The 288,358-nt window shown below is 44.5% G+C and overlaps 1 long non-coding RNA gene across 1 annotated transcript; it reads right to left on the bottom strand.

Moving 5' to 3' along the window:
- Positions 1-130,275: 130,275 nt before the first annotated feature.
- On the bottom strand, positions 130,276-251,141 carry LOC141101137 (uncharacterized). Its single transcript, XR_012234897.1, has 3 exons — positions 251,075-251,141; positions 168,652-168,816; positions 130,276-132,497 (listed from the first exon to the last, which is right to left on the bottom strand). It is a non-coding gene; the product is annotated as an uncharacterized lncRNA (long non-coding RNA).
- Positions 251,142-288,358: the final 37,217 nt, after the last annotated feature.

Here is a 288,358-nt window from a genome sequence, read left to right as displayed (position 1 = left end):
GAAAAAACACCAAAAGAGAATGAAGCAAAAAGCAAAACATTGATCATTTCACACAAAACTCCAAAAATGGGCCAGACAAAAGTATTGGCACCCTCAGCCTAATACTTGGTTGCACAACCTTTAGCCAAAATAACTGCGACCAATCGCTTCCGGTAACCATCAATGAGTTTCTTACAATACTCTGCTGGAATTTTAGACCATTATTCTTTGGCAAATTGCTCCAGGTCCCTGATATTAGAAGGGTGCCTTCTCCAAACTGCCATTTTTAGATCTCTCCACAGGTGTTCTATGGGATTCAGGTCTGGACTCATTGCTGGCCACCTTAGAAGTCTCCAGTGCTTTCTCTCAAACCATTTTCTAGTGCTTTTTGAAGTGTGTTTTGGGTCATTGTCCTGCTGGAAGACCCATGACCTCTGAGGGAGACCCAGCTTTCTCACACTGGGCCCTACATTATGCTGCAAAATTTGTTGGTAGTCTTCAGACTTCATAATGCCATGCACACAGACAAGCAGTACAGTGCCAGAGGCAGCAAAGCAACTCCAAAACATCAGGGAACCTCCGCCATGTTTGACTGTAGGGACCGTGTTCTTTTCTTTGAATGCCTCTTTTTTTCTCTTGTAAACTCTATGTTGATGCCTTTGCCCAAAAAGCTCTACTTTTGTCTCATCTGACCAGAGAACATTCTTCCAAAACGTTTTAGGCTTTTTCAGGTAAGTTTTGGCAAACTCCAGCCTGGCTTTTTTATGTCTCGGGGTAAGAAGTGGGGTCTTCCTGGGTCTCCTACCATACAGTCCCTTTTCATTCGGACGCTGATATAGAAGAGTTAATGGTTTGCCTTTATATCCCTTTAATTGCCTTTAAGACTTCAATTGCCTTTTGCCTTATTATTGCTATGTGTTATTCTTATGTAGACTATTAGTCTCTGTCTTCAAGGAAACTATACTTGTTATATGTGTTCTCAACAATGTGTTCTGGGTACATTGTAAATAAGGTACGACCCTGAGGTGATGGTGGGGGCCAAATGAGCTCCATAGAGTCACATATTGCTGTAAATGGTATAAAAACATTCCTTGTATTTGATTACGTCAGATAAAGTGATTTGACCACGGCTTGTGTGTTGAAGTCTCTTTGTCTCCAAGCGCTTGCAACAGAAAGGGTGAAAAACCTGGTAATTCGGACTCACTGGTGATCTGGCACAGCTGACGCTTGGTCAGAACAAAAGCAGCTACGACAGTTTTTGTCACCCAACGTGGGGCCGTGGAAACCAGCCTATTCGGAATCCGTATGTGGGAGCTTCCTGGGAGGTTGAAAATGCAGAATCCAGGCTGCAGCAGGTGAGAACATTTATTCTTACATTGATTCTGCATCTGCAACCTTTCTAAGGATGTCTACGTATCTCTGGGTAAGACTGTACAAACGGTTCAAAAGAACCCACATCACCAGTGAGTGGTGAGTTTGTCTGTATGAGAGTTGAATAATAGAGTAATAAGATAATAATTGTCATCTGTATTATCTGTTAAACTGTTCTGGCAATATACTAATATACTAACTGGTTGTGTACTGGTGTACTGTGTAGCACAAAGACTGGGATAGACTCTGTGCAGTTGTTATTTTGGATTGGCAGTAAATTTGTATAAGGCTGTGGTTTTTGGTTGCTCTGGTTTTCAATGTTTCTTTCTTGTTGTTTAAGAAGTTGGCTTTTTACTGTTCTCGGAGTGTCAGTGGACACTGCTGTAGGTTAAAGTGTCAATCAAATCCAAAGTGCAAGATAGGCTGTGTGAATCCTTGTATATATGTCTATGAGAACCTCTGAATAAGATGAGAGATGAGTAATTGAGTATAAAAAAAATCCCTGAATGAGCACGTATGAATGAATCATCACACATCATTTTTGTGTCAAGAGATTTGTTACCTTTCTAGTTGTGGGGGATCCCGGACAGATGCGTTATAGATATTTCAAATCTACATTTGAGACTGAATGAATTGAGTAATGATATAGCTCGTGTGGCATTACATTGTAAAGTTTCCTGAATGCATTTGGCCAGAAAAAGGGCAAGACTCAGTTAATTTCATTATACAGTTATCTGCTCTTACAGTGAAATCCCGTGATTTTGAGTTTTCTTTGTAGAAATTGATTTTGATAAGTCTAAAGAGCTACGGAATTCTGTGAAGGACGCTGCATTCTGATGGTAGAGGGGAATGATGCCGCTGTGCAGTTTTTCTTCTCCCTTCGCTCTTATCTCTGCTGAGTGTGAGCTGTGCTCAAAATTCTCTGTAATTCTATCCTTAAGGTACGCGCTGAAAGATTTGTGGTTTGTTTAAAGCAACAGTGCTGTACAAAGAGGGGAGGAAAGAAACTGCCTATTTTAAGAAAAATTGTGGAAGATTGTTTGATCTTCAGTGTGATTGAAAGATTGGTAAAAGATTCACCTGCTTCAAGTCGAGTGATTGATGCATAACTGACTATGGATCCACAGAGGTAGCCGACTGTATGGCTGATAAAGTAGGTTAGAGGCCTATCACACCAGGTACTCAAAATGTCCCTCCGGAGTATTAAATGCCATCTTCCATTCATCCCCGTGCTTAATGCGAATAAGATTGTATGCCCCCCTGAGGTCAAGCTTAGTAAACCAGCAGGCACTCTTAACTCTGGAGAATAAATCAGACATCAGAGGTAATGGGTGCTGATATTTAATTGTCATCTTGTTAAGGGAACGATAGTCAATACACAGTTTTAATGAACCATCTTTCTTGGCCACAAAAAAAATATCAGCGCCTAATGGTGACGAGAATGGTCTAATATGACCCTTCTTCAACGACTCCTTAATATATGATCGCATAGCATCATGTTCGGGTACAGATAAGTTGAAAAGCAGACCCTTGGGAAATTTACACCCAGGCATCAACTCAATTGCACAGTCATAACTCCTATGAGGAGGCAAAGACGCAGACTTACTCTCACTAAAAACATCAGAGAAATCAGCCAGATAATCAGGAATATCATGAGAATGAGGAGAGGTGGAGAAAACAGGAGCATCCCTAAGAACATACTGACAACCCCAACTCACCACAGACACAGATTTCCAATCCAAAACTGGGTTATGAGTTTGCAACCAGGGGAACCCCAGGACAATAGTATCATGCAAATTATGCAGCACCAAAAATTTACAATTTTCTTGGTGGTCTGGGGCAACTCGCATTATCACCTGGGTCCAAAACTGAGGTTTATTCTCCGCCAAAGGAGTGGCATCAATACCCCTCAAAGGAATGGGCATCTGCAGAGGCGTCATGGACAAACCACAACGTTTAGCAAAGTCCAAATCCATCAGATTCAGAGCTGCTCCTGAATCCACAAAAGCCTTAGTGGAAAATGTGGACAAGGAGCAGATCAGAGTAATTGCCAAAAGGAACTTAGGTTGTATACTGCCCACAGCAAATGTGTGTGCAAAACTTTTCTCTTGTTTAGGGCAGACAGAAATAGTATGAGAGGCGTCTCCACAGAAAAAACACAGCTTATTACGCCTTCTAAACTCCCGACGTTGCGCCCTAGACAAAACCCCATCACATTGCATAGGTTCAGACATTTGTTCAAAAGGTGGCAGCGCCTCCCGTGTAGTTTTACATTCACGTAAACGCCGATCAACTTGAATGGCTAATGACATAGAGCCATCCAGACCAGAAGGAACAGGATATCCCACCATAACATCTTTTACGGTCTCTGACAAACCTTTCATGTAGTAAGGACCGCCCACATTCGGAATTTTTGACAGTACAACTCTGCAGGATCCTGATCCTTAGGTTCATCATACAACAACCCCAAGGCCTGAAAAAATGCATCCACATTAGTCAGAATAGGATTTTCAGGTGTCAGAGAAAAAGCCTAATCTTGGGGATTGCCGCGCAGCAAGGAGATGACAATTTTAACCTGCTGCACAGAGCTCCTCGATGAGTTAGGCTTCAAAGCAAGAAATAATTTACAATTATTCTTAAAATTCAGACATTTAGACCGATCCCCAGAAAACACATCAGGAGTAGGAATCTTGGGTTCAGCAGTATGTGACTGAATATAAGGTAGGTGGAAATTTCCTGTACTTCAGCAGCAAGCTGCTCCACACGATCAGACAGTTGCTTAATCTCCATTAGGAAAAAAATCCTACGGCCCCAGAGAAAAACAGGAAAAAATACATAAAAAAAAAAAAATTCTGACACTTTTTTTTTCTCCAACAATTCTTTCCTGCTTTTGAGTACCCTAGAATCTGCGTTATGGCTGGTGTTTCTGTTATGAATGGGAAACTGAGGAGGAAAAAAAAGACAACAGGCTAAGTCTCAGAAAACCAGAGAAGTTGGTAAGTATGCAGATTGCAGATCCCTGATCTTAACCGCACAACTAGCAGCAGTCGTGGAGCGTTCCAACGTTGGTCCTAGACGCCTCGTCACAACCGGAGAACTACATAACCCTAAAGCAGGAAAAGAGGAAAACTAACTGCACCAGAGCAGGCCCCAAAGGAAAGACAACCCCCCACATGTATTGACGGTGAAAAAAGATGAAAATACAAACAAAGGCAGGAAAATGGGCTGAGCAAACGATGGGGCCTGGCTAACTAAAAAGGACAGAAAAGGAAAGACACTCTGCAATCTGCCAAAAAAACCTACAAAAATATTGTCCAATACTTCTGATAGCAAAATTAACCCTGAAGTCACTAGACATCTAAACCTATATCAGCACTCTGAAATATTCTGACACAGAGCAAAAAAGAGGCCAATCTAATAAGGGACAAAAAGATTGGCAAATACTGATTAATAGGAGTGGAATTTCAGCAGGGCCAGGCTGATTACACAAAAAACTGAATTGACCAACAAAAGTGAACAATAGCAAAAAACAAACTTAACTTGAGAAGACTGGAAGAGAGCTGAAGTCCAGGACCTGAGAAGCAGACTGAATCACCAGCACCCGGATAGGGCATCGGCTGTCTTATATCATCAGGTGGCAGATCACTGCCACTTAAACCAACCGCACTACCTCCTGTCACCACCAGAGGGAGAACGGAAGGGGAACTCTCAACTGGTGGAGCAGAAAATGAGTTCATGACAGGAGGGCATACTTGCTGGAATCTGTTTTGGCAATGTAAGCCAAAACCAGTTCCTGATGCTCCGGCTTTAAAAGCGGTTAACCAACTCCCAGAAAAGGTAGCCTTGCAGGCATTCCGGAGCCAGACCATGACGCAGGCTCAACACCTCCTGCCTTAGCTGCTATTGTGCTTTTGCCACTACCAGCAGTTGCACCACCACCATCAGTACCAGCTGGCCCCCCCACATCCACGGCCTTTTCCTCCATACTTCCAAATTTTGGAGAAAATGTACCCAAAATAACATTAGATATATGGTACTGTATCAGAAGCATACAGCTCTATACAGTCAAAGGATAATTGTCAATCTCCCTATATATTTCATGAGTCACACAGACGCTCACAGGCTCAGTATGGATTAGACAAGAATATAAAAAGTAGAAAAAGGGTACAGTATCATCAGATACCAGGTATATATAGTATAGTTTAAACATTCTACAGTATGGATTAGACAAGAATATAAAAAGTAGAAAAAGGGTACAGTATCATCAGATACCAGGTATATATAGTATAGTTTAAACATTCTAAATCTCCGTATATATTTCAGGAGGCAGACAGACGCTCTCAGGCTCAGTATGGATTACAACACAATATACTGTAAAAAGCCGTAAAACGGTAATGGATCTGAAGAGTTCAGCTGTACCCAATGTAGGGGTCATTGTCAATCTCAGTATTTATTTCTACAGTCAGAAACAGACTCTCACTTGGTCAGTTTGGATTAGACCAGAATATAAAAAGCAGTAAATGGGTAATGTATCACAAGCGTAGAGCTGTATACAGTGTTGGGGTAATTTTTAAATCTACATATAAATTGCAGGAGTAACCTACAGACTCACACGCTCAGGATGGATCACACCACAATATAAAAAGAAGATCCGCAAGAAATAATCACACATGTGGGCCAATGTTCCAGATGTCAATGATACACTTAAGGCCCTTTTACATTTAGCGATGCACCAGCGATCCAACCAGCGATCCGACCCGGTCAGGATCGCTGGTGCATCGCTAAATGATCGCTAGTGAGCTTTCATACAGAAAGATCTCACAGCGATGCAGCAGCGACGCAGCGCACGATACTTACCATTCACACACAGCGATCCTGCGTCCTCCCGCCCGCCTCCACGCGTCGCTGGACGTCACAGCAGGAAGCCCAGCAGGAAGCAGACGACGAGAAATGGAGCCGGACATTCTCGCGCGATCAGCGATGGACAGCGGGGGAGCCGGTCGGAGGTAAGTATCACACATAGCGATATCGCTAGCAATATCGCTATAACGTCACAAAACCAGTGACGTTTTAGCGATATTGCTAGCGATATCGCTTAGTGTAAAACCCCCTTTAGAGTTGTTGATGGAGGAGGACTTCCTGGCAGAAAGGGTACAGTATCACCAGATATCAGGTATATATAGCTTAGTTTAAACATTAAAAATGTACGTCTATATATCAGGAGTAGTGTTTAGCCACCCCGCCAGTGTTCGAGTTTGGTTCGGTTCGTCGAACAGGAGGCAAGTTTGTCGAATGTTCATCGAACACCGTCGAGCCCCATTGAAAACAATGGCAGGCAAGCACAAATACATAGAAAACAATTACAAAACACCTTAAAAGGTATCCCAAAGCAGACATAATGCTCAGAAGACAAAAATAACATATGGAAAAGGGCAACTACATATAGAAAAGAGGTGGAGGAGTAAAAGGAGGAGGAGGAGACACAGATATATGTATGTCATGCCCTTATAAAGTCAAGAAAGGCTGGACTAAAAATCTAAAATAAAAAAATCTGAAATTCTAAAATCGAAGGAGATCATATACCGTTGGACTTCCCACCATAAATTATGCTAACTGCCAATCGGGCAGCGTTACTCCCACGGCCCTCCGAACAGCGTCCATGAAAGCAGAAGTGTTTGGTTTCCGGGGGCAGTATGGTGGCAAAGCTGAACCTTAAAGGAATGTCCAGAAGGGCACCACCAGGAGTGGACTTAATTGGACTCCACACGGGCAACCTCAACCATGCCAGCTACGGAAAAGATGGACAGATTGCAAGCTTTGTCGATTCTGTGGGTGGTGGTGCATGGCTGTTTTTAGTTGTGCTAGCGATTTGTTAGCTTAATTCCGTTAACGAATGAGACTCCGGCATGACCCTGCGGTCCACATCCAGCTTATTAGAGGGATACGTGAGGCTCTGGCACACGAGATCGATCAACAACAGGTCTGTCATGCCCTTACATGTCCGGGGCTGCATGCGCGCTACAATGAAAGGACCAGCGTGTGTTGCTTACAGGTGCGAATAACCCGCTGAACCCCGTTAGTGATGGTGATCTGGGATTCCAATTCTTCCCCGCGAAAGAGGATTTCCCAGTAAGTGCAGGTCAACCGGAATTCCGGAATTAGGCCTAACCGGCATTCCAGAAAGAATGTGAAAAAATTAATTGTCCAAACCACAGGTGCTGTAGCTTGCTTTACAGCTGGGCTCCTCTGCTGAGTAGCACGCAGTTCTTACATAAACAGGCGGCAAAGCTTGGTTCATGGGTGGGCTCCTCTGCTGAGTAGCAGACAGTGCTACAAGGCCCAAAAGGATTTTCTGGACGAGATGCGGCAAAAAATTATTAGAAACACGCACAGTGTAGCTCCTTGATAGGTGCACTACACCGCTGGCTACCAGACACCGCTACTATGCCATGAAATTGTCTATTAACATTTAAAACCATTATTAATGTGAAAATAAAGTTACGCTTTTGGTGAATGAATCGTTCTCGAACGGAACCTCGAACAGGCGAATTTTAAGCAAAGTGTTCGAGTTCGACGAACGGCTCGAACACCGCCCAAAACAGCTCGAATTTGAACTTGGCGAACAGGTCGACTCGAACACCGCCCATCTCTAATCAGGAGGCAGACTCAGACAGTCTCAGGCCCAGTATAGATTCAACAAGATTGTAGAAAGTTGAGAAAGGGTACAGTATCACCGGATAACAGGTATATATGTAGCATAAGCATAGTTTACACATTATAAATCTATGTCTATATATCAGAAGGCAGACTCAGATGGTCTCAGGCCCAGTATGGATTCGACAAGATTGTAGAAAGTTGAGAAAGGGTACAGTATCACCAGATAACAGGTATATATGTAGCATAGTTTACACATTATAAATCGATGTCTATATATCAGGAGGCAGACTCAAATGGTCTCAGGCCCAGTATGGATTTGACAAGATTGTAGAAAGTTGAGAAAGGGTACAGTATCACTGGATACCAGGTATATATTGCATAGTTTAAACATTAAAAATCTCTGTGTATATTTCCATAGTCCGACAAAGACACTCACAGCCTCAGTATGGATTAGACAAGAATCTAAAAAGTAGAAAAAGGGTAATGTATTTGAAGCGTACACCAGTATACACTGTATTTTTCAATCATCATATATATTACAGTCTCAGTAAGACAGTCCAGACTCTCCGCAAGAGCAAACGAGATGGATACAAGTACAGACGGAAAGTCGAGTGATTGCAAAAATTTTGGAATTACTAATCACCGGAAAAACTCCCAGGAGAATTCTCAGAGGCGATGCTGACCCTCAATTACTTTGTCTGTGGAGACAGCTAAAACAGTTCTCGTGAAGAAAGGTTTGCTGTATCGCAGTACCGTGGATCCCATCACAGTTACTCATCTCCATCAAATTGTGATCACAGGGAGAGATGTAGACATTGTCCTCACTGCCTATCATGATCTGTCAGGTAACTTTGGAGTGCAAAAGACAGAAGCCTCAGGCCGTATGCGATTCTATTGGATTGGCATGAGAGGACACATTTAAAAATGTGGGCAGGAATGTCACACGTCGGTGAGTCGGAAAACCGTGAAAGCTGATGATAAACCACCACTGCATCTCATTTTGAGTCGACGTCCATAACAAATGGAAGCCATTGATCATCTGAAGATAGAGCCCAGCAGGACAGGGCATAGCTACGTATTAACCATCATCTATCAATTAACCAAATTTGTATTGGCAGTCCCAGTGAAGGATTTAGCAGCCCAGACTACACAGCAGTGGAGCAGAGAGAGGTAAGTATTGCAAGTGCTGGGGCCTTGAGCAAGCGGGGTGTCCCACTCATGGGCGGCGGTACTGGCACAGGGCCCCTCATAGTACGCCGGTGTGTCTAACGGCAGGTGTGCACCCCCACCGTCAGAGACACTTGATTGTACTATGAGGGACCATGTGCCAGTGCCGTCGCCCAAGAGTGTGCCCACCCACCTGTCCAGGGCAATGGCACTCGCACGGGTGCATGCGGCAGGTGGTGACCCCGGCCCTGGGGGGGAGGCAGCCCAGTTAGGGCGGTTGAAAAAATGGCATATGTTGATGTTGGACATTCAGCAGCTGAAAATGGAGGAATTGGAAAAGTCCGAGGAAGAGGAGGACAAAAGCGATCTATTTTAGGGCAACCTACGTGTCAGCAGGGGAAGGTGGGACAAAATCCTTTGAAACCCATGCATGGTTCATTTTAATGAAGGTTAGATCATCAACATTTTGGGTCGACAGACGGGTCCTTTTTTCTGTCAGGATTGATCCAGCAGCACTGAAGACTAGTGTTGAGCATTCCGATACTGCAAATATCGGGTATCGGCCGATATTCGCTGTATCGTAATTCCGATACTGAGTACCAATATTTTTACAATATCGGATACCGGAATCAGAAGTTCCCATAATGCAATGAGCCAGTGTTGTGGCTGTGATTGGCTGCTGAAATGTTGTCATCATGATGCGCGGTCTGTGCGCATCATGATGCGCGGTCTGTGCGGGCCTGCTGGGGGTCTGTGCGGGCCTGCCAGGGGTCTGTGCGGGCTGCCGGGGATCTATGCGGGCCTGCCAGGGGTCTGTGCGGGCTGCCGGGGGTCTGTGCGGGCCTGCCGGAGGTTGTGTTTGTGTGCAGGCATCGTCCGATGGGACTATAAGTCCCATCGGGCGATGCCTGCTACAATGACAGTGATTGACCCATTAGCCAATGATGGGACAGTAGTAGTCCCATCATCCGGCTAATGTGTTGAATGTAAAAAAACCCAAAACATACATACTACATCTATACAACATTCAAACACCATACATACTACATACATGCAACATATATACTACATTCATACTACATACATGCTACATATATACTACATTCATACAACATACATGCATACTACATATATAATACATTCATACTACATATATACTACATTCATACAACATACATACTACATTCATACAACATACATACATACTACATATATACTACATTCATACAACATACATACTACATATATACTACATTCATACAACATACATACTACATACCTGCATTCATACAACATACATACATACTACATATATACTACATTCATACAACATACATACATACTACATATATACTACATTCATACAACATACATACATACTACATATATACTACATTCATACTACATACATACATACATACTACATATATACTACATTCATACAACATACATATATACTACATACCCACATTCATACTACATTCATACAACATACATACTAGATGCATACTACATATATACTACATTCATACAACATATATATATACATACTACATACAATACATTCATACAATACATACATAAAGACATACAGTACATATAGCATAGAGTGCATACTCACCATCACTTGTCACTTTGATCCCCGAAGCCAGTGTCATCTCACTGTAAAAAATATTAAAATAACAAACAAGCAATATACTCCCTGGTCCGCAGAAATCCACGAGTGTCCCACGACTATCTCCTGCAGTGCATCACTTAGAGATTACTATAGTTCACTGGTCTCACTTTATGGCAAAAGCTGCGTGGGAACTTTCTCACACAGCAATGCCAAAAGTGAGACTAGGGACTATTTTTTTTACAGTGGCGGAGGAATACAGTGCGGAAGGATACCTACCTCCCGTCATTGTATTCCTGGGGCCCCTAGAGAGCGGTGGCATCAGCTGATGCTGCTGTTCTCCACAGGAGATCGTTGTGGGACATTCGTGGATTTCTGCGGATCAGGGAGTATATCGGTTGTTTGTTATTTTAATATTTTTTTAAAGATGACACTGGCTTCGGGGATCAAAGTGACAAGTGATGGTGAGTATGTACTCTGTGTTATATGTACTGTATGTCTATATGTATGTATTGTATGAATGTATTGTATGTAGTATGTATGTTGTATGTCTGTAGCATGTTTTATGTATGTTGTATGTAGTATGTATGTAGTATGTACTATGTATGCATGTTGTATGAATGTAGTATATACACCATGTGCAGAATTATTAGGCAAGTTGTATTTTAGAGGATTCTTTTTATTATTGAATAACAACTATGTTCTCAATCAATCCAAAAGACTCATAGATATCAAAGCTTAATATTTTTGGAAGTTGGAGTGTTTTTTTTTTTAGATTTGGCTATCTTAGGAGGATATCTGTTTGTGCAGGTAACTATTACTGTGCATAATTATTAGGCAACTTAATAAAAACCAAATATATACCCATCTCATTTATTTTCACCAGATAAACCAATATAACAACACAAAATGTAGAAATAAACATTTCTGACATTAAAAAACAAAACAAAAGAAATCAGTGACCAATATAGCCACCTTTCTTTACAATGACACTCAAAACCCTTCTATCCATAGATTCTGTCAGTTGCTTGATCTGTTTACGATCAACATTGCATGCAGCAGCCACCACAACCTCCCAGACACTGTTCCGAGAGGTGTACTGTATTCCCTCACTGTAGATCTCACATTTTTTGAGGGACCACAGGTTCTCTATGGGGTTCAGATCAGGTGAACAAGGGGGGCCATGTCATTTTTTCTTTTAGACCTTTACTGGCCAGCCACGCTGTGGAGTATTTGGATGCATGTGATGGAGCATTGTCCTGCATGAAAATCATGTTTTTCTTGAACGATACTGACTTCTTCCTGTACCACTGGTTGAAGACGGTGTCTTCCAGAAACTGGCAGTAGGTCTGGGAGTTGAGCTTCACTCCATCCTCAACCTGAAAAGGTCCCACAAGTTCATCTTTGATGATACCAGCCCATACCAGTACCCCACCTCCACCTTGCTGGTGTCTGAGTCGGAGTGAAGCTCTCTGCCCTTTACTGATCCAGCCTCGGGCCCATCCATCTGGCCAATCAAGAGTCGCTCTCATTTCATCAGTCCATAAAACCCTAGAAAAATCAGTCTTAACATATTTCTTGGCCCAGTCTTGACGTTTTATCTTATGTTTTTTGTTCAAAAGTGGTCGTTTTTCAGCCTTCCTTACTTTGGCCATGTCCCTGAGTATGGCACACCTTCAGCTTTTTGATTCTCCAGTAATGTTGCAGCTCTGAAATATGGCAAAACTGGTGGCAAATGGCATCTTGGCAGCTTCACGCTTGATTTTCCTCAATTCATGGGCAGTTATTTTGCGCCTTTTTTTTATCAACACGCTTCTTGCGACCCTGTTGGATATTTGCCATGAAACGCTTGATTGTTCAGTGATCACGCTTCAAAAGTTTGGCAATTTCAAGACTGCTGCATCCCTCTGAAAGACATCTCACAATTTTTGACTTTTCAGAGTCATCAAATCTCTCTTCTGACCCATTTTGCCAAAGGAAAGGAAGTTGCCTAATAATTACGCACACCTTGTATACAGTTCTGGCCAAAAGTATTGACACCCCTGCAATTCTGTCAGATAATACTCAGTTTCTTCCTGAAAATGATTGCAAACACAAATTCTTTGGTATTATTATCTTCATTTAATTTGTTTTAAATGAAAAAACACAAAAAGAATTGTCCTAAAGCCAAATTGGATATAATTCCACACCAAACATAAAAAAGAGGGTGGACAAAAGTATTGGCACTGTTCGAAAAATCATGTGATGCTTCTCTAATTTGTGTAATTAACAGCACCTGTAACTTACCTGTGGCACCTAACAGGTGTTGGCAATAACTAAATCACACTTGCAGTCAGTTGACATGGATTAAAGTTGACTCAACCTCTGTCCTGTGTCCTTGTGTGTACCACATTGAGCATGGAGAAAAGAAAGAAGACCAAAGAACTGTCTGAGGACTTGAGAAACCAAATTGTGAGGAAGCATGAGCAATCTCAAGGCTACAAGTCCATCTCCAAAGACCTGAATGTTCCTGTGTCTATCGTGCGCAGTGTCATCAAGAAGTTTAAAGCCCATGGCACTGTGGCTAACCTCCCTAGATGTGGACGGAAAAGAAAAATTGACAAGAGATTTCAATGCAAGATTGTGCGGATGTTGGATAAAGAACCTCGACTAACTTCCAAACAAGATCAAGCTGCCCTGCAGTCCGAGGGTACAACAGTGTCAACCCGTACTATCCGTCGGCGTCTGAATGAAAAGGGACTGTATGGTAGGAGACCCAGGAAGACCCCACTTCTTACCCCGAGACATAAAAAAGCCACGCTGGAGTTTGCCAAAACTTACCTGAAAAAGCCTAAAACGTTTTGGAAGAATGTTCTCTGGTCAGATGAGACAAAAGTAGAGCTTTTTGGGCAAAGGCATCAACATAGAGTTTACAGGAGAAAAAAAGAGGCATTCAAAGAAAAGAACACAGTCCCTACAGTCAAACATGGCGGAGGTTCCCTGATGTTTAGGGGTTGCTTTGCTGCCTCTGGCACTGGACTGCTTGACCGTGTGCATGGCATTATGAAGTCTGAAGACTACCAACAAATTTTGCAGCATAATGTAGGGCCCAGTGTGAGAAAGCTGGGTCTCCTTCAGAGGTCATGGGTCTTCCAGCAGGACAATGACCCAAAACACACTTCAAAAAGCACTAGAAAATGGTTTGAGAGAAAGCACTGGAGACTTCTAAGGTGGCCAGCAATGAGTCCAGACCTGAATCCCATAGAACACCTGTGGAGAGATCTAAAAATGGCAGTTTGGAGAAGGCACCCTTCAAATATCAGGGACCTGGAGCAGTTTGCCAAAGAAGAATGGTCTAAAATTCCAGCAGAGCATTGTAAGAAACTCATTGATGGTTACCGGAAGCGGTTGGTCGCAGTTATTTTGGCTAAAGGTTGTGCAACCAAGTATTAGGCTGAGGGTGCCAATACTTTTGTCTGGCCCATTTTTGGAGTTTTGTGTGAAATGATCAATGTTTTGCTTTTTGCTTCATTCTCTTTTGTGTTTTTTTCATTTAAGACAAATTAAATGAAGATAATAATACCAAAGAATTTGTGTTTGCAATCATTTTCAGGAAGAAACTGAGTATTATCTGACAGAATTGCAGGGGTGTCAATACTTTTGGCCACAACTGTAGGCTTTTGATGTCATTAGACCACACCCCTCCTCATTACAGAGATGCAAATCACCTGATTTTCATAACTGGCAGTTGGCTTTCAAACCTACACAGCTTGCAGTATGACAACATGTGTAAAAAGGATGATGTGATCAAAATACTCATTTGCCTAATAATTCTGCACACAGTGTATGTAGTATGTATGTTGTATGAATGTAGTATGAATGTAGTATGTATGTTGTATGTATGTTGTATGAATGTAATATGTAGTATGTATGTAGTATGTATGTTGTATGAATGTAGTATATATGTAGTATGTATGTATGTTGTATGAATGTAGTATATGAAGTATGTATGTAGTATGTATGTATGTATGTTGTATAAATGTAGTATATATGAAGTATGTATGTAGTATGTATGTATGTTGTATGAATGTAGTATATATGAAGTATATATGTAGTATACAGTTGTGGCCAAAAGTATTGACACCCCTGCAATTCTGTCAGATAAAACTCAGTTTCTTCCTGAAAATGATTGCAATCACAAATTCTTTGGTATTATTATCTTTATTTAATTTGTCTTATATGAAAAAACACAAAAGAGAATGAAGCAAAAAGCAAAACATTGATCATTTCACACAAAACTCCAAAAATGGGCCAGACAAAAGTATTGGCACCCTGAGCCTAATACTTGGTTGCACAACCTTTAGCCAAAATAACTGCGACCAACCGCTTCCGGTAACCTTCAATGAGTTTCTTACAATGCTCTGCTGGAATTTTAGACCATTCTTCTTTGGCAAACTGTTCCAGATCCCTGATATTTGAAGGGTGCCTTCTCCAAACTGCCATTTTTAGATCTCTCCACAGGTGTTCTATGGGATTCAGGTCTGGACTCATTGCTGGCCACCTTAGAAGTCTCCAGTGCTTTCTCTCAAACCATTTTCTAGTGCTTTTTGAAGTGTGTTTTGGGTCATTGTCCTGCTGGAAGACCCATGACCTCTGAAGGAGACCCAGCTTTCTCACACTGGGCCCTACATTATGCTGCAAAACTTTCTGGTAGTCTTCAGACTTCATAATGCCATGCACACAGTCAAGCAGTCCAGTGCCAGAGGCAGCAAAACAACCCCAAAACATCAGGGAACCTCCGCCATGTTTGACTGTAGGGACCGTGTTTTTTTCTTTGAATGCCTCTTTTTTTCTCCTGTAAACTCTATGTTGATGCCTTTGCCCAAAAAGCTCTATTTTTGTCTCATCTGACCAAAGAACATTCTTCCAAAACGTTTTAGGCTTTTTCAGGTAAGTTTTGGCAAACTCCAGCCTGGCTTTTTTATGTCTCTGGGTAAGAAGTGTGGTATTCCTGGGTCTCCTAACATACAGTCCCTTTTCATTCAGACGCCGACGAATAGTACGGGTTGACACTGTTGTACCCTCGGACTGCAGGGCAGCTTGAACTTGTTTGGATGTTGTCCAACATCCGCACAATCTTGCATTGAAGTCTCTTGTCAATTTTTCTTTTCCGTCCACATCTAGCGAGGTTAGCCACAGTGCCATGGGCTTTAAACTTCTTGATGACACTGCGCACGGTAGACACAGGAACATTCAGGGCTTTGGAGATGGACTTGTAGCCTTGAAATTGCTCATGCTTCCACACAATTTGGTTTCTCAAGTCCTCAGACAGTTCTTTGGTCTTTTCTTTTCTCCATGCTCAATGTGGTACACACAAGTACACAGGACAGAGGTTGAGTCAACTTTAATCCATGTCAACTGGCTGCAAATGTGATTTAGTTATTGCCAACACCTGTTAGGTGCCACAGGTAAGTTACAGGTGCTGTTAATTACACAAATTAGAAAAGCATCACATGATTTTTTAAACAGTGCCAATACTTTTGTCCACCCTCTTTTTTTAATGTTTGGTGTGGAATTCTATCCAATTTAGCTTTAGGACAATTCTTTTTGTGTTTTTTCATTTAAGACAAATTAAATGAAGATAATAATAACAAATAATTTGTGTTTGCAATCATTTTCAGGAAGAAACTGAGTATTATCTGACAGAATTGCAGGGGTGTCAATACTTTTGGCCACAACTGTATATGTAGTATGTATGTATGTTGTATGAATGTAGTATATATGAAGTATGTATGTAGTATGTATGTATGTTGTATGAATGTAGTATATATGTAGTATATATGTTGTATGTATGTTGTATGAATGCAGTATGTATGTAGTATGTATGTGTGTTGTATGAATGTAGTATATATGAAGTATGTATGTGGTATGTATGTTGTATGAATGTAGTATATATGAAGTATGTATGTTGTATGAATGTAGTATATATGCAGTATGTATGTTTTTTTGTTTTTTTTTTACATTCAACACATTAGCCGGATGATGGGACTACTACTGTCCCATCATTGGCTAATGTGTCAATCACTGTCATTGTAGCAGGCATAGCCCGATGGGACTTGTAGTCCCATCGGACGATGCCTGCACACATACACAACCCCCGGCATGCCCGCACAGACCCCCGGCAGGCCCGTACAGACCCCCGGCAGGCCAGCACAGACCCCCGACAGCCCGCACAGACCCCTAGCAGGCCCGCACAGACCCCCGGCAGGCCCGCACAGACCCCCGACAGCCCGCACAGACCCCCGACAGCCCGCACAGACCCCCGGCAGGCCTGCACAGACCCCTGAGAGGTCCGTACAGACCCCGCCTGCACACACAGACACGCACAATGTTCGCCCACGCACCGCCCACACTCTTCCCCCCTCCCAAACTGGATGTACAAGTAAAGAAAGGGTTTTTTTAATTCCGATATTTCTGTCCCTTCGACTTGAATGGGGTTTCCGGTATCGGAATCGGCGATACCCGATACTTTTTGGGTATCGGTCCGATCCAATCCGATATGATACTTCACGATATCGGATTGTATCACTCAACACTACTGAAGACTCTTTCGGATAGCACACTAGCAGCAGGGCAAGTGAGCTCCTGTAAGGCATATTGTGCCAATTCAGGCCAGCTGTCCAGTTTACAGGCCCAGTAGTCAAAGGGGAATGACCTGTGAGGGAGATCATCGATATGGAAGGAGAAGTAGTCTGTAACCATAGTTGACAACTGCTGTCTCCTGTAATTTTCAATCGATGCAGTATTACCAGTCATGTGAGCGGTACTTGAAAAATCAGTCCACAGCATGGTCATGAAACCCCTGTGTCCAACACCACTTTGGCTGTGTGCACCACGAACATCTCTTCCATGTTGCCCCCTACGGCTCATGGGAGAACCATCACCGCCGCTGTGTGCTGGGAATGCCTCAAACAAACGGTTTACCAGCGTTGCTTGTTTGTTAGCCAATATTAGCTCTAGGTTCTCCTGTGGCATGATGTTTTGGAATTTGCCTTTATAGCGTGGATCCAGGATGCTGGCCAACCAGTAGTCATCATCGTTCATCATTTTGGCAATGCGGGGGTCCCTTTTTAGGATCTGCAAGGCATAATCACACATGTGGGCCAATGTTCCATGTGTCAATGATGCACTGCGAGTGCTGGGTGGAGGAGTACTTTCTGTCAAATCAACATCCCTCCAGTCACGCACAAACCCTGTACCTGACCTTGCCACGCCAACATTTTCTCTTGCCCCTGAGAAGTATCCTCCTCCCCTAAATAATCATCCCCATCATCCTCTTCCTCTTCTTTCTCCACCTCATCCAGGAGAGTTCCCTGAGCAGACAATGGCTGACTGTCATCACGGCTTCCCTCCTCGGCTGCAGACGCCTGCTCCTTAATGTGCGTCAAAATTTGCATGAGCAGATGCATAAGTGGGATGCTCATGCTTATGATGGCGTCATCTGCGCTTACCAGCCGTGTGCATTCCTCAAAACACTGAAGGACTTTACAGAGGTCTTTCAGCTTTGACCACTGCACACCAGACAACTCCATGTCTGCCTTCAAACTGCCTGCCCATGTATCCTCCCACAAATGCATTACAGCCTGCATCTGTTCACACAGCCTCTGAACCATGTGCAGGGTGGAGTTCCACCTTGTTGCAACGTCGATAATTAGGCGGTGCTTGGGAAGGTGGAGCAATCGCTGCAGCTTCTGCATACGACGAGTGTACGGGCAACCGGCGGATGAGCGAGCACAGTCTTTGCACCTTATGGAGCAGGGCTGTTAACTCAGGATAATTATTGAGGAAGCACTGCACCACCAGGTTCAAGGTGTGAGCCAGGCAAGGTATGTGTCTGAGTTTTGAAAGGGCTATGGCTGCCACAAAATTCCAGCCGTTATCACTAACTACCTTGCCTGCCTCAAGATGTAGACTGCCCAGCCATAACTCAGTTTGTCGCTGCAATTAGTCGGCCAGTACCTTCGCGGTGTGTCTATTGTCGCCCAAACACATCATCTTCAACACAGCCTGCTGACTCTTACCACTAGCTGTTCGATAGTGGGACACCTCGTGTGCAACACTGGCAGCTGCGGATGGAGTGCTCATGCGACTGCTCTGTGGACGAGCCTTCGCTTCTGGAGGAGGAGGAGGGTCGAAGGCCTACAGCCAACTGTTTCCTAAAACCGTGGGCTAGGCAGCACTGTCTCACCGCCGCTATCCCCTGTGGACCCTGCATCCACCACATTAACCCAGTGCGCAGTGATCGACATGTAATGGCCCTGGCCATGCCTACTGGACCATGCATCTGTTGTGAGGTGCATCTTTCCACTCACTGATTGCTTGAGTGCATGGACAAAGCGGTCTTTCACATGCAGGTGGAGGGCTGGGATGGCTTTTCGAGAAAAGAAGTGCCGACTGGGTAGGTCATAGCGTGGTACTACGTAGGCCATGAGCTCGCGGAAAGCTTCGCTTTCAACCAACGGGTAGGGCATCATCTCTGACGAGATTAGTTTGACAATGTGGGCGTTCAAACACTGTGTACGCGGATGAGAGGATGAGTACTTTCTTGTCCTACTGAGAGTCTCTGGTAGGGTGAGCTGGACTTGAGAGCTGCATATGGTGGAACTAGCGGTGGACATGGCAGACAGAGAGGGTTGGTGATGGTGTTCGTGGTCTTGCTGATGGCCTAGATTCAGTCTTTCGTAGCAATAACATTGCGATTCCCTGACTGCTTTGGCCTTGCGACGACACCTCAACATTTGCTGCTGGTGGTGTGCTAACCGGTGGGCTTACAGTGGGGGAAGCGATGTAGCATTGCTGACTACCTTCATTCGGAGCAGGTGCACATGTGGTACGTGAGGTTTGGTAGTCCATCCACGCTTGCACGTGCATGGTGGTTAAATGTCGAAGGCCTGTTTCACACTTCCGTTTTTGTGTCCGCCAAACGGATCCGTTTCCGTTTTTTTGACGGAAACTGATGCAAACGGATCCGTTTTTTAAAAACGGATCCGTTTTTTTGACGGATCCGCGGTAACCGTAATGGAAGTCTATGGGACAAAAAAAAACGGATCCTGCAAAAAATGGCGGATCCGTTTTTTTACGGAAAACAACGGATTTTGACGGATTTGAAAAAACGGAAGTGTGAAACAGGCCTAAGCATGCAACTGGTATTCAAATTTCTCAGATTTTTCCCTCGGCTAAAGGTCTTTGCGCACTTCTTACAGATAACCTTTTCCTGATCATTAGGATTTTGTTCAACAAAGTGCCACACTGCACTCTTCCTACTATGGAAGACATTTTGAGGCCTTGCACGCTGTGCTAATTTGACCGTCTGGCCAAGCTGTCCTGCAACTCTTTGGGTTTTTGTAAACCGTTTTTGGACTGCAACGGGCCTGCCAGATAACAGCTGTTGCGATGTCGATGCCTGCTGTGGATCCTCCTCCTCTTCTGAGCTATTGGCAGCGGCACCCTCTTCCCCCAATGGATGCCAATCTGGGTCAACAACTGGGTCATCCATCACCTCCTCTTCAATTTCATGTGCACCTTCCTCTGTGTCACCGTGTAAGGTGGTATAGTATGCGGGAAGGGGCACTTGAGTTTCATCATGGTCAGATTCTGGCTCAGTACACTGCGAGGACAATGTAGTGCTCTGAGTGAATGTACCAGCAGAAAAATCTAGCAGTGGCTGGGCATCAGTGCACTCCATGTCCGATTCATCTTGGACTGGGGAATTCACTATTTGACTTGATAATCCAGGCATGGTATGTGAAAAGAGCTCCATGGAGTAATCTGTAGTGTGGCCTGCCGCATCCTTCACTTTTGGTAGGGGTGAAAGACACAAGGAAAGGTGTTGTTCCTGACCAGGAGCCTCCACTGACGACTCAGTGCTTTTATTTTTTGAAACTTCAGAAGAGGAGACGATAGAGCTGGAGGCTGTGTCAGCAATGTAAGCCAAAACTTGTTCCTGAAGCTCTGGCTTTAAAAGCGGTTTACCTACTCCCAGAAAAGGGAGCCTTCGAGGCCTTGTGGAGCCAGACAATGACGCAGGCTCAACACCTCCTGCCTTAGGTGCTATTGTGCTTTTGCCACTACCAGCAGATGCACCACCACCATCAGTACCAGCTGGCAATCCCTGACCACTTCCACTGCGTCTTCCACCATACTTCCTCATTTTTGGAAAAATGTACCCAAAATACCATCAGCTGTATTGTACTGTAAAACAAGGTACAAGGTGTATATAGTACTGTGGAGAATTTGAATCTCCCTAGAGAATTTAGGAGGCTGAACTATTATCTCAGGCCCACTATAGATTACACCTCAATTTAACAGGCTAAAATTGGCTGGTGTATGACAAAGTACAAGGTGTGTATATAGTATTGGGGAGAATTTGAATCTCCCTAGAGATTTTAGGAGGCTGAACTATTATCTCAGGCCCACTATAGATTACACCTCAATTTAACAGGCTGGAATTGGCTGGTATATGACAAAGTACAATGTGTGTATATAGTATTGGGGAGAATTGGAAGCTCCCTAGAGATTTTAGGAGGCTGAACTATTATCTCAGGCCCACTATAGATTACACCGAAATTTAACTGGCTGAAATAGGCATGTGTATGACCATGCAAAAGGTGTGTATATAGGCTGAACTATTTTCTCAGGCCCACTATAGATTACACCTCAAATGAACAGGCTGAAATAGGCAGGTGTATGACCATGCACAAGGTGTGTATATAGTATTGGGGAGAATTGGAAGCTCCCTAGAGATTTTAGGAGGCTGACAATGATGCTCTCAGTCCAAGTATGGCAGCAGGTAGTCTAATAAGCAGGACTGCTGCACACAAAAGTGTGGAAAAATGAACGTTTGGTAACTGCAGAAAAGAGGAAGAAAAGTATTTTTGCTTTTAAAAAAGCAGTTTGCACAGCAGTGTGCAAACAGCAATGCAGCTATCAGGGAGCCTAATAACCAACAGAGCTGATGCACAAAAAGTTTAGCCTCCCCTGTCACTGCACACAAACTGTTGTGTTGAGCAGTGGAAATCTCTAACAGCAGAAGCAGTGTTTTTGGTCTTCTTCCCTGCCTAACGTTCACCTTTATTCAGAATCAGCAGCAGCAACCTCTCCCTATGCTAATATCGGCAGAAGTAAGATGGCGGTCGGCATGCACGCCCTTTTATAGCCCCTGTGACGCCACACAAAGCAAGCTAATCACTTGCATGCCTTTCTCAAAGATGGTGGTGACCGATGCCCATGTCATCGCGTTGCCCACAGTGTGCATCCTCCATTGGCTGAAAAAGGGCGCTGGAAGCATCATTTGAAACACGACTTTGGCTCTCTGGTCGCCAACCTCGTGGCCAACCTCACGCTATGGTCGGGTTTCGTTTCATGAAACCCGACTTTAGCAAAAGTCAGCGACTTATGAATTTGACCGACCCGTTTCGCTCAACTCTAGTCAGACATACTGTGTACAAATGGAGGAAATTCAAGGGCATAATTATCATCTTCTGGAGTGGTCGACTCGACAACAAAGATCAAGAGCAAGGCATATTATAGTCTGCAAAGTCACAAAAAAAACCAAGATAACTTCTAAACAACTAAAGGCCACTTTATTATTAGGTAATGTTAATGTTCATGACTCCACCATCAGGAGGACACTGAACAAGAATGATGTGCACGGCATGATTGTTACGATAAATTCAATGCTCCAAAAAGAATATTGCTGCCTGTCAGCATTTTCCGAAGAGCCAACTGGACATGCCAAAAGGCAATTTGAATAATGTTTTGTGGATTGTTTTTAATTCAAATAAAAAGCGTTAGGCTGTGTGCACACGCTGCTGATTAGGTGCGGATTCATCCGCGCGGATTTTGTAAAATCCGCAGGTGAAACCGCAGGTCAAAATACCTGCGGTTTTACCTGCGGATTGCTCTGCGGTTTTGCCCTGCGGTTTTTCATCTCCTCAATGGAGGAGATGGCAAACCGCAGGGGAATCCGCAGAAAGAATTGACATGTCAATTCTTTCTGCGGATTGAAAACCGCAGATAATCCGGGCGGAAAATTCCGCACCGTCTGCACTGCGGTTTTTGATTCCCATAGGGAATCATGGTACTGTACACCGCAGCAAAAGCTGCTGCGGGTCCGCAGCGGCCAAAACCGCTGCGGAACCGCAGCAAAATCCGCAGCGTGTGCACACAGCCTTAATGTTTGGAAAAAGAAAAAACTGCTTTACAACATAAAAATCTCATTCCATCTGTGAAACAAAGTGTTGGTAGTATCATGGTTTTGAACTGTTTTACTCATGTCGGTTAGGATGGCTTGAAATTATTAAGGGAGCAATTATTTCTTAATTTTCTCATTAAATACAAGAGGAAAGTGTCAGGGCATCTGTCCATAAGATGAATCTCAAGAGAATGTGCACCATACAGCAAGACAACAAACCAACGGACACAAGTCATTCTACAAAAAGAATGGTGAAAGAATTAAGTTAAAGTTGTGAAGTGTCCAAATCAAAGTCCTGATTGTAATCCTATAGAAAAGTTGTAGAGGGATCTGAAGCGAGCAGTTCATGGGAGAAAGTCCACCTACATAACAGATTTAAAGCTTTATTGTATAGTAATTGGCTAAAATTCCCCCAAGGACTAATCAACATTTAACATTAATGTTTATATGAAGTTATTACTGCACAATGGGGTTACATATGCAAATACACTGTGTTCCAAATTATTATGCAAAAATATTTCCTCATATTTTCTCTAAATTACCTACCGTATATACTCGAATATAAGCCGAGATTTTCAGCCCAATTTTTTGGGCTGAAAGTCCCCCTCTCGGCTTATATTCGAGTCATATACATCGAGGGGGAGGGGGGGGCAGGGGTGTCAGGTCATACTTACCCGTCCTGACGCTGTCTCTTGAGCCCCCAGCTTCTCCCCGTGCTCTCTCTTCCTGCCTTCAGCGGTCACGTGGTGCCGCTCATTAAAACTCATGAATATGCGCATATTCATGAGTTTTAATGAGCGGTATCACGTGACCGCTGAACGCAGGAAGAGAGAGCGCGGAGAAGCTGGGGGCTCAAGAGACAGCGTCAGGACGGGTAAGTATAGCGATACTCACCTGTCCTGCGTCCATGGCTGCTTGCTGCTGTCTGCCATCGGTCAGTGACTTCAGACAGCAGAGGGCGCGGTGACGTGGTTAGTGTGCGCCGCGCCCCCTACAGTCTGAACGTCACTGACTGATGACGTGGCAGATAGCGGTGAGCAGCCATGGACGCAGGACAGGTGAGAATCTGACACCCAGCGACGGAGAGGTGAGTATGTCTTTTTTTTATTTTTACATGCAGCAGCGGCAGCACATGGGGGAATCATCTATGGAGCTTCTTATGGGGGCAGAATATGGGGGCATAATCTAACGAGCTTCTTCTGGGGGCAGCATAAGGGGGAATAATCTAAGGAGCTTCTTATGGGGGCAGCATATGGGGGAACAATCTATGGAGCTTCTTATGGTGTCAGCATATGGGGGAATAATCTATGGAGCTTCTTATGGGGGGCAGCATATGGGGGAATAATCTATGGAGAATTTCCCACCCTAGGCTTATACTCGAGTCAATAAGTTTTCCCAGTTTTTTGTGGCAAAATTAGGGGGGTCGGCTTATACTCGGGTCGGCTTATACTCGAGTATATACGGTATATGAATTGCAGTCATTGTTATTTTCCAGTCATCTAATATTCTAGTATAATTGCAATGTTTTTGAACAAACTGCCTATGAAAACAGTATATTTTTAAAAATAATAAGCACTCAAAATGCATGTTCCAAATTATTATGCACAGCAGAGTTTTCAACCTTTTTATTTTTATTTTGAACAAAAAAATGGTCAATTGTGAAATTATAAACATTATCAGCTTATTACAAAATGAAATCAAACAGTTTTCAAGTCAAAACTTTATTCTAGGTGATGCTACACATAGGACCCCTTGTTCGAAAGAAGCTTCTGAACTCTCTCATCCATTGAATTTGTCAGTTTTTGGATGGTTTGTGCTTCAATTGTTTTGCATGTGGACAGAATATCCTCCCAGAGCTGTTGCTTAGATGTGAATTGCCTCCCGCCATCATAGACACTCCTTTTGATGATGCTCCAGAGGTTCTCAATGGGGTTGAGGTCAGGGGAAGATGGTGGCCACAACATAAGTTTGTCCTCTTTTATGCCCATAGCAGCCAGAGATGCAGATGTGTTATTTGCAGCATGAGACGGTGCATTATCATGCATGAAAATGATCTTGCTGCGGAAAGCACAGTTCTTCCTCTTGAACCATGGCAGGAAGTGCTGTTTTAGAAACTCCACATAGATTATGGAGTTCATCTTTACCCCTTCAGGGATCCTAAAGGGGCCAACAATCTCTCTCCCCATAATTCCAGCCCAAAACATTACTCCACCTCCTCCTTGTTGGCGCCTTAGCCGTGTTTTCATGGGGTGTCCATCAACCAGCCATCCTCCACTCCATCCATCTGGACCATCGAGCGTTGCACGGCACTCATCGGTGAACAAAACAGTTTGGAAGTCAGTCTTCATGCATCGTTTGGCCCACTGGAGCCGTTTCTGCTTGTGTGCAGTGGATAGAGGTGGTCGACAGGATGGCTTACGCACAGCTGCAAACCTCTGAAGGACCCTGCATCTTGTTCGGGATACGTTGGAGGCACCAGCAGCTTCAAAAACTTGTCTGCTGCTATGACAAGGCATTTTTGCAGCTGCTCTTTTAACCTGACTCAATTGCCTCAATTGCTAAGAGTCCTCAATTTTTCCTTATCAGCACGCACACGTGTGTGCTGGGAATCAGCTACATACTTCTTGATTGTGCGATGATCACGATGAAGTGTCTTGGCAATGTTGATTGTAGTCATGCCTTGACCTAAATGCTCCACAATTTGTTGCTTCTCAGCAGCCGACACATCCTTTTTCTTTCCCATTTTGGCAAAAAATGTAGGCTGCTTAATAATGTGGAGCAGCCTTCTTAAGTAGTCTTGCCTTTATTTGGACACACCTGCCAAACTAATTTGCACAGGTATCTGCAATTGCTTTCAGTGATATAAAGAGCCCTGACACACATCACCATCAATGAGTTTAAATGACAAACAAAAAAATTCTAACCTTATCACTCCTAAACTCTTTTTGCATAATAATTTGGGACACAGTTTATTCTTTGAACTGAGCATTTACTATCACTCGGATGCTTGTTTTGAGTAACAAGTATAATAGGAGTCAATGGGAAATCAGCATTTTTACGGCAGACCCTACAAGAAGGCCTGGAGGGCAGTTCAAATGTTGAAATGGATGGAAAAAGTGCTGAATGGAAGGAGAACAGTATGGAGAAGACACCTGGACTCTTAAGGGTACCTCACAGTAAGCGAGATCGCTAATGAGATCGCTGATGCGTCACCAATTTAGTGACGCATCAGCGATTTTGCCAGCGATCTCGCTGTGTGTGGCACGCATCAGCGACCGCCCCCCCGCTGGGTGTCGCTGATCGTGCAGGAATGTCCTGGGCCATTTTTTGATCTTTGGTCTCTTGCTGGCCAGCATGCATCGCTGAGTGTGGCAGCGAGAGACCAACGATCAGCAAGCTCCCAGCGCAGTAAGCAGACGCTGGGAGCTGGTATCCAAGGTAAATAGCGGGTAGCTAAGCGCACGCATCCCTTAGTTACTCCCTGTGTACCCTGGATACCAGCGTGCTCGCGCTGGGAGCTGGTATCCAAGGTAAACAGCGGGTAACTAAGCACCGCGCGCTTAGTTACCCGCTGTTTACCTTGGATACCAGCTCTCAGCATGAGCACGCTGGTATCCAGGGTACACAGCAGGTAACTAAGGGACGCGCGCTCTTTGTTACCCGCTATTTAACCAGGTTACCAACGTCCTCGCTGGTCCTGATTGCTGGTGAGTCTGCCTGTTTGAGACCTCACCAGTGATCATGTAGCAACGCACCAGTGATCCTGACCAGGTCGTATCGTTGGGATCGATGGTGCGTCGTTTAATGTAACGGGACCCTTAGACTCCTCAGACTCCCAGATTGCTGCTAAGAACAATGGTGGTCGCACTTTTACTCCAGTTTAAGGACTGACAATAAAATTATCAAAATTGAAAAGAAATTGGAGTTTACAGGAAAAAAAATGTTAAGAAACATTCTTTCCTGTATAATGACTTCTATATAATGCACAATTTAAAACAATAATAATTTAAGTAAACCAAAATTGACATTGTTATTAAAAAAAAATTGGATATTTCAGTGTAATTTATGAAGGAAGCAAGAACTGCCAAAAATTAAATGGCAGAGGGACTGAGATACACCCTGCATTAGACGTAAATGAGGGCCTCATACACATTCATCTCAAATTCTCATGTAGTGGTACTCCTAGATTCATAAAGGCTATGCAAAGCCTGCTAAAAATTACAAGCAGAGTCATCCATTTACCCATGAAGGTAACAACTAGAGGGCTTCATTCAAATATTATGAGCATAGTGTAATTGTGGTACTCCTACACTCATAAAGGCTCTGCACATAGTGCAAAGCCAGAATTTTTTTAAGGAGGATCATCCATAGGCCCATGAAAAAACAAACTGTAGTGCGTCATTCAATTATTAAGAAAGTATAGTTGTGCTATTTCTACACTCATAAAGGTTCTGCACACAGTGCAAACCCATGCAAAAATTACAAGCAGGGTCATCCATACAGCCTTGAAGGCAACAACTGGAGGGCCTCATTGAAATATTAAGAAAGTGTACTTGTGGTATTAATACACTTAATAAGGCTCTGCACACAGTGCAAAGCCAGAAAAAAATTATAAGGTGAGTCATCTATACACCCTTAAAGGCAACAAATGGAGGGCCTCATTCAAATATTAAGAAAGTGTAGTTCTAGTGCTTCTACACTCAAAGGCTCTGCACACATTGACAACTCTCCATAGCCTCCTCCCTCTCAGAATATGACTCCATATTCTCCCTCTCTTCCTCCTCATCCAAGTAGGAGACGTGAAGAAGCTTGTGTTGGTTCTAGCCACTGTTGCACGAACAACCAGCTCCCATTCTTCCTCCTCAGCCTCCACCTCCTCATTATTACCCAAACTGCACTGAGTAGATGAGATGAGGCTGGGTAGTATCTCCCTGTTTCATGTCTTACTCTATCTCAGCTTGGTTCGCATGCAAAGCTTCAGGTTTAATTACGAGCAGCAACTGTGAAGTAGGCACAGAAGTGGGATCATTGTGCTGAATATGGCTTCATTGCCGCTCACCATCTTTGTGGAGTCCTCAGAGTCTTGGAAAACTGCATAAATGTCAGACATGCCATGCTCACTCTTCAGTTGTTATGTGTGGAAACTGAGCAGAAAACCTATGGGCTTTTTGGAGCAGGTATTCAACAACTGGCCTCTACTGCTCACAAAGCATTTCCAGCATGTGCAGTGTGGAGTTCCTGTGCATGGTCATGTTGCACACCAGTCAGTGAGCTGGCACTTGCATGCGCTGCTTCAACACTGCCAGATCTGCAGCAGCTGTAGCTGACTTGTGGAAATGGGTGCTGACGTGGCGTACCTTGACCAGAAGCTCTGGCAAATCTAGGTAGGTTTTCAGAAACCGTTGAACTACCAAGTTGACCAAGTGGGCCAAGCATGGTACATGTGTTATGGATGAGTCACCGAAGGAGGAAAAAACAAAAATAATAGCTAAGTCCAGAAAACCAGAGAAGTTGGAAGCTATCGAATTGCAGACCCCTGAACCTATCCACCACAACTAGCAGTAGCCGTGGGGGGTTCCTACGGTGCCCTAGACCCCTCGATCACAGCTGGAGAACTAAATAAGCCTAAAGACAGAAAGGGGAAATCTAAACTGCCCCAGAGCAGACCCCAAAGCAATAGGCAGCCCCCAACATATAATGACGGTGAAGCAAGATGAAAAACACTAACACAGATAGAAAGATAGGTTAAGCAAATGATGGGGACCAAGCTAACTAAATAGGACAGGACAGAAAAGCTGCTGTCTGCAATCCGCAAAAACCCTATCCAAAAATGAACCAACAGACTGATAGGAAAAACAGGCCCTGAAGTCGCTAGGCTTCAAAAAGACTATATCAGCACTCAGGTATATTCTGAAGACAGAGCCAGAGATCAACAGATCAGAGACAAAAATGGAATTCAGCTCACCCCCGGCCGGGGATGGCTGAACTCCAAAAAACAAGGCAAACAAAACCAGAACTAAAGTGTACAAAAGGCAGAGCAAAACTTAGCTTTGAGAAGCAGAAATCAGACTGGTCTCCAAGAATCCAGCAGGAAATCACCAGCGAGGCAGCAGGGCGTCGGCTGCCTTATATCCAGTCATCAGTTCCTGTGACCCAGTCATCATCTACCTGCTCAGCTGTTTGGTGATCAGCCTCACTACCTTCCTTCGCCAGAAGAGGGAGTTCATCAGACCTCACTGGTGAAGGGAAAAATGAACTCACAACATACATGTGTGAGCTTGCCAAGCTTCATAGCTGCCACCAGGTTATGGCCATTATCATACACAATCATGCTTTGTTATAGGTTCAGTGGAGAGAGACAGATCTGTCTGGTCTGTTATTCCTTTCAATAACTGCCGCGGTGTGTGGTTTGTCTCCTAGACAAATTAACTTCAGCAGAGCCTGTTGCCACTTTGCTAAGTCAGTGCTGCAGAGCTTCCAACTGATGTGGACAATGTGCTCTGGGATAACAAATAATAGCTGAAGAATGAAGGGGTGAAGGAGCTGGTGTAGGAGGTTTAGGATACCTTGATAGAAGTAGGGCCAGCAATCCTCAGCGTCGGTATCTATTTGCTGTGCCAGGGTGGGACTCGGCCCTGGCCTCCACAATGTTCACCCAGTGTGTTATCAGGGAAATGTATCATCCCTGGCTATAAGCACTTGTCCATGTGTTGGTAGTTAAGTGGAGAATTCAAGTAAGTGCATTGGTAAGGGCATGAGTGATGTTCCTAGACACCTGTTGGTACAAAGGTGGGATGTCACATCGTGAGAAATAGTGGTGGCTGCCACCAGGAGTTGGTGTGAATCCTCTGTGTCCACTAGCCTAAATGGCAACATTTCCATGGTGGTGGTGATAATGGTGCCACAGAATGTGCGACAGGTGCAGGGCAAGTGGCATCTATACCAGCATCATGAACGGGATTTGCAAACACCTAGTACATGGGAAGAGGCAGTGCTGTCACCCACTGACACCAATTGTGGATCCAAGCGCTTGGTCCACCGGATAAGGTGCTTAGATGACATGTGCCTGATCATGCTGGTGGTTAGGCTCTTAGTGATCAGGTTCCTGCTGATCTTGGCATTGCACGGTTTGCAGATTACAAATTTTTTTTGTCTCACGAACTCTCCTTAAAAAAGTCCCAGACTGGGGAACACGTAAACTCTTTGACGAAGAAATTCACGAGTGTCGGTGCTCTGCAGAACAATTGCCCACCTTCTCCCTCTGGCCACCCTACTTTCTCTTACTGCCTGTTTCGGTGCAGCTGATCCCTCACCTTCAGCGCTGATGGCCTCGCTTTGCATTCCAGCTTCTAAGGTTGAGTTAGTGACTTTGTCATCCAGCACTTCATCTTAGGGTCCCGTTTCAGTTAGCGAAGCACCAGCGATCCCGACAACGATACGACCTGGTAGGGATCACTGGTTCATCGCTAAATGATCGCTAGTAAGCTGCCAGACAGGCAGATCTCTTCAGCGACGCAGCAACGATCCAGCGATCAAACACAGTGATGCGCGCTGGCCAGCGGACGCCGACAGCGAAAAAATGGCTCAGGACATTCCTGCACGATCAGCGATATCCATCAGGGGGGCCGGTCGCTGCTGCATGTCACATGTAGCAAGATCGCAGGTGAGATCGCTGTTGCATCACAAAATCGGTGACACATTAGCGATCTCGCTATGTGAGACGGGGCCTTTACACCACCGCACCTTGGTCCTCCTGACTTGGTGACTTAACAGCAACATGACTTTGTCTCATCATCATTTACCTCCTTAGACAAAATTTGCCGCTCCCCACCATCATCTTGTGACTGTGGCTGCTCTATGTTTTGTGCATCACTAGACAGCATGTCCTCCTGTCCCTCTTGGAACATGCAGGGTGAGAGACCACAAGCAAGAAATTATGTAAAGAGCTCCTCGGAGTGTCTTAGTGTGGGATCACTGGTCTTCTGGGACTTGACATGGTGGGAGGAAGGCAGATCAGGGTGAGGATTAAGTGATCCAGACTCTTGGATGGTGAGACTGGACAGTTTGGTAAACTGAGTGGTGCTGGCAAGCATGCTGGAAGCATTATCTGCTGTCCAACTGAATACCTGTTTGCACTGGTGTGGCTTCATAAGTGGTGTCACTTGCCTCTCTGCTTGTGCTCCAGCAACAGGTTCAGTCGCACCTTCCTCACCTCTTTGCCGTCTGCATGCACCATCATCAGCACTTCCACTTCCCCATCCCTTACTGCACTCCTTATGCATTTTGTAATTACTAGGTCTCTGGAAGTCAAGTTTCCTTGACTAATTGAAACTAAATTTTTTATGAAAAAATTATGTGGTCACTGGTAGCAGGCCAAGCATTTTTTAAAAATGTCAAACCACCATAATTTCATACACAGCACGTTAAACTGTATGGATGAAAATAGTAATTTTTTGGAACAGGCCAAGCATTTTTTTAAATTTAAAACTACTGTAATTTCACACAAAGCAGATTAAACGGCATAGATGAAAATAGTGAATTTTTGGAACAAACAAATGTGGTCACATGTAGCAGGCAAAGCTGCTTTTTTAAATTTTAAACCAATATAATTTCACACAAAGCAGGTTAAACTGTATGGATGACAATAGTGAGGTTTCCACCCCCCCCCCGCAGCTATATATTTGGCAATGGACTACAAAGCTCTAAGCCCTGCCTAGAAGCTGTATTTAGCCTTTCTCCCTGACAGTCCAGCAACTGTCTTTAGGCTAAATGCTGAATGTATTGCATACAAACTGCAAAGCACAAGATTAGCCCTTAGAAGGACTTTTAGTATGATAGTTCACTAAAGTATCACCACTAGGGGACTTTGATTCTTAAAACTGTGCACACAGGCCTGGACAACCACTTTTTCCATCCAATAAGGCCTGTCCCAGGGTTGTGCAATGGCATCAGTATGCCTTGCGTGGTGGCACGGGTCCTTTTATAATCTCTGATGAAGTAATGCATCCAGTCAGTCACAGTAAAGCCACTACCAAGAGTGCTATAGTGCATGCGTAACAGATATCTGTACTGCTGCAGCTCCTGTGGCCAACACACCTGATCGTGTCAGTTCAACGCTGATTTGATCCAGCCCCCGGGCTCTCGGGTGCAGACCCAGATATAGGAAACAAAACATGCGCAGTCCATAAAAAGGTATTGATGAAAATAGTCAGGACCCGCAGAAGCGCATAGTGCGTGAAACGGCCGTCGTCCTTTGAGCTTCACATAGGACACTCCTGCCTCTGATGTTTTAAGCAACTTAAATAAAGTGTACTTTTAATTGGGACAGTGAGTGCCACCCACACTTCTTTTTACAGATTCCGTATGTCATTACCGTGATTGGCAGGTAATTTCTGCATGCTTATTCAAGCATTAAATCTGAGCACCAGCCAATGTTCAGCGATTGCCGAGCACATCCAAGCACCCTGGTACTTGAGTGATATCCGAGTATCACAGAGCACTAATTCACACTTTTTCCACTCACAGGCATGTGTAATTGAATCTTTTTACTAATTAAAAAAATGTCAAAAGTCCATTATTTTTGATTCATTTGTTTTTTTTCTCTTTACTTATAGAACTTGTGAACATCTGATAAAGTTATAGCTCAAATCTATGCAAATATATAGAAAATGTTCATCTATGTTCTTGTTAATTATATCCCATTTTTCTGTTTTGGTTTAGGAGGAAATATGAATTCAGTTATTGTCTTATGAAAATGTTTCAAAATTAGTAGTTTTGCTATCATTTTATCATTTGGCAATTTCGATTTACAGCATAATATGCTTAAAATTAACAACACCAAAGCTATAAATTCTAAATGTAAAAAATACTTCAAATTGTCAAGGAGCACTAATACAACTCATAGCTTTATCACGGGAGGTCTAAAATACCTCTTGTTTGTAAAAAGCAGAATAGCACTGCATTCCTGGGACTCAGTCATGTAAGGAAAAGCCAGCCCAGGATCAGTTAATTAGCTAGGCTTGCTTAGTTTTCCTTGGTAATAGCAGGTTTGTTTTGCCCAGTGAGGTCAAATGTTAAGACCTGTTTAATTCAGTGGCAGAGCTGGTGATAAAACAAACTTTTCTCTCCTTTTTAAAGCCCTTTAGATATATAATAGTGGAATTTAGCTTAGTTTAATTGAATCTTCAAAGGGAATTGTGTTTAGTGGTGTTTGAACAACAAAAAAAGCTAAACAAATTCTTGCAAATTTTGCTATCTTTGTTGTAGTTCAAGTACATAGTTGTAATTATTCAAGAAATATATGATGAAGAGTACAAGTGATTAACTAGAACATGTTTTATTTTCTTTTGCAGAATATTACCCTTGGTATATATGGTAAATCATTTTCTTAGTATATGTTTGGGAGTATAGGCATGTCTTAGATGCATTATGACTAGAGATGGGCGGATACTTGGATGTTCGAGTCCGGCAGATTCTGCCAAACAGTTACAAAAAGTTTGGGTTCAGGTACCAGAACAGTACAGGGACCCGAACCCAGACCCCTTTCACTTGAATTGGGGGCATGAACATCCAGTGTTTGCCACGCTGACATGTGCATGACAGCACGTCAAACACTGCTTCAGATTGGGGGTAAAATTATCACTGCCGGTCAGACAGCAACGGTTCCCATGCTGTCAAAAGACAGCATGAGTGCACACCTGTGATTGGAGGTATAAAGCTTACCTCCGGTCACTGGTGTCAGCTGATGGGACTACTGCTCCCATCAGCTGCTGCCGCTTATAACAGTGAGAGCAGGAGCAGTACTCATCTGCTGGCTCCTGCGCTGTAAATACTGTAAATCATTTAAAAAAAACAGTGTGGGTTCCCCTGTATTTTTGATAACCAGCCAGGCAAAACTCACACCTGTGGGATGCAACCCTCAGCTGTCAACTTCAGCAAGGCGGGTTACCAAGAATAGTGGGGTACCCATGCCATATTTTTAATTATTTAAATAAATAATTAAAAAAAACTTGGTGTCCTCTCCATTTTTGACAACCAGCCTTGCTAAAGCAGACAGCTGGGGGCTGATATCCTCAGGCTGGTAAGGGGCCATGGATATTGCTCCCGCAGCTTAAAAATAGCAGCCCACAGTCACACAGAAAAGGTGCATCTATTAGATGCGCCAATTCTAGCACTTTCCATGGCTCTTCCCTCTTGCCCTGTAGCAGTGGCAATTGTGCTTCAGATTTGTTAGGTTGATATCACCTTTGTATTGTCAGGTGACATCAAGCCCATGGATTACTAATGGAGAGGCGTCTATTATAGATAACATATATACTTTGTAACTTATACTAGGGGGTTACTCCTCAGGTCTAGAACCTGTTTTGATGAGTACTGAGTAGAGATGGCACGCACTGATTCATCTGACCCAGTTCAGTGCCACGTCATTAATCTAATTTTGTGGCGTGACATATATGTGATGTTGTGCCAGGCCAGCTAATAAAGTGAGGAACCGACAATTCAATCAAGAAAAAGGTGTCAAGAAAGAGGCTATTGACAAAGTTTCTGTCCGATATCCATAGATTACTAATGTGGTCTCTGGGTTGGGTCTTTCAAATCAATTCGCATAATCTCTAGTCTTTGTCATTTCTAGTACTGGGAGATTCTTCTCCACATTTATTAATTCATATGGAACACATTCTACTCTTCAGCTGCTGCATTGTTATGTTCTGTATGGGTAAGGGCACATACAAGTGTAATCTATACTACAGCTGTTGAAGAACCTCTTTTTTAAAGAATCGGAGCTTTACATGTTAGTTAATAGTAGTTTGAAGAGGAAAGGACCTTTCTGCAACAGCAATATTTGTCAGACTGTATACACCAGAAGAAATGTGAAATTTGTATGACGCATCCACTCATACAAGTATTCACATTATGATGTTTATACCAATATTATTTTTATCAATGTTAATAAAGGAAAAATTCCTAGTACTCTAAAGTTAGTTTTGTAATGTGCTCATCTGCATTGGAGTCTCATTGTGTTGTGAATTTAGTGGCATAAAACGTTTTTCTTAGAAGGTGTGTGCTCCATTAATGATGGCTTACCCCTGAATAGCAAGTAGAGAACTACTCAGATCTTATTTTAAAAATACAGGTGTAAATTGAAGTGTTGAAAAGCACATTTATATCTCAACAGCGGTAAGTTGACATCTGAAACCAGAAGTGGTGACTGTATCACAGAGAGAGAGAGAGTGTAGACAGATAAGAAAAGTGCTTCAGGATTTGTCCACGTAAAATAGAGGAAGAAGCTGTATTGTTTGCAGACACAGAAAGTGTTATAAGACAAGCTAAAGGAAATCCAGATTAGTTCGTTCAATAGTGAATGTCAGGAAGTAACCAAGCACTTTTTTGAATCTCAAACTTTTATTGAATATTTTGCATACCAGTTTTAATAAAATGTATAAATAGCAGCAGTTCAGGAGTAAAATGCTTTGCGATGTGCATTACATTAATTACACTTATTACATTAAACTAAGAACCTCATGTTCAATTTTGTACATTTTTGGCATTAGATCAACCTATGATTTTTGCATATACGGTACATGTATTATTTCCTACAGCTATGTCATTGCATTCTGACCCTCCTTTTTCTGTTTTTGCTTGGCCCAGCACTTTTCCCATTTGTCCCAGGTGTTTTTAAGTAACATGAGACTGCAAGAGGGATTTCTCCTATTTTTGTTCTCAGCTAACAGAACATGTGAAAGGTAAGTTTTTCAGCTTCTTTCACTTGTATTGTTACTGTGTGGTGGCCATTGGTGCTGTGAGGCACCAGGTTGCTCCCTTGCTGGTGTGTTGTCACTTCGGCATGGCACCACACCTTTTAGTTTAGGAATTGAGGACCCACTGAGAGGTTCACCATGGCGTAGCAGTGGCCTTCTTACAGTCTGGTCAGAATGTTAAAGTAAGAGCCCCATGTTCAGTTTTGTAAGTTTTCACCTTGTGGCATTAGATTAATATATGATTTTTGGATGTGAGGTCCATGTATTTTTTTCTACAGCTATGGCTATGTAATGAACATTATTTACTATTAGTGATGAGTGAGTATACTCGTTGCTCGGGTTTTCCCGAGCATGCTCGAGTGTCCTCCAAGTATTTTGGTGTGCTCGGAGATTTAGTTTTCCTCATCTCAGCTGCATGATTTGCGACTGCTAGACAGCTTGAATACATGTGTGGAATGCCTGTTTGTTAGGGAATTCCCACATGTATTCAGCCTGTCTACAAGTCGCAAATCATGTAGTTGAGACGATGAAAACTAAATCTCTGAGCACGCCAAAATACTCGGAGGACACCCGCACATGCTCGGGAAAACCCGAGCAACGAGTATACTCACTCATCACTATTTACTATATAAAATAGTTAAGCTATAAGTTAGCATTTTCTTTCTACTCTGTTGATTTGCAGAAACAAAGAAAACTATTACACTATAAATTGTATGTACCTCCACAATGGTTCGTGCTTAATCCAGTGATTAAGTGTCCTAGATGCAAGCAGCCTTTAGCTCTTTCAGTGGCCACATACACAATTCACAGGTGTCGGATGAACGATGGTTTGAGTGATTTTATGCCAAGCAATTTCCTCTTTCAACTCTTCTATGCACTGGAGCCCTTGCTCTTGTGAGCGCTTCTGTGTTCTTTACGAGAGAACTGTGGACAGAATCCTTTTGGCTGTTTATTTTGTAGAGAACAATAAGATTGGAATTTGAACATGCTGGATCTTTATTTTTGACTGGTGAGGGAGAATTGGAAGGAACCCATACACATTATACTGATGACTGAGCCCATCGATATCTGCGGGTTTGGCTGAGGTTAGTCTAAGGGTTGTGGTGGCCCTAAAACTTTTGTTTCCAGTATAAAACCATCATATCCAGAGATGTCATGTGTCTGCAAGAATCAAATAGAAAATGAAGGCTTAAGGAAGATGCATCCTATTTGTTTTGTCCCTAGCTTATAAGGACTTGACAAATAGTCATCTCTCGTTGTACCAAAATCAAAACTGGATATGATGCCTGTGTGTTTGAATTGGATGTGATTGGAGTTTTAGACCTTAACCCCTTCATGACCGAAGGTATTTTCGTTTTTGCGTTTTCATTTTTTGCTCCCCTTCCTCCCAGAGCCATAACTTTTTTATTTTTCGGTTGTAACAAATGGAAGCGGAGGCACAGATGTTGAAGTGCACATTCATTTATTGCTCTTTTTGTGTAACCACGAGACCATGGGCCGGGGGCTCCAAAGGGGGCATAACTATGCAAACCCCAGACACCCATTGTAAGACCCCTCAAACAGGATCAGAGTAGAATGTCTGAGGGACACAGGTGCTGCCTCCAGTTAGACCCAGGACATGAGGAAGCTGGTCCAGCTGAACAGGTGCACAAACAAGGATAACAGGTAGCGTAGAACTTGACAGGCAGGAAGCGGCTGGGCGGGATGGCGTTGGCTCAGGCAGTACTGACGTCGTGGGTAAACAGGATTATCTCTGGGTACTGGCAAGACACTGGATAAGCACAACAGATCACAGGCATGTCAGAACACTAAACCAGAAACTAACAACAGGAAACACTTGTTGCTCCTGTGCCATCTCTATGGCAGAGGGGCCAGAAATAACACACACAAGGACACCATTGGTTAACAGCATATTTTGAAAAATGCTTGCTGTCTCTTTAAGAGACTGGGAGTGCGCACGCGACCTCATACCCGGGGATCTGCTGGCCACGTGCCATGAAACAAGAGCAGGGGAGACACCAGAGGCAGAGTGGCGCTCATAGCAATCCGGCAGTGACAACCGTAGAGGTCTGCTGGAGACCTCTGGTTGTCATACCAACAAATCGGTGATCCGCAATCATGTGACGGGTTCACCGATGAGTGGAATTTCTGGCGCACCTGCCGGAAGCGCGTGTTAAATGCCGCTGTCAGAGTTTGACCGGCATTTAGCTAATTAACAGCCATGGGTGGATCATGATTCCACCAGCGGTTGTTAGAAGCACGTCAGCTGTTCAAAACAGTTGACATGTGCCAGAAAACATGTTGTCTCAGCACTGGGGCCCACATCAAAGGGAGGGTGTCCGACATCGGCCTACTATTACGCCCGATGTTGGAAAAGGGTTAAGGTTAACAAAAACTGTACCAAAGTGAACAACTGCCTATGGCCTGTAGTGTTTTGAATCACTTTTTTTTTCATTTTAATTTTTAAACATATAAAATGCAGACCTAACATTACCCTGAGCAGCATTATCGGTGTGCTATTCTTACACTTGGCATCAGAGTTGTAGAATTATTACAGATACTTAATACCAGGAAAATAATCACATCATATAGGCTTGGCTCTTGGGTAAGGATTAATGAAGGGCGAACCCCCCGATGATCGGGATCGGCGGGTTCGCCTGAGTTTTTTTCTAAAGTTCAACCTCGGGGGAGATGATGCGAACTTGCGTCCGAACCCCGAACTTGGACTTTACTGATATGGGATGGGGCGGGAGGGGGGCTGTAAAACAAAGCATAAAATTAATAATAAACATTATATTTATACTTACCGGTCCAGCGATGCTTCCCGTCTCGCTGTCTCCCGGCCGCATCTACTTTCGGGGCCGCTCATTAACTTCCGGGTTATTCACTCCACTGCACGGCACTCGGCGATTTTCGGCCGGCGTCGGCAGTGTTCGTGCAGTGACGTCAGGGTTCACCCCAGTTCATGGCCCAGGCCATGAATTCGGGTGAACTCTGACTGTCACTGTCAGTATCAGCCTGCTTCTCGCTCTGCATAGACGCTTGTCTATATAGAGCGATGTAGCAGAACTGACATTGCTATCCATGTGGACTACGTCAGACGGAGGATTGAACCCTGACGTCACCACACGAACACTGCCAGAAAAAGCCAAAGACTACCGAGTGCAGTGAATACCGCTGGAAGATAATGAGCGGCCCCGGAAGCAGATACGGCCGGGAGACAGCGGGATGGGAGGACGCTGTTTATTATTAATTTTATGCTTTTACAGGCCCTGGACCCGAACTGTAACACGAGTTTCCCATGGAAACCTGTATTCGGAACCTTTACAGTTCAGGTTCGCCCATCCCTAGTAACGATCATATAACAAGTACTTGCAACTATTTCTAGCATTATCTTACTACTTTGTGCATTTCAATGTAGCAAGTTCTTGTTTTCAACTATTAAAACATTTAAGATTTAAGTAAAGGTTAATTGATGTTTATAAGATTTTTTCCTAAATATGCTAAATTCTTTAATAGCTTTTAACATGTGACACATCAGTACATTATATCCAGTGATATTTTATCATCAGTTTAGTCCTGAGTTTACATGTCTGACTGATGCGCTCCTGATTGCTATCACAAAAAATATATCAATCACCTTAGAACATAAGTATCTGAATGGAGTCTTGTATTCAGATTCAATATGGTTAAATGACATACGGTATATTTCACTAGAAACAAAATTTACACTTTACTCCAAAAGCTATCCAGCTAACAACACAAGCTACATTTCTCTTTTTTTCACTTCAAAACAATAGTAATAGCACACCATCTGCCATAAAGCAATAAAGTTGAGTAAAAAGAAAAGTATTTCTGAAATTTGCATTTCGCAGTGTAAAAATAAATATCTAAAGAATTATTTGTTGAGTCAACATTACATGATGAAGGCCACCTTCTCACATACGTCAGCAATTTGTAAAGCACAATAGATAAAATGGCATGAATTCTATTTCTGACGTTACGCAAATATTTACTTATTAATGTTAGTTGTAGACTCACGACAAGCATATTTCACAGAAATTTCCCAACTACCATTTTAGTAAGGTGAGAATTCAATATGGCTTCTCAGAGTTTAACTTTGATCATTCTCTTTTTTAAGCTAGTTAAACCAACGTCTACCAGAAGCAACTGCAACATTCTGTGTCCTACCTGCAAACGTTACCTAAAGAGGGAAATCCCAGCTCATTGCAGGGATATTCTGCACTGACAGTTAAACGCCTATCAACGTGAATTTGTCATTGATGCACAACTTTTTGCTTAAAAAGGAAGAAAAAAAAATAAAATATTACTAATTCATGTTCCTGAGCTTCTTTATAGAGAATGGATCCCTATTCAATAAACTTGAATATATTTTGGAAGTAGTCATCAAAGGACATTGTTTTCCACTTTTCCAAAATTGTTTGGCAGTAGCTTATTCCTCTCCCCCATTGGTATAATGTGCACTCGGCTGTGCCATGCATGTCCATGGTGGAGTCAGCAGAATTAGCCATCAGCCATATGAACTTTCAGTCTTCATCTGTCCCTGTGTGTGTGTCTTAAGTGACTACAGATTGCTTACACTAAGGTGCTCAAAAAGTCACTAATTACTAGGCCACAATTGTATTTTCTCTATAGTAAGGTAATGTGACCTTACATGAATGAATAAAACATTATTTTGCTATATGGAAAGTGGAAAAAATCCCTAAATGCACATTTATCATTTCAGTTACGTATGGGAAATAATGTTCATACAATTTGGAAACATTTTCTTCAAAGGACCTTTAACCCCTTCCTGACATCCGACGTACTATCCCGTCCACGGTACCCGGGCCCGTATGACCGTGGACGGGATAGTACGTCTACCGCGATCAGCGGCGCCCACGTGGTGAGCGCCGCTGATCGCGGCCGGGTGTCAGCTGATTATCACAGCTGACACCCGGCACTATGTGTCAGGGGCGGTCACGGACCGCCCCCGACACGTTAACCCCTTGCACACCGCGATCAAACATGATCGCGGTGTACCGGGAGTTAAAGGGAAGCATCGGGAGGGAGGGGGCTCCCTCCGTGCTTCCCTGAGCCCTCCACGGCAGCGCAATGTGCAGCGCTGCTGCCGGGGGCTCCTATCCTCCAGGCCCCCGAATCCAAGATGGCGACGGGGGCCTTCGGGGACCTGAGGAAGCTGGCTTCCTCAGTGCCTGCAAAGCGCAGGCAAGAGGAAGTCTTCTTCAATGCCTGTGACAGATTGCTGATCTGTCACAGTGATCTGTGATGTGACAGATCAGTGATCTGTCACAGGACAGTGATGTCCCACCTGGGACTATGTAATAAAGTAAAAAAAAAATAAAAAAAAAATGTAAAAATAAATTTAAAAAAATCGCCAAATAAATTAGGAAAAAAAAAAAAAATATTCCCTCAATAAATCCATTTTTTGGAAATAATAAAAAAAAAAACAATAAAAGTACACATATTAGGTATCGCCGCGTCCGTAATGACCCGCCCTATAAAACTGTCCCATTAGTTAACCCTTTTAGCGAACCTCTTAAAAAATAAAAATAAAAAACGAAGCAAAAAATAATGATTTATTATCATACCGCCAAACAAAAAGTGTAATAACGCGCGATCAAAAAGACGCATATAAATATCCATGGTACCGCTGAAAACGTCATCTTGTCCCGCAAAAAACGAGCCACCACACAGCATCATCAGCGAAAAAATAAAAAAGTTATAGCTCGCAGAATAAAGCGATGCAAAAATAATTATTTTTTTATATAAAATAGTTTTCATTGCATAAAACCGACAAAAACATAAAAAAACGACCTAAATGAGGTATCGCTGTAACCGTACTGACCCGAAGAATAAAACCGCTTTATCAATTTTACCGCACGCGGAACGGTGTAAACGCACCCCCCCAAAAGAAATTCATGAAACGCTGGTTTTTGTTCATTCTGCGTCCCAAAAATAGGAATAAAAAGCGATCAAAAAATGTCACGTGCCCGAAAATGGTACCAATAAAAACGTCAACTCGTTCCGCAAAAAATAAGACCTCACATGACTCAGTGGGTCAAAATACGGAAAAATTATAGCTCTCAATATGTGGTGATGCAAAAACTATTTTACAATAAAAAGCGTCTTTTAGCGTGTGACAGCCGCCAAACATAAAATCCGCCATAAATAGTAAGTCAAACCCCCCGTTATCACCCCCTTAGTTAGGGAAAAATAATAAAACTAAAAAAAAAGTATTTATCTCCATTTTCCCGTTAGGGTAAGGCTGTGTGCACACCTGCGGATTGCTCTGCGGTTTTGTCCTGTGGTTTTTCATCTCCTCAATAGAGGAGATGGCAAACCGCAGGAGAATCCGCAGAAAGAATTGACATGTCAATTCTTTCTGCGGATTGAAAACCGCAGATAATCGGCGCGGAAAATTCCGCACCGTCTGCACTGCGGTTTTTGATTCCCATAGGGAATCATGGTACTGTACACCGCAGCAGCCAAAACCGCTGCGGGTCCGCAGCAGCCAAAACCGCTGCGGATCCGCAGCGTGTGCACACAGCCTTAGGGTTAGGGCTAGGGTTAGGGTTAGGGCTAGGGTTAGGGCTAGGGTTAGGGCTCAGATTAGGGTTAGGGGTGTGTTGGGGTTAGGGTTGGAGTTATAATTGGGGGTTTCCACTGTTTGGGCACATCAGGGGCTCTCCAAATGCAACATGGCGTCTGATCTCAATTCCAGCCAATTCTGAGTTGAAAAAGTCAAATGGTGCTCCAAGCTCTGCCATGCGCCCAAACAGTGTTTTACCCCCACATGTAGGGTATCAGCCTACTCAGGACAAATTGCAAAACAATTTTTGGGGTCCAATTTCTCCTGTTACCCATAGGAAAATAAAAAAATGGTGACTAAAAGATCATGTTTGTGGAAAAAATGCGAATTTTTTATTTTCACGCCCGGGCGTTATAAACTTCTGTGAAGCACTGGGGGGTTCAAAGTGCTCATCACACATCTAGATAAGTTCCTTGGGGGGTCTAGTTTACAAAATGGTGTCATTTGTGGGGGGTTTCCACTGTTTAGGTACATTAGGGGCTCTCCAAAGGCAACATGACACCCGCAGACCATTCCATCAAAGTCTGCATTCCAAAACGTCACTACTTCCCTTCCGAGCCCCGACGTGTGCCCATACAGTAGTTTTCTCCCACATATGGGGTATCAGCATACTCGGGACAAATTGGACAACAACTTTTGGGGTCCAATTTCTCCTGGTACCCTTGGGAAAATAAAAAAATGGTGACTAAAAGATCATGTTTGTGGAAAAAATACGAATTATTTATTTTCACGCCCGGGCATTATAAACTTCTGTGAAGCACTGGGGGGGTCAAAGTGCTCACCACACATCTAGATAAGTTCCTTAGGGGGTCTAGTTTCCAAAATGGTGTCATTTGTGGGGGATTTCCACTGTTTTGGTACATCAGGGGTTTTCCAAACGCGACATGGTGTCCGATCTCAATTCCAGCCAAAAACGTCAAATGGCGCTGCTTCCCTTCCGAGCTCTGCCATGCGCCCAAATAGTGGTTTACCCCCACATGTGGGGTATCAGCGTACTCAGGACAAATTGCACAATAACTTTTAGGGTGCTGTTACACTTGGAAAAATAAGAATTGAGGGTGAAAAGATCATTTTTGTGGAAAAAATATGATTTTTTAATTGTATGGCTTTATGTTATAAACTTCTGTGAAGCCCATGGGGGTTCAAAGTTCTCACCACACATCTAGATAAGTTCCTTAGGGGGTCTAGTTTCCAAAATGGTGTCATTTGTGGGGGGTTTCCACTGTTTTGGTACATCAGGGGTTTTCCAAACGCGACATGGTGTCCGATCTCAATTCCAGCCAAAAACGTCAAATGGCACTGCTTCCCTTCCGAGCTCTGCCATGCGCCCAAATAGTGGTTTACCCCCACATGTGGGGTATCAGCGTACTCAGGACAAATTGCACAATAACTTTTAGGGTCCTGTTACCCTTGGGAAAATAAAAATTGGGGTGAAAAGATCATTTTTGTGGAAAAAATATGATTTTTTAATTGTACCGCTGTACGTTATAACTTCTGTAAAGCCCTTGTGGGTTCAAAGTTCTCACCACATATCTAGATAAGTTCCTTGGGGGGTCTAGTTTCCAAAATGGGGTCACTTGTAGGGGGTTTCCACTGTTTAGGTACATCAGGGACTCTCCAAACGTGACATGGCGTCCAATCTGAATTCCAGCCAATTTTGCATTGAAAAAGTCAAACGGCGCTCCTTCCATTCTGAGCTCTGCCATGCGCCGAAACAGTCGTTCTCCCCCACAAATCAGGTATCAGCGTACTCAGGACAAATTGCACAATAACTTTTGCAGTCCAATTTCTCCTGTTACCCTTGGTAAAATAAAAAAAATTGAACCTGAAGTATTTTTTTTGTGAAAAAAAGTTAGATGTTCATTTCTTTTTAAATATTCAAAAAAATTCCTGTGACGCACCTAATGGGTTAATAAACTTCTTGAATGTGGTTTTGAGCACCTTAAGGGGTTCAGTTTTTAGAATGGTGTCACTTTTGGGTATTTTCTATCATATAGACCCCACAAAGTGGCTTCAAATGTGATGTGGTCCTAAAAATAAAATGGTGTTGTAAAAATGAGAAATCGCTGGTCAACTTTTAACCCTTATAACTTCCTAACAAAAAAAAATTTTGGTTCCAAAATTGTGCTGATGTAAAGTAAACATGTGGGAAATGTTACTTATCAAGTTTTTTGTGTGCCGTATCTCTGTGATTTAAGGGCATAAAAATTCAAAGTTGGAAAATTGCGAAATTTTCAAAATTTTTGCCAAATTTCCATTTTTTTCACAAATAAACGCAAGTTATTTGAATTAAATTTTACCACTAACATGAAGTACAATATGTCACGAGAAGACAATGTCAGAATCACCGGGATCAATGGAAGCGTTCCAGAGTTATGACCTCATAAAGGTACAGTGGTCAGAATTGTAAAAATTGGCCCGGTCATGAACGTGCAAACCACCCTTGGGGGTGAAGGGGTTAAACAAGACAATAACATAATTTCTGGACATACTGTTTAGAAAAGAGGGAATCTCTTGAAGTTTAAATTCAACACCTTTTCTGAATTAGTTTTGTAAATTTGATTCAGCTGAATCAATGTAATGCAAATTAAAGCATCAAAAAGTGGCATTTGCCCTGATAATACCTGTATGACACTCTGACGCCTTGTAAAACTGTATCCAAACCCTTTAAAACTGTTTAATACAAACATAGCCTCAGTGATGTCCAAGTGATTTCAATATGTATGACTATGAGTATACCAATGCTAACTGGTAGTAAACCATTAAAAAACTTTCTAAAAATGATCTTTTTTTTAGGGTAGATGTCTAATGTTATATTGTTAATTTATACACGTAAGGTATGTGGAATTATCTCTTTTTTGAGAAATTGCAATAGATTTGGTGTTTGCAAAAAGAAAAAATAATGGTATGACTTATTCTAGCCATCAAAAATGTAATACTTATCCCTTTTTGTGGAGAAGCACCAGGTTTGGTGTTTCTGCGTAAAGCGAGTAAGCAATGGGAAAATATCTGGACCAAGAGAGAATGCCCAATGAAGAAACAATAGGAAGCACCAGTACAGGGCCTACAGAGCATACAGCTCATTTAAGCCTGCTCAGGCCAATTTAAAAGTTTTTTTTTTGAAGCAGTGAGGATCATGAAAAGTAGTGAAAGAAAACTAGTGCTTCCGTTTTGGTTTCCGTCAATGAAACAAGAGGAAGAAGATTCCATGGCTTATTTCAGTCATAACAATATACTTGAAATATTTTTGGGCAGCATTAATAATTTTGTTGTAAAAAATTTAAAATGTCTTCCCATTGTGCAAAGAGAATGTATAGCCCATGAGTAAGCAATGGCATTTAACAAACTGTTTGACATTTTTCTATTTAGGGTATGAGCTAAAGGGTTGTTGTTTGCAAAGTGAAGAAGCAATAGATTTTTAACAAGCTGCCAAATATTGTTTATTTTCTGGGAGCAGTTTCTGGCTTCTTATATTTGCCCTGTGCAGTGTATGAATCCCAGAAGCAGTACAATATAGATCTAATTCACAATGGACAGGCTTGAGATGCAGTGGTGGTGGCAGCAACAATGAAGTATGGAATTTCATAGACAGCCAGGAAATGTCTGGCTGTATAGAGCCATTTTTTTCTGAGGGTTCACAACAACATCAAAGTGGCAATGAACATGTAGAAGATGCTGTTATTCTTCCATCCCGTTTTGCATCTTTGTTTTCTTACCAATATAGATATGAAGGGGATGATATTGTTGATACCACAATTGTCCCTACAGAAAAACATGGTAGTCTTTTCGAATTACCTCAGTAGGTGACACACGTCCCTTATCAGCTACCCAATAACAGATTTCAAAGTAACACGAGCTAAAGTTTCTGCTTTTCAAGATCTAATAGTCTCCACTGCTCATACAGCTGCTCTACCTTATGCAGCATTGAGTTCCATCGTGTTGCTGTGTCGCAACTCAGCTGGTGATTAGGCCGACAGTTCTGTTTCTGCAAACCTTGTGTGGTGTGAAAGAATGGTTGAAATGCCCAGACACTCTCCTGGCCACCTGTGACGCTAGTCACTTCTCACGGTTAAGCTGTGAGTCAGAGTGGTCAAGGAGTCCCAGGTCAGAAGCCAGGAAAGTACGTCATAAAAAGAAGGAAGAGACAAAAGTTTAGTCAGGTAACATTTCGAGGTCAGAGTACCAGGAGGATAAAAGTTCGGAGCAGAAGGGGTTAAATAGGCAGATGGTCAGAACGAAGTCCAGGTCAGGCAACAGATGAAGCATATAGAACTCAAGGCACAGGGAAGCACAAACCTCACTTGTTTAATGTGCGTCTGGCAGTGGTCTGGGAGAAGCTGCTCATTTAAGTAAGCATGGCAATTACCCGACATAGTGAACGTTTGCGGACAGCCGACGCCTCCCAGTCACAGATTGGCCAGTCAAGCTGTCAAACTCACTGACATGTTATGAGTTCATTTTCCCCTTCACCATTGAGGTCTGATGAACTCCCTCTTCTGGTGAAGGAAGGTAGTGAGGCTGATTACCAAGCACCTGAGCTGGGAGAGGATGACTGGGCGACGGATGACTGATCTCTGACTGGATATAAGGCAGCCGACGCCCTTCTGCCTCGCTGGTGATTTCTCTGTGGAATTCTAGGAGACCAGTCTGATTCTTGCTCCTCAAAAGCTAAGTTTTCTGCTTTGCCTTTTTGCATTTGTGTCTTGGTTTTAGTTTGCCTTGCTTTTCTGGATTCTGCCATTCCCTGCTAGGTTGAGCTGAATTCCTTTTTGTCGCTTTGCTCTGTCTTCAGAAAATACCTGAGTACTGACATAGTCTTTTTGAAGCCTAGCGTCTTCAGGGCCTTTTTCCCTGTCAGTCTGTTGGCTCTTATTTTGATAGGGTTTTTTGCGGATTGCAGACAGCAGCTTTCCTATCCTGTCCTATCTAGTTAGCTTGGGCCCCATCATTTGCTCAGTCTATCTTTCTATCTGTGTTAGTGTTTTTTCTTCTTGCTTCACTGTCATTATATGTTGGGGGCTGCCTATTGCTTTGGGGTCTGCTCTGGGGAAGTTTAGATTTCCCTTTCTATCTTTAGGCTAGGCAGTTCTCCGGCTGTGATCGAGGGGTCTAGGGCATCGTAGGAACCCCCCACGGCTACTGCTAGTTGTTGTTGATAGGTTCAGGGGTCTGCAATCCGATAGCTGCCAACTTCTCTGGTTTTCTGGACTTAGCTAGCATTTCTGTTTTTGCCTCCTACGGTGACTCATTCATATCAGAATCACCAGCCATACCGCAGATCCTAGGGTACTCAATAGCAGGAAAGAATTGAAAAAAGAAAAAAAAAAAAGTGTATATTTTTTTTCCTCTATATCTCTGAAGCCGTAGGGGGAATTTTTTTTTCTCTCAATGGAGATAAAGCAATTGTCTGATCGTGTGGAGCAGCTCGCTGCGGAAGTGCGGGGAATTTCTGCCTACCTTGCTCATTCACATGCTGCTGAACCAAAGATCCCTACTCCTGATGTGTTTTTTGGGGATCGGTCTAAATTTTTGAATTTCAAAAATAATTGTAAATTATTTTTTGCCTTGAAGCCTAACTCGTCAGGGAGCTCCGCGCAGCAGGTTAAAATTGTCATCTCTTTGCTGCGTGGCGATCCCCAGGATTGGGCGTTTTCTTTGAAACCTGATGATCCTAGTCTGACTAATGTGAACGCATTTTTTCAAGCCTTGGGGTTGTTGTATGACGAACCTAATGCTATTGATCAGGCTGAAAAGACCCTGTTGGCATTGAGCCAGGGTCGAGATTCTGCAGAATTGTACTGTCAAAAATTCCGAAAGTGCAAAAGTGGGCGGTCCTTACTGCCTGGAATGATAATGCCTTGGCAGCTCTCTATCGGAAGGGTTTGTCAGAAGCCGTAAAAGATACTATGTGGGATTTCCTGTTCCCTCTGGTCTGGACGATTCTATGTCATTAGCCATTCAGGTTGATCGGCGTTTACGTGAACGCAGGACTGCACGAGAGGTGTTGCCACCTGTTGAACAAGTGTCTGAACCTATGCAATGTGATAGAGTTTTGTCCAGGGAGCAACGTCAGGAGTTCAGAAAGTGTAATAAGCTGTGTTTTTTTTGTGGAGATGCCTCGCATATTATTTCTGTCTGTCCTAAACGAAAGAAACGTTTTGCACACACGTTTTCTGTGGGTGGTGTTCAACCTAAGTTTCTTCTGGCAATTACTCTTTGTTCTGGGGTTTCCCTGGTTGCAAATTCATAATCCAGTTTTGGACTGGAAATCTGTGTCTGTGGTGAGTTGGGGTTGTCGGTGTGCCCTTAGTGAGGCTCCGGTTTTTTCCACCTCTCAGTCGCATGATGTTCCTGACTATTTGGTGGACTTTTATGATGTATTTAGTGAGAATGAGTCTGCGTCTTTGCCTCCTCATAGAAGTTATGACTGTGCAATTGAACTGAGCCCGGGGTGTAAATTTCCCAAGGGTCGGCTCATCAATTTATCTGTACCCAAGCACGAGGCTATGCGATCCTATATTAAGGAGGCGTTGGAGAAGGGTCATATTAGACCAACCTCTTCACCATTAGGTGCTGGGTTTTTTTTCGTGGCCAAAAAGGATGGTTCATTAAGGCCTTGAATTGATTATCGTGCCCTCAACAAAATTACTACAGTATTATCATTATCCGTTACCCCTGATTTCGGATCTATTCTCCAGAGTTAAAGGTGCTTGCTGGTTTACCAAGCTTGACCTCAGGGGGGCGTATAATCTTATCCGCATTAAGCATGGGGATGAATGGAAGACGGTGTTTAATACTCCAGAGGGACATTTTGAGTACCTGGTGATGCCTTTTGGGCTCACTAATGCCCCTTCCGTCTTCCAGTGCTTCATGAACGACATTTTCCGAGACTTTGTGGATAAATTTTTGATTATCTATCTGAATGATATTTTGATCTTCTCCAAGGATTGGGATTCTCATGTGGAACATATTCGGACGGTGTTCCGGATCTTGAGGGAGAATTCCCTGTATGTCAAAGGATCGAAATGCCTTTTTGGGGTACAGAGGATTTCATTTTTGGGATTTATTTTGTCTCAGTCAACTATTGAAATGGATCCGGCCAAGGTACAGGCCATTTATGATTGGGTTCAGCCCACTTCTTCGAAGGCCCTTCAGAAGATTTTGGGTTTTGCTAATTTTTATCGGAAATTTATAGCAAAATTTTCTAGTATTGCCAAGCCATTGACTGATCTGACTAAGAAGGGTGCTGATGTGTTGATTTGGTCTCCGGAGGCTGTTTCTTCCTTTCAGGAGCTGAAGCGAAGATTCACTTCTGCCCCGGTTTTGCGGCAACCTGATTTCTCACTCCCGTTCCAGGTAGAGATGGACGCTTCTGAGATTGGTGCAGGAGCTGTTTTGTCCCAAAAGGATCCTGTAACATCTAAAATGAATCCCTGTGCTTTCTTTTCCCGAAAGTTCTCCCCATCTGAACGTAACTATGATGTGGGGAATCGGGAACTGTTGGCCATGAAATGGGCATTTGAGGAGTGGAGACATTGGTTGGAGGGAGCTAAACATCAAGTCGTGGTCCTCACTGACCACAAGAATTTGATTTACCTGGAGTCGGCCAAACGCTTGAACCCTAGACAGGCTAGATGGGCCTTGTTTTTTACACGTTTTGATTTTGTGGTCTCTTTTCTTCCTGGCACTAAAAATGTCAAGGCTGACGCTCTTTCTAGGAGCTTCTTTGCTGATTCTCCTGTGGTGACCAAGCCTGCTACCATCTTAGGCGAAGGGGTAGTTCTTTCTGCCATCTCGCCCGATTTGAGACGTGCTCCGGAAGAGTTCCAGGAGGACAAACCTGAGCGTTGTCCCAGTGGAAAGTTGTATGTTCCTGACCAGTGGAAGAAGAGAGTGATGTCTGAAGTTCATTGCTCTGCATTGGCTGGTCATCCAGGTATTTTTGGTACTAGAGATCTGGTGAGTCGGTCTTTTTGGTGGCCTGCCTTGTCTCGTGATGTCAGGAATTTTGTGCAGTCCTGTGGGACTTGCTCCCTGTCTAAACCTTGTTCTCGCTCTAGTGGGTTGTTGATGCCTTTGCCGGTTCCCAGGAGGCCATGCACCCATATTTCAATGGATTTCATCTCTGATATGCCTGTCTCTCAGAGAATGACTGTTATTTGGGTGATTTGTGATAGGTTCTCTAAGATGGTTCATCTTGTACCACTCCCTAAGTTGCCATCTTCTTCTGAGTTGGTGCCCCTGTTTTTGCAACAGGTGGTTCGCTTGCACGGGATTCCTGAGAACATTGTATCTGACAGAGGAGTTCAGTTTGTGTCTAGATTTTGGAGGACGTTCTGTTCCAAGCTGGGAATTCAGATGTCCTTCTCCTCTGCGTTTCATCCTCAGACCAATGGGCAGACGGAGAGAACAAACCAGACCTTGGAGTCGTATTTGAGATGTTTTATTTCCGCTGATCAGGATGATTGGGTTTCATTTTTGCCCTTGGCCGAATTTGCTTTAAATAATAGAGCTAGTTCTGCCACTTTGATGTCACCTTTTTTTGTAACTTTGGGTTTCATCCTCGATTTTCTTCTGGGCAGGTGGAGCCTTCTGCCTGCCCAAGTGTTGACACTGTGGTGGAGAGAATGCACCAGATCTGGGACCAAGTGGTGGATAAGTTATCTCTCTCCCAGGAAAAGGCCAAGCGGTTTTCCAACCGACATAGGACCGTTGGTCCCCAGTTTAAGGTGGGTGATATGGTTTGGTTATCATCAAAAAATATCGCTATGAAGGTAGCTTCTCCTAAATTTAAGCCTAGATTTATTGGGCCTTACAAGATTTTGGAGATCATTAATCCGGTCTCTTTTCAGTTGGCTCTTCCTGTCACATTTAAAATCCATAATGTGTTTCATAAGTCCTTGTTGAAGAGGTTTGTTGAACCAGTAGTTCCTGGGGTGGCACCTCTGGACCCTGTATTGGTTGAAGGTAACATGGAATATGAGGTAGAGAAGATACTGGATTCCCGTCTGGCTAGACGGAGACTCCAGTATTTGGTTAAGTGGAAGGGTTATGGTCAGGAGGATAATTCCTGGGTCTCTGCCTCTGATATTCATGCCAAAAGATTGGTGCGTGCCTTTCATTGGGCTCACCCTGGTCGCCCTGGTGGCGTGGATGAGGGTTCGGTGACCCCTCCTCAAGGGGGAGGTACTGTTATGAGTTCATTTTCCCCTTCACCATTGAGGTCTGATGAACTCACTCTTCTGGTGAAGGAAGGTAGTGAGGCTGATTACCAAGCACCTGAGCTGGGAGAGGATGACTGGGTGACGGGGATCTCTGACTGGATATAAGGCAGCCGACGCCCTTCTGCCTCGCTGGTGATTTCTCTGTGGAATTCTAGGAGACCAGTCTGATTCTTGCTCCTCAAAAGCTAAGTTTTCTGCTTTGCCTTTTGCATTTGTGTCTTGGTTTTAGTTTGCCTTGCTTTTCTGGATTCTGCCATTCCCTGCTGGGGTGAGCTGAATTCCTTTTTGTCGCTTTGCTCTGTCTTCAGAAAATACCTGAGTACTGACATAGTCTTTTTGAAGCCTAGCATCTTCAGGGCCTTTTTCCCTGTCAGTCTGTTGGCTCTTATTTTGATAGGGTTTTTCGCGGATTGCAGACAGCAGCTTTCCTATCCTGTCCTATCTAGTTAGCTTGGGCCCCATCATTTGCTCAGTCTATCTTTCTACCTGTGTTAGTGTTTTTTCTTCTTGCTTCACCGTCATTATATGGTGGGGGCTGCTTTGCTTTGGGGTCTGCTCTGGGGCAGTTTAGATTTCCCTTTCTGTCTTTAGGCTAGGCAGTTCTCCGGCTGTGATCGAGGGGTCTAGGGCATCGTAGGAACCCCCCACGGCTACTGCTAGTTGTTGTTGATAGGTTCAGGGGTCTGCAATCCGATAGCTGCCAACTTCTCTGGTTTTCTGGACTTAGCTAGCATTTCTGTTTTTGCCTCCTACGGTGACTCATTCATAACAATGTAACACTGACAGCTCAGCACGCCCCTGAACCAGTTTAAATGGCCATGCTGTCAAAGTACTAATAGCTTCAGCAATCCCCTGTACCGGATTGTATGGCTGAGCTGCCAGTAACTGCATCCCAGACACCCTGAGGGGTGGAACCGTGACAGTACCCCCTCTTCTAGGGGGCCATTGGACCCCCAGGCTTCCCAGGAAATTTTAGATGGAAGGGCCTGACTAACCGATTGGCCTTCACATCTGGAGCAGGAACCCAGGAATAATGGAGGTTCTGGAGGAGAAATGGATGTGTGGTGAGCACTTTGAATCCCCGTGTTCTTCACAGAAGTTTATAATGTGTGGTCATAAAAATGAAAAATCATACTTTTCCCATAAAAATGATCTTTTTGCCCCCAATTTTTTTTTACCAGGGGTAATAGGAGAAATTGGACCCCCAAAGTTGTGTAATTTCTCTTGAGTATGCCGATACTCAATATGTAGGGGAATACTACTTTTGAGGCACAGTGCAAAGCTCAGAAGGAAAGATGTGCCATATTGGAGTTCAGATTGTGCTGGAATGGTTTGAGGGTGCCATGTCACATTGGCAGAGCCCCTGAGGTGCCAGAACAACATAAACCCCCTGTTTGTGAGCTCATTTTACAAACTACACTCTCCAAAGAATTCATCTAGGGGTGCAGTGATCATATTGACACCACATGTGCCTCACAGAATTTTATACCTCTGAGCGGTGAAGAAAGAATAAATTACACTTTTACCACTAAAATGTTGTTCTTGCCCCAAGTTTTTAATTTTTCTAAGGGCTAATAGGAATTTTTTTTTACAACAAATTGAGGTCCATTTTTTTCCTAAGCCTGCAATACCGTACAGAATTTTACACCATTGGGCAATGAAGACAAAATAACCATTTTTACCACCAAAATTTTTTTTTACCCCCTGATTTTACATTTTCACACAAGAAGTGGGTAAAAATTATACAAAATTTGTCCCACAATTTCTACTGAACATGGCAATTCCCCATATGTGGCTGCACAGCATTACTTAGCCACATGGAGAGATTCAGGAGGTACAGAGCACTATTTACCTAGTCAAGTGAATGGGTCTGTGCACATGTCAGTGTGTTTCCACGGACCGTGTGTCTGTGGGCAAAACATACTGACATGTCCATTTTTAATGTCAGCATTGGCCACAAAATGTCCTGCATACATGCACAAAAATAACACACATGGATGTCATCCATGTGACACCCCCCGGGGAAGAAGCGTTACAGTAAGCGTTGTACCCCGGTGCCGGGTGCTGAAAATGGCTCTCATCATTCTCCCCTGCTCTGCCGGCGATTGGCGCGAGCAGGGGAGAATGATGAGAGTTACATTTAAGTGATAAAAAAGACAGCAGTCGGTGGCTGATTTGACTTTTACTCCCATCAGCCTACCCCTGCTGCCGCTAATAACAGTGACAGTAGGAGCGGCTGATGGGGGTATTCATTAGCTGCCGCCTGCGCTATAAATAAATTAAAAAAACTGTCGGTTCCCCTGTATTTTCTATAACCAGCCAGGCAAAACTCACAGCTCACGGTGCTAGCAGTGATGTCACAGACGTCACCGCAGTTCAGCCCGGCTGGGAAAGGAGCCTCACTGAATGGTAGTAACTTCTATGAAGTCACCGCTGGTCTCTGACTCTCCATTCCCAACAGCTCATTCACCAGTGGTTCACAGCCTGGACGGTCGCATCTTTCCACCGTCAAGGTTGAAAACTACTTATCCCCCAGACATGAATTACGGCATGGGATAGTCAGACAGGTATGGTGTATTGTTGTTTTTTTATTTTAGTTTTTTATTACAGGAGAACAAAGGTTTCGGTGGAATAGGCATTAGGTGAGTATAACTGTGTTTGGTATTTTAAATAAAAAAGTAAAACTGTTTTGTTTTATTTCTGATAAAATACTTTATTCTGGCTGTGTCTATACAATATATCTATAGGATTAGTAATGGATAGGTGTCTTATAGACGTTTCTCCATTACTAAGCCATGGGCTTAATGTCACCTGACAATACAAAGGTAACATTAACCCCTCAAATGTGAACCCCACTTGCTATCACTACAGGGTAAGTGGGAAGAGCCAGGCAAAGCGCCAGTATTGGCGCATCTAATATATGTGTCTTTTCTGGGCAGTTGCAGGATGCTATTTTTAGGCTGGGGGGGGTCAATATCCATGACCCCTTACCAGCCTGAGAATACCAGCCCCCAGCTGTGAGCTTTAGCTAAGCTGGTTGTCCAAAATGGGGGAGACCCACAACATTTTTAAATTATTTATTTTTGATAACCAACCTTGCTGAAGCTGACAGCTGAGGGTTGCAGCCCCCAGCTGTGAGTTTTGTGTGGCTGGTTATATAAAATACATATGTTATATATGTTATTTTGTTCACACAATGCAATCTTATATATGTGGGGTGTACTATACGTCGTTTGAAAGTAAGGATCGCTGAACATATTGCAGATACAAAAAAGGGAAAAGTTTCTAATACATCAGGAGCTGCCAAATATTTTTGTGAAAAACATGCTGAGAGTCTGGAAAATTTTGCATTTTTTGGTATAGTAAGAATAGACATACCAAAAAGGGGAGGTAATTGGAGAAAAAATATTATTAAAACATGAAGCATTATGGAATATGAAACTTAATACCAGAATTCCTTTTGGATTGAATTTTCGCAATGACCTTATGTATTTATATTGAGAAAATAGGGAAAGGAAAGAAGTGGTTTACAATCTTGATTAAAAGGCCGGAGTCACACTGGCGAGGAATACGGGTGCGTGAGAGGCGCAAAAAGCACGCATTAGACACGGACCAATGATTCTCTATGGGGTCACTCGCACCAGGCGTATATTTCTCCTCCGTATCCTCCGCTCCGTGCCACTCGCAGCATGCTGCGATTGTCAGCGTACTACGCCCGTAGCACGCCAATGCAAGTCTATGGGTGCCCAAAAAATACGGATTACACACTGAACACACGTGTGACCTGCGAGCAATACGCAGGTCTTTTGGCTGGTGAACAGGAAATGGGCCAATCCATCATCAGGAAGCGTAGACATGCAAATGAGCTCAAAAAGCGCTCCAGACATCCAGGAAGTACGCCTCCACGGAGTACAGCAGCAGCATGGCGTCCACTTACATAAATGTGGAGATGCTAATTGTGCTGGTGCAGGAGCGTCCAGAAATATGGGACCCACGCGACGCAAACTATGCGAACCGCACAAGAAAGGAGGCGTCATGGAGGCGCATCTGTCGCCAGATGTACCATGACTTCGGTGACAGACCACGTGATGAGCAGCAGAAAATTCGTAAGTGCAACCATAAAAATATAATTAACGTTAGCCCGCGCTATAAAATGACTCTACAATCAGCCCCCCCCCCCCCTTCCTGGGCATGTAATTTTAGCCTCATGAGGCCGTTACATTAGGATGTGACACGTGGCTTCACACAGCCATAATTAGGGGTTAGGCCACAAGCTCCTCATCCTCCTAGCCACTAAAATTAGTTTCAGGGGAGCTAATGAGACCCTGGGTATCGGCCCAAATACATATGCCACCATGGGTAGAACGCACACCCCATAAGGCCCCATGCCTAGACTACTGTTTGAAAATGTGACCTCTCAAATATGTGATTTTGACAATCTTTCCTGTCACATTGCAGTGGAAGATATGATGAAACGGTGGAGAAGCATCCGGGACCAGTACCGCCGGGAACGCCAGCAGCGGTCCAGGAGTGGGGATGCTGGCCATGTCAAGCGGAAATATATATATTATGACCGGCTGAACTTCCTAGCCCCAATTCTGGCTCTGAGACCGTAAGTACATACCTCACACCACATGACACAAAAACATTACACAAATACTTTACAGGGACAAAAATATTGATGTATTTTTGCCTCTGTTCTATTTCATAACAGAACTCAATCCAACCTTACGGATCGAGGAACGGCCTCAGAGTCAGAGCCCATTATTGATCCTGTAGGGGATGAGGTGGCTGGCCCATCTTCTCCCCCTACAAGAAGGATGTCTGAAGAGGAGGCATCACAAGACCACCCAATGGGTGCCCGACACAACACACCACCAGGACGGTCTGCAGCTGCAACCTCACCCATCCTGGAAGAGATGGGCAACTTGAGCAGCAGCCCAACTGCCCAGATCAGGCCCTCCCCACAGGCTGCTCTTGCATCACGGCGAATAAGAAGAAGGCGCCAGGTCGCCATTCAAGAGAGCCGGACCCATGTGGACACTGGGGTGCTGAATTACTTGTCCAGAGTCACTACAGATGATGGTGAGGAGGCCTATGCACGTAGCCTCACCCTTTATCTCCGTGCCCTTACCCGTGAGGTCAGGCTCCGTATTAGGGGGTGTATTCAGATCCTGCTTGATGCAAGCACCCCCCCAATACCCCATATGAGGTGTTTGAATTTCTGGAGAGGTGGCAGCTCTCACCAAGAAATTTAATGCGCATGAGACCATCCACACAGATGCTTGCTCAAGCAGGGACTGAACAGCCCCTAATACGTGGGCCAACACCTCAACCCCTTCCTCCCCCTACCCATCCTTCTATTCCGCAGCCCCAAATGTCTTCATCAAGCCAACCCCACCAATATGGCCACTTGTACCCACCCAGTGTTGGAGGCTGGTCCCAACCTGGTTGGGGACGATCTGGCTATCTTGGTGGGTATGAGCCACGGGCCTACCAGAGCCAACAAGAAGCCCCTCACCATCATCATTATTACTCTGGGCAGTATCACCAACAGGCCCAGGAGGCTGGACAACAACAGCATCATGGGCAACAGTATGGCCCCACACAATGTCCAGCAGCACCCACAGGCTGTTCCTCCCCGTTCCCCTTCCCCTACATATGAGGATTTATGAATCAAAAATTTGGAGATGTCCAGTGACATGTAACTGGTGCTTCTAATCTAGACAAAAAAACAGGTGTTCTCCTTCACCAACATTTAGAACATAATTTAACACTCACATTTTTAAACAATGTTTTTCAAACATATGAAACAATCCATCATAACAGGCAACGCTACCTCACGCCTTTCACACAGATATTACATGTGTGTATAAAAGAGAATATTTAAATGCGCTATGCTGTTTTACCTGAAAAGATGAAAATACACTAATCACTTGTTAATGCATAGGAAAGGCGTGCTTGCCTTTAGTTAAGTAGTCAACTTTGTGATTAGCATTCTCTAGTAAACCAATTTGAGGCGACCAGCATTCACAATATCACGCTCTATCAATGTCTTAACAAGTGATTTTTGTATTTTCATCCTTTCCAGTATAGCATGCTTAAATATTGTCTGTTCTACAGACAGGTAATATCTGTGTGAAAGATGTGAGGTAGCCTTGCCTGTCATGGTGGAATCTTTCTATGATTGGAAAACATTATGAGGAAATGTGAGTGTTATCTTATTCACTTTGTTTTGGTGATGGAGCTCACCCTTTGTTGCCTAATCAAGGTTAATGTAGGCATGCAGCAATGTTGTAATTGCATAATGTTTGGTGCATTTTTTTTCCGTAATGTTAATGTTACACCAAGTTAAAGAAGGCCCAAAAGGTCTTTTTGGCCATTGCCAAATTTGTGTTCTGGCAAAATTATGTTTGCCTTTAAGCAAAACAAACAAAAAAAAGGCAAAACTAAAGATTTGTCTACTCTACTTAACGTCTGTGTGATTTCTCACTATCCATCACAACATACTTACAGACACCAACCAATGCAAAGAAACACTCATAGAATCATAAAAAGGCTTGAGTAATATATATTTAGACACACTTTGAAAAAAAGAAATTATAACATAGACACAGCATTCTCTTGCCAAGACGTTGCCCCCTCAGGTGAGATAAAGTAATTCGTGAATATATCACGCACTTTGAGGCCAGAGAGCGGTCTACGTTGAGGGATGATAGGTGGTCTCACCCTGCGCACATTGTCCGGCCTACGCACAACACCATCAGAGGAGGAACAATCATGGATCCTGGTGAAGTTATGCAGAACAACACAGGCTTTGACAACTTCATTCACATTTTGCTCACTCAACTGAATGGCAGACTGGAGTACCCGCCATTTGGCACAAAGAATCCCAAAGGAACACTCCACCAGTCGCCTAGCACGTGATAGGCGCAAGTTAAAAATTCTGCGCCTGTGGTCAAGGTTGCGCCAGGGATATGGCCTCATGACATTACGTGATAACTGAAAGGCCTCATCTGCCACAAGGACATAAGGGACTGATTGTTCGGGGGAGCCTGGTAGCTGGCGTGGTGGTGGGAGATCCAACTGGTTGGTGCGTAGCCGCCGACCCATTATGGAAGTATTGAAGACTCTAGAGTCTCCCGTCCTTCCATAGGCCCCAATGTCAAAAATTATAAACTTGTATTGAGGGTCTACCAGAGCCAACAATACAACAGAAAAGTATTGCTTATAATTGAAGAATTGGGACCCTGAGTTCGGCGGCTTACGCACCCTGATATGTTTGCCATCCAGGGCCCCAATACAATTTGGAAACTGGCAGTCCTCCTCAAAGTCCCTTGAAATCCTTAACCAGTCTTCCATCCTGGGCTCGGGTAGGACCACCTGATGGAGTCTTGTCCAGATTTCTGCACATGTAGACCTCACTATGCCTGAAATGGTGGACTTTCCAATGAGAAACTCATGGTGGAGGGCGGCATAAGACAGGCCAGTGGACAGGAAGCTGTAGAACAACAGAAATAGTACAGGTTAGAATGGCTAAAGTAAAAAAAAATCAGTTACATGTCGACCAAACTTGGTAGGAAATGAGAGATAACACACACATATGTGGTGGCACAATGACTAAGTGATATGCAGGACATATTAGATGTAACATTCTGCTGTGTCAGGTGAAACATATTTTGAGTAAGATGAGGGTATTAAACATTGTCCAAGAAGGCCAAAAAACATAAATTAACACACACATTATGAACATAGAGAATGTGGTTGTGGAGTACACACCGTATTGTGAGTAGAAGTCGCTCCTCTGCAGATATGGCTTTGTGCATCCTAGTGTCCTGAAAGGTGATCCCAGGGCGCACTGTCTCCAAGAGGCGATCAAATGTGGAAATGCTCATTCGACAGTACTGGTAAAATTTGTCCGGATGCTCCCGCAGAGACGAATAGAGGTGGTGAAAATGCCCTCTTGTGAGTCGTTGCCTCAAAAGTGGATGTACCCACATGCGTCTCCTCCTCCGCGGATCCACTATCACAGGATATGGTTGGCCAAAGCGCCGTGACAAAAGCCAGGTAAAGAGAACCTGCTCAGTTGTATTGAATGTCAGACCCTCTGCCATGCTGCACAAAGAACACCAACACACCTCGTGAAAGCAAGGTGAGAAATGTACAGAATGTAGGCAGCCACCTATTTCTGAGTGTCTAAATAGGGTGCAGGCTAATGATTTAAATTGTTTGCAGGCCTCAAAACCGTTAAATGTCCATTTTGCAAGGCTGCGAGAAAATCTCGCCATACGGATTGCATACGGATTACATACGGAGACACACATGCGCAAAATACGCGACCTCACCTTGCTTACGGATGACCTACGGACCACTATTTAGTGGTCATTGATCCGTATTACGCATGTAAAATACTGACCGTATTTTGCGCAGGTTAGTGTGACTCCAGCCATAGGCTAATATTCAATAATCCTTTTTTGATTAACTTAAATCACCAATATTTAACCCCTTCCTGCCATCCGACGTACTATCCCGTCCACGGTACCCGGGCCCGTATGACCGGGGACGGGATAGTACGTCGGGCCCTTTAATGCGATACCGCGACTAAAGTCGCGGTGATCGCATTAAAATTCCGACGCCATCTCACCTTAGAAAAGATGGCGTCGGCATCCCGGGCTGCGATCCCGCCCCCCCGGCATCCAGAGCGCTGTGATTGGCTGTTCAATTCTGAACAGCCAATCGCAGCGTTTCTCATTGTTTCAGCCAATCAGCTTGGCTGAAACAATGATGTCCTAGGCGGGGATCGAGTACCGATGTACTCGATCCTAGAGCCGGTGCCTGGCAACGCCAGGCACCGGCAAAAAGCACCCGGATTGGCGCGATCGCCGATCTGATCGATCGCGCCAATCGCAGTGCACAGCGGCGCTATATCGCCGCTGTGCCCTGCCAGTACCGGCCAGGATCGGTGCTATATTAGCACCGATCGTGCTGGAGCCTGATGCAGGCCCAGTAGGGCCTGCAGGAGTTGGCTGGCGCGATCGATTAGATCGGCGATCGCGCCAACCACAGGGCACAGCTGCGGTCACCATGTGACCGCTCTGTGCCCTGCTGGTGACCTGGGCATGACCTGCCTAGTAATCGGAGCTGTGAGCTCCGATTCTAGGCAGTTGCCATGGTCACCAGGCAGATCAGGGATTGGTGGGATCGATGTAATCATTCGATCCCACCAATGACAGGTCACAGCAGCGATGTGACCGCTCTGTGACCTGCCCCCTGACCTGCCTCTGACCTGTCTGACCTGTCTGCAGGGGTCCTCACTCTAGCTGAGGATTCCTGCAGAGAGGTCGGACGCAGCAAGAGCTCCTGTGCTGGGTATTGTGGTGCCACAGCTTGTAGCATCACAATCCCTGCAGAAGAAAGAAGAAGAAGAAGAAAGAAAACTACAATTGTAAGTGTTAATTGATCCCTGATCCCCTGCCCAATCTATCTTCACCCCCCCAATCTATCTTCATCCCCCCATCCCCCCTCCACCCCCCCTCTTACCCCCCTTTTACCCCCCTCCACCCCACTTTTGCGTCACCTCCGTGCGCAGCCGGCGAGCGTTGATCGGTGACGCAGTTCACCGATCAACACTCGCGCTCACTTTTTTTTCCTTAGCCCCCTTTGCGCCACTTCCGTTCACCCATTCCGCAGCCGCAAAAGTTGGATAAGTGACACACGTCACTTATCCAAGCTTGTGCCTGCCGTTTTTCATTTTTTTCACCCCCCTTTGTGCCACCTAACTACAACCCTAACTGTTGATCCCTGCCCAATCTATCTTCATCCACCCCAATCCCCCCATCCCCCTTCCCCCTATTTTTACCCCCCTCCACCCCACTTTTGCGCCACCTCCGTGCGCAGCTGCCGAGCGTTGATTGGTGACGAGGTTCACCGATCAACACTTGAGCTCGTTTTTTTTTCCTTAGCCCCCTTTGCGCCACTTCCGTACACACATCCCGCAGCCGCAAAAGTTGGATAAGTGACACTCGTCACTTATCCAAGCTTGTGCCTGCCGCTTTTCATTTTTTTCACCCCTCTTTGTGCCACCTAACTACAACCCTAACTGTTGATCCCTGCCCAATCTCTCTTCATCCACCCCAATCCCCCCATCCCCCTTCCCCCTATTTTTACCCCCCTCCATCCCACTTTTGCGCCACCTCCGTGCGCAGCCGCCGAGCGTTGATTGGTGACGCAGTTCACCGATCAACACTTGAGCTCGCTTTTTTTTCCTTAGCCCCTCCGTACACACATCCCGCAGCTGCGAAACTTGGATAAGTGACACAGTTCACTTATCAGAGTTTGCCGTTTTCCTTTTTTTTTTTTTTCCACCCCCCCTTGCGCCACCCCGTGCGCACATCAAGCAGCCTAGTTTTGATAAGTGACACTTATCAGCTAGGGCCTGCTGTTTTATACTTTTTTCCACAGCTTTTTCTTTACAGAAAGTTTACACCAATCACTCCCCCCCCCTCACGTACACATACAGTTTTCAATAAAGTGTACACCCAAGCACCATATTTACACAAAAATGTCATCAAATTCATCCCAACAGCGCTATTCAGTGGAGGAGGCATATGCTTTACTTGCCTCCGAAACTGATAGCGATTTGGATGACGATCCGACTTTTCTTTATTTTTCGGATTCTTCATCCTCTTCTTCCTCTTCTCCCTCCTCATCTTCCTCCTCGGGTCCTGCGGAACCGCCACGCAGACGCTCCAGGACAGAAGATGAGGCAGCGCCCACCATGCCCGCAGCTGACCCAGTGCTCCCCGTATGGACCTCGCCCCCCGAAAATTACGAGCCACTGATTCCTGATTTTGTGGCAGAATCAGGAATCAAGTTTGACACCACCGGCCTCACAGAAATTGACTTTTTCAAAGTCTTTTTCTCTGAGGATTTTGTTAACCTCATGGTGGAGCAAACTAATTTGTACGCTCGTCAATTTTTGGAGCAAAACCCGCGTTCAACATTTTCAAACTGGTCTCCTGTAGACGCAGTTGAAATGACGCAGTTTTGGGGCCTGGTCCTCCATATGGGGATACTGAAGAAGCCGGAAATTCGGCAATATTGGAGTGTTGATATTTTATACAACACTCCAGTGTTCCGAATGGTCATGGCCCGGACGCGTTTTGAGGCCATCCACAAGTTTCTGCATTATACTGATAATGCAGCGTGTCCCGCACAAGATGACCCCAACTTTGACCGTCTGTTCAAAGTTCGGCCGGTCATCGAACACTTCAACAAAAAGTTTGCTGAAGTGTACGTGCCCCAAAGGGACATCTGCGTGGATGAGTCCTTGGTTCACTTCAAGGGAAGGCTGCGATTCCGTCAATACCTGCCCAGTAAGAGGGCCAGGTACGGAATCAAACTCTATAAGTTGTGTGAGAGTACCTCAGGGTACACCCACAAGTTTAGAGTTTACGAAGGGAAGGACACCCGGATTGAACCCCCTGAGTGTCCTCCTTTCCTGGGAGTGAGTGGGAAAATTGTGTGGGATTTGGTGCACCCACTGCTGGATAAAGGTTATCACCTCTACACTGATAACTTTTATACCAGCATCCCACTCTACAAATCCCTCTCTGAGCGATGTACCGCAGCCTGCGGTACTGTCCGCAAAAATCAGAGAGGCCTCCCGAAGACGCTACTTGGGCAGATGCTCCGAAAAGGTGAGAGCAGAGCCCAATGTAGCGACCACCTGCTGGTGGTCAAGTACAAGGACAAGAGAGATGTCCATCTCTTGACCACCATACACGGTGATGGCAGTACCCTCTGCACTGTACGGGGTACCTCTACACAGGTCCTCAAACCGACATGTGTAGTGGGGTACAACAAAAAAATGGGGGGAGTTGATCTCTCCGATCAACTCCTCCAACCGTACAATGCATTGAGGAAGGCCAAGGTGTGGTACAAAAAGCTGGCCGTGCACATCGTCCAAATGGCAATGCTCAACGCATTCCTGCTGTCACAATGTGCATGCCCCAGCGATACGGCGTACCTTCATTTCCAGGAGGTAGTGGTTAAGGCCATGATGTTTGGCGCTCAGGAAGGAGCGGGCCCCAGTACTTCAGGAACTGAAGGTGCTCGTATTGTCCCAGGTCAGCATTTTCCGGGGGTGGTCCCGCCAACCCCAAGAAAAGGTAAGCCGCAAAAAAGGTGTCGAGTGTGTTACAAAAAAGGAATACGCAGGGACACCACTTACCAGTGCGACACCTGCCCCGAAAAACCTGGCCTGTGCATGAAGGATTGCTTCAAATTGTACCACACCTCCATGCACTACTAATTTACATTAGATTAGTTGGGGGCACATCTAGATTTGTTCATTGGGGGTCTAGTATCCAAAATGATGTCATATGTGGGTTTTTTTCCTGTTTAGGCACATCAGGGACTCTGCAAATGGAACATGACGCCAGCAGACCATCAAAGTCTGCATTCCAAAACAACACTACTTCCCTTTCGAGCCCCAACGTGTGCCTAAACAGTTTTTTCCCACATGTGGGGTACCAGAGTACCCAGGACAAATTGGACAACGACTTTTGGGGTCCAATTTCTCCTGTTACTCTTGGGAAAATTAAAAATTGGGGACTAAATGATCATTTATGTGGGAACAAAACAGGATTTTATATTTTCACGCCTGGGCATTATAATCTTTAGTGAAACACTTGGGGGTTCAAAGTGCTCACCACACATCTAGATAAGTTCCTTAGGGGGTCTAGTTTCCAAAATGGGGTCACTTATGGGGGGTTTCTACTGTTTAGGAACATCAAGGGCTCTGCAAATGGAACATGACGCCCGCAGACCATTCCATCAAAGTCTGCTTTCCAAAACGTCATTACTTCCCTTTCGAGCCCTGACGTGTGCCCAAACAGTAGTTTTCTCCCACATGTGGGGTATCAGGGTACTCAGGACAAATTGGACAACAACTTTTGGGGTCCAATTTCTCCTGTTACTCTTGGGAAAATTAAAAATTGGGGACTAAATGATCATTTATGTGGGAACAAAACAGGATTTTATATTTTCACGCCTGGGCATTATAATCTTTAGTGAAACACTTGGGGGTTCAAAGTGCTCACCACACATCTAGATAAGTTCCTTAGGGGGTCTAGTTTCCAAAATGGGGTCACTTATTGGGGGTTTCTACTGTTTAGGAACATCAAGGGCTCTGCAAATGGAACATGACGCCCGCAGATCATTCCATCAAAGTCTGCTTTCCAAAACGTCATTACTTCCCTTTCGAGCCCTGACGTGTGCCCAAACAGTAGTTTTCTCCCACATGTGGGGTATCAGGGTACTCAGGACAAATTGGACAACAACTTTTGGGGTCCAATTTCTCCTGTTACTCTTGGGAAAATTAAAAATTGGGGACTAAATGATCATTTATGTGGGAACAAAACAGGATTTTATATTTTCACGCCTGGGCATTATAATCTTTAGTGAAACACTTGGGGGTTCAAAGTGCTCACCACACATCTAGATAAGTTCCTTAGGGGGTCTAGTTTCCAAAATGGGGTCACTTATTGGGGGTTTCTACTGTTTAGGAACATCAAGGGCTCTGCAAATGGAACATGACGCCCGCAGATCATTCCATCAAAGTCTGCTTTCCAAAACGTCATTACTTCCCTTTCGAGCCCTGACGTGTGCCCAAACAGTAGTTTTCTCCCACATGTGGGGTATCAGGGTACTCAGGACAAATTGGACAACAACTTTTGGGGTCCAATTTCTCCTGTTACTCTTGGGAAAATTAAAAATTGGGGACTAAATGATCATTTATGTGGGAACAAAACAGGATTTTATATTTTCACGCCCGGGTGTTATAAACTTCTGTGAAGCACTTGGGGGTTCAAAGTGGTCACCACACATCTAGATAAGTTCCTTAGGGGGTCTAGTTTCCAAAATGGGGTCACTTGTGGGGGGTTTCCACTGTTTAGGCACATCAGACGCTCGTCAAACGTGACATGGCGTCCAATCTCAATTCCAGCCAATTTTAGGTTGAAAAAGTCAAACGGGGCTCCTTCCCTTCTGAGCCCTGCCATGTGCCTAAACAGTGGTTCCCCCCCACATATTGGGTATCAGCGTACTCAGGACAAATTTGACAACAACCTTTGGGGTCCAATTTCTCCTGTTACCCTTGGGAAAACAAAATATTGGGGACTAAATGATCATGTTTGTGGAAAAAATATGATTTTTTATTTTCACGCCCGGGTGTTATAAACTTCTGTGAAGCCCTTGGGGGTTCAAAGTGGTCACCACACATCTAGATAAGTTCCTTAGGGGGTCTAGTTTCCAAAATGGGGTCACTTGTGGGGGGTTTCCACTGTTTAGGCACATCAGACGCTCGTCAAACGTGACATGGCGTCCAATCTCAATTCCAGCCAATTTTAGGTTGAAAAAGTCAAACGGGGCTCCTTCCCTTCTGAGCCCTGCCATGTGCCTAAACAGTGGTTCCCCCCCACATATTGGGTATCAGCGTACTCAGGACAAATTTGACAACAACCTTTGGGGTCCAATTTCTCCTGTTACCCTTGGGAAAACAAAATATTGGGGACTAAATGATCATGTTTGTGGAAAAAATATGATTTTTTATTTTCACGCCCGGGTGTTATAAACTTCTGTGAAGCCCTTGGGGGTTCAAAGTGCTCACCACACATCTAGATAAGTTCCTTAGGTGGTCTAGTTTCCAAAATGGGGTCACTTGTGGGGGGTTTCCACTGTTTAGGCACATCAGACGCTCGTCAAACGTGACATGGCGTCCGATCTCAATTCCAGCCAATTTTAGGTTGAAAAAGTCAAACGGGGCTCCTTCCCTTGTGAGCCCTGCCATGTGCCTAAACAGTGGTTCCCCCCCACATATTGGGTATCAGCATACTCAGGACAAATTTGACAAGAACCTTTGGGGTCCAATTTCTCCTGTTACCCTTGGGAAAACAAAATATTGGGGACTAAATGATCATGTTTGTGGAAAAAATATGATTTTTTATTTTCACGCCCGGGTGTTATAAACTTCTGTGAAGCCCTTGGGGGTTCAAAGTGGTCACCACACATCTAGATAAGTTCCTTAGGGGGTCTAGTTTCCAAAATGGGGTCACTTGTGGGGGGTTTCCACTGTTTAGGCACATCAGACGCTCGTCAAACGTGACATGGCGTCCGATCTCAATTCCAGCCAATTTTAGGTTGAAAAAGTCAAACGGGGCTCCTTCCCTTCTGAGCCCTGCCATGTGCCTAAACAGTGGTTCCCCCCCACATATTGGGTATCAGCGTACTCAGGATAAATTTGACAACAACCTTTGGGGTCCAATTTCTCCTGTTACCCTTGGGAAAACAAAATATTGGGGACTAAATGATCATGTTTGTGGAAAAAATAAGATTTTTTATTTTCACGCCCGGGTGTTATAAACTTCTGTGAAGCCCTTGGGGGTTCAAAGTGGTCACCACACATCTAGATAAGTTCCTTAGGGGGTCTAGTTTCCAAAATGGGGTCACTTGTGGGGGGTTTCCACTGTTTAGGCACATCAGACGCTCGTCAAACGTGACATGGCGTCCGATCTCAATTCCAGCCAATTTTAGGTTGAAAAAGTCAAACGGGGCTCCTTCCCTTCTGAGCCCTGCCATGTGCCTAAACAGTGGTTCCCTCCCACATATTGGGTATCAGCGTACTCAGGACAAATTTGACAACAACCTTTGGGGTCCAATTTCTCCTGTTACCCTTGGGAAAATAAAAAAATTGTTGCTAAAATCTTATTTTTGTGACTAAAAAGTTAAATGTTCATTTTTTCCTTCCACGTTGCTTCTGCTCCTGTGAAGCACCTGAAGGGTTAATAATCTTCTTGAATGTAGTTTTGAGTAGCTTCAGGGGTGCAGTTTTTAGAATGGTGTCACTTTTGGGTATTTTCTGCCATATAGACCCCTCAAAGTGACTTCAAATGTGAGGTGGTCCCTAAAAAAAATGGTTTTGTAAGTTTTGTTGTAAAAATTAGAAATCGCTTGTCAAATTTTAACCCTTATAACTTCCTAACAAAAAAAAATGTTGTTTCCCAAATTGTGCTGATGTAAAGTAGACATGTGGGAAATGTTATTTAGTAACTATTTTGTGTCACATATTTCTCTGTTTTAAGGGCATACAAATTCAAAGTTTGAAAATTGCAAAATTTTCAAAATTCTTGCCATATTTCTGTTTTTTTCATAAATAAATGCAAGTTATAGCGAAAATTTTTTACCACTAAAGTGAAGTACAATATGTCACGAGAAAACAATCTCAGAATCGCCTAGATCCGTTGAAGCGTTCCAGAGTTATAACCTCATAAAGGGACAGTGGTCAGAATTGTAAAAATTGGCCCGGTCATGAACGTGCAAACCACCCTTGGGGGTGAAGGGGTTAAATAATGCCTTGATGAACTCCATCAATGTATTGTGTTTTTTTTTTTTCTTGCAAAACAATTGTTTCATGAAACTCCGATGTGTATATTTTTATATTTATTCTGTTTCATTTGTGATGCCGTTGTGGCTTAAGACTGTTTCCTCTCAATTGCATGGCTTCTCATATATGTGCCTTGTAAGCAATCATATGTATGATCTCACTAAATGGGAGTGGTATTGTGTTTTTAAGTGATTGCACCAGATTCTGTAATTTGTTACGACTAAGGCTTCCGCTGAAACGCGTCAACCAGTTACTGTCTATAGCAAAAACTTGATTCCAGCTCACACAGTTGCTCATCCACCTGGGGCTCAGACACTGGCCTCGCCCTGGCCTCACATCAAGGATAATAGAAAAAATTGGAGTCCAGCTCAACAGGACTGGATTTTTCTTTTTTTTATTTGTCAAAAGAAAATATAGTGCATACAAAAGAAAATTTTCATGGTCGACATGACACAGTCAACGCGTTTCCACTGCACTAACCAGTCTTACTCAGTTACTGTCTACCCTGATGTGATTTTTTAAATGATTTTCTAATAAAAAGTATATTTTTAATTCAAGGATCCACCACACCTCTTTTTTTTCTTTGGATTTATATATGCACCCAGCCGACGGGTGGCTGTGTTTTCTTGCTTACATGGATCGGTCAGTTCAGAGGACTTACGAGTAAGGAACATATTCCCTACTGACTTAAAATACAGGGGTAACCACTCCTTTTTTTCATTTATTTATTTATAGCACAAGCGGCAGCTGATGAATACCCCTATCAGCTGCTCCTGCTGTGTCTGTTATTAGCGGCAGCAGGGGAAGCCTGATGGGAGTAACCGTTCCATCAGCCACCTCCTACTGTCTCTTTTATCACTTAAATATAACTCTCATCATTCTCCCCTACTCGTGCCGATCACCGGCAGAGCAGGGGAGAATGATGAGTGCCATGGTCAGCATCGGGCGCCGGGGAACAGCGCTTACTGTAACGCTTCTTCCTTGGTGACCGTCCATGTGGTACTAATGCGGCACATGCATGCCACATGTGTGCCACAAATATTACACACACTGACATTGACATCTCTGGTACCGGAAATAGGACGTGTGAAAAAGGCCTTATAGTGGGTTTTTATGTTTGGCTGCTGTCACACACTAAAAAACGCTTTTTCTTTTAAACACCATTTTATTGGGTTATATAATACAAATAAACAATAATGTAAAATTACATAATGGTATGTGTGTTTTTTCAATAAAATGTTGTCAAATGTTCCTTCATTAGATTGTCACACAGTACATGTTAGTATTAACATGTTAAGATTGCATCACCACATTTTGAGAGCTATAATTTTTCCATATTTTGGGCCACAGAGTCATGTGAGGTCTTGTTTTTTGTGGGACGAGTTGACATTTTTATTGGTACCATTTTCGGGCACATGACATTTTTTGATCACTTTCTATTCTGATTTTTGGGAGGCAGAATGAACAAAAACCAGCAATTCATGAATTTATTTTGGGAGGGGGAGGGTTTATGCTTTTGGTAAAATTGATAAAGCAGTTTTATTCTTCGGGTCAGTACGATTACAACGATATCTCATTTATATTTTTTTATGTTTTAGCGCTTTTATACAATAAAAAATATTTTATAGAAAAAATAATTATTTTTGCATCACTTTATTCTGAGAGCTCTAACTTTTTTATTTTTCTGCTGATGGAGCTGTATGGCAGCTTGGTTTTGTGAGACAAGATGGCATTTTCAGTGGTACCATGTTTATTTTTATCCGTCTTTATGATGGCCTGTTATTCCACTTTTTGGTAGGCGGTATGATCCTAAATCATTTTTTTTGCCTTGTTTTTTATTTTTTTTTAAGGTGATCACTAAAGGGCTTAACTAGTGGAACAGTTTTATAGGTCGGGTAGTTGCGAACGCGGCAATACCAAATATGTGTACTTTTATTGTTTACATTTTTTTCATTCAAATGTTTATTTAGAGATAGAATATACAATATATTGATTTTTTTATTATAATTTTTTATTTTTAAAAAAAATATTTTTACAATTGTTTATTTTTTTACTTTTTTCTAACTATTTTACTTATGGCTCATACCCATATGTGAGAAAAAAAACGGTCCGTAATCTGGACCGAAAAAATGGACGAGTGGCATGCGAGTGTCATGCGAGTACAATGTGATTTTTTTTACATCTAGCATCCAATTTACATCCGAGTGCATTGCGATTCCTATCCAATTTATCTTGTGCTTTAACATACAGCAGTTCTCTGTGTCAAATTTCACATCGTTCTCAATGGAAATATTCGTCAAAACACACACATATATATGTGTATATATATATATATACACATACAGTTGTGGCCAAAAGTATTGACACCCCTGCAATTCTGTCAGATAATACTCAGTTTCTTCCTGAAAATGATTGCAAACACATTCTTTGGTATTATTATCTTCATTTAATTTGTCTTAAATGGAAAAACACAAAAGAGAATGAAGCAAAAAGCAAAACATTGATCATTTCACACAAAACTCCAAAAATGGGCCAGACAAAAGTATTGGCACCCTCAGCCTAATACTTGGTTGCACAACCTTTAGCCAAAATAACTGCGACCAACCGCTTCCGGTTAACAACAATGAGTTTCTTACAATGCTCTGCTGGAATTTTAGACCATTATTCTTTGGCAAACTGCTCCAGGTCCCTGATATTTGAAGGGTGCCTTCTCCAAACTGCCATTTTTAGATCTCTCCACAGGTGTTCTATGGGATTCAGGTCTGGACTCATTGCTGGCCACCTTAGAAGTCTCCAGTGCTTTCTCTCAAACCATTTTCTAGTGCTTTTTGAAGTGTGTTTTGGGTCATTGTCCTGCTGGAAGACCCATGCATGACCTCTGAGGGAGACCCAGCTTTCTCACACTGGGCCCTACATTATGCTGCAAAATTTGTTGGTAGTCTTTTGACTTCATAATGCCATGCACACAGTCAAGCAGTCCAGTGCCAGAGGCAGCAAAGCAACCCCAAAACATCAGGGAACCTCCGCCATGTTTGACTGTAGGGACCGTGTTCTTTTTTTTGAATGCCTCTTTTTTTCTCCTGTAAACTCTATGTTGATGCCTTTGCCCAAAACGCTCTACTTTTGTCTCATCTGACCAGAAAACATTCTTCCAAAACGTTTTAGTCTTTTTCAGGTAAGTTTTGGCAAACTCCAGCCTGGCTTTTTTATGTCTCGGGGAAAGAAGTGGGGTCTTCCTGGGTCTCCTACCACACAGTCCCTTTTCATTCAGATGCCGACGGATAGTAAGGGTTGACACTGTTGTACCCTCGGACTGCAGGGCAGCTTGAACTTTTTTGGATGTTAGTCGAGGTTCTTTATCCAACATCCGCACAATCTTGCATTGAAATCTCTTGTCAATTTTTCTTTTCCATCCACAACTAGGGAGGTTAGCCACAGTGCCATGGGCTTTAAACTTCTTGATGACACTGCACACGGTAGACACAGGAACATTCAGGTCTTTGGAGATGGACTTGTAGCCTTGAGGATTGCTCATGCTTCCTCACAATTTGGTTTCTCAAGTCCTCAGACAGTTCTTTGGTCTTCTTTCTTTTCTCCATGCTCAATGTGGTACACACAAGGACACAGGACAGAGGTTGAGTCAACTTTAATCCATGTCAACTGGCTGCAAGTGTGATTTAGTTATTGCCAACACCTGTTAGGTGCCACAGGTAAGTTACAGGTGCTGTTAATTACACAAATTAGAGAAGCATCACATGATTTTTTGAACAGTGCCAATACTTTTGTCCACCCTCTTTTTTATGTTTGGTGTGGAATTATATCCAATTTGGCTTTAGGACAATTCTTTTTGTGTTTTTTCATTTAAGACAAATTAAATGAAGATAATAATACCAAAGAATTTGTGTTTGCAATCATTTTCAGGAAGAAACTGAGTATTATCTGACAGAATTGCAGGGGTGTCAATACTTTTGGCCACAACTGTATATATATATATATATATATAATTGATAGAAGAAAAGACGTATTCACAGCTGATCACCATGCGGTCACCTTCTCGCTGGCATTTTCCCACGGTACAGAGGTCACGGCAGTTCAGGCTGTGAAGGAGCGCAGACTCAGTGATGTCACCGCTAGTCACTGAGTCTGCGCTCCCAGCATCTCCTCACTCACCAGTGGTTTTTAGCTAGGACGGTCGCATCTTGGCACCGTCCTGGTTGAAAACTATATACCCCAGATATGGATTACTGCGTGGGACACAACGACGGACAGGTATGGTATATTGTTGGCTTATTATTTTACTTTTATTACAGGAGATCGAGGGCTTTGCAGGAATTAGGCATGGTCATAAGTATGGTTTAATTAAGAATATTAAAGGAGTATTCTGTGTCTTTATTTCAATTAAAGGATTTGTTACTGGGTGTCTGTGTTTTATTTACAATTTGACTCATGGGTTAGTAATACGGGCGTCTTATTGACGCCTCTCCACTACTAACCTCGGGGCTTGATGTCACAAAGGTGACATTAACCCCCACAACTATTACCCCACTTGCCACCGCTACAAGGCAAGTGGGAAGAGCGGAGGCTAAGTGCCAGAATTGGCGCATCTTAGAGAGGCGCCTTTGCTGGGGTGGCTGAGAGCTGATGCTTTTAGCTGGAGGGGGCAGTATCCATGGCCTCTTCCTAGGCTACTAATATCACCCCGCAGCTGTCTGCATAGCCTTTGCTGGCTATTAATTATAGGGGGACCCCACATCATTTTTTTGGGATCCCCATTTTAATAGCCAGGAAAGGCTAAGTATACAACTGTGAGCTGATATTAATAGCCTGGGAAGCTCCATGGGTATTAACCCCTTCCAAGGCTAGAAACGTTGGCCCCCAGTCATCGGCTTACCCTCTGCTCATTACGAAAATTGCGTGGGAGCCCACGCCATTTTTTTCATAAAAATAATCTTTTATTAATTAACTACATGTACAGAAATTTCCACACACACTGTACTAATTGTATTTGTCACTGACATGTATATATCTACTTATTCTGTATGTATTTACTGTATGTAAACCATCTCTTCTATCCTGTGGGCTCCTACAGTGATTTTACAGAACCCAGCAGATGTATTAACGGCTTTTCTTCTATCTCTCTATGCAATATAAATATATGTATGTGTCACTAATATATGCAATAGTGCAAGTTCCACCACTTAAAAAGATGAGAGGCGTCTGTAATTTACATCATAGGTAGACCTCAACTATGGGAGACAAACTGAGAAAAAAAAAATCCAGAAAATCACATTGTCTGTTTTTTTTTCATTTTATTTGCATATTATGGTGGAAAATAAGTATTTGGTCAGAAACAAGCAATCAAGATTTCTGGCTCTCACAGACCTGTAACTTCTTCTTTAAGAGTCTCCTCTTTCCTCCACTCATTACCTGTAGTAATGGCACCTGTTTAAACTTGTTATCAGTATAAAAAGACACCTGTGCACACCCTCAAACAGTCTGACTCCAAACTCCACTATGGTGAAGACCAAAGAGCTGTCAAAGGACACCAGAAACAAAATTGTAGCCCTGCACCAGGCTGGGAAGACTGAATCTGCAATAGCCAACCAGCTTGGAGTGAAGAAATCAACTGTGGGAGCAATAATTAGAAAATGGAAGACATACAAGACCACTGATAATCTCCCTCGATCTGGTGCTCCACGCAAAATCCCACCCCGTGGGGTCAGAATGATCACAAGAACGGTGAGCAAAAATCCCAGAACCACGCGGGGGGACCTAGTGAATGAACTGCAGAGAGCTGGGACCAATGTAACAAGGCCTACCATAAGTAACACACTACGCCACCATGGACTCAGATCCTGCAGTGCCAGACGTGTCCCACTGCTTAAGCCTGTACATGTCCGGGCCCGTCTGAAGTTTGCTAGAGAGCATTTGGATGATCCAGAGGAGTTTTGGGAGAATGTCCTATGGTCTGATGAAACCAAACTGGAACTGTTTGGTAGAAACACAACTTGTCGTGTTTGGAGGAAAAAGAATACTGAGTTGCATCCATCAAACACCATACCTACTGTAAAGCATGGTGGTGGAAACATCATGCTTTGAGGCTGTTTCTCTGCAAAGGGGCCAGGACGACTGATCCGGGTACATGAAAGAATGAATGGGGCCATGTATCGTGAGATTTTGAGTGCAAACCTCCTTCCATCAGCAAGGGCATTGAAGATGAAACGTGGCTGGGTCTTTCAACATGACAATGATCCAAAGCACACCGCCAGGGCAACGAAGGAGTGGCTTCGTAAGAAGCATTTCAAGGTCCTGGAGTGGCCTAGCCAGTCTCCAGATCTCAACCCTATAGAAAACCTTTGGAGGGAGTTGAAAGTCCGTGTTGCCAAGCGAAAAGCCAAAAACATCACTGCTCTAGAGGAGATCTGCATGGAGGAATGGGCCAACATACCAACCACAGTGTGTGGCAACCTTGTGAAGACTTACAGAAAACGTTTGACCTCTGTCATTGCCAACAAAGGATATATCACAAAGTATTGAGATGAAATTTTGTTTCTGACCAAATACTTATTTTCCACCATAATATGCAAATAAAATGAAAAAAAAAACAGACAATGTGATTTTCTGGATTTTTTTTTCTCAGTTTGTCTCCCATAGTTGAGGTCTACCTATGATGTAAATTACAGACGCCTCTCATCTTTTTAAGTGGTGGAACTTGCACTATTGCTGACTGACTAAATACTTTTTTGCCCCACTGTATATATTTATTCTATGTGTACATATCTATTCTATTCTGACCTGTCCTGATTTTACTATACACCGCACATGGATTGCCGGCATTTCTAAGGACACCGGTGCGTAAAAATCAGACAGCACTCGCATGGTATGAGTGCTGTGAAATTTTTTTCTTGCACCCATTGACTTGCATTGGCGAGTCTCATCCGAAATATACAGCAAATCGCAGCATGCTGAAATTTTTTTCTCAGTCCGATTTCAGCTGGTTAAAAAATTGCAGATGAGATGTAACCCATTGAATAACATTGGTCAGAGTGCAATACAATTTTTTATCGGATTTCTCTCGTCCGTATTACCCTTATTCCCACTATGGGACTATCATTTGTTGCAGGATGATTGCTTCTATACTATGCAGATTAAGCAGCACCTGCATGCTATAGAAACTGTCATCTCTGCACTGACAGAGACTTGCTGATAATGCACTGTGCATGATCACCAAGTTTCCTAGCTCTGGTGACCCGGATGTTGTCATGACATTGGGTTGCCATGGCAGCGATCGGGACCACGCATCACTCCGAGAGTTCTCTGATCCAAAGGCAGAGGGGCTGTCAGCCCTCTGACTTCTTCCAGAATGGTGCGATAGAGTTCAATCGCAGCATTTTTGGGGTTATAGAGCACGGAGCGGACTGTGACCGCTCCTGGCACCTAGTGCCAGGTATCAGCTGTCAGAATCAGTTGTCACCCGGATTCAATCGTGGATTCAATTACTTAATTATATATCTATACATTATTATATGCTTTATGTTAAATTTCGATGGTATATAACACACCAAAAAAGTTCCAAATTCTTTTCTGGATTCAACTGGTTATCCATACAGTTTAAACCGGTTCTTGTTACATTATGGTTGTATAGAAAACTCAAAAAAACCCTTTAAAAATGTTTATGGATTCGTTTATTCATCCACACAGTTTAACATGGTTCTTGTCACATTACAGTGGTATATAAAACAAAAAACTTCCCAAATTTTTTATTGATTCAACTAGTCATCCATACAGTTTAACGTGCTATATGTAAAATTATGGTGGGTTCAAAGTTTTTAAAACCATTTGGTCTGGTACAGTTCACAAAATAATTTTGTTCAAAGAAATGACTATTGTCATGTATAGTTTAGAATCTGCTTTGTGTGAAATTTTGTTGGTTTGAGATAAAAGAGAAAATTGCTTGCTACAGGTGTACAAATTTGGTTGTTCAAAAATTGACTATTGTCATATATACTGTAGAACTTGACTTGTTTGCAATTTTGTTGTTTTGAAATAAAAACCAAATTTGACCTGCTGCAGGTGTACAAATTTGGTTCCTTGGTAATTGGTCCCCAGTCGCCACTATTTCTCCTGGTGTGGCATCCCGGCCTTGCACCAGCACGTGTCCAGGAACATCACCTGTGCCCTTACAAATGCATTTATTGGTATTGTTCACTGTAGTGCAGTGCAACAGACAGGCAGTGACCACCGGAAAGTTCAAAACAAAGTGTCTTTAATGTCCAATGTACTCATAAATGGAAAACAAATGGTATTCTCCAGATCGGAGCAGGGAATCAAGACAGTCCGTATCTGAGACCGGTTACAGTGGAAGACTGCACCATCGTGTCACACTGAGGGATGCCAGGCCTTTTGGCTTCGTTTGTCCCCGTGTTACTTCACACAGACTGAACCTTGCAGAGCCACCTACTCTGCAGTTTGCAAACCAAGACTGACACACCCAACCATTTGCAGGGTTTTTAAATGGAATCTGTGGCCATGGACCACTTGTAAGACCCAGCCTGGAGGGAGCGAACCGCCCTGGGAGATACATAGAGACTAGTGATGAGTGAGTATACTCGTTGCTCGGGTTTTCCCAAGCAACGAGTATACTCGCTCATCACTAATAGCAACCCTTACCTGTCACTGCCTTACACGAATTATTGACCAACATATGGACAAGTGCTTGTGGTCAGGAGCATTGCATTTCACTGATGACACACTGGGTGAATATTGTGGAGGCCGGGGCCGACTCCCACCCTGGCATGGCACATGTGCTACCAACGCCGAGGATTTGTGGCCCTACTTCTTTGAGGGTTTCCTCCACCTCCTATAACACTTCCTGCACCCCCTCCTGCTTCTTCTCATCCTCCATCTCTGACATCCATTCTCAGAGCACAAATCAGCTAGAAACTCTGCAGCAAAGCCTCAGCGAAGCAGCAGCAGGCTCTGCTGTAGCTACCCAGTTATTGAAAGGATTAACAGACCTGACATATCTGTGGCTCTTGTCACTGAACCTACAACCTGGCATGGTCGTGTGATAATGTACTGGCTTAAGCAGGGGGACACGTCTGGCACTGCAGGATCTGAGTCCCTGGCGGCGTAGTGTGTTACTGATGGTAGCCTTTGTTATGGTGTTCCCAGCTCTATGCAGATCATTCACTAGGTCCCCCATGTGGTTCTGGGATTTTTGCTCACCGTTCTTGTGATCATTTTGACCCCATGGGGTGAGATTTTGTGTGGAGTCCCAGATCGAGGGAGATTATCAGCGGTCTTGTATGTCTTCCATTTTCTTATTATTGCTCCCACAGTTGATTTCATCACACCAAGCTGTTTGCCTATTGCAGATTCAGTCTTCCCAGTCTGGTGCAGGGCTTCAGTTTTATTTCTGGTGTCCTCCGACAGCTCTTTGGTCTTCATCATAGTGGAGTTTGGAGTGTGACTGTTTGAGGTTGTGGACAGGTGTTTTTTATACTGATAACAAGTTCAAACAGGAGCCATTACTACAGGTAATGAGTGGAGGACAGATGACCCTCTTAAAGAAGAAGTTACAGGTGTTAGGGTGTCGCCGCCTGTGGTCCACCGTGCAGAAGGTGTTAACACTGCTGCTAGCTAATTGCGGACGTACAATATGGCGGTATAACGCATGCGGGTTGAACGTCACCCAGGTGCGCTGAGCAATCTCTGTTTACTCACAGAGATGCCTTAAGTGCAAAACACAAAAATGCTGAGCCTGTTAGTGTCACAGGTCTCAGAGAAGTGCACGCACGGTATATGGTCACAGGAGCTGGGCCCTAGGCAGAGGGTCAGCATCCGTCTAGACCTACCGTGTGTGCGGCGTCGCAACTGTGGACGCCAAGGGAAGATGCAGACTGCAGCGTGGCGACAGACTGCCGCTGGTCGACAATGCCCGGAAGCAGGCGCACTGTCGGACGCTAGCACTGTGGAGGATGATGTAGTGGCTTGTAGCTTGCCACTGGCTGGTGCAGACTCTATAGCTAAGTCCCTGTACACACTCGTAAGGGAGGGGATCTTAATGAGTCATTCGCAGGTTCATGCATCCATCACCATTCACACAGTAGCAACTAGAGACTATACTAGCGCATGGCCGAGCGGCCATGCGAACCTTTTATAGCCGGGACCTTCTGGATGCTTCCAGATCCCTGAGATGGACCAATCAGATCACGAAAAGGACCTGGACATGTTACTCCCGATCTCCAATGGGAGATCGTCTCATGAGCATGCTCAGTAGAGCTATGGAGGAACTTAGCCTCTGGAGCGATTTGCTGCTGAGCAGCCTGCATTGCCATTGCTGACCCAAAGGTGGCAGCAATAGCCAACCCCACAGAGCAGGTCTGGGCAGAGCGTCTGGGAAGCTGGGATTGCTGAGCAATGTCCTCTGCAGTTGAAAGATAATGGGAGACCGCAGAATGTGAGGCTCTGGATTCCTGTTGAATTGCTGTAGGAACCTGATGCCTAACAACAGGTCTGTGAGAGCTAGAAATGTTGCATGTTTTTAGGTGACCAAATACTTATTTTCCACCATAATTTGCAAAATAAATCTTGGCAAATCAGGCAAGGTGATTTTCAGGATTTGTTTTGTCTTTTTGACTCTCATAGTTGTGGTCTACCTATGATGTCATTTACAGGCCTCTCTCATCTTTTTCTCCACTGTATTTGTAAAAGATGAAAATGTAGTTCAAACTGATAACAGTAGTTAATTCCAGTATTATAAAATGTGTATGGTAAATAAAAAGTGGCAATGGCAATAAATGTGTCAATGTAAAAGAAGATAAGAAGATCATTTTAAGTGGGAGAACTTGCACAATTGATGGCTGATTAAATACTTTTTCCCCCCACTGTAAGACCAACTGTAAAATACTAGCTGCATGCCAAAAAACAGGCTCAGCACTGGGGTAGCATGTATGCACGTCAAATTTGACTATTAAAACCGGTGTGAAAAAAATCAGTAGTTTGTGACATGCAAGGTATGAGGTATGAAGTCACACAGTTAAATGTTTGTATTTTTTTACTGCTCTTTTTCATGTTTCAATTTATCTCACACATACTAAATGGATTGACCAAGAAATTTTGTGCACTTGTCCAAAAAACAGCAGTGTCAACACGCCACTGTATAGGTGTGCTGTGTATGTACTTCACATGCACTTCATGTCTGTATTTATTTTTTTTACTGTCCTTTTTTAGCACAATTCCCCACTTCTCAAAAAGGACCAACTAAGAAATACTAGGTAGACACCAAAAAAATCAGCAGCGGAAGCAGGATGGGTGCACAAAATGAGTGCGCGAAAAATGAAAAATTTGTGCCACACACTTTATGAAGCAAAGATATGATTGAAATGGAACAAGCCAGCAACATCAATAAATCACTGGCTGCACTCCAACTCAGTAAGTAAGGAAGAAAGCTAGTATTCAGACATCAAGGAAATTTTAGATTTTTATGAAATTATTCATACTTCAGTTGACTAAGAGCCATAACCAGAAGTGTATCACTCAGTCTCTATGTGTCGGATTTTGTCTGTTTTAATGCAACTAATGAATAAAGAGGGAATCAATTATGGACTTCCATCTTCACTTTCTAAGACATTTACATATTATTTATTATAGCGCTATTTTTTCCATGGCGCTTTGCATGTGATGGGGATATACAGTACATAATAAATACAAGTACAGTAATCTAAAACAATACACATCACAATATGATAAACAATGTTGCTCAGATACTAGTATGGTGAACTGACTTTTCTTCTGATATACTAATAGTGGACATACAGTATGTTCTATTACTGACAGACTTATTTGCAGAAAACCATTAATTCTAACAGAATTTATTTTAGAAAGTCTGTTTTCCATGAACCTGGAAAGGTTCTTAATTGAACAGTAAAACGCCTTTGCCCTGGGATCACCATAAATTACTCACATTGCTTGTGATATGATGTGATCATTTGCTTTACTGAACATTTCTACATTGTGGAAATTGCATATCGTTTCAGCAGACTTCTTATCTCATAATACTGCACGGGCTTTATTCCACATGTTTTAACTGAGCTGCAGACACAAAAATAATTGGCTGCAAAACCATCTTTTCCTTGAGCTCGGGTTAGACTAGAGTTCCTGACACTGGGATAGAGCCAGCATGTTTTGATACTTTTAAAAGGACTTTTTCATCTACAATGCAAAAAGTAATCTATTAAATCCATTTTTTTAAACCATAATTTTTATTGAATTTGAACAATAAAAATAGAAAATAAACATACAGATTATGGGCAGTTACAATCGTTTATACAGTCTTCCAATCTGTTATCTTTAATAATAATAGTAAGCAATTATCTCTTTTCTGGTTTCAGGTTTCAAAAATTTAACAATCATTATACAACATTGAAACCCCAATGATTGAGCCTCCCTCTCTACACCAGACAGCTTGAACTCCTATATGCCCCTTATCCTAGTCTCGCTTAGAATCCGAGTACTCCAGCCATTTCCCCCAAGTAACTTCAAACTTATACCCTTTATTATTACTGATTGCTATCATCTTTTCCATACTACAATTATATCGCATCTTAGCCCTTATTTCTTGAACAATAGGAACCTGCGAAGTTTTCCATTTACTCGCAATACATCCTCTAACCACAGTCAAAAATTGTACAGTTATTATTGCATCGTTATGATCCATATCTTCCAGGCCTATGGACAGCAATGCAGTTTCGGGCCCCATCTCCACATCATAGCCCAGTATCGAGCTTAAACATTGTTGTGTCTCCGCCCATACAGGCTGAATCAGCTCACACTCCCACCAAATGTGCAGCAATGAGCCTGACTGTTTATTACACCTCCAGCACCCGTCTGATAATTGAGGATAAATTTTCTGTAAACACTTTGGCGTATAATACCATCTATATAACATTTTTCTTGATATCTCCAAATGATTAATACAATGGGACTTTTTTTGTGTATTTGGAAAGAGTAATCCCATTGTTCTTCCCGAAAATGTGTTTTTAAATCAATTTCCCATTTCTCCACAAATGGTAGGGAGTGCGATCCGCCCACGTCATTCAAGACCTCATATGCCCTAGATATTCCCCCTTTTGTATCTTTGTTGACTTCAAAGAAGTTTTCATATGGTGAGACCAAATCCTGATGATCTGTTTTAATACTTGTTAACAGGTGTCTAATTTGGAGGTATTTATAAAAATCCCTCTGATGTACCCCAAACATTCTAACTAGATCACTAAACGGTCTAAGGACCGAGTTACTCATAATATCTCCAACTTTTAATAGTCCCTTCTCGATCCAGTCTCCCAAATCCAAATTTTGGATCAAGTTACCCACTACATTCATAGGAAGCTTATGTATTCTTGTAGGGATTAATTTTTGTCCAATCGTCTGCATTAACCAGGTGTTTGCTCCTGCTCGTATCTATCGTAGGGTGTCTTGGCAATTGCACCTTTTTGGCCAGTCTGAGATGCCACATATACGAGGCCATAGAGGGATGCCCCACTATTTGCGCTTCCAGTTTTACCCAAGCCTTTGTAGAGTTTCCATCCCACCAACATCTTAGCTGATCTATTAACGTAGCCCGATAATATGCTCGTACACATGGGCAACCCAGCCCCCCCCTTCTTATTGGCAAATACAAGAATTTCGCTGATACTCTCGCTTTCCGTTGGTTCCATATGTAATTCATTAAAGCAGACTGGATTTTTTGTAGTGTGTGCAGTGGGACTTGGACAGGCAAGTTGCGAAAATAATATAAAATTTGAGGTAATACCATCATTTTTACCACTGAAATCCTGCCTAACCAGGAAATCATTGCTTTGGAGAATGATTGCAACTCCTTATGGATATTCTGCAGTAAACGTGTGTAATTTGTTTTCCCCAGATTTTTTATTGGATAGGTTAATTGAATCCCTAAGTATGGAATTGAGTCAGCTCTCCATGTCAAAGGATATTGTTCCATTAGTTTCTGCTTTGTAATCTGTGGGATACCCATGTCAAGGATTAAACATTTACTTAAATTAATTTTGTAATAGCTAGCTTTTCCGAATTGGGTAATAAGTCTAAATATGTGGGGCAGGGATACTTCAGGATTCGTGACACATAATATAACGTCGTCAGCAAATAGACCTATCTTATTTTCCATAGTACCCACTTTGATCCCGGAGATTTCTTTCTCCAATCTTATAGCCTGGGCGAATGGTTCCATCAATAAGACGAATATCAATGGGGAGAGCGGACACCCCTGCCTCGTTCCGTTTGTGATAGTAAACCCAGGAGACAGATACCCATTAGCATATACCTGGGCCGAAGGCCCAGAGTATAAAGCCATGATGGAAGACAGAATGGGTCCCCCGAGTCCAAAACATCTAAGCGTCCTTTCCATAAATCCCCAGTGGATTCTGTCAAACGCCTTCTCCGCATCCAATGACAGGAGCAGAGAAGGCACGCGACTCCCCTCCACCTCAGCAATCAGATCTATAAGGCGTCTGGTTCCGTCACTGGTTTGTCTATTTTTGACAAATCCAACCTGATCCCAGTGGATCAACTCGGGAAGGATGTCCAGAAGTCTCAAGGATAATACTTTAGCAAATAGTTTAATGTCCGTGTTCAAAAGCGAAATTAGTCGAAAGTTTGCCGGAGTATTTGGATCCTTTCCTGGTTTGGGTAGGGTAATAATATGAGCCTTCAGCATTTCTGCTGGAAAGACACCATTTTGGTGGCTTCTTTGAATACTCTCGCCAAGTAAGGAGAGATCAGATTTTTATATTTTACATAATAGTTGTTTGGGATGCCATCTGGTCCAGGGGCCTTATTTAGCTTCAAAGTATCAATAGCTCTATGAATTTCCAATATTGTGAATTCCTGGGATAATTTTTCTATCTGTATGGGTGATAGCATGGGTAAGATTATTGAATCTAAGAATCTCCCTATTTCTGCATCACTTGGTTGGTGGGTTTGATTATCTCCTTTTAAATTGTATAAAGATTCATAATAGTTGGCAAATTCGTTTGCAATTCTCTGAGGATCTATTATTTTTCCCTTATTGGGGCCGTTTAAATATGGGATACGGGATTTTGCTGCACGTATTTTCATACAGTTCTTGCATGTGACACAGTTTGGCAAGTGGGCTGGGATTGAGTTTATTTGATCTGGTTGTAGTATCCATATTGGGCCACAACGCTACATTAAAATCCCCTACTATTATAAGAGAACCTTGCTTGACTTTAATAGCTTTTGCTATTATTTTCTTAATGTGAGTATATTGTCCTGTGTTGGGGGCATATATGGTTACCAGTGTGTATGGGATGTTGTTGATTAAACACTAGTATAATGTATCTTCCATGAGAATCTATAATTTGGTTAGTTAGGGAAAAGGCCACCGTGTCCCTTATTGCAATCGACACCCCACCTTTTTTCCTATTTGCCGGTGCTAAAATCACATGCGGGAATCTTTTATGTTTTAATCTACTCGTATCTTCACTGTTTAAGTGAGTCTCCTGAATACACAATATATCCACATGGGACCTCAATGCCTCCTTCCATAGTATTGACCTCTTGTAAGGGGAATTTAAGCCCTTGGCATTTACAGATAAAAACATAATCACCATCTATGAGTGTGACCAAGAATGCTAAGTGCCGCTGCTGTGTATAAGGTATACTGGTAGGATATACTCCCCTGTGGAGGCTAACCAAACATACCATGAAACATACAAACTCATACTTATCCTGGGCATTGGCGCCCGCTTGAACAAATTGCTTCTCACCCCTTTTCCCCACCCCTGTAGATCCAACTGTGAAGTACTGCCACTGTGAATGCAAAAAACAGTAAACACAAATAACATTCAAACTAACAACAATGCCCTCTAACGCACACATACAGAGAGCCTTTGCAGGCTGCCTGTCAACGGTATCGGGAGCCCAGCAAAAGCTTAATAGGCCACAAATAGCCTGGGCCCTGACATAAGTCCCAAACTTGGACCAGTACCAGAAGAAGTACCAAATTTGGAGAAAAACCACAAAAAACCATAAAATTTGGGAAGCAGTAAAAAATCAAAAAGGCTGCATAAAAAATCTCCATATAAGGGAAAAAAATAAAACAAACACAAAACCAAAAGCCAGAGTTCCAAAGATCCTGGTGAGTGATCCATGTGCAAGTCCCGATAGCCGTAAGTAATGGGGTCCTGCCATAAATGACCCCCGGCTTCTCAGACCCGGACAGTCCTACCCCAACAGGTTTTACTGCTCTCAATTTGTATAACCAAAAAGAACGAAGCCATCAAAGTTTCCCTGACAAATATCAACCACCAGAGGACCTCCTCCAGATTTCCGCTTTTTGTTCCAGAAGACTAAACCAGTTCCTTGTTGCATGCTGCTCACGCTTGAGACCATTCCTCCAGGATTGGTCGTAGAAGTGTGTTTTTCCCCCTCAGCTCCCCATCTTTGAGAGGGAGATTCCATTCTTTACAAAGGCGTAAAGCTTGCTCCAAGTTGTTCGCCACATGCTTGCGTCCATCTTTCGTTATTACCAACTTCACTGGGAACCCCCACTTGTACGGGATATTATGCTCTCTTAGGATCCCCGTGCATGCTGAAAATGTTCTCCTGCGTGCTAGAGTGAAAGCTGACAAGTCCGCAAATATAATTATGTCTTTAAAGCGGTCAGGCAGAGATGGTGGACTTCGAGCAGCTTCCATCACCTTTTCTTTTATATGAAAGAAATGGATTCTTACTATAACATCTCTCGGTAATGCGGTTGGGAGCCGGTTTGGCTTGGGCAGTCTGTGCGCCCTGTCCATAATCAGATCGAGCTGTGAGGTCTCCGGCAACAGACATGAGAAATAGTCAGTAAGAAATTCTTTAAGGTCTTCAGTCTTCACCGTTTCCGCAATGCCCCTCAAACGGATGTTGTTGCGGCGAGATCTGTCTTCCATATCTGCTATTTTCAGTTTTAATGCATCCACCTCTTCATCCGTGGACACCACTGTGTCTACCACCTCATTGTGCGCAGCGGTTAACTCCGCCATCTTATCTTCTATGTGGGACGTGCGTTCTTCCAGAACATTAATGTCCTTTTGCATAGATCTAAGCATATTTTGCATATCTTTTTTAAAGGTAGACATTATTTCAGACATAAGTTGTCTCATAGTGTGCTCGTTTAGTGGTTCTCCAGCAGAGGTAAATGCATTGCTTTGTCTGAATTCTTTAGAGCCGCTTGAGGCCCTTGAGTAGGGTGACCGGATCTCATATGGGGGGGAAAAAATGTCAGAATCTTGTTCGTCTGGACCCCACAAAACGATTCCCCTTTCCAGATATTGAGAGAGCCAAAATTTGAGCGCGATCAAACGACGTTAACCCGTGCCGCTCATCGCTCAAAGTTTGAAAAAATCCAAATTGAGGTATTTTAAGATTTAGGTATTTTGCATAGTCTGTTAGACTATAAAGAATGTGACAACAACATTGCAGAAATAGCCCTGACCAAATTTTCGAACCATTTGTGGTATTTGAATGCAGAGTTGGTGGGATTATCGTTTTTTGATCCCACCATTACAGACAATGAAAAGTTGTTAATGGCTAATAAATTGCTCAGTAGCACAGATGAACCATCAGAGCACGCTAACCTACATGAGTTGATAATTTTACATAGTTATCTAATCTATTCTAGAGCTTTTGTTAAAGTAGTTTTTGAAACGTCAGAATATAATGCTCGGCATTTGCTTACAGCTTGCAGGACATATTGCTTTTGTTCTTCATCTTTTGTCAGAAGGTCGTTAAAGTCGGTTACTTCCTACCTCTTTTAATTTTTCTTTCCTAACTTTTTGATTTACAACCCTAGCGTGCTCTGATGGTTCATCTGTGCTACTGAGCAATTTATTAGCCATTAACAACTTTTCATTGTCTGTACCAGCTTCCAGCGCGAGCACGCTGGTATCCAAGGTACACAGTGGGTTTCTAAGCACAGTGCGGCGCTTAGAATACCGCTGTTTACCTTGGATACTAGCTCCCAGCTTCTGCTTACAGCGCTGGGAGCTCGCTGATTGATGGTCTCCCACTGCCACATGCAGCGATACGTGCTGGCCAGCCTGGACATTACTAAACGATCAGCGATACCCGGGGGGGGGGCGGTCACTGATGCATATCATACACAGCGATATCGCTGGTGAGATCGCTGTTGCGTCACAAAACTTGTGACTAAGCAGCGATCTCGCTAGCGATCTCACTGTGTGTGACGGGGGCTTAATTCTTCCATACACAGGAGCATTCGGCTGAGAGCTCCTTTGTTCTCTTATCTCAGTGAGAACAATGCAATTGGGAACTTGAAAATTGGACATGTGATATTGCCATAACTAGAAATGAGCGAACCTTTCAAGGTTGGGTTCTCTGAACAGACCCGAACCCTATTGAATTCAAAGGGAGGCAAAAGCAAACATATAGACAACACCTTCAGGGAGGCCAAAAAGCTGCCAAAGCAGCACAAATAAGGGGCAGACACCAGGAAAAGTGGCATCAATTGACCCAGAGTACAAATAGTATAATTGTGCAGCATGGATGCATGGGACAGGGCCTGAGATTTCTATCTGAAACATTGACCAGTAACAGGTGGATGAGTGACAGGTGTAGGCCTGGTGCTCTGAGAGGTCTGCCAAATTCAGGCAACACACATGAAGGAGACCCAACTTGCAATTCAAACATTTCAAAAAATTAGGGGCAGACATCAGGAAAAGTGGCATCAATTGACCCACAGTAGAAATTTGATAATGGCACAGCAGCGGTCAGCTATGGGTCATGCATGAGGTATCAGGGTCTGGGCTGCTATTTTTAGGCTGGGGGTACATTATCCATGGCCTATTAGCAGCCTGAGAATACCAGCCCCCAGCTGTCTGGTTTAGCAAGGCTGGTTGTCAAAAATAGGGGGGGCCTCACACTGTTTCTTTTTATTTAAATAATTAAAAAATACAGCATGTTGACCCCTCTATTCTTGATAACCAACCTTGCTGACAGCTGAGGGTTGCAGCCCCCAGCTGTGAGATTTGCCTGGCTGGTTATTAAAAATACGGGGAACTCACCCCGGGTTTTTTTTTTTAAATAATTTATTTACGGTGCAGCAGTCGACTGATGAATACTCCCATCAGCCGCTCCTGCTCTCACTGTTATTAGCGGCAGCAGGGGTCAGCTGATGAGAGCAGTGGTCCTATCAGCTGATACGAGTGACCAGAGGTGAACTTTATACTTCCAATTACAGCTGCACGCTCACGTTGTCTTTTGACAGCGTGGTGAACCGCAGCTGCCTGACCAACGGGGATGATCTCACCACCGATCAGAAGCGGTGTTTGCCGAGCTGGCATGCACATGACAGCCTGATAAACACTGGATGTTCAGGCCCTCCATTCAAGTGAATGGGGTCTGCATTCAGGTTTGGGTCCGGGTACTGTTCTGGTACCCGACCCCAAACTTTTCATAACTGTTCGGTCGATTCTGCCGGACCTGAACATCCAGTTGTCCACCCATCTCCAGTTTTCAGTTGTCTTTGGATAGGATGAGACGGTGTTTGTTCAGTACAGCTTTCAGTATCATTACCATCTAACCCATGTACACATCGAACACCAAGCCTATTCCTCCTTCCAGCGTGACCTCTCTTTTTCCCACTCATTTTGGATGTACCATTCCCCTTTTTTAACCAGCTGTGTCACAACCATAGGCCCGGACCTGTCAGTCACCTGCCACTAAATTAACAATTAGTATTTATGTTCTGAGATAGTGTGCCTGCACAACAATATTAGCCCATATAACTTTGATTTGGAAATGTTGCCTGGTGCCTGCACAACAATATTAGCCCAAACAATTTTGATAAGGAAATGTGGCCTGGTGTCTGCACAACAAAGTGTCGGCACAATAAATAGTTCAAGAAAATGAAGTATTTCTACCAGAAAATTATTGCAATTACACATTGTTATATTTCTTTTCGCTTCCTATAACCATCAACAGGCTTCTAACACCTCTGAATTGGAATTTTGGACCACTCTTTTGCAAAGTGCTCCAGGTCTCTCATATTTGAAGTGTGCCTTCTTCCAACAGCAATATTAAGGTCTCTCCACAGATATTCAATGGGATTTAAATCCAGACTCATTGCTGGCCACTTCAGAACTCTCCAATGCTTTGTTTCCATCCATTTCTGGGTGCTTCTTGAAATATGTTTGGGGTCATTGTCCTGCTGGAAGACCAATGACCTAGGATGCCAATCTAGCTTTCTGACACTGGTCACTACATTTCGACCCAAAATCCGTTGGTAATAATCAGATTTCTCAGATTTCTTTTTGCCTTGCACATAGTCAAGGCAGCCAGTGCCAGAGGCAACAAAGCCACCCAAAACATCTTTGATCATCCACTATATTTAACTGTATGTACTGTGATTTCTTTGTAGGCCTCATTTCTTTTCGGTAAACAATAGAATGATGTACTTATCAAAAAACTCTATCTTTAACTCATCTGTCCATAAGACACTTTCCTAGAAGGATTTTTGCTTACTGATGTACATTTTGGCAAACTAAAGTCTAGCTTTTTATGTTTCTATGTCAGCAGTGGGGTACTCCTGGGTCTCCTGCCATAGTGTTTAATTTAATTCAAATGTCAATGGATAGTTTGCACTGACAATGATGCACTCTGAGTCTGCAGGTCAGCTTGAACTTCTTTGGAACTTAATTGGGGCTGCTTATCCACCATCCGGACTATCCTGCATTGCAACCTTTCTTCAATTTTTCTCTGCCATCCACATCCAAGGAGATTAGCTACAGTGCCATGGATTGTAAACTTCTTGATTATGTTGCGCACCATGGACAAAGGAACATCAAGAAAATCTCTGGAGATGGACTTGTAACCTTCAAATTGTTGATATTTTTCAACAATTCTCAAGTCCTCTCTTCTTTTTATGTGTGCGGTTGCACGCATCCCATAAGCAAAGCATCACAGAAACTAGGCATCAAGAAAAAGCAGTTTGTTGTGAGCTTATCTGTTCATTCACCTTTTGTGTCCGAGGATCTCCCTCTTCTGATGAAGGAAGGTAGTGAGGCTGATTTGGATGAAAGAAACCAAACACCTGATCAGGTAGATTGTGACTGGGTAACAGGAACTTCAGATTGGATATAAGGCAGCCGACGCCCTTCTGAGTGGCTGGTGATTTCTCTGCTGGATTCTTGGAGACCAGTCTGATTCCTGCTTCCCAAAGAGAAGTTTTTGCTCTGCTATTGAACTTATTAGTTTTGGTTTTGTTTACCTTGTTTTTTTAGTTCAGCCATCCCCGGCTGGGGATGTGCTGGATTCTTATTCTTTGATCAGTGTTCTCTTTTGCTCTGCTTTCAGAATATTCTGAGTGCTGATATAGGGTTTGAAGTCTAGTGACTTCAGGGTCCTTTTTGCTTATCAGTTGTGTTGGTAATATTTTTAGCAGGGTTTTCTCGGATTGCAGACAGCAGCTTTTCTGTCCTGTCCTTTTTAGTTAGCTTGGGCCCCATCGTTTGCTCAACCTATCTTTCTATCTGTGTTAGTGTTTTCATCTAGTTTCACCGTCATTATATGTTGGGGGCTGCCTATTGCTTTGGGGTCTGCTCTGGGGCAGTCAGTTTTTCCCTTTTCTCTCTTTAGGCTTATTTAGATCTCCGGCTGTGACGAGGTGTCTAGGATCACCGTAGGAACACTCCACGGCTACAGCTAGTTGTGTGATAGGATTAGGGGTCTGCAATCCGCTAGTTTCCAACCTCTCTGATTTTCTGGGCTGAGCTTGTGTTTTGTTTTTTCCTCCTCGGTGACTCAATCATAACAGAATCACCAGCCATACCGCAGATTCTAGGGTACTCAAAAGCAGGAGGGAATTGTTAAAGAAGAAGAAAAAAAAAAAAAAGGAAAGAGTGTCAGAATTTTTTTTTGTGTATATTTTTTCCTCTTTTTCTCTGAGGCCGTAGGAGGAATATTTTTTTTTTCTGATGGAGTTTAAGCAATTGTCTGATCGTGTGGAGCAGCTTGCTGCTGAACTGTGAGGAATTTCCGCCTATCTTGCTCATTCACACGCTGCTGAACCAAAAATCCCCACTCCTGATGTGTTTTTTGGGGATCGGTCTAAATTTTTGAATTATAAGAATAATTGTAAATTATTTCTTGCCTTGAAGCCTAACTCATCGGGGAGCTCTGTGCAGCAGGTTAAAATTGTCATCTCCTTGCTGCACGGCGATCCCCAGGATTGGGCGTTTTCTTTAGTACCAGATGATCCTATTCTAACTAATGTGGACGCATTTTTTCAGGCCTTGGGGTTGTAGTATGATGAACCTAATGCGATTGATCAAGCTGAAAAGACCCTGTTGGAATTGAGCCAGGGTCAAGATTCTGCAGAACTGTACTGTCAAAAATTCCGAAAGTGGTAGGTCCTCACCACTTGGAATGATGGTGCCTTGGCAGCTCTCTTTTGGAAGGGTTTGTCAGAAACCGTAAAAGATACTATGGTGGGATTCCCTGTTCCCTCTGGTCTTGACGATTCTATGTCATTAGCCATTCAGGTTGATCGGCGTTTATGTGAACGTAAAATTACACGGGAAATGTTGCCACCTGTTGAACAAATGTCTGAACCTATGCAATGTGATAGAGTTTTGTCTAGGGCGCAATGTCAGGAGTTTAGAAGGCGTAATAAGCTGTGTTTTTTCTGTGGAGATGCCTCTCATTATTTCTGTCTGCCCTAAACGAGAGAAACATTTTGCACACACATTTGCTGTAGGTGGTGTACAACCTAAGTTTCTTCTGGCAATTACTCTGATCTGCTCACAGTCCACATTTTCTGCTAAAGCCTTTGTGGATTCAGGTGCGGCCTTGAACCTAATGGATTTGGATTTTGCCAAACGTTGTGGTTTCCCTATGACACCCCTGCAGACGCCTATTCCTTTGAGGGGTATTGATGCTACTCCTTTGGCGAAGAATAAACCTCTGTTTTGGACCCAGGTGGTAATGCGGGTCGCCCCAGACCATCAAGAAAATTGCAGATTTTTGGTGTTGCATAATTTGCATGATACCATCGTGCTGGGGTTCCCCTGGTTGCAAATCCATAATCCAGTTTTGGATTGGAAATCTGTGTCTGTGGTGAGTTGGGGTTGTCGGTGTGCTCTTAGTGACACTCCTGTTTTCTCCACCTCTCCCCAGTCGCATGAGGTTCCTGACTATTTGGCTGATTTTTATGATGTGTTTAGTGAGAGTAAGTCTGCGTCTTTGCTTCCTCATAGGAGTTATGACTGTGCAATTGAGCTGAGTCCGGGGTGTAAATTTCCCAAGGGTCGACTTTTTAATTTATCTGTACCTGAACATGAGGCCATGCGTTCTTATATTAAGGAGTCATTGGAGAAGGGTCATATTAGACCATCCTCTTCACCCTTGGGTGCTGGGTTTTTTTGTGGCCAAGAAGGATGGTTCATTAAGGCCCTGTATTGACTATCGCTACCTTAACAAGATTACTGTTAAATATCAGTATCCGTTACCCCTGATTTCTGATCTATTTTCTAGAGTTGAAGGTGCTTGCTGGTTTACCAAGCTTGACCTCAGGGGGGCATATAATCTTATTCGCATTAAGCATGGGGATGAATGGAAGACAGCGTTTAATACTCCGGAGGGACATTTGGAGTACTTGGTGATGCCTTTTGGGCTCACTAACGCCCCTTCTGTCTTCCAGTGCTTCATGAATGATATTTTCCGGGACTCTGTGGATAAGTTTCTGATCATCTATTTGGATGATATTTTGATCTTTTCCAGGGATTGGGACTCTCATGTGGAACATGTTCGGACTGTGTTCCGGATTTTGAGGGAAAACTCCCTGTATGTTAAGGGATCGAAATGTCTTTTTGGTGTACAGAGGATTTCATTTTTGGGATTTATTTTGTCTCCGTCAGCTATTGAAATGGACCCGGCCAAGGTACAGGCCATTTATGATTGGGTTCAGCCCACTTCTTTGAAGGCTCTCTTGAAGTTTTTGGGTTTTGCTAATTTTTATCGTAAGTTTATAGCCAATTTTTCTGTTATTGCCAAACCATTGACTGATTTGACTAAGAAGGGCGCTGATTTGCTGAATTGGTCTCCAGAGGCTGTTTCTTCTTTTCAGCAGCTGAAGCGGAGGTTCACTTCTCCGGTTTTGCGACAACCCGATGTCTCACTTCCATTTCAGGTAGAGGTGGATGCTTCAGAGACTGGTGCAGGAGCTGTTTTGTCCCAAAAAGATCCTGTAACATCTAAAATGAACCCCTGTGCCTTCTTTTTCCGAAAGTTCTCTCCTTCGGAACGCAACTATGATGTGGGGAATCGAGAACCGTTGGCCATGAAGTGGGCATTTGAGGAGTGGAGACATTGGTTGGAGGGAGCTAGACATCAAGTTGTGGTCCTCACTGACCACAAGAATTTGATCTACCTTGAGTCAGCTAAACGCTTGAATCCGAGACAGGCCAGGTGGGCTTTGTTTTTCACACGTTCTGATTTTGTGGTCTCCTTTCTTCCGGGCGCTAAGAACGTTAAGGCTGATGCCCTCTCTAGGAGTTTTTTGGCTGATTCTCCTATTGTGACCAAGCCTGCTACCATCTTAGGTGAGGGGGTGGTTCTTTCTGCCATCTCGCCTGATTTAAGACGTGCTCTAGAGAAGTTTCAGGAGGATAAGCCTGAGCATTGTCCCAGTGGTAGGTTGTATGTTCCTGACCAGTGGAGGAGGAAAGTGATGTCTGAGGTTGATTGCTCCGCGTTGGCTGGTCATCCAGGTATTTTTGGTACTAGAGATTTGGTGAGTCGGTCTTTTTGGTGGCCTGCCTTGTCTCGTGATGTCAGAAATTTTGTGCAGTCCTGTGGGACTTGCTCCCGATCTAAGCCTTGTTCTCGTTCTAGTGGGTTGTTGATGCCTTTGCCGGTGCCCAGGAGGCCATGGACCCATATTTCAATGGATTTTATTTCTGATCTGCCTGTCTCTCAGAGGATGACTGTTATCTGGGTGATTTGTGATAGATTCTGTAAGATGGTCCATCTTTTACCACTCCCTAAGTTGCCATCTTCCTCAGAGTTGGTGCCCTTGTTTTTGCAACAGGTGGTTCGCTTGCACGGGATTCCTGAGAACATTGTATCGGACAGAGGAGTTCAGTTTGTCTCTAGATTCTGGAGGACCTTTTGTTCCAAGTTGGGAATTCAGTTGTCCTTCTCCTCTGCATTTCACCCTCAGAGCAATGGGCAGACAGAGAGAACAAACCAGACTTTGGAGGCTTATTTGAGATGTTTTATATCTGCTGATCAGAATGATTGGGTCTCATTTTTCCCCTTGGCCGAATTTGCTTTAAATAATAGAGCTAGTTCTGCCACTTTGATGTCACCCTTTTTCTGTAACTTTGGGTTTCAGCCTCGATTTTCTTCAGGGCAGGTGGAGTCTTCTGCCTGTCCAGGGGTTGACACTGTGGTGGAAAGAATGCAGCAGATTTGGGACCAAGTGGTGGATAAGTTATCTCTTTCCGTGGAAAATGCCCAGCGGTTTTCTAACAGGCATAGGACCATTGGTCCCCGGTTTAAGGTGGGTGATATGGTCTGGTTGTCATCAAAGAATATCTCTATGAAAGTGGCTTCTCCAAAGTTTAAACCTAGATTTATTGGACCTTACAAGATTTTGGAGATTATTAATCCGGTCTCTTTTCGGTTGGCTCTTCCTGTCACATTTAAGATTCATAATGTGTTTCATAAGTCCTTGTTGAAGTGGTTTGTTGAACCAGTGGTTCCTATGGTGGCACCTCCTGACCCTGTGTTGGTTGAAGGTAACATGGAATATGAGGTAGAGAAGATATTGGATTCCCGTCTGGCTAGACGGAGACTCCAGTATTTGGTTAAGTGGAAGGGTTATGGTCAGGAGGATAATTCCTGGGTCTCTGCCTCTGATATTCATGCCGAAAGATTGGTGCGTGCTTTTCATCGGGCTCATCCTGATCGGCCTGGTGGCTTGGATGAGGGTTCGGTGACCCCTTCTCAAGGGGGAGGTACTGTTGTGAGCTCATCTGTTCATTCACCTTTTGTGTCCGAGGATCTCCCTCTTCTGGTGAAGGAAGGTAGTGAGGCTGATTTGGATGAAAGAAACCAAACACCTGATCAGGTGGATTGTGACTGGGTAACAGGAACTTCAGATTGGATATAAGGCAGCCGACGCCCTTCTGAGTGGCTGGTGATTTCTCTGCTGGATTCTTGGAGACCAGTCTGATTCCTGCTTCCCAAAGAGAAGTTTTTGCTCTGCTATTGAACTTATTAGTTTTGGTTTTGTTTACCTTGTTTTTTTAGTTCAGCCATCCCCGGCCGGGGATGTGCTGGATTCTTATTCTTTGATCATTGTTCTCTTTTGCTCTGCTTTCAGAATATTCTGAGTGCTGATATAGGGTTTGAAGTCTAGTGACTTCAGGGTCCTTTTTGCTTATCAGTTGTGTTGGTAATATTTTTAGCAGGGTTTTCTCGGATTGCAGACAGCAGCTTTCCTGTCCTGTCCTTTTTAGTTAGCTAGGGCCCCATTGTTTGCTCAACCTATCTTTCTATCTGTGTTAGTGTTTTCATCTCATTTCACCATCATTATATGTTGGGGGCTGCCTATTGCTTTGGGGTCTGCTCTGGGGCAGTCAGTTTTTCCCTTTTCTCTCTTTAGGCTTATTTAGATCTCCGGCTGTGACGAGGTGTCTAGGATCACCGTAGGAACACTCCACGGCTACAGCTAGTTGTGTGATAGGATTAGGGGTCTGCAATCCGCTAGTTTCCAACCTCTCTGATTTTCTGGGCTGAGCTTCTGTTTTGCTTTTTCCTCCTCGGTGACTCAATCATAACAGCAGTTATTCCATGGCAAGTAATTAACATCCATCTTCTCTCTTCACACAGTATCCATCTCATTCAACTCCTGCATTGATCCTGCATGTATTCACTCTATTTTATGTCAGCAAGCAGCCTCTAATAGTATCCATCTCATTCAACTCCTGCATTGATCCTGCATATATTCACTCTATTCTATGTCAGCAAGCAGCCTCTAATGGTATCCTTCTCACTCAACTCCAGCTTTGATCCTGCATATATTCACTCTATTCTATGTCAGCAAATAGCCTCTAATGGTATCCATCTCATTCAACTCCTACATTGATCCTGCATCTATTCACTCTATGTTATGTCAGCAAGCAGCCTCTAATGGTATCCATCTCTGCTTGCCGTCGGCTGTCTGTCATCTGCCGCTTTACCATCTTGCAACATATCTTAATGTGCTTGCTAAATCGTTGGTATAATTCATTTGTTGCGTTGTACTTAATACTCACTGTGACTGGAGTCACGCAAGATGTTATCTGGAAGAAGGTGCCATAGCATATAGATGTAGCCAGGCCCAATGTCTTTGATTATCTAACCATCACCTGGTGTGCTGACCCCAGCTGCCAACTTAAGGGCCTGTCACGCTAAGCGATATCGCTAGCAATATCTCTATAACGTCACTGATTTTTGTGACGTTATAGCGATATTGCTTGCGATATCACTATGTCTGATACTTACCTCCGACCGCTCCCCTGCTGGTTATCGCTGATCGTGTGAGAACGTCCTGGACTGTTTCTCGTCGTCAGCTTCCTGCTGGGCTTCCTGTGGCACCGACGAGCAACGCGTGGACGCGGGTGGAAGGACGTCAGGATCGCCTCATCTGACAGGTAAGTAGCGACCCCCGACCGCTGCTATGTCGCTGGTGAGATCTGCCTGTGTGGCAGCTCACTAGCGACCACTTAGCGATGCACCAGTGATCCTGACCGCGTCATATCGCTGGTCGGGATCGCTGGTGTATCGCTAAGTGTGACAGTACCTTTATCCCAAACCAGCTCCCACAATCCATCTCTCCTAACCCTGTAGTGTGGGCTTTATATTTAGAAACATTCCAATGGGTGCACGCATGTGTAGGTTGCATACATCCCATAAGCAAAGCATCACAGAAGCTAAGCATCAAGAAAAAGCAGTTATTCCATGGCATTTAATCAGGGCAGGAGTCAGGTAACCCACACTTTGCACCCCCTTTTATCCATGTGCTTTATTTCTATCCTGTGTTCCCTTGCCATCCACATTTACCGCCCCATCCCCCTCCATCATGACTCATACACATCAACCCCTCTATACTTCCTTCTCCCATGTACAGCTACCATACATTTCTCACCTTCCTGACATCCTCAACCCATCTTGCCCAAACACATCGCACAAAAAAATTCTTACAATTCCAATAACTTCTTGCTCTTTAACTTCCTACACCTACTGATCTAAGGGGACATCTCTCCCAACCCTAGTCCACCATCCCCCAACCTCATCCCCTACCCCACCTCACATCGAAACCTTACTAACCTTATTAATATTAGTTGCATTCCTTCATCTCCTTCTTTTAATTGTGCCCCCTGCAATCCCACGGTTTGTATGTAACAAACTTCCTTTCCTACACAATTACTTTATGACCAACTCTCTTAATCTGTTGGCCCTCACGGAAACCCGGATTCAGGATTCTGACAATGTCTCCCCTGCTTCCATTTCCCATGGTGGCTTACAATTCTCCCATTCCCCGAGACCCACAAACAGACATGATGGTGGAGTCGGCATACTTCTGTCTCCACAATTCACTTTCCAGTTCATTCCTCCAGTTCCATCACTATCATTTCTATCTTTTGAGGTCCACACCATCAGGCTCTTCTGTCCCCTCTCCCTCAGAGTAGCGGTCTTATACCATCCCCCAGGCTCATCCACCCACTTCCTTGAACATTTCTCTTCCTGGCTGCCGCACTTCATGTCCTCAGAACTCCCAACCCTTATCCTGGGAGACTTCAACATCCCCATTAAGAGCCCCACTTTCACATCTGCATCCCAGCTTCTATCACTAACCACTTCTCTCTGCCTCTCACAGCTCTCAACCTCTGAAACACACAAAGACGGTAACTCCCTTGACCTGGTCTTTGTCCGGCTCTGTTCAATCTCCTACCAAGATAGCTCACCGCTTCCCCTCTCTGACCACAACATTCTCTCCTTCACGCTCACAAATCCTCACCCACCCCAGCACACTCCTGCCTATCACACATTGAGATATCTATATACCATGAACCCTCATACACTTGCAGACTCCCTACACTCATCATTGTCCCCAATCTTCTCATTTTCCTGTCCTGATCTGGCTGTATATCACTACAACGACACTCTTAGAAGCACCCTTGACGAAGTAGCTCCCCCCACCCTCAGAACCGCCAAGCACAGAGTAAAAGCCCTGGCTCACAACGCAAACCTGATTTCTCCAGCAATGCTCTAGGTGTGCTGAACGCTTATGGAGGAAAACTTGCACTCCAGAAGACTTCATCCACTTCAAATTTGAGTTAAGAACCTATAATTCTGCCCTTCACCTTGCCAAACAGACCTACTTCACCACCCTGATCTCAACAACCCCAAGAAACTTTATGACACCTTTCACCCCCTTCCCAGGCCGAAAGCACAAGCCTCTATCACAGACATTTGTGCCGATGACCTGACCTCCGACTTCATAAAGAAAATAGATAACATCTGTCAGGAAATCCACTCCCAGCCTCCAGGGGCAGTGACTCCCATTCCTCCCTGCATTTCCCCTGGCTCACTCTCCACAGTCGATCCCATCACAGAAGAAGAAGTCTCCAGGTTCCTCTCTTCTTCTCGTCTGACTAATGCACTTCTGACCCCTTTCCCTCACATCTCCTCGAGTCTCTCCAGTCATCACAACTCACCTAACCACAATCTTTAATCTCCCTCTCCTTGGGCATTTTCCCATCCTCCTTCAAACACTCTATCATTACTCCATTATTAAAGAAACCCGCTCTCGGCCCATCCTGCAGATACAACTACAGTCCAGTCTCCAATCTCCCCTTCATCTCTAAACTCTTGGAGCCACTGGTCTACTCCTGCCTTACCCATTACCTCTCCACTCACTCCCTCCTAGACCATTCACAGTCCAGCTTCCGCCCCCTACATTCGACAGAAACTGCACTCATCAAAGTGACCAACGACCTTCTGACAGCAAAATGTAACGGTGACCATTCTCTACTCATTCTTCTCGACCTTTCTGCAGCTTTCGACACTGTTGACCACCACCTCCTACTCTCTACGCTCCAGTCACTAGGCATTAAGGACACTGCTCTCTCCTGGTTCTCTTCCTATCTTTCGGACCGCTCATTCAGTGTTCTGTTCACTGACTCCACTTCATCTCCTCTTCCTCTCACTGTTGGGGTACCTCAGGGCTCAGTCCTTGGCCCCCTTCTCCTCTCTCTCTGCCACCATTCAAGTAGGGGTTCCCTCTAGCATCTAGTACGAACACTGCATGTTACTATTCTCTGTTTAGCACGTGCATATTGGTATGTACAAACTAAAATCCATGATCTGAATTATAATTGTGTTTTCATGGTACTGATATGGATTAACTCATTTCACATTTATGTGCATGTGCCCTGTGTAGGTATAATATACAAAGTATACTTTCTATTTTAATGTATCAGCCAGTGCTGTATATTTTGAATGTAGCAATTCATTTGTTATCCGCTATTTGTCCTACCCTGTGCTCTAGTTCAGCTGACCTTTTTTCGAGTTTTGGCTTGAGGCACTAATTTTCACAGTTATTTTTTGCATTTATGTGTATTTTAAGCTGTCTTAATAAAATTTATTGGTTTTACTAATATTTTGAAAACACTTCTTGATCTAAATGTGGTTTAGTGACTATAAGATCAGCATGTTTATATGGAGTGGAGTGTTGCCTATCCTTCATGTAAGGAAAATAGGCATGGGTAGTATGTTTAGCAATCCATAACTGGCAGAAACCACTCTTAAAGAAGCAAGTTAGGGTTTTCCTAATCTTCTTCTAAGATTTAAATAAACTGGAGAAGTGGGCAGCAACTAACAGAATGGTTTTTAACAGGGAGAAATGCAAAGTACTACATCTGGGCAATAAAAATGAAAAAAGCATATATAGAATGGGAGGAATAGGGCTAAGTGACAGCACATGTGAAAAAGACTTGGGTATACTAATAGACCACAGACTGAATATGAGTCAACAGTGTGATGCAGCAGCAAAAAAGGCAAATGCAATTCTAGGATGTATTAACAGAAGCATACAGTCTAGATCACGTGAAGTCATTATTTCCCTCTACTCCTCTTTGGTCAGACCTCATCTGGAATATTGTGTCCAGTTTTGGGCACCACATTTTAAAAAAGACATCAACAAACTGGAGCAAGTTCAGAAAAGAGCGACCAGAATGGTGACCGGTCTGCAAACCCTGTCTTATGAGGAAAGGTTGCAGGATTTGGGAATGTTTAGTTTGCAAAAGAGAAGACTGAGAGGAGACTTAATAGCTGTCTACAAATATCTAAAGGGCTGTCACATTGTAGAAGGATCAACTTTATTCTCATTTGCACAAGGAAAGACTAGAAGCAATGGGATGAAACTGAATGGGAGGAGACACAGATTAGATATTAGAAAAAACTTTTTGACAGTTAGAGTGATCAATGAGTGGAACAGGCTGCCACGAGAAGTGGTGAGTTCTCCTTCAATGGAAGTCTTCAAACAGAGGCTGGACAGACATCTGACTGGGATGATTTAGCGAATCCTGCTTTGAGCAGGGGGTTGGACCAGATGGCCCAGGAGGTCCATTCCAACTCTACGATTCTATGATTCTATGATTCCTGGGAATTGTGGGTTACCACAGGAGGTTCATTCAAAACTTTGCCATTGTTGCCGCGCCCCAGACCGATCTCCTTAAATGGACAAAATAAGTCATGGCCAAATGAACATCTGAGGCAGAGACGGCCTTTCAAGAACTGAAAATAGCTCTGTGTAAGCAGCCAGTCCTGATTGCCCTCCAACTTTAAGAAGGAATTTGTACTTCAAATGAACACCTCAAAAGTTGGGTTAGGAGCAGTCTTTTCTCAGATGATACACAGAGAGGAGCATCCTGTTCTCTACCTGTGTAGGAAAGTGTCAGCATCTGAGAAAAAGTATTCCATGGTAGAAAAGGAATGTTTGGCCATAAAATGGGTGGAGGACACATTGCAATACTATCTCTTAGGGTGAAAATATAAATTAATGTCAGACCATACCCCACTCAAGTGGATCAGAAAGAAAAGGGAGGAAAAATGCTCATCTATCCGATGGTTTCTTGCTCTGCAGGATTTCTGCTTCCATGTAGAATATAGAGGCAGGAGTTACATGGTAATGCCAATGACCTCCCAAGAATCCCATGTCTAGTGGTAGAAGGTGCCAATATTTATTCAGAGGGGGAGGTATGTAAGGTGGCTATCGGACACCTAGTGGTTGTGAGATAAACGTGAAGTGAAGGCCCCGTCACACTAAGCGATATCGCTGTAACGTCACTGGTTTTGTGACGCAGCAGCGATATTGCTAGCGATATCGCTATGTGTGATACTTACCTCCGACTGGCTACCCCGCTGATTATCGCTGATCGCGCGAGAACGGCCGTTTCTCGTCGTCAGCTTCCTGCTGGGCTTCCTGTGGCGCCGACGAGCGACGCATGGACGCGGGCGGGAGTACGTCAGGATCGCCTCGTCTGACAGGTAATGTCAGCTGCTATGTCGCTGGTGAGATCTGCCTGTGTGGCAGCTCACTAGTGACCACTTAGCGATGCACCAGCGATCCATATCGTTGTCGGGATCGCTGGTGGATCGCTAAGTGTCAGTACCTTAATACTTAAGCACATATAGAACTAAAAGGGGTTAATCGGCCATGACAGATTGATTATGAGCAGCTGATGAGTTGGGCGAGGCTGCTGCTCACCATATCAACACCCTTGGGTGTGGGTCACTGTGTAAATTGAGAGCTGTTTATTTCACACATGCCTGTGCTTATGGAGGTGTGCACATCTCATGGATTGAATACCTATGCTAAAGGACAAAGGGCCCCGTTACACGTATCAATGTCCCAGCGATTCCACCAATGATCCGACGTGGATGGGATTGCTGGGACATAGTTAGCTGATCGCTGGTGAGCTGTCACAGACAGATCCACCAGTGATCAGGACCAGTGAGCAAGCTGTTTTCCAATGTAAGCAGCGGGTATCTAAGAGCGCGCTGGCCAGCGGGAGACCAACGATCAAAAAATGGCCCAGGACGTTCGAGCGCGATCAGCGATACCCGGCAGGGGGGGGCCAGTCGCTGATACATGTCACACACAGCGATCTCGCTGACGAGATCGCTCTGGCGTCACAAAATCAGCGATCTCACTGGCGATCTCACTGTGTGTGACGGGGCCTTAAGAAGCTGGACTCTAAGCCAGGTGGGCTAACCAGCATTATTGTATGGACTTAATGCTTTATGTTGTACTTTGAGAAGGACTTGAGAAGCTTGTGATTACTTACAATAGCCAGAGCTAGTAAGAAGACCAGATAGCTTAGTGCTCTTCAAGACACAATTTGAAAATACCTCTTTATTGGCCCACATTGTAGACAGTACCCAGATTCAGGAGTCAGGATTCAAGAGACTTGCTTGCTATTCCAGAAGTCTGAGAGGTCTTCCCTTTTTCTTGAGTGTCTTTATGACATTCTGGGTATGTAGTCATGTATGACTAAAAGGGGTTATCTCAGCAGTAGATAATATATTCATTGGTCATAATAATGCATATGCAGGTTATAATAAGTCATAATTTATCACCACTAAAGCTTGGCTGAAAGTTATCTCTTCTCACCTAGCCATGCTGAAGAATGCTTGGCCAAGCATTTTTTGCTTTCTAAGAGGGAGCCACTGCCAATATCTTATCTCTCCACTGAACAAAATGATAGGATGATTAAATTCTAATAGGCCAGATCTGGGCAAACTGCAACCTGTAGGCCACATCTGGTCCTCCCACATTTCCAGTCTGACCCATGGACCAAGACAACCGAAGGGATTAAACATTAAACCATGGGCTGCACCATGCCCTCATCCACTGTTGCCCACTGTGACTACTATCCGCATGCTCAGGATGCAGAGGGCGGTAAATACATTTGGGGAGAACAGAGCCGTTGGCTCCATTATCCACCAATCAGTGAGTGTGACTGAGACATCAGACACGATGATGGAGCAGAGCTCCAGGGGAATGGGAGCGAGGTAAGTATGCGTTGTTTATTTTTTTCATGTGTGTATGGGATGTTTTAATTTATATTTAGAGCCTATGTGGGGACTGATATTATATATAGAGGTCTGTGGGGAGCAGCTCATACTATATATAGAAGGCTATGTGAGGGCTCATAATGTATATAGAAAGACTATGTGGGTGTGCACAGTTTATACTGCGGGCTAAGTGGGCATTCACATTTAATATAGCGTGTTATGTGGGGTCTCATACTGTATATAGAGGGGCTATGTGGGGGCTCATACTGTGTGTGGGCTTTTACAGCATACCGGGGTCTGTGTGTGGACTCATACAGCATATAAGGGGCTGTGTGGGGGCTCATAATGTATGTAAGAGGCTGTGTGTGGGCTCATATGGTATATAGGGGGATGTCAGCATTAATTCTCCTCAATATTAAGTGACATAATTAATATTAGCATAACATAATTATAATTGATATGTTAACATTATTATTGAGCGGATTTAATTTCAGCCTAATGGTTCAACTCTGCACAACAATCACGGTCTCTCATGTGGTCCCTCGGGAAAATTAAATGCCCACTGTGATAGCCCAACTCTATGTTGTTAATCATAATCTGCTTGGGGATGGTCAAAAGTTCACCATACACATTATACAGTCGGCTAATGCAGCCAAAATTGACAGGTTTAGTTAACTTTTATCTGATGTATATGGGGTCTTAGGGTCCCGTTTCACATAGCGACGCACCAGCGATCCCCACAGCGATACAACCTGGTAAGGATCGCTGGTGCGTCACTACATGGCTGACAAACAGGCAGATCTCTTCAACTACGCAGCAATGATATGGTGATCCGCATAATGACCTCGGCGGTTGTTGGGACCTTGTCATACAGCAGCTTATCTGATGACTCCCGCCTGCGTCCCCGAGTTCTGCGTCGCCAACGAGGTCGCTCATCGGCGTCAAACACAGCGATGCATGCTGGCCAGCGGGATGCCAATGATCAAAAAATGGCCCAGGACATTCGAGCACGATCAGCGATATCAAGCGGGGGGGGCGGTCGCCACTATGTGTCACACGTAGCGAGATCGCTGGCGAGGTCGCTGTTGCGTCACAAAATCGGTGACTTTTCAGCGATCTCGCTAACGATCTCGTTATGTGAGACGGGGCCTTTAGGAATACCTATTGTTGGCCACACAGTAAAACTTTAGAGAAGGTTCACAAACTGTATAAATTGTTTTTACAAATTGTTTATTATGATTTAAAACAACAAAAGGGGTAATGCACACAATACCAACTCTTATTTGAAGCTCCAATGCCGATGTTTCTCTTGTACACTGATGGTCCCTGTAAGGTCGATGTCCCACTTGCAACTGCAATGGGAGAAACTTGCGCGAGTCTCTCGCCTCAATACCCAGCAGTGCCGCCGGCACTTGGGACCGGAGTGTGCAGCTGCATGTATTTCTATGCAACTGAACGCTCCGGTCCGAACCGCTGACGGCAGTGCTGGGTATTGAGGCGAGAGACTTGCATGTGTTTCTCACATTGCAGTTGCAAGTGGGACACTGGCCTTAGTCCAACTCTGGCAATGTTGTGTTAATACAAGATGTGGCTATTGCAAGCAATCACTAGCCAAAGCAGTGACTTCAGCAGAGTCAACATGTCACCTCATTGCGGGAACCAGGTAAGCAGGGGCCGGCAGAGGTCTATGGAAGCATCGGCAGGGAAGAGGCAAGGGATTGCTAAGGTACTAGTTCTCATCTTATTTTAGATAACTGTAAACTGTAAAATAAAAATGTATGTGGTTGCACAATTCTTATTGTAAATGATTCCTTGTTGACTCTTTTCAAGTATTGTAGTACGCTACTACACTACTCGTACTGATACCGGACACACAAAAGCTACACTTACTACAAAAAAAAGTAAAAAATAATATATGTAAAGCATTGAAATTAGGGCACAATCTAATATGTTTTCAACAATTCTATGAAGGACCCTAAGGAAAATAGTTGAGCTGAATAAAATACAGTTTACTATAGAAAGGAGCTGTGGATCCCACTGCTAGAAGAAAATAAGACTTATTGGGGTCAACAATGTGTTTCTGTTTCCAGGAATCATAAATGATCAAAGCTGGTAGCATCATTTACAATATGAAGCACTTTAACATTATGAGCAGGGTTCACTCAGCACAGTTGCCAGTAGCAGTAGCGGATCATATGTATGTATATATATATACACTCACTGGCCACTTTATTAGGTACACCTGTCCAACTGTGTGTTAAGACTTAATTTCTAATCAGCCAATCACATGGCGGCAACTCAGTGCATTTAGGCATGTAGACATGGTCAAGACAATCTCCTGCAGTTCAAACCGAGCATCAGTATGGGGAAGAAAGGTGATTTGAGTGCCTTTGAACGTGGCATGATTGTTGGTGCCAGAAGGGCTGGTCTGAGTATTTCAGAAACTGCTGATCTACTGGGATTTTCACGCACAACCATCTCTAGGGTTTACAGAGAATGGTCCGAAAAAGAAAAAAAATCCAGTGAGCGGCAGTTCTGTGGCCGGAAATGCCTTGTTGATGCCAGAGGTCAGAGGAGAATGGGCATACTGGTTCGAGCTGATAGAAAGGCAACAGTGACTCAAATTGCCACCCGTTACAACCAAGGTAGGCAGAAGAGCATCTCTGAACGCACAGTGCGTCGAACTTTGAGGCAGATGGGCTACAGCAGCAGAAGACCACACTGGGTACCACTCCTCTCAGCTAAGAACAGGCATCTGATGGCTACTTTCAGCAGGATAATGCGCCATGTCATAAAGCTCGAATCATCTCAGATTGGTTTCTTGAACATGACAATGAGTTCACTGTACTCAAATGGCCTCCTCAGTCACCAGATCTCAATCCAATAGAGCATCTTTGGGATGTGGTGGAACGGGAGATTCGCATCAGGGATGTGCAGCCGACAAATCTGCGCCAACTGTGTGATGCCATCATGTCAATATGGTCCAAAATCTCTGAGGAATGCTTCCAGCACCTTGTTGAATCTCTGCCACGAAGAATTGAGGCAGTTCTGAAGGCAAAAGGGGGTCCAACCCGTTACTAGCATGGTGTACCTAATAAAGTGGCCAGTGAGTGTATATATATATATATATATATATATATATATATATATATACACATACATATGGAAAATGTTACACTTAAACTTTTCTGTATTGTAGAAAATACAGAATTGTTTGGGCAGTAGAGGATAAAACTGTTTTTTTTTACATTTTAAAATTTGTATAGTTCACAATGCTGTTCAAGCAATTTTCCTTTTAATCAGTAGATCAAGATGAATAAAACTATGCCATTTTTTATATTTTATTATTGATATTGTCAATGGTATCAATTTAGGGTACATATAATTTTTTGTTGAATGTAGGGGCAGGGACCCTGTTTCCAGTGATGAATCACTTAGTGGGCTGCTTGCTGTAGTATTTATAAAATCACACTTTTATCTTCTCCAGATCTAGCAGTTCTCTGAATACTGAGCTCCCTATAACCCCGCCCACACCATAGATTGGCCCGCTGTCTGCCCATGTACAGTGCACACAGAAAGCTGCCAGTTAGTCATGGGGACAGGGTTGAACAGAGCTCATAAATATGCTTGACTATCAGGCAGCAGGTTTACTAGTCCTTTAGTGAAAATCTTCTGCTGATAAAACAGTGAATTTATCAAACCTGCACTAAGAACCCAGTAATTGACATATTGTTGGAATCAGGGCCTCTGTGTTTACATTATGTTGCTCATAGATTAGGTGGTGAAAACCCAGTGACAGATTTTAATAAAAAGACAGCAGTAGCACACCAACAGTGTCGGGAAGAAGAAGAAAACAATGTGGACAAGAAGGAAAAGACAGCTGATAGCAGAGAGAAATTGACAAGCAGCCAAGCAAGTCAGTGACATCTTATCTGTAGCTAGTTGGCAGTTTGGAAAGGCCATAGCAGATTCAATATTCAGTACATCAAGAAAAGTTGGTATCAATTTGTATTCAGTGAGGGTCAGAGCCAGTAAAGTCAGGGAGCATAGTTACCAGATAATACTAATATGTAAGTCATTTATCTACGATATATGTATCAATATTGACAGGGGGAGGCATACCACTAGTCAGGGCCGGCGTCAGCACCCGGGCAAGTGCCGGGGCCCAGGCGAGACGGGGGGCCCACTCACGCTGTCTGGGATACCATACATAGCTCCCAACCGTTGCTGCCACGCCCCCCATGCACCGACCCCATCCTCGCCCTCCTTAAGGGATCCACGCAGCCCCTCACAGCCAGCAATGAGTCATCGCTACGGCTGTTCTTTTGTGTGCGGCACCAGACCTGTGATGAGGTCACAGGAGGGGAGGAGTCAGGGGTCACATGATCAGGAGCCTCAGTGTGTGCAGGACTCTGCTGAGCTGGTTGTCATCATGGTGTTGGATGAGGTGAAGTTTATGTGTGGGGTCAGGAGGGGTTTACAGGGTGGATGTAGCAGAGCTGTGTGTGTACAAATTGTACAGAGCAGAGCTATGTGTGTACAAAGTGTATGGAGCGCAGCCGTGTGTGTACGAGGTGTACAGAGCGGATCTGTGTGTGTACGAGGTGTGCAGAGCAGTGTGTATGAGGTATACGGAGCAGAGCAGTGTGTGTATGAGGTGTGTAGAGTGGAGCCGTGTGTGCGAGGTGTGCAGAGCGAAGCTGTGTGTACGAGGTGTACGGAGTGGAGCCATGTGTGTACGAGGTGTCCTTAGCAGTGTCGTATGTGGACGAGGTGTACATAGCGGAGCTGTGTGTGTACGAGGTGTGGGGAGCGGAACCATGTGTGTACGAGGTGTACAGAGTGGAGCCGTGTGTGTGCGAGGTGTACAGAGAGGAGCCGTATGTGTACGAGATGTGCAGAGCGGAGCCGTGTGTGTATGAGGTGTACAGAGTGGAGCCGTGTGTGTAGGAGGTGTACGGAGCGGAGCTGTGTGTGTGAGAGATGTACAGAGCGGAGCCGTGTGTACGAAGTGTATGGAGCGCAGCCGTGTGTGTATGAGGTGTACGGAGTGGAGCTGTGTGTGTACGAGGTGTGCAGAGTGAAGCCGTGTGTGTACGAGGTGTGCAGAGCGGAGCAGTGTGTACGAAGTGTACGGAGCAGAGCCATGTGTGTACGAGGTGTACAGAACGGAGCCATGTGTGTACAAGGTGTACGGTGTGGAGCCATGTGTGTACGAGGTGTACGGAGTGGAGCCATGTGTGTACAAGGTGTACAGAGCGGAGCTGTCTGTGTATGAGGTGTACGGTGCGGAGCCATGTGTGTACGAAGTGTACAGAGCGGGGCCGTGTGTGTACGAGGTGTACAGAGCGGGGCCGTGTGTGTACGAGGTGTACAGAGCGGAGCTGTTGTGAACTCATTTTCTGGTCTGCCTCTGGTTTCTGGTGAGGGAGCTGGTTGTGCTGACAGAGGAGTTGTGAGTTCTCTTTCCGGGCTCCCTCTGGTGGTGGCAGGAGGTAGTGAAACTGATCTAATTAACAGAGACCTGCCACCTGATAATGAGGAAGAGGAGTGGACATCTGGAGTCTCAGACTGGATTTAAGACAGCCGACTCCCTAGTCCTATGCTGGTGATTTTTTCCTGCCTCCTGAGGTCTTAGTTTCCAGCTTAGTTCCTGCCATCTCAAGCTAAGTTGTCTTTGCTAATGTTCACATTTGATTTGGTTTGGTCTATTCAGTTTTTTGTGTGGTCAGCCAGCCCCAGCTGGGGCTGTGCTAAATTTCCACTCTTAGGTCACTGTATGTGCCAGTTTGCTTTGTGTCCCTTATTCGATTGGCCTCTTTTTGCTCTGTTCTCAGAATATGCCAGAGTGCTGATATAGTGGGAGAAGTCTAGTGACTTCAGGGTATTTTTTGCTATCAGAAGTGTTGGACTTTTTTGCAGGGTTTTTCGCGTGATTGCAGACAGTATCTTTCCTTTCCTGTCCTTTCTAGCTAGTGTGGGCCCCATTGTTTGCTCAGCCTATTTTCCTACCTGTGTTCGTGTTTTCATCTTGTCTCACCATCAATACATGTGTGAGGGCTGTCTATTCCTTTGGGGTCTGCTCTGGGGCAGTTTTAGATATCCACTTTTCTTGCTTTAGGCTCATTTAGTCCTCCGGCTGTGACGAGGCATCTAGAATCATCGTAGGTACGCTCCACGGCTGCTGTTAGTTGTGTGGTTAGGATCAGGGGTCTGCAATCCGCGTAGTTACCAACCTCTCTGGTTTTCTGTGACTTGGCTTGGTCTTGTTTTCCTCCTCGGTGACCCATTCATAACAGAATCACCAGCCATACCGCAGATTCTAGGGTACTCAAAAGCAGGAAAAAATTGTTAAAAAAAGGGTCAGAATTTTTTTTTATATTTATTTTTTCCTCTTTTTCTCTTGGACCGTAGGAGGATTTTTTCTCTAATGGAGATTAATCAATTGTCTGATCGTGTGGAGCAGCTCGCTGCTGAAGTGCGGGGAATTTCTGCCTATCTCACTCAGTCACGTGCTGTTGAATCAAAGATCCCTACTCCTGATGTGTTTTCTGGGGATCGGTCTAAATTTTTGAATTTTAAGAATAATTGTAAATTATTTCTTGCTTTGAAGCCTAACTCATCGGGGAGCTCTGTGCAGCAGGTTAAAATTGTCATCTTCTTGCTGCGTGGCAATCCTCAGGATTGGGATTTTTCTCTGACACCTGAAAATCCTATTCTGACTAATGTGGATGCATTTTTTCAAGCCTTGGGGTTGTTGTATGATGAACCTAATGCTATTGATCAAGCTGAGAAAACCCTATTGGCATTGAACCAGGGTCAGGATTCTGCAGAGTTATACTGTCAAAAATTCCAAAAGTGGGCGGTCTTTACTACATGGAATGATGGTGCATTGGCAGCTCTCTTTCGGAAGGGTTTATCAGAGACCGTAAAAGATATGATGGTGGGATTTCCTGTTCCCTCTGGTCTTGATGATTCTATGTCATTAGCCATTCAAGTTGATCGGCGTTTACGAGAATGTAAAACTACACGAGAGGCGTTGCCATCTTTTGAACAAACGTCTGAACCTATGCAATGTGATAGGGTTTTGTCTAGGGCGCAATGTCAGGAGTTTATAAGGCGTAATAAGCTGTGTTTCTTCTGTGGAGATGCCTCTCATACTATTTGTCTGCCAGTGTACAACCTAAGTTTCTTTTGGCAATTACTCTCATCTGCTCCTTATCCACATTTTCCGCTAAGGCTTTTGTAGATTCAGGAGCAGCTTTGCATCTGATGGATTTTGACTTTGCTAAACGTTGTGGTTTTCCTATGATACCTCTGCAGATGCCTTCCTTTGAGGGGTATTGATGCTACTCCTTTGGCGGAGAATAAACCTCAGTTTTGGACCCAGGTGATAATGCGAGTTGCCCCAGACCACCAAGAAAATTGTAAATTTTTGGTGCTGCACAATTTGCATGATACTATTGTTCTGGGTTTTCCCTGGTTGCCAACTCATAATCCAGTTTTGGATTGGAAATCTGTGTCTGTGGTGAGTTGGGGTTTTCAGTGTGTTCTTAGGGACACTTCTGTTTTCTCCACCTCTCCTCAGTCTCATGATATTCCTGATTATTTGGCTGATTTTTCTGATGTATTTAGTGAGAGTAAGTCTGCGTCTTTGCCTCCTCATAGGAGTTATGACTGTGCAATTGAGTTGATGCCTGGGTGTAAATTTCCCAAGGGTCGGCTTTTCAACTTATCGGTACCCAAACATGATGCTATGCGATCCTATATTAACCGGTTCCCAACCTGTGACACAGCGTATGCGTCATGAAAGTCGGTGCCAATCCGACCTATGACGCATACCCTGTGTCATGAATTCAAAGCCCCCCTGCGGGTCGGGTGACTAGGGTCAATGAAAGGTCACCTGACCCGCAGATACAGGGGGCTTTGTAATTCACCACAGGGGGCGTGGCTTCGCCCCCACGTGGCTACGATCGCTCTGATTGGCTGTTAAAAGTGAAACAACCAATCAGAGCGATAGTAATATTTCATCAATGAAAATTGATGAAATACTACAATCCAGCCATGGCCGATGTTGCAGTAGCATCGGACATGGCTGGAGACACCGATTCGACTCCCCCCCACCGGCGATTGCCCCCCCCGCAACTGAATGACAGTGGCGATCTGCCGCCGCTGTCATCATCTGCCCCCCCTCCCATTCCCTCCGCTCCCCGCCAGCTTCCGATAACCCCCCTCACCCACTCTCACCGCCCCCCGGCACCTTCTAAGTCCCCCCGTCACTCCCGGTGTCCGGCGGGTCCGGTTCATGGGCGCCGCCATCTTAGAAAATGGCGGGCGCATGCGCAGTGCGCCCGCCCGAATCTGCCGGCTGCAGATTCCATTATTTCATTTTGATCACTCTCACAGTGATCAAAATGAAATAAAAAGTAAATGAACCCCCCGATTATCACCCCAATAGGTAGGCAGAACTAATAAAATAAAGAAAATATAGATTTTTTTTTTTTCCATTAGGGTTAGGGTTGGAAAGAGGGTTAGGGTTGGAAAGAGGGTTAGGGTTAGGGCTGGAAAGAGGGTTAGGGTTGGAAAGAGGGTTAGGGTTGGAAAGAGGGTTAGGGTTGGAAAGAGGGTTAGGGTTGGAAAGAGGGTTAGGGTTGGAATTAGGGTTAGGGTTAGAATTAGGGTTAGGCTTGTGGTTAGTGTTATGGTTAGTGTTGGGGTTAGGGGTTTGTTGGGGTTAGGGTTATGGATAGGGTTGGGATTGGGGTCAGGGATGTATTGGGGCAAGGACTGTGGTTAGGGATGTGTTGGGGTTAGGGTTGAAGTTAGAATTGTGGGGTTTCCACTGTTTAGGCACATCAGGGGGTCTCCAAACGCAACATGGTGCAACCATTGATTCCAGCCAATTTTGCATTCAAAAAGTCAAACGGTGATCCCTCCCTTCCAAGCCCCGACGTGTGCCCAAACAGTGGTTTACCCCCCACATATGGGGTATCAGCGTACTCAGGAAAAATTGCACAACAACTTTTGGGGACTAATTTCTCCTATTACCCTTGGGAAAATAAAGAAATTGGGGGCTAAAAAATTATTTTTGTGGAAAAAAAATGTTTTTTTCATTTTCACGTCTCTGCACTATAAACTTCTGTGAAGCACTTGGGGGTTGAAAGTGCTCACCATACATCTACATAAGTTCCTTGGAAGGTCTAGTTTCCAAAATGGGGTCACTTGTGGGGGGTTTCCACTGTTTAGGCACATCAGGGGCTCTGCAAACGTAATGACGACCGCAGACTATTCCATCAAAGTCTGCATTTCAAAACGTCACTACTTCCATTCCAAGCCCTGATGTGTGCCCAAACAATGGTCCCTCCCCACATATTGGGTACCAGCGTACTCAGGACAAACTGGACAACAACTTTTGTGGTCCAATTTCTCCTGTTACCATTGTGAAAATAAAAAATTACGGGCTAAAAAATCATTTTTTGAGGAAAAAAAAGATTTTTTATTTTCACGGTTCTGCGTTATAAACTTCTGTGAAGCACTTGTGGGTTCAAAGTGCTGCTCACCACACATCTAGATAAATTCCTTGGGTGGTCTAGTTTCCAAAATGGGGTCACTTGTGGGGGGTTTCCACTGTTTAGGCACATCAGAGGCTCTGCAAACATAACATGATGCCCGCAGACCATTCGATCAAGTCGGTATTTCAAAACGTCACTACTTCCCTTCCGAGCCCCGACGTGTGCCCAAACAGTGGTCCCTCCCCACATATGGGGTATCAGCGTACTCAGGACAAACTGGACAACAACTTTTGGGGTCCAATTTCTCCTGTTACCCTTGTGAAAATAAAAAATTGCGAGCTAAAAATTCATTTTTTGAGGAAAAAAAGATTTTTTATTTTCATGGCTCTGTGTTACAATCTTCTGTGAAGCACTTCGGGGTTCAAGGTGCTCACCACACATCTAGGCAAGTTCCTTATGGGGTCTAGTTTCCAAAATGGGGTCACTTGTGGGGGGTTTCCACAGTTTAGGTACATCAAGGGCTCTGCAAATGTAACATGATGCCCGCAGACCATTCCATCAAAGTCTGCATACCAAAACGTCACTACTTCCCTTTCGAGCCCTGACGTGTGCCCATACAGTGGTCATCCCCCACATATGGGGTATCAGCGTACTCAGGACAAACTGGACAACAACTTTTGGGGTCCAATTTATCCTGTTACCCTTGTGAAAAAAAAAATTGCGTGCTAAAAATCATTTTTTTTGAGGGAAAAAAATGACTTTTTATTTTCACGGCTCTGCGTTATAAACTTCTGTGAAGCACTTGAGGGTTCAAGGTGCTCACCACACATCTAGATAAGTTCCTTGGGGGGTCTAGTTTCCAAAATGGGGTCACTTGTGGGGGGTTTCTACTGTTTAGGCACACAGGGGCTCAGCAAATGTAACATGACACCCGCAGACCATTCCATCAAAGTCAGCATTTCAAAATGTCACTACTTCCCTGCTGAGCCCCAACGTGTGCACAAACAGTGGTTCCCCCCCACATATGGGGTACCAGCGTACTCAGGACAAACTGGACAACAACTTTTGGGGTCCAATTTATCCTAGTACCCTTGTGAAAATAAAAAATTGCCAACTAAAAAATTTTTTTTTAGGAAAAAAAAGATTTTTTATTTTCACTGCTCTGCATTATAAACTTCTGTGAATCACCTGGGGGTTCAAAGTGCTCACTATGCATCTAGATAAGTTCCTTAGGGGGTCTAGTTTCCAAAATGGGGTCATTTGTGGGGGAGCTCCAAAGTTTAGGCACACAGGGGCTCTCCAAACACGACATGGTGTCCGCTAACGATTGGAGCTAATTTTCATTTCAAAAAGTCAAATGGCGCTCATTCCCTTCTGCGCCCTGCCGTGCACTCAAACAGTGCCCCCCCCCCACATATGGGGTACCAGCGTACTCAGGACAATCTGGACAACAACTTTTGTGGTCCAATTTCTCCTGTTACCCTTGTGAAAATAAAAAATAGCGTGCTAAAAAAATCATTTTTGAGGAAAAAAAATGATTTTTTATTTTCACTGCTCTATGTTATAAACTTTTGTGAAGCACTTGGGGGTTCAAAGTGCTCACTACACATCTAGATAAGTTCCTTAAGGGGTCTAGTTTCGAAAATGGTATCACTTGTGGGGGAGCTCCAATGTTTAGGCACACAGGGGCTCTCCAAACTCGACATGGTGTCTGATAACGATTGGAGCTAATTTTCCATTCAAAAAGTCAAATGGCGCTCCTTCCCTTCCGGGCCCTGCCGTGCACCCAAACAGTGGTTTATGACCACATATGAGGTATCGGTGTACTCAGGAGAAATTGCCCAACAAATTTTAGGATCCATTTTATCCTGTTGCCCATGTGAAAATGAAAAAACTGAGGCTAAAAGATAATTTTTGTGAAAAAAAAGTATTTTTTTTTACGGATCAATTTGAGAAGCACCTGGGGGTTCAAAGTGATCACTATGCATCTAGATAAGTTCCTTGGGGGGTCTAGTTTCCAAAATGGGGTCACTTGTGGGGGAGCTCCAGTGTTTAGGCGCACAGGGGCTCTCCAAACATGACATGGCAAGCGCTAAATATTCCAGCATATTTTCCATTCAAAAAGTCAAATGGCGCTCCTTCCCTTCTGAGCCCTGCCATGCGCCCAAACAGTGGTTTATGACCACATATGAGGTATCAGTGTACTCAGGGGAAATTGCCCAACAAATTTTAGGATCCATTTTATCCTGTTGCCCATATGAAAATGAAAAAATTGATGCTGAAAGAAAATTTGTGTTGGAAAAATTAAAATGTCCATTTTTTCCTTCCACATTGCTTTAGCTACTGTGAAACACCTGAAGGGTTAATAATCTTCTTGAATGTGGTTTTGAGTAGCTTGAGGGGTTCAGTTTTTCGAATGGTGTCACTTTTGCGTATTTTCTGCCATATAGACCCCTCAAAGTGACTTCAAATGTGAGGTGGTCCCTAAAAAAAAATGGTTTTGCAAATTTTGTTGTAAAAATGAGAAATCACTGGTCAACTTTTAACCCTTATAACTTCCTAACAAAAAAATATTTTGCTTCCAAAATTGTGCTGATGTAAAGTAGACATGTGGGAAATGTTTTTCAGTAACTATTTTGTGTCACATAGCTCTCTAGTTTAGCAGAATAAAAATTCAAAATTTGAAAATTGCGAAATTTTCAAAATTTTCACCAAATTTCTGATTTTTTCACAAATAAACGCAAAAATTATTGACCTAAATTTACCACTAACATGAAGCCCAATATGTCACGAAAAAACAATCTCAGAATCACTAGGATGCGTTGAAGCGTTCCAGAGTTATTACCTCATAAAGGGACACTGGTCAGAATTGCAAAAAATGGCCAGGTCATTATGGTCAAAATAGGCTGGGTCATGAAGGGGTTAAGGAGTCGTTGGAGAAGGGTCATATTAGACCATCCTCTTCACCCTTAGGTGCTGTTTTTTTTGTGGCCAAGAAAGATGGTTCATTAAGACCTTGTATTGACTATCGTTCCCTTAACAAGATGACGGTTAAATATGTGTGCCCGTTACCCCTGATGTCTGATTTATTCTCCAGAGTTAAAAGTGCCTGCTGGTTTACTAAGCTTGACCTCAGGGGGGCATATAATCTTATTCGCATCAAGCACGGGGATGAATGGAAGACAGCGTTTAATACTCCGGAGGGACATTTCGAGTACCTGGTGATGCCTTTTGGGCTCACTAATGCCCCTTCTGTCTTCCAATCCTTTATGAATGATATTTTCTGGGACTTTGTGGATAAGTTTTTGATCATCTATCTGGATGATATTTTGCTCTTTTCCAGTGACTGGGATTCTCATGTGGAACATGTCCGGCCTGTGTTCCGTATTTTGAGGGAGAATTCCTTGTTTGTTAAGGGATCGAAATGCCTCTTTGGTGTACAGAGGATTTCATTTTTGGGATTTATTTTGTCTCCGTCGACCACTGAAATGGACCCGGCCAAGGTACAGGCAATTTATGATTGGGTTCAGCCCACTTCTTTGAAGGCTCTCCAGAAGTTTTTGGGTTTTGCTAATTTCAATCGTAAATTTATAGGTAATTTTTCTGGTATTGTCAAACCACTGACTGATCTGACCATGAAGGGCGCTGATGTGCTGAATTGGTCTCCAGAGGCTGTCTCAGCATTTCAGGAGCTTAAGCGGAGATTCACTTCTGCTCAGGTTTTACGGCAACCTGATGTCTCACTTCCATTTCAGGTGGAGGTAGATGCTTCTGAGATTGTTGCAGGAGCTGTTTTGTCCCAAAAACATCCTGTGACATCTAAAATGAATCCCTGTGCCTTCTTTTCTCGAAAGTTCTCCCCATCTGAACGCAACTATGACGTGGGGAATCGGGAATTGTTTGCCATGAAACGGGCATTTTAAGAGTGGAGACATTGGTTGGAGGGAGCTCGACATCAAGTTGTGGTCCTCACCGACCACAAGAATTTGATTTATCTGGAGTCGGCCAAACGCTTGAATCCTAGATAGGCTAGGTGGGCCTTGTTTTTCACGCGTTTTAATATTGTGGTCTCTTTTCTTCCTGGCACTAAGAATGTTAAGGCAGACGCCCTTTCTAGGAGTTTCTTTGCTGATTCTCTTATTGTGACCGAGCCTACTACCATCCTAGGTGAAGGGGTAGTTCTTTCTGCCATTTCGTCCGATTTGAGAAGCGCCCTGGAGGAATTTCAGGAGGATAAACCTGAGCGTTGTCCTATGGGAAAATTGTATGTTCCTGGCCAGTGGAGGAAGAGAGTGATGTCTGAAGTTCATTGCTCCGCATTGGCTGGTCATCCAGGTATTTTTGGTACCAGAGATTTGGTGAGTCGGTCTTTTTGGTGGCCTGCCTTATCTCGTGATGTCAGGAATTTTGTGCAGTCCTGTGGGACTTGTTCTCGGTTTAAACCCTGTTCTCGTTCTAGTGGGTTGTTGATGCCCCTGCCGGTGCCCAAGAGGCCATGGACCCATATCTCAATGGATTTTATTTTTGATCTTCCTGTCACTCAGAGAATGACTGTTATCTGGGTGATTTGTGATACATTTTCTAAGACTGTCCATCTTGTACCACTCCCAAAGTTGCAATCTTCCTCAGAGTTGGTGCCCTTGTTTTTACAACAAGTGGTTCGGTTGCATGGGATTCCTGAGAACATTGTGTTGGACAGAGGAGTCCAGTTTGTTTCCAGATTCTGGAAAGCCTTTTGTTCTAATCTGGGAATTCAGTTATCTTTCTCCTCTGCGTTTCATCCTCAGACCAATGGGCAGACTGAGAGAACAAATCAGACTTTGGAGTCTTATTTAAGATGTTTTATATCTGCTGATCAGGATGACTGGGTCTCATTTTTGCCCTTGGCCGAGTTCGCGCTAAACAATAGAACTAGTTCTGTCACTTTGATGTCGCCCTTTTTCTGTAACTTTGGGTTTCATCCTCGATTTTCTTCAGAGCAAGTGGAGTCTTCGGCCTGCCCAGGTGTGGACACTGTGGTAGAGAGAATGCAGCAGATTTGGGACCAAGTGGTGGATAAGTTGTCACTCTCTCAGGAAAAGGCCCAGCGGTTTTCCAACTGATATTGGTCCCCGGTTTAAAGTGGGTGATATGGTTTGGCTGTCATCAAAGAATATCTCTATGAAGGTTGCGTCTCCAAAGGTCAAGCCAAGATTTATTGGACTTTATAAGATATTGGAGATTCTTAATCCTGTTTCTTTTCGATTGGCTTTTCCAGTTACGTTTAAGATCCATAACGTATTTCACAAATCTCTGTTGAAGAGGTTTTTTGAGCCAGTAGTTCCTGTGGCGGCGCCTCCTGACCCTGTATTGGTTGAAGGCAATGTGGAATATGAGGTAGAGAAAATATTGGATTCTCGTTTGGTTAGACGAAGACTCCAGTATTTGGTCAATTATGGCCAGGAGGATAATTCTTGGGTCTCTGCCTCTGACATTCATGCCAATAGATTGGTTCGTGCTTTTCACCGGGCCCATCCTGATCGGCCTGGTGGCGTGGCTGAGGGTTCGGTGACCCCTCCTCAAGGGGGGGTACTGTTGTGAACTCATTTTCTGGTCTGCCTCTGGTTTCTGGTGAGGGAGCTGGTTGTATTGACAGAGGAGTTGTGAGTTCTCTTTCCGGGCTCCCTCTGGTGGTGGCAGGAGGTAGTGAAACTGATCTAATTAACAGAGACCTGCCACCTGATAATGAGGAAGAGGAGTGGACATCTGGAGTCTCAGACTGGATTTAAAACAGCCGACTCCCTATTCCCATGCTGGTGATTTTTTCCTGCCTCCTGAGGTCTTAGTTTCCAGCTCAGTTCCTGCCATCTCAAGCTACGTTGTCTTTGCTAATGTTCACATTTGATTTGGTTTGGTCTATTCAGTTTTTTAGTTTTTTGTGTGGTCAGCCAGCCCCGGCTGGGACTGTGCTAAATTTCTACTCTTAGGTCACTGTATGTGCCAGTTTGCTTTTTGTCCCTTATTCGATTGGCCTCTTTTTGCTCTGTTCTCAGAATATGCCAGAGTGCTGATATAGTGGGAGAAGTCTAGTGACTTCAGGGTATTTTTTGCTATCAGAAGTGTTGGACTTTTTTGCAGGGTTTTTTGGCGTGATTGCAGACAGTATCTTTCCTTTCCTGTCCTTTCTAGCTAGTGTGGGCCCCATTGTTTGCTCAGCCTATTTTCCTACCTGTGTTCGTGTTTTCATCTTGTCTCACCATCAATACATGTGTGGGGGCTGTCTATTCCTTTGGGGTCTGCTCTGGGCAGTTTTAGATTTCCTCTTTTCTTGCTTTAGGCTCATATAGTCCTCCGGCTGTGACGAGGCATCTAGAATCATCGTAGGTACGCTCCACGGCTGCTGTTAGTTGTGTGGTTAGGATCAGGGGTCTGCAATCCGCGTAGTTACCAACCTCTCTGGTTTTCTGTGACTTGGCTTGGTCTTGTTTTCATCCTCGGTGACCCATTCAAAACAGGAGCCGTGTGTGTATAAGGTGTGCAGAGCGGAGCCCGGAGCTGTGTGTGTACAAGATGTACGGAGCAGAGCCGTGTGTGTACGAGGCATCCAAAGCGGAGCCATGTGTGAAGGAGGTGTATGGTGGGGAGCATTCATACCTCCCAACCGTCCCAGATCCAGCGGGACAGTCCCGATTTTGAGAGAGAGACTGCCCCAGCGGGGAGCTTACTTTTCCCGTGGACACAGGAGTACATGGCGCAGCCCAAAGGAGCACTTTAAAACTCGCACGTGACGTTCTACCGGAAGTTACGTGCTGGAAGCTGACCAGAAATGAGGTAATTTCGGGAGGAGATTGTGATAGAACCATGGAGGCACTTCAGGGAATGCTTCAGATCCATCTCCGTGTCCTCCTCTGACAGCGCGAACAGCGGGATCGCCTTGGAATCGGGGATGCCGGCCATGTGATCGGATCATGATATGTCCTGCACCAGGAGGCTCAGGTGGGCACTACAGTGGGAGCCGGGCTGCTATGGTATCTTTATACAATATTTCTTTCTCTCTCTCTGTTCTTTCTTTCCCCTATTTCTTTCTTTCTCTGTTCTTTCTCTCTTGTTCTCTGTTCTTTCTTTCCTCTCTTTCTTTCTCTCTCTGTTTTTTCTTTCTTTTTCTTTCTCTCTCTGTTCTGTCTTTCTTTCACATCTTTCTTTCTTTCTCTCTGTTCTTTCTTTCCCCTCTTTCTTTCTCTCTCTCTGTTCTTCCCCTCTTTCTTTTTCTCTCTACCTCTCTGTTCTTTCTTTCTTTCCCCTCCTTCTTTTTCTCTCTCTCCCTGTTCTTTTTGTCTGTCCACTCTTTCTTTCTCTCTCTGTTCTTTCTCTGTTCTTTCTTTCGCCTCTTTCTTTCTCTCTCCTTCTGTTCTTTTTTCCCCTCTTTCTTTCTTTCTTTCTCTCTCTGTTCTTTTTTACTGTCCACTCTTTCTTTTTCTCTGTTCTATTTCTTTCTCTCTTTTTTTCTCTCTGTTCTTTCTTTCTTTCCCTCTCTGTGTGTCCGTGTGATCCACACGGAGACAAGTCCGTTTTTGGCCGACACCACGGATGTCACACGGCATGAATCGTGGTATGTGTAAAAGGGGGGGCCCACTGAGACTCTTTCGCCTGGGGCCCTCAAAAACCTGGAGCCGGCCCTGCCACTAGTGCTGCCAGTTCAGCTTCATACGAGTCAAAAGTTGGAGGTGGGCTCATACCAGTTGTGGAAAGATGGATTATAATGACGGAAAGAACCTAATACAGGGACTTAGAATGAATTTGAGAGGAGGAGAGGACACAATACAAGGACTTATAATGAATTGGAGAGGAGGAAAGGACACAATACAGGGACTTATAATGAATTGGAGAGGAGGAAAGGACACAATACAGGGACTTATAATTAACTTGGGGAGAGAAAGAGAACACAATACATGGACTTATAATGAATTGCAGGGTGGGAGACAAGACACAGGACAGGAATTTATAATGGAATGGAGGAAGAGCCACAATGGCTAATATTGAATCTAGGGGTGCAGTGTTTAGGATATATTTTTTTTTATTTAGAAGGTCTGAGTAGATGAATAAGAAGCAACACAAAATGACTAATCAGATAATTCTTAGAAAAGAGATGCTGGAAGTTGTTGTTACCGTCCATCATCAGACTAGGACTATAAAGGAATGCCAGTACAGATTAGATGCAGTCAGTACGTCAATAGCACTATTAAACATTTAAAGCGCAATTTACATTTTAGGAGATAGTTTTTGTCTTTTAGGACCTCCAATTTTCAGTAGATTGGTGGGGTCTTAGTGCTGAGACCTCTTAGAAAGTGCACAACTCAGGACAATGAAATACAAAGAAAGCTTATAGCTTTCTACTGCATCCATACTCCACAGTGTGTGTGCTTTTCACCATAGCTGGTCACTTGTAGGAGGACTTTTGAGTGAATAGTAACAGGGTCTCTGTACCTAGACATCCACCAATCTGCTCAGATTAGTTTGTATGTTCTTGTTGTGATTGCATGCATTTCCTCTGTGCAGTCCCATTTCCTTTCACGCTTTAAAGTCAGATTGTGTGCTCCAGTGAGGACAGTGATGATGACGTTTGTAAAGTGCTATAGAAAATTAATGGTGTTATATAAGTAAGTAAAACAAATAAATTAATAAGCATAAAAAAGCAAACTCCCAAAAGTTTAGTTATTCTTTAACCCCTTGAAGCCATGGCCATTTTCTGTTTTGTTTTCTTTTTTCCTTCCCTTCTTCCAAGAGCCATAGTTTTTTTTTTATTTTCCCACTAATATAGCCATATGTACACTTTTCACTGACACCATTCATTTTACCACATAGTGTACTTGAAAACTGGAAAAAAATTTCAAGTGTGTTGAAATTGCAAAAAAAAAGTGCAATTTTGACAATTGTGTTTTGGGTTTGATAGACTGAGTTTTTACGAATGCAGAAATACCAAATATGTGTATTTTTTATTTTTCTTAAATTGTTTTATTTTTATTGGGGCAAAATGGGGGTAATTTGAGCCTTTCTGTATTTTTTAAAAATGCTTTTCATATTTTTTACCCCTTTTTTCTGTGATTAACCCCTTTCCAATGTTGGGTGTAAATTTACGCCGATGTCGGACTCCCTCCCTTTGATGTGGGCTTTGGCGGTGAGCTCACATTTTTCCCATCACATGTCAGCTGTTTTGAACAGTTGACATGTGACCAGAATAGCCGCAGGTGGAATCGCGATCCACCCACGGCTATTAACATCTATGGATGTCACTGCCGGCTTGCTTTGAGTGCCACCCGGTGGTCGACGCTCATAGCAAGTGAGTAATTGTACTACATACATCTGATCATCGAATTTATGTAGCAGAGCCGAATGGGTTATGGCAGCTTCTGGTCTCCCATGGAGACTATTGAAGCTTGCCAAAAGTAAAAAAAAGTTTTTAAAAATATAAAAAAAATATAAAAGTTCAACTCACCTCCCCTTTTGCCCCACTCATAATAAAACAATAGAAAAAAAATCAAAGATGCACATATTTGGTGTCTTTGCCTCTTTCTGCAGCTCTCAATGTTACAGAGAATTAAAAGTTTGCTGCTCTCCTGGTATTATCTTCTTGTATTTGACTGTTATTGACAGGATGAGCAGCTGACACAGTTACCATGTGACGGTATATTATACAGGGAGTGTGTGGTACGTGTACATCCTCATCTGTCCTATGATAAGCAGAGTTAAGAATGACAAATACCTCTAAATACCCTTATTTTTAGAGATGCATATCTTCATGTAAGGGCTGAAAAAAAACACATTTGTGCTGTCAGCAATCGGCATCTTTATAATCTGTGCCACAGGAGAAAAAGAAAGCCAATAGTGTCTTAAGATAAAAATCAAATTTTATTTTTAAATATTTAATAGTCATAGTATATATTTAAATATCAGTACACAAAATACCAGTGACAATGCAGAAAAGGAGACCATCCCCAGGTGCCGCGTTGCCTCTTAAACAGATAAGAAACATAACGCATAGTAATAGTAAGCAGAGTAAGCCAGAACAATAAGTGTTAAATCAGAAAAAGTAACAGCAAAGGTAGCGCTGAACACACCGAGCGTTTAGTGGTATCAAGTAAATCAGCGGCTCAGTATAAAATAGAACAAGTTGTCGGGCTTACCAAGGAGAGGCAGTGGGCACTAGGTGGAGGGTGTGAGGCTATATCTGAAACTGAACCTGTCAAAGACTGAACTCCTTGTGTTTCCTCCCGCTACTAATGTACCTATACCCGACATTGCCATTTCTGTGTGTGGTTCCACTATTACTCCCCAGCAACATGCCCGCTGTCTTGGGGTCATACTTGACTCCGAGCTTTCCTTTGCCCCCCACATCCGATCACTGGCTCGCTCTTGTCATCTGCACCTCAAAAACATTTCTAGAATTCGACCTTTTCTTACTTTTGACTCTGCAAAAACTCTTACTGTTTCTCTTATTCATTCTCGTCTCGACTATTGTAACTCTCTTCTAATCGGTCTCCCTCTTACCAAACTCTCCCCTCTCCAATCTGTCTTGAATGCTGCAGCCAGGATCATATTCCTCACCAATTGTTACACCGATGCCTCTACCTTGTGCCAGTCATTACACTGGCTACCCATCCACTCCAGAATTCAGTATAAACTTATTACCCTCACCCACAAAGCCCTCCATGGCTCAGCACCACCCTACATCTCCCTTGTTTCAGTATACCACCCTACCCGTGCCCTCCGTTCTGCTGATGACCTGAGGTTAGCATCCTCAATTATCAGAACCTCCCACTCCCGTCTCCAAGACTTTACACATGCTGCGCCAATTCTTTGGAATGCACTTCCCAGGTCAATACGATTAGTCCCCAATCCCCACAATTTTAAGCGTGCCCTGAAATGCATTTTTTCTGACTTGCCTATCACCTCAACACATTAACCTAATCTATCCCTGTGTGGCACAGCCAAAAGTTTTCCATAACCAGGTTCCCCGCATCATGTTCCCGCATGCTTTATGCATCCATTAGCCCTCTGTGTCTGTACTGTTACACACTTAACATTATGGCTGGTCCATACAATCAGGGCAACTGTTACCACCCACCTTTCGTGTCTACCTCTTTCCTCATAGACTGTAAGCTTGCGAGCAGGGCCCTCATTCCTCTTGGTATCCGTTATGATCTATGTGATTATTGTTATGCTGTAATGTCTATTTTCTGTACAAATCCCCTCTGAAATGTAAAGTGCTGTGGAATATGTCGGCGCTATAGAAATAAAATTTATTATTATTATTATTATTGTTTGGAAAAGACTTATAGGGGTTGTACCAAGTTTAGAAGCCTTCCCCTATCCATTGAATAGGGTATAACTTCCCGATTGTTGGGGATCTGACTGCTGACACATTTAACTATCCCAAGAATTGGGGCTCCCATGTGAATGGAGTGGTGGTCACTGGTCAAAAATATGGACCTCTGCTTCAGTAATTCTTAATGGGAGTGCCAAAGACTCTGGTGGTCTCATAAAGGCGAATGTAGAGGCTGAATAGCAGGTTAATACACCTTCTAGTCACTTCTACGCGACTCACATAGCAGCTATGCAAGAATAACATGAGTAGACACCTTGTCATTTGTTCTCCACCCGGATGTGGCTGTTCTGTGAAGTTTCCCAGGGATTGATGTAGATGTGGGTCCCAGAGGTGGAACTTGCTCCTATAAAGACATTTATGGCGTTTATTGTTGGCATGCTATAACTGTCTATGGTGGGAAAATCCTTTTAATGTCTCAGGAATTATGACAAGTATGTGCAAACACTTCTCTCACGTGTAAAATAAATAACTAACTGCATTTACTATACTTAGTTGGTGCATAATAAAAATGTTACCCTGTGCAATGCGCACCTGGTTTGACCTGTCAAGGTATCAGGAGCAGAATATGTTGCACCTGCTGTATGAGCTAAACATGTGGCACAAGCTTGAAAGGTAACTGTACAACTTCTGACATGTCATAGGAAAAGAATCAGAAGTATAGACCAGTGCTAAAACCCCAACAATCACTGATACAAAGGGGCAAAAATTTCTATGTGAAAAAAAAAAAAAATCATCAGTACATCACTTCCACAATCTATAGTATTTTGTTGTCAGCTTTATATATTTAATGGTGCAATTATTAAAATATATTAAAAAATGGAAAAGTGTGTCCTAGAACACCTGCTAGTAAGGGAAATTCCTCTCCTAACTGAAAAGATGTATATCTTTGTACCGTGTTAGCCAGTAGATAGAAAAATATTCAGGATTGAGAGTCCTCAGTAGTTGATACCTTTTAATGGCTAACTGAAAAGATGGTAATACATTGCAAGCTTTCGAGACTACTCAGGTCTCTTCATCAGGCTAGACTAATACAATTCTAGGCTGTATTGTGCATAAATATGTGACTTCAGATTTTGTATTAGTCTAGCCTGATGAAGAGACCTGAGTAGTCTCGAAAGCTTGCAATGTATTACCATCTTTTCAGTTAGCCATTAAAAGGTATCAACTACTGAGGACTCTCAATCCTGAATATTTTTCTCCTAACTGAAAACATTTTGGAGCAGTTGCATTACAGCAAAGCACCCTCTAGTGGCTGGAATAGGTAATGCATCTGTAGTAAGAAAAACTGAATCTACACATTTTATTCAATGAACTCAGACAAAGGCTGTAAAGAAGTGAAGGGCATGCTGTATCTGCAAAGCATGACCATTATATTGTGAATTATTCTCATACAATAATGAGAGATGGCTTGTGTTATGTAATTATATACTGTATTGCTGCATAATAACTACTACTAAGAATTACATAACTATTAAATTCTATATTATCAGGTGCTCTGGATTATAAGTAAGTATATCAATCTTTAGAAAAAAAGAAAAGTGCAAATTAGAACATCTAAAAAAAATATATACTGGTTTAGTTTCAACAAATTATGTGTTACGTGACAATTCTGCAGCAGTAGTAAAGTGCTGCGGAATATGTTGGCGCTATAGAAATAAAATTATTATTTATTATTAGTAGTAGTAAGTGGAGGAGAATAAGATTTTCTGGATTGCTGGATGTCAGATTAGAGAACTGTAAATCCCTAATAATAATAATAATAATAATAGTAACAATTTAGGATGATGTTGCAAGCATTGTTGATGACCTTGTAAGGTCAGATGTAATGCCTTATAGAGCATATGTTCTGATGATTTACTCCATTTTATACCTGTGACCAAGTAAATACAGTGTGTAATAAACAATCTAGGTTTTATTATGAACATATACAATAATGCTATAGCATATTTTATATGGTGTGTGTGTTATTATTGTTATGCTACGTTAATATTTCATGTATAAGTGAGGCATTTCATGCATGCAGAAATGCAACACAATGAAGTCATGTCTTTGTGTCTTTACAGTAGTGATTAGTTGAAGCACGTAGCTTCATACCTTCTGGAGGAGTGGTCTAGAAGCTATGCTAGCTGTGGCCAGGTGTGTGAAATGGAAGATGACAAAGCTAGTTCAAGGCAGGATGCCCAATAATTCTTCAGGTTTCATATCAGATTGCACAAGTCTCGGGAAAGAGATCTTAATGGCTGTGAACGTTTCTAAATATGGAATAAATAAATCGACAAGCATATTTCTAAATATGGAATGAATAGTCTAGCCTGTTATAACACAAAACATTCCACTATTATAATATTTAGTAATATGGAATAGGAATGATGCATTAATGAACAAGTGAAAGGTTTATTTTGTTTAAAGAGGAATTCAATAATAACAAAGGCATGTTAAGGCCGCGTGCACACATATCGACATCACTGCACTGAGTGTATTAAAACCATAGCAGCCTAATCCACTTCAGTCTTTTTACTGCTTTTTACACAGTCAATGAGGCTAATTACACACTTTGGCTATGAGTGTATCCCACAACATATATCGAAGCTGTTCCTGATGCATAATGTTCTCCTAGACTCCATTTCATTAGATTGAGGACAAAAGTGTTTTCTTTTGTCCTCCACCTGAGAAGTATTACTCATAAAGAGGTTGTTCTGGACTTTAACACTGATGGCCTATCCTTAGGATAGGTCAGCGGTGCACAATATTTTTGGTTCCAAGGCCCTCATTGTCATATTGAACCAATCGTAAGAGCTGCAAATTTTTTAAAGGGGTAGTTACATGAATAAATCACCAGAACCTCCATCAGTACATTAAAACATCACCAGAACCATATTTTCAGTATTGGAGTATGTTTTTGAAGCAGAAACTCACTTGACTCAAAGTCATTCTCAGAATCTTGAAGTTCTAAGTTATGAGGATTTTTAAGTTTTAACGTAGCCATGAATCAAGTTATGGATTGCTACATATGTACATGATCTGTACCACCATAAGCATATGAATGTAGCACAAGAACAATCATCAGTAGAAGAAAGCAGTATCAGAACCACCATCAGTATATAAATTAAGAACCAACATTAATACATAAATGCTGCACCAGATCCACAACGAGTACATAAATGCAGCACCAGAACCACTGTCAGTCAATGAAAGCAGAATCAGCACCACCGTCAGTACATGAATGCAGTGCCAGAAACACTGTCAGTACATGAATGCAGCACCAGAGGCACTATCAGTGTATAGACAGCACCAAGCTTAGTACAGAGATCAATTTTAATGTCAGGTCAGCCCCATATATAACTGAATTGCATGAATGTACAAATTTCATTATGTCCTTACCAATGGTAAGGAGATAGTGGAAGTTGTTGTGTCCAGCTATCGTCAGACTCTGAACCATATAGGGACCATAGCACTGATGAAATGCGATTAGTATCTTAAACATTTATACCCAGGTAACTTATAGCTGACATCTTTCCTGATTTGCAGTCGTTTCCATTTCTTTTATCTCCAACCCTTTTGGCATAGTACAGATTCCACGCCCAGAGCTCGTTTCACCAATTTTCCTTATTCTCCATCTTCAGCAGCACATCCCAACATGGTCCCATTATAAATAAAGATATCATTATACTGCCCCATAAATAAAAATATCTCTCATGCTGTGCCTCTGATTAATAATTGCCTTGTCGATAATTACAATAGAGAGGAGGGAGGAGGGCTGAGCCTGCATTAGAAAAGGTACAAGGACATAGGGTGAACACACACAAATATATGTACAAAGTGCTCAAAAACACCAGTGCAAGATAAAAAGCGGTTCAGTCTCACCCTTTTGATGACCAGAGTTTGTTGTGCATAGATCAGGAGGGAACGATGACCTGTGAGGCACTAATGATCTCCCTGTCCCAAGTAGGGTCCTATACCACTAAATTGTCCCTAGTTTTTTAACACTTTATATCTGTAGCCATGCAGCACTTTGCTGACCTACAGGGTTCCTGTCATCTCAGGCCCCTCTATATTTGTCCCCATGCTTCAATTTATTTAGGGTTCGAAAACTCACCTAAACCCTTGTTTAATTCCCTTCATATATCCTCGCTCCCCTGATGAGTCCTCTGCTACTGGTGGACAAAATCTGTCAGGAGGGAATATTAGAGATATTTAGTGGGATAGGACCTTACTTGGCTACTGTCCTTGTCACGACTTTATTTTATTCATTGACTATTAAAAGTTTTAAATTAACCTTACATAAATCTAATCCTTGATGGCAATATATTTGATGATTGGATCCCCTCCTGGGAAATTGCTATTGTGCTCTCTATAATATTCCCAACATTGCCCCTCTCCATAATACCACCACAATGGCCCTCATAATATTCCCCACATTGCCCCTCTCCATAATACCCCCACAATGGCCCTCTCTATAATATACAATATCCCTGGAAATGCTACTCCCTAATATCCCTCCACACTGCCCCTCTCTATAATATCACCCCCACAGTGCCCCTCTCCATAATATCTCCCCACCACTCCCCCTCTTCATAATATCCCCACACACAGTCCCACTCCACAATGTCCCCAACACATCCCATCTCCATAATGGTCCCCCATACTGCCTCTCCATAATATCCCACTACAGTCCCTCTCCATAAAGTCACTCCACATACTATCCCTCTCCAAAATATTCCTACCAACTACCTCTCTACATAGAGTCTCCCCATTGCCACTTACTACCTATGCCCCTTTTATAATCTGTCCAATTGCCCCATAATGTCCCAAGTTGCCCAGTAATGTCCCCCATTGCTACTTTATATGCCCCAGTAGTAACACAACCCTCCTATCTCCCCAGATCCTTCATCTAAAATAAAACGATAATATTAACTTTTCAGCTTCTCCATGGAGCACTTACTGGTCCCGACTTGACTGCTGCTTCAGACATTGGACATTGGAGCAGGGGCTGACGTGTGTTCCTCTGTCCCAGTCCCAGCACTAAAGTTTTCAAATAAAACTCTGGGAAAAATTAAGAGACCACCTCATCAAAACCCTGTAATGTGCAGCCCATTCTCCAGACCTGAACCCCATTGAAAACCTCTGGAATGTAATCAAGAGGATGATGGATAGTCACAAGCCATCAAACAAAGAAGAACTGCTTAAATTTTTGAGCCAGAAGCAGCGTGAAAGACTGGTGGCAAGCATACCCAGACGCATGAAAGCTGTTTTTAAAAATCATGGTTATTCCACAAAATATTGATTTCAGAACTCTTCCTGAGTTAAAACATTAGTATCGTTGTTTCTACATGATTATGAACTTGTTTTCTTCACATTATTTGAGGTCTGAAAGCACTGGTTTTTTTTTTTTAATTTTGACCATTTTTCTTTGTCAGACAAAAAACAAACAAAATTTATTGCTTGGAAATTCGGAGATATGTTGTCAGAAGTTTGTAGACTAAAATAACAATTTACATTTTACTCAAAAATATACATAAAAAGAGAAAAAATCAGACAAACTGAACATTTGAAAGTGGTCTCTTAATTTTTGCCAGAGCTGTATATATACATCTGTGCAGGTCTGAGATAGGTCATCGATATCTGATTGTAAGAGTTGTGACACCTGGAACACCAGCAAATCAGCTGTTCTCTGTGTCATCGGTGGTTAGAACTGCTCACTTGTGGAGCTACACAGCAGCTTAGTTGTTGCAATACTGGCTGTGGATGGATACTGCACATCAGCTACCTAATAATTAATAATAGTTTGAATAGGTGACGGATGTGCAGTACCAGGCTACGGCCTCTGAAATCAGTCTCAGCCCCACCTCATACTGCGCTCAGATTACATAGCAAAAACCTGCTGACATATTGCCTTTACATTCTGACTTCATCGTTATGACAACAGACTACAATTATGCCTTGAGTAGACTGGTCTTGCTGCCATACTCTGCTTTTTATTAACCAGTGGAATGTCTGTTGGTAAGAAGTATGGGACAGGTATAAATGAGTATGAGTGTAAGATCAAACTATACAAGATCTGTTGGTATAATCTAATTAGGGGCTGAAGATCCAACAGATTTGAATGGACTTCAGAAATAAATTAGATTTTTGGAGCCATGCGCTATGAATTAAAAAAAAAATGGAGACTGATATAGTGGAATCAGGTCAAATGGAAAGTGTAGATTTGCCTTTTGGCCAGATTCACACAGGCAAATTTTGTGGCATGCATTTTATCTTTTAGCTAAGGCCAGGATCTGTACTTTTCTATTTTTTCTTCCTTTTCGATCCACTCATACATAGCTTTAGAATTTGATAAATTCTAATTATGTCCATAATCTCCAGTGGGATATTTTCCAATGTAAAATACAATAAGCAAAGAGAAGGTTAATAGAGAGCAAGATCTGGAACTTAGCATATTCTACGCCAAACCTTCAGCTATGGAAAAAATGTACACACAACATGTTTGACTTCAGGACGGATTAGTTTATTTTGCACATGGCTTATTAAAAGCAAAGCATTCCAAAAGTTTACATTAATTTTTGCTGAATTGAGATAGAATTCCTTACAAATTGTCCATGACACATATGCATGCCATCAGTTCATTATGATTTATGTTATTACAGCAAATACCTGAGGAATTAAAACAGATTATCCTATTGTAAAATGTTTACAAAGTGGGAACATCTGTCGTGTATGGACTTCAATGCAGACAAACAAGTCCTCGCGGGAAAAATGTATTTGCTGATTTTTTTTTTCCTTGCAACATCTCTGCAAACAAACAAAAACAGCGGGCCTACCTCATAATCACTCCCAATCTTACCCATCTGTTTGTATTAGCAGATGTTAGACAAAGGAACCTAAATCATTGAATTCAAGCCCTTTATGAACCAGGAATTAGGAAGGATTAGGCATCTGAACAATTTACCCTGCTGCAATAATCTGTTCATTTACAAATAATGTTTATTAGATACATGCAAAATTATTAAGATGTTATTTGGGATAGTCAGCATGCTAACTAGGCCAACTTCTCTGTTGTCTACAGGCTCTACGGTAGGGACGACTGCACCGTAATGGGGAGGGTACGGCTATGCTAGAGGAAAAATAGGATATAACATGAGAAGAAACAGGTCTAAACACCCACAAAGTATAAAGCTTAAAAACATTTTATTTATTGATAATTATGTAAAGTTAGAAACAATATTAAAATACAGAAGCTGCTAAGCTGAATGCAGGGGAAACAAACCAATAACATAAAGTGTATTCATATTCGACTTGGTAAAATTAGACTAAAAAGGTCTGTCTCAATATGGTAACTGGGTTAGAATCCAGACAATTGGATGAACAAATGACCGATGTGAAAAAAAGGACTTTAAGCTAAAGAGATATATTTTTGCGTCAGAGTGTCTCCACAACTCCAGGCTGATACCATGAAGGCAGGAAGAGAGCTACTGGAAGGGTTTAACGTGCAACAAGCTACACAAGAAATCTCTATAAAGTGAACCTGCAAACACGACTAACCTAGCAATACACAATGGATACCAAATCTCAATTGTTTTGACATTTGTGAAGCACGAAAAGTACTTACAAGCGAATGTGAAAGTTTGGAATCTCCCCGTCACCCCAACGGACATTTCATTGCAAAATTCTTCAGGAGGCATGTGTTGGGGGAGGGAATGGATCAGAATATATTCAGGTGATTAGCCTATCATAGAATCGCCTTTCGGGGAGGTGTTGATCAGATGATGTCGATCATGTGATCGCTAAGAGAGCATGTATAATCAAACGGCAGTTGCACCAGCATCCTGTGTCTAAATCTCAGTTAGCGGTGCATGTGCAGTTGGCCACCATTGCAAACAAGGATCATCTGATCCACCGCCTCAGAACGCAAGCACACCGCCGCCATCAAGGAGACTGCCCATGTGCAATGTGCTCCTGATGTCCGTGTCTCAGAAGATCAGCAACACGCAAGCCGCACATGTGGAGGAATAGAAGGACATATCTCATGAGGCGTAAGTTTGAATTTATCGAATATAATGGTATACTGTAACTACCTCAGGAATGGAGTTAGTACCAAATGTATATGAAGGAATGACAGATGCATCGTGGTGAAAAATTGCTGTGAACTTACAGACAAGTCAGAATATATCACAATGCAAAACTATGATAAAAATAATAATAAATAAATATGCTAATATGTGAGTACTAGGTGAAATTCGGAAACAAGGTATGAATAAAATAAGGTGATGAAATGGCATAGGATGAATGTCTGCAATGTGAGAGTGGTGCAGAGAGGCGAAATTGTGAACTATAAATGTTTAGGTTGGGGCAGAAAAAGTTCCCGGAGCATGCTAACACATACTAAAGTGCCATTCTACTGGATTTACAATGTATATAATATAGAGCGTTGAAAGGATCAAAGCCTAATGTGACAAGTGAAAATTACACAGTTTATGGGATTTTGTAAACATATATCAGTCAAAAACCGTGTATTAGAAAAAAGAAGGGGCAAACAGTCCATGTACGTGACCACAAGTGACCTAGTGACTGAGGAAATTAAAACTACAAAAGAATAAGAAGTCCATATATGTATATAAATTAAGTAGACGTTGTGTAGGACTAAACTTAAAATATATTTGAAGGTGGCGACGATACAGAAGGAAGGGGAGGGAGAAAACTCCCCAACATCTCAGGCTGTGTGCACACGCTGCGGAAAAGGTGCGGATTCATCCGCGCGGATTTTGTACAATCCGCAGGTGAAACCGCAGGTCAAAAGACCTGCGGTTTTACCTGCGGATTGCTCTGCGGTTTTGCCCTGCGGTTTTTCATCTCCTCAATGGAGGAGATGGCAAACCGCAGGAGAATCCGCAGAAAGAATTGACATGTCAATTCTTTCTGCGGATTGAAAACCGCAGATAATCCGCGCGGAAAATTCCGCACCGTCTGCACTGCGGTTTTTGATTCCCATAGGGAATCATTGTACTGTACACCGCAGCTCTGCTGCGGGTCCGCAGCGGCCAAAACCGCTGCGGAACCGCAGCAAAATCCGCAGCGTGTGCACACAGCCTCAAACTTGCAAAAAAATTACATTACAGTGAAAAAAAAAGTGGGACTTGCACAAAAAAGTGGGCTAGGGCCCGAGTTCTTTTAAAGTCCTTTAGTCCATTCTTGTTGAGAAAAAGGTCGGAAGAGTCCCCACCAAAGTAGAGGGAAGTCCATTATGCAAAGGTGCAATACAGTCCATTCCAACAGAAAAGATAAAAGCGCTTCAGAGGATTACCTCTGTATTTGGAAGAAGTCCCTTAATTGGAGATGCAAGACAATCCTAGGATCTTACATGATCGTCATGTGTCACAAGATCTTATTTTGAACCTACAGGGCAATAATGACACATGTTTAGCATCATTAAGAGGCAAGGACACACAATACACTGAGATAAGCAAAATACCAAGACTCTGTAAAGAAAACATAGTTAAAGACAAAATAAGACTATAAAACATCCCAAACCCTAAAAATGTGATAAAAGGATACCCATATTATAAGAAGGAACCAAAGCTGAAGCTTTCATTGAGACCCGCTAGAGCCACTGTATTTAAACGGTATATCCAGTGGCTCCACCAGGTGGAGTGGACCCAAAGAAATTTGATCTATTGCCCTGATGTGAATCTTACTCGAGTCACAGTTGTGAAAGGGTCTAAAGTGCTTCAGCAGGGTTTTCAGTGGCTCATCCCCTTGTGCGGTTTTGGCCTTTTCAATTTCTCTGATGTGCTCTCTAGTTCTAATCTTTAGCTCACAGGTGGTCATGCCAATGTAGATCTTTCGACATGGACATTGAGCATAGTAGACTACACCCTTTGATTCACAAGTCTGTTGATGTCGAATCCTATAAACATGATTTCAATCTGAATTGCTGAATTCTTTACTCTTTACATAAATTTTTACAAGCCTTGCAGAAAGTGCATGGATAAAACCCAGGATAGGTTTCTTCATGGATTTAGCTCGCTTGTGGTCTGGTGAGTAGATGCTCCATACCAATAGATCACAGAGGCTACTAGATCACTTGGCGGTTATTGAGGGTCTAGATGGCAATATAGGTACATTTCAAAACAGCATCAGTTTTAAGGACTTTCCAGTGTTTAGTGATGATATTGGTCAGTTCATGCCACTGGCTATTAAAGGGTATGATCAATCTGATTTGTTGGTCAGAGCTGGTCCCCAGAGTATCTGTCATACGATATAGGAGATCATTTTGGTGGGGTCTTACAAGCCCTCTTATAGCCTCAACTAATCTAGCCACGTTCTCTTTGGCTATGTACCTGAGGAAGTAGACAGGATGTTCACGAAACGCGTAGTTTTATAGCCCTGAATAAAGTATGTAACTCTTCTGTACTCTGTGATTCCCTTGCCTGATTTTGGAGGAGCGCGGAATTGTCGGCATCTTGAATATCCTATCCAGAATCACAGGTGTTCAATTAGCATTTAGGTCCGGATTCATTGCTGGTCACTTCAGAACTCTCCAGAACTTTGTTACCATCCATTTCTGGGTGCTTCTTAAAAAAAGTTTATTGTCATTGTCTTGCAGGAAGACACATAACCTAGGACGCAAACCCACCTTTAAGATGTTTATTAGCTCTTCACATGAATTAAAGCAATGTGGAAGAAAAAGATGAAAATGTCATTTGTGCCCACAAAAATGTTGGAAAGCCCCCATATGTGACCCCATTTTGGAAATTATACCCCTCAATGAACTAGATGTTTCATGAGTACTTTGATCTTCCCAGAATTTTAGAATGTTGAACCATGAAAATTAAAAACTAAATATTTCCTGCAAAAATATTGCTTCACCCCCAAATTTTGAGTTTTCAGAAGGGTAACAAAAATAAATTGACCATACAATTTGCTGTGCAAATTCTCCTCAGTACACTGATGCCCTATATGTATTGGAAAATTACCGTTTGGGTGCACTGCAAGGTTCAGAAGGAAAGGAGCGCCAGTTGAATTCTTCGGCACAATTATGGCTGGAACAGATTGCGGATGCCATGTCACATTTGAAAAGTCCCCAACATGCCAAAATAGCAGAAACTTTCACAAGTAACCAAATTTTGGAAACTACACCTCTTGAGGAACTCACTTAGGGCTGTATTGAGCTTTCTTAACCCTCTGGTGATTCACAGACTTTTTTTTTCTAGTAAAATGTTTCTTTTCAGCCCAAGTGTCTAATTTTCAAAAGGTATAATTGGAAAAAATGAATTGTACAATTTGTATTGCAATTTCTCCTGAGTACATCAGCACCCCTTATGTGATTGAAAACAACTTTTTAGGCACAGTGCAAAGCTCAGAAGGGGAAGAGAGCCATACTGAAGTTCAGCTTTTGCTCGAATGATTTGAGTTTGTCGTATAACATTGACAGAGCACCTGATGTGCCAGACCAGGAGAACCCTCCATAAGTGATCCCATTTTACAAACTACACTTAACTATGAATTTATCTATGGGTTGAGGTGAGCATGTTGACACCACATGTGCCTCACAGAATTTTATAGCATTGGGCTGTGAAGAAAAAATGATTATATTTTTACACAGAAATTTTGTTTTCGCCTCAGATTTTACATTTTCAAATGGGGAATTGGGGAAAAATGGCAACAAAATTTGTCACACACTTTCTACTGAACGTTGAAATATATGTGGCTGTACAGTATGCTTTAGCCACATGGTGAGACTTGGGAGTGAAGGAGTGCTGTTTGACTCTTGGTGCACAGATTTTCCTAGTTTCCAAACACCATATACAGAGCCCCTAAGAGCCAGAAGAGCAGAATTCCCCCTCAAGTGACCCCATTAAAAAAATTACACACCTCTGAGAATTTATCTGCAGGTGTAGTAGTGTTTTATTGGGAACATTTTACAGAACATTTTGGATCACATTTACCTTGTGCTGCGCTGAGCACTTACATTGGTGTTTCCATCTAAATCTCCAAATGAAGTGAATCTGATGAAATCCCCTATAGATCCTGACAGATCCATTCACTGTAATGAAGCTGCAGAGATACTCTGGACTCTGTCTGGCCTCTGTTCACTCATGTACTTCTTTTCAGAAGTACACAAAACTGGTGCCAACTGCGCTTTTATGCACGCTTAAAAAGATGGAAATCTTCCACCAGAGGTTCTGTCCAAATCACGTATTTCAGAGATTTACGCGGAAACCCCAATGTAAGCGCTCAGCGTACAGCGCAGAGCAAATGTGAGCTGAGTCTTACTGCAATCTTTGTGATATAGCATGAACAAATCAACAGCAGATGAAGAATTGCTTTTATTTCTTTTTTATGCCATTCCTCGAGCAGTATAATTGATTAGACTACTCTATTATCCAGGGCAGTGTGATTACCTCGATACCAGATTTATATTGTTTTTTTAATATGTTTGGCTATTAGCACACACTAAAAGACAAATTTTTGCATCACTATATTTTGAGATACATAATTTTTATTTATTTCTGCTGGCAGAGTTGGGTCAGGGCTTGTTTTTTGAGTGACTTGTTGACGTTTTTATTGGTACCATTTTTGGCCTCATATTTTTATTGCTTTCTATTCCGATTTTTCGAAGGAACAAAATCAAGCAATTAAGGAATTGTTTTTTGTTTTATTAATAATAATAATAATAATCTTTATTTATTTAGCGCCAACATATTCCGCAGCACTTTACAGTTTAACAGTTTCAAACACAACAGTCATAAGTAACAATGTTAACAATACAATAATTAAAGCAGAATAAAACGACCCTGCAGTTGAGCGCTTACAATCTACAATTTGGTGGGGGAAATACAAAGTACAGATGTGTATTTACAATGATGGCCCAGCCATCTTGAGAGAGTGGGGGATAGATAGAGATAGTGAATGGGCTACACACACACACATATAAAATGACTTTGATTAGGGAAAGTGATAGGCCGCTCTGAACAAATGTGTTTTGAGGTAGCGCCTAAAACTATGCAAGCTGTGGATGGTCCTAATTTCTTGGGGTAGAGCATTCCAGAGGATTGGCACAGCACAGGAGAAGTTTTGGAGTCGGGAGTGGGAGGTACCGATTAGTGCAGTGGTTAGTCAAAAGTCATTTGCAGAGCACAGCGATTGGCTAGGCCAATAGACAGAAATGAGGGAGGAGATGTAAGTGGGTGCCGCACTGTGGAGAGCTTTGTGGGTGAGAACAAGTATTTTGAATTGGATCCTGTAATGAATGGGCAGCCAGTGTAACGAATGGCAAAGAGCGGACACGTCTGAGTACCAATTAGCCAGATGGATGACCCTGGCTGCTGCATTAAGGATGGACTGGAGAGGGCAAAGTCGAGTGAGGAGGAGGCTAATTAATAGAGCATTGCAGTAGTCCAGGCGGGAGTGGTCACGGTAACAGTGAGGGTTTCTGTTGTCTCCATGGTGAGAAAAGGGCGAATTCTAGAAATGTTCTTTCGGTGTAAGCAGCACGAGCCGGCAAAAGATTGTATATGGGAGGTGAAAGAGATTGGTGTCAAACATAACACCCAGACAGTGTGCCGGGGTGTTGTTATGGTGCCACGCATGGAGAGGGAAATGTCAGATTTAGAGAGGTTAGTAGACTGCGGGAGCAAAAGTTCTGTTTTTGGAGAGGTTGAGTTTCAGATAGAGGGCGGACATGATGTTGGAGACTGCGGACAGTCACTGGCGTTCTATAGTACAGTACAGCTGGGGTAAGGTCAGGGGATGATGTGTATAGTTGTATGTCATCAGAAAAAAGATGGTACTTAAAACCAAATCTGCTGATGGTCTGTCCTATTGAGGCCGTGTAGAGAGAGAAGAGAAGGGGGCCAAGGGCTGAGCCCTGAGGAACCCCAACAGTGAGAGGAAGAGAAGATGAAGTGGAGCCAGCAAACAAAACACTGAAGGGGCATTCAGAGAGTTAGGAAGAGAACCAGGAGAGGGCAGTGTCCTTAATGCCTAGTGACTGGAGCCTAGAGAATAGGAGATGGTGGTCAACAGTGTTTAAAGCTGCAGAAAGGTCGAGACGAATGAGCAGAGAGTGGTCACCGTTACATTTTGCTGTCAGAAGGTCATTGGTCACTTTGAGTGCAGTTTCTGTCGAATGTAGGGGGCGGAAGCCGGACTGTGAAGAGTCTAGGAGTGAACGAGTGGAGAGGTATCAGGTAAGGCGGGATTAGACAAGGTGCTCAAAGAGTTTAGAGATGAAGGGGAGATTGGAGACTGGTCTGTAGTTATTTGTACAGGATAGGTCGAGAGCGGGATCCTTTAATAATGAAGTATTGATAGAGTGTTTGAAGGAGGATGGGAAAATGCCCCAGGAGAGGGAGAGATTAAAGATTGTAGCAAGGTTAGTAGTGACGACTGGAGAGAGAGACTGGAAGAGATGTGAAAGAATGGGGTCAGTAATGCATGTTCAACAATAGTCAGTCAAAGAAAAAAGAAACATCCGGCACTGTCCCTGAGAAAGAAATACCCGCGAAGTCACTTATAACGGCTATCAGTGTGACACCTGTAACCCTTGCTGAACGGTGCTCTATCCATGTGAAGAAAAAACATGAAATATCATAGTAGAAAAAGACAGCAGGATGGCACTCACCGTTCTCTTGAAATGATTCACTTTATTTCATATTAATAAAGCATAGGCAATGGCACGGGAGAAATGCAAAAAGACGGACGACAGCCGTTTCGTGCACAATGCCTGTTGAAGTGAACGGTGAGTGCCATCCTGCTGTCTTTTTCTACTATGATATTTCAGTAATGCATGTAGTCAGACGAGAAGAACAGAGGAGACTTCTTCTTCTGTGATGGGATCAAATAAGGAGAGTGAGCCAGGGAAAATGCAGGGAGGTATGGGAGGCACAGCACCTGGTGGCTGGGAGAGGATTTCCTGATGGATATTATCTACTTTATAAAGTGGAAGGCCAGGTCATCAGCACAAATGTCTGTGATAGGGGCTTGTGCTTTCGGCCTGAGGAGAGAGTGTAAGGTGTCAAAAAGTTTCTTGGGGTTGTTGGATAGTGAGGAGATCGGGGTTGTTGGATAGTGAGGAGATCAGGGTTGTGTAGTAGGTCTGTTTGGCGAGGTGAATGGCAGAGTTATAGGTTCTTAACATAATTTTGAACTGGATGAAGTCTTCTGGTGTGCGAGTTTTCCTCCATAAGAGTTCAGCACTCCTAGAGCATCGCTGAGGAAATAGAGTTTGTGATGTGAGCCAGGGCTGTTTTACTCTGTGCTTGGAGGTTTTGAAGGTGAGGGGCGCTACTTGGTCAAGGTTGCTTCTGAGTGTCATTGTAGTGATGTACAGCCAGATCAGGACAGGAAAAAGAGGAGATTAGGGACAGTGATGAGTGTAGGAAGTCTGAAAGTGTATGAAGGTTAATGGTTTGTAGATTTCTGAATGAGTGGTAGATAGGAGTGTGCTGGGGTGGGCGAGGATTTGTGAGCGTGAATTTGAAAATGTTGTGGTCAGAGAGAGGGAGAGGTAAGTTATCTAGGTAGGAGATTGAACAGAGCCGGACAAAGACCAGGTCAAGGGTGTTACCATCTTTGTGTGTCTCGGAGGTTCAGAGCTGTGAGAGGCCGAGAGAAGTGGTTAGTGATAGAAGTTGGGATGCAGATGTGGAAGTGGGGCTGTTAATGGGAATGTTGAAGTCTCCCAGGATAAGGGTTGGTAGTTCTGAGGACATGAAGTGCTGCAGCCAGTCCGAGAAATGGTCAAGGAAGTGAGTGGGTGAGCCTGGGGGCCGATATATGACCGCTACTCTGAGGGAGAGGGGACGGAAGAGCCTGATGGTGTGGACCTTAAAAGAAGGGAATGAGAGTGATGGAACTGGGGGCATGACCTGTAAAGTGCATTGTGGGGACAGGAGTATGCTGTCTCCACCACCAAGTCTGTTTATGGGTCTCTGGGAATGGGAGAATTGTAAGCCACCATGGGAAAAGGAAGCAGGGAAGACAGTGTCAGAATCCTGAATCCAGGTTTCACTGAGAGCCAACAGATCAAGAGAGTTGTTCAGAAAGTAATTGTACAGGAAAGGAAGTTTGTTTCATACAGACTGTGGATTCCAGAGTGCACAATTAAAAGGAGATGAGGGAGTGCAGCTAATATTAATAAGGTTAGTAAGGTTTAGATGTGAGGTAGGGTAGAGGTTGAGGTTAGGGGATGGTGGACCGGGGTAGGGTGGGGGAAGTTGTCCCCTGAGATCAGCAGAAGTAGGAAGATAAAGAGCAAGTAGTTATTGGAATTGTAAGAAGTTTTTTTGTGCGATGTGTTTGGGCAAGATGGGCTGAGGTTTTTCAGGAAGGTCAGAAGTGCATTGATTTTTTAAGACCGTTCACAGTGTGGTAAAAGGGATATCTTTATTCTTCGGGTCAGTACTGTACTATTACAGCAATACCATATTTATATAATTTTTTTAAGTTTTGCCAATTTTACACAATAAAATCTATTTTACAGAAAAAATAATTGTTTTTGCATCGCTGTATTCTGAGAGGTATAGCTTTTCTATTTTTCAGCTGACTGAGCTGTATGGTGGCTTGTGTTTTTGAGGGACAAGATGACACTTTCAGGGATACCATTTTTATTCACATTTGTCTTTTGGAATACATTTTATTCCTTTTTTTGGCAGTATGATGAAGAAGCATATTTTTCTTCCAAGTTTTAATTATTTTTTTTACAATGTTCACTGAAGGGGTTAACTAATGTGACAGTTTCATAGATCAGGTCCTTCCAGATGTATTTAGGTAGTTCAACAGTCAGGGCAGTGCGGGCACCACTGTTGGCTGTGACAGCCAGAGTATAGCTATCATGTAAGCCAAGCTCCCAACGGCGATCGCACAGGAACAGCTCCTGTGTCAGGCATGATCGCTATGATGTACCCATATGTCATTGGTAGGGAACTCCGGCACGTCCATGACATATAGGTACAGGGTAGTGGGTGGCCGATCACGGCCGGGTGTCAGCTGATTCTCACAGCTGACACGCATCACTAGGTGTCAGGAGCGATCACAGGCCGCTACCGGCACTTTAACCCCAGAATACTGTGATCAAACACGATCGCAGCATTCCGGGAGCAGGCAGAGGGCTGATAGCCCCCCTGTCTTTGGATCGGAGACCCTGCTTGTGACGCGGGGGCCCGATCGCTGTCATGGTAACCCAATGCCGTCGTGACGACATCCGGGTTACCAGAGCAGAGAAACTTCCCGGTCATGCGAAATGCATGATCAGGAAGTCTCTCAGGTCAGTATGCAGAAAGTGCAGTGCTGACAGCTTCTATAGCATGCAGATGCTGCTTCATCTGCATGCTATAGAAGTGATCAGACTGCAAAACACGATTGTCCCATAGTGGGACTAAGTGTAAAAGTTAGAATAAAGTAAAAAAATGTTTTAAAATAATTGTAAAAATGTTTTAAAAAAATAATAATAAAAAATCAATATTTATTATATCACTAAATAAATATTTGAATGAAAAAAGAATCTAAACAATACAAGTACACATATTTGGTATCACCACATCTGTAATGACCCGACCTATAAAACTGTTACACTAGCTAACCCCTTTAGTGAACACCATAAAAAAACAAGGCAAAAAACAATGCTTTATCATCATACCACTGAAGCAAAAAGTGGAATAACACGCGATCAAAAAGACGTCATCTTGTCACACAAAAAACGAGCCGCCATACAGTGTCATCAGCCAAAAAATAAAAGTTATAACTGTCAGAATAAAGTGATGCAAAAACAAATATTTTTTCTGTAAAATTGTTTTTATTATATAAAAGCGCCAAAACATAAAAAAGATATAAACGACCGCCAATACGCTTTTTAACGACGGGGGTTAAGGGCACTTAAACCACAGCGCTGCATTTTAACCGAGCTGAGGTTTAAGGTTATAGCACTCCTCAGCATCAGAATTTCTCTGGGGTTTCAGCTGCCGAGGGTAGCTGAGATGCCAGAGAACATGATTCGGGTCGGGTTTTACCGACCCCGAAGTTGCAATCACCGTTATTAACGGTATAATGGCGACAGCAAAAAAAGTCTTATTTTCTATTTAATTTCTCCTCTGATGTGATCGCAAAAAAGTAAAACAGCACTCCTTCCCTTCCAATCTCTGCCATGCGCTCAAACAGTGGTTTACCCCCACATATTGGGTATCAGCGCACTCAGGACAAATTGCACAACAACTTTTAGGGTCTAATTTCTCCTGTTATGCTTGGGAAAAAACATTGGGGAGAAAAGATAATTTTAGTGAAAAAAATATAATTTTTCATTTTTACAGCTCTACGTTATAAATTTCTGTGAAGCACTTGGGGGTTCAAAGTGCTCACCACACATCTTGATAAGTTCCTTAGGGGGTCCAGTTTCCAAAATGGTGTTACTTGTGGGGGGTTTCCACTGTTTAGGCACATCAGGGGCTCTGCAAACGCAACATGGTGTCCGATATCAATTCCAGCCAATTTTGCATTGAAAAGTCAAACGGCACACCTTCCCTTCTGAGCTCTACTATGCGCCCAATACCTGCATATATTGGGTATCAGTGTACTCAGGACAAATTGTACAACAACTTTTAGGGTCCAATTTCTCCTGTTACCCTTGGTAAAATAAAAAATTGGATCTGAAGTAATTTTTTTGTGAAAAAAAATAAATGTTCATTTTTTAAAACATTCCAAAAATTCCTGTGAAGCACCTGAAGGGTTAATAAACTTCTTGAATGTGGTTTTGAGCACCTTCAGGGGTGCAGTTTTTAGAATGGTGTCACTCTTGGGTATTTTCTATCATATTGACACTTCAAAGTGACTTCAAATGTGATGTGGTCCCTAAAAAAATGGTGTTGTAAAAATGAGAAATCACTGGTCAACTTTTAACCCTTATAACTTCAAAACAAAAAAAATGGATCCAAAATTGTGCTGATGTAAAGTAAACATGTGGGAAATGTTACTTAGTAAGTATTTTATGTAACATATCTCTGTGATTTAAGGTCATGAAATTTCAAAGTTGGAAAATTGCAACATTTTCAAATTTTTCACCAAATTTCCGTTGTTTTCACAAATAAACGCAAGTCATATTAAATAAATTTTACCACTATCCTGAAGTACAATATGTCATGAGAAACCAATGTCAGAATCACCGGGATCCATGGAAGCATTCCAGAGTTATTACCTCATAAAGGGACAGTGGTCAGAATTGTAAAAATTGGCCTGGCCTGCTCTCTGATTTGTGCTTACATGTTATACTCAGTGACTACAATTTATCATTTACATGCAAACCACCCTTGGGGGTAAAGGGGTTAAAGGAGTTTCCCCCCAAACAAGCTCAATTTTAATCATCAGATCTTGGAATAATCATAATTTCTACAATTGCATTTGTTAATAAAAAATTTCTTGTGCTCTGATAATCTTATAAATGTGCAGGGCAGGGGGGAAGCCAAAGAGTATACAGACAGGACAGCATGGGATCACAGCTGATTCTTACCGTCACGTAAAACACCTTTAAAAACAAGAAGCAAAAGTTTTCCATCACAGAAAGAATCAGCTGTGATCCCATGCTGTAATGTCTGTATACTCTCTTTTATTTCCTGTAAAATAAATAAACAAGAAATAATTAAATTATTTAAATTATTAATCAAAAACGTAATAGTGCTTATCATGCTCACTTTACAAAGCTTTTGTGACTGGGTTCATGTCTCTGCCTATGCTAATAACTTTATATCTCTAAAATAAAAAACTTAAGAAAGAAATAAGTAAGAAAGTCATGGTTATTATCGCTGAGCCTTCACTTGGGGTGCCACAGCGATGATGACATTTGGCTTTCATTGTTGTTACTAATGATACATGCACTTATACTGTGCTTTCTTGTCAAATAATGTCATTGTATGGATACAATTTTCACTACAGAGTGAAAACATGCGATTAGAGAGTGCAAGCAATTAATTATAATGTGGATTTTAAATGGAGAATTATTCAAGCAGTGAAAAGCTAAAGAGAATAATTGCTAACAGGAATGTATGCGAAATAATGGGATTTCTAAAGGAGTGTGCATATCTTACTGCAAGGTGCCAAATGATACCAGGTATATATAGCAGGAATTTCCCTTGTTGCATAAATCTCTGGAAAACTTCTCTAGGTCAAGAATAGGTGAGGAGGACAAGAGTCAAGAATTCTGTATCTGCTGCAGTAAATTCAAACCATGTTGCTAGTATAGTAATAGAGGCAATCAATATAGGAAGCACATGGGATTTTAAGAGTGTAAAAGTTGCCAAATTTTGCAATATGGTATAAATGCAGTCTACAAACTCCATATGTTTGTTTTTTCTAAATGTTAAAGCTTTTGGGACTGATTACTGTAAGGCATTTTAGGATTTGTGCTTACATGTTATACTCAGTGACTACAATTTATCATTTACATACACTATCTGAGCCCATGTTCACACTTTCAGTATTTGGTGAGTTTTTTACATCAGTATTTGTAATACAATACCAGGAGTGGGTGATAAATACAGAAGTGGTGACGTGTTTCTGTCATACTTTTCCTATGATTGTTCGACTTCTGGTTTTGTCTTACAAATACTGTTGTAAAATACTGACCAAATACTGAACATGTGATCGTGGCCTAAAGCTCCCTTTAGAGACAAAATAAAAATATTTATCATTTAAAGATGTGCAAAATCTGCAAACATTTATACTCAACTTTCTTCCCTGTGCTCCAGCGCCGTCCTGTTCTGCCAGAGGCCAGGGAAGGAGTACGGCACCGGAGTACGCGCATGCCCATACCGCGCTGTCCGGCGCCATATTGCTGAAGACACACTGCAAATGTGTCCTCAGTAAAATGGCGCCGGATAGCACTATGCGCATGCAAGATTCTCATGCCGCCCTCCTGCCCCGGTCTCCGGCAAGAAGAAAAGCACTGCGACAATGCTCCTCCCAGTCAGATAAGTATGAAAGTATGGCGCCGGAGATCGCAGTATGCATTCAGTGTCTACGCGTACCGCCATCTCCGGCGCCATACGCTGGGTGCCTTATCTGTCTGGAGCCAGACTGCGCCAAAGTCTATAAAGGCTTTGGACAGATTGACGCTCCCAGCGTTATATTATAGATATAATGTATAAAACTATAAAACCAGGTGGAGTAAGTGAAATTCCTCATAACGTAACAGCACATGTAAGGAGAAAGGATATTTTACACAGAAAGTGAATAAAAAAATAGGCAAGTGTGAGGATCTCGCAAATTCTACAATAAAGCTACTACACCACAATTTGGTGGATAAGGCCTGGCTTTGAAAAGCTACATAGTTACATAGCTACAGTATATAGGTTGAAAAAAGACCTAGGTCCATCATAAGTTCAACCTTTCTCCACCAATTGTACATTTTGTCACTAATATGACTATAATGCACAGTGTTATGTGTATTAAAGTATACTCCCATTTAATGGATTTTCAGCTATAGGATTTCTCTGTCCTAGGTGCATTACCCTACATTTATTTACATTAAACCTCATTTGCCAAGTGTTTTTTTCCCCATTCAGACATCTTATCTAGATCGTTTTGCAATATTGTAAAGTCAAGGTCAGATTTCAGTATCCTACATAGTTTGGTGTCATCAGCAAAGATAAACACTTTACTCTCAATCCCATTCACTATGTCATTAAAAAAGAGGTTAAAAAGAATCGGTCCAAGCACAGATCCCTGCGCTCCCCACTGCAGATTATATCCTATTTATAGAACGTGCCATGTATGACAATTCTTAGTTTCATTTCATTTAGCCAATTCTTTACCCATCTGCATATAGTTTCCCCCAGTCCTTGCTTTTGTACCTTCAGTACAAGGCTGTTATGTGGTATAGTATCAAATTCCTTTGCAAATTCCAGATCCAGTGGGTATGGAAAGTATTCAGACCCCTTTAATTTTTTCACTTTTTGTTTAATTGCAGCCATCTGGTAAATTCAAAAAAGTTCATTTTTTTCTCATTAATATATACTCTGCACCCCATCCTGACTGAAAAAACAGAAATGTTTGCAAATTTATTAAAAAAGAAACTGAAATAACACATGGTCATAAGTATTCAGACCCTTTGCTCAGACACTCATATTTAAGTCACATGCTGTCAATTTCCTTGTGATCCTCCTTGAGATGTTCTTCTCCTTCATTGGAGTTCAGCTGTGTTTAATTAAACTCATAGGACTTGATTTGTAAAGGCACACACCTGTCTATGTAAGACCTCACAGCTCACAGGGCATGTCAGACCAAATGAGAATCATGAGGTCAAAGGAACTGGCCAAAGAGCTCAGAGACAGAATTGTGGCAAGGCACAGATCTGGCTAAGGTTACAAAAGAATTTCTGCATTATTTAAGGTTTCTAAGAATAATCAAGGTCCCTAAGAACACAGTGGCCTCCATAATCCTTAAATGGAAGAAGTTTGGGACCACCAGAAATCTTCCTAGACCTGGCCGTCCAGCCAAACTGAACAATTGTGGGAGATGAGCCTTGGTAAGAGAGGTAAAGAAGAACCCCAAGATCACTGTGGCTGAGCTATACAATGCAGTAGGGAGATGGTAGAAAGTCCCTCAAAATCAACTATAACTGCAGCCATCCACCAGTCGGGCTTTTATGGCAGAGTGGTCCTACAGAAGCCTTTCCTGAGTGCAAGACATATGAAAGCCTGCATAGGGTTTGCTAAAAAAAAAAAAAAAAAAAACACACATGAAGGACTCCCATTGTCAGAGACACCACACTACACTTGCTCACAGAGCCAGTGCGCGTGTCCTGAGTACAGAAACAGTGCTAAAAGATACCTGTGGAGTAGGTCAACAGAGGTGACAATGCGTGCTTCAAACTATTAGTGTCAGGGTCCAGTCAGCGCCGGAAAGTAAAGAGGCACAGGACCTGCGGACACTGAAGTTAGCAAGCTGGCACAGGACCTATGGTCAGGTGACTGCAAGGCGGCAGGGCTTAGAGTCCTGCTTTCAGATATGACAGGACACCATACACCAACTCAGAGTCAGGCAAAATGGAGGCCACAACAGTACGGGCAAACGAGGCACAGGAGGGACAAACAGATGGGTAGTCAGACAAAGCCAAAGGTCATACACAAGAGGGCGACGTGGTACCAAGGGGACGAGCAGAAAAGTCGGGTCACAAGAAGAGAGTCACACGAGATTTAGTGCAGTACAAGAGGGGCAGGCAGAACTCGTAACAGGGACAGAACCGGATCAAAACCAAGCAAGCAAGATATCAGGCACAAGGCACACGTACACACAAGGTCAACTAACTCAGCCGAGGGCAGGAGTATAACTGACACCGGACCTAGGTCCAGTGAGCATTAAATAGCTGCCCTCTGCCAGAGAGAGGCGGAACAATTAACCCTCAGTCTGATCAGGACGGTCCAAAGCGAAACCCCGTCCTGGATCATGACAGTACCCTCCTCTCAATGGGGGGCCACCGGACCCCCAGGTCTCTCAGGGTACTTGGCATGAAAGGCCCGGACCAACCGATCCGTATGGACCGATCGAGCAGGAACCCACGACCGTTCTTCAGGACCGTAGCCTTTCCAATGTACCAGATATTGAAGGGCACGACGGACCAACCTAGAGTCGACGATTCGTTCCACCTCGTACTCCGACTGCCCGTCTACCAAAACCGGTGGTGGGGAAGCTGATGATCCCTCCCCACCGGACCTCACAGGTTTCAAAAGGGCCTTATGGAAAACATTTGGGATCCGCAGAGATGGCGGGAGCTGCAACCGAAAAACCACCGGGTTAACTGCTTCGGTAATTACATAGGGACCTATAAACTTGGGCCCCAGGACACCCAGAATTCAAATGGGAAAATTCTCCACAATGAGGATGAAACCCATATTTACAGAAAAAGTGAGATGTACCCGTAGACTGGTTAATGCGGTTGTTAAATGCAAACTCGGCCAACGGTAACACAGAACAGCAATCATCTTGGCGGGCTGAGGTCAAGCAACGCAAAATTTGCTCCAGAGATTGATTGGTCCGCTTGGTCTGCCCATTAGCCTCAGGATGATAAGTGGAAGAAAAGGACAGACCAATACCCAACCTCTTGCAAAAAGCCCTCCAAAATCTGGAAACAAATTGCACTCCTCTATCAGACACCACATTCAAGGGTACCCCATGCAACCGCACCACATGCTCAACGATCAATCTGGACAACGTTTCCACATTAGGTAGAGCTGCCAAAGGTACAAAATGTGCCTGCTTACTAAACCTGTCCACCACAACCCAAACGATGGTATTACCCTTGGAGGGGGGAAGGTTGGTGATGAAATCCATGGACAAATGAGTCCATGGTCTCTCAGGAATTGGCAGTGGTACCAATTCCCCGGCCGGCCGGTTATGGGGGGTTTTTGCACAGGCACAAACATCACAAGCAGACACATTCCCCAACATCAGAGGCTAAAGCAGACCACCAGAATACTCTAGCAATGGCCTTCCGGGTAGCTGAGATCCCTGGATGTCCACCCAGAACTGAGTCATGGAACTCCCGGAGGACCTTGAGGCGAAACTGAGCTGGCGCGAAAAGCTTATCCACCGGCTTAGTCGGAGGTGCCAGAGACTGAGCCTCCCAAATCTCCCGTTCCAACATATTAGAAATATCTGCCACCACCACCCCAGGCTGAAGAATGGAGGACGGAGGTTCCGGGGGGACACTGGATCTAGACTGCGTGACAAGGCATCCGCTCTGACATTTTTAGATCCTGGCCGAAAAGTGATAGAGAAATTAAACCGGGAAAAAAAAGTGACCATCTAGCCTGTCTGGGGGTCAACCTTTTAGCTGACTCAATGTAAGCTAGGTTTTTGTGGTCCGTAATTACTGTTATAGGATGGACAGCCACCTCCAAAAAATGCCTCCATTCTTCAAAGGCCAACTTTACAGCCAGAAGTTCTCGATTCCCCACATCATAGTTTCTCTCCGCAGGGGAGAACTTCTTTGAGAAAAAGGCGCAAGGTCTCAAATTGGTCAAAGTGGCGGGTCCCTGGGACAATACCGCCCCCACCCCCACCTCTGAGGCGTCTACCTCAACAATAAATGGTTCTGACGGGTCCGGTTGAATAAGAACCGGGGCAGGCATGAAACATTTTTTTAAAAACTGAAACGCCGCTACCGCTGCGGTTGACCAATTCTTGATATCGGCCCCCTTTTGAGTCATGTCTGTGAGGGGTTTAACCACCTGTGAGAACCCCCTTATAATTTTACGGTAGTTGGCGAATCCTAGGAAACGCTGCAGAGCCTTGAAATCACAAGGCTGAACCCACTTGAAAATGGCCTGCACCTTATTAGGATCCATGCGATACCCTTCAGCAGACACAATGAACCCCAGAAAAGACAGTTCCTGGACAAAGAATAAGCATTTTTCTAATTTAGCAAAGAGACAGTTCTCCCGGAGCCTTTGGAGAACTGCCTGAACATGACCAATGTGAGCCTGGTTATCAGGAGAGTAGATCAATATGTCATCCAAATATACCACGATAAAACGTCCAATGAAAACAGAGAACACATGATTAATGACATTTTGGAAAACCGCTGGAGCATTGGTCAGACCGAAAGGCATGACCAAATTTTCAAACAACCCTTCAGTAGTGAGAAAAGCGGTTTTCGACTCATCTCCGTCCCGGACTCGGATAAGTTTATACGCTTCCGGTAGATCTAACTTTGAAAACCACTTAGCTCCGGACAACTGATTGTATAAATCAGGAATAAGTGGAAGGGGATACGTATTCCTCATAGTTATCTTATTTAACTCACAAAAATCGAGGCATGGGCGTAAACCACCGTCTTTTTTCTTTACAAAAATGAACCCCGCCGCTACGGGAGAAACAGAAGGACGAATGTGTCCCTTACGGAGACTCTCGGAAATATATTCTTTCATTGTGGCCCGTTCTGGACCCAAAAGGTTATACAAGCGGGCTTGGGCAATTTAGCACCTGGAACCAGGTCAACGGCACAATCAAATGGGCGGTGTGGTGGTAAAACCTCAGCCTCCTCTTTGGAGAAAACATCCGTATAGTCTTTCAGGCACTCCGGAATACCTTCCAGACCCACAGACGACACAGACACCGTAACAAGACAATTTTCAGAACAATAGGGACCCCATTTAACAATGTCCAGATATTCCCATTTAATTACAGGATTATGCAATTGTAACCAGGGGAACCCAAACACCAGTCCCGCAGGCAGGTTGTCCATAACAAAACATGAAATATGTTCCTGGTGTAAGGAACTCACTTTAAGGAGAAACTCTTCAGTGCGAAACATAATGTTATTCTTAACCAGTGGTGTTTTGTCAATGGCAACAATGTGAATAGTAGTCTCCAACCTAACTGTCCCTAACTTACACCTGGCCACCAAGTCCGAGTCAATAAAGTTCAATGATGAACCGCAATCCACGAAGGCAGAAGTGGATGTAGAGACACTCCCACAACAAAGTTCCACTTGTAACAACATTTTAGAGAAGGCAGAAAAGGGTACCCGAGAGCCTGGGTGACCTCCATGACAATCACCCGGGCTCAGTCGCTTGTTGGTCAGAGGACTGGAGGGGCAATCCTTTTTCCAATGTCCAGAATTGCCACAGTTAAAACAGCATTTTCCCATGCGCCGTCGTCTCTTTTCATTTTCTTTGAGGTCAATGGTTCCCATCTCTGTGACTTCCAATGTATGACTGGCTCCACTTGGGAGAATAACGGTCTCTCAATTTGCATCACTCCCCTCGCCCGTAGCCTGCGATCCATTCGGACGGCCTGTGTCATAGCCTCTTCCAGGGAATCAGGCAGGGGGTGGAGAGCCAAGACATCTTTCAGATGTTCAGACAGGCCTCTACGGAACAAACCCCGGAGAGCGGTGTCGTTCCAGCAGACCTCAGCAGCCCAGCGTCTGAACTCTGAGCAAAACCACTCGGCTGAGTGCTTCCCCTGGCACACACTCATCACCATGTCCTCAGCCATATGCATTCGGTCAGGCTCATCATAAATATGCCCCAGGGCTTCAAAAAATGCATCCACATTCATACGCTCAGGGGCCGTGGTCGGAAGGGAGAAAGCCCAAGCTTGGGGGGCTCCCCTTAACAGAGACATAATGACCCCCACTCTCTGACCTTCATTCCCAGAAGAGTGTGGTCTCAATGAAAAAAAATAAGCTTACAGCCCTCCTTGAAAACTCTGAATTTCCTTTTATCTCCAGAAAAGGTATCTGGTAACTTAACCGGAGACTCAGGGGAAACTAAAGTAACATCCTGAGCCCCTGATGAGAATACCCCCTGCAGTGTCAGCGATCAGCTGCTGAGACTGAGCCAGGACTCATTGTTCTCCAAGGAGTTTCTGAGACATCTGAGTCAGGTGCCTCACCTGCTCAGAAAGAGCGTGCATAGGATCCATCACATTCACAGGAGAATGGGAGCAGAGAAATAAAATGGTATGGGTCAGTTATAATGTCAGAGACACCGCACTACACTCGCTCACAGAGCCAGTGCGTGTGTCCTGAGTACAGAAACAGTGCTAAAAGATACCTGTGGAGCAGGTCAGCAGAGGTGACAATGCGTGCTTCAAACAATTAGTGTCAGGGTCCAGTCAGCGCCGGAAAGTAAAGAGGCACAGGACCTGCAGACACTGAAGTTAGCAAGCTGGCACAGGACCTATGGTCAGGTGACTGCAAGGGGGCGGGGCTTAGCGTCCTGCTTTCAGATATGACAGGACACCATACAACAACTCAGTCAGGCAAAATGGAGGTCACAACAGTACGGGCAAATGAGGCACAGGAGGGACAAACAGACGGGTAGCCAGACAAAGCCAAAGGTCATACACAAGAGGGCAACGTGGTACCAAGGGGATGAGCAGACAGAAGTCGAGTCACAAGCAGAGAGTCATACACGAGAGGTAGCGCAGTACAAGAGAGGCAGGCAGAACTCGTAACAGGGACAGAACCGGATCAAAACCAAACAAGCAAGCAAGATATCAGGCACAAGGTCAACTAACTCAGCCGAGGGCAGGAGTATAACTGACACTGGACCTAGGTCCAGTGAGCATTAAATAGCCGCCCTCTGCCAGAGAGAGGCGGAACAATTAACCCCCAGTCTGATCAGGACCGGTCAAAGCGAAACCCCGTCCTGGATCATGACACCCATACTATGAGAAATAAGATTCTCTGGTCTGATGAGATGAAGATAGAACTTTTTGGTAATAATTCTAAGTGGTATGTGTGGAGAAAACCAGGCACTGCTCATCACCTTCACAGTATAATCCTAACAGTGAAACATGGTGGTGGCAGCATCATGCTATGGGATGTTTTACAGCTGCAGGGACAGGATCACTGTCATTGAAAGAAACATGAATGCGGCCAAGTACAGAGATATCCTATATGAAAACCTCTTCCAGAGTGCTCTGGACCTCAGACTTGGCTGAAGGTTCACCTTCCAACAAGACAATGACCCTAAGCACACAGCTAAAATAACAAAGGAGTGGCTTCAGAACAACTCTGTGACCTTTCTTGACTTGACCTAAACCCAACTGAGCGTCTCTGGAGAGAAATGAAAATGGCTGTCCAACAATGTTTACCATCCAACCTGATGGAAATGGAGAGGATCTGCAAGGAAGAATGGCAGAGGATCCCCAAATCCAAGTGTGAAAACTTGTTGCATCATTCCCAAGAAGACTCATGGTTGTACTAGCTCAAAAGGGTGCTTCTACTCAATACTGAGCAAAGGGTCTGAATACTTATGGCCATGTGATATTTCAGTTTTTTTTATTTTTTAATAAATTTGCAAAAATTTCTACATTTCTGTTTTTTTTCAGTCAAGACAGGGTGCAGATTATACATTAATGAGAAAAAAATGTTTAGAATTGAGTCTTCAGTGGTTGATACATTTTAATGGCTAGCTGAAATGATGGTAACAAATTGCAAGCTTTCGAGACTACTCAGGTCTGAGTAGTCTCGAAAGCTTGCAATTAGTTACCATCTTTTCAGTTAGCCATTAAAAGATATCAGCCACTGAAGACTCTCAATTCTAAATATTTTTCTATCTACTGGCTAACACGGTACAAAGATATATATCTTTCCTGAGAAAAAAATGAACTTTTTTTAAATTTACCAAATGGCTGCAATGAAACAAAGAGGTTGCTCAGTTTGCTCAGTTTGACTGGATGGCCAGGTCTAGGAAGACTTCTGGTGGTCCCAAACTTCTTCCATTTAAGGATTATGGAAGCCACTGTGCTCTTAGGAAACTTGAGTACTGCAGAAATTCTTTTGCATCCTTGGCCAGATCTGTACCTTTACCACAATTCTGTCTCTGAGCTCCTTGGCCAGTTCCTTTGACCTCATGATTCTCATTTGGTCTGACATGCACTGTGAGCTGTGAGGTCTTATATAGGCAGATGTGTGCCTTTACAAATCAAGTCCTATGAGTTTAATTAAACACAGCTGGACTCCAATGGAGGAGTAAAACATCTCAAGGAGGATCACAAGGAAATTGACAGCATTTGACTTAAATATGAGTGTCTGAGCAAAGGGTCTGAATACTTATGACCATGTGATATTTCAGTTTTTCTTGTTTAATAAAATTGCAAAAATGTCTACATTGTTTTTTCAGTTAGGATGGGGTGCAGAGTGTACATTAATGAGAAAAAAATGAACTTTTTTGAATTTACCAAATGGTTTCAATGAAACAAAGAGTGAAAAATTGAAAGGGTTCTGAATACTTTCCGTACACACAGTACAGCGGTCTGTCAATTAGTAAGCTCAATTCCCTCAGTATCCATGGATAAATGCCATCTGGGCAGGGGAATGGTCAATGTTTAACCCTTTTGCCACCTTGGACATATAGGTACATACAAAGTGGGCTCCCCCTGTTTTCTGAGGGCTCATTTGAGCAGCTGACATGTGCCTCTAACAGCCATGGATGGAATCGTGATCTAGCTGAGGCTCTTAACATGTTAAATGCCACTGTCAATCTCAGACAACAGCATTTAACATGCTCGTGACGAAAGCATGTCACTAATCCCACCCATCAGCTCCTGTGTCACATGACTGCGGGTCACTAATTAACCCCTGTGGTTGTCATTGCCAGATAGATATGAGTGCCACCCAGTGGTCTGCGATCATAAGAAGTGAGCATTTTAGATACATAGAGCAGGGCTGCGACCCTGCTCTGTCTAGCAGATTAGATTGGATGATTGCAGCTTCTAGTCTCCAATGGAGCCTAATCAAGCAAGTGTAAAGTAAGAAAAAATGTTTATAAAAATGCTAAAAAATTAAAAAACGATGAAAGTTCAAATCACCCCCAATCGCCCCATTCAAAATAAAACAACAATTTAAAAAAATACATATATTTGGTATCACCGGATTCAGAATCGCCCGATCTATTAATATATAAAATGAATTAATCTAATTGGTAAACGGCATAATGCGAAAAAAAATCAAAATGCCAGAATTACATTTTATTTGGTCGCCGCAACATTGCATTAAAATTCAATAACTGGCGATTGAAAGATAATATCTACACCAAAGTGGAATCAATAAAAATGTCAGCTCAGCTCACAAAAAAATAAGCCCTCACCCAGTCCCAGATCATGAAAAATGAAGACGCTATGGGTCTCGGAAAGTGGCGCCTTTTTTTTTTAAACTTTGGATTTTTTTTACCACTTAAATAAAAAATAACCTATACATGTTTGGTATCTACAAACTTATAATTGCCTGTAGAATCACAGTAGCAGGTCATTTTTAGCATTTAGTGAACATGGTAAAAATACAAAACAAAACAATTGTGGAATTGCACTTTTTTTTGCAATTTCACTGCACTTTGAATTTTTTCCCCCATTTTCCTGTACAATATATGTCAACACCAATGTTGAGTATAAACTTGTCCCACAAAAAACAAGCCCTCACATGACCATATTGAAGGAAAAATAAAAAAAGTTATGGCTCTGGGAAGATGGGGAGCATAAAACGGAAACTCAAAAACAGAAAAATCCAAGGTGTTGAAGGGGTTAATTTGCTCAGATGCAGGTGTACTTTTTTTTAGTGTTCAATAAGTTGTATTAGGTGGTGAACTTTGATTTTTGCCTTGATTAAAGATTACTGAAACAGACAGTTCATTAGTGAACACGGATGAAAAGTGCCACTGCCTATTTAATATCTTAGCCTTTTCTTTGTCCTCTATAATTATCTTGCTATTATCTTTTAAGGGGCCGATAGCATCTGTTTTTCTCTTTTTGGCATGTATGATGTATTTAAAAATTTTTTCGGGATTTATTTTATTCTCACTAGCGATTTGTTCCTTTATAGGTAACTTTGCTAACTTGATTTGTTTTTTACATTTCTTATTTAGATAGTTATATTCCTGAAATGCTATTTTTGTATTTTCTACCTTCATTCTGAATGCCCTTTGTGTTTGTCTTATTAAACTTTGTGCGGTTATAATGGTTTCTTTTTATTCCATCACATTTTATTACCAGAGGGTATAAGTTTTCTATAGGATTTTGTAAGGGGTATGTTGGGTAGGGGGCTAAGTTATGCCCTGCATCCCTTCACATTCCTTCTTAATAAAGCTTTATGTGCATCGTTTTATGTGCAACATGGTATGTTATGTGGTACTGTTTTATTGTGTAGTAATATGCTAAAGAATGTTATGAGGTTTGTGTACTGTGTAAGTTATGTACCTTAACTAGGTATAGGAAAAGGGAGATACAGTGTTAGAGTAAGGGCCCCTTCACACATAGCGATCTCTCTAGTGAGATCGCTGCTGAGTCACAAGTTTTGTGACACAACAGCGATCTCACCAGCGAGATCGCTGTGTGTGACAGCGATCAGTGACCGCCCCCCCTGCCGGTATCGCTGATCGCTGTAGGAAAGCCCTGGACTTTTTTTGGTCGCTGGTCTCCCGCTGGCCAGCACGCATCGCTGCGTGTGACAGGCGGGAGACCAGCGATCAGCTGGTAACTAACTTACATATCGGGTATCGAAGGGACGTGCATCCCTTAGATACCCGATGTGTACGTTAGTTGCCAGTGCGCTGATGCAGGGAGCTGGTAACTAACTTACACATCGGGTATCTAAGGGATGCACATCCCTTATATACCCGATGTGTACATTAGTTACCAGCTCCCTGCATCAGCGCGCTGGTAACTAATGTACACAGCGACGCCGCATGCTCGGCGTCGCTGTGCTGATCGCTGGAGAAGCTGTCTGTTTGACAGCTCACCAGCGATCCTGACACGTTGATATCGTTGTCGGGATCACTGGTAAATCACTATGTGTGACTCCAGCTTAAGGTTTAGCAATAGTAATGGGTAATATATGGTTTAGTACAGTGGGGGTCACTGTAGATTAGAAAATAAGATAAGGTTAGGATAAGAAATAGGGAATTTCCAAGTTGGGAGGGGCCAGAGTAGTGACAGTTGAGACACTTTCTGGTTTTAGTCAGTTAGAGTGTGGGATGAGGAAAAGTGAGGTTGCTGTAGTAACAAGTTCAAGAGGAGCCCATCAGTCCAGGGCCTTGGGGCCAGGAAGTTACATGAACACGAGAGGACAAGTGCAGCAAGAGAGGAATAGCAGCTAGGTGCAGCGGAAAAATCCCAAAATGTCCGAGACCTATGGTCTGAAAAAGGTTGGAAAGCACCTTCCATGATTTTGCCCTCGGAGGGGAAAATGGGCGGGGAACCCCAGGCGCACACTAGCTTGGCTAGTCAGAATGCTGCGATACCTTAGGGTATTAGGGTATGGTACCAGAATACAGAATTGCAGTAGAGCATGGGACAGCACAGAGGAAAAGATCTATGATCAATGAGGGTTACTGTGCGATGCGTGTGACTGAACTGGACGTGCTGAGTAAAGTTGTTTTGTTAAAAATGAACTTGGACTCTCAATCTGTGTGAGAAGATGACTGCAACAGGAACCCTGCAACATGAGGAGAACGCTAACTTAAAAGTGAGTGTCTTGCACTACACCTATAACACACATCAGTTGGGACTGTGCTGGAAAAGCAGCCCCTCGCCATGACTATCACCCTGGCCACCTCCCAATTCTAGTAGTATTTCCTTAAACATGCCCCATTTATGTTCGGTATCCCCAGTTACTATAACACGATTCCAGTCTTCTGGATTAAGCTCTTCCCTTAATTTGTTAAAATCAGCTTTCCTAAAGTTCCAGGTTTTTGCATTTCCCATTTTGAATGTTTTATTGAAAATTACATTGAAACTTACCATATTATTGTCACTGCTTCCCAAATGTTCCCTGACTTATAGATCAGAAATTGTATCTGGTCTATTCGACAGAACAAGATCCAGCAGATTACTTCCCCTTGGTTCAGCTACCATCTGAGAGAGGTAATTGTCCTAAATTGCAGAATAGAACTTACAGCTCTTAGCGCAGCTAGAAGATTCTATGTCGCACTGAATGTCTGGATAATTAAAATCCCCCATAATAAGGACCCTATTATTATTTGCTGCCTTTTTAATTTGTTTGAGCATTTCATGCTCTATCTGTTCAGTTATATTAGGAGAATTGTGGCAAACTCCAATTAGCAGCTTTTCATTATTGCCATCCCTATGCACATTTACCCATACTGACTCTTCATTGTCACAGCTGTACCCCAATGTCATTAATGAGCACAGGTTTTCAGATAGATTTTACAAAAATACACACTCCTCCCCCTTTTTTTGTTTTTCCTGTCTGTTCTAAATGTAGTATAATCCTCTGTTTTTTACCTAGTCATGGTTTTCATCCAGCCAGGTTTCCGTAATGCCCACCACATCTTATTCTGTGACCGACATAAGAGTCTCTAGTTCTTTCATTTTGTTTGCGAGACTTCTTGCATATGCCAGCAGAAATTTAAGACTATTTACAAAGACTTTCCTCATCTTCTAACTTTGTTATTGATACCGATGAGTACCATGACCGCTGGGTTTTTACCAGCCCCAACCAGCAATCTGTCTGTTCGATCCACAATAGGCTGAACCTGACCTGAGCATCCGCAGACAACATACTGTTTGGCATTCATGTTATCGGTGGCAGATGACTCTGTCTGTCCGCCTAATAATTGAGTCCCTTACCAACATCTGTCTTGCTTTTGCTGCACGCCTATTTCCCTTCTTCTAAGAGCAGTCATTTTTCTGGTTGTTAGGAGCAGCGTCCTGCTGTAGTAATCCCAGTACTGGGCCTGCATTTCTAATATCAGCCAAACAGGCATATTTAATAGGTTGTGCAAAATCAGAACTGAGCTCCCTGGCACTTTTCCCCCTATCCTTTCTTGTAACTGTCACCCAGCTACGTACTTCTGGGTCCTGACCTTTCCTCACCTCCACCCTCCTCCATATCACTGACCCCAGCCAGTGCATGCTTAGTGAGCTCTAAATTCTTCTCCATGTTTGCAATGCTCCTGAATGTTGCAAGCTGCACATTTAGATCCATTATCTGGACTTACAAACATGTAACATGCTGACATTGAGAACAGATATATTCACCATCAAACGAATGTGCAAGGCATGCATACATCTCACAAAATGCACGCCCGGTAGCATTGTGCATGTTGCACATAATAAATGGGGATAAACTATATGGATAAAAGCAGAAAAACCTATGGAAAGCTAGTAAGGAAAACACCAAACTATGCTTTTGTGTTAAACTATGATATTGCATTTAACTATGCACTTATCTGCCTCCCCTGCACTTCAATAACGCCTCTTCTCTGCTCAACAACCTCATTTAGACTAACTGGAATTTGTAGTCCTCCAAACAGCACAGCACAGGTGAATCTGTTAGAAGCTTCTGGAACAAATACTTAGCACACAGACACCTGGTCACATGGATGGACCAGTGACAGGCTACCTCTTATTTTTTCTTTAGACCAACCTGAACCTGCCCACAGACAAAACACAGATAATTCCCAAACAATTACAACAGTTGTAAGAGAAGGGTAGGACAGTAGTCATAGCCGATGACACTGGGGCTCTGGTGTCCTGACCTCGTCCCATAGACAAATCATCAGCTTCTATCGGCGTACCTGTTTGAGATGCTGGTCCACCATCAGGGATTCCACAGCGGTGTGACCCAGCTCCGTCACTCTTGGTTCCAGAGCACAGATTTGCAATAACGGACACAGACACTGGTTCTGATGCCAAACCAATGATTTCACTTTCTTCTTCAACGGTCCAAGACACATCAGTTACGTTACAGTTCACACAACCTTCCGCCTGCATTTTCCCTTGCTTAGTTTCTATGTCCTCACGCACAGTCCGGGGTAGTAGCGCCCTAGGCAGTACTGCAGCATCACTCCAGTGAGACCTCAATGCATAGGGGATCCCATTCATCCACTTCGCCTCAGACTTGCAGGCTTCAGCGCTATTTAAGATCTGCCACATGGTGAATCCTCTGCACCCTGCATGACTCTTGGATCACTCCTTCCTTTCCGATCCTGCTGCTGTCACAAACTGTAATTTCCACGGGTGCTCCGCTCTTATACAGCATCCGTCTGACTGTGCCCATGCTTCTCTGCTTCTCCAAAATGTTACACAGCTGCTATGGCATCCTGGGCTTAGAGCCCTTGTGGACTTGTCAGGCGTGCTTGCCCTTCTGAACTATTCCTATTACCTACGCTAACTTAACCCACAGAGCTCCTCCTACAGTTAACTCATATGAACTATCAACTGTACCTAACAAGGCCCACTAGTGTACCCCCATCTAGTGGCCCTTTGCAAAACTACACTTACCCAGTCTATGAATACTATATACTACAAGTGCCCTCCTCTAATGTTCCCAAAGGATGCACTAACTTACCCTAATCTACTGTATACAGAAATACAGAAGACAGATACGGCATACAACACAATGTAATACATCATGGTAACACATAATGTGGCAGTACCAATGAACAGATGGTAATACACCGTAGTGTAGCAGTACCAAAACATCATAAAATCTGTACATTATTTACAACACGTATTAACATTAGAACTCCTTAAAGGGGAGGTAGCATTAAAGGGATATTCTACTCAATCCTTTACATTTTCCCCCTTTCCTAAAATTTGGTCGTCCCGACCAAACAGATTTACACTATACATATAAAACATTTTAAAGTCTGAAGATGCAAACCCGGCTCACAGTCCTCCGGGTTTAGTCCAATGCTATATACAGTACATTACATATAACATTTTCACAAAATACGGCCCGTTTTTCCAAGCTGCCAGTCTTTCTGAGGTAGAGCTCCCCCTTGACTTAAGGAAAGCAAGTTTCTTGAAGGCAGAGCTCCCCCTTTCTTTAAGGGGAGCAGGCTTTCCCATCAACAAGGAAAACACTCAATTTAGATAAGGCCCGTTGTCCAGGCTGTCCAGTCAGTCTGCTTTTCCAGCAAAAGGGGCACAACAGGTGCAACAAAAAAAAAACAAATATATTCAACGTTCATTTTGGCCGTGTCCTTCCCACAGAGTGGGGCACAAGCATTATGGGGTCACGGAACAGTCCCTCCTTAATATTTGCCAGGCGCAAAGAGTGCAACTTTTTTCTTAAAGCGACAGTATTCAGCGGCGGACATCCCTGTCCGTCGCATCTAGAGCCGTTTTCCATTGCCGGTGGCTACCGTTGTACGACTGCAGCCGCAGAATCAAACGACATCCAAGGGCGAGGTACAGTGCAGGGTGTAGGTGGTGATGGTGGGGCAGCCTGCTCCGGCTTTGGAAATAGTCCCATATCACCCTCAGGAGGGTCACCGCGACCGCATAATACCCCCGCAGGCAATCTTCCTTAAAAAAGGACACTTCATCGCCCTACTTAAGGGCTATGCCAAATCTGATGGAGGCCGCGTTTACGTAGACCTTTGTATTGATCCCATCTTCCCTGATGTAGCTGTACCTCAGCTCAATGTCCACGTACGCTAACTGATCTCGAGTGCGCCGGTCTGCCAGGACGCTTCCACCCTGCCGCAGCTCAGCCCACACCTCCTTTTCTTGCTGCTTCTTCTTTTGAATTACATCTTTCACCCAGGCCGCCTGCCTGGGAGTGGGGAAGGGCCCCTCCGGTGTTAGGGAGAAGTGGGGAGTGCCCAGGACTGCAGCGGTGGAGGGTACTGCAGAGGCCGCCGGGTATGCATATGCAGCTGCAACCCCTTCAGGGATGGGCTTTCCAGCGACAGCAGCTGAATAAGGGGGTGGTGAGTGGGACCATCTCTCATGGGTAAGGGGTCAAGGCTCACTCACCCTCTCAGGAGACCGGACAGTGGTCACGCCTGTGCAGGGCCCGCTGGCTCTTTTGGTCACCGCTCATCCCTCTGGTGTCAGCTCCGCTGGCCTCCACTTTTCCGGCTGCAGCTCCTCTTAGGTGGGCGCCATGTCCGGTCCCTGACGAATCAACGACGAGGGTTCTGGCACACAGGGTTCCTCTTGTCAGCAGCGGCCCTGAAGCTTTGCCTGATGCTCTGCCATCCAGCCGCGTCCAGACGGGGATTCCACACTCCCGGAGCCCGTGGTCTTCACAGGACGCTGACTTCGCGGCCGGGACAGCTCCGTGGGATGGTCCGCCAGGGCCTCTGCCAGCTCTTCCCAAGGCCTGCTGGACTGCCTCCTTTCTTGTTCCTGCCTTAAGCGCCATTCCATTTGGCCCACGCCGTAACAGCTCCGGGTGCAGGTGTGCGCCATCGCGCCCTAGTTGCCGTTGTCTACTGGTACCGCACTACTGCTTCCAGAAACTTGTGGTAGGCCACACCAATTTCCAGGTGGCTACTCCTCAGTCAGTTACACCCAGGTGCAGGAATTCTGTAGGGGAGGGCGAGGCTTTCTTTTCCTCAGCCACTCCCACCATGGGAAGGCCAGGGTGCAATGACAGGTGACTTTTGGCACAAAGGGGGCACGGAAACACCCACGAAGGGTGAGGGCTAAGTAATCTTCACCTGTGACGCCATTTCTCGCCAACTCCATGGCCTCCATCTTGGTTAGCACAAATTCAGGTTGAAGTACAGCGTCAGTCCAATCCAGTATGTCAGTCACATCCAGTGGTACACGATTTTGCACAACTTCTTTGCTAGATTTCAGGGGCACATTTCCATCCTCATATCACTTTTCATCTTCCTCTTTGCAGGTTCTCTGCTCTGCGAGGTAGTCGCATCCTGCTGACCACCAAATGTAAGAGGAGGGCAGGATGGTAGTTGTAGCAGAGGACACCGGGGCTCTGGTGTACTGACCTCCCACAGACAAATCATCAGTTCTACCGGCATACCTGTTTGAGGTGCTGGTCCACCATCAGTGATTCAACAGCAGTGCGACCCAGCTCCTGCACGCTTGGTTCCAGAGCACAGGTTTGAAATAACGGACACAGATACCGGTTCTGATGCCAAACCAATGATTTTACTTTCTTCTTCAACGGTCCCGTACACATCAGTTACATTACAGTTCACACAGCCTTCCTCCTGCACTTTCCCTTGCTTAGTTTCTACGTCCTCACGCACAGTCCGAGGTAGTAACGCCCTAGACGGTACCGCAGCATCACTCCAGTGAGACCTCAATACATAGGGGATCCCATTCATCCACTTCGCCTCAGACTTGCAGGCTTCAGCCCTATTTAAGATCTGCCACATGTGAATCCTCTGCACCCTGCATGACTCTTGGATCACTCTTTCCTTTCCTGCTGCTGTCACAAACTGTAATTTCCACGGGTGCTCCACTCTTACACGGTACCTGTCTGTCTGTGCCCGTGCTTCTCTGCTTCTCCAAAACATTACACAGCTGCCATGGCATTCTGGGATTAGAGCCCTTGTGAATTTGTCTGGCGTGCTTGCCCTTCTGAACTATTCCTATAACCTACACTAACTTAACCCACAGCAGCTCCTCTTACAGTTAACCCTTATATGAACTATCAACTGTACCTAACAAGGCTCACTAGTGTACTCCCATCTAGTGGCCCTTTGCAAAACTACACTTACCCAGTCTATGAATACTATATACTACAAGTGCCCTCCTCTAATGTTCCCATAGGATGCACTAACTTACCCTAATCTATACAGCAATACAGAAGACATAATACGGCATACAACACAATATAATACATCATGGTAACACATAATGTGGCAATACCAATGATCAGAAGGTAATATACCGTAGTGTAGCAGTACCGAAACATCATAAAATCTGTACATTACTTACAACACCTATTAACAGAACTCCTTAAAGGGGAGGTAGCATTAAAGGGATATTCTACTCAATCCCTTACACAGTTATCAGTAGTCCTCCAGACCGCACAGCACAGTTGAATCTGTGTCTGAGCATACAGTTGATTACAGCTTGCTGCATATGTGGCTGTACCATTGCAAACCCTCGTCTACTGCCATTAGAGGCTACAGTGGGACTGGATTATGAAAGAAGGTGACTTGAATTGATGATTCAAAAGTCTTCTACTGCCACTTTTTTTTATGTTTCTCTAAGAAGTGACAGGTACTCATTTATATATTACATTATATATGAACAATTCTAACATACGCATCTCAAAAATTCAGCCATCTCTCTTCTCATAAACCTCATTGTGGATCTATCTTTGTGGCGTAACTGGCATCAGAAGGAACATCCTCCGTCTGCTCACAAACACTGTTTTGCTTTTTTATTTTTATCTAAAGACAAGGAATAAGTCTATTCATTAGCATAAAAATAACTTATAATACAAATTTATCTTTAGACAAATTGATATGAATGCATATTGTATTTTTTCACTCCTGGGGAAGGGCATATCCATATTGGCTGCAGGGATTACAGTCATATCTAGCTCTGGAACCTAGAAGTGCCCAAAAATGCTTTTTCGCGTATATGAGATGAGAAGATCAATACTATTAAAGGCCTGTGATATATGGGGACCTTTTTGGAGATTTTGCATTTAGGTTTCCAATCTTCAAGTTATGTCTCTGCTCCTGGGTGCATTTGCTTTTTGGTATACAGAATTCCATGGTTTACAAGTGCATTTTGACCATTCATCTCCTCTGAAGCCATGTTCTATCAATACCAAATACTCATAGGTATCAGATAACACACATTGTTCTAACGAGTGATTGATGCTGTAGTTTCATTCTTTCTCCGATATCAAATAGCAAACAAAAGTGACTAAAATGAACCATCTTAGCAGCAGCGAGAAAGAATAAGTACACTTATATAGATGGATAGTGTGTAGCCACAAACCAGTTTGATGAATTTCTTGTGTTTGCAGATGTTCTGTCCAGCCATATAATTGCTGTCTAGAAAGTTTAGTCATTTTTTTTAGGTCTCTGCTATTACAGACATTGCATTTTTGTGTGTATTAATCCTCACTGTATTTTATATTGTAAGGTAACAGCACCATCTGCTGGTGGTTTAATGTATAGATTCTAGTTTAATTTGCAATGTATTATGGGAAGTTCCTAGGGCATTGTGGGATTGTTCCTGTTGCATTGTGGTCTTATTATGACACTGTGAAGAGAACAGCATTCATTGTTCCTCCATGCGTCTGAGGAGAAACCTCACCATTCGTTTTCTTCATGCTCCTTAAACAGCCTTCTCTAACCATAGTTGGTAAGCACTATCTATATGTTACAGTCCTGTGTTTATCAATACGTTTGCTGTACTGAGTAGGTAATCATCACCTATGTATTACCTCATGTTACCTGTGTATTGCAGACTATCTGTATTTTATGCACTGTGCAGTTATATATTTCACCCTTTCCTGTCACATCAGCAATAAATAAAAGAAGGTTACAACTTACAGCCTCTTTTTCTTAAAGAAGACAGGGGGTTTAGCTACATGTCTCACTACACACCGTGTTAACTTGTATGAGGACAGTATAGTGAAACAACTGCTGAGAACAAACTCAAAAGATCTGACGATATGAAGTCCACCATTATCCATGCATACGGTTATTTCATATGGATATTGCAGCAATCTAACGGTCGCACCGAATAATCGACCATACGTTGCCCGCCATTATCCACACAAAGCCTGACAAGGGATATCGCAGCAGTCTCCTAACCATTGAAACATGTCTCAAGGACGAGCATCCTCTGTCAAAACAAGATCACATAGCAGGAATCCCGAGCTTTGACGTCAGCGGTCTCCCATTCCTCTCCAGTCACAGTGGAGCCTGCTCAGGAAAGACGTCGTTCTCGGTGTCTTGCTCAGTCTGCTACTGTTGCAAATCAGGGTTCAGCTATGGTAACCTACAATAGCCAGCAGTGAGTAGCTCCTGGGACTAAGTCCTTTCGGTCCACTGAGCATGCCCATGGGAAGTCCTCTCATTGGAGGTCTCAGGTCACATGCTCAGGTCCTATTGCTGCTCCCATTGAACCACTAGGAAGGTCCCGGAAGGACGCTGCTATAAAAGAGTCACATGGCCGCATGGCCATGCGCTAATATAGACAGTACTGGATAGTGATGTGTGTGATGATGGATGCTTGTGAACCGCTGAATGACTCATTAAGAAACCCCTTCCCTTTGATACGTATTTTGGTAGGGTTTAGAGTCCTGAGTCAGTGCCAAGCAATGGCACTGCATAGCGCCGCAGTGCTTCCAGCACCTCTCACACATTAAGTCAGAGAGTGTCATCTGCACCTGACACCTCTGTACCGCATACGCTGTCCGTCTCAACGGTGTTGTGAGCAGTTACTGCGCTTTCCAGCTCTAAGCTTAGGCTAGTTGGTGGCATCTGCCAGGGCGACACTGTGCACATGCAGTGCGGTAACACAACTGTCGACTGCACCCTGTGATTGCTAACAGGGCACAGCATTTCTCTAGGGTTAATCCCTGGCGCCGCAGCAGTGGTTCCCTAAGCTGTAGTTTGTGAGGTAACAGATTTCGGTGTCTCTTTCTGCGGCTCTGTGCTGTAACAGAGTTTGCTCCTGTGTACACTGGGTCAGTGGTTACTCCACCGGTGTTCATTTAGCGTCCGCCATTACCGAGAAGCAGTTTGCCATCTCTGCACGGTGGACTCCGGGTTGTGATCGTACTTTATTATATTTTATATTTAGTATGATCCGCAACCCTAACAGTATATTAGCGCCAGAGTCTGGTGCTAATGGCGGACGAGCAGCGACTTCTTGCGTGCATTCGGCAGCTGGAGGGCAGGTTGGCGGCTCTTGAGTGTCCAGCCTCAGCTGTGGATGTTACCGCAGTCACGCTCCAGGCAGCCATTGAGACTGTCTCCCATGTGTCCACTGGCATCCCTGTCTCGACTTTGTCCCACCTTCCGCTGCCCGAGAAGTTCTTGGGCGATAGTGTGTCATGTAGGGGTTTTGTGAGCCAGTGCTCTATACAGCTAAAGTTGCTGGCTGCACGATTCCCCTCTGAGCGGGCTAAGGTGGGATTTATCATTTCTCTGTTGTCAGGCAGGGCTTTGGAGTGGGCCACACCTCTGTGGGAGCGTGGTGATCGTATGGTGCAGAGTGCCACTCAGTTCTTGGTCACTCTGAAGCAGGTGTTCCTGGGACCGCAAATCACCCATGACACTGCGCTCTGGCTGCTGGCATTATCGCAGGGCTCGTCCTTGGTCAGCCACTTCACCATCCAGTTCAGGACACTGGTCTCTGAGTTAGAGTGGCCAGATAAGGTCATCATAACTGTGTTCTGGAGAGGTTTGGCTGACCATGTGAAGGACGCCCTGGCCACCATGGAGGTTCCCGCCACACTGGAGGAGCTCACCACCGTCTCCACCTGTATTGACCTTCGCTTTACCAAGCGAATGTTGGAACGGTCTCAGTGTAGGCAGAGGTTTAGTTTGGCACCTAGTTTTGCTAAACCTCTGGGATCTTCCGATCGGGCGTCCGAGCCTCAGGGGGCCATGGGGTCTTTTCGCGTGGGATCCAGGCCCCGGTCCGCTCGAGTACCTGTGGTCTGTCCTGTTTGCCGACAGTCTGGTCACCTTGCCAACCGGTGCCCACAGCTGAATGCACGAGACACCTCTGTACCGCATACGCCGCAGTGTCCGTCTCAGCCGGTTAGTGGCATCCGCCAGGGCAGCGCTGTACACACGCAGTGCGGTAACACAACTGTCGGCTGCACCCTGTGATTGCTATCAGGGCGCAGGATTTATTTAGGGTTAATCTCTGGCGACGCAGTAGAGGTTCCCTAAGCCTGTGAGGTAACAGGCTTCGGCGTCTCTTTCTGCAGCTCTGTACTGTAACAGAGTTTGCTCCTGTGCACACCATGTCAGTGGTTACTACACCGGTGTTCAGTTAGCGTCCGCCATTACCTAACAGCAGTTTGCCATCTCTGCACGGTGGACTCTGGTTTGCGATCGCACTTTATTATATTTTATATTTAGTGCGATCCGCAACCCTAACAATGAGTTGGTTCCTCCAAGATGTCATATGTCAGCAATGCTGCCACCATTGCCTGCGCAAAAGCTGAAGCGGCAAAAGCACGAAGCACCTTTGCTGAGCAAGAGAAGAGAGAGAATTGAAATTACAGCAAGCATCCCTAGAGGCAGAAAAAGCACGCCAACAAGCATGCCTGGAAGAAGAGAAGGCGCGCTTTGAAGCGACATTACAGAAGCTTGCTATTGAAAAAGAAACAGCAGCTGCCATAGCGGAAGCAGAAGCCTTAGAAGCTGCCGTATATTCTGACGAACACAGCAGATGCATCAGTGTGCTAGGCCTACAGCAAATTACTCACAATCCATTGCAACATACTGCAGACTATGTCCATCAACATTCCAAACCAATCCCGGCCGCAAGCAAGGAAATACACATTGGGATGAGACTGAATACAATAATCTTTCTGCAGAACAGAAGATCCGGAATCTCTCCCAGCTTAAAGAGACTCCCTTCGCTTCTGAAAGGTACTACAGCAGTTGGATCAAACCAGAGACATCTAACAGGTATAACCGCACAGCACACATGTACTCTGACAACACACCATCAGCTGGTATTAGCGCCAATCAAGCCACAATGGACTTTGCCAAGTTCCTTGCATAACGTGAGTTGGTCACTAAGGGACTTGTAAAGTTCAGCGATCGCACTGAAAATTATAGAGCTTGGCGAGCCTCCTTCAAAAATGCCATAAGAGACATAGGGCTGTCATGTAGTGAGGAAGTGGATCTCCTGGTAAAATGGCTAGGAAGTGAGTCTGCTGAACACACAAGGAGAATCAGAGACATTAATATAAATTATCCAGATGTCGGCCTCAAAAGAATTTGGAATAAACTTGATGAATGCTATGGCTCTGAGGAGGTTATAGAAAGTGCCTTGTTTAAAAGAATAGAAGACTTTCCTAGAATAGCGAACAATGACTATTCGAAGCTCAGAGAATTAACTGACTTGTTAATGGAGTTGTGTGTAGCAAAAGCAGAAGGAGATCTTGTGGGGTTGACATACCTTGACACCGCTAGAGGTGTAAACCCCATAGTTCAAAAACTCATGTACAACCTGCAAGACAAGTGGGTTACATATGGTTCTAGGTATAAACAGAGTTACAATGTACCATTTACTCCATTTAATGTGTTTGTAGATTTTGTTTCAGAACAAGCAAAAATTAGAAATGATCCTAGCTTTGATTTCACGCTGTCCTGTGCTAATACCTCTGTTAGTAAACCTCGTAGAACAACTGTAGAGGTCCACAAAACTAACGTTTCCTACACAAGTTCAGTTCACAAAGAGTTCAGTTCCCATCAAGGGGAAGACAAATCCAAGGATCCAAGCAGATAATGTCCCTTACACAAGAAGCCACATTCCTTACTTAAGTGCAGAGCTTTCAGAGAAAAGTCTTTGGAAGAACGGAAGGTCTTCCTTAAGGATAACCACATCTGCTACAAATGCTGCTCTTCAACATCCAACTTCGCCAGGGACTGTGAGGTTAGTGCAAAGTGTGCCGAATGTGAGAGCACTGAACATAATTCAGTTCTACACCCTGGACCACCAGGAGAGACTCTGCCTCAAGTCCAAGAGCATAGCAGGGAGCTCAAGGACTCAAATACCGACACTCCAAAAATCACTTCTAAGTGTACAGAAGTTTGTGGAAACCTCATAGGAGGCAAGTCCTGCTCTAAAATTTCCCCAATGAGAGTTTACCCAGCAGACGAAATGGACAAAGCCATCAAAGTATACGCGATTTTAGATGATCAGAGTAACAGGTCATTAGCCAAGTCTGCCTTCTTTGATAGCTTTAACATCAGAGGACCCAGTGCCCCCTACTCTTTAAAACTTGTGCCGGTATAGTAGAGACAGCTGGTAGGAGAGCAACAGGCTACGTAGTCGAGTCTATAGATGGCCAAATGTGTCTGCCCTTACCAACCATATTGAAAAGTAGTCAGATTCCTGACAATAGGTCAGAGATACCTACGCCTAAATTGGCATCACATCATCCTCATCTGAAGTGTATAGAGCGCCTGATTCACAGTCTTGACCCAGAGGCTCAAATCATCTTGCTTCTTCGGAGAGATATTCTACAAGTCCACAAGGTTAGGCAGCATATTAATGGCTCTCACAATGCTCCATATGCCCAGACACTTGACCTTGGGTGGGTCAGTGTAGGAGAGGACTGTTTAGGAGAAGCACATAAACCGACAATGGTTAACAACATGCTTACCAGTACGCTCCAGAATGGACATCCATCTCTCCTTCAACCATGTGAAAATCACTACTTCATAAAGGAATTGCTACACAGCATTTCAGCACCAAGTATCTTGGCAAGTCTTGCAAATGATGGTTGAGTCCAGAATGGCGACCAAGATCACCTTGGGTGTACGGTCTTCTGCAAGACAAAAGAAGATAATCGTACAGCAATGTCATTTGAAGATAGACAGTACCTAGAGATGATGGAGCAAGGAACGGTGCAGGACAAAACTAAGAGCTGGATTGCTCCTCTACCCTTCAAATCTCAAAGACAATGCTTACCTAACATCAGAGAACAAGTTTACAAACAGTTTGTCTCCCTTAGGCACAGCTTCTGTAGTAGACCGAAGATGAAAGACCGTTTCTTAACCTTCATGGAGAAGATATGTAAGAACAGTCATGCAGAGTTAGCATCTACACTTCAAGACTCTGAAGACCACTGGCACCATGGTAAACATGTCCACACACCTCTCGAGCTAGAGCAGTCGAAGAATGTAATTATCTGAGCTGTACAGCGGGAAAACTACACCAAAGAAATCGACTGCGTAACCAACCAAAGACCAATTCCAAAAGATAGTGTTCTGAGGAAACTCGGAGCAGAAAGAGAACTGCAACTTCCTTCGATCTTGGATATTAATGGCGTAGAACAATACCCAAGTGTACAAGGGTGTACTTGGACATTCAACCCACCACATTCTTCACACATGGGAGGTGTATGGTAGAGAATGATAGGTGTCGCAAGGAGGATCCTCGATTCAATCTTCTTACAAGAAGGATCTGCAAGACTGACGCACAAAAGCTTGACAGCTTTCATGCTGAAGTGTCAGCCATCATAAACGCCAGATCATTACCTCCAATTTCCAGTGATCCTGATGACCCAACTGTTCTTACCCCAGCCCTGCTGCTTACACAGAAGACCGACGCTAATTGCTCTCCACCTGGAGAATTTAATGTTAAAGACCATACAGGAGTCAATGGAAACAAGTACAGAGTCTCTCCAATGCCTTTTGAGACAAGTGGAAAAAACAGTACCTGCCTATTCTGCACCAGAGGAGAACGTGGCAAACCAGCAAGCCTAACCTCCAGCCTGGCGATATAGCGCTAATGAAAGACTGTCAGTCTCAGAGAAATGAATGGCCATTAGGTCTCATTACCCAGACATTCCTAAGTAAAGACAGAATCGTACGTAAGGTAGAAGTAAAAATAGGGAAACAAGCTGGATTCACTTACTGGCCGCCTTCTTGCTGCAGTTTTGATAAATTATTGCATTATGCATTGCAATGCTTCTAGTTCTCTAAGGCCTGCTTCACACTTTAGTTATTTGACGTCAGTCAAAGTCCACCAGAGTGTGAAAAAATGGATCCGTTTTTCTACAAACGGATGCCACCGGATCCGTTGCTTGGACGGATCCGCCTTAGCTGCTAAGTGTATGAAATTAAAAGTAACACGACCCTGGAAAAGGAGAGAGAGATAGAGAGAGAGAGAGAGAGAGAGAGAGAGAGATTCCAGAACACAATTGAGGGTTAAAATGCTTGGCAGATAAAATCTTCCGGGCATGCGCAGTTAAAAAAAGCGGTCCGCAGCTACAAAAAAAGTTACATTGTTTGTCCACTCCAGCCGGCGGCCACTAAAATTTTAATGGATCCGTCTAAAAATGGATGCAACGAACAGCCATCAGTCAAAATCCGATGCTAATGTAAGTCTATGGGGAAAAAAACAGATCCGCCAAAAAGGGGGCGGATCCGTTTTTTTGCAAAAGCGGCGGATTTTGACTGACGTCAAAAAACCGAAGTGTGAAACAGGCCTAAGTAATAAACTTCTGCTATCTTGGCCTCTATAATCGTGAGCTCCCAATATTCCCGCTCCCCATCACTGATTGACAGCTTTCTGCCTTTGCCATTCTGTTGACAAGAAGCTGTCAGTCAATGGTGTGGGTAGAATTAGACAGCAATAAACAAAGAACATTGAGAAGACTAGCAGATAAAACATTAATCTTATCAAAACTACCATAAAGAGCCCATTTAGTTACAGCTGGAATCAAAATTTCTGACCTTATTAAATTATTGCCCTGAAATTAGGAAAAAATAGGAAAATTAGGAAATAGTCAGAGATTCCCTTCAATAATCTTTCCAAAATTGAATGATGAGTGGGAAACTGAATATTCAGATTGTTCTTAATGGTAACCTGTCACCAAGTTTTTGCCACCTAATCTGAGAGCAGCATAGGGGCAGAGACTCTGATTCCAGCAGTTTGCAAGTTCTGATAAAAACACTGTTTATAAGCAGACGATTATCACAAAAGGACTAGTAAACCTGCTGCCATTTAGTCCTCCATATTCATAAGCTCTGTATAACTCCTCCCCCACCACTGATTGGCCACTTTCTGTGTACACTGTTTATAGGCAGAAAGCTGCCAATCAGTGGTGTAGGCGGGGTTATATAGAGCTCAGCATTCAGAGAACTGGTGGATCTGCAGCAGATAAAACAACAATGTTATCAAAATTACAGCAAGTAGCCCAGTAAGTGATACATCGCTGGAATCAAGGTCTTTGCCCCTCCGTTATGCTGCTCTCAGATAGGGTAGCAAAAACCTGCTGACAGATTCTCTTTAACAGCAATGTGATACTTGAACAGAACAGTAGAAATTAAATTACAGAATAAAAGAAAACAATTAGAAAGGTTGAAAAGATAATAAATGTTAATTTTTTTTTTACAGAGGAAATAATAACATTTAGTCCCCAATTTATTCATGTGTTTCCAGGATGAAGAACACAGCAGAAGTAGAGTGAAGCTCTCTAAGCAAACAGCATTTAAGATAAACTAACGTTTTCCATAATACATATACGTCTGGAGCAGCGTCTTTCAATGAAACTGAACCAAGACAGTTTACTTTATGTAAGAAAACAAAATTATTTGTTGATCCGCATCACATTTCCTGGAGCACTGGTGCCCTGACGGCTAAACATAGAAAATTACCGAAATAGACACATAGTCAAATCATTTACATATTTTTTTTTAGGTTGAGGGGAGAAGGAAGTGAGAAAAATTGCTAAATGGCAACATTTTGAATATTAAATAAAAAAAACTCTGTAAATAAATGCTAAATGTTTTCTACCTGCATGATTTCTGGTGTATTAACCCCATTTGTAATTTGAATGCCATATTATACTTCACCCTTTTAACTAAAGCACTAATCAATAGATATATTTACAATGTGTAATTAACCCTGTTTCTAAGCAAATTTTACATTATGTTAGTACTTTGGTAATATTTTTCAAAATAATTGGACTTACATTAGTGAAAAAAAGTATTTAGTCAGCCACCAATTGTGCAAGTTCTCCCACTTAAAAAGATGAGAGAGGCCTGTAATTGACATCATTGGTAGACCACAGCTATGAGTGTTAAAAAGAGAAAACAAATCCAGAAAATCACCTTGTCTGATTTGGTAAGATTTATTTTGCAAATCATGGTGGAAAATAAGTATTTGGTCGCCTAAAAACATGCAAGATTTCTGGCTCTCACTGACCTGTAACTTCTTCTTTAAGAGGCTCCTCTGTCCTTCACTCATTACCTGTAGTAATGGCAACTGTTTATAAAAGACACCTGTCCACAACCTCAAACAGTCACACTACAAACTCCACTATGGTGAAGACCAAAGAGCTGTCGAACGACACCAGAAACAAAATTGTAGCCCTGCCCTTGCTGATGGAAGGAGGTTTGCACTCAAAATCTCACGATACATGGCCCCATTCCCTCTTTCGAGTACACAGATCAGTCCACCATAATTTGCAAAATAAATCTTGCCAAATCAGACAAGGTGATTTTCTGGATTTGTTTTCTTATTTTGACTCTCATAGTTGTGGTCTACCAATGATGTCAATTACCAGCTTCTCTCATCTTTTTAAGTGGGAGAACTTGCACAATTGGTGGCTGACTAAATACTTTTTTTCCCAAGTGTAAATGGAATCTCATAGCAGAAAAAAGTACAGGAAGAATCACACTCACCGTCCTTCAAAATGTTTCTTTTTTATTGGAAAATTTAAACATAGGTTTTCAGGGGTGAATGGACGACACCCGCTTCTCACCAACTGATGCTTCAACAGGTCCTTGTGTACTGTCCAGAATGACACAAGGATCTGTTGAAAGAAGAAACGTTTTAGAGGATGGTGAGTGTGATTTTTCCTCTACTTTTTCATGCTATGCTGTTCATGCCATTTTACATGCACCTGTATTCTGTGGTCTGGTTCCCAGCTTATCCCATGCATTAAAGAGAGTATCTGTGGATGGTGCCAGCACACATCTTTGCTACACTTAAATGACATCTATCACCAACTTTTTGCTACTCTGAGAGCAGGATGATGATGTGGCAGATACCTTGATTCCAATGATGTATTACTTACTGGGCTACTGAAATCACAAAAAAGTGCCCCAAATAATACAAATATCTTTCATTCTTCTAGAGAAAATAGTACGCCACAAACACAATTGATCACTTTTGTGGTAACCGTAATATGAAAAAACAGAATACCACAGAATGGCATATGATATAAAAATATTCTTTATTGACAAAAATTAAAACAACATGGCAAGAAAAGGTGCTGGAATAGTAAATGAGGGACTAAACAGCCATAAGAAACCAATAAATGAATTATTGCCGACCAAATGTAAACCTGTTTTCACATACCCAACTAAATCCAATTATATAAATAGAAGTAAGCATATACATAACATCCTAATACTAACTACAATTAGTTCCAATATGGCATACCAATGACAAAGATATACCGCTACCTCAAACATTAATAAACCATTTAATGTTTAATTACACAGTGTTATCAGTAGACAAAGTACATTCTGATGGTATAAAAAGGCATGAAAACATACCAAAGGCAGGTAAGGGGAATTCCCCGGACGTCCCTCTGCCCCGACGCGCGTTTCGCACTGCTTCTTCGGGAGGCATAGCGCACCTTTTCTTGCCATTTTGTTTTAATTGTTGTCAATAAAGAATATTTTTATATCATATGCCATTCTGTGGTATTCTGTTTTTTCATACTACAGTTACCACAAAAGTGATCAATTTACTGGGCTACTTGCTGTACTTTTGATAAAAATACTGTATTATCTGCTGCAGATCTACCAGTTTTCTGAGTGCTGAGCTGTGTACAGTTGTGGCTAAAAGTATTGACACCCCTGCAATTCTGTCAGCTAATACTCAGTTTCTTCCTGAAAATGATTGCAAACACAAATTCTTTGGTATTATTTTCATTTAATTTGTCTTAAATGAAAAAACACAAAAAGAATTGTCCTAAAGCCAAATTGGATATAATTCCACACCAAACATAAAAAAGAGGGTGGACAAAAGTAATGGCACTGTTTGAAAAATCATGTGATGCTTCTCTAATTTGTGTAATTAACAGCACCTGTAACTTACCTGTGGCACCTAACAGGTGTTGGCAATAACTAAATCACACTTGCAGCCAGTTGACATGGATTAAAGTTGACTCAACCTCTGTCCTGTGTCCTTGTGTGTACCACATTGAGCATGGAGAAAAGAAAGAAGACCAAAGAACTGTCTGAGGACTTGAGAAACCAAATTGTGAGGAAGCATGAGCAATCTCAAGGCTACAAGTCCATCTCCAAAGACCAGTATGTTCCTGTGTCTACTGTGCGCAGTGTCATCAAGAAGTTTAAAGCCCATGGCACTGTGGCTAACCTCCCTAGATGTGGACAGAAAAGAAAAATTGACAAGAGATTTCAATGCAAGATTGTGCAGATGTTGGATAAAGGACCTCGACTAACATCCAAACAAGTTCAAGCTGCCCTGCAGTCTGAGGGTACAACAGTGTGAACCCATACTATCCGTCGGCGTCTGAATGAAAAGGGACTGTATGGTAGGAGACCCAGAAAGACCACACTTCTTACCCCGAGACCTAAAAAAGCCAGGCTGGAGTTTGCCAAAACTTACCTGAAAAAGCCTAAAACGTTTTGGAAGAATGTTCTCTGGTCAGATGAGACAAAAGTAGAGCTTTTTGGGCAAAGGCATCAACATAGAGTTTACAGGAGAAAAAAAAGGCATTCAAAGAAAAGAACAAGGTCCCTAAAGTCAAACATGGAGGAGGTTCCCTGATGTTTTTGGGTTGCTTTGCTGCCTCTGGCACTGGACTGCTTGACCATATGCATGACATTATGAAGTCTGAAGACTAACAACAAATTTTGCAGCATAATGTAGGGCCCAGTGTGAGAAAGCAGGGTCTCCCTCAGAGGTCATGGGTCTTCTAGCAGGACAATGATCCAAAACACACTTCAAAAAGCACTAGAAAATGGTTTGAGAGAAAGCACTGGAGACTTCTAAGGTGGCCAGCAATGAGTCCAGAACTGAATCCCATAGAACACCTGTGGAGAGATCTAAAAATGGCAGTTTGGAGAAGGCACCCTTCAAATATCAGGGACCTGGAGCAGTTTGCCAAAGAAGAATGGTCTGAAATTCCAGCAGAGCATTGTAAGAAACTCATTGATGGTTACCGGAAGCGGTTGGTCGCAGTTATTTTGGCTAAAGGTTGTGCAACCAAGTATTAGGCTGAGGGTGCCAATACTTTTGTCTGGCCCATTTTTGGAGTTTTGTGTGAAATGATCAATATTTTGCTTTTTGCTTCATTCTCTTTTGTGTTTTTTCATTTAAGACAAATTAAATGAAGATAATAATACCAAAGAATTTGTGATTGCAATCATTTTCAGGAAGAAACTGAGTATTATCTGACAGAATTGCAGGGGTGTCAATACTTTTGGCCACAACTGTATATCCTCATCCACATCACTGATCAGCACCTTTCTGTGTACACTGTGCATAGGCAAAAAGCTGCTAACCGGTGGTGGTGGCAGGGTTATGCAGAACTTATTTTGGCAAAAACCTGGTGACAGATTCCTATATGAAATGTTCTAATATTTTGTACCCCTGCAATAATCTGTTTTAGAAACTTAAGTCCAAAAAGCTGCTCTGGTTCCATCTTATTGTAAGTTCCTACCAGGCAGTGTGTGCCATGAGTACCAGAGCGTCTAAGGTTGGTTGTGGAAAGCATCAAGTTAGCGTAGAGAGACTTATCGGCCACGCAATTCTCCCTTGGGATTTTAAACATGCAAGTAGCCTCTTCAGTCAGGAAAGGACAAGAACTCTAGTGCCTTGCTTTGGAAGTAGAAATCCAAGGAAGAGACACATTTATAAAAAAATGGTTTGGATGGTGAAAGTGAATTGATGAGATGTTTTAAAAAGATACTTTTTCCACTTCTTATGGAAATTCTTTCTAACTCATAACCGTTACATTTCAGTACATCTAGAACTAACCACTATGAACAAAGACAATTTATGACATCCTTACAAGTCTTATTTGGAAGCTGACATCAAACAGTTCATCATGTCCAATATTGTTCATGCTTAAAGCACCTTAAACCAGCTAAATCTTGCCATTTCCTCCTCTGCAGCATAGCTAAAATTCTTCAGTGTCTTCATGTTGAAATTCTTCTCATATGGCCTCTTTGGTATATTATTTTGACTACCGCATCCTACTCCTAAATGAATTTATCTACAAGAAGCTTCATCCAGTCTCTTTAAATGTTGCCAAAATAAACTTTCAATAAAAAGTTAGTATTACCATGAAGGACTGGGTTCTTTTCTACTCACGTTGCATGTTTGAGTCTGTCTCATGGTTTGAATCTAAATGAATATATTTGGTATTTGTATTGTTAATTTGGGATAGAGAGGTCCAGCTAGTGGATTGCAATCAGCAAATGTCTATTGAGACCCTAACAATCTGCGGAAGCTAAAGTTCAAGGCCTCAGTCTCACGTCTGATTTTAACACGTACGAGAAAAACAGTCAGATTATTCTGTTCAGAGTTTGCTTATGTGATGTACCATAGGGGGTATCATTGGAGTAGAAGTTGAAAAGTATAGGCGCCAGTGATTTCCTCGTGGAGTCAGATGCGCACCTCTTCATGAATCAGGAGCATCTGCCGAGTGGCGTGTGCATATATGTGCCACGCCAGATGGGCAACACTTTTTTGTGTAGGGAATGCCACATAAACTAGTTGAGCTTTAGCATCATGCCCCTACTTCTCCCATTTCTCCTTCCCCTCCCCCCACAGCTTCACTAAATTGTGCAGATCTGGGAGAAACTGGTGTGAAAATGCCAAAAGTTGAAAAATGTTAACAAAAACTTGGTATTGCACAAAAATTTTGCAGCTTTTCAAAGGAATTTACAATAGAATTCTGGCAAAATTGCTTTGATGAAATGGAGCCTAAGTCCTGACAATCTGTTCAAAAGTGTTACTGATTTCTGACCTCTATGAAACTGACATTGGCCTGACTGGACTTAAATGATTTGCAAATAGAAGTTATTATATGAAGTTTTAAAATGTACAAGTGTTCTTACCATCATAAGATCAGAAAGTGCTATGCTACCATAAAGCTTTTATGTCTTATGTAATTATTGAACCAACTTTTAGAATGTTTTATTTTTTTGCAGTGAGCCTCAGGGGAGGTGCCAAATGTCCACAACAATTATCAATAGTGGGAGGTGGCACTTATTGAGATAGTATAAGACCCCCCAGGGGCACTCCTGTAGAGATGGGGTCTGGGTGCATCTTCTTCTTATGAGACAAGCAAGTTTCGGGCCTCTGAGGGAGGCTGGAGCACAGTTCTATTCACTTGCTATTGGAGGAAATATTACAAACAGTCCAAGTAATGGTACACTGATGGAGGAACCCTCATGGGTTGGCTCTTTGTGGTGACATAGAAGTAGTGTGGAAGTACTCACGGTTTTGGCCCTACTGTTCCCTATTGCAGGGGGTAAGTCGGACAAAGTTCGTGGCATGGATCTGGATCTGGTTTTCAGCAGGAAGCACATAGGAAAACCAGTGTGCAGGAAAGCACTTGTCCAGCCTTATCTTTTCTACCTGATTGAAGCTTTACTCCTTTGCATGGGCGACTGTGGAAAATGATATTCCCTCAGCGTGGATTGGAATGGACTCCAGATGTAATGGAAGCTTCCTTCCTCTGAATTGACTAGACAGGCCTTGACTGGTTTGTACCAGCTCACAGGAAATGTGTGCACTGAGCTACGAGGCTCCTCCCAGCCATTTTTATGGTAGCTTGTTGTGAGGAAATTAATCACCCAACTTTCATATGCCTAAATTGACCAGTAGATGGCAGAAAAGTACAAATTACAATGAATCTGCATATGCAATGTGTTACATCTGCTAACTCACAGGGCCCAAAGTAGTTCTGACACACTGGAACAAATCTACTGCCACACAACAACTGTTTCACTCAGCAGCAGTAGACTTGGTACTGGGATACCACTTTTTTTTTAACAAATATATCCCACAAGTGTTCATAAAAGATCCCTGGGCAAGATTATCATTGTCTGCAATGCTGAGTAGACAATTGGTAATCATAAGGTCACCATAACCAATAAAACCATTGGCATTTGCCTATGTGTTTACTCACTACATAGTGCTCAATGAGAACCATGAGTCTGGCAATTGAGAAGACAGTGGAGCTATATCACTTCTATCTTCTGCACAGGGTCTCTGTCTTTCATCTAGATTTCAGTAGTGCCCAAAAGTCAGGAATAGGTTTAAATCCAGTTTATCGCTGTTATTTAGCTTTTCTCTGTTTATATGTCAGCCCTTTTCTAATTTTCATTATTTACAGTCATTCCAAAATAAGATTTAAATTTGGCAAAGTTGCAACTGCCATAAGCCACAGTCAACCTGGATAAAAAGAGATACCAATATTCTAGTAAGTTATCTTTTTTTTTTTTTAGGTGGGAACTGTCTATCACCAGATTAGTGTGCTGCCACTTTAGTGATCACTAAGGTGATTAGGAGGTGAGGGATAAATACTAGGTTGAGATTTAGACTGCAAGGAATTAGCAAATGGGGAATTTTTACCATATGTGTCTGCACCACTATTGACAAGTGTCAATAATAACTACAATCTGCCTTTCAAAGTCTAATTATCTCAGTGTTAAACAAACACGAATATGTGTCTCTGGTGCTGAGATTATAGAAGAAAGCAGTTGTTATTTATCTAAGGGTAAGTCTCAGTTTTGACAAGAAATACTCTCAGTTAGAAATGAATCATGTGTGCCATGAACAGTGTGGGATGGTGGTAGTGTGTGTATTTTTAAAGGTCAAATAATACAGACTGCTAAATGTATTGAGTTCACTTTATAAACTCAGATAAGATGGTTATAGCCTCTCTATTTTGCATTATAGTCTTATTATACTCATTTTATTTATTTTGTTTCTGTCACACTCCTAACATGGCATAAAGGAACTACTGTGATGACAATAGTCATTATTTGTCAACAGGAACAGAGATGACAAATAAAATAATGGTGCCCATACAAGGAGTCCGAAGGAGGCTACATAAATAGATGGTGGCCACATATGCAGCAGAAAAGGAGTGGTAACACGGCTGTCATGGTAGCAGTACTCACCCAGTTCCAATGAGGCACTCCAAAGACAAGAAAGAGAAACGTCAGTGGCACAGATGAGTTACAGAGTTGTAGAAAGACTGTTAGACTTTCATAGTCAGACAGGACTAAATTCTGTCCTTAGGAACTTTACCTGCTGAGACCCTCCACGGTATATGGAATTATGTGAGGAGGAATTCCGGACTCAGAACCTCCATACTGGTGGAATCTAACCTAAGTTTACAATTTATATGTATGGTAAATTTTGAGATTAAAATTTTGAAAAATGTTGATATTCATGCAACTTCAATGGTTTAATATTTATGTAAGGAGCAGAAACCGGGCCGGGGTTACCTGTCTTGTTCCGGGTCTGGAACTATCAGGGCTGTCTCCTCCACTGTCAGGTGGCCTTTACTATTCTTAAAGAACCATCAATCGGCCCTACTATTCTTAGAGAGTCATCAGCCGGTTATGCTTTGTTGTTTCCATTATTAAACAGTGAAGAACCAAAGATTCCTACACCTGATGTATTTTTTGGGGATCGGTCTAAATTTTTGAATTTCAAAAATAATTGTAAATTATTTTTTGCCTTGAAGCCTAACTCGTCAGGGAGCTCCGCGCAGCAGGTTAAAATTGTCATCTCTTTGCTGCGTGGCGATCCCCAGGATTGGGCGTTTTCTTTGAAACCAGATGATCCTATTCTGACTAATGTGAACGCATTTTTTCAGGCCTTGGGGTTGTTGTATGACAAACCTAATGCCATTGATCAGGCTGAAAAGACCCTGCTGGCATTGAACCAAGGTCGTGATTCTGCAGAATTGTACTGTCAAAAATTCCGAAAGTGGGCGGTCCTTACTACCTGGAATGATAATGCCTTGGCTGCGCTCTTTCGGAAGGGGTTGTCAGAAACCGTAAAAGATACTATGGTGGGATTTCCTGTTCCCTCTGGTCTTGACGATTCTATGTCATTAGCCATTCAGGTTGATCGGCTTTTGTGCGAACGCAAAGCTGCACGAGAGGTGTTGCCACCTGTTGAACAAATGTCTGAACCTATGCAATGTGATAGAGTTTTTTCCAGAGAGCAGCGTCAGGAGTTCAGAAGGCGTAATAAGTTGTGTTTTTTCTGTGGAGATGCCTCGCATATTATTTCTGTCTGTCTTAAACGAGAGAAACGCTTTGCACACACGTTTTCTGTTGGGGGTGTTCAACCTAAGTTTCTTCTGGCTATTACTCTGATCTGCTCCCTGTCCACATTTTCCGCCCAAGGCTTTTGTGGATTCAGGAGCAGCTTTGAATCTGATGGATTTAGATTTTGCTAAACGTTGTGGATTTCGGATGACACCTCTGCAGACGCCTATCCCTTTGAGGGGGATTGATGCTACTCCTATGGCTAAAAATAAACCTCAGTTTTGGACCCAGGTGGTAATGCGGGTCGCCCCAGACCATCAAGAAAATTGCAGATTTTTGGTGTTGCATAATCTGCATGATACTATTGTTCTGGGGTTTCCCTGGTTACAAATTCATAATCCAGTTTTGGATTGGAAATCTGTGTCTGTGGTGAGTTGGGGTTGTCGGTGTGCCTTTAGTGAGGCTCCGGTGTTTTCCACCTCTCCTCAGTCGTATGATGTTCCTGATTATTTGGCGGACTTTTATGATGTATTTAGTGAGAATGAGTCTGCGTCTCTGCCTCCTCATAGGAGTTATGACTGTGCAATTGAACTGAGCCCGGGGTGTAAATTTCCCAAGGGTCGGCTCTTCAATTTATCTGTACCCGAGCACGAGGCTATGCGGTCCTATATTAAGGAGGCATTGGAGAAGGGTCATATTAGACCATCCTCGTCACCCTTAGGTGCCGGTTTTTTTTTTGTAGCCAAAAAGGATGGATCATTAAGACCTTGTATTGATTATCGTGCCCTCAACAAAATTACTGTTAAATATCAGTATCCGTTACCCCTGATTTCTGATCTATTCTCCAGAGTTAAAGGTGCTTGCTGGTTTACCAAGCTTGACCTCAGGGGGGCGTATAATCTTATTCGCATTAAGCATGGGGATGAATGGAAGACGGCGTTTAATACTCCGGAGGGACATTTTGAGTACCTGGTGATGCCTTTTGGGCTCACTAATGCCCCTTCTGTCTTCCAGTGCTTCATGAACGATATTTTCTGAGAATTTGTCGATAAATTTTTGATTATCTATCTGGATGATATTTTGATCTTCTCCAAGGATTGGGATTCTCATGTGGAACATATTCGGACTGTGTTCCGGATCTTGAGGGAGAATTCCCTGTATTTCAAAGGATCTAAATGCCTTTTTGGAGTACAGAGGATTTCTTTTTTGGGATTTATTTTGTCCCCGTCAACTATTGAAATGGACCCGGCCAAGGTACAGGCCATTTACGATTGGGTTCAGCCCACTTCTTTGAAGGCCCTCCAGAAGTTTTTGGGTTTTGCTAATTTTTATCGGAAATTTATAGCAAAATTTTCTAGTATTGCCAAGCCATTGACTGATTTGACTAAGAAGGGTGCTGATGTGTTAAATTGGTCTCCGGAGGCTGTTTCTTCCTTTCAGGAGCTGAAGCGAAGATTCACCTCTGCCCCGGTTTTGCGGCAACCTGATGTCTCACTTCCATTCCAGGTAGAGGTGGATGCTTCTGAGATTGGTGCGTGCAGGAGCTGTTTTGTCCCAAAAGGATCCTGTAACATCTAAAATGAATCCCTGTGCTTTCTTTTCCCGAAAGTTCTCTCCATCTGAACGTAACTATGATGTGGGGAATAGGGAACTGTTGGCCATGAAATGGTCATTTGAGGAGTGGAGACATTGGTTGGAGGGAGCTAAGCATCAAGTCGTGGTCCTCACTGACCACAAGAATTTGATTTACCTAGAGTCGGCTAAGCGCTTGAACCCTAGACAGGCTAGGTGGGCCTTGTTTTTTACACGTTTTGATTTTTTGGTTTCTTTTCTTCCTGGAACGAAGAATGTTAAGGCAGATGCCCTCTCTAGGAGCTTCTTTGCTGATTCTCCTGTGGTGACCAAGCCTGTTACCATCTTAGGTGAAGGGGTAGTTCTTTCTGCCATCTCGCCCGATTTGAGACGTGCTCTGGAAGAGTTCCAGGAGGACAAACCTGAGCGTTGTCCCAGTGGAAAGTTGTATGTTCCTGACCAGTGGAAGAAGAGAGTGATGTCTGAAGTTCATTGCTCTGCTTTGGCTGGTCATCCAGGTAATTTTGGTACTAGAGATCTGGTGAGTCGGTTTTTTTGGTGGCCCTCCTTGTCTCGTGATGTCAGGAATTTTGTGCAGTCCTGTGGGACGTGCTCCCGGTCTAAATCGTGTTTTCGCTCTAGTGGGTTGTTGATGCCTTTGCCTGTCCCCAAGAGGCCATGGACCCATATTTCAATGGATTTCATCTCTGATATGCCTGTCTCTCAAAGGATGACTGTTATTTGGGTTATTTGTGATAGGTTCTCTAAGATGGTTCATCTTGTACCACTCCCTAAGTTGCCGTCTTCCTCTGAGTTGGTGCCCCTGTTTTTACAACAGGTGGTTCGTTTGCACGGGATTCCTGAGAACATTGTATCTGACAGAGGAGTCCAGTTTGTGTCTAGATTTTGGAGAACTTTCTGTTCCAGGCTGGGAATTCAGTTGTCCTTCTCCTCTGCATTTCACCCTCAAACCAATGGGCAGACAGAGAGAACAAACCAGACCTTGGAGTCATATTTGAGATGTTTTATTTCTGCTGATCAGGATGATTGGGTTTCATTTTTGCCCTTTGCCGAATTTGCTTTAAATAATAGAGCTAGTTCTGCCACTTTGATGTCACCTTTTTTTTGTAACTTTGGGTTTCATCCTCGATTTTCTTCAGGGCAGGTGGAGCACTCTGCCTGCCCAGGTGTTGACACTGTGGTGGAGAGAATGCACCAGATCTGGGACCAAGTGGTGGATAAGTTATCTCTCTCCCAGGAAAAGGCCCAGCGGTTTTCCAACCGACATAGGACCATTGGTCCCCAGTTTAAGGTTGGTGATATGGTGTGGTTATCATCAAAAAATATTGCTATGAAGGTGGCTTCTCCTAAGTTTAAGCCTAGATTTATTGGACCTTACAAGATGGTGGAGATTATTAATCCCGTCTCTTTTCGTTTGGCTCTTCCTGTCACATTTAAAATCCATAATGTGTTCCATAAATCTTTGTTGAAGAGGTTTGTTGAACCTGTTGTTCCGGGGGTGGCACCTCCAGACCCTGTATTGGTTGAAGGTAACATGGAATATGAGGTAGAGAAAGTACTGGATTCCCGTCTGGCTAGACGGAGACTCCAGTATTTGGTTAAGTGGAAGGGTTATGGTCAGGAGGATAATTCCTGGGTCTCTGCCTCTGATATTCATGCCAAAAGATTGGTGCGTGCCTTTCATCGGGCTCACCCTGATCGCCCTGGTGGCGTGGTTGAGGGTTCGGTGACCCCTCCTCAAGGGGGAGGTACTGTTGTGAGTTCATTTTCCCCTTCACTACTGAGGCCCGAGGAACTCCCTCTTCTGGTAAAGAAAGGTAGTGAGCCTGATTATCAAACACCTGAGGCTGATGATGATGACTGGCTGAGTGGAGTTACTGACTGGATATAAGGCTGCCGACGCCCTTCTGCCCTGCGGGTGATTTCTCTGTGGGATCCTTGGAGTCCAGTCTGAATTCCTGCTCCTCTAAAGCTAAGTTTGCTGCTTGGCTTTTTGCATTTGTGCTTTGACTTTGTTTTGCTTTGTTTTTCTGGATTTCTGCCATTCCCTGCTGGGGTGTGCTGAATTCCTTTAGCTCTGTCTTCTGAAAATACCTGAGTGCTGATTTAGCTTTTGAAGCCTAGCTGCTTCAGGGTCTTTTTCATATCAGCTTGTTGGCTTATGTCTTTGATAGGGTTTTGGCAGATTGCAGACAGCAGCCTTCCTGTCCTTTCCCATCTAGGTAGTTTTGGGCCCCAGCTTTGCTCAGTCTATCTTTCTGTCTGTGTTGGTGTTTTCATCTTGCTTCACCGTCATTATATGTTGGGGGCTGCCTATTGCTTTGGGGTCTGCTCTGGGGCAGTTTAGATTTCCCCTTTCTTTCTTTAGGCCTATTTAATTCTCCGGCTGTGATCGAGGGGTCTAGGGCATCGTAGGAACCCCCCACGGCTACTGCTAGTTGTGTTGATAGGTTCAGGGGTCTGCAATCTGATAGTTGCCAACTTCTCTGGTTTTCTGGACTTAGCTTGTATTTCTGTTTTTGCCTCCTACGATGACTCTATCATAACAGAGTTGTGTCTATCTTGCCTGTACTCTTTGGTTGTCGAATGAACTGTGACCTCTGCCGCCAGCTTTTTCAAATGGGAATTTTTTTAATAATTCCGCAACAAGGGCCTTCTGGTACTGCCCCATTTTAGTAGACCTGTCCACCACGAGAATAAGAGATAGAAAGTTCTCCTTGTAGCGTGGGTCTAGAAATGTCACCAACCAGTAATGACTGTCACCCAAAATTTTGAGAACGTGAGGATCATGTGGTAAGGCAGCGTAACAAACTCAGCCATGCATGCCAGACTGCTAACAGGCAAGACTTCCATGCCATCATCAAGAGGACGAATGACATGCTCTCTTCTTCCTTCTCCTCCTCCTCCTCCTCCTCCTCCTCCCAGTCCTCAGGCCATCCATGCTGAACAGACGGTATGACAGTTGTGCAGGGAGTACCGTCTGTAGCGCATGAAACTAGCTCCTGTTCTTCCTCTTCCTCCTCCTCATTATCACTCAATCCATGTTGGGATGAGATCACCCTGGGCTGTGTGTAATCACCCTGTATGGTTCCTTGCTCCATGTCATTGTACTCCGCCTGCAATGCATCCTCTTTCATTGTGAGCAGAGAGCATTTCAGAACACAGAGAAGTGGGATGGTGACACCAATTATTGCATCATCGCCGCTCACCATCTTGGTGGACTCCTTAAAGTTTCGGAGGATGTTACATATGTCTGACATCCATGTCCACTCCTGAGGTCTTATGTTTGGAGTCTGAACTGAATACCGACAGCCTGGTTTATGCTGGTAGTCAACAACTGCCCTCTTCTGCTCACAAATCCTTTCCAACATATGTAGTGTAGAGTTCCAACGCATGGGAACATCACACACCAGTCGATGAGTCGTAAGCTGCAAACGCTGCTGAAGCACGGCAAGGGCAGCGGATCCTGTAGCTGACTTTCTAAAATGGGCACACAGGCGGCGTACTTTGACAAGCAGATCCGGCAGCTCCGGTTAGGTTTTGAGAAACCGCTGAACCACGAGGTTAAACACATGGACCAGGCATGGTACATGTGTGAGCTCGCCTCACCCTAGAGCTGCCACCAGGTTCTGGCAATTGTCACACACGACCATGCCTGGCTGTAGGTTCAGCGGTGTCAGACACATATCTGCCTACTTTTTCAGAGCTGTCCACAACTCTTCAGCATTGTGCTGTTTGTCACCAAAGCATATTAGCTTCAGCACAGCCTGTTGCTGCTTAGCTGAGGCACTGCTGCAATGCTTCCAGCTTGAGACTGATGTGATAATTTTGGAGCTGGAGGCTGAAGAGGAGGAGGATGAAGTGCAGGAGCTGGAGACTGTTGGGGCAACCCTGATTGACCTAGGGCCAACAATCCTCGGCATTGGGAGGATGTGTTCCATCCCAGGAGCTGACTGGGTCCCAGCTTTCACTATGTTAACCCAGTGTGCTGTCAACGAGATGTACTGTCCCTGCCCACAAGCTCTTGTCCACATGTCTGTGGTTAGGTGGACTTTCCCAGTAACTGCATTGTTGAGGTCACGGCTAATGGTGTGGGACACGTGCTTGTGTAATGCGAGGATGGCACACCGGGAGAAATATTGGCGGCTGGGGACCAAGTACCTAGTGACGGCAACTGCCATCAGGTTGTGGAAAGTTTCCATCTCCACGAGCCTAAAAGGCAATATTTGGAGCAAAAGCAGTTGTGAAATATGTGAATTTAGTAGTGTGTCCTGTGGGGCATTGGCTGTGTATTTGCACTTGCATGCCAAGGACTGGGGTATGGACAATTGAACGCTGCGCTGGGACAAGGACGTGGATGTGCTTGCTGATGGCGCTAGTTGAGTGTGTGCACCGACAGGTGCAGGGGAGGAGGCATCTTTGCATGCACCATGAGCAGGAGATTGGCCTGCACGTACAACAGCGGAAGAAGCAGTGGTGTGACCCACAGACACTGTTCTTGGAGCTTGAGGTTGGGCACATAAAGTCAGGTGCTTTGTTGCCATGTGCCTGATCTTGCTGATGGTAGTCAAGCTGGTAGTTTTGCTACCCCTGCTAATGCTGGCCTGGCAGATGGTGCAAATAGCCTTTTTGGGGTTATTGGCAAAGTCTTTAAAAAACAACCAGACTCGGGAATACCTAACAGTTGTACAGGCAACTTCTTTTGTGTTGGTGTTACAGGGAACACTGCTTCCTGCCTTTTCGGGTGCTACGCCTCCCTCCCCCTGTGTGCTGCTGTCCTCGCTCTGCATGTCCTCCTGCCAGGTTGGGTCAGTTACTATATCATCCACTATTTCGTCTTCCACTTCCGCACCCTGGTCCTCCTTCTGACTTTCTGGCATTTGTGTCTCATCATCGTCCACCTCTTGTGACACTTTCCCACCATCGCCTTTGTGTGACCGTGGCTGTTCAAATATTTAAGCATCGCTAAATGCGATCTCCTCTTCCCCGCTTCAAGTGGACCGGGAGAGATGCCCAAATCTATAAATGGAAAAGTTAACAGCTCTCTGGAATGTCCAAGTGTTGGATCATTTGTCTCTGGGCACGCGGCATGGTGGGAGGAAAGAGGATCAATGTGAGGAATATGCGGTCCAGACTCACAGATTCTGAGACTTGACCATGTTGAAGACAGGATGGTGGTGGTGACAAAGTGACTGGAAGCATTGTCCGCTATACAACCAACAAAATTTTGTCACTGCTCTGGGTTCAATAGTGGCGTGCTGCGGTCTCCTAGTAACTGGGACAGGAAGGTCGGGCGAGAAGATGTGGGTGTTTTATGTGGCACCATTTCAGCTTTCCCACGGCCTCGGCCTGCACCATCACGTCCAGTTCCCCGTCCCTTTCCACGCACCTTGCCCATTTTAAATGGAGGACAATATTTTCCACATTCACTACAAATGACTGAATTTGGAGCAAACTATTTGTGATCCGTGTGATGGACAAACCACAGTTTTAAATAGCTGGCCTATAGGTAACTACTTTTAAAAGCAAACTGGTTTCAATAACTTCGCTAACACACTGCAACAAAATTTAAATGGAGGCTATAAATGGCTGAATTTTGAGCACACTTATATGTGATTAGTGTGATAAGCAAACCACATGTTAGTCACCGGGATTCTTCTGCTGCATGGGTTAGATCTCAAACCTTCTCTGCCTCTGCGGGCTCTCACATTCAAGCCCAGCCGCTTGGATTGTGGCTTAGCACAGATGTCTGTCTCAACATCTTACAATGCTATGTAGTGTCCATGTGGTTACTGCTGGCTCTCCAGCTAAGTCTAGGGTAACCAGTGGAATACAGAGGCAGCCCTACCCTCTGGAGTTTAAGTACAGAAATGATCTTACTGAGCATGTCTGTAATGTGGCGTCTTCTCATTGGTTCTTGGACACTGACTGCTCTGGTAATGTAGCAACTCCGGATTGGCCAGCGGGCAATGCCCCGTCCGTCTGGTTGTGAGTGTTTGGGGTCGAGCCTAGCGCATAAAAGGCTTCCAACGGTGCATGCAGGCATGCTAGCGTCATTTGTGTTTTGGTGTGTGTGGGTGGATACTCTACAGCTCTGTCTGTATCCTTTTGTTTGGCTAGCACTGGTCAACTTCAGATAGGTGGAGTAGATTTTGCCTTTTCACTTCACTTAGCACCTGTCTCAGCCACGTGTGCAGTTAGCACGGGTCAGTTGCGGGGCAAGCTCAACCAACGTGCTTATTCCCTGCGGGTTTGACAGGGTATTGCACACTTCTTATTTTTCAGTGCCACTCGGTGAGTAGCTGAGCTTGGTACTTATATTTTCTGTGCCGCTCGGTGGTTAGCTGAGCTTGGTATTTATATTTTCTTAGCATCCCGTTCACTCTGTGTGGTTTTAATGCAGTGTGTTCGCTAGTTTTTTATCCATCATTTGTTCTTACTATCAGCAGGTTATCATCTCTGCATGGTGGACCCCAGGCTGTGATTGCACTTTGTTATTAATTTTATTTAGTGCAATATGCCAACCCTAACTGTACGCTAGCACCAGAGTCTGGCTAGTAATGGCGGATGTACGGTTGGAGCAAAGGAGTGCTTCGGCCATCGGGCAAAAGTTTTTCCATGCCTCTCAGCGTGTGTGGTGGCTTTCAAACGTCACTGGTGGGGAGGATGTTAAGGGGGAGGGGGTAATGTTTTATATCCGTCATTTGTTCACACTAGCAGCAGGTTATCTCTGCACTGTTGACCATGGGTTGCGATTGCACTTTATTATTTAAATTATTTAGTGCAATCCACCAACCCTGACACCACAGTTTTAAATAGTTGGCCTGTAGGTAGAATTTTGAGCGTACTTACAGTATATGTGATCCGTGTGATGGACAAACCACAGTTTTAAATAGCTGGCCTGTAAGGCTGGTTTCACACTTGCGTTTTTTTGCGCTGTATTTTAGCGCTAAAAAACGCATGCGCTTTTTTCCTATATTTTGCATGGGATGCGCTTATGTGCGCATACACATGCGTTTGTATGCGTTTTTACGCGCATGCGGTTTTTTGTGGTGTGCGCTTGGGCGCACAAAATGCATCCTGTTGCATTTTTTGGGCGTCCGACTTGCCTCAAAAAAACGCATGCGCGCAATGCGTTTTTTTTACAGCAAGACAACCATTATAAGTCTATGGGTGCGCATAGGCATGCTCATGTATGCGTTTTTTTGCGCATGCGTTTTTTTGTTGACCATTAGTTTGACAATGGAAATTAGGAGTTTGGGTTAGAGTTAGGGTTAGTTAAGGGGGTTTAGGGTTAGGGTTAGTATGGTTTGGTTAAGGGTTAGGGTTAGTATGGTTTGGTTAAGGGTTAGGGTCAGGGTTAGTATGGTTTGGTTAAGGGTTAGGGTTAGGGTATGGTTTGGTTAAGGGTTAGTAAAGTCATGGTTTGGGTTAGTGTGAGGGGCCAACTAATGTTGGAAAAAAACGCAAACGCGGTAAAAACGCACTAAAAACGAATACAAACGCATAAAACGCTTCGTTTTTTTCATGAATGTGCATAAAAATGCTTGAAAAAAATGCAGCATTTGTATGCTTTTTTGCGGGGAAAACGCACTGCAAAAAAAAGCAAGTGTGAAAGTAGCCTTAGTATCTGTTTTTAACAGCAAACTGGTGTCAATAACTTCGCTAACACACTGCAACAAAATTTAAATGGAGGCCAGAAATGGCAGAATTTTGAGCGCCCTTATATGTGATCCATGTGACAGACAAACCACAGTTTTAACCCCTTCATGACCAAGCCTATTTTGACCTTAATGACCAGGCCATTTTTTGCAATTCTGACCAGTGTCCCTTTATGAGGTAATAACTCAGGAACGCTTCAACGGATCCTAGCGATTCTGAGATTGTTTTTTCGTGACATATTGGGCTTCATGTTAGTGGTAAATTTAGGTTGATAATTTTTGCGTTTATTTGTCAAAAAATCAGAAATTTGGTGAAAATTTAGAAAATTTTGCAATTTTCAAATTTTGAATTTTTATTCTGTTAAACCAGAGAGTTATGTGACACAAAATAGTTAATAAATAACATTTCCCATATGTCTACTTTACATCAGCACAATTTTGGAAACAATATTTTTTTGTTAGGAAGTTATAAGGGTTAAAAGTTGACCAGCGATTTCTCATTTTTACAATAAAATTTACAAAACCATTTTTTTAGGGACCACCTCACATTTGAAGTCACTTTGAGGGGTCTATATGGCAGAAAATACCCAAAAGTTACACCATTCTAAAAACTGCACCCCTCAAGCTACTCAAAACTACATTCAAGAAGATTATTAACCCTTCAGGTGTTTCACAGGAACTAAAGCAATGTGGAAAGAAAAAATGGACATTTTAATTTTTCCAACAAAAATTTTCTTTTAGCATCAATTTTTTCATTTTCACATGGGAAACAGGATAAAATGGATCCTAAAATTTGTTGGGCAATTTCTCCGGAGTACAACGATACCTCATATGTGGTCATAAACCACTGTTTGGGCGCACGGCACGGCTCAGAAGGGAAAGAGCGCCATTTGACTTTTTGAATGGAAAATATGCTGGAATATTTAGCGGTTGCCATGTCGTGTTTGGAGAGCCCCTGTGTGCATAAACATTGGAGCTCCTCCACAAGTGACCCCATTTTGGAAACTAGACCCCCCAAGGAACTTATCTAGATGCATAGTGATCACTTTGAACCCCCAGGTACTTCACAAATTGATCTGTAAAAAAAAAAAAATACTTTTTTTTCACAAAAATTTTCTTTTAGCCTCAGTTTTTTCATTTTCACATGGGCAACAGGATAAAATGGATCCTAAAATTTGTTGAGCAATTTCTCCTGAGTGCACAGATACCTCATATGTGGTCATAAACCACTGTTTGGGTGCACGGCAGGGCCCGGAAGGCAAGGAGCACCATTTGACTTTTTGAATGGAAAGTTAGCTCCAATCGTTATCGGACACCATGTCGCATTTGGAGAGCCCCTGTGCACCTAAACATTGGAGCTCCCCCACAAGTGACCCCATTTTGGAAACTAGACCCCCTAAGGAACTTATCTAGACGTGTAGGGAGCACTTTGAACCCCCAAGTGCTTCACAAAAGTTTATAACACAGAGCAGTGAAAATAAAAAATAATATTTTTTCCTCAAAAATGATTTTTAGCACACTATTTTTAATTTTCACAAGGCTAACAGGAGAAATTGGACCACAAATCTTGTTGTCCAGTTTGTCCTGAGTACGCTGGTACCCCATATGTGGGGGGGAACCACTGTTTGGGCACACGGCAGGGCTCAGAAGGGAAGGAGCGCCATTTGACTTTTTGAAATGCAAATTACTTCCAATCGTTAGCGGACACCATGTTGTGTTTGGAGAGCCCCTGTGTGCCTAAACATTGGAGCTCCCCCACAAATGACCCCATTTTGGAAACTAGACTCCCTAAGGAACTTATCTAGATGTGTAGTGAGCACCTTGAACCCTCAAGTGCTTCACAAAAGTTTATGACGCAGAGCCGTGAAAATAAAAAAAAAATTTTTTCCCTCAAAAAATTATTTTTTAGTGCGCAATTTTTTATTTTCACAAGGGTACCAGGATAAATTAGACCCCAAAATTTGTTGTCCAGTTTGTCCTGAGTACGCTGGTACCCCACATGTGGGGGGGAACCACTGTTTGGGCACACGTCGGGGCTCGGAAGGGAAGTAGTGACATTTTGAAATGCTGACTTTGATGGAATGGTCTGCGGGCATCATGTTACATTTGCAGAACCCCTGATGTACCTAAACTGTGGAACCCCCCACAAGTGACCCCATTTTGGAAACTAGACCCCCTAAGGAACTTATCTAGATGTGTGGTGACCACTTTGAACCCCCAAGGGCTTCACAGAAGTTTATAACGCAGAGATGTGAAAATAAAAAATATTTTTTTTTCCCCAAAAAAAATGATTTTTAGCCAGCAATTTTTTTTTTCACAAGGGTAGCAGGATAAATTGGACCCCAAAAGTTGTTGTACAGTTTGTCCTGAGTACGCTGGTGCCCCATATATGGGGGGGGAACTATTGTTTGGGCACACGTAAGGGCTCGGAATGGAAGTAGTGGCGTTTTGAAATGCAGACTTTGATGGAATGGTCTGCGGTCGTCATTACGTTTGCAGAGCCCCTGATGTGCCTAAACAATAGAAACCCCCCACAAGTGACCCCATTTTGGAAACTAGACCTCCCAAGTAACTTATCTAGATGCCTGGTGAGCACTTTGGACCCCCAAGTGCTTCACAGAAGTTTATAACGCAGAGACGTGAAAATTAAAAAAAAAATTTTTTACACAAAAATATTTTTTTAGCCCCCAATTTTTTATTTTCCCAAGGGTACCAGGAGAAATTAGACCTCCAAAGTTGCTGTGCAATTTTTCCTGAGTACGCTGATACCCCATATGTTGGGGTAAACCACTGTTTGGGCACACGTCGGGGCTTGGAAGGGAGGAAGCACCGTTTAACTTTTTGAACGCAAAATTGGCTGGAATCAATGGTTGCACCATGTCGCGTTTGGTGACCCCCTGATGTGCCTAAACAGTGGAAACCCCTCAATTCTAACTCCAGCCCTAACCCCAACACACCCCTAACCACAGCCCTAACCCCAACACATCCCTAACCCAAATTCCAACCCTAACCCCAACAGACCCCGAACCCTAATCCCAACCCTAACCATAACCCTAACCACAAGCCTAACCCTAATTCCAACCCTAACCCTAATTCCAACCCTAAGCCTAATTCCAACCCTAAGCCTAATTCCAACCCTAAGCCTAATTCCAACCCTAAGCCTAATTCCAACCCTAACCCCCTTTCCAACCCTAACCCTCTTTCCAACCCTAACCCTCTTTCCAACCCTAACCCTCTTTCCAACCCTAACCCTAACCCTCTTTTCAACCCTAACCCTCTTTTCAACCCTAACCCTCTTTTCAACCCTAACCCTAACCCTCTTTTCAACCCTAACCCTAACCCTATTTTCAACCCTAACCCTAACCCTCTTTTCATAACCCTAACCCTAACCCTAGTGGAAAAAAAAAAATAAAAATATTATCTTTATTTTATCTTTATTTTATTAGTTCTGCCTACCTATGGGGGTGATAATCGGGGGGTTTATTTACTTTTTCTTTCATTTTGATCACTGTGAGAGTGATCAAAATGAAAGAATGGAATCTGCAGTCGGCAGATTCGGGCGGGCGCACTGCGCATGCGCCCGCCATTTTCAAAGATGGCGGCGCCCATCATCCGGACCCGAGGGACACCGGGAGGGACGGGGGGACACCGGAGGTACCGGGGGGATCGGAGGCTGGCGGGGAGCAGAGGGAATGGGAGGGGGGCAGATGATGACAGCGGCGGCAGATCGCCGCTGTCATTCAGTTGCGGGGGGGCGATTGCCGGTGTGGGGGGGTGGAATTGGTGTCTCCAGCCATGTCCGATGCTACAGCAGCTGTTTCACTTTTAACAGCCAATCAGAGCGATCGTAGCCACGTGGGGGCGAAGCCACGCCCCCTGTGGTGAATTACAAAGCCCCCTGTATCTGCGGGTCGGGTGACCTTTCAGTGACCCCGGTCACCCGACCCGCAGGGGGGCTTTGAAGTCATGACGCCACATAGGCGTCACTGGTCAGATTTGAACCAGGTTTCATGACGCCTACGTGGCGTCATTGGTCGTGAAGGGGTTAAATAGATGGATTTTTGGTGCTGTAATATGGAAAGGATTTGGCTGTATTCTGCAGTGCCAACAAGCAAATAGAGCAGAAAAACAGTCTTCTATTGATTGCTTTTTTAAACAAATAATCAGGATAAAGATTAAAAAAAAATATTCTTGGCCCATAATATCTGGGGCTATGTCTAGAAATATCTGTAAAAGCAGCAGCAGCATACAGAACTAGAAACTAGAATGGTTCCTCTTGCTATATGCACTGCAGTCTGCCACATACACTGCCTGCCTGCCTAGTATTGATATCTATGCAGCTGGATTAATCCTCAGAAGGACTGTTAGTTGAGATGGATATGTGTATAATATATTGTGGTATACCTACACTAACGAAGAAACAAGCAAATCTCTCTCTAGCTCAGCAGCAACTCTCCCTACACTGCCTGATTCCGGAGTAGACTGTGATGAGCATGGCGCCGCCCTGTCTGATATAGACCTGATGACGCTGTACGGCCAGCCAATCACTGTAATGCCACAACCAACATGGCTGCGGCATTACAGTGTGTAACAGACAATCCTTGCATGCTCATTGGCTCTCTAAAGAGCACCAAACATGCAGGGAAGGGACCTGAGCTCCCGCCGAGCAACCGCGGAAATATTCGGCGAGCTCGGAGCATCTTGATCAGTGAGATGCTAGCGCGAGTACGGAGTAGTGGTGAGCATACTCGTTCATCACTAGTGTGCATGTATCTCTTATGTCCTCCATTGATTGTTTTTCTAATTAAAAATGAAGCACTGATATATTAATCACTAGATGTAGTATACAGAAATGCCTTTGAACTGCACTGTTACCTCTCCATTAGTGTTGAGCATTCCGATACCGCAAGTATCGGGTATCGGCCGATACTTGCTGTATCGGAATTCCGATACCGACTTCCGATATTTTTTCAATATCGGAATTCGGCATCGGAATCGGAAGTTCAGTTGATTGACGGCCTGACGTCATCATGATGCGCGGTGTGTGCGCATCATGATGCGCCGTCATTTCGGGCCTTCCGGGGGTCTCTGCCGGCCTGCCGGGGGGCTGTGCCGGCCTGCCGGGGGGCTGTGTGGACTGCCCGGGGTCTCTGCCGGCCTGCCGGGGGGCTGTGCCGGCCTGCCGGGGGGCTGTGCACCCTGTGGGGGTCTGTACCGGCCTGCCGGGGGGCTGTGCCGGCCTGCCGGGGGGCTGTGCTGATGTCCGGGGGTCTGTGCAAGCATCGTCCGATGGGACTACAAGTCCCATCGGGCGATGCCTGCTACCATGACAGTGATTGACACATTAGCCAATGATGGGACAGTAGTAGTCCCATCATCCGGCTAATGTGTTAAATGTTAAAAAAAAAAAAAAAAAAACACTACATACATACTACATGCTACATACATACTACATATATACTACATACATACTACATACATACTACATACATACTACATGCATGCTACATACATACTACATATATACTACATACATACTACATACATACTGCATGCTACATACATACTACATACATACTACATACATACTACATATATACTACATACATGCTACATACATACTACATACATACTACATATATACTACATGCATGCTACATATATGCTACATGCTACATACATACCACATACATACTACATACATGCTACATATATACTACATGCATGCTACATACATACTACATATATACTACATGCATGCTACATACATACTACATGCTACATGCATGCTACATACATACTACATACATACTACATGCTACATACATACCACATATATACTACATACATACAATACATTCATACAATACATACATAGACATACAGTACATATAACATAGAGTAACATACTTACCAATACTTGTCACATTGTTCCCCGAAGCCATTGTCTTTCCGGAATAAATATTAACATAACAAACCACAAAAATACTCACCCACGATCCGAAGCAGTCCACGAGTGTGTCCCACGACGATCTTGGGTAGAGAACGGCAGCATCAGATGATGCTGCCGTTCTCTACGGGCTGCAGGAATCCAATGACGGAAGGTAGGTATCCTTCCGCACTGTATTCCTCCGCCACTTAAAAAAAAAAAAGTCCCTAGTCTCACTTTATGCCATTGCTGTGTGGGAAATTCCCACGCAGCAATGGCATAAAGTGAGACTAGGGACTTTTTTTTTTTTTAAGTGGCGGAGGAATACAGTGCGGAAGGATACCTACCTTCCGTCATTGGATTCCTGCAGCCCGTAGAGAACGGCAGCATCAGCTGATGCTGCAGTTCTCTACCCAAGATCGTCGTGGGACACACTCGTGGACTGCTTCGGATCGTGGGTGAGTATTTTTGTGGTTTGTTATGTTAATATTTATTCCGTAGACGACAATGGCTTCGGGGAACAATGTGACAAGTATTGGTAAGTATGTTACTCTATGTTATATGTACTGTATGTCTATGTATGTATTGTATGAATGTATTGTATGTAGTATGTATGTAGTATATATGTGGTATGTATGTAGCATGTAGTATGTATGTAGCATGCATGTAGTATATATGTAGTATGTATGTAGCATGCATGTAGTATATATGTAGTATATATGTAGCATGCATGTAGTATATATGTAGTATGTATGTAGTATATATGTAGCATGTATGTAGTATGTATGTAGCATGCATGTAGCATGTAGTATGTATGTAGCATGCATGTAGCATGTAGTATGTATGTAGCATGCATGTAGTATATATGTAGTATGTATGTAGCATGCATGTAGTATATATGTAGTATGTATCATGTAGTATGTATGTAGCATGCATGTAGTATATATGTAGCATGCATGTAGTATATATGTAGTATGTATGTTGCATGTAGTATGAATGTAGCATGTATGTAGTATGTAGTATGAATGTAGCATGTATGTAGTATGTAGTATGAATGTAGCATGTAATTTTTTTTTTTATTTTTTTTTTTACATTTAACACATTAGCCGGATGATGGGACTACTACTGTCCCATCATTGGCTAATGTGTCAATCACTGTCATGGTAGCAGGCATCGCCAGATGGGACTTGTAGTCCCATCGGACGATGCCTGCACAGACCCCCGGAGCCTGCACAGACCACCGGCAGGCCGGCACAGCCCCCCGGCAGGCCGGCACAGCCCCCCGGAGCCTGCACAGACCCCCTGGCAGGCCGGCACAGCCCCCCGGCAGGCCGGCACAGCCCCCCGGCAGGCCGGCACAGCCCCCCGGAGCCTGCACAGACCACCGGCAGGCCGGCACAGACCACCGGAGCCTGCACAGACCCCCTGGCAGGCCGGCACAGCCCCCCGAAAGGCCCGTACAGACCCCAGAGAGGCTGTACAAGGGCAGGAAAGGGTTTTTCTTATTCCGATACCGGAAGTCCCATAGACTTGAATGGGACTTCCGGTATCGGAATCGGCGATACCGATACTTTTTTTAAAGATCGGCCGATACCATCCGATACGATACTTTGAAGTATCGGATGGTATCGCTCAACTCTACTCTCCATGCATTATTTGTATAAATGCATATTTTTTCTATAATGTGCAGAAGCCTTCCCCTGTTCTTCTCTTCTCACAGTCTCATACACTTCTCAATGTGCTTACACCACGATTCCCGCCTCTTTTTCTTACAGAATATATATTTCACACATGCATTGAGTGAGAGATACCACCACCTCCTTCCTGGCACAGGGGCATTTTATGCTGCCATTTGAGCTGGGTGCATGAGGCTTAATATTGCAACCAAGACTTAAGGCCCAGTCACATACAGCGATCTCGCTAGTGTGTGATGGGGATCATAGACCAGCCCCCCTGCCAGGTATCGCTGATCGTGCAGGATAGTCCTGGGCCATTTTTTGATTGCTGGTCTCCAGCTGGCCAGCGCGCATCGCTGCGTGTGGCAGCAAGAGACCAGCGATCAGCGACGCTGGTTTCCAATGTAAACATCGGGTATCTAAGAGCCATGCGGCTCTTAGATATCTGATGTTTACCTTGGAAACCAGCTTGCTCGCTGGTCCTGATCGCTGGAGGGGCTGTCTATGTGACAGCTCACCAGCGATCAACCTAACGATGTCCCAGCGATCCCATCCATGTCGGATCATTGGTGGGATCGCTGGGACATCGTTATCTGTAACGGGGCCTTAACTGTGATGGATGAGGGTTTTAATGACCAAACTTTCCGTATACAATTCAAAAACGTGAATGGGTGTTTATTAAAATGTGCCATTAGAAAAATAATTTTGCTATATGATTATGCTATAGAAATAAGACAGTGTCATGTGAGCATAGTCCTTATTTGTATCAAATCAGTATAAAAAGACAATGTATACATTCATAATACACTACTTCTATGCATCTTGTTAAATGAACACGGTTTTCCATTATTTTAACTGGTAAATACTTAAAAACAAAATATTCAAAGGTTATAAAAGGGCTACAACCGATTACAATCTTTGGCACGCTAAATGCAGAATCTCTTGTCTTGCAAAATCAATTCATTCTGGCACAATTTCACATGACTTTGCACACTCAGAAGCCAGGAAAACTATCTTGGAATCACAAATGATTGCTCTACCCAAAAGCTCTTATATTGTTTTAATTAGCCTGTTGTCATCAGTGTGTTATTTGCTGTTGGAACACAGTAAAGTGTAACTAAGGTTCAGTCTTTCTCTAACTCTACAATATAGTACTAATGAAAGCCTTGAAAGTAACACAGGATAATTTTGTATGTGCAGATTTGCATATACATGATTTATGTATATTACTATAGGCTGAATTCCTATCTTTAGGGTCTTCTGTAGGAGTGATATCTAGTAGACAGTTGTGAAGAATTTGCTAGTGTAACCTGTTCATGAGAGAAAAATGGCAACATTTTGTAACATTTTAACAGATAAAAATGTTTGGTAGCTAGATAATCTACACAAGTGTAAGACTAAAGCCCCCGTTACACTAGCGATATCGCTATGTCTGATACTTACCTCCGACCGGCTCCCCCGCTGGTTATCGCTGATCGCGCGAGAAGGTCCTGGATCATTTCTCGTCGGACGCTTCCTGCTGGGGCTTCCTGTGGCGCCGACGAGCGACGCGTGGACGCGGGCGGGAGGACGTCAGGATCGTCGCGTCTGACAGGTAAGTAGCCTGTGTGGCAGCTCACTAGCGACCACTTAGCGATGCACCAGCAATCCATATCGTTGTCGGGATCGCTGGTGCATCGCTTAGTGTAACGGTACCCTTAGTTCACACATCGGGAAATGCTGCAGAATTTACATCTAGATTTGTGGCATGAATTCCTCAGCATAATTACAGGGAAGAGTATGTGATGATGCACCATCAGGACATTAATACATTATCAAAACCAAGTTTTGAGTATTTGAGAAGGATTTGGACAGTTTCTACTCTAAAAAAATAAGTATTAACACACCAAAACTTACACTACACTTACTTATTGGAGCAGAATCTCAACCAATCCCTCCTCATAATCTCAAAACTAAGCTTTGAGGATTTTCCATTTTTGGTTTAGCGATGAAGCAAATTATGGATTGCTACATGTGTACAATATCAAAACAACGGTCAGTACATGACTGCAGCTACAGAACCACCATCAGTACATGAATACAGTAACAGAACTGTCAACAGTACATGAATATATCCCTAGGACCAATGTCAGTACATGAATACATCACCAGAACTACTGCCAGTACATGAATACAAAACTACCGTTAGTAAAGCAATACATCACCAAGCTTACTATAGTGATCAATTGCGGTGCGAGATCAGCACCATACACACTTGTATCACGTGTACCTGCAACTCCTTACATATTCTTAACAATAGTAAGGAGATAATGGGTGTTGTAGCCAGTCATCCTCGGACTGCAGACCATGCAGGAACCACTGTACTGATGAGATGTAGTCTGTATCACAAAAACATTTACATCTAGGTACGTTATAGATGACATCTCTCATTGAAATTGTTCCCATCTCTTTTATCTCCAATTCTTTTGCCACAGTACAGACGCCATGAGATTTCACAGCCATAGCTCATGTCTCAAAACTGCCCTCTTCTCTGGCCTTCTGCAGCACTTCTTGAAACATACCCTTAAAAATGAAAGTATCATTAAAATTCCTCATGAATAGAAATATCTCCCATGCTTTGCTGCTGCATAAATAATCGCCTCTAACTTTGGTTTCTGCATAAAATGTTTCCCCCCAAATTACTCTCTCCATAATGGCTCCCCCACACTGACTCTCTCCAAAGTATTCCCCCCATGCTGCCCCTGTCCAAAATATCCCTCTCACATTACCTCTCTCCATAATCTTCCCCCAAAATGTATTTGCAACTGAAAGAAGCGAATACATTTCAATACAGTATAGGAAGATAAGAATTGGCATATCCCGGTTCTCTGCAGGCTGAAAAGCATTCTTTGGCGGCCCACAGGCCATATGTTGTGCAGGCCTGATTTCAAGTCAATCGGTCACCGGGTTTTTACCACAGTCTGATATGTAGAGACAGAGACTGTAATTCCTGCGATGTGCGACATACTGGGCTGCTTACTGTAGTTTTGATAAAATCACAGTTTTAGCAGTAGGATATTATCACTATAGGACTAGTATACCTGCTGTCATATAATTCTCCATATTCATGAGCTCTGTATAACTCACCGCACACACATACAGTCATTGCCAGATTTCTGCCTATGCACAGAAAGCTGTCACTCAGTGGTATAGAGAGCGCAGCATTCAGGGAACTGTTAGATCTGCGGGAGATAAAATAGTGATTTTATCAAAACTGCAGCAAGCAACACAATGATACATTGCTGTAATTAGGACCTCTGCCCCTACATCATGCTGAACTCAGATGGAATTGCAAAACCTTGATGACAAATAATACAATACAAATACCATTTATTAAAAGGGTTTTCCAGTACTTTCATGTACAACCCTAACTCCAAAAAGTTGGGACACTGTAAAATGTTAAGAAAACAAAATGTGGTGCTTTGAAAATCTCTTATTGCCATATTTTATTCCCAGTTGAACCCAGAACAGAAGGTGACAAATAAACATTTTTTCATCAATTAAAGAAACTACTCATTTAGAAATTGATGGCAGTAACAACACATCTCAAAAAGTTGGGACAGAGCCAGGTCTACCATTGTGTAGCATCCACTCTTCTGTTTACGACAGTCTGTAAACATCTGTTAAGTGAGGAGACCAATTGCTGGAGTTTTGGTAAAGTTATGTTGCTCTATTTTTGTCTGGTATAGGATTTTGGCTGCTGACCAGTCCTTGGTCTTCTTTGCCAGATGTTTCATTTTATACTGCTCTTAGCAAATGAACTCTCCTCTAGAAACAGGAAGCAGTCTGCCTTTTTACTGACCTTAACCCCTCCCATTGTGGGCTAGTCACAAAAATTAAAGGGGTTGTCCACTACTATGCCAGCCCCTTCTTGATCTAAATGTTTGGCCCCAATAAAATAAACAGCTTACACTCACCTACTATGCCGATGCCATTCCAGTAGTGTCGACACTCATGGTCCCAGGGCTCATGTGAGGTTGTTATAACACGTGACCCTGGCACCCAATCAGTGCTGAATTTACTGTCCCTGCCTTCACATGGTTAAGTAATTGTCAGGAAGTGAGCGACAGCTGCAGCTCTCACTTCCTATTACTTACCGTGCAATGGCAGAGACAGTGACATCAGGACTGATTGGGCACCGGGGATCACATGTCATAACAACCACACGACAGCAGTACTGACATCGCTGTAACAGCATCGGCATGGGAGGTGAGTATAAATGTATTTGTTTTATCGGGACCAAACATTTAGATCAAGAAGAGGTTGTCCTAGCAGTGAACAACCCCTTTACCTGTATCTTTCCCTAATGTACACTGCCATTCAAAAGTTTAGGGTCACTTAAAAATGTCTTATTTTTGAAAGAAAAGCACCATTTTTTCCAGCGACGCTAACATTAAATGATTCTGAAATACACTCTATACATTGTTAATGTGGTAAATGACTATTCTAGCTTCAAACGTCTGGTTTGTAATGAAATATGTTCATAGGTGTATAGAGGCCCATTTCCAACAACCATTTCCCCAGTATTCTTATGGTACCGTATATACTCGTGTATAAGCCGACCCGTGTATAAGCTGACACCCCTAATTTTGCCACAAAAAACTGGGAAAACGTATTGACTCGCGTATAAACCTAGGGTGGAAAATGCAGCAGCTACTGGTAAGTTTCAAAAATAAAAAAAAAATACCAATAAAAGTAAAATTAATTGAGACATCAGTGGGTTAAATGTTTTTGAATAGCCATATGAATCAGGAGCCCCATATAATGCTTCATACAGTTCATAATGGCCCCATAAGATGCTCCATACAAAATATACCCCATATAATGCTGCACAAAGGTTAATAATGGCCCCATAACATGCTCCATAGAATAATAGCCCCATATTCTGCTCCATAGAGGTTATGGCCCCATAAGATGCTCCATAGATTATGCCCCCATATGCTGCTCCATAGATTATGCCCCCATATGTTTCTCCATACATTATGCCCCCATGTGTGGCCCTGTAAGATGACCCATAGTTTATGCCCCCATATGCTGCCCCATAGTTTATGCCCCAATATGCTGCTCCATAGTTCATACCCCATATGCTGCCCCATAAGGTGCTCCATAGTATACCCCCATATGCTGCCCCATAAAGTGCTCCATAGTATACCCCCCATATGCTGCCCCATAAGGTGCTCCATAGAATCCCCACATATGCTGCCCCATAAAGTGCTCCATAGAATACCCCCCATATGCTGCCCCATAAGGTGCTCCATAGAATCCCCCATATGCTGCCCCATAAGGTGCTCTATAGTATACCCCCCATATGCTGCCCCCATAAGATGCTCCATAGTATACCCCCAAATATGCTGCCCTATAAGATGCTCCATACTATACCCCCATATGCTGCCCCATAAGGTGCTCCATAGTATACCCCCATATGCTGCCCCATAAAGTGCTCCATAGTATACCCCCCATATGCTGCCCCATAAGGTGCTCCATAGAATCCCCACATATGCTGCCCCATAAAGTGCTCCATAGAATACCCCCCATATGCTGCCCCATAAGGTGCTCCATAGAATCCCCCATATGCTGCCCCATAAGGTGCTCTATAGTATACCCCCCATATGCTTCCCCCATAAGGTGCTCCATAGTATACCCCCCATATGCTGCCCCCATAAGATGCTCCATAGCATACCCCCCATATGCTGCTGCTGCCACCGCAAATAGAAAAAAAATAAATACTTACCATTCCGTCATGGGGGGCCTGGTGCCGGGGTCACCGCTGGCTCAAAACCCGGCACTGGCAATACTTACCGATCCTCCGTCCATCGCTGCGTGCCCCTGTGTCTGCCAGGTCCCTCTGTCAGTGATGTGCAGGCAGAGGGCACGCACTGACTATGTCATCGCGCCCTCTGCTTGAACATCACAGACAGAGGACGGAAGAGAGCAGAGCAGCGCGCAGCGATGGAGCAAGGACAGGTGAATATAGCGTATACTTACCCCCTCCTGGCGCGGTCTCTGCAGCCCTGTTCTCCCCATTTCAGGCTCCTTCCTGCAGCGGTCACGTGGTACCACTAATTAAAGTCATAAATATGGGCATATTCATTACTTTAATGAGCGCTACCACGTGACCGTGGCAGGAAGGAGCCTGAGACCTGGGAGAAGCAGGGGGAGCTGCAGAGACCACGCCAGGAGGGGGTAATATTGCACATTATATTCCTAAAACCACATGACATATTTCATTATTTCACATTTCACAATACATGTACCAAAATACTTGACACTATTTACTTTACATGATTGTTGTCTTCAGGGGCAGGAACAAGATAGTCACTGTCCATATTCTTACATTGATGCCATTAATTTCTAAATTGGTTATTTTTTCTGACTGAGACGAGAAAATGTTTAACTTCAAGTTGAGATCTATATTTTATCTTCTGCTGTGAATAAAATATGGCTATCCGAGATTTCCAAATCATTACACTTGTTTTCTGGTTTGTAGATGATATATCCTAAAGGTAGGTCATCAATATAAATTTGGTCCAACACCCAGCACCCCCATAATCAGCAATTATCACCTCTGGCACCAGTTGGATGTGAATAGTGTACAAACTGCTCCGCACACAGTCTAGTAGCCAACTTTAGTTGAAAAGTTCCATTTCATAGAAGCTGATCTGCAGTACTCAGCAGCAGCCACTACAGGACGTATTAATCTGTGATGTCCAGCTCTGTACAATATTTACATCTGGCTAATGTCAAAGGTGATAATAGCTAATTGTAGAGGTGCTGGGTGTCTGCCTCTGCTGATCTTATATCAATTATTTATGCTAAGAATAGGCCATTTAAATTAACGAATTGGGAACCCATCATGTAACCCCTTTACCCCACCCAGGTGGTTTGCACGTTAATAGCCAGGCCAATATTTACAATATTGACCAGGGTCAATTTATGAGGTAATAACTGTGGAACGCTTCAATGGATCCCACTGATTCTGAGAATGTTTTTTCAGGACTTATTGTACTTCATGAAAGTGTTAAAATTTCTTCCATAAAACTTGCATTTATTTGTGAAAAAAAGCCCTGAAATTTGGTTAAAATTTGGAAAAATTTAGCAATTCTCAAATTTTGAATTCTTATGCCCATAAATCAGAAAGTTATGTGGCACAAAATAGTTAACAAATAACATTTCCCACATGTATACTTTACATCAGCACAATGTTTGAAACAAAATTTTTTTGTTAGGAAGTTCTAAAAGTTAAAAGTTGACCAGCGATTTCTCCCTTATCCAACAAAATTTACAAAGCCATTTTTTTAGGGATCCTCTCACATTTGTTGGGTCTATATGATAGAAAATACCCAAAAGTGACACCATTCTATAAACTGCACCACTCAAGGTGCTCAAAACCACATGCAAGGAGTTTATTAAACCTCCAGGTAATTCACAGGAATTTTTGGAATGTGAAAAAAATGAACATTTAACTTTTTTCACAAAAAAATTATTTTAGACCCACATTTTTTATTTTCACAAAGTTAACAGGAAGGTAACAGGAAGAAATGTACCCCAAAATTTGTTGTGCATTTTTTTCCTGAGCATATCAATACCCCATATGTGAACGAAAACCACTGTTTGAGCACATGACTGTGCTTGAAAGGGAACGAGCGCCATTTGACTTTTTGAACACTCAGCGGGCGCCTAGTCGCATTTGTGTTTGGAGAGCCCCTGATGTGTCTAAATAGTGAAAATCAAGTGACACCATTTAGGAAAATAGGTATTAGACCTACCGGTAATGATGTTTCCAGGAGTCCATCCTGACAGCACTATGGAGGACGTCCTCCTCCTCCTTACAGGGACAGGAAAGCACACGAGAGGTTAAAAGGCCATGTCCCACCCCCTTTCCCTCAGTGATTTGACAAGTACCACAAGGTGGATGATGCTAGTAACGGTTTAATGAAACAATCATATTACAGCATATGACATAACATAATACAACATAGTATAACATAACAGGGAGGGAACTACCCGTGCTGTCAGGATGGACTCCTGGAAACATCATTACCGGTAGGTCTAATACCTATTTTCCAGGACGTCCACCTGACAGCACTATGGAGAGTACCAAAGCACCTCCTCAGGGTGGGATTACTGCTTGGAGAACTTTTCTCCCGAATGCGGTTTGTTGGCCAGCTAACACATCTAGTTTGTAGTGTTTGCAGAATGTATTAAGACTAGCCCAGGTTGCCGCTCGACAAATTTGATCAACTGACGCCCCCGCCCGCTCGGCCCATGAGGCCGATACCGCCCTTGTAGAGTGGGCTTTTAAGGAATCAGGCGGGCTGGCGCCTTCAGCCTGGTAAGCGTCCGAGATTACTGAGGTAATCCAACGCGCTATGGACGCCTTAGAGGCCTTCTTCCCTTTATTCCTACCACCAAAGAGAACGAACAGGTTCGGGTCGATACGCCAACTATTGGTGGCCTCTAGGTATTCTATAACTGCGCGCCTCACGTCTAGCGAGTGGAGCCGCCGCTCCTTCTCATTTCGGGGATTATCGCAGAAAGAGGGTAACACTACCTCCTGGTTCAGATTTCTTGTAGAGGCTACCTTCGGGGTAAATGCCGGGTCTAACCTTAGGATTATACTATCCTCTCTTATCTGGAGGTATGGATCCTTAGTGGATAGGGCCTGGATCTCCCCTATTCTTTTGGCCGTGGTAATGGCTACTAGAAAGGCCGTTTTACTAGTGAGAGCAGGGATGGCTATCTTCTCACTAAGGGCGAAAGTGTCCGAGCAGAGGAACCGAAGTACCAGGCCCAGGTCCCATGGCGGGGTGAGCTGCCTAATCGTGGGGCGCAGGCGCTGTGTGGCTTTTATAAACCTTATCACCCAGGGATGTGCAGCTAACTGATAATCATAGAAGGCGCTCAAAGCTGAAACCTGGACTTTTAGAGTACTGGGCCTGAGGCCTTTATTAAAACCTGCCTGCAGGAACCCTAGTATGTTAGGGAGATCCGGGGTACCTGCCACGAGCCCGGACCTGCCACCCTCCAAACAGAATCTCTTCCATATCTTCCGATAAATTGCCGACGTCACCGGCTTCCTGCTGGCCTGTAGGGTGGATATGACCTGCTCCGACAATCCTTTTGCCTTCAGGATGTCCCTCTCAGGATCCAAGCCGATAGATGGAGTCTTGCTGGGTCCGGGTGGTGGATCGGGCCCTGGTGGATGACGTTCTCCCACAAGGGCAGCTCGACTGGATCTTCTACTGCCATGGCTCCCAGAAGGGAAAACCAGCTTCTCCTCGGCCAGTATGGCACTATCAATATCACTCTTGCGTGGTCCTCGCGTATCTTTCTGAGCACTGCCGGTATGAGGGCCAGTGGTGGGAACGCATAAGAGAGGGATTCTCCCCAAGTCTGACTCAGGGCGTCTACGCCCTCTGGATGGTCCATCGGATTTAGGGAGTAGAATCTGGGAACCTTCGAGTTCTTGCGGCTTGCGAAGAGATCTATACTGGGGTTCCCCCAGCGCTGACAAAGCTGGTTGAAGATCTCTATGTTCAATTCCCACTCTGTTGGGTGGATCTGTTGTCTGCTCAGGTAGTCCGCCACTTCGTTTTGGGAACCCTCTAGATGTACCGCGGTCACGGATCGAACTGTCCGTTCTGCCCACGTGAATATCTTTTCCGCCAGTGCCTGTAGTGGTTGATGCCTGGTTCCTCCTTGGTGTTTCAGGAATGCCACTGTCGTTGTATTGTCGGATAAAATGCGAACATGACGACTCTTTAGTACCGACCGGTTTCTCCGCAACGCTTCCCAGACCGCGAAGAGTTCCTTGAAATTGGAGGATCTGGCCTTGATGCTTGCTGGCCACTTCCCCTGGAAGATCTTCCCTTCTATGTGGGCTCCCCATCCCCACGCACTTGCGTCTGTGGTGACTACCACGTATGGAGAGGTTGTCCAATGCACGCCCACCTGAAGGTTCCTGGCCTGTAACCACCAGCGAAGGGACTCCTTTACTCGTTCTGAGAGTCTTAGGGGTTTGTCTAGCGACGCCTGACTCCTGTCCCACCTCGCGAGAATTTCTCTTTGTAACAACCGCGAGTGGAATTGGGCCCAACGGACACACTGGATGCAGGCCGTCATGAGGCCCAGGACCTCCATTGCTTCCCTTATGGAGCATTGACGCTTCAACAGACCTCTGGTTCTGGCCTGAATGGACTTCTGCTTCTGCTCGGGTAGCCAGGATATTCTGTCGGCTGAGTCTAGGAGGACTCCCAGGAATACCTTTCTGGTGTTTGGTGTGAGGTCCGACTTCTCCCAGTTGATCACCCAGCCCAGGAACTCCATCACAGTAGTTGTTCGGATCCGGTCTCGGATGAGCGCTTCTTTGGATCTTGCCACCAGTAAGAAGTCATCCAGGTACGGCACAATCACAATACCCTGATCTCTCAGGTAGGCCACCACCTCTACCACCAGCTTTGTAAAGATCCTGGGAGCTGAGGCCAGCCCGAATGGAAGACCCTGGAACTGGAAATGGCAGGTCCGGGCTAGTGAACTGATCGCGAACCTTAGTAGGCTTTGGGATGAGGGATGAATAGGAACCTGATAATATGCCTTTTTTAGGTCTAGGGTGCACATAACTGCGTCCCTGTCTATCAGAGGAATTGCGGATCGGATTGATTCCATCCGGAACCTCCTGTATCTGACCCAAGCATTTAGTGGCTTCAGGTTTATGATGGTGCGGGCCTCGCCGGATTTCTTTGTAATTGCAAACAGGGAAGAGTAGTGACCTTTTCCTCTTTCTGATGGTGAAACTGGTATTATGACCCCTGAGTCTAACATGTCCTGAAGATCCGACCACATTGCGGAGTCCTCCTGGACGACAGTGGGGGCAATATATCTGTCGGGGGGAGGAGAATAGAGCTCTATCCTGTAACCTTCGCTGATGGTTCTGAGGACCCACTGATTGTTGGTGACTCGCGACCAGTTTGCTGCAAAGTGGCGAAGTCTCCCCCCAATGCCTATGGCGTCATTGTCTCCTCGACCTAGATGTCGATGCAAATGGGGGACCTCTGTTCTTCCCACTTTGGCTGAAGGAGCCTCTGTAGGAGCTTCTATTAGACCTCGCCCGGCCCCTAAACTCTGACTGTCCCCTGAAGAAGGAGCCTCTCCGAAAGGACTGGGACCGCCTGGGCTTTTCTTCCGGAAATCCCTTATTCTTATCAGACACCAGCTCAAGAATATTATCCAGGGCTGGACCAAACACCCTCAGACCCGAGAAAGGGATGGCACATAACTTGGCCTTAGAAGGGTTATCCCCCGACCAGGATCTAAGCCAGACTGCTCTCCGGGCCGCATTAGAGAGGGAGCTGTTTCTGGCCGCAAACCTTACTGATTCCGCCGACGTATCCGACAGGAACGCCGTGGCTGATTTCAAAAGAGGAAGAGATGCTAGTATCTCTGACCTCGGGGTCTTGTTGGTTAGGTTTTCCTCCAACTGCCCCAACCACAGGAACATAGACCTGGCCACCGAGGTGGCTGCTATGTTGGCTCTAATCAGGGCCGCCGACGTCTCCCATGTTCTTTTTAACAAGACGTCCGCCTTTCTATCCATTGGGTCTCGAAGACCGGATGAGTCCTCGGCTGGGATAGCCGATTTCTTCGTAACCTTGGCAACCGGGACGTCGATCTTAGGGACTTCTTCCCACGCCCGAGTTTCCCCGGGATCGAAGGGCAGTCTATTTTTAAAGCTTCGGGAGAGTGTCAACCGACGCTCTGCTTCCTTCCACTCCTCCTGGATCATTGCTTTGATGTGCTCGCTCACAGGGAACACCACCTGTTTGCGGGACACCAGTCCTCCAAACATTAAGTCCTGTCTGGACTGTGGCTTAGGGACTTCTTCCATCTGCATGGTATTTCTGACCGCGTGTACCAGCTCGTCCGTATCCTCCAGTCTGAATAGGTACTTTCTGTTCTGTTCCTGACTATCCCCCAGGATCTCGCCTTCTTCCTCCTGATCTGAGTTCCGGAAATCGGATTCCTCGCTAGGGCTCGCCTCTGATACTGGGACTGGTTCCCACCTCGGACGCTTGCGACCTGGCCCAGGGCTGGGGGATCGACGCCGGGACATAGAGGCCTGAATCTCTTCCCTTATCAGCGACCTCATTTCGGAAAGCAGAGATGGCTGTTCCTCGCCTATGACTCTGGAGGTACAGGGACCGCATAGGGTCTTGCTATAGGTGTCTGGCAGCTTTACTCTGTACACCGGACATCTGACTGATTTGGCGGTGGCTTTCGCCGGGTCCTTCCCCGAGGGGGACTCAGCCGGGGTTCCCTTTTCCTGATAATATAAGGGGCACCTCATCAGATCTGGGCTGTGGGGACGGGTGGGGAGGGTGGTCTGCGCTATGCGCACTTACCCCTCCACCAGATGCAGTGTTGCCTTCCATTCCCTGGCGTCCGATGCAGTCACACAGCCTGGAACCACCTGTGACGACTCTGGAGAACGCTTTGGTCCAGGAGCGCGCGCGCCCTGGATTTGAAACCGGCGTCTGACGTCACCGGATGTGACGCTGGTAAGCCGCGCCTCCACTTCCTGCCGGGCATCTGCGCGCGACCGCGCTCGGCGCGTGCAGGGAGCCGTTCCTGCTATGGTGCTCCGGCCTCCACTGCCCAGCGTCGGCGACGTCCTGCGGGTACTCGGCCCGCCGCCCCACTTCTGTCGGTGCCCGCATGGCCAGCCGCCTGCGGGGAGCCGACCCGTCCTGGAGCCGAGAGCCCCCCCACCGGGAGGAACGGCTCCCTCCAGGAGCGCCGTCCTGCTCCTGGCCTTTGGAGCCGAGGGACTCCCCACCGGGAGGTTTCGGCCCCGGGACCTCTTGACAGGGGAAGGATTGGACCGGCCGCACGATCCCCTGGGTCCCTCCGGTAAGCTCTCGCGTGTCCCTCCGTGCAGGGACAGGAAAAACACTGAGGGAAAGGGGGTGGGACATGGCCTTTTAACCTCTCGTGTGCTTTCCTGTCCCTGTAAGGAGGAGGAGGACGTCCTCCATAGTGCTGTCAGGTGGACGTCCTGGAAAATGGACCTCTCAGGGAACTGAACTAGATACGCGATGAGTAGAGATGGGCGGAAACCTGGATTTTCGGGACCAGCAGGTTCGGCCGAACAGTTACAAAAAGTTAAAATTCGGGTACCAGAACAGTACCCGGACCCGAGTCCAAAACCGGATCCCATTCACTTGAATGGGGGGACCAAACATCCAATGTTTGAAATGCTGTCATGCGCATGACAGAGTGGCAAACACTGCTTCTAATAGGCTGTGAAATCATTCCCACCGGTCAGAGAGCTGTGGGTCTCACACTGTCAAAAGACAGTGTGAGCACTCAGCTGTGATCGGAGGTAAAAAGTTTACCTCCAGTCACTGGTGTCAGCAGATGAGACTACTGCTCCCATCATCCAACACCTGCTGCCACTAATAACAGCGAGAGCAGGAGGGGCTGATGAGAGTATTCATTAGCTGGCTCCTGCGCTGTAAATAAAAAGTAATAAAAAAAAACAGCAGTGCAAGCAGGGATCTCACTGAGGTCAGGGAAATTCAGCCTGGCAGGGAACACAGCCTCAGTGACCGGAGGTAACCTTGAGGACGTCACTGAGGCTGTGCTCACAGCAGTTCAGTCACCAGTGGTTCTCAGCCTGGACGGTCGCATCTTGGCACCGTCCAGGTTGAAAACTGTTTTTCCCCCAGACATGAATTACGGCGTGGGACAGAACGATGGAGAGGTGAGGGATATTGTTGCTTTTTATTTTACTTTTATTACATGAAAACGAGGGCTTCGGTGGAATTAGGCGTTTGGTGAGTATAACTGTGTTTGCTATATTTAAATAAAAAATTAAAAAATGTGTGTTTTATTTTATTTCTAACAAAGGACTTTATTCTTGCTGTGTCTTTATTTACCATATAACTATAGGTATACTAATGGATAGGTGTCTCATTACTAAGCCGTGGGCTTGATTTCACCTGAGAACACAAAGGTGACATTAACCCCACAAATATGAACCCCACTTGCCACCACTACAGGGTAGGTGGGAAGAGCTGGGCAAAGCGCCAGAATTGGTGCATCTAATAGATGTGCCTTTTCTGGGCAGCTGCGAGCTGCTATTTTTAGGCTGGAGGGGGCCAATATCCATGGCCACTTATCAGCCTGAGAATACCAGCCCCCAGCTGTCTGCTTTAGCAAGGCTCGTTGTAAAAAATGGGGGGACCCCACTAGTTTTTTTAATTAGTTATTTAAATAATTTAAAAAAAAAAATCAGTGTGGGACCCCTCTATTCTTGATAACCAGCCTTGTTGAAGCTGACAGCTGAGGATTGCAGCCCACAGCTGTGAGTTTTGTCTGGCTGGTTATCAAAAATACAGGGGAATCCACGCCTTTTTTTCATTATTTATTTACAGCACGGGAGCCTGGCTAATGAATACTCTCACCAGCCGCTCCTGCTCTCGCTGTTATTAGCGGCAGCAGGTGTCAGATGATGGGAGTAGTAGTCCCATCCACTGACACCAGTGACCAGAGGTAAACTTTATACCTCCGATCACAGCTGAGCGCTCACACTGTCTATTGACAGCATGGGAACCACAGCTCTCTGACCGGCAGGGATGATTTCACAGCCAATCAGAAGCAGTGTTTACCACTCTGTCATGCACAGCACGACAAACACCAGCTTTTCGAGAAGCCGAACGCGAACATTTAAACAGACTTCCTGGTGAAGTCCGTGTTCGGCGTCCGTACCCGAACAGTAGGTGTTTGGTACGGACGCCGAACTTTAGTGTTTGGGTTTGCCCATCTCTAGTGGTGAGCACATTGAACCCTCGGGTGCTTCACAGAAGTTTATAACGTTGAGCAGTGAAAATAATAAAATCAGATTTCCTGAAATCATTTGCACATGCCATGTCCTGTTTGGAGAGCCCCTGATGTGCATAAACAGTGGAAAAACCACACAAATTACCCCATTTTGAAAGCAAGACCCCTCAAGGAATATATTTAGATGTTTTGTGAGCACCTTGAAGCCCCAGGTGCTTCACAGAAGTTTATAAAATTGAGCTGTGAAAAAAAATTACATTTTCTCCAAAAAATGTTACTTTAGCCCCAAATATAGAATTTTCATAAAGGTAACTGTTGTGAATTCGCTTTCTGGCCTACCTCTGGTTACTAGTGAAGGTAGTGGAGCTGGTTATAGTGATAGAGGGGTCGCGAGTTCTCTTCCCGGGCTCCCTCTGGTGGTTACTGGAGGTAATGGAGCTGATCTAATTAACAGAGGCCTGCCACCTGATAATGAGGAGGATGACTGGAGATCTGGAGTTTCGGACTGGATTTAAGACAGCCGACTCCCTCTATCCCTGCTGGTGATTTTTTCCTGCCTCCTGAGGTCAGTTTCCAGCTCAATCCCTGCATGCTCAAGCTAAGTGTTCTTTTGCTATTGTTCACGTTTGATTTCGTTTTGTCTATTTCAGTTTTGTGTGGTCAGCCAGCCCCGGTTGGGGCTGTGCTGAATTTCCATCCTTATGTTACTGTTTGTGCCAGTTTGTTTTTGTCCCTTATTAGATTGGCCTCTTTTTGCTCTGTTTTCAGAATATACCAGAGTGCTAATATAGTGGGCGAAGTCTAGTGACGTCAGTATTTTTTCTATCAGACGTGTTGAGCATTTTTTGCAGGGTTTTTTGCGTGATTGCAGACAGAGTCTTTCCTTTCCTGTCCTGTCTAGTTAGTGTGGGCCCCATCGTTGGCTCAGTCTATTTTCCTACCTGCGTTTGTGTTTTCATCTTGTCTCACCGACAATATATTTGGGGGCTATCTATTCCTTTGGGGTCTGCTCTGGGGCAGTTTAGATTTCCCCTTTCTTGCTTTAGGCTTATTTAGTTCTCCAGCTGTGTCGAGGCATCTAGGATCATCGTAGGTATGCTCCACGGCTACTGCTAGTTGTGTGGATAGGATCAGGGGTCTGCAATCCGCTTAATTACCAACCTCGCTGGTTTTCTGTGGCTTAGCTTGGTCTTGCTTTCCTCCTCGGTGACCCAATCATAACAAAATCACCAGCCTAAACCGCAGATTCTAGGGTACTCAAAAGCAAGAGAGAATTGTAAAAAAAAAAAGTGTCAGAATTTTTTTTTTTTTATATTTATTTTTTCCTCTTTTTCTCTGGGACCGTAGGAGGATTTTTCTTTAATGGAGATTAAGCAATTGTCTTATCGTGTTGAGCAGCTCGCTGCTGAAGTGTGGGGAATTTCTGCCTATTTCACTCAATCATTTGCTGTTGAACCGAAAATCCCTACTCCTGATGTGTTTTCTGGGGATCGGTCTAAATTTTTGAATTTTAAGAATAATTGTAAACTATTTCTTGCCTTGAAGCCTAACTCATCGGGGAGCTCTGTGCAGCAGGTTAAAATTGTCATCTCCTTGCTGTGCGGCGATCCCCAGGATTGGGCTTTTTTTCCTGACACCTGGAGATCCTATTCTGACTAATGTGGATGCATTTTTTCAAGCCTTGGGGTTGTTGTATGATGAACCTAATGCTATAGATCAAGCTGAGAAAACCCTGTTGGCAGGGTCAGGATTCTGCAGAGTTATACTGTCAAAAATTCCAAAAGTGGGCACTCCTTACTACATGGAATGACGGTTCCTTAGCAGCGCTCTTTCGGAAGGGTTTGGCAGAAACCGTAAAAGATGTTATGGTGGGATTTCCTGTTCCCTCTGGTCTTGATGATTCTATGTCATTAGCCATTCAAGTTGATCGGCGTTTACATAAACATAAAACTACATGAGAGGCGTTGCCGCCTTTTGAACAAACGTCTGAACCCATGCAATGTGATAGGGTTTTGTCTAGGGTGCAACATCTGGAGTTTAGAAGGCGTAATAAGCTGTGTTTTTTCTGTGGAGACGCCTCTCATACTATTTCTGTCTGCCCTAAACGAGAAAAATGCTTTGCGCACATATTTGCTGTGGGCAGTGTACATCCTAAGTTTCTTTTGGCAATTACTCTGATCTGCTCCTTGTCTACATTTTCCGCTAAGACTTTTGTAGATTCAGGAGCAGCTTTGAATCTGATGGATTTAGACTTTGCTAAATGTTGTGGTTTTCCTATGATACCCCTGCAGACTCCTATCCCTTTGAGGAGTATTGATGCTACTTCTTTGGCGGAGAATAAACCCCAGTTTTGGAGCCAGGTGATAATGCAGGTCGCCCCGGACCACCAAGAAAATTGTAAATTTTTGGTGCTGCACAATTTGCATGATACTATTGTTCTGGGTTTTCCCTGGTTGCAAACTCATAATCCTGTTTTGGATTGGAAATCTGTGTCTCTGGTGAGTTGGGGTTGTCAGTGTGTTCTTAGTGACACTCCTGTTTTCTCCAACTCTCCCCAGTCTCATGATATTCCTGATTATTTGGCTGGTTTTTCTGATGTATTTAGTGAGAGTAAGTCTGCGTCTTTGCCTCCTCATAGGAGTTCTGACTGTGCAATTGAGGTAATGCCCAGGTGTAAATTTCCCAAGGGTCGGCTTTTCAACTTATCGGTACCCGAACATGATGCTATGCGACCTTATATCAAGGAGTCATTGGAGAAGGGTCATATTAGACCATCCTCTTCACCCTTAGGTGCTGTTTTTTTTGTGGCCAAGAAATATGGTTTATTAAGGCCTTGTACTGACTATTGTTCCCTTAACAAAATCACTGTTAAATATCAGTACCCATTACCCCTGATTTCTGATTTATTTTCCAGAGTTAAAAGTGCCTGCTGGTTTACCAAGCTTGACCTCAGGGGGCGTATAATCTTATTCGCATCAAGCACGGGGATAAATGGAAGACGGCATTTAATACTCCGGAGGGACATTTTGAGCACCTGGTGATGCCTTTTGGGCTCACTAATGCCCCTTCTGTCTTCCAATCTTTTATGAAAGATATTTTCCGGGACTTTGTGGATAAGTTTTTGATCATTTATCTGGATGATATTTTGATCTTTTCCAGTGATTGGGATTCTCATGTGGAACATGTCCAGACTGTGTTCCGGATTTTGAGGGAAAATTCCTTGTATGTTAAGGGATCGAAATGCCTCTTTGGTGTACAGAGGATTTCATTTTTGGGATTTATTTTGTCTCCGTCTGCTATTGAAATGGACCCGGCCTAGGTACAGGCCATTTATGATTGGGTTCAGCCCACTTCTTTGAAGGCTCTCCAGAAGTTTTTGGGTTTTGCTAATTTCAATCGTAAATTTATAGGTAATTTTTCCGGTATTGTCAAACCACTGACTGATCTGACCAAAAAGGGCGCTGATGTGGTGAATTGTTCTCCAGAGGCTGTCTCGGCATTTCAGGAGCTTAAGCGGAGATTCACTTCTGCTCCGGTTCTATGGCAACCTGATGTCTCACTTCCATTTCAGGTGGAGGTAGATGCTTCTGAGATTAGTGCAGGAGCCGTTTTGTCCCCAAAAGATCCGGTGACTTCTAAAATGAATCCCTGTGCCTTCTTTTCTCAAAAATTCTCCCCATCTGAATGTAACTATGATGTGGGGAATCGGGAATTGTTGGCCTTGAAATGGGCATTTGAAGAGTGGAGACATTGGTTGGAGGGAGCTAGACATCAAGTTGTGGCCCTCACCGACCACAAGTATTTGATTTATCTTGAATCAGCCAAACGCTTGAATCCTAGACAGGTTAGCTGGGCCTTGTTTTTCACGCGTTTTAATTTTGTGGTCTCTTTTCTTCCGGGCACTAAGAATGTTAAGGCGCACGCCCTTTCTAGGAGTTTCTTTGTGGATTCTCTTATTGTGACCGAGCCTACTACCATTCTAAATGAGGGGGTAGTTCTTTCCGCCATCTCACCCGATTTGAGACGTGCCCTGGAGGAATTTTAGTAGGACAAACCTGAACGTTGCCCTATTGGAAAATTGTATGTTCCTGACCAGTGGAGGAAGAGAGTAATGTCTGAAATTCATTGCTCCGCATTGGCTTGTCATCCAGGTATTTTTGGTACCAGAGATTTGGTGAGTCGGTCTTTTGGTGGCCTGCCTTATCTCGTGATGTCAGGAATTTTGTGCAGTCCTGTAAGACTTGTTCTCGGTCTAAACCCTGTTCTCGTTCTAGTGGGTTGTTGATGCCCCTGCCGGTGCCCAAGAGGCCATGGACCGATATCTCAATGGATTTTATTTCTGATCTTCCTGTCTCTCAGAGAATGACTGTTATCTGGGTGATTTGTGATAGATTTTCTAAGATAATCCATCTTGTACCACTCCCAAAGTTGTCATCTTCTTCAGAGTTGGTGCCCTTGTTTTTACAACAGGTAGTTCGGTTGCATGAGATTCCTGAGAACATTGTGTCGGACAGAGGAGTTCAGTTTGTTTCCAGATTTTGGAAAACTTTTTGTTCCAAACTGGGAATTCAGTTATCTTTCTCCTCTGCGTTTCATCTTCAGACCAATGGGCAGATTGAGAGAACAAACCAGACTTTGGAGTCCTATTTGAGATGTTTTATATCTGCTGATCAGGATGACTGGGTCTCATTTTTGCCCTTGGACGAATTCGCGCTAAACAATAGAGCTAATTCTGCCACTTTGATGTCGCCCTTTTTCTGTAACTTTGGGTTTCATCCTCGATTTTCTTCAGGGCAAGTGGAATCTTCGACCTGCCCAAGTGTGGACACTGTGGTAGAAAGAATGCAGCAGATTTGGGACCAAGTGGTGGATAAGTTGTCCCTCTCTCAGGAAAAAGACCAACGGTTTTCCAACTGGCATAGGACCATTGGTCCCCGGTTTAAAGTGGGTGATATGGTTTGGTTGTCGTCAAAGAATATTCCTATGAAGGTTGCATCTCCAAAGTTCAAGCCAAGATTCATTGGACCTTTTAAGATTTTGGAGATTCTTAATCCTGTTTCTTTTCGATTGGCTCTTCCAGTTACGTTTAAGATCCATAATGTGTTTCATAAATCTCTGTTGAAGAGGTTTGTGGAGCCAGTAGTTCCTATAGCGGCACCTCCTGACCCTGTATTGGTTAAAGGCAATGTGGAATATGAGGTAGAGAAAATTTTGGATTCTCGTTTGGCTAGACGGAGACTCCAGTACTTGGTCAAATGGAAGGGTTATGGCCAGGAGGATAATTCTTGGGTCTCTGCTTCTGACATTCATGCCGATAGATTGGTTCGTGCTTTTCACCGGGCCCATCCTGATTGGCCTGGTGGCTTGGATGAGGGTTCGGTGACCCCTCCTCAAGGGGGGGGTACTGTTGTGAATTCGCTTTCTGGCCTACCTCTGGTTACTAGTGAAGGTATGGAGCTGGTTATAGTGGTAGAGGGGTCGTGAGTTCTCTTCCCGGGCTCCCTCTGGTGGATACTGGAGGTAATGGAGCTGATCTAATTAACAGAGGCCTGCCACCTGATAATGAGGAGGATGACTGGAGATTTGGAGTTTCGGACTGGATTTAAGACAGCCGACTCCCTCTATCCCTGCTGGTGATTTTTTCCTGCCTCCTGAGGTCTTAATTTCCAGCTCAGTCCCTGCATGCTCAAGCTAAGTGTTCTTTTGCTGTTGTTCACATTTGATTTGGTTTTGTCTATTTCAGTTTTGTGTGGTCAGCCAGCCCCGGCTGGGGCTGTGCTAAATTTCCATCAATATGTTACTGTTTGTGCCAGTTTGTTTTTGTCCCTTACTAGATTGGCCTCTTTTTGCTCTGCTTTCAGAATATACCAGCGTGCTGATATAATGGGCGAAGTCTAGTGACTTCAGTACTTTTTCTATCAGACGTGTTGGGCATTTTTTGAAGGTTTTTTTGCGTGATTGCAGACAGAGTCTTTCCTGTCCTGTCAAGTTAGGGTGGGCCCCATCTTTTGCTCAGTCTAATTTCCTACATGCGTTTGTGTTTTCATCTTGTCTCACCGACAATATATGTATGGGGGCTATCTATTCCTTTGGGGTCTGCTCTGGGGCAGTTTAGATTTCCCCTTTCTTGCTTTAGGCTTACTAAGTTCTCCAGCTGTGTCGAGGCGCCTATGATCATCGTAGGTATGCTCCACGGCTACTGCTAGTTGTGTGGATAGGATCAGGGGTCTGCAATCCACTTAGTTACCAACCTCTCTGGTTTTCTGTGGCTTAGCTTGGTCTTGCTTTCCTCCTCGGTGACCCAATCATAACAAGTAACTTTAGAAATTGCACCACACAATTTCACACCACACAACATCACTTTCTCCTGAGAATGCCGATACCCCATATGAGGGAGAAAATCACTGTTTGGTCGCACGCCAGAGCTTGGAAGGCAAAGAGCGCCAATTGACTTTTAGAATGTAAAATTTCCTGGAACAATTGGCGGATGCCTTGTCACATTTGGAGAGCCTCTGATGTGCTTAAACAGTGAAAATTTCCCACAAATGACACCATTTTGGAAACTAGGCCCTTCAGGGAACTGATCTAGATGTGTGGTGAGCACATTGAACCCTCAGATGTTCAAACTCAGAAGTTCATAATGTTGAGCCGCAAAAATAAAAAAAAAAATCTAATTTTCACCACAAATATGTTTGCAGCACAAAATATTGCATTTTCATAAGGGTAACAGGAAAAATTGCACCATACAATTTGTTGTGCAATTTATCCTGACTACGCCAATACCCCATATGAGGAAGAAAACTACTGTTTATGTGCACGGCAAGGCTTGTAAGGGAAGGAGCATCATTTGACTTTTTGAATGTAAAATTTCCTGGAATCATTAGCTGACATCATGTCCCATTTAGAAAGCCCCTGATGTGCCTATAAACAGTGGAAACCAATCATAAGTGACCCCATTTTCGAAACTAGACCCATCAAGGAATGTATTTAAATGTTTGTTGAGGACCTTGAACTCCCAGGTGCTTCACAGAAGTTTACAATGTTGAGCCTTGAAAATAATAAAATCACATTTTACTCACAAAATTATTATTTTAGCCCCACATTTTGCATTTTCATAATGGTAACAGGATAAATTGCACCATACAATTTGTTTTGAAATTTCTCCTGAGTTTGCCAATGCCTCATATATGGGAGAAAACTACTATTTGAGCGCATGGTATGGCTCAGAAGGGAAGGAGCGTCATTTGACTTTTTGACTGTACAATTTCCTGGAGTCATTAGCAGACACCATGTCCAGGTGGAGAGCCCCTGATGTGCCTAAACAATGGTAACCCCCCTACTATAATGCCATTTTGGAAATTAGACCCCTCAAGGAATGTATTTAGATGTGTGGGGAGCACCTTGAATCCCCAGATGCTTCACAGAAGTCTGTAATGTTGTGCCGTGAAAATAAAAAAATCTAATTTTTCCCAGAAAAAATGTTATTTTAGCTCCATATTTTTCATTTTCATACGGGTAGCATGAAAAATTGCACTGTAAACTTGTGTAATTTCTCCTGAGTATGCCGATACCCCATCTTAGGCGTCGGGTTCCTGCCAATGTACAGCAGGAATCTCGAGCCTTGCCTTCTGCGGTCTCCCATTCCTCTCCGGCTGCAGAGGAGGCTGCTCAGCAGGCTCGTCGATCCCGGCACCCTGCTCAGACTAGCACTGTGGATTTGGTTGCTGTTGCCACCTCTGGTCCAGCTATAGCAACGCATGCTGGTCAGCAGTGAGCTACTCCAGGGACTAAGTCCTCCTTTCAGTCTACTGAGCATGCCCATGGGACGATCTCTCATTGGAGATCGGAGGTCACATGCTCAGGTCCTGCTCCTGCCCTGATTGGTCCATCAGTAAGGTCCCGGAAGGTCGTGGCTATAAAAGCCTCGCATGGCCGCCCCGCCATGTGCTATGATAGAGATTCCTATTGTTATAGTTGTTATAGTGGTGTGTGCGATGATGGCTGTATGAGACAGGTGAATGACTCATTATGATTCCCATCCCTCGGTTGTGTATGAGTTAGGGACACAGAGTTAGAGTCATCACCTAGTACTGCCTAGCGCCGCAGTGCATCAGCTCTCTCATCTGTTAGCGCCAGTGGGCGCCAGTCACAATAGGGATCACAGTACCGCATGTGTAGCAGAGTCTGTCTGTACAGCGCCATGCACAGATAGTGTGCTTTCCAGCACCAAGATCAGGCTGGTTAGTGGCGACCTCTAGTGCAGACACAGTACACGCTCAGAGCGGTGGGCTAATGATTGCTGCGCCCTGTGATGGTTAACAGGGCACACCATTCCACGTGGAACTTTCCCTGGCTCTGCAGTAGCGGTTCTGGGTGCTAGTAGGTCTAGAGGGGCACTGCTCTCGTGTCTCAGAAGCAGTGTCCTGTGACCTTACGCTAGTGCTCCTCTAGCCGTGGCCTGTGAGGTTTAACAGGCTCCAGGATCGGATTCTGTGGACTCTGTGCAGTAACAGAGCCCGCTTCATATCACACCAGGTTAGTTGTTCCCTGCCGGTGTTCAGCGAGCAGTTTACTACATGCTGTCCGTTGTTGTATAGCAGCAGTACACCATCTCTGCATGGTGGACCCCGGGTTGCTTTCGCACTTGCCTATATTTTATATTTGGTGCGATCCGCAACCCTAACACCCCATATGTGGGGGAATACTACTTTGGAGCCACAGTGCAAAGCTCAGAAGTAGAGTTGAGTGAATATCTTCGGTTCCCCACTTATTCGGCAAGCTATAGCGCTTGCCGAATAAGCTACAGTGGGAACCCGGTTTCCTGGATTGCGCTGAACAGCTGATTGCCACCATTTCACAGTCACAGCACATGCATGGAGAGCCCAACACACAGGCTCTCCATGATTTTTTATGATTTGGCGCTTTTACACAATAAAAACTATTTTATAGAAAAAAATTATTATTTTTGCATTGCTTTATTCTGACAGCTATAATTTCTTTATTTTTCTGCTGATAGAGCTGTATGATGGCTTGTCTTGTTTTTTGCAGGACAAAACAACGTTTTCAGTGGTACTATGCTTATTTATATTAGTCTTTTATATTACACTTTTTGTTAGGCAGTTTGATAATAAAGCATTGTTTTTCACCTTGTTTTTAATTTTTTTTTATGATGTTCAGTCACTAAAGAGGTTAATTATTGAGACAGTTTCATAGGTCGGGCCGTTCTGGACAGAGCGATACTAAATATTTGTGCTTTTATTGTTTATTTTTTTTTATTTTTTTTTTCATAAACATTTATGGGTACAGTATATTTAGATTTTTTTCAAATATTATTAATATTATTTTATATTTTTACAATTTTTAAAAAACTTTTTTTACTTTGTCCCACTATGGAACTTTCATGTTTTGCAGGCTGATCGCTTGTATAGCATGGGGATACAAGAGCAGCCCTGTGCTATGCGCTGCACTGACAGTTGCTTCATGAAGAGTAATATACGGCACTCCTAATTGGAGAGTAGGTGCACAAGTAGGATATCCAGCCCATGTATAGCACTGTGAGAAGAACTTGGCACTCAAATTGATGAACGGTGAAATAAAGTCTCTTTTTATTGTTGCAATCAGAAGTTCAACGTTTTCGGTCTTTTATTCAGACCTTCATCAGAACTGATTGCCAAAGTTTATCAGGGGACAATGTATGTAGCCATGTGCGTAGCAGTGCTGGGGTATGCGACGTCCTGCTCTGAGTATGATCAGCTACTTTGCTAGCTCTGGTGACCTGAATGTCGTCACGATGATATCATGACAACGATCGGGACCAGAGATGCTGTTTTCCCACTGCCAGCTTCTGAAATGCTGCGATCAAGTTTAATTGCAACATAAGAGGGTTAAAGTGCCGGGAGAGGTGTGGGATATGTCTCAGGTGGGAAAGGGGTTAATCCAAATTTGTCATTATTTCTGGTTTGCTTTGTTATTTTGAAGACATTAACCCCCTACAAGGAATATGTTGAAATGACTGTCAGAGTGCATAAAAAATGTTGTAATGTAACAGATGAATAGTAAAGGTATGCATGAAATGTAAGCTTCAATTTCTACTTCCTATTTTCCGGTCACCCTCACCAGACACAAATCATCAAACAATAGCTATAAGAACAAAATAGCACATTTGCAGCGACCATGAAAAGAACAGTCATTCCTTATGATTCAAACAATAAATGTGAATTTATAAACAATGCAACTTGAATAAACTGATTTAAAAAATTCTAATTATAAATTCTTCTGCTGGGTTGAGTTGTAAATGCAGATTTCACTGATAGCTCCCAACTACAAAAATAGTATTTATCAATAACCCCAAACAGAAAAATAGCACAGAAATGCAACAGTATTTAATGCTTAACCAAATTTGTATTCTTAAAAATCTATTTTTGTGTATGCAACATACTTCTATTGGTTATATGTCCTGTTATGAAAACGGAAACAGACATTTGTATAAACAGAAACCGAACAGTGCCCTCTTCTAAAAACATTCTGAATAAATCTATTTATACCCGCCTCACTATAGTATGACCGAGAGGCTGATGGTGGAGAATAGGAATTGCAAAACACGGATTGCAAAGTAGAATACAGCATTTCATAAGAGGGGAATTTCAAGAGATAATTATCTAGAAAGAACATTATTGTCTCATTGTTAGGAATTTACTGAAGGTGGAAGACATGCTTTAAAGGTAGCCCAATCTGAAAATATGCAAATTTTTGTATAGCTCCAGTTTTAATATCAACCACTCTATTACTCTATAAGGAAAATGCAAGTGACTATTGTATTATAATATCTTAAAGTTGCTTCCTACTACTGTTTGACTTTTAAAACAATCGGCAAGCAAATGGTTTTTAAAATGCATTGTAGCAAGGATTTCAGGATTGTTTTCAGCAGATCGATCATCATTGCAGGTGAACAGAATATTCCTGATATTATTACGGTTTTACTATTGTGAGCAATGGAAATATCTTCTAGAATTTAAATTCCACAATAATCCCATCCAGATTACTTATTTTGCATTTTACTCTATCCCACTATGTGTTTTCGCTATGCTTCTTAAACTGTGATTTATCCTCACACAACTTTTTCTCTTTCGGCGAGGAGCTATATCTACAACGCAGCGGAACTGTTATGGGCAGCAAAATGGCACTCCAGTAGGCCAATCTTTAAGGCTAAACTGAAAAATGACTTTTCAGCATCCTGGTCCATTTAACCCTTTGCTTATTTCCATTATATAGATGACCTCTTAATAATTTTCACTGAAGCTGAACAAGAACTTCTAAAATTCCATGGCAAATTGAGCACATTTCATCCCACCATAAACTTAAGATTGTACCACTCAAAAACAGAAATCAGCTTTCTGGATTCCACCATAAAAATTCAAAATGGCTCAATCCAGACATCAGTGTATTGGAAACCAATTGACCGTACCACATACCTCAGATGGGACAGCTTCCATCCGAGCACATTAAAAAGTCCATCGTCTATCGCCAGGCCCTTAGAAATTATCATATCTGTTCCAGCACAAACATCGTGATGAAAACTTAACCCATCTTAAAAAGACAATCTTAAATCAAGGCTACCAAACCACCCCCATTGATGATCAGATCATTAGAGCCACAAGAATCCCTAGAAGTCAATTACTTCAATATGGAGAAAAACAGGAGAACAATTGTGTACTTCTGATGGTGACCTACAACCCACAGCTTGAGGTACTGAGAAAAACTGCTAAAAATCTTCACCACATCCTACACAGGGATGGTAGTAGGCTAGCAACAATATTCAAAGACTATTCCTTGTTGTGCTATAGACAACCTCCAAATTTAAGAAACATCATGATTCAAAGTTCGATACCGTTGGATATAGCAAAAGGAACTTATCCTTGCAATGTGAAGACCTGCAAAACCTGCACTCATGTGGAGACGAAAGACGGGACACATGATTCCAAACACACAGCAAGACAATAAGATTCCGGGGACATTAACATGCTTCTCTTGCAATGTGGTGCATTTCATTCTGTGCATTAAATGTCCTATTTGGGGTCTCTATGTGGTAAAAACAGGACAGAAACTGAAAGCAAGGATGAGTAGTGATGAGCGAGCATAATCGGTAATGTTTGGTACTTGCCTGAGCATCGCTGTACTCGCAGTGCTCGGCGAGCGCCGAGCATTTCTGGGATTGTTCGGCAGGAGTTCAGGTCCCCGCCCTGCATCTTTGGTGCTCTTTAGACCACAAATCAACATGCAGGGATTGTCTGTTACACACTGTAATGCCGCAGCCATGTTGGTTGTGGCATTACAGTGATTGGCTGGCCACACAGCGTAATCAGGTCTATATCAGACCTGGCGCCGCCCTGCTCGTCCCAGTCAGCTCCAGAATCACCAGTGCAGGGAGAGTTGCTGCAGCGATAGGGACAGAATATGTGGGGTATCAGTTACTGTGGGTATACCATAATTGAATAGACAAATCCAGCTAAATCAACAGTCCTTCTAAGGACTAATTACGGGGTATGTAGATTGCAGTGCTAGGTAGGCAGGGAGTGTATGTGGGTATATACATAGTGCAGGCACTGTATGTCAGTTTATAGATATCACTTCTAGTCAGGCAGGCATTGTATGTGGCATACTTCATTGCATACACCAAGAGGGTCCATTCCATTGCTGTCTAATGCTGCTGCCTATTACACATATTGACCGTATATACATAGCCCCAGGTATCAGTGGCCAGGAATATTTTTTTTTGCATCTTAATCCTGATTATTTTATTCAAAAGCAATCCAGAGCACACTTTTTTTCTCCATTTGCTTGTTGACACTGCAGAATACAGCCAGATCCTTTTTATAGTACAGCATGAAAATCCAGCTATTTTAAACGGATTTGCCCATCCCAGTGATCACATCTGAGTGCGCAGAAAATTCTGCCATTTTTGTGGCACTGTAAAATTTTGGAGTGTCTTATACAATTTCTAACAAAAGATCTAACCCCGGCACACTCCAAAATTATGAAGAGAGAACTTGTTGCTTTTAGAATTTTATTAGTCTGTCATGTGCAAAAAAGAGTGGTTTCCAAACAACGTTTTGGCTCTGGCACGAGCCTTCGTCAGGAAGACAATCTTCTGGTAGTTATATCATGCGTAGGTCCTGGATTTTCAGACTGTCCTTTGAAGTCTGTCAAAAAGTGGTCTTGCAAAGATTAAATGCCCATAAAGTGTTATAAGAGGTAGTTCAGACCACAATAAGCCTTAATCACTTTTCATACAGAAGGTTGCAGCTGGCATGTGGCTCCTACCTGTGTCCTTGTTTGTGATCGCTTCAGTGTGGAGGCTCATGAGTAAGACCACCTAGGTCGAAATGCGTTGGTTTCTGACAACTAGAGACCACATCTGCCTGCTGTTTTTTTCATTATGTCCATTTTTCCATTCTATTTTTAACTATGCATAATAAAATTTTTGGTTTTTAAAAAAATTCTGTCATTACGCTGGAGATTCTTCCTTCATGTATTGCTTCAGTCAGCGCCTTGATCCAGGTTGCTCCGTGCGTGACAAAATTTTTTTTCTTTTTCCCTTCCTATATGTAACCCAATGACAAGTGCCATTGTCACAAGGTAAGCAATGTTTTTAATGTCATTTTTTAGTGATTTTAACATTATTGCCAATCAATAAATACTTGACTTCACATTCTTGGTCTGTTTACATTTTTAAGGCTTAAAAGTGTTGTGCCAAGATTGTAAGCTACTACCTAGGCAATTACTTGATGATTGCTGGGAGTCCAAACACTGATGGAAAGAACAAGGCCCTGTAGAGCCATTTCTGAGTTCTGAATGGACATCGAGCATGTGCACCTCAACTCTATTCATTGTCTAAGTGCCGTCACAACAGTTATTTTTTTAGGCACTTAGCACTATATTGCTATACATGCCAAGTTTCTTCATGCTTTACCCACAAGTAATTGCCTATGGGCAAAAAAAAAAAAAAAACATACCCACACATTTCAACAATTTTAGTCACTTCCTGTTATGCGCATCAAGAACAAAAAAAATAGGATCCTTGCGAATGATCCTTCCACTTGCAAAATATTAATATTCAGCACAACAGAAACTATTAGTCATAAAGTATGTGAATTACAGTACATGGTTAAGGATTGAATCTGGATTTTATGATATGCAGACCTAAAAAAATTGCATGCAGACTTAGATATACAGTAAGTAGTCAATATTTTAATGTGATCTGCTGTCCAGAAGTTAAAAAGTTGTTTGTGTATCTTAAATGCACAAGCACCTAAATTCATTTTACTTGGGTTATACAAAGCCAGGAATGGATGCAGAAGAAGAAAAAATATAAATCATTAATTTTATATATTCCATTCTCTTTTATTCCATCTCTAACTTTGGCTCACAGAACTGTACCAAAAACTCAAGTGCCATTTTTACAAAAAATGTTGTATGTGAAACCATTCTTCTGCTGACCACTGGTGATTAAAAGGACATTTTTTGTTTCAGCAAATTGTCAAGATTTTTTTGTACACTGTAAATTATTGAATTTTCAAAAATATTTTTTTTGGGGAACAATTCCTCAGAGCTTTAAGAAATCTGATTGATTAATTTCAATCAATTGCCTGTCTGCTCATGTAATGATCACAAAGGTTAACCCATTCACTACAAAGCCTGTTTTCACCTTCCTGACCAGCCCAATATTTACAACTCTGACCACTGTCACTATGTGGTAATAACTCTGGAACTCTTCAATGGATTCCACTTATTCTGAGAGTAATTTTTCGTGACATATTGTACTTCATAGTGGTAACATTTCTTATGTTTATTTGTGAAAAAAAAAATAAGAAATTTGGTGAAACTTTAGAAAATGTTGCAATTTTCAAACTTTAAATTTTTATGCCCTTAATCAGAGAGTCATGTGACACAAAATAGTTAATAAATAACATTCCCCACATAGCTACTTTACATCAGCACAATTTTTGAAACTTTTTTTGTTAGGAAGTTATAAGGGTTAAAAGTTGACCAGCGATTTCTCATTTTTCCAACAAAATTTAGAAAGCCATTTTTTTTGGAACAACATTACATTTAAAGTGACATTGGGGGGCTTATATGACAGAAAATAGTCCAAAGTGACACAATACTAAAAACTGCACCCCTCAAGGTGCGGTGCTCAAAACCACATTCAACAAGTTTGTTAACTCTTCAGGTGCTTCACAGGAATTTTTGGAATGTGGAAGGAAAAAAAAAAAAAAATTAACATTTAACATTTTTTTCACAAAAATTTAAACCCAATTTTTTTTTATTTTCGCTAGGGTAGCAGGAAAAAATGAACCACAAAATTTATTGTGAAATTTCTCCTGAGCATGCCGATACCACATATGTGTTGGAAAATCACTGTTATGGGTTAAAACTTGACCAGTGATTTCTAATTTTTACAACAAAATTTACTAAACAATTTTTTTTAGGGACCACATCATATTTGAAGTGACTTTCAGGGGTCTATATGACAGTAAATATCCAAAAGTGACACGATTCTGAAAACTGCACCCCTCAAGGTGCTCAGAACCACATTCAAGAAGTTTATTAATCCTTCAGGTGCTTCACAGGAATTAATGGTACATGGAAAGAGAAAATATTTAACTTTTTTTCCCAAAAAATTTTCCTTTTTTTTAACTTTCACAAGGGTAACAGGAGAAAATGGACCATACAATTTGTTGTGCAATTTCTCCTGAGCATTCGAATACCCCACATGTGGAGGAAAACCACTGTTTAAGCTCACGTCAGGGCTTGGAAGGGAAGGAGCACTGTTATGAATGAGTCACCGTAGGAGGCAAAAACAGAAATACTAGCTAAGTCCAGAAAACCAGAGAAGTTGGCAGCTATCGGATTGCAGACCCCTGAACCTATCAACAACAACTAGCAGTAGCTGTGGGGGGTTCCTACGGTGCCCTAGACCCCTCGATCACAGCCGGAGAACTACATAGCCTAAAGACAGAAAGGGAAATCTAAACTGCCCCAGAGCAGACCCCAAAGCAATAGGCAGCCCCCAACATATAATGACGGTGAAGCAAGATGAAAAAACACTCACACAGATAGAAAGATAGGCTGAGCAAATGATGGGGCCCAAGCTAACTAAATAGGACAGGATAGAAAAGCTGCTGTCTGCAATCCGCCAAAACCCTATAGAAACAAGAGCCAACAGACTGATAGGGAAAAAAGCCCTGAAGACGCTAGGCTTCAAAAAGACTATCAGTACTCAGGTATTTTCTGAAGACTGAGCAAGAAGGAATTCAGCTCACCCCAGCAGGGAATGGTACAAATCCAGAAAAACAAGGCAAAACAAAACCAAAACACAAATGCAAAAAGCAGAGCAGAAAACTTAGCTTTTGAGGAGCAGGAATCAGACTGGTCTCCTAGAATCCCTCAGAGAAATCACCCACAAGGCAGAAGGGCGTCGGTTGCCTTATATCCCGTCAGCAATTCCAGTCACCCAGTCAATCATTCTGCTCAGGTGCTTGGTAATCAGCCTCACTACCTTCCTTCACCAGAAGAGGGAGTTCAGACCTCAATGGTGAAGGGGAAAATGAACTCGCAACAGAGCACCATTTCACTGCTTGAATGTAAAATTTGCTGGAATATTTAGCAGATGCCATGTCTCATTTGGAAAACCCCTGATGTGCCTAAACAGTGAAACCCCACCACAAGTGACCCCATTTTGTAAACTAGACCCTCAGGGAACTTATCTAGATGTGTGAGCATCTTGGATGCCCAGGTGATTCAAAGAAGTTTATAACATTGAGCCATGAAAATAAAACAAATCTTAAGGGTAACAGTAGAAAATGGACGTGAAAACTTGTTGTGCAATTTTTCCTGAGTTCACTGATACCCCATATGTGGATGAAAACTAATTTCCAGGCACAGTGGAAAGCTCAGAAGAGAAGGAGCGCCATATTACAGTGCAGATTTTGCTGCACTGGTTTGACAGTGCCATGTCACATTGACAGAGTCCCTGAGGTGCCAGATCAGCAGAACCCTTCATAAGTGACCCCATTTTACAAACTAAACCTCTCAGTGAAGTAATCTAGGGGAGTAGTGATCATATTCACACCACAGGCGTGTCACAGAATTTTATACCATTGGGCAGGGAAAAAGCAATAATTTACATTTTTACCACCAAGGTTGTGTGATGGCCCCAAATTTTACATTTTCATACAGGGAATTGGTTAAAAATGGCACCAAAATTTGTCTCAAAATTTATGCTGAATGTAGAAATACCCCATATGTGGCTGTACAGTATTACTTAGCCACACAGTGAGACTCTGGAGTGACAAAACGCTGTTTGCCTCCTGGAGCGCAGATTTTACTACAATAATTTTCGGACGCCATCTACAGAGCCCCTAAGTGCTAAAAAAACCATAATCCCCCTCAAGTGACCCCATTTTGGAAATTATACATCTTTGGGAATTTATCTACAGGTGTAGTGACTATTTTAAATACATGGATGTTTTCCAGAAGCAAGCAATAGTGGATATTGCTGAGTGAAAAATTGCAAACTGCCATTGTAGTGACCAGTACGCTGTAGTGACCAATACATTATGCCCAGCACATTCTTCTGGAGACAGGCACCTGTATATTAAGTGGGGCGGGCTCTCATCACTACAGAAATGCTAAACGTGTGGGTGCAAAATGTGGATTAGGCAAACTGGGGTTCAGAAGGGAGAGAGGCATTTGGGAGTGGAGAATTTGATGCCAGGAATGTAGAAGCCCCCTATATTTCCGTTAACAGATGATGACCTGAGTCGGGAGTTGCTTTTTTTGTGAATTGAGTTGAAGCTTTTATTTGGAACATTTTACATAATGTTTGGCATCACACTTATGCAGCACTCTACGCTTAGCACTTACTTTGGGATTTCCATCTTAATCTCTGAGTGACGTGATTGAGATGAAACTCCCAATGGATCCATTCACTATAATGAGGCAGCAGAGTTACTCTGGACCCCATCTGGCCTCTGTACACTGCCGGATCACAGGTCAGACAGCATCCACGTTGCCTCCATTTGCCTCATTATAGGGACTCTTCCACTGGAAGTTCCGTCAGAATCACAAATTTGAGAGATTTATATGGAAACCCCGAGCTAAGCGCTCAGCGCAAAGTGCAGGATAAATGTGAGCTGAGCCTAAGGCTGGGTTCACATTGTGTTAATGGCCCTGCATTCAACGGGATCCTTTACAAAGAGGCACTAATGCTATGTGACGGATGCGTTAACGCACCTATTGGTGCAATGATACTAACGCATCCAAAGGCATGCCAAAATCGCAGCCAATGGGTGCGTTAACGCATCCGTTACATAGCGTTAGTGCTATGAAAAAAAATCAACAGCAGGTGAAGAATTGGCTTTATTTATTTTTTGTGCCACTCTTCGTGCAGCATAAGTGATCAGGAGACTTTATTCCTCAGTCGGTGCTATGACAGCAATACCAGATTTATATTGGTTTTTATATTTTGCTGCTGTCACACTAGAAAAGGCTTTTTACTTCAAAAATTGACACCCAAACCTGATCACGGAGGTGCTCAGCATGAGCCCGTGCGATTGCAACGCCACACATGCACTGCGGTTTGCAGCAACCCAGTTCCCACAGCACTGTACATGCACGGTGCATACCTGGAAGGGTTTATTGGGGTTGTCTTCCTTTGGGGACAATTTTTTTCTTACTTAAATGCATGCAAATGAGGATAAAAATCATTTTAGCAATTGGGTTTCAGTAAAATTTTTGCACTGTTTGCCTCCTATAAGCGCTGTATTACACTGTCTGTTGCTGGTTGCAGAATGAGTTAGCGCACTTGGCCACATTATCTTTTTATCAGATGTGTTGGGGAAATGATTTTGTGGCACTTACTATTATATAGGTATGACAGTTTCTCCTTCTGCTCCTGTTAGTGGAAGTATTCATCACAGTCTGCAGAGATTGCCTGTCCATAAAATGGCTTCTGGTGGAGGAACATGTGATCAGACCAGTCCATCAGCCTCCTCCAATAGAAATGCAGTTTTCGCATTTGAGGTTTTTAATTGGACAAAGCTGATGGACAGGTGTGGTCACAAGCTCCTACACCAGCAGCCATTTTATGTACTGCGGAGCTGTGCAGACTGTTAGGAAAGCTGCACTAACAAATTGAGGAGGAGAACCCGTCATACCTACAGTATATAATAGTAAGTCCTACAAGATCATGTCCCCAACACATATGTTAAAATAAATATAATGTAGCCAACCTCATTCTGCAGCCTGTAATAGATAGTGTAATAAGGTAGCTATAGAAGTCAAGTGGTAAAAAATGTTTAAAGACCATGATTAAGAGTGTATATTCGAAATGCGTTGGTTTGCTTCGGGGGTATTGGTGGACTGCCAGCATGTCACATTGTTTTTATATGTAAGAAATAAACCCAACTGTAAAAATGACTTCTAACCCAAATAACATGCATTTAAGTAAAAAAAAAAAAAAATAATGTCCCTAAATGTGGGCAAACCCTTTTATAGCTCCTGCTTTCACAGCATTTTGCATGTGATTGTCTGGTAAGATGTTTTTTTTCCACTACTTTTACATTGATGACTTATCCTTATCATAGGTCATCCATGTCTGATCGGCCAGAGTCCAACACCCGGCACCCCGACCGCTCAGCTGTTATTGGTGTCGGCATCAACCGGCAGGAAGTACTCACTGGCGAAGTAGTAGCTGGGGGCTTGATACTGGACATTTATCTCCTATTCAACTCAATAGGAGGCGGATGTGTAGTATCCTGTGGCAGCCTCTACAAGTAGATGGAGTGACTTGCCAAGTGAGTACTTACGGACGGCGACCGCTACAAGCGACACCAATTAGTTGATTGGCAGGGGTGTCAGGTGTCAGACCCCAGACGATCAGACATTGATGACCTACCCTAAGGATAGGTCATTAATATAAAAGTAATAGATAACGACTTTAACATCTATACATAAAATAGGAGCTAAATGATGGATTGCTGGGGTTCCTGACCTCTATGACTCCTGCTTAACGTGGGAATAAGTATGAATGAGTAAAGCATATACTATTGCATGCAACTATGGAAAGTATGGACCAACCAAGTATGAGCACTTGCAACACATGGAAAATTATCAGCTAAGGCACAGGATTCATTTTCATACATCCGTGTGTTACCATCCTAGAGAAGGTGGCTTATTTAGTTTTCTGGTATCATCCTAGTTGCATTAGTTTGTTCGCTTCCATTTTTTTTTTTTTTCACAGAAGCAGGTAGACTGTCTGAATTTTTTTTTTTTAATATCTTTTGACTCTTAACAATGTATCAGTTAAAGAGAATCTGTCAGCAGGTTTTGCCAATCCAAGGGCAGCATGAATCACTCAATGAGCTGATTGCTGTCATTTTGATGCAATCACAGTTTTCTCTGGTGAAGATCATGATGTGCTCCGAATGATGAGTCCTTTATAACCCTACCCAAACCCGTGATTAACAGCTTTCTTTGGCTGCTTTCTGTCTATGCACAGTGTACAATCAGTGGTTTAGGTGAGGTTACACACAGCATTTGAGTAGAATATACCAGACGCCTAGTCTTGTAGTAATATTCTCCTGCTGATAACACACTGATTTTATTGCGTTTTGGCCATTTTTACCCAAATGGCCGATACCATGTCCCACAACAGGGCCCGCAAATAATCCATCCCTTGTCCCATAATCAAGCCTCATACACATCCCAGGGGCTAAATAATCCACCAAGCCAAACTCAACAATCAAGTCATTCTGTACTTCCGCCATCATCCCCACCGTGGGCATAATTGAATTCTGAAGGCGGAACCAGATGTATGTACAAGTGGAAGGTACAATGCTTGAGATGGTAGATTTCCCAATAAAAATCTTCATATGAAGCGCCGCATAGGAGAGACTGGTGGATAGAAAACTAAAAACGAATAGTATATAAGTGACAACATCTGTTGAAAAACTTACTTAATACATATTTGCAAATCAGAGAACTGTATGTATTCTAGTATAAGCTGACCCGATTATAAGCTGAGGCATCTAATTTTACCACAACAAACTGGGAAAACTTATTGACTCGAGTATGAGCCTGGTATACATTGTCCCCTCATCCCCATCCTGGTATGCATGGCTCCTCATCCCTATCCTGGTATGCATAGCCCCCTCATCCCTACCCAGGTGTGCATGGCCATCTCATCCCTATCCTGATGTGCATGGTCTCCTCAACCCTATCCTGGTAGGCATGGTTCCTCATCACCAGCAAGGTGTCATAACCCGTCCTGTGTGACGCGACCAGCAGGCCGGTAATTAAAACAACAAGACACGGGGAAAGGGGAAACAGTTACAATGGTGGTCCCTGCGATAGGGAAAGGGGACGTGGAGACCTCCTGCACTCCCCTGAGTCAGTGTCCCCAATGACTCCTTCCACACCAGGGCTAAGACAGTGCGGCAAGGAACGTTCTCCAGCTCCTTCCTCCACCAAGGATGGTTGAAATGAACACTATCACCAATGCTGATTGCAACACCTGTGACTCTTTTATAGGTAAGAGCCAGCAATCACACCTGTATTATAATCATGTGCACTTAACTAAACAAGAGTGCAATGACGCTCACCACCACCGGGGGCAAACTTAGAACAAAAGACACCCCAGTGCAATAATCCTAATGGCCACCGGGGGCAAAAACCAAACTTAAGCACAGCTTAAGAAAAAAAAAGGTTGCCTGTGCTTTATCAGTCCTGATCCAGCATGGATCATGACAGTACACTCCCCTTAATGAGGGGCATCTGGACCCTCAAGACTGCTCCCCACCAGGGAACCACCTACAGCGGGGACGCCCAGACCCAGAGTTCACCCCAGCAACTACCTGCATGTCAGGTTGATGACAAACGAGCCCGCTGGTATTGGCAACATATGTTCTGGAGGCACCACACATCTCCAAAGCGCCGACCTGGGGTACGGGTTGTGTATGTTTGGTATGAGCTGGCAACACTCCACAACACACTTCCACTGGATGTTTTTTGGTGGCCACCCATACACGCTCGTTCACACACAGGTCCGGACCTGAACGTTTTTTGCCACTCGTTCGCTTGTCACCATTTGGAGAACTCTTTCTGGGATTGACAACAGAGGCATCCCCCTGTGTCACCACATTCACACTCCCGCACTTCACCAAGGGGTACACCCCCCTCCAACCCCTTCCACCATGAGGTCTGCGCCTCCCAGGGTTGGCCAATGGCGAGGGTTCAGACTTGCCCCTACTCTCCTGCAGCACATCTGCTGCTCTCACTGGAGAGGAAGGGGTCCGTTGAAGAGAGACGGCAGAGACAGTAGTTCTTAGGCAGCAGCCCTCACACGAGTGCCCCCAGCTGACCACTTCCCTCGCCCGCTAATCTATTACCAGGTTGTGTCTTTTCAGCCAAGGGAGGCCTAAAACAATAGGTACTAGCATTCCCTCCAAGACGTAGCATGACAAGGACTCCTCATGATGTCCTATACGCAGATGGATATTCTCTATGACTTTGTTCAAGCTCCCCTGGCTCAGTGGAACAGAGTTTATGGCCTGGACACTTATAGGCTGGACTAGCGTCCTACACCTCAGACCATGAGTCTGGACAAAGCGAGCATCCACCAGACTGACTCCTGCTCCGCTGTCCACAAGTACCGGTATCACCTCCGGTACCCCGCCAACCAAGACCTCTGCTGACATGGTACCTTGGGAGGGCAAAATGGAGGAAATGTATACTCCCTGGTCACCTCCCTCCAAGCGACCAGGGGAATGCGGCTTCTTAGATGGCACAGATAATTTGGCACGCAATGGGCAAGCCTTCAGGACATGACCAGTCTGCCCACAGTACAAACATGTCGACACCACTCCCCGAACCGTAGGCAGCTCCGAACACCCCAACTACTCCTACTTGCATGGGTTCGTCAGGAGACTTGGCATGAACTGGGCAGGCTCTCATAAAATGGCCAGGCTTCCCACAGGAAAAGCATACCCCCACCACGACGAGCCGCAGACACCCCCTTTTTTGTATCAACAACACCGGGCTGTCTGGGTTCCTCCGTCCGCACTGGTGGGTCCTCCTCCCTAGCGAGGACATCAGGGGCACTTTTTGTATACGTCTTTCCCTAAGGCGTCTATTCACCTGGATGGCAAGGGACAAGGCGGCCTCCAGCGATCTGGGGGCGGCGCACTGCACCAGAAGTATCCTGCAACTTTGTAGACAAACCCTGCTCAAATTGACTCCTAAGTGCAGGGTCATTCCACTGAGTGTTAGTGGCCCATCTCCTAAACTCTGAGCAGTACTCCTCAGCAACCCAGGCTTCCTGTTTACACCTACGGAGTCGAGATTCCGCCAGGGCAACGCCATCAGGATCCCCATACAGAAGCGCCGAAGCCGCAAAAAACTCGTCCAAGGACACCAATGATGGAGAATCGTCCGGTAGGGAGATGGCCCAGGATTGGGGATCCCCTTTAAAGGAGGGACATAATGATTCCCACCCGTTGCTCTTCACTCCCTGATGAATGAGGGCGCAGCCTGAAATACAATTTACAGGCTTGCTGGAATACCAAGATTTGATCTCTCCCTCCAGAAAATCTGTCAGGGAAGGATATCTTGGGTTCTGGCTGAGCTTGTTCCTGAACCAAGCCCCCAGAGCCCTCCAACAGCTGCAGCAACCCTCCGCACAGCCCCCTAATCTCATTAGTAAGGGTCTGAAGCATTTGGGCAAAGGGCTGAACTGGGTCCATGGCTCAGCAGAAAAAAAAAAAAAAGTTGTGGGTTGGTGATAATGTCACGGGACCCGCCCTGTGTGACGCGACCCGCAGGCCGGTAACTGTAAACAAAACGCGGCACGTGATACAGTCCTGTGTGACACGGCCCGCAGGCCGTTAACTAAAAACACAAGACAAGGGGAAGGGAAAACAGTTGCAACGGTGGGCCCTGCGATAGGGAAAGGGGACGAGGAGACCTCCTGCACTCCCCTGAGTCAGTGTCCCTAACGCTCCTAATGTTCCCTATGCCGGTTCCGCACCGGACGCCGCTCAGGATACCTGTCGCCCTAGCACACCCTACACCTATCCCTTGCTAGGGAGCTGGGTGGCGCAGGCACTGGCCCCACCGCTGTACTAATACACACGAAGTAAAAACACAAACAGGGGAACACCACTTAGCTGTACTCTGTTGCACTTGCTCCTGGCCACAGAGTCCACCACCAGAATGCAGCTCTCCTCCTGAAACGCTGCCACCAAGCTCTGTCAGAGCTACAAGGAAATCCCCTATGACTCCTTCCCCACCAGGGCTAAGGCAGTGCTGCAAGGAACGTTCTCCAGCTCCTTCCTCCACCAAGGATGGTTGAAATGAATGCTATCACCAATGCTGATTGCAACACCTGTGACTCTTTTATAGCAGAGCCAGCAATCACACCTGCATTATAAACATGTGCGCTTAACTAAAGAAACAGAGTGCAATGACGCTCACCACCACCGGGGGCAAACTTAGGATTATTGCACTGTGATGTCCTTTGTTCTAACGGCCACCGGGGGCAAAAACCACACTTAAGCACAGCTTAGGAAAAAAAAAAAAAAAGGTTACCTGTGCTTTTATCTGTCCTGATCCTGCATGGATCATGACAATCGGTAAGTACAGGAGCATATCAATTGCAGTCACGAGGTCCAGGGCCGGTTTTAGGCAAAGTGGGGCCCTAGGCAAAATTTAAAATGGAAAATGGTGCCCCAAATGCTAACATATTGCACATCACACAGAAGCATTTCGACTGTATTTACATGCGCTGAGTTCAGGCCGCTAAATGAGTGTGATTGACAATATTGAAGTCGTTCAACACTTGTTTCCCGGCCTCTTTCCACCATCTGAGAAAGAATGATGGGGACAGAACAATCACTAATGGATCAATCTGTCCCCATACAGTATCATGTTATCAGCAGCACATCTACAGTTTACACCCCATAGTCCGCCATATAATATAATGTGCCCCATAGTCCTCCATATAGTATAATGCACTCCTCAGTCCTCCATATAATATACTCCTCCATATATTAAGATACACTCAGTCCTCCATTAAGTATAATACACTATTCAGTCCTCCATATAATACACCCCTCATAGTCCTCCATATATTAAAATACACTGCTCAGTCCTCCACATAGTATAATACACTCCTCATAGTGCTCCATGTAGTATAATACACCGCCAGTCATCCATGTGTTACAATTCATTTCCCATAGTATAATGCACCCCATAGTTCTTCATATAGTATAATGTATTCCCCATAGTCCTGGATACAGTATAATGCAGCCCACATATAGTATAATGCAGCCACTCCATAGAGCATAATACAGCCACACCTCAGAGTATAATGCAGCCCCGCTATACAATATAATGTAACCCCCATAGAATATAATGCAGCTCCCCTCATATAGCATAATGCAGCCCCCTCAGAGTATAATGCAGCCCCATAGAATATAATGCACCCTCTTATAAAGCATAATGTAGCCCCTCCATAGAATACAATGTAGCCCTCCTCATATAGTATAATGCAGCCACAATAGAATATAATGTAGCCCCTCATAAAGTACATGAAGCCCTCAATATAATCTAGCCCCCATAGACTATAATGCAGCCCCCCATAGAGTATGACAATGTAGCCTCCTCATAAAGTATAATGTAGCCCCCTCATAGAGTATGATGCAATCACCCCCATATAATAAATATAATGTAGCCCCCATAGAATATAATGTAGCCCCAAATAGAATATAATACAGCCCACCTCCCCATAGAATATAATGTAGCCTCCCATATTATATAACACAGCCTCCTCCGTAGAATATAATATACCCCCTCATGGTAAATAACACAGCCACAAAGTATATAACACATCCGGATATAACACAGCCCACATAATATATAACACAGCCCACATAATATATAACATAACCCCACATGGTATACAGCACCACATGGTATACAGCACAGCACCACATGGTTTACAGCACAACCCCACATGGTATACAGCACAGCACCACATGGTACACAGCACAGCCTGCATCTCTCCCCCCCCCACAGTCCAGTACTCACTGTTATAAAAAAAAAAAAAAAAAAAAAAAAAAAAAAACGCACTCCTCACCTCTCCTCATGCCCGCGCTGCTCCCAGCTGTCTCGTGTCTCAGCGGCTGCACTGCCTGCACACAGTGAGTGCACGATGATGTCATCGCGCACCTGCAGTGTCAGAGGCAGAGCAGGGAATGATGGGAGAGGGATGCTCTCTCCTCCATCATTGCTTTGAATTGTACCGGAGTCTATGACGGGTCTCATAGCGGCTGTGTGATGTGCTGCTAGCTGGGGGCCCCTGAGGGAGTGGGGGCCTTAGGCAGCTGCTTGGTCTGCCTGCCCCTAACGCTGGCCCTGAAAAGGTCGTGACTTGGCCCAGCAGGGTTGGGGGCTGGCCTGGCAGAGAAGCAGTCAGCTCCACTCAGTGGGAGAAGAGCTGCGCTGCTCCTGTACTCACACTGTAGAATTGGCCAGACAGTGAGGAGGAATTTGAGGTGTAAGTGGAAGAAGCATAGGAGGAGGTATCCAACACTGGTTGCGTGTTTATTTATTTTTTCGGAGGTGCTCTGAAAAATGGGCATGTAAATAATCTGCTGGCCACTCTCTCTGTATACAGGCCACGTAATACTCTGCACATTTTTGTGGTGAAAAAAAATGAGGAGAGCATCAAATAGGGGACATGGCTATGTTGCTGGTGTAGCTGCTGCAGGGTAAAAGAGGGCATGGTCGATATGTGCCTGCTACACGCCCAAATGAAACAATGTCCTCTAGTGAATGCAGGCAACAGGACTTCTGTGTAATTTCGTAGGCCCAACAATGAATGGTTGAATGGTGAGGCCAGAACATGTAGAGGTGGCTTTAGACTGGATGGCTGAGAGTGGCTTCTGTTCCTTCTTTCTTCCTGATCCCCTGCTGAAAGCACAGATTTTGCACCTGCGACCCATGGGCATCTGGATTCCACCTCACCCCCTTCCAAGTCAGGCAAGCAGTCAGAGCCCTAAGTCATGCCGCAGTCACTTCTGCTTTTTGATGAATCTTGTGGCTGTGGTTCCATGGGCCATCCACCTAACCCTGCCTCACAAGTGGAAGTGATAGAATGCACTGATGCCCAACCACTTGTTCTGTTTGAGGCTGCAGCTTTCTGATGTGTAAACAACAAAAGGCTGACTGGCACATCCAAGCTAATGTGAAAAGGTGCATACTGTCAGGAACACCGCACTGAACTTGCTCACTGAGCCAGTGTGTCCTGAGTAAAGCGCACTGTGCTCAATGATACCTGTGGAGCGGGCATACTTCACTTTTTACATCTCATGACGAGGCCCATCTATTTCTCCATACAGCATCATTGGTCCCATATAATGTTTGAAACAGTATATGATGAGCTCCACATAATGCTACAGTATATGTTGGTCCCCATGGATGAAGCTCCACTGTCTTATGGGCCCAAATAATGCTCCAAACATAATGGGCCCCATTTCTAATGCTCTAGTGTATAATGGGCCCTGTAAATGCTGCTCCAGTGTCTGATGTCCACCTTTGGAATGTTCCAGTGTATGGTGGGCCCCATCTATCATTCTCCAGAGTATAGTGCTCCCCAAAAATTGCTGTCCCAACATTGAAAACAATCAAATAAGTCTCCTCGCTAGGGAATCCCTGTACTAGTCTAGACTCCTCGTCGTCCCCATCTTCCATCTCACTGCACAGTATTTCAACTTTGCAATTACTGTGATCCTGAGCAAGCAGGGGGGGCCCACTCGTTGGCGACGGCACTGGCACAGGGCCCCTGATAGTACGGTGGTGTGTCTGATGGCGGGTGGGCCGAACCTGCACTTTCATCTGCAGCTTCCTCTTTGTCACCGTGTAAGATTTAACTGTATATGGGAAGGGTAACCTGAGTTTCATCAGGGTCAGATTCAGGCCGTGTAGCGTGCGAGGGGAATGTAGTGGTCTGGGTCAATGTACCAGCAGATTCATCGAGCAGTGGCTGGGCATCAGTGCACTTGTGTCGCCCCCAGGAGTACGGTCGCCACAGTGGCATTACCTTCTTCCTAGGGAGTGTGATGTCATGCTTGGGAGCAACGAACGATCTCTCTAGCAGGTTAACTGATTGGGCGGCGTTATTCCCACGAGTCATGACCCTCCAAACAGCGTTCATGAAGGCAAAGTGTTTGTTTTACGTGGGCAGTATGGTTGCAAAGCTGAACCTTAAAGGAATGTCCAGAAGGGCACCACCAGGAGTGGAGCCTACGGTTAAATTCGACTCCACCTGGGAAACCTCAACCATGCCAGCTACAGAACAGATGCACACATTGCAAGCTTAATTGCGTTAACGAACGAGACTCCGTCATGCCCCGCGGTCCGAGTCCGGCTTACTAGAGGGACACGTGAGGCTCTGGCACATGAGATTGGCCAATAACTGGTGTCATGCCCTTACATGTCCGTGGCTGCATGTGCGCTACACTGAAAAGGCCAGCGTTTGTCGCTTACAGGTGCAGATAACCCGCTGAACAACGTTAGTGATGGGGATCACTGATTACAATTATTACCCGCGAACAATGATTTCCCAGTAAGTGCAGGTCAACCGCAGTTCCGGAATTAGGCCTAACCGTCATTCCTGAAAAAATGAAAAAAACTTACGTATGCAAACCACAGGTGCTGTAGCTTGCTTAACAGCTCGCCAGCCGTTCTCACGCCCAGTATGGATTACACGTGATTGCACAAAGGTTAGAAAGGGTACCGTATCCCCAGATAACATGTATGGATAGCGTACACATTCAAAATATATGTCTATACATCAGGAGGCAGGCTCAGACGGTGTTAGGCACAGTATGGATTTGATGGCCCAGACTACACAGCGGAGGAGCAGGGAGAGGTAAAGATTGCAAATGCTGGGGCCCTGCCCAAGCAAGGGGGGCCCACTCGTGGGCGTCGGTACTGGCACTGGGCCCCTCATAGTACGGCGGTGTGTCTGACGGCGGGTGTGCACCACCACCGTCAGAGACACTTGATTGCACTATGAGGGACCCTGTGCCAGTGCCCGCGCCCAAGAGTCGGCCTACCCACCTGTCCAGGGCAACGGCACTCGCACGGTGTCGTGCGCTAGGTGGTGACCCCGGCCATGGGGGGGGGGGGGGGGAGGCAGCACAGTTAGGGAGTTTTAGAAAGTGGCATATGTTGATGTTGGACATTCAGCTGATGCAAAAGGTGAAATAGGTCAAGTCCCAGGAAGAGGTGGACCAAAGCAAGCCATTTTTCTGTCACCCTATGTGTCATCAGGGGAAGGTGGGACAAAATCCTTGGAAACCCATGCGTGGTTCATTTTAATGAAGGTTAGATCATCCACATTTTGGGTTGACAGACGGGTCCTTTTTTCTGTCAGGATTGATCCAGCTGCACTGAAGACTCTTTCCGATAGCACACTTGCAGCTGGGCAAGCGAGCTCCTGTAAGGCATATTGTGCCAATTCAGGCCAGGTGTCCAGTTTAGCGGCCCAATAGTCAAAGGGGAATGACCTATGTGGGAGAACATCGATATGGGAGGAAAAGTAGTTTGTAAGCATAGTTGACAACTGCTGTCTCCTGTCACTTTCCATCGATGCAGTATTACCAGTATAAACAGAGGCTGGACAGACATCTGACTGGGATGATTTAGCGAATCCTGCTTTGAGCAGGGGGTTGGACCAGATGGCCCAGGAGGTCCCTTCCAACTCTACGATTCTATGATTCTATGATTCTATGATTCTATGACCAGTTGTATGAGCGGTACTTGAAAAATCAGTCCACAACATTGTCATGAGAGCAGAGTTTCCAAGAGAAAAAGGTCGCACTCTGCGGGATAATGATGAATGTTTATTGACACTGAATTACATGTCACGTCGGAGATGTGAAGGAGAGTGTCAAATGGCTGACTACGGCCGTTTCACGCTACTCGAGCGCTTCCACGGGTCAAAGTGCAGGAGGAAATGACGGATACTTATGCATACCAATCACTCCTCCTGCCAGTCACTAAAAAAATAACAAGTGAAACAGACAAGTGTTACGTGCAGACATATAAAAATTTTTATATGTCTGCACGTAACACTTGTCTGTTTCACTTGTTATTTTTTTTAGTGAGTGCTCTGAGTGAATGTACCAGCAGAATCATCCATCAGCGGCTGTGCATCAGTGCACTCCATGTCAGATTCATCTTGGCCTGGGTAATTCACCATTTGACTTGATAATCCAGGCATGGTATGTGAAAACAGCTCCATGGAGTAATCAGTAGTATGGCCTGTGTCATCCTTCAATCTTGGTTGGGGTGAAGGACACAAGGAAAGGTGTGGTTCATGAACATGAGCCTCCAATGACGACTCAGTGCTTTTACTTTTTACAACTGAAGAAGAGGAGGCGATAGAGCTGGAGGCTGAGTCAGCAATGTAAGACAAAACTTTTTCCTGATGCTCTGGCTTTAAAAGCGGTTTGCCAACTCCTAGAAAACTAAGCCTTCGAAGCCTTATGGAGCTAGACGATGACGCAGGCTCAACACCTCCTGCATTCGGTCCTATTTTGCTCTTGCCACTACCATCAGATCCACCACCAACACCATCATTACCAGCTGCCAACCCTCGCCCAATTCCACGGCCTCTTCCACCAGCCTTCCTCATTTTTGGTAGAAATGTAGACAAAATCCAACAAACTATATAGTAATGTAAAACAAGGTACAAGGTGTCTATAGGACAGGGGAGATTTTGAATTTCTGCTCACACTAGTGGACACTGGACACTTTTGGATTGTGTGAGGCCCACTGAATATCTGAGCGCTATGTGACAGGCTCGATGGCACAGCTGTGACCAAAGTGACTAGAGGATAAGTGAGATTTTGAATTTCTGCAGACACTTGTGGACACTTTTGGATTGTGTGAGGCCCACTGAATATCTTAGCGCTATGTCACAGGCTCGATGGCACAGCTGTGACCAAAGTGACTAGAGGATAAGTGAGATTTTGAATTTCTGCAGACACTGGACACTTTTGGATTGTGTGAGGCCCACTGAATATCTTAGCGCTATGTCACAGGCTCGATGGCACAGCTGTGACCAAAGTGACTAGAGGATAAGTGAGATTTTGAATTTCTGCAGACACTGGACACTTTTGGATTGTGTGAGGCCCACTGAATATCTGAGCGCTATGTCACAGGCTCGATGGCACAGCTGTGACCAAAGTGACTAGAGGATAAGTGAGATTTTGAATTTCTGCAGACACTTGTGGACACTGGACACTTTTGGATTGTGTGAGGCCCACTGAATATCTTAGCGCTATGTCACAGGCTCGATGGCACAGCTGTGACCAAAGTGACTAGAGGATAAGGGAGATTTTGAATTTCTGCAGACACTGGACACTTTTGGATTGTGTGAGGCCCACTGAATATCACAGCGCTATGTCACAGGCAGAAATTGGCTAGTGTATCACAAACTACATGGTGTATGTAGAATTGGGCAGAGTAGGAATCTCCCTAGAGTGCAGGTCTGTAAGAACGGAACATGTCCTCGACTTATTCTCACAGAGTGACACAGATAGCTTCACTGTGGCTGTGATAACAGCCGTTACACGGTACTGTGTGAGGAGCGTACACCGCTGTATGGTGTGAAAAAATGCACGCTCAGTACCTCAGCAGGACAAAAAAAAAAAAAAAAAAATTGGGATTGCTTTTAAAAAAGCAGTTTGCAGAGCAGTGGGTAAACAGCAATGCAGCTGTCAGGAAGCCTTAGAAGGCAGCCCAACAACCAACACCACAATATAGCCTCCCCTTGCACTGCACACACAGTGACTGGTGTGTTGTACAAGCAGCAGAAGCAGTTTTTTTTTCTTCTTCCCTGCCTAACACTCTCCCTACAGAATCAGCAGCAACCTCTCCCTATGCTAAGATCGGCAGAAGTAAGATGGCGGTCGGCGTGCACGCCCTTTTATACCCCCTGTGACGCCCACCAAAGCAAGCCAATCACTTGCATGCCCTTCTGAAAGATGGTGGTGACCCGTGCCTATGTCATCACGTTGCCCACAGTGTCTGTGGATCCTGATTGGCTGAAAAAGAGCGCAAAACAAACTTTTGAAACGTGACTTTGGCGCGTAAGTCGCCGACCTCGTGGCCGACCTCATCCTAGGGTCGGGTTTCGTTTCATGAAACCCGACTTTTGAAATTTTTCGACCCGTTTCGCTCAACTCTAATAATAACGCAGTACAGAATCAACAGGCAAACTCACAACGGGAAACAGAACCGGGTCAGAACCATATAAACAAGCTATAACAACAAACAGGCACAGGCACACAGGGGTCAGCACACTAGGCCCAAGGCAAAAGTATAACTGGCAGGGATTGAAGCTTCCCAGGGGTTTAAGAAGCTCTCCCAGAACCAGAAAGAGGCCACCATCATTAACCCCATGTGTGCAGGTCAAAACCTGCATTGGGATCATGACAGTACTCCCCTCTCAACAGGGGGCGTCTGTACCCCCAGGCTTCCCCGGGTACTTGGCATGGAAAGCCCGAACGAGGCGATCTGCATGTACAGAGCGAGCAGGGACCCATGAGCGCTCCTCTGGTCCATATCCCTTCCAGTGGACCAGGTACTGCAAAGAGTGGCGCACCCGCCGAGAGTCCACAATATGTCCGACCTCATACTCCAATTGACCCTCCACCAGCACTGGAGGAACAACAGACTCAGAGTCCTCTTTGACAGACCCTGCGGGTTTCAGAGATTTATGGAACACATTGGATATTTTTAAAGAGGCGGGGAGACGCAACCTATATGTCACTGGGTTGACTATCTCCATAATCTCGTATGGACCAATGAACTTTGGTCCCAACTTAGCTGATGGTACCTTTAAGTTGATGTTACGTGTGGAGAGCCAGACCTTCTCTCCCACCTGAAACATGTCTCCCGAAGTGCTCTTTTTGTCAGCAAAATATTTGTATCTCCCCTGGGCCCAATAGATATTACTCCGACTTCAGCCCAGAGGTTTTTTAACCATTGAACGGACCCCTCTGCCCCTGGACAACTGGAATCCACCCGTGAAAACTCCCCAAAATGCGGATTAAACCCATAGTTAATCAGGAATGGGGACATGTTGGTGGACTGACTCACCCGATTGTCAGACACCTGAGAATTTGTTCCAGAGATTGATTGGTGCGTTCTGTCTGACCATTACTCTCCGGGTGATATGCCGATGAGGAGAGTGAGATGCCCAATTTCATACAGAACGCCCTCCAAAATTTGGCCACAAACTGCACACCTCTGTCAGACACAACATTCAGGGGTACCCCATGCTATCGGACCACATGCTGCACAAACAACCTTGACAATGTTTCTGCTGAGGGTAATGCTGCCAAGGGAATGAAATGGGCCTGTTTAGAAAACCTATCTACAACCACCCAGATCACGGTATTACCCCTGGAAGGCCAGTAATAAAATCCATGGAAAGGCGAGTCCATGGCCTATCAGGAACCGGTAAAGGTATGAGTTCCCCAGCCGGTCGGTTATGCGAGCTTTTGGAACGGGCACACATGCCACAAGCAGAAACAAAATCCTTGACATTGGACCTTAGTGAAGGCCACCAAAAACCCCTGGCTACTGCCTCTCTAGTGGCCGTGATACCTGGATGAGCACTCAGCCTAGACTCATGAAACTCCTGCAGAAGTCTAGGCCGCAACGAATCTGGAACAAACAGTTTATCCCCTGGCCCAGTTGCCGGAGCTAGGGCCTGAGCCCTTAGAATTTCTTGTTCCAACTCAGTTGAGACCCCCGCTACTACCACCCCTGGGGGGGGGAAGAATGGAGGACGGCGGTTCAGGGGGAGACACTGGATCAAAACTTCTGGACAAGGCATGTGCTTTAACATTTTTGGACCCCGGTCGAAAAGTAATGGAGAACTGAAATCGTGAAAAAAAAAGTGACCAACGGGCCTGTCTAGGAGTAAGCCTCTTAGCAGATTCAAGGTATGCCAAATTTTTGTGATCCGTGACAACTGTGATAGGGTGAGCCGCCCCTTCCAAAAAGTGCCTCCATTCCTCAAACGTCAGCTTGACCGCAAGAAGTTCTCTATTGCCTACATCATAGTTTCTCAGCTGAGGAGGACTTCTTGGAGAAGAAGGCACAGGGTTTGAGATTGGTAAGGGTGGCCGGACCCTGGGACAGCACAGCCCCCACCCCCACTTCAGAAGCATCCACCTCCACAATGAATGGTTTGGACGGGTCAGGTTGCACCAACACCGGGGCACACATGAAACATTTCTTAATCGCTGAAAAGGACTCCTTAGCGAGTACAGACCAATTTTTACATCAGCGCCCTTCTGGGTAAGATCCGTGAGTGGTTTAACCACTTGTGAGAAACCTTTAATGAATCTTCGATAATAGTTCGCAAGTCCTAAGAAGCGCTGGAGCCCCTTGAGATCTCGAGGCTGAACCCAGTCAGCGATCGCCAGCATCTTCTTAGGATCTATACGAAACCCTTCACAGGACACAATCAACCCCAAAAAAGACAGTTCCTGTACAAAAAAAAACGAACATTTTTCCAATTTAGCGAACAATTGATTCTCCCTGAGTCTCTGGAGAACTGTCCTTAGATGTTGCAAGTGAGGTTGACTGTCCGGGGAGTACACCAAAATGTCATCCAAATAAATAATAACAAAACGGCCTATCAGGTCAGAAAACACCACATTGATGAAATTCTGGAAAATAGCGGGTGCATTAGTTAACCCAAACGGCATAACCAGGTTCTCAAAGAGTCCTTCTGATGTGAGGAATGCAGTTTTCCACTCGTCCCCTTCCCGAACCCTTATCAGAGTGTAGGCCCCCCGCAGATCTAACTTGGAGAACCATTGGGCCCCCGCTAACTGGTTACATAAGTCAGGGATGAGGGGAAGCGGGTAAGTGTTCCTAACCGTTATCTTGTTAAGTTCTCGAAAGTCGAGGCACGGCCGTAAACCACCATCTTTCTTCTTCACAAAGAAGAATCCTGCTGCCACAGAAGGCCTGATATGCCCTTTTCGGAGACTCTCAGCTATGTACTCCTTCATGGCTTGGTGCTCAGGCCCAGACAAATTGAACAATCGAGCCTTAGGTAACTTGGCTCCGGGTACTAAATCAATGGCACAATCGTAGGGTCTATGTGGTGGTAGCGCCTCAGCCTCACTTTCGGAAAAAACATCTTCGAAATCCTTCAGGTACTCTGGAATACCTACCAGTCCTGCAGGCAAGTTATCTAGCATAAGACAACTTAGTTTTTCCACATGAGTGGAACCCACTTTTAGAGAAAAAAAAGTTCAGATCTGAAACAGATACCGCCCATGGGTAAGAGGAGACGAGTCAATTGCCACAAGTTTAACAGGATCCTGAAGCCTGACTGTCCCTATCTTATTGAGAGTCATATCTTTGGTATCAGATTCACAGCAGAACCACAGTCAACAAAAGCAGTAGTCTGAACAGGACCATAACCAAGTTCCAGTTCCACCTGCAGCACCATTTTTGCACGTGAGGAAAATTGTACCTGAAGGTCTGGGTAGCCTCCTCGACTACTACCCAGACCTAGTCGCTTCCCGCCATCTTGGAAGATGACGGACAGGAGGGGCAGTCCTTCTTCCAGTGTCCGGATTCCCCACAGTAGAAGCACAACTGCTTCTCCCGGCGGCGTCTTCATTCACAGGTGACAGCGCTCACCTTCATAGCCACAGGAAGAGTCCGGGTCTCATCTCCACTGAAGAATAATGGTGTTTCCCGTTGCATAACGCCTCTAGCCCACAGTCTGCGATCCATGCGAACCGCTTGGGTCATGGCATCCTCCAGGGAGTCAGGCGGAGGATGGAGTGTCAAAGCATCCTTCAGACGTTCACACAGGCCTCTGTGGAACAGCCCCCGAAGGGCGGCATCACTCCAGGAAATCTCGGCTGCCCAACGTCTGAATTCAGTACAGAACCATTCGGCCGAGTGCTCCCCCTGACAGACACTCATCACCTTGTCCTCAGCCAACCGCACTCTATCAGGCTCATCATAAATAAGCCCTAAGGCTTCAAAAAACGCATCCACAGACATTCTCTCAGGGGCAGAAGAGGAAAGCGAAAATGCCCAGGCTTGTGGGGACCCCCTAATCAGGGACATAACTACCCCCACACTCTGTTTCTCATCCACAAAGGAGCGGGGTCTCAAAGAGAAAAAGCTTACAGCCCTCCTTAAATGCCTTGAAATCATCTTTGTTACCAGAAAACATATCTGGCAATTTAACCGGCGATTCGGGTGGGACCAAAATGACATCTCTATTCCCCACCTGCTGGAAGCCTGCGGAAAGTACCCCCTGAACGGAGTCCTCAACCCGCCGTTGAGACTGGGCCAGAGCTTGGAGTTCCAAACTAAGCTTCTGCAGTGACTGAGTCAAGCATTTCACCTGCTCAGATAAAGCACACATTGGGTCCATGCTGCAGAAGTGAGGAGAGAAAAAAAAAAAATTGCAGGCCAGTTATAATGTCAGGAACACCGCACTGAACTTGCTCACTGAGCCAGTGCACGTGTCCTGAGTAAAGTGAACTGTGCTCAATGATACCTGTGGAGCGGGCAGCAGCCGAGTAGATGCGTACCTCAGAGCCGCAGGACCTGAAGCATGTCACTGCTAGGGGTGTGGCCTAAACTCCAGGGAGCTAGGAGCAGCAAGAGAACTCCTAGCAGGGTAACTGCGAGACAAAGTTACCAAGGGGCATAGATAGGGAGAATAGTCAGGAGGTAGCCAATGAGTCACACACAGAGATAGCTGCAAGGTACAAGAGGGGCGAGCAGAAAGTAGTCAGGTCACAGGCAATGAGTCATACAGAGATAATAATGCAGTACAGAATCAACAGGAAAAAGAACTGGGTCAGAACCATATAAACAAGCTATAACAACAAACAGGCACACAGGGGTCAGCACACTAGGCCCAAGGCAAAAGTATAACTGGCAGGGATTGAAGCTTCCCAGGGGTTTAAGAAGCTCTCCCAGAACCAGAAAGGCCACCATCATAACCCCATGTGTGCAGGTCAAAACCTGCACTGAGCTCCAGACATTAACCCCTGACGTGCAGCTCAAAAACCTGCACTGGGATCATGACACATACTAGGAGCAGCTACCTCCATATACATTATACAAAAAAAATTGCACTCTAAAGCATGTCAATGTGAAATATATGAAATTTGAATAGCAGTGCTGCTTCTGAATACTAGGAAAAAATGAGACACTTAGCACATAATTTAGCCAATTCATGCAAGCCCATCAACCAACGTCAAAGTGGTCTCAAAAACTGATGCGTCCACTCCCTATGTATCAATGTGAATACCTCTCTTAGGATGATGTCTGAATTCCTGGGTGAATGTGGGTCTCGATGGTGGTGGTGGTGCTGCATCTGTTGGTAGTGGCAAAAGCACAATAGCACCTAAGGCAGGAGGTGTTGAGCCTGCGTTATTGTCTGGCTCCACAAGGCCTTGAAGGCTCTCTTTTCCGGGAGTAGGTAAACCACTTTTAAAGCCGGAGCTTCAGGAACAAGTTTTGGCTTACATTGCTCACACAGCCTTCAGCTCTCTCGCCTCCTCTTCTGAAGTTTCAAAAAATAAAAGCACCGAGTCGTCAGCAGAGGCTCCTGGTCAGGAACACCTTTCCTTGTGTCCTTCACCCCTACCAAAAGTGAAGGATGTGGCAGACCACACTACCGATTACTCCATGGAGCTCTTTTCACATACCATGCCTGGGTTAGCAAGTCAAATCGTGAATTCCCCAGTCCAAGATGAATCTGACATGGAGTGCACGGATGCACAGCCACTGCTAGATTTTTCTGCTGGTACATTCACTCAGAGCACTACATTGTCCTCGCAGTGTACTGAGGCAGAATCAGACCCTGATGAAACTCAGGTGCCCCTTCCCGCATACTATACCAACTTACACAGTGACGCAAAGGAAGGTGCAGATGAAATTGAAGAGGAGGTGATGGATGACCCAGATTGGCATCCATTGGGGGAAGAGGGTGCCGCTGCCAATAGCTTAGAAGAGGAGGAGGAGGATCCGCAGCAGGCAACGACATCGCAACAGCTGTTATCTGGCATGACCGTAGCAGTCCAAAAACATGTTCCAAAAACCAAAAAGGGTTGCAGGACAGCTTTGCCAGACGGTCAAATTAGCACAGCGTGCAAGGTCTCAAAATGTCTTCCATAGTAGGAAGAGTGCAGTGTGGCACTTTTTTGAACAAAATCCTAATGATATGGCAAAAGTTATCTGTAAGAAGTGCGCAAAGACCTTTAGCCAAGGGAAAATTCTGAGAAATTTGAATACCAGTTGCATGCTTAGACATTTAACCACCATGCACTTGCAAGCGTGGACGGACTACCAAACCTCACGTACCACATGTGCACCTGCTCCGAATGAAGGTAGTCAGCAACGCTACATAGCTTCCCCCACTATAAGCCCACCAGTTAGCACACCACCAGCAGCAAATGTCGAGGTGTCGTCGCAAGGGCAAAGCAGTCATGGAATCACAATGTTATTGCTACGAAAGACTGAATTTAGGCCATCAGCAACACCATCACCAACCCTCTCTCAGTCCGCCATGTTCACCGCTAGTTCCACCATATAAAAAAAAAAATAAAAGAATAAGGAGCATCTAATACCATATACAAATAGTATTTTATTGAATATATTCATAAGTTATAAAAATATTTTTATTCATATCAAAAAAATTTTTTAAATAAAAATTGTGAAGGACACAAGACATAAGGTCCGACACAGTTACTGTAATTGCAGATCAGGGAGACAGCTTTAAAATATCTTTACATATACCAATGATACCAGACATATACAGTCATTTGTGCTGCTTTAGATACACATATATACTGTACATATAGCATGTGCCCAAATAGCATCCACACAAAATCTATTTAAACAATCTAAATAGTATAAAAGGTCTCACCAGATAGTAGCTGTGTAACCGGTTACACCAAGCAGCCACAACGCACATTTCACTTGGGCTTCCTCAGGGTGCTGTGCATAAGTCTATGTGTTCAGTCATATATATATATACCCCATACATCTGTATCAAATTATGGTAAAATGAGCGGAGCACATGGATGAGTCACATAATGTCAAGATCTAAAAGGTTCCGGGTCATAGAACAATCACATGACCACAATATTACCATGGCAGCTACACATATCGTAAACAAAAATCAGCTTGCAAATACCCACATCATCATGAACATATTAAGCGGCGCATGTGGATGACATACGCAGGGCTGGAAAGGACGTTCCCCCCGGCCTCCAGCGTGATGTGCGAGTACACAGATCGCCCCATAGCAACCTGAGTCTCAACCACCACACCACGGATGCCAGAAGCAACGTCCCTGCCCATACGCGTCACCGGCATGCACACATGTTCATAGGAGACAGGCATATAACAACATATCCTTTATATTTCCCCATATAGCACAACCTGCAAGCGCGCCGCCGGAGATCATTGGAAAGACATTAAAAACACCAAGTGATCATGGTTCAAGTACCATGCAGCACCACTCAACGAGACTATGTTCACAATTCAAGTTATAAACAAATAATGAAGTAAATATCAAAATATGCCATAATATATATAACACATGCATATAAAAATTATATCTATGTATAAATAAAGTGAACAAGTTATAATAAAAGTATCATACAAAAATAGTGTAAATAGAAAAAATCATAGTAAGTGTCATGTCATTATACATATTGTATACATGTTACATAAGGTGACCAATAATAAACAACAAAATAGTGAAAACATAGAACAAATCGTGTCCATAGTCTTGCCATTATTCTTTCTACTTGTTGTTTTACTTGCTCCCATATTCAGCCAGAGGATTCCATATATGCCATATGGGTATTACAATGGGGTAACATCAGATAGACAAAGACTAAATAAAAAGCAATAAAAAATGTTAAAAACAGAACACACAAACAAAGAACCAAATCTTTCTCATAGATATGATGCAAAACAGAGTTGCTCATTTAAACCGTGGGGGACCATAGTTCCCAGAGTTGCAATCCACTTGCACTCCCTCTGGGTCAATATTCGTTTATAATCACGCCCTCTAATCCCTAACCGAATCCTGTCTATCCCACAAATGCTTAATTCTTTAGGGTCACACTTATGTCTCTCCCTAAAGTGTCTTGGGAGGGTTTTTAGGGTACTAACATCATCCACATTTTTAGCAGCTATTATACTGTATCTCTGACGTGTTCACGTGCCTTTACACGAAGTTCCCTTGTAGTCAAACCCACATATATCAGTGAGCATGTACATTTCGCATACTACACCACATTGGTAGTGCTACACGTAATGTAATCCTTGATCTTAAAAGTCCGGGAACCATCGCTAGATGCGAATGATGTAGTCCTTACAAAATTATTACATGCCAGACAGTCACCACAGGGATAAAAACCAATCCTAGATGTACCAGCCCCAAAATTTCTAGATCTCCTTGCCGTCATCATTGGTCTCTCCGGTAGATAATTTGCCAGAAAAGGATCAGTCTTTAGTACCGACCAATGTTTAGTCATAATGGCCCTCATTCTCTCCCATTGATGCACTGGTCAACAGCATTTTTGGTGCCAAAGATATTTCATCGAATTTAGGGTATTTTTGGGGTGCTGATTCTGAATATGTCATCAGTTTTGCCAGATTGGCTCAAGTTTTTGAGATTTTTGGTATCTTATTTATAGCACTTGTTGGTAAATGCGACGCATCATCTCATTAATTTCTTTGGATTAGTACTTGAACTGAGCAGTTCTCAATATAGTTTTGTGTTAATTAGTGTTCTAAAAGTTTGTTCATAGCTTGATTTTTGCACTAACTTTATGTTGTTGTCTGTTTTCCAGTGAAAAGCATGAACTCATCATGAAGAAGTTGTCTTAACGATCCAGACTCATTCTGTTACATTTGTGGTGAATATACACTGCCAAAACATAGAAGAAACATAACAGACTTCGTAAAAAAAGTGTATTTTGCCTATTTTGGGGTTATGCTTGGGGACCAAGACAAGTTTTGGGCACCACACATAGTGTGCAAAGCATGTATCGAATTATTACGAAAATGGAGCAAAGGACAAAGAAAAAGCTTCAAATTTGGTGTTCCAATGGTGTGGAGAGAGCCAAAAAATCATCATGATGACTGTTATTTATGGTAAACACAGGTACAGGCACATCTTCACAATGAGGGACAGGCCTTCTTGCAGATTCCATGTTACTCCCATTTTCGTTTCTTATGCTTATTGAATCCTTGCACTTGCACTGCACAGAAATAACAGTCATCATGATGATTTTTTGGCTCTCTCCACACCATTGGAACACCAAATTTGAAGCTTTTTCTTTGTCCTTTGCTCCATTTTCGTAATAATTCGATACATGCTTTGCACACTATGTGTGGTGCCCAAAACTTGTCTTGGTCCCCAAGCATAACCCCAAAATAGGCAAAATACACTTTTTTTACGAAGTGTGTTATGTTTCTTCTATGTTTTGGCAGTGTATATTCACCACAAATGTAACAGAATGAGTCTGGATCGTTAAGACAACTTCTTCATGATGAGTTCATGCTTTTCACTGGAAAACAGACAACAACATAAAGTTAGTGCAAAAATCAAGCTATGAACAAACTTTTAGAACACTAATTAACACAAAACTATATTGAGAACTGCTCAGTTCAAGTACTAATCCAAAGAAATTAATGAGATGATGCGTCGCATTTACCAACAAGTGCTATAAATAAGATACCAAAAATCTCAAAAACTTGAGCCAATCTGGCAAAACTGATGACATATTCAGAATCAGCACCCCAAAAATACCCCAAATTCATTAAAATATTTTGGACACCAGAAAAAAAATTTTTTTTCGTTGACCTGTGTTATTTGTAGAAATAAATCTGGTAACTGTCTGTCCTTTCTTTTTCTTATCATCCCTCCTAGACTGGTTATATGACAGAAGTGAACCCCTATCTGTTTTTTTAGTTCTCAAATAACCACTCTTAATATTCCTCTTACTATACCCACGTTCCAAAAACCTCCCCCCCAGGTCCACTGCCTGTCAATGATCTCTGGCGGCGCTCTTGCAGGTTGTGCTATATGGGGAGATATAAAGGCTATGTTGTTATATGCCTGTCTCCTATGAGCATGTGTGCATGCCGGTGACGCGTATGGGCAGGGACGTTGCTTCTGGCATCCGTGGTGTGGTGGGTGAGACTCAGGTTGCTATGGGGCGATCTGTGTACTCGCACTTCTCGCTGGAGGCCGGGGGGGACGTCCTTTTCAGCCCTACGTGTGTCATCCACATGCGCCACTTAATATGTTCATGATGATGTGGGTATTTGCAAGCTGATTTTTGTTTACGATATGTATGGCTGCCATGGTAATATTATGGTCATGTGATTGTTCTATGACCCGGAACCTTTTAGATCTTGACCTTATGTGACTCATCCATGTGCGCCGCTCATTTTACCATGATTTGATACAGATATATGGGGCATATATACACTCACTGGCCACTTTATTAGGTACACCTCTCCAACTGTGTGTTAAGACTTAATTTCTAATCAGCCAATCACATGGCGGCAACTCAGTGCATTTAGGCATGTAGACATGGTCAAGACAATCTCCTGCAGTTCAAACCGAGCATCAGTATGGGGAAGAAAGGTGATTTGAGTGCCTTTGAACGTGGCATGATTGTTGGTGCCAGAAGGGCTGGTCTGAGAATTTCAGAAACTGCTGATCTACTGGGATTTTCACGCACAACCATCACTAGGGTTTACAGAGAATGGTCCGAAAAAGAAAAAAAATCCAGTGAGCGGCAGTTCTGTGGCCGGAAATGCCATGTTGATGCCAGAGGTCAGAGGAGAATGGGCAGACTGGTTCGAGCTGATAGAAAGGCAACAGTGACTCAAATTGCCACCCGTTACAACCAAGGTAGGCAGAAGAGCATCTCTGAACGCACAGTGCGTCGAACTTTGAGGCAGATGGGCTACAGCAGCAGAAGACCACACTGGGTACCACTCCTCTCAGCTAAGAACAGGAAACTGAGGCTACAATTTGCACAAGCTCATCGAAATTGGACAGTAGAAGATTGGAAAAACGTTGCCTGGTCTGATGAGTCTCGATTTCTGCTGCGACATTCGGATGGTAGGGTCAGAATTTGGCGTAAACAACATGAAAGCATGGATCCATCCTGCCTTGTATCAACGGTTCAGGCTGGTGGTGGTGGTGTCATGGTGTGGGGAATTTTTTCTGGGCACTCTTTGGGCCCCTTGGTACCAATTGAGCATCGTTGCAACGCCACAGCCTACCTGAGTATTGTTGCTGACCATGTCCATCCCTTTATGACCACAATGTACCCAACATCTGATGGCTACTTTCAGCAGGATAATGCGCCATGTCATAAAGCTCGAATCATCTCAGATTGGTTTCTTGAACATGACAATGAGTTTACTGTACTCAAATGGCCTCCTCAGTCACCAGATCTCAATCCAATAGAGCATCTTTGGGATGTGGTGGAATGGGAGATTCGCATCAGGGATGTGCAGCCGACAAATCTGCGCCAACTGTGTGATGCCATCATGTCAATATGGTCCAAAATCTCTGAGGAATGCTTCCAGCACCTTGTTGAATCTCTGCCACGAAGAATTGAGGCAGTTCTGAAGGCAAAAGGGGGTCCAACCCGTTACTAGCATGGTGTACCTAATAAAGTGGCCAGTGAGTGTATATGACTGAACACATAGACTTATGCACAGCCCCCCTGAGGAAGCCCAAGCGGAATGCGCGTTGGGGCTGCTTGGTGTGACCGGTTACACAGCTACTATCTGGTGAGACCTTTTATACTATTTAGATTGTTTAAATAGATTTTGTGTGGATGCCATTTGGGCACATGCTATATGTATATATATGTATATCTAAAGCAGCACAAATGACTGTGTATGTCTGGTATCATTGGTATATGTAAAGATATTTTAAGGCTGTCTCCCTGATCTGTAATTACAGTAACTGTGTCGGACCTTATGTCTTGTGTCCTTCACAATTTTTATTTAAAAAATTTTTTTCATATGAATAATAATGACTAAAAATATTTTTATAACTTATGAATATATTCAATAAAATACTATTTGTATATGGTATTAGATGCTCCTTCTTCTTCTTTTTTTTTTTTACACGTTTTATTGGAGTATACCTTTTATTATTTTTATCACTTAGTTTTAACTCCTTTTTCTGGGATTTTTTTAATTGTAGTTCCACCATATGCAGCTCTCAAGTCCAGCTCACCCTACCAGAGACTCTGAGTAGGACAAGAAAGTACTCATCCTCTCATCCACGTACACTGGCTTTGAACGCCCACATTGCCAAACTAATCTCGTTAGAGATGATGCCCTACCGGTTGGTTGAAACCAAAGCTTTCCGCGAGCTCATGGCCTACCCAGTTGGCACTTTTCGCGAAAAGCCATCCCAGCCCTCTACGTGCATGTGAAAGATCGCATTGTCCATGCACTCAAGCAATCAGTGAGTGGAAAGGTGCACCTCACAACAGATGCATGGTCAGGGCCGTTACGTGTCCATCACTGCGCACTGGGTTAATGTGGTGGATGCAGGGTCCACAGGAGACAGCGGCGGTGGGACAGTGCTGCCTAGCCCATGGTATAGGAAACAGTTGGCTGTAGACGTTCGACCCTCCTCCTCCTCCAGAAGCGAAAGCTCATCCACAGAGCGAAGTTGCACGAGCACTCCATCCGCAGCTGCCAGTGTTGCACACGAGTTGTCCCACTGTCGAACAGCTAGTGGTAAGCGTCAGCAGGCTGTGTTGAAGATGATGTGTTTGGGCGACAACAGACACACCGTGAAGGTACTCGCCGACTACTTGCAGCGACAAACTGAGTCATGGCTGGGCAGTCTACATCTTGAGGCAGGCAAGGTAGTTAGTGATAACGGCCGGAATTTTGTGGCAGCCATAGCCCTTTCAAAACTCTGACACATACCTTGCCTGGCTCACACCTTGAACCTGGTGGTGCAGTGCTTCCTCAATAATTATCCAGAGTTAACACCCCTGCTCCATAAGGTGCGAAGACTGTGCTCGTACATCCGCCGGTCGCCCGTACACTCCAGTCGTATGCAGAAGCTGCAGCGATTGCTCCACCTTCCCAAGCACCGCCTAATTATCGACGTTGCAACAAGGTGGAACTCCTCCCTGCACATGGTTCAGAGGCTGTGCGAACAGATGCAGGCTGTAATTCATTTGTGGGAGGATACACAGGCAGGCAGTTTGCAGGCAGACATGGAGTTGTCTGGTGTGCAGTGGTCGAAGCTGAAAGACCTCTGTAAAGTCCTTCAGTGTTTTGAGGAATGCACACGGCTGGTAAGTGCAGACGATGCCATCATAAGCATGAGCATCCCACTTATGCGTCTGCTCATGCAAACTTTGACGCACATTAAGGAGCAGGCGTCTGCAGCCGAGGAGGAAGAGGAGGAGGGAAGCTTTGATGACAGTCAGCCATTGTCTGCTCAGGGAAGTCTCGTGGATGAGGTGGAGGAAGAGGAGGAGGATGATGGGGATGATTATTTAGGGGAGGAGGATGCTTCTCAGGGGGCAAGAAAAAATGTTGGCATGGCAAGGTCAGGTTCAGGGTTTGTGCGTGACTGGAGGGATGTTGATTTGCCAGAAAGTGCTCCTCCACCCAGCACTCGCATTGCATCATTGACACCTGGAACATTGGCCCACATGTGTGATTATGCCTTGCAGATCCTAAAAAGGGACCCCCGCATTGCCAAAATGATGAACGATGACGACTAGAGTTGAGCGATACCAGCCGATACTTGAAAATATCGGATCGGAATGGATCGGCCGATCTTAAAAAAAAGTATCGGTATCGCCGATTCCGATACCGGGAACCAATGCAAGTCAATGGGGCCAAAATATCTGAATTAAAAAAAACCCTTTCTTTCCTTGTAGGTTAATTCTACATGAAGAAAAACAACTAAGAATAATGTAGAATGTATTGTGGGAGGTGGAGGAGACATTAAAGCCATAGAGGTTTAGCCCAATCAAATGGAATAGCAGGAATTAAACTTTTTTTTTAAAGACGTTAGGAGTTACAAAGATATTGACTATGTTAGCCTCATTTATATTTTGCCAGACATGTATGTCTTCTTCTTTCTTCTTTCTTCTTCTTTCTTATTCTTCTTCCTTTTTTTACCTTCTTCTTCTTCTTATTCCTTTTTTTACATTCTTCTTCTTCTTATTCCTTTTTTTACATTCTTCTACTTCCTTTTTTTACATTCTTCTTCTTATTCCTTTTTTTACATTCTTCTTCTTCCTTTTTTTAAATTCTTCTACTTCCTTTTTTTACATTCTTCTTCTTCTTCCTTTTCTTACATTCTTCATATTCTTCTTATTCAACAATTATTATTCTACATATTCAACTTCTTCATCTTCTTCCTATTCTTCTTCATCATATTCTTGTTTGTGTCAGGCATTCCTGTAGTTGTTATCTAGAAAAGTTAGAAGTTTACACCTTCCGTTCTGCCTGTCACAAAAGATTTACAACAGGATTTGTCCGCGTTCAGTTTGGCCTGCAGCAGCAGGCCTTTTCCAGGGGCACCACGAGGAGGAACGGACTCACCCCCATACACTGCTTAGTCTTCTTCTGCTTATAAATAAGATAATATCATTTGCTCAGAGTATTAGTCGTATGCTTAATGTTCTTCTGCTTTGTTTTTTTATGCTTCTTTGTCTTCTCTCTCTTGTTGTTCTGCATCTTGGTGGTTGTCTTCCTGTTCTTTGTCCTCTTGAACCAGCTGACTGTACTGGCACCCGGAGGGGCAGCAGAAGGAACAAGAGCCAATGGCACTACCGAGGACCAGCTGACGGTGCTGGAACCCGGTTACTAAGCAGGAGATACCTGTGCTACAAAGCACTACCAAGGACCAGCAGACGTTGCCGGAACTCGGATACCGAGATGGAGGCACCTAGGCCAAAGGCTCTGACGAGAACCAGCTGACGGTGCTGGAAGCCGGAGGGGTAGCATAAGCTGCAAGAGCAAATGGAAATAGCGAGGACCAGCTGACAGTGCTGGCACCCGGAGGGGCAGCAGAAGGAATAAGAGCCAATGGCACAACCGAGGACCAGCTGACGGTGCTGGAACCCGGTTACTAAGCAGGAGGTACCTGTGCTACAAAGCACTACCAAGGACCAGCAGACGTTGCCGGAACTCGGATACCGAGATGGAGGCACCTAGGCCAAAGTCTCTGACGAGAACCAGCTGACGGTGCTGGAACCCGGGGGGGTAGCATAAGCTGCAAGAGCAAATGGAAATAGCGAGGACCAGCTGACAGTGCTGGCACCCGGAGGGGCAGCAGAAGGAATAAGAGCCAATGGCACAACCGAGGACCAGCTGACGGTGCTGGAACCCGGTTACTAAGCAGGAGGTACCTGTGCTACAAAGCACTACCAAGGACCAGCAGACGTTGCCGGAACTCGGATACCGAGATGGAGGCACCTAGGCCAAAGGCTCTGACGAGAACCAGCTGACGGTGCTGGAACCCGGAGGGGTAGCAGAAGTTACCCCTGAAAAGCAAAGTTGGCATGCCGCAAGCTGGCCGCAGTTACCGAATCACACAGTCCTACAGGGGGTGCTTGTCCTACTGGCACTACGGAACAAGCCTTTCTTACCAGAACCCGCAGTCCACATAGGAAGCACCTAAACTGCTGGCACCCTAGCCTCGGCTAACCCAACAGCAACACGACATGGCAACTTGGGGTGGCAAACTGACATTGACACTTCCCGGAAACAGCAGGCAGGGCTGGAACCAAGCTGGGCAGGAGGGAGTACCCGTGCCAAAGTCAGTTATGAGCAGCAACTGGCGATGTTGGAGCCCAGGACAAGCACTTAGCAGGCTGAGGCCTGATGTGCTGTCAATTGGGAGGCAGCAGGACAGATTGCCATCAAAACAGCAGGGGAACAGCTGACGTTACTGAACCCCACAAACACAGGAGCTAGTGTTTTACTCTGTGAAGACGGCACTTCCGAGCAACAACTGGCTGTGTTGAAGCCCAGGGACAAGCACGGAGCAGGCTGAGGCTGCATTGAAGAAATTTTAAGATCGGTTGTAGACTTCTACTAATTTTAACCAAGCTCCACTTAGGCCTGTGGCTTCACTGATTTTCGTATTTCCCCTGTCCTCCAACCCCGCCAGTTACAGCTCCGAAGTGGCGTCTGCAAAATCCACACTTGTTCCTGTGTAACAGGTGTTCAGTCCGGTCAGTTAATCCCCTGATGTGTGTCCGGCAATGTCGCCTGCTCTGTCCACATTCCCATAACTAGTTATGGGAATGTGGACAGAGCAGGCGACATTGCCGGACACACATCAGGGGATTAACTGACCGGACTGAACACCTGTAACACAGGAACAAGTGTGGATTGTGCAGACGCCACTTCGGAGCTGTAACTGGCGGGGTTGGAGGACAGGGGAAATACGAGAGACAGTGGAGCCACAGGCCTAATTGGAGCACGGTTAAAAATCAGTAGTGGTACGACTGTGTAGGCAGCAGGAGACTTTGCCATCCACACAGCAGGGGATCAGCTGACGTTACTGAACCCCACTGAGACACGGGAGCAAGTGTCTCTTTCCGTGTGGACGGCACTTCCGAGCTACAACTGGCTGTGTTGAAGCCCAGGAAATAGGAGGGTGTAGGCAGAGGCCTACTGTATTTGGAATGTGGTGACAGCAGGAGAGACTGCCATCCACACAGCAGGGGATCAGCTGACGTTACTGAACCCCACTGAGACACGGGAGCAAGTATCTCTTTCCGTGTGGACGGCACTTCCGAGCTACAACTGGCTGTGTTGAAGCCCAGGAAATAGGAGGGTGTAGGCAGAGGCCTACTGTATTTGGAATGTGGTGACAGCAGGAGAGACTGCCATCCACACAGCAGGGGATCAGCTGACGTTACTGAACCCCACTGAGACACGGGAGCAAGTATCTCTTTCCGTGTGGACGGCACTTCCGAGCTACAACTGGCTGTGTTGAAGCCCAGGAAATAGGAGGGTGTAGGCAGAGGCCTACTGTATTTGGAATGTGGTGACAGCAGGAGAGACTGCCATCCACACAGCAGGGGATCAGCTGACGTTACTGAACCCCACTGAGACACGGGAGCAAGTGTCTCTTTCCGTGTGGACGGCACTTCCGAGCTACAACTGGCTGTGTTGAAGCCCAGGAAATAGGAGGGTGTAGGCAGAGGCCTACTGTATTTGGAATGAGGTGACAGCAGGAGAGACTGCCATCCACACAGCAGGGGATCAGCTGACGTTACTGAACCCCACTGAGACACGGGAGCAAGTATCTCTTTCCGTGTGGATGGCACTTCCGAGCTACAACTGGCTGTGTTGAAGCCCAGGAAATAGGAGGGTGTAGGCAGAGGCCTACTGTATTTGGAATGTGGTGACAGCAGGAGAGACTGCCATCCACACAGCAGGGGATCAGCTGACGTTACTGAACCCCACTGAGACACGGGAGCAAGTATCTCTTTCCGTGTGGACGGCACTTCCGAGCTACAACTGGCTGTGTTGAAGCCCAGGAAATACGAGGGTGTAGGCAGAGGCCTACTGTATTTGGAATGTGGTGACAGCAGGAGAGACTGCCATCCACACAGCAGGGGATCAGCTGACGTTACTGAACCCCACTGAGACACGGGAGCAAGTGTCTCTTTCCGTGTGGACGGCACTTCCGAGCTACAACTGGCTGTGTTGAAGCCCAGGAAATAGGAGGGTGTAGGCAGAGGCCTACTGTATTTGGAATGAGGTGACAGCAGGAGAGACTGCCATCCACACAGCAGGGGATCAGCTGACGTTACTGAACCCCACTGAGACACGGGAGCAAGTATCTCTTTCCGTGTGGACGGCACTTCCGAGCTACATCTGGCTGTGTTGAAGCCCAGGAAATAGGAGGGTGTAGGCACAGGCCTACTGTATTTGGAATGAGGTGACAGCAGGAGAGACTGCCATCCACACAGCAGGGGATCAGCTGACGTTACTGAACCCCACTCAGACACGGGAGCAAGTGTCTCTTTCCGTGTGGACGGCACTTCCGAGCTACAACTGGCTGTGTTGAAGCCCAGGAAATAGGAGGGTGTAGGCAGAGGCCTACTGTATTTGGAATGAGGTGACAGCAGGAGAGACTGCCATCCACACAGCAGGGGATCAGCTGACGTTACTGAACCCCACTGAGACACGGGAGCAAGTGTCTCTTTCCGTGTGGACGGCACTTCCGAGCTACAACTGGCTGTGTTGAAGCCCAGGAAATAGGAGGGTGTAGGCAGAGGCCTACTGTATTTGGAATGAGGTGACAGCAGGAGAGACTGCCATCCACACAGCAGGGGATCAGCTGACGTTACTGAACCCCACTGAGACACGGGAGCAAGTATCTCTTTCCGTGTGGACGGCACTTCCGAGCTACAACTGGCTGTGTTGAAGCCCAGGAAATAGGAGGGTGTAGGCAGAGGCCTACTGTATTTGGAATGAGGTGACAGCAGGAGAGACTGCCATCCACACAGCAGGGGATCAGCTGACGTTACTGAACCCCACTGAGACACGGGAGCAAGTGTCTCTTTCCGTGTGGACGGCACTTCCGAGCTACAACTGGCTGTGTTGAAGCCCAGGAAATAGGAGGGTGTAGGCACAGGCCTACTGTATTTGGAATGAGGTGACAGCAGGAGAGACTGCCATCCACACAGCAGGGGATCAGCTGACGTTACTGAACCCCACTGAGACACGGGAGCAAGTATCTCTTTCCGTGTGGACGGCACTTCCGAGCTACAACTGGCTGTGTTGAAGCCCAGGAAATAGGAGGGTGTAGGCAGAGGCCTACTGTATTTGGAATGAGGTGACAGCAGGAGAGACTGCCATCCACACAGCAGGGGATCAGCTGACGTTACTGAACCCCACTGAGACACGGGAGCAAGTGTCTCTTTCCGTGTGGACGGCACTTCCGAGCTACAACTGGCTGTGTTGAAGCCCAGGAAATAGGAGGGTGTAGGCAGAGGCCTACTGTATTTGGAATGAGGTGACAGCAGGAGAGACTGCCATCTCCACAGCAGGGGAACAGCTGGCAGTGCTGAACCCCACTAACACTTGAACGAATGTGTTTGGCTCTGTGGAGATGACACTTCTGAACACCAACTGACGCTGTTGGAGCCCAGGATTAGGCGTGGAGCAGGCTGGGGCCTACTGGATTTTGGCAGGTGTAGGCAGCAGGAGACTTGCCATCTCCACAGCAGGGGAACAGCTGGCAGTGCTGAAACCCACTAACACTCGAACGAATGTGTTTGGCTCTGTGGAGACGACACTTCTGAACACCAACTGACGCTGTTGGAGCCCAGGATTAGGCGAGGAGCAGGCTGGGGCCTGTTGCTTTTGGCAGGTGAAGGCAGCAGGAGACTTGCCATCTCCACAGCAGGGGAACAGCTGGCAGTGCTGAAACCCACTAACACTCGAACAAATGTGTTTGGCTCTGTGGAGGCGACACTTCTGAACACCAACTGACGCTGTTGGAGCCCAGGCTTAGGCGAGGAGCAGGCTGGGGCCTGTTGCTTTTGGCAGGTGAAGGCAGCAGGAGACTTGCAATCTCCACAGCAGGGGAACAGCTGGCAGTGCTGAAACCCACTAACACTCGAACGAATGTGTTTGGCTCTGTGGAGACGACACTTCTGAACACCAACTGACGCTGTTGGAGCCCAGGATTAGGCGAGGAGCAGGCTGGGGCCTGTTGCTTTTGGCAGGTGAAGGCAGCAGGAGACTTGTCATCTCCACAGCAGGGGAACAGCTGGCAGTGCTGAAACCCACTAACACTTGAACGAATGTGTTTGGCTCTGTGGAGATGACACTTCTGAACACCAACTGACGCTGTTGGAGCCCAGGATTAGGCGTGGAGCAGGCTGGGGCCTACTGGATTTTGGCAGGTGTAGGCAGCAGGAGACTTGCCATCTCCACAGCAGGGGAACAGCTGGCAGTGCTGAAACCCACTAACACTCGAACGAATGTGTTTGACTCTGTGGAGACGACACTTCTGAACACCAACTGACGCTGTTGGAGCCCAGGATTAGGCGAGGAGCAGGCTGGGGCCTGTTGCTTTTGGCAGGTGAAGGCAGCAGGAGACTTGCCATCTCCACAGCAGGGGAACAGCTGGCAGTGCTGAACCCCACTAACACTTGAACGAATGTGTTTGGCTCTGTGGAGACAACACTTCTGAACACCAACTGACACTGTTGGAGCCCAGGATTACGCATGCCGCATGCAGAGGCCAATGGGCAGCGGTTTTTATGGAGGTTGTTGACTACTACTGATTCTAACCATGCTCCACTTAGGCCTCTGGCTCCACTGTCTCTACTATTTACCCTGGCCTCCAACCCCGCCAGCTACATCTCTGAAGTGGCGTCAGCACAATCTACACTTGTTCCTGTGTTACTGGTGCTCAGTCCCGTCAGTTGATCCCCTGATGTTTGTCCGGCAAGTTCGCCAGCTCTGTCCTCATTCCCACTACTGGTTATGGGAATGTGGACAGAGCAGGAGATCTTGCCGGACACACATCAGGGGATAAACTGATGGGACTGAGCCACAGGAACACAGGAACAAGTGTAGATTGTGCTGACGCCACTTCAGAGATGTAGATGGCGGGGTTGGAGGTCAGGGGAAATAGTAGAGACAGTGGAGCCAGAGACCTAAGTTGGGCACGGTTAAAAATCAGTAGTGGTTTGAATGTTGATGGAGCTGGTGACTTTGCCGTCCACACAGCAGGGGATCAGCTGGCGTTACTGAACCCCACTAACACAGGAGCTAGTGTGTTTCTCTGTGCAGACGACACATCTGAGCGACAACTGGCTGTGTTGAAGCACAGGGATTATAGTTCAGGTGGTAGAAAAATGAACACACCAGCAGACCTGGATACAGTTGCCAACCACTAATTTAGTCTGTAAGAGGAATGGCAAAGTCTTTGGAGATCCAGGCCTTGTTCATTTTCAGAAAAGTCAGCCGGTCAACATTATCGGAAGATAGTCGCGTGCGACGGTCTGTTAGTACACCACCTGCGGCACTAAAGACACGTTCCGATAATACACTGGCAGCAGGGCAAGCCAGCACCTCCAATGCATACTGGCTAAGCTCTGGCCATGTATCCAGCTTAGAGACCCAAAACTTGAAGGGGGAAGAGCCATCTGGGAGTACAGCGACAGGGAAAGACATGTAGTCTGACACCATCTGACGGAAGCGTTGCCTCCTGCTGACTCGAGGCGTCGCTGATGGTGTAGACAATTGTGGTGGACACACAAAACTTTGCCACATTTGGGCCATAGTGGTCTTGCCTTGTGCTGCGGCGCTGCCTCTGCTCCCTCTTTGTGCAGAGTTTCCTCCACTGCCTCGACGCACAGAGCTGCTTTGTAAAGCACTAGCAACAATGCTGTCGGGTGGAATGGAAAACATTATGGACTGCAGCAGTGACTCTTCGTACTCCCGCAGTTTACGCTCCCGGTTCAACGTTGGTATGAGCCTTTGTACGCTGTCCCGGTAGCGAGGATCTAGGAGGGTGTACACCCAATAATCAGCCGAGACGAGAATGTGGGCGATGCGGCGGTCGTTTCTCAGGCACTGCAGCATGAAATCAACCATGTGCTGCAGACTCCCAACTGCCAAAGAACCGCTGTCCCCTGTTTGAGGCGTGACCTCGGCCTGCTCTGCATCACCCCACCCTCGCTGTACATACTGAGTAGAGGTTTGTGTACCTCCCTCCTCTGGAGAGATGTCTTCCTCCTCCATCGACTCCTCCTCATCCTCCTCACAAAGTGTCCCCTGCCTAGGCCTTTGTGAGGAAACACGTAGCGCAGACTGTCCAGAAGCAGATGGCATTTGGGACTCCTCATCCTCCACCTCTTCCGAAACCTCATCCCTTAGTGCTTGCAGTGTTTGTTGAAGCAGGCAGATAAGGGGGACAGTCATGCTGACTAGTGCATCATCTGCACTCGCCATCCGCGTGGATTCATCGAAGGCACGCAAAACGAGGCAGATGTCCTTCATAGAGGCCCACTCAATGGTGCTGAAGTGTGAACGGCGCACAGTGCGACTTGTTTGCGCCTGATGCAGCTGGTACTCCATGACTGCTGCCTGCTGCTCACACAACCGCTCCAACATATGTAACGTTGAATTCCACCGGGTGGGTAGGTCACATATGATGCGATGTTCCGGAAGGCCAAATCATCGCTGCAGAGCAGCGAGGCGCGATCTTGCCGTGCTGGAACGTCGCAAGTGAGCGCACTCTATGCGGACCTTGTGCAACAGTGCATCAAGATCCGGATAGTCCCTCAGAAAGCTCTGCACGACCAAGTTAAGCACATGTGCCAGACATGGGATGTGTGTGAGGTTGCCTAGGCCAAGAGCTGCCACCAGATTTCGGCCATTGTCACACACTACCAAGCCCGGCTGGAGATTCGCTGGCCCAAACCACACATCGCTCTCCAGCTTGATAGCATTCCAGAGCTCCTGCGCTGTGTGGCTTCGATTCCCCAAAGAAATTAATTTGAGTACAGCCTGTTGACGTTTGGCCACGGCTGTGCTCATATCGGTCGTAACAGGCTCCTGCTCTGCTGTTTCTGAGGAACTTGAGTAGGAGGAGGAGTCTATGTGTGCAGACTGGAGTCCTGCAATCCGTGGCGTTGGAAGAACATGTACAGCGCCACTCTCCAGATCTGTACCCGGCTCCACAACATTGACCCAGTGGGCAGTGAGGGAAAGGTATCGTCCCTGTCCATGGTTACTGGTCCACGCATCGGTGGTCAGGTGGACCTTGCTACTAACGGCGTTTAGTAGCGCATGTTTTATTTTGCCCTCAACATGTTTCTGCAGGGCAGGGACGGCTCGCCTGCTGAAATAAAAGCGGCTGGGCACGTTGTATTGGGGGACTGCCAATGCCATTAAGTCCCGGAAGGTGTCAGTGTCCACCAGCCTGAATGACAGCATTTCAACTGCCAGAAGTTTGGCAATGCCAGCATTCAGAGACTGTGCTCGGGGATGGTTTGCCGAGTAAGGGCGCCTTTTATCCCATGCCTGTGCTACCGATGGCTGTGATGGATGGGAACATGCTGCTATGGGTGGAATCTGACAGGGTCTCCGGACAACAGTGGCAGAGGTTCTTCCTTGGCGATCCTGTGAGGAAGCCGAACCAGCAGTGTGTGAGCTGGAGGAAGAGGCCCCAACACGAACTGAAGAGGTGGTAGGTGGTGCTGTACGTTGGCCTACGTCTTCAGGGTGTCTCTGCAACTCCAACTCGTGCTTGGTGCGCACATGTTTCCACATATTTGTGGTATTGAGGTTGCTGACATTTCTCCCTCTTTTGACTATCTGATGACACAGCTTGCATTTGACAAAGCAAATGTCATCTGCAACTGTGTCAAAAAAGGACCACACACTGCAACTCTTGGGAGCGCCCGGTTTGCCTTTGGAATGAGGAATGCTCCTAACGGGTGCCGAAGTGGAGGGTACAGGCAACCAAGTCTTCCCCCTCCCTCTGCCTCCTGTTTTGGCCGGTAGGGGAATCTCTTCCTCCGAGCTGCTCCCACCACCTTCCTGTTCCTCACGCCATGATGGGTCAAGGACCTCATCATCTTCCCTCCCCTCTTCAAACAGCTGCTTCTCCGGGGTTGTCTCGCCAGCACCGTACGCACCAGAAAGTGGCAACTGAGTCTCGTCATCATCTGATGCGTACTGAGGTGTGCTGACCATAGGCACTGGCCCACTCGCCTCTTCAGATTCAGAGGGACAAAGAAGTTGCGCATCACTGCATACTCCCTCTTCTTCACATTCAGGAATGCTGCTTGGCTGGCCCCCTCTTTCCAAGCCAACAGATTCCGAGAACAGAAGTAGAGACTGTGATGGCTCCTGTCCATGTCTCTCTGACTGCCTGGGTACTTTGGCAGGTGGTGAAGAGACAGATGGTTGCTCTTCGGTGCTCTGATCCTGAGAGGATGCGGAAGTAATTGAAGTCGATGCGTTAGCTGCCATCCATCCGACAACGGCTTCAATTTGTTCCTCCCGCAGCAGTGGGGTATGTTGAGGTCCTACAAAGCTGCGCATAAAGGACTGTTGCCTGCTAAAACTGGGGGATGCTGATCCACTGGTGCCCGCAGCAGGCCCAGAATCCCCACGTCCTCTACCTGCAGAATCCCCACGTCCTCTCCCTGCAGAATCCCCACGTCCTCTCCCTGCTGAAACTCCACGCCCACGCCCACGCCCACGCGCCTTACTCCCTGCCTTCTTCATCTTGCCAGACTGCTTAAGATAGGCAGAAAAGTACAAAGGGGGGCCTTAGTGTGCTTATTCCTGAACAGCTGGTTACAGGTACAAGAAACACTAATTTTATGAAGTGTGTGTGTGTGGACTACACTTTAATAGGAGCTGATGTGGCCTACACAAGTTCCAAATGTAGTGTTTGGTGAACTTTTTTTGTGGTTTCTTTGTTGGAAACAAACTCAAAGTATGTGAACAAAGAATTGAAACTGATAGTATCACCACCTTTTTGGAGCTATTACAATGCAGGCAGGTAACCTACAATGCAAAAGATGAGGCTCCAAAAAAATTGGGTAATACTAATCTGGCTGCGCCGGCAGGGCACAAGCCAGAAAAAAAGGCTCCTCTATCTACTCCTATATAGTGTTTGCAACCAACCAATGTTGATGGATACGGATGGATGCACACTAATAGGAGAAGAAAAAATGAGCTGCACTCAAAGACAAATATGTGTGAGGCAGTGACGCACGTTGAGCGTCCTACAACCAGACGTAGCTGCAGGACACTCTACTCAGCGTGAGCTGCACTCACACACAGTCAGAGACCTCTCAGACAGCCTTCAACAGTGCAGCTAAGTGGGCACTGGCACTGACAGGCTGCAGAAAGGCTCCGCTGTGTACTCCTATATAGTGTTTGCAACCACCGTAGATGGAGACGGATGGATGCACACTAATAGAAGAAAAAATGAGCTGCACTCAAATAAAAATATGTGTGAGGCACTGACGCACGCTGAGCGTCCTACAGCCAGACGTAGCTGCAGGACACACTACTCAGCGTGAGCTGCACTCACACACAGTCAGAGACCTCTCTGACAGCCGTGAACAGTGCAGCAAAGTGGACACTAGCACTGAAAGGCTGCAGAAAGGCTCCGCTGTCTACTACTAGTGTTTGCAACCAACGTATATGGATACGGATGGAAGCACACTAGATTGAAATTATGTAAAAAATGCAGCTCAAAAAATAAAAGATGTATGAGGCAGCAGTGATCACACTGGGTGGCCTACAGCCTGACGTGGCTGCAGGACCCACTCCACAGCGTGAGCTGCACTCACACAGCCCTTGCAGACAGCTGTGAACACTGCTGCTAGGGCAAAGAAGGCTACAGTGGTGGTTTATGTAGCCTGGGTAAAGCACTAGATGTTTGGTGGAATCGCTATTTCTAACTGTCCCTCACAGTCTTCTACAGCAGCCTGTCCCTAACTGAATTCACAGCAGAGTGACCAGAAATGGCGGCTGCGGTGGCTTTTATAGTGCATCATGACATCATTCCGGCAGCCAATCACAGCCATACCAATAGTTAACATGCCTACATGCCTAACAGGATGTGCCCACACTTCGGAGGATTCCCATTGGCTTAATCAAAGCAAGCAGGCTCATAGCATGATGGGAACTTCCGATTCCGATTCCGGAATCCGATATGACAAAAGTATCGGAAGTCAGTATCGGAATTCCGATACCGCTAATATCGGCCGATACCCGATACTTGCGGTATCGGAATGCTCAACACTAATGACGACTACTGGTTGGCCAGCATCCTGGATCCACGCTATAAAGGCAAATTCCAAAACATCATGCCACAGGAGAACCTAGAGCTAATATTGGCTAACAAACAAGCAACTCTGGTAAACCGTTTGTTTGAGGCATGCCCAGCACACAGCGGCGGTGATGTTTTTCCAACGAGCTGTAGGGGGCAACATGGAAGAGGTGTTCGTGGTGCACACAGCCGAATTGACGTTGGACACAGGGGTTTCATGACCATGTTGTGGACTGATTCTTCAAGTACCGCTCACACGACTGGTAATACTGCATCGATCGAAAGTGACAGGAGACAACAGTTGTCAACCATGGTAACAAACTACTTCTCCTCCCATATCGATGTTCTCCCTCACCGGTCATTCCCCTTTGACTATTGGGCCAGTAAACTTGACACCTGGCCTGAATTGGCACAATATGCCTTACAGGAGCTCGCTTGCCCTGCTGCTAGTGTGTTATGTGAACGAGTCTTCAGTGCTGCTGGATCAATCCGGACAGAAAAAAGGACCCGTCTTTCAACTCAAAATGTTGATGATCTAACCTTCATTAAAATGAACCATGTATGGGTTTCAAAGGATTTTGTCCCACCCTCCCCTGCTGACACGTAGGTTGCCAGAAAAATGGCTTGCTTTTGTCCTCCTCTTCCACGGACTTCTCCAATTACTCCATTTGCAGCTGCTGAATGTCCAACATCAACATATGCCATTTTTTCCACCTCCCTAACTGGGCTGCCTCCCCCCACAGGGCCGGGGTCACCACCTGGCGCACGCACCTGTGCGAGTGCCGTTGCCCTGGACAGGTAGGTGGGCACACTCTTTGGCAACGGCACTGGCACAAGGTCCCTTATAGTAGAATCAAGTGTCTCTGACGGTGGGGGTGCACACCCACCGTCAGACACACCGGCGTACTATGAGGGGCCCTGTGCCAGTACTGGGCCCCCCCGCTTGCTCAGGGCACCAGCACTTGCAATACTTACCTCTCCCTGCTCCTCCACTGTGTAGTCTGGCCTGTTAAATACTTCACTGGGACTGCCAATACAAATTTGGTGAAATGATGGTTAAGATGTAGCTATGCCCTGTCCTGCTGGGCTCTATCTTCAGATGATCAATGGCTTCCATTTGTTATGGACATTGACTCACAATGAGATGCAGTGGTGGTTTATAGTGTTGAGCATTCCGATACAGCGAATATCGGCCGATACCTGATATTTGCAGTATCGGAATTCCGATACCGAGTACCGATATTTTTACAATATCGGATACCGGAATCGCAAGTTCCCATAATGCAACGAGCCAGTGTTGTGGCTGTGATTGGCTGCTGAAATGATGTCATCATGATGCGCGGTCTGTGCGCATCATGATGCGCGGTCTGTGCGGGCCTGCCGGGGGTCTGTGTGGGCCTGCCGGGGGTCTGTGCGGGCCTGCCGGGGCCTGTACGGGCCTCTCGGGGGGGTCTGTGCGGGCCTGCCGGGGCCTGTACGGGCCTCTCGGGGGTCTGTGCGGGCCTGCCAGGGGTCTGTGCGGGCCTGCCGGGGGTTGTGTGTGCAGGCATCGTCCGATGGGACTACAAATCCCATCGGGTGATGCCTGCTACAGTGACAGTGATTGACACATTAGCCAATGATGGGACAGTAGTAGTCCCATCATCCGGCTAATGTGTTGAATGTAAAAAAAACAACAAAAAAAACATACATACTATATACATACTTCATATATACAACATACATACTTCATATATACTACATACATACTTCATATATACTACATACATACAACATACATACTACATTCATACAACATACATACTACATGCATACTATATACATACTTCATATATACTACATTCATACTACATACATACTTCATATATTCTACATTCATACAACATACATATATACTACATTCATACAGCATATATGCAACATATATACTACATACATACAACATGCTACATACATACAACATACATACATATAAACATACAGTACATATAACAGAGTACATACTCACCAACACTTGTCACTTTGTTCCCCGAAGCCAGTGTCATCTTTAAAAAATATTAAAATAACAAACAACCAATATACTCCCTGATCCACGAGTGTCCCACGACGATCTCCCGTGGAGAACAGCAGCATCAGCTGATGCCACCGCTCTCTAGGGGCTCCAGGAACACAATGACAGGAGGTAGGGATCCTTCCGCACTGTATTCCTCTGCCACTGTAAAAAAATAGTCCCTAGTCTCACTTTATGGCAAAAGCTGCGTGGGAACTTTCTCACACAGCAATGCCAAAAGTGTGAGACATAGGTTTATAATGTTTAAACTATGCTATACACTCACTGGCCACTTTATTAGGTACACCTGTCCAACTGTGTGTTAAGACTTAATTTCTAATCAGCCAATCACATGGCGGCAACTCAGTGCATTTAGGCATGTAGACATGGTCAAGACAATCTCCTGCAGTTCAAACCGAGCATCAGTATGGGGAAGAAAGGTGATTTGAGTGCCTTTGAACGTGGCATGATTGTTGGTGCCAGAAGGGCTGGTCTGAGAATTTCAGAAACTGCTGATCTACTGGGATTTTCACGCACAACCATCTCTAGGGTTTACAGAGAATGGTCCGAAAAAGAAAAAAAATCCAGTGAGCGGCAGTTCTGTGGCCGGAAATGCCATGTTGATGCCAGAGGTCAGAGGAGAATGGGCAGACTGGTTCGAGCTGATAGAAAGGCAACAGTGACTCAAATTGCCACCCGTTACAACCAAGGTAGCCAGAAGAGCATCTCTGAACGCACAGTGCGTCGAACTTTGAGGCAGATGGGCTACAGCAGCAGAAGACCACACTGGGTACCACTCCTCTCAGCTAAGAACAGGAAACTGAGGCTACAATTTGCACAAGCTCATCGAAATTGGACAGTAGAAGATTGGAAAAACGTTGCCTGGTCTGATGAGTCTCGATTTCTGCTGCGATATTCGGATGGTAGGGTCAGAATTTGGCGTAAACAACATGAAAGCATGGATCCATCCTGCCTTGTATCAACGGTTCAGGCTGGTGGTGGTGGTGTCATGGTGTGGGGAATTTTTTCTGGGCACTCTTTGGGCCCCTTGGTACCAATTGAGCATCGTTGCAACGCCACAGCCTACCTGAGTATTGTTGCTGACCATGTCCATCCCTTTATGACCACAATGTACCCAACATCTGATGGCTACTTTCAGCAGGATAATGCGCCATGTCATAAAGCTCGAATCATCTCAGATTGGTTTCTTGAACATGACAATGAGTTTACTGTACTCAAATGGCCTCCTCAGTCACCAGATCTCAATCCAATAGAGCATCTTTGGGATGTGGTGGAACGGGAGATTCGCATCAGGGATGTGCAGCCGACAAATCTGCGCCAACTGTGTGATGCCATCATGTCAATATGGTCCAAAATCTCTGAGGAATGCTTCCAGCACCTTGTTGAATCTCTGCCACGAAGAATTGAGGCAGTTCTGAAGGCAAAAGGGGGTCCAACCCCTTACTAGCATGGTGTACCTAATAAAGTGGCCAGTGAGTGTATATACCTGTTATCTGGTGATACTGTACCCTTTCTCAACTTTGTACAATCACGTCAAATCCATACTGGGCTTGAGACCCTCTGAGTCTGCCTCCTGATATATAGACAGGTTTCTAAGGTTTAAACTATGCTATATATACCTGTTATCTCAACTTTCTACAATCTTGTTGACTCCATACTGGGCCTGTGAACGTCTGAGTCTGCCTCCTGATCAGAGATGAGCGGTGTTCGAGTCGACTTGTTCGCCAAGTTAAAATTCCAGCTGTTTTGGGCGGTGTTCGAGCCGTTCGTCGAACTCGAACACTTTGCTTAAAATTCGGCTGTTCGAGGTTCTGTTCCAGAACGGTTCGTTCACCAAAAGCGTAACTTCATTTTCATGTTAATAGACTGTTTCATGGCATAGTAGCGGTGTGTGGTAGCAAGTAGAGTTGAGCGAAACGGGTCGAAAAAATTCAAAAGTCGCCGACTTTTGGCAAAGTCGGGTTTCATGAAATGAAACCCGACCCTAGGATGAGGTCGGCCACGAGGTCGGCAACTTACGCGCCAAAGTCGCGTTTCAAAAGTTTGTTTTGCGCTCTTTTTCAGCCAATCAGGATCCACGGACACTGTGGGCAACGTGATGACATAGGCACGGGTCACCACCATCTTTCAGAAGGGCATGCAAGTGATTGGCTTGCTTTGGTGGGCGTCACAGGGGGTATAAAAGGGCGTGCACGCCGACCGCCATCTTACTTCTGCCGATCTTAGTATAGGGAGAGGTTGCTGCTGATTCTGTAGGGAGAGCGTTAGGCAGGGAAGAAGACAAAAAAACTGCTTCTGCTGCTAGCGATTTGGCCTGCACAACACACCAGTCACTGTGTGTGCAGTGCAAGGGGAGGCTATATAGTGGTGTATCAGTGGTGTTGGTTGTTGGGCTGCCTTTTAAGGCTTCCTGACAGGCTGGCATTGCTGTTTACCCACTGCTCTGCAAACTGCTTTTTTAAAAGCAATCCCAATTTTTTTTTTTTGTCCTGCTGAGAAGAAAAAAAACCTGCTTCTGCTGCTAGCAATTTGGCCTGCACAACACACCAGTCACTGTGTGTGCAGTGCAAGGGGAGGCTATATAGTGGTGTATCAGTGGTGTTGGTTGTTGGGCTGCCTTCTAAGGCTTCCTGACAGGCTGGCATTGCTGTTTACCCACTGCTCCGCAAACTGCTTTTTTAAAAGCAATCCAATCTCCCTTATCCTCTAGTCACTTTTGTCATAGCTGTGCCATCGAGCCTGTCACATAGCGCTCAGATATTCATTGGGCCTCACACAATCCAAAAGTGTCCAGTGTCCAAAAGTGTGTGCAGAGATTCAAAATCTCCCTTATCCTCTAGTCACTTTTGTCACAGCAGTGCCATCGAGCCTGTCACATAGCGCTCAGATATCAGTGGGCCTCACACAATCCAAAAGTGTCCAGTGTCCAAAAGTGTGTGCAGATATTCAAAATCTCCCTTATCCTCTAGTCACTTTTGTCACAGCAGTGCCATCGAGCCTGTCACATAGCGCTCAGATATCAGTGGGCCTCACACAATCCAAAAGTGTCCAGTGTCCAAAAGTGTGTGCAGATATTCAAAATCTCCCTTATCCTCTAGTCACTTTTGTCACAGCTGTGCCATCGAGCCTGTCACATAGCGCTCAGATATCAGTGGGCCTCACACAATCCAAAAGTGTCCAGTGTCCAAAAGTGTGTGCAGATATTCAAAATCTCCCTTATCCTCTAGTCACTTTTGTCACAGCAGTGCCATCGAGCCTGTCACATAGCGCTCAGATATCAGTGGGCCTCACACAATCCAAAAGTGTCCAGTGTCCAAAAGTGTGTGCAGATATTCAAAATCTCCCTTATCCTCTAGTCACTTTTGTCACAGCAGTGCCATCGAGCCTGTCACATAGCGCTCAGATATCAGTGGGCCTCACACAATCCAAAAGTGTCCAGAGTCCAAAAGTGTGTGCAGATATTCAAAATCTCCATTATCCTCTAGCCACTTTTGTCACAGCAGTGCCATCGAGCCTGTCACATAGCGCTCAGATATCAGTGGGCCTCACACAATCCAAAAGTGTCCACTGTCCACAAGTGTGTGCAGAAATTCAAAATCTCCCTTATCCTCTAGTCACTTTTGTCACAGCTGTGCCATTGAGCCTGTCACATAGCGCTCAGATATCAGTGGGCCTCACACAGTCCAAAAGTGTCCAGTGTCCAAATGTGTATGCAGATATTCAAAATCTCCCTTATCCTCTAGTCACTTTTGTCACAGCAGTGCCATCGAGCCTGTCACATAGCGCTCAGATATCAGTGGGCCTCACACAATCCAAAAGTGTCCAGTGTCCAAAAGTGTGTGCAGATATTCAAAATCTCCCTTATCCTCTAGTCACTTTTGTCACAGCAGTGCCATCGAGCCTGTCACATAGCGCTCAGATATCAGTGGGCCTCACACAATCCAAAAGTGTCCAGTGTCCAAAAGTGTGTGCAGAAATTCAAAATCTCCCTTATCCTCTAGTCACTTTTGTCACAGCAGTGCCATCGAGCCTGTCACATAGCGCTCAGATATCAGTAGGCCTCACACAATCCAAAAGTGTCCAGTGTCCAAAAGTGTGTGCAGATATTCAAAATCTCCCTTATCCTCTAGTCACTTTTGTCACAGCAGTGCCATCGAGCCTGTCACATAGCGCTCAGATATCAGTGGGCCTCACACAATCCAAAAGTGTCCAGTGTCCAAAAGTGTGTGCAGATATTCAAAATCTCCCTTATCCTCTAGTCACTTTTGTCACAGCAGTGCCATCGAGCCTGTCACATAGCGCTCAGATATCAGTGGGCCTCACACAATCCAAAAGTGTCCAGTGTCCAAAAGTGTGTGCAGATATTCAAAATCTCCCTTATCCTCTAGTCACTTTTGTCACAGCAGTGCCATCGAGCCTGTCACATAGCGCTCAGATATCAGTGGGCCTCACACAATCCAAAAGTGTCCAGTGTCCAAAAGTGTGTGCAGATATTCAAAATCTCCCTTATCCTCTAGTCACTTTTGTCACAGCAGTGCCATCGAGCCTGTCACATAGCGCTCAGATATCAGTGGGCCTCACACAATCCAAAAGTGTCCAGTGTCCAAAAGTGTGTGCAGATATTCAAAATCTCCCTTATCCTCTAGTCACTTTTGTCACAGCTGTGCCATCGAGCCTGTCACATAGCGCTCAGATATCAGTGGGCCTCACACAATCCAAAAGTGTCCACTGTCCACAAGTGTGTGCAGAAATTCAAAATCTCCCTTATCCTCTAGTCACTTTTGTCACAGCTGTGCCATCGAGCCTGTCACATAGCGCTCAGATATCAGTGGGCCTCACACAATCCAAAAGTGTCCAGTGTCCAAAAGTGTGTGCAGATATTCAAAATCTCCCTTATCCTCTAGTCACTTTTGTCACAGCAGTGCCATCGAGCCTGTCACATAGCGCTCAGATATCAGTGGGCCTCACACAATCCAAAAGTGTCCAGTGTCCAAAAGTGTGTGCAGATATTCAAAATCTCCCTTATCCTCTAGTCACTTTTGTCACAGCAGTGCCATCGAGCCTGTCACATAGCGCTCAGATATCAGTGGGCCTTACACAATCCAAAAGTGTCCACTGTCCACAAGTGTGTGCAGAAATTCAAAATCTCCCCTGCCCTATAGACACCTTGTACCTTGTTTTACATTACTATATAGTTTGTTGGATTTTGTCTACATTTCTACCAAAAATGAGGAAGGCTGGTGGAAGAGGCCGTGGAATTGGGCGGGGGTTGGCAGCTGGTAATGATGGTGTTGGTGGTGGATCTGATGGTAGTGGCAAGAGCAAAATAGGACCGAATGCAGGAGGTGCTGACCCTGCATCATCGTCTGGCTACATAAGGCCTCGAACGCTTAGTTTTCTAGGAGTTGGCAAACCGCTTTTAAAGCCAGAGCATCAGGAAAAAGTTTTGTCTTACATTGCTGACTCAGCCTCCAGCTCTATCGCCTCCTCTTTTTCAGTTGTAAAAAGTAAAAGCACTGAGTCGTCATTGGAGGCTCATGTTCATGAACCACACCTTTCCTTGTGTCCTTCACCCCAACCAAGATTGAAGGATGACGCAGGCCATACTACTGATTACTCCATAGAGCAGTTTTCACATACCATGCCTGGATTATCAAGTCAAATGGTGAATTACCCAGGCCAAGATGAATCTGACATGGAGTGCACTGATGCACAGCCGCTGATGGATGATTCTGCTGGTACACTCACTCAGAGCACTACATTGTCCTCGCAGTGTACAGAGCCAGATTCTGACCCTGATGAGACTCAGGTGCCCCTTCCCGCACACTATACCACCATACACGGTGACACAGAGGAAGGTGCACATGACATAGAAGAGGAGGTGATGGATGACCCAGTTGTTGACCCAGATTGGCATCCATTGGGGGAAGAGGGTGCTGCTTCCAATAGCTCAGATGAGGAGCATCCACAGCAGACATCGACATCGCAACAGCTGTTATCTGGCAGGCCCGGAGCACTCCAAAGACAGGTTCCAAACATCAAAAGAGTTGCTGGACAGCTTGTCCAGAGGGTCAAAAGATCACAGCATGCTAGGCCGCAAAATGTCTGCCAAAGTAGGAAGAGTGCAGTGTGGCACTTTTTTGAACAAAATCCTCATGATCAGGCCAAGGTTATCTGTAAGAAGTGCGCAAAGACCTTTAGCCGAGGGAAAAATCTGAAAAATTTGAATACCAGTTGCATGCTTAGACATTTAACCAGCATGCACTTGCAAGCGTGGACACAACACCAAACCTCAAGTGCCACATGTGCAACTGATCACAATGAAGGTAGTCAGCAACGCTACATTGTTTCCCCCACTGTAAGCCCACCGGTTAGCACAGCAGCAAATGTTGAGGTGTCGTTGCAAGACCACAGCAGTCAGGGAATCCCACTGTTATATCAACGAAATACTGATTCTAGGCCATCAGAAAGAACACCAACTCCATCACCATCAAAAACCCTCTCTCAGTCCGCCCTGTCCACCGCTACTTCCACCATATGCAGCTCTCAAGTCCAGCTCACCCTCCCAGACACTATGAGTAGGTCAAGAAAGTACTCAGTCTCTCATCCGCGTACACTGGGTTTGAACGCCCACATTGCCAAACTAATCTCGTTTGAGATGATGCCCTTTCGGTTGGTGGAAAGCACAGCTTTCCGCGAACTCATGGCCTATGCAGTACCACGCTATGACCTACCCAGTCGCCACTTCTTCTCTCGCAAAGCCATCCCAGCCCTCCACCATCATGTGAAAGACCGCATTGTCCATGCACTCAAGCAGTCAGTGAGCGGAAAGGTGCACCTCACAACTGATGCATGGTCCAGTCGGCATGGCCAGGGCCGTTACGTGTCCATCACTGCGCACTGGGTTAATGTGGTGGATGCAGGGTCCACAGGGGACAGCGGTGGTGGGACAGTGCTGCCTAGCCCACGGTATAGGAAACAGTTGGCTGTAGGCGTTCGACCCTCCTCCTCCTCCACCTCCTCAAGAAGCGAAAGCTCGTCCACAGAGCGCAGTCGTACGAGCACTCCATCTGCAGCTGCCACTGTTGCACATGATGTGTCCCCCTATCGAGCAGCTAGTGGAAAGCGTCAGCAGGCTGTGTTGCAGATGATGTGTTTGGGCGACAGACACACCGCCGAGGTGCTGGCCGAGTACTTGAAGCGACAAACTGAGTCATGGCTGGGCAGTGTACATCTTGAGGCAGGCAAGGTAGTTAGTGATAACGGCCGGAATTTTGTGGCAGCCATAGCCCTTTCAAAACTCAGCCACATACCTTGCTTGGCTCACACCTTGAACCTGGTGGTGCAGTGCTTCCTCAAAAATTATCCGGAGTTAACAGCCCTGCTCCAGAAGGTGCGAAGACTGTGCGCGCACATCCGCCGGTCGCCTGTACACTCCGTTCGTATGCAGAAGCTGCAGCGATTGCTCCACCTTCCCAACCACCCCCTCATTATCGACATTGCAACAAGGTGGAACTCCACCCTGCACATGGTGGAGCGGCTGTGCGAGCAGAGGCAGGCCATAATGCATTTGTGGGAGGATACACGGCCAGGCACTTTGAGAGCAGACATGGAGTTGACAGGTGTGCAGTGGTCGAAGCTGAAAGACCTTTGTAAAGTCCTTCAGTGTTTTGAGGAATGCACACGGCTGGTAAGCGCAGACGACGCCATCCTAAGCATGAGCATCCCACTTATGCGTCTGCTCATGCAAACTTTGACGCACCTTAAGGAGCAGGCGTCTGCAGCCAATGTTGATGAGGAGGAAGAGGAGGAGGGAATCCTTGATGACATTCAGCCATTGTCTGCTCAGGGACCTCTCCTGGACGAGGTGGAGGAAGAAGAGGAGGAGGAGGAGGATGATGGGGATGATTACTTAGGGGAGGAGGATGCATCTCGTGGGGCAAGTGAAAATGTTGGCGTGGCAAGGTCTGGTACAGGGTTTGTGCGTGACTGGAGGGATGTGGATTTGCCAGAAAGTGCTCCTCCACCCAGCACTCGCAGTGCATCATTGACACCGGGAACATTGGCCCACATGTCAGATTATGCCTTGCGGATCCTAAAAAGGGACCCCCGCATTGCCAAAATGATGAACGATGACGACTACTGGTTGGCCAGCATCCTGGATCCACGCTATAAAGGCAAATTACAAAACATCATGCCACAGGAGAACCTTGACCTAATATTGGCTAATAAACAAGCAACTCTGGTAAATCGGTTGCTTGAGGCATTCCCAGCACACAGCAGCGGTGATGGTTCTCACACAAGCCGTACGGGCCGGGGGCAGCTTGGCAGAGGTGTTCGTGGTGCACACAGCAGAAGTGGCGTTGGAGACAGGGGTTTCATGACAATGTTGTGGACTGATTTTTCAAATACCGCTCACACAACTGGTAATACTGCATCGATGGAAAGTGACAGGAGACAGCAGTTGTCAACTATGGTAACAAACTACTTTTCCTCCCATATCGATGTTCTCCCACACAGGTCATTCCCCTTTGACTATTGGGCCGCTAAACTGGACACCTGGCCTGAATTGGCCCAATATGCCTTACAGGAGCTCGCTTGCCCAGCTGCAAGTGTGCTATCGGAAAGAGTCTTCAGTGCAGCTGGATCAATCCTGACAGAAAAAAGGAGCTGTCTGTCAACCCAAAATGTGGATGATCTAACCTTCATTAAAATGAACCACGCATGGGTTTCCAAGGATTTTGTCCCACCTTCCCCTGATGACACATAGGGTGACAGAAAAATGGCTTGCTTTGGTCCACCTCTTCCTGGTACTTCACCTATTTCGCCTTTTGCATCAGCTGAATGTCCAACATCAACATATGCCACTTTCTAAAACTCCCTAACTGTGCTGCCTCCCCCCCATGGCCGGGGTCACCACCTACCGCACGACACCGTGCGAGTGCCGTTGCCCTGGACAGGTGGGTAGGCCGACTCTTGGGCGCGGGCACTGGCACAGGGTCCCTCATAGTGCAATCAAGTGTCTCTGACGGTGGTGGTGCACACCCGCCGTCAGACACACCGCTGTACTATGAGGGGCCCAGTGCCAGTACCGACGCCCACGAGTGGGCCCCCCTTGCTTGGGCAGGGCCCCAGCATTTGCAATCTTTACCTCTCCCTGCTTCTCCGCTGTGTAATCTGGGCCGTCAAATCCATACTGTGCCTGACACCGTCTGAGCCTGCCTCCTGAGACATATATTTTGAATGTGTACGCTATCCATACATGTTATCCAGGGATACGGTACCCTTTCTAACCTTTGTGCAATCACGTGCAATCCATACTGGGCCTAACACCGTCTGAGCCTGCCTCATGCTGTATAGACATATATATTGAATGTGTACGCTATCCATACATGTTATCCGGGGATACGGTACCCTTTCTAACCTTTGTGCAATCACGTGCAATCCATACTGGGCCTAACACCGTCTGAGCCTGCCTCCTGAGACATATATTTTGAATGTGTACGCTATCCATACATGTTATCCAGGGATACGGTACCCTTTCTAACGTTTGTGCAATCACGTGCAATCCATACTGGGCCTAACACCGTCTGAGCCTGCCTCCTGAGACATATATTTTGAATGTGTACTCTATCCATACATGTTATCCAGGGATACGGTACCCTTTCTAACCTTTGTGCAATCACGTGCAATCCATACTGGGCCTAACACCGTCTGAGCCTGCCTCATGCTGTATAGACATATATTTTGAATGTGAACGCTATCCATACATGTTATCCGGGGATACGGTACCCTTTCTAACCTTTGTGCCATCACGTGCAATCCATACTGGGCCTAACACCGTCTGAGCCTGCCTCCTGAGACATATATTTTGAATGTGTACGCTATCCATACATGTTATCCGGGGATACGGTACCCTTTCTAACCTTTGTGCAATCACGTGCAATCCATACTGGGCCTAACACCGTCTGAGCCTGCCTCCTGAGACATATATTTTGAATGTGTACGCTATCCATACATGTTATCCAGGGATACGGTACCCTTTCTAACCTTTGTGCAATCACGTGCAATCCATACTGGGCCTAACACCGTCTGAGCCTGCCTCCTGAGACATATATTTTGAATGTGTACGCTATCCATACATGTTATCCAGGGATACGGTACCCTTTCTAACCTTTGTGCAATCACGTGCAATCCATACTGGACCTAACACCGTCTGAGCCTGCCTCATGCTGTATAGACATATATTTTGAATGTGTACGCTATCCATACATGTTATCCGGGGATACGGTACCCTCTCTAACCTTTGTGCAATCACGTGCAATCCATACTGGGCCTAACACCGTCTGAGCCTGCCTCCTGAGACATATATTTTGAATGTGTACGCTATCCATACATGTTATTCAGGGATACGGTACCCTTTCTAACCTTTGTGCAATCACGTGCAATCCATACTGGGCCTAACACCGTCTGAGCCTGCCTCCTGAGACATATATTTTGAATGTGTACGCTATCCATACATGTTATCCAGGGATACGGTACCCTTTCTAACCTTTGTGCAATCACGTGCAATCCATACTGGGCCTAACACCGTCTGAGCCTGCCTCATGCTGTATAGACATATATTTTGAATGTGTACGCTATCCATACATGTTATCCGGGGATACGGTACCCTTTCTAACCTTTGTGCAATCACGTGCAATCCATACTGGGCCTAACACCGTCTGAGCCTGCCTCCTGAGACATATATTTTGAATGTGTACGCTATCCATACATGTTATCCAGGGATACGGTACCCTTTCTAACCTTTGTGCAATCACGTGCAATCCATACTGGGCCTAACACCGTCTGAGCCTGCCTCCTGAGACATATATTTTGAATGTGTACGCTATCCATACATGTTATCCAGGGATACGGTACCCGTTCTAACCTTTGTGCAATCACGTGCAATCCATACTGGGCCTAACACCGTCTGAGCCTGCCTCATGCTGTATAGACATATATTTTGAATGTGTACGCTATCCATACATGTTATCCAGGGATACGGTACCCTTTCTAACCTTTGTGCAATCACGTGCAATCCATACTGGGCCTAACACCGTCTGAGCCTGCCTCATGCTGTTTAGACATATATTTTGAATGTGTACGCTATCCATACATGTTATCCGGGGATACGGTACCCTTTCTAACCTTTGTGCAATCACGTGCAATCCATACTGGGCCTAACACCGTCTGAGCCTGCCTCCTGAGACATATATTTTGAATGTGTACGCTATCCATACATGTTATCTGGGGATACGGTACCCTTTCTCACCTTTGTGCAATCACGTGTAATCCATACTGGGCGTGAGAACGGCTGGCGAGCTGTTAAGCAAGCTACAGCACCTGTCCAGACAAGTACAGGGATTCCCTAGCGAGGAGACTTATTTGATTGTTTTCAATGTTGGGACAGCAATTTTTGGGGAGCACTATACTCTGGAGAATGATAGATGGGGCCCACCATACACTGGAACATTCCAAAGGTGGACATCAGACACTGGAGCAGCATTTACAGGGCCCATTATACACTAGAGCATTAGAAATGGGGCCCATTATGTTTGGAGCATTATTTGGGCCCATAAGACAGTGGAGCTTCATCCATGGGGACCAACATATACTGTAGCATTATGTGGAGCTCATCATATATTGTTTCAAACATTATATGGGACCAATGATTCTGTATGGAGAAATAGATGGGCCTCGTCATGAGATGTAAAAAGTGAGGTATTTTTCATTGTACTATACCGCTATTTCTCTGCCGTATCGCAGCATGATGAGTTGTGGTATGTATTAAAGGGGCGCTCTTTCGCCCAGGGCACATGAAAACCTGGAGCCAGCCCTCCCCCCCCACAGTTTGTAGCCAAATAACCCCCATTTTTCAGTGCGTAACTTGTATTATGAAGTTAATTAAGGTTGACAAGCTTAAGAAAGAAGAATTGATGCTTTTGGCATTCAAATGGGCACTGTAGGTGTGTTTCCTGTCCTCCTCTCACTGCTGACTTTTATTCCCCATTGACTTACATTGGGTTTCGTGTTTCGGGACGACCCCGACTTTTCCCTATAATCGGACGATCTTGCTCGACCCGACTTTTGGAAAAGTCGGGTTTCACGAAACGAAACGCGAACCTAAAAAACCAAAAGTCGCTCAACTCTAGTAGCAAGCTCTGTAGTACACCTGTCAAGGAGCTACACCGTGTGTGTTTCTAATTATTTTTTACCGCATCTTGTCCAGAAAATCCTTTTGGGCCTTGTAGCACTGTCTGCTATTCAGCAGAGGAGCCCACCAGTGAACCAAGCTATGACGCCTGTTTATGTAAGAACTGCGTGCTACTCAGCATAGGAGCCCAGCTGTTAAGCAAGCTACAGCACCTGTGGTTTGGACACATGAAAAAATTTATTTTTTCTGGAATGTCGGTTAGGCCTAATTCCGGACTTTCGGTTGACCTGCACTTACTGGGAAATCCTCGTTCGTAGGGAAGAATTGTAATCCCAGATCCCCATCACTAACGGGGTTCAGCGGGTTATCTGCACCTGTAAGCGACACACGCTGGACCTTTCAGTGTAGCATGCATGCAGCCCCGGACATGTAAGGGCATGACAGAACTGTTATTGATCGATCTCGCGTGCCAGAGCCTCGCGTGTCCCTCTAGTAAGCTTGACGCGTACCGCGGGGGCATGCCGGAGTCTCGTTTGTTAACGGAATTAAGCTGACAAATTGCTAGCACAACTAAAAACGGACATACATCACCACCCACAGAATCAACAAAGCTTGCAATCTGTCAATCTTTTCTGTAGCTGGCATGGTTGAGGTTTCCCGGGTGGAGTCAAATTAAGCCGCAGGCTCCACTCCTGGTGGTGCCCTTCTGGACATTCCTTTAAGGTTCAGCTTTGCAACCATACTGCCACCGGAAACCAAACACTTTGCCTTCATGGACGCTGATCGGAGGTTCATGGGAATAACGCCGCCCGATCAGCAGTTGGCCTAATTTGTGGTGGGAAGTCCGAAGGTACATTATCATCTTCGATTTCAGATTTTTACTGTTTTTTGGTATTTTAGATTTTTATTCCAGCCTTTCTTGACTTCATAAGGGCATGACATGCCTACATCTGTGTCTCCTCCTCCTTTTACTCCTCCACCTCTTTTCTATATGTAGTTGCCATTTTCCATATGTTATTTTTGTATTTTGAGCATTTTGTCTGCTTTGGGACACCTTTTAAGGTTTTTTGTAATTGCTTTCTATGTGCTTGTGTTTGCCTGCCATTGTTTTCAATGGTGTTCGACGTTGTTCGTCGAATGTTCGACAAACATTTGACGTACTTGCCTCGTGTTCGATGAACCAAAACGAACTGGAACACTAGCGGGGTGGCTCAACACTACTCCTGAATATATAGATGTACATTTTTGTGTTTAAACTATGCTATATATACCTGGTATCTGGTGATACTGTACCCTTTCTGCCAGGAAGTCCACCTCCACTCACCACTCTAAGTGTATCATTGACACCTGGAACATTGTCCTACATGTGTGATTATTTCTTGCGGATCTTCTTGTTATATTGTGGTGTGATCCATCCTGAGCGTGTGACAGTCTGTGGGTTACTCCTGCAATTTAGATGTACATTTAAAATTACCCCTACACTAGTATATACAGCTCTACTCTTGAGATACATTACCCATGTACTGCTTTTTATATTCTGGTCTAATCCAAACTGACCAAGTGAGAGTTATTTTCTGACTGTGGAAATAAATACTGAGATTGACAACAATGACCCCTACACTGTGTACAGCTGTACTCTTCAGATCTATTACTGAGCCTGAGAGTGTCTGTCTGCCTCCTGAAATATTTACGGAGATTTAGAATGTTTAAACCATACTATATATACCTGCTATCTGATGGTACTGTACACTTTTTCTACTTTTTTTATTCTTGTCTAATCCATACTGAGCCTATGAGCGTCTCTGTGTGACTGATGGTATATATAGGGAGATTGACAATCATCCTTTGACTTTATAGAGCTGTACGCTTCTGATACAGTACCATATATCTGATGTTATTTTGGGTTCATGTTCTGCAACATTTTGAAGTTTGGTGGAAGAGGCCGTGGGCGTGGGGGGGCCAGCTGGTGCTGATGGTGGTGTTGCATCTGCTGGTGGTGGCAAAAGCACAATAGCAGCTAAGGCAGGAGGTGGTGAGCCTGCGTCATGGTCTGGCTCTGGAACTCCTGGAAGGCTACCTTTTCTGGGAGTAGGTTAACCACTTTTAAAGCTGGAGCATCAGGAACTGGTTTTGGCTTACATTACCAAAACAGACTCCAGCAAATATGCCCTCCTCTACTGAAGTTTCAAAAAATGCAAGCACTGATTCATCAAGTGCTGGCTCCTGGTCAGGAAGAACCCCTTTCCTTGTGTCCTTCACCCCCACCAAAAGTGAATGATGCAGCAGGCCACACTTCACATTAGTCCATGTAGCTCTATCATACCATGCCTGGGTTTTCAAGTTAAACCGTGAATTCCCCAGTCCAAGATGAATCTGACATGGAGTGTGGGTGGCCAGCCAGGGCAGTGGGGTTAATCGGTACCGGGCCGGTGTCTCAGTGGGATGTGTCACGTTGGTGATGATGACCCGTTCCATGGCCCTGGGCGTCCATGCAAAGGGGTGAATAACGTTTATAGGTGAATGATACGTGACGCCACCTGTGGTTTCTGATCAGATTGACCAGCGCTGCAGTGTCGCTTCTCTGAGACAGATGTTGTGGTGCAGCTAATATGTAGAAGCGCTGCACAGGTAGGGCCGTAGTCGCAGGGCAGATGAAAGAGTTGGTAGATGGTGTGCAGTGGAGGATGTAGCAGAGCCATGCACCAGGCGCAGGAGAAAGATAACAGACACAGTCGTGCAGTTCCTTTACCTGTACTTGGTAAGTGCCGTCCAGGACCCAGAGTACAGATGGAGAAGGAGTTGGTCAGACTGGAAGCAAATTTGGAATTCTCTCTCTGCAGATAGGTAGTGTGGCCTCCGTTCTAGCGCATATCTGAGGTACTCGCAGTACTGAGTTTACTTAAGTTTCCCCTGTTGACTCTCTTTTGAAACTTTATCGTATGGCAGGCAGCCATAGCCTTTTCCTTCTGGCTCACACACGATGCTGCTGGGGCCTCCGAGCCTTAGTTGGGAACAGAGAATTTACAGCTGCTACTTCCTCCAGTTTCTGCTGCAGGACCGTCAGTGTCCCTACAACCTCGGAGACCGGAATCCCGACCATGCGCTCCAGCTAGGAGTGAGCCTTAACTCAGCTCATCCTCCAGCTCCACTTCTCACGTCCACACACTTCCCCTTCCCTTCACAGACTGCCCTAACTTACCTCCTCCCGACCACAGAGAGCAGCTCCTCAGGTTCAGAGCTCTCCCTGCTGGCCTGGAGTGGGAACTGTGTTGTGTGTTGGTTTAACTGCTAGAGAGATCCTTCGTTGCTCCCAAGCATGACATCACACTCCCTAGGAGGAAGGTAATGCCACTGTGGCGACCGTACTCCTGGGGGCGCCACAAGTGCACTGATGCCCAGCCACTGCTAGATGATTCTGCTGGTACATTGACCCAGACCCCTATATTCCCCTCGCACTCTACATAGCCAGAATCTGACCCTGATGAAACTCAGGTTCCCCTTCCCGCATACTATACCACCTTACACGGTGACAAAGAGGAAGGTGCAGATGAAAGTGCAGGTTCCTTGAGCAGGTGGGGGGCATACTCATGGGCTACGGCCCTGGCACAGGGCCCCTCATAGTATGCAAAAGTGTCTCTGCTGGTGGGAGGGCCCACCTGCCGTCAGACACACCGCCGTACTATGAGGAGCCCTGTTCCAGTGCCATCGCCAATGAGTGGGCCCCCCTTGCTTGTGCTTGCTCAGGATCACAGCACTTGCAAAGTTGAAATACTTACCTCTTCCTGCTCCACCGCCGTGACGTCTTCCGCGTTTCCTGACAGTGACCTGCTGGTCAGAGAGCGCGATGACATCACGTCTGTACGCCCTCTGCCTAAACAGTCCAAGTGCAGTGAGATGGAAGATGGGGACGACGAGGAGTCCAGACTAGTACAGGGGTTCCCTAGCGAGGAGACTTATTTAATTGTTTTCAATGTTGGGACAGCTATTTTTGGGGAGCACTATACTCTGGAGAATGATATATGGGGCTCACCATACACTGGAGCATTCCAAAGGTGGACATCAGACA

This window comes from Dendrobates tinctorius, unplaced genomic scaffold (assembly GCF_039654945.1).
Source record: "Dendrobates tinctorius isolate UK_male_01 unplaced genomic scaffold, ASM3965494v1 ptg000115l, whole genome shotgun sequence".
Lineage (NCBI taxonomy): Eukaryota > Metazoa > Chordata > Amphibia > Anura > Dendrobatidae > Dendrobates > Dendrobates tinctorius.
Note: the sequence above shows the minus strand (reverse complement) of the source record. Positions and strands in the feature narration are given on the sequence as shown.